This window comes from Furipterus horrens, unplaced genomic scaffold (assembly GCF_987537825.1).
Source record: "Furipterus horrens unplaced genomic scaffold, mFurHor1.1.pri manual_scaffold_3, whole genome shotgun sequence".
Lineage (NCBI taxonomy): Eukaryota > Metazoa > Chordata > Mammalia > Chiroptera > Furipteridae > Furipterus > Furipterus horrens.
In genome coordinates, this window is record NW_028327173.1 from 51,563,882 (window position 1) to 51,852,239 (window position 288,358).

The 288,358-nt window shown below is 37.7% G+C and overlaps 2 protein-coding genes across 9 annotated transcripts; both read right to left on the minus strand.

Annotated features, from left to right (window-relative positions):
* Positions 1-9,977: 9,977 nt before the first annotated feature.
* Positions 9,978-214,985, minus strand: PTGER3 (prostaglandin E receptor 3). Of its 6 annotated transcripts, none has more exons than XM_090269613.1 (5): positions 213,655-214,978; positions 183,315-183,494; positions 142,460-142,551; positions 40,113-40,214; positions 9,978-10,178 (listed from the first exon to the last, which is right to left on the minus strand). In XM_090269613.1, exons 1-4 carry the CDS (start codon positions 214,546-214,548, stop codon positions 40,157-40,159), a joined length of 1,224 nt encoding a protein of 407 aa, XP_090125739.1. In that variant the 5' UTR covers positions 214,549-214,978; the 3' UTR covers positions 9,978-10,178; positions 40,113-40,156. The 6 variants fall into 6 exon arrangements, with proteins under 6 accessions (XP_090125739.1, XP_090125740.1, XP_090125738.1 ...); XM_090269612.1 differs by lacking the exon at positions 9,978-10,178 and adding an exon at positions 31,217-31,462; XM_090269614.1 differs by lacking the exon at positions 40,113-40,214 and having other exon boundaries at positions 9,980-10,178; positions 213,655-214,976.
* Positions 214,986-235,804: 20,819 nt separating this feature from the next.
* Positions 235,805-253,800, minus strand: ZRANB2 (zinc finger RANBP2-type containing 2). 3 transcript variants are annotated; one of them, XM_090269619.1, is made up of 11 exons: positions 253,682-253,800; positions 250,766-250,818; positions 250,555-250,663; positions 249,461-249,543; positions 243,694-243,770; positions 243,434-243,568; positions 241,343-241,509; positions 239,832-239,918; positions 237,599-237,754; positions 236,474-236,547; positions 235,805-235,930 (listed from the first exon to the last, which is right to left on the minus strand). In XM_090269619.1, exons 1-10 carry the CDS (start codon positions 253,735-253,737, stop codon positions 236,514-236,516), a joined length of 957 nt encoding a protein of 318 aa, XP_090125745.1. In that variant the 5' UTR covers positions 253,738-253,800; the 3' UTR covers positions 235,805-235,930; positions 236,474-236,513. The 3 variants fall into 3 exon arrangements, with proteins under 3 accessions (XP_090125745.1, XP_090125744.1, XP_090125746.1); XM_090269618.1 differs by lacking the exon at positions 236,474-236,547; XM_090269620.1 differs by lacking the exon at positions 235,805-235,930 and having other exon boundaries at positions 236,480-236,543.
* Positions 253,801-288,358: the final 34,558 nt, after the last annotated feature.

Below are 288,358 nucleotides of genomic sequence, written 5' to 3' on the forward strand. Positions count from 1 at the left end.
ATTTATTTTTAGAGAGAGTAGAATAGAAGGAGAGAGAAACACAGATGTGTGAGAGAAACATCATTTGGTTGCCTCTTGCATGTCCCTAACCAAGGACCTGGCCTGCAGCCTAGGCATGTGCCCTGACTGGGAATCAAACTGGTGACCTTTCAGTTTGCAGTACAATGCCAAATTCCACTAAGCTACATCAGTCAGGGCAGATGACATGATTCTTTATATAGAAAACCCTGAAGACTCCATAAAAAACTACTAGAAACAATAAACAAGTGCAGTAAAGTTGAAGGATACAAAATCCGTGTATAAAAATCCACTGCCTTTGTATGTACTAACAATAAAATTTCAGAAAAATAAATAAAAATATTTCATTTTCAATTGCAACAAAAAGAGTAAAATACCTAAGAATAAACTTAAAGATGAAAAACGAAAATAAAAAAAAATAATAATAAACTTAAAGAATGTGAAGGACCTACATACTGAAAACTACAAAGCATATTGAAAGAGATTGAAAGATACAGTAAAATGGAAAGATATTTCATGTTTTTTATGGATTGAAAGAATCAGCATAGGTAAAATATCCTAAAGCAATATACAAAATTAATTTAATCTCCATCAAAATTCCAATGAAATTTTTTAAATAAACAGAACAAAAAAATTTTCAAGTTTGTATGAAACTATAAAAAACCCCAAATAGTCAATGAAATCCTGAGGAAAAATAATGAATTTGGAGCTATCACACTCTGACTTCAAATTATACTACAGAGAAATGATAATCAAATCAGCATGACATTGACAGAAAAAGAGACACACAGACCATCAGAACAGACTCGAGAGCCCAGAAATAAAACCACACATATATGGGCAAATAACTTTTTACAAAAGAGCCAAAAATGTACAATGGAGAAAAGAAAGCCTCTTCAATAAATAGTGCTGAAAAAATGGAAAGCCACATGCAAAAGAATGAAACTAGATTACAGTCTATTCCCATGTACAAAAATTAATTCAAAATGGACAAAAGATCTAAATATAAGATATGAAACAATAAATTACATAGAAGAAAACATAGGTACTAAACTTATAATCTTGGTCTTAGAAGTGATTTTATGAATTTGACCTCAAAGCTCAGGGAATAAAGGCAAAAATGAATGGAACTGTATCAAACTAAAAAGCTTCTGCACAGCAAAAAACAAACAAACAAACAAAAAATTCCTGCCATCAAAACAAAAAGGCAACCAAGCAAATGGGAGAAGATATTTGCAAGCAACAGCTCTGATAAAGGGTTACTATCCAAAATGACAAAGAACTCATGATCAACACCAAACAAACAATCCAATTTAAAAATGGGCAGAAGACCTCAACAGACACTTTTCCCAAAAAGACATACAAATGGCCCACAGATATATGAAAAGATGCTCAACTCCACTAGCTATTAGGGAAATGCAAATCAAAACTACAAAGATATACCACCTTACACCTGTTAGAATGGCTATTACCAACAAGATCAGGCAATAAAAAGTATTGGAAAGGTTGTGGAGAAAAAAGAACCCTCATTCACTGCTGATGAGAATGTAAATTGATACAGCCACCATGAAAAACAGTATGGTGCTTCCTCAAAAAATTAAGAATAGAGTTACCATATGACCCAGCAATCCCTCTTCTGAGTATTTAGCCCAAAAATTTGATTTGAAAACATTTATTCACAAATATATATGTACCTCTATTTTTTTTTTGTAACATTATTCATGGAGGTAAAGACATGGAAACAAACACAGTGTCCTTTGATAGATAATTGGATAATGAAGATGTGGTATATATATACAGTGGAATATTACTCAGACATTAGAAAAGCTGAAATACTACCATTTGTAACAACATGGATTGATCTTGAGAATCATGCTAAGTGAAATGTCAATCTGAAAAAGCTAAGAACCACATGACTTCACTCATATGTGGGATATAAAACTGAAACTCATAAGCAGAGACAACAGTACGGTGGTTGCCAGAGGGAAGGAAGATACAGAGTAGTAAAGGGTAAAGGAGGCCAAATATATGATGATGGCAGATGGTTTGACTTTGGGTGGTGGGCACATAATGCAATACACAGATTATGAATCATAGAAATGTACACTTGAAACTTATATCATCTTGTTAACCAATGCTGCCCCAATAAAGTTAATATTAAAAAAAGAATGGTCTGGCAAGTGCAGTCACCGTAACAAACTTCCATGACAGACACCTGAACATTCATCTTCATGCCACTGGTAGCACTCCCCTTCTGCAGCCCTAACTGACCCTGCATCACAAGAAATGTATTAGTATATATATTATTTAAGTATTCCTATGAGTTGGATAGAGGGGCATGGAACCTGGAAGATAACAACAAATCCATATACCACTCTGGAGTTCTTAACTTGAGAAAAATGTTTAAGAACTCTTGACAAATGCATTTTATTTCCACTAGCTACCATTTTCCCTGTTCTGTGAAATTATGATTCTAGAATCTGTGGAATTTATGAAGATGTGGTATATTGTAGTTGGTGTTTCTTAACTTACCCAAATACCATGAACATCCAAGGAATCACTAAGGGAGCAATGCATTATGTACTTTCTTTCCTGGAAATCTGTTTTACTGACTAATGGACATTTTGGGAATTCTAAGTCCCCTTCCTCCCCACCCTAAATGATAAGCATACTTTGCCTACCTATAGTATACTTTGCAGAACTTGGAAAACAAAATCATACTGTGTCTCCCTGCAGAGAATGAAAAAAAGCGCAGCCTGGACTTCCAGCCAAGATGGAGGCCTAGACTGACATGCTCTGTCTCCCACCCCAACTAAGAAGGAATACATCTACCAAAAATAACCAGAAGTTCCAGAAAATAAAGCTACATGGAAGTCCAACATATGAAGTTATAAACAAGTGGTGCTCGTCCAGATGGGTAGGAGGGGCGAAGCTGGGGCAGAGAGGTCAAGCTGTGCTGGCAGTGGCAGCTGCAGCGACAGTGGCGGGACGACGGTAAGCACAGACACCCGTATTTAAAAAGAGGCGAGGAACACCTGGGGAGCACTCCCGGCTGAAGACCAGACCCGTCAGCTTGTGAGTCCAACACCAGAGAAGGCAGACCCCCATTATCTCAGACTGTGAAGGCTGGAGGGGTTGGGGATGAAGAAAGAAACTCCCGGTCTCTCAGAGGAGAGTAAAAGGCAAGAATCCATCTTGGACCCCCCACTCCCCACACAAAACACCACAGCGCGGTGAGAAGGGTTGCCCAGTAGTGACAAGTGCACAGGGTTCCGCCCCCTATAGCACAAGAGGTGTGACAGTCCCACCCAGGAAGCAAAGGTAAACACAAAACTGTCAGGATGGCACAGATCATGATAGAGATTCCAGTCATGCAGCTGACCAGACAGCAAGTATCTGATCTAACAGGTCAGCAGATAGAAAATCTTTCTGATGCACAGTTGAGAGCTTTGGTTATAAGAAAGCTACAGATCTAACAGCAGATCTTAAACAAGACAGGAAAAGAATGAAGGCTAGTTCTGCAGAAATGAATGAAAACACATACGAAACAAGTGGTGAGGGAAGAAAAACCAGGGATCAAATCAACAAATTGGAACATGGGGAAGGAACAGTCAACCAGTGCAGAAAGAGGAAACAAAAAGTGAGGAAAATGAGGAGAGGCTCAGAAACCTATGGAACAGCTATATGTGGGCCAACATCTGAATCGTAGGTTTGCCAGAAGGTAAAGAAGAAGAACTAGAAATTGAAAATGATGTGAAAAATAATGAAGCAGAATTCCCTGACTTGGGGAAGGAAATAGAATTATAGGTCCAGGAAGCACAGAGTTCCAAAAAAGTTAGACCCAGGGAGAACCACACCAAGACATATTATAATCAAAATGTCAGAAATTAAGGATAAAGAGAGAATCTTAAAAGCAGCAAGAGAGAAGAGAATTATGTATAAAGGGGTCCCAATAAGACCATTAGCTGATTTCTCAAAAGAAACTCTGCAGGCAAGAAGGGACTGGCAAGAAATATTCAAAGTAATGAAAAGCAAAAACTACAACCACGATTACTCTATCCAGCAAAGCCGTCATTCAGAATAGAAGGGCAGAGAAAGTGCTTCCAGGACAAAGTAAAACTGAAGGAGTTCATCAGATCCAAACCACTGTTATATGAGATGTTAAAGGAACTTGTTTAGGAGAAAGAGGACCAAAACTATGAACATTAAAATGAAAACTGTATCACAACAACCAACAACAGAAGCTAGGGAATCGAAACAAAGGCAAACTAAGTAGGCAAAAAGAGTGTGAAAAGAATTATAGGTATGGGGAACATTTTGGGGAGAGGTCAGCGGGGAGGGGGAATGGAGAAAAGGGAGAGAGATGGTACAGGAATTAAGAAGCATAGTAGGAAGAAGTGGAGTAGACAGGAAGATGTTGAGAAGAACTATATGCACAACCGATGCACATGGACTAAGGAGGGGAACAACTGGAGTGAGAGGGGCCACTGGGTGGAGGGGAACAAAAGAAAAAGAAATTGGGACAACTATAACTGTAAGCATAATCAATAAAACATATTTTAAAAAAAAGAAAGAAAGAAAAAGTGCAGCCTGCTCAAATGGTCTGGGCTGTTAGCACAATTGTGGTGATAATGAAGTTGGAATCAGGAGCCACAGTTGGCCCTTTTGTGTATTTATTTCCTCCTTCAGAAACATGGGCCCTGGTTTGCTTTCTTCAGTATCCCACACTGACTTTCTTCCTTTGATTGTTCTTGGCTCCCCTCCATTCCACTCTCCCTGACTCATCACATCCTCTGACAGTGCTTCGGCTAACATTTTCAGGCAGTGGACTCCCAGACCTCTATGCCCATATCTGGGCTGCTGTGTTCCCATATCAGGTAACAGCACTGCTTACTCTTTCAAGCCAAAAAAACTGAATGTAATCTTTGACAGCATCGTGTGTCTCACCAGATTCTTGAACAGTCCAGAGTTGAAGGGGCATAAACCTAAAATGGTTTTAGTTTTTTTCACAATCCCTGCCTTCAATGGTACTAAATTAAATCTTCTTGTCACACCTCTTGAGACCATCTTAGGAAAAGTCTATACCTTTTGGGGTTATTTTGCAAAACACGGTGTCATTCAATTTAAAACTACTCTCTGAGATCCCATGTGAATCTCATATTTTTCCTTCACCACAGAGCTCACATTTTTTCAGCTTGAGGGACTTCATGCACAGAAGGATGTGATCTCTGCCTTCACTCCTCTTCTTTATCAAATTATATAAAGCATCTGGGTCTCTCTCTGAAGTCCCCTTTTCTTCACTGGCCATATGAGCAGTCCTCTGTAGACTGTCACTCTTTCTCTGACCCCATTGTTAGAAACATGTGTGAATTCTTCAGAGTTCTGTTCCCTGACATGGGCACTTTGGTTTAGCTCTGAGTTTAGCATAGGTCTTTTCATTGATCTCCATCCCTACCATTTGCTCCCAACTCAATATTTCCTATGTCTGCGTAGCCTCTTGCTGCTGTGTGCAGGTGATACTGGAGGGAAAGGATACTTGAAAAAAGTTATAACAGTCTAGGAAGAGAAAGAACATGAGCTAAGAGACAATAGTGGGAAGAATAAGGGCAAAATTAACATCAAAAGCTATTACTTATAGGCCATTTACTGTACGCCAGGCACTGCAGTGAATCCTATCACCTTCCCATAGCAGCCCTTTAAAATAGGGGCCACTTTCCAAATTTTTAAGATAAAATTAAAGAAGGTTATGTATTTTCCTGAAGATCTTATATCTAGTAAGTGGTAAAGTTGAAATTAAAATTTGTTTCTAAATATTTTTGCTTTCTCCACTCTCCTATATTTAGTTAAAACAGAGATTCCTGGGACCGTCCTATACATACTCAAGTCTCAGGATCTCCAGAGAAGAGTTCAGGATATACATGTTTTTAACAAACATTCTAGAATTCATTTGATCAGGTAAATTTGGGGAACAAACAGCCAAGAAAATAATATTAAAACTCCTTAACCTCGCCCTTGATAACCTGGCCCCTATCTACTTCCCTAGAACCTCTCCTTCCAGACCCCAATTCAAGTAGAATGTTCCAAAATGCCAGTCCTCTGACTGTTTCCTGGAAATGCTATGCATTCAGTGTCTCCAGCCTTTGTACATGTTCTTCCCTCTTTGCTGAATGGCCTTCCTGCAATCTGCCTTTAAGTTCCCACTCCACCATAACAGTCTCTGTGACGCTTTCTTGTCAATGCTGTAATCCTTTTCCTGCTGTTCTGGCAAAGTTGTTCACTGCTTCTTATCTTCTTTCCCATAATATCTGATGTACCAACTTCAAATATTATACTTGCATAGTATTGTAATGTATTCATTTAAATGTCTTTTTCTCAGTGGGTTGTGAGTTGCGTGTGCCTTGAGAATACTAGACTCTGAGGAGCCTGCTACAATAAATACAGTTTTTAAGAATTGTCAGGCTTTCGGCCATAGCTATTACTGCTGCTATCACTTTTCTTTTACTGTATTTATCTTTGCTTCTGCATTTATATGTATATTGTCCCTCAATATCTGCAGGGGATTGGTTCCAGGCCCCCCTGAAGATATCAAAATCTGCAAATGTCCAAGTCTCTTATATAAAACAGTATGTAAGCTATGCATATCCTCTTGTATACTTTAAATAATCTCTAAATCAGTTCTAATACCTACAATGTAAACACTATGTAATAGTTGTTATACTGAATTGCTTTAAAATGACAAGAAAGAGAAGTCTGTACATATTCAGTACAGATGCAATTATGGTAGGCCTACTCCATACATAGTACATGTCAATAACATTTAAAAAATATATTTTTTGATCCACCCTTGGTTCAGTGCATGGATGCTGAACTCAATTATATGGAGTGCTGACTGTATAACTTATCATATTACTTCCAAGCATGTAGACAGGAGACTTATGATCTTGAACAAAAGGAGATAAATATGATAAAAATGTAAATAGATTTTTAGAAAAAAATGCCTTTTGCTTTTTATGACTGATGGTTTCAATTTTCTACATGAAGTCAGTGAGTTTATCTGCTGAGATAGAACAGAGGGGGATTAGGAGAAGGGATTAAAGAGTAGTAAAGAACAGAAATAGATTCTTGGAAAAATTAGAGAAAAAATGTTCTAAGATAAGTTGGAGAACATACATTTTCAGTGATAAAATTTTCTGGTATTATAATATTTTTTTCCTTAGAAGTTCTTGGCATTCCAGGTATGAAGATGGAGAAAGCAGGTAGAGAGACCGACCCAGAGTTGGTGTTTTGCTGCATGAGTGTGTGTGTGATGAAAGAAAAGTGGGGCTTGGAAAATGAGGATGTTAATGGAAAAAGTGTTCAGGTAATCATGCAAATGGCGGGGTGGGGGAGGACAAGAGAACTCTACTGGGGGAATATTAAAAAAAAAATCAAGAGACCTCTCTGAGGAGTTAAAAGTATGGCAACTTGAAATGAGAGGATGTTTGTATTAAGTTCCTATGGTTGCTTAAACAGACTGCCGCAAGCTTAATGAGTTAAAAAAACAGAAAGTTATTCTCCTACAGCTCTGAAGGCCAGAGGTATGAAATGAGTTGTATGTAGCTAAAATAAGAAATGTCCAGGACTGGTTCTTTCTGGAGGATCCAGGGAAGTCTGTTTCTTGACTCATTCAGCTTCTGGCGGCTGCAGCCTTCCAGCCTCTGCTCCCGTCAACACATTGCTGTCTCTTTTTCTGCAGTGGTATCTCCCTCTGCTTCCATCTTAGAGGGACTGCAGTTACATTATCAGTCTTCCAAAGTCCCAAAGTCTCCCTTCTTTTTATTATATGTTAAAATAAAATAAACCTTAATTTGTTTACCCACTCTTGGTAATGTTTTCTCTTAGTTGTATCATTTAGGCTTGTTTTCAGTTATGAGTAACAGAAAACATTACCAACAGTGGGAAACAAATTGGGCTTTGTTTTTCCCACATAACAAGAAAAACAGATATGGTCAGATGCTGACATTGGTTCAGTGCCTCAATATTGTAATGGCTTTGGCTGTCTCCTCTATGGTCCTTCGGCCTTTCCCTCGTGGGTATGAAATGGCTTCTAGTGCTCTAGGCTTAATATCTGCATCCCAGACAGTAGCAAGAGGGAAAGATGGCCACAACTATAGTCATCCCATTATGGTTTTAGAAAAATAATTGCTTCCCCAGAAGCTGTCTCTCCAAAAGATATCTGCTTATGCCTCATTTATCAAAATTGGCTTGCAGAGCCACCACTAGATGTGAAGTAGATATGAAAAGCAATAAAAGTCAAAATGTCCTACAAAGGAGAGAGGCAAGGAAAAAGAAAGTTAGAAGTGGATGTTAATTAAACAAGGCTGTCTTTCACACTCACTTTCCGCATAATTCCAGCAAAGCATTTAAGAGCATTCATTCTGAAGTCAGAGTGCTGAGTTCTAATACTAGGTCCACCACATCCTATCTGTATGAATGCAGAAAATTACTTAATCAATCTCCTAATCCTTCAGTTTCCTCACCTACAAATGAATAATAAAAGTCTTTCTCTCATAAGGTTATGTGATGACAAAGCAAGTCAGTTTTGTTTAGAGTAGTACCTGACATGACAAGCACTATATAAATTTATATTTGATTGTATTGTTCCTACCAAAAGCCTCACAGAGAAGGCAGCAGAAAGTAAGAAAAGTAGGGATTAATAAGAAGTAGGAAGGTTGAAGCCTGGCCAATAAGAAGTAGCAAAATTATAAAATTACAAAGAGTTTCTCTTTCTCCCTTCATTTTCTCTTTCATCCCTGTTTATAACCTTTTCAGGCTTCTACTGCCACCTAGATATCCACCACCCTCACATTGCACCAGAGTCAATTGGTCTACATATATTTTATTAAATCATCACCTGAGGATATGTTTATTGATGAAAGAGAGAGGGAGAGAGGGAGAGAGAGAGATCGGTTGCCTCCTGTACATGCCCCAACCAGGAACGGAACCACACCCAAGGTATGTGACCTGACTGGAAATTGAACCTGCAAACTTTTGGTGTATGGGACGACACTCCAACCAACTGAGCTGTGTGGCCAGGACTACAAATACTTTTTAAGTGTTTATAATGTGTTAGGGGCTGGGAAAGAAGGGTAAGGAAGCCCTGCTGTGATGGTGCTTATCATTCAGTTGGAAAGATGATATTAAAAATACAATTGAAGAATTAATTGTAGTTCATATATGCAAAAATAAAAATAAATTCAGTGTTTCACAAGTACCCTAATCATAGGGGCCAGAGAAGACTTTCCTGAGGACGTGACATTTATGTGAAGACCCAAAAGTTGAAGAGGATTTAGCTAGGTAGAGAATTGGGGTTGGGGTTGTACAGAGCAGTGGGGAGTTTCAAGGGAATAACAAGTGCGAAAACCTAGAGGAAGAATGAGGGTTGTTGTGTTTGAGAGGCTATGAGCCTGTGTCTTTCTTTTTTATCCCGTCAAAATGTATCTGTCAGGTGATTTCACTTCCTTTGCACTGTCCCTAGCATTCTAAGTTGACAGATACTGAAACCCTAACTGCTCAGGCCATCCACAACCTCACAATAGCCCCTTTCCAGTTTCCCTGAAGCTAAAATACACCAATAAGCTAATCTACACTGAAGTGTTAACTAGGTATACCAATGCTTACTTCATAAAGAGTGACTTCTCCGTAAGAGGGGATTTAGGCTGTTTGAATGGGAATTTCTTTTGCTGTAGGGAATTAGAGAGGTTATTTATGCCCAATAAAAATCACATCAGCTGAAGGTACAGGTGTGATTATCTCACATGCATTTTTGCTCCAATAATGACACGTTGAACTTTATAATTTAGTATTAGCTGGAACATAATCATTATTTATTAACAGAATTAAACATTTATAATATTTCCTTTTAATGAAAATGAAAACTTTAAAATTCTGCTTGGAAAGTGAGACAAAATATGGATTTAATCCTTAGGACTTGACTACATTAAATACAGAAACAGAATTTTGTCTTTTCTTTATTGCTGAGCTGTGCTGTAGCCTGCAGTCAGGTCCTCCTGCCAAAGCAATCGTTTGCTCAGCTGCAATGTCCTTTTCTCTTTGCTCCAGAGCTCCCATGTAGCTGATGAGTGCCAGGAGCTGATGCCTGCTGTCGCTTTCATTTGCTCCTGTTAGAAAAAGACAAGTTTCAAATCTTATAATGTCATGTCTAACCATAAATAGATGATGTAAAAGCCACATTTCTGAGGATCAAAAGGTTAAAGAGAGCCTCAAGGCCTCTAAATAGTCAATGCGGATTCTTCAAGATGAGCTCATTAAATTAACGTGGAATGCAGAAGTATTTGTCAATATTATGCATGTTGTCTTAGACTGGATTAATAAAAAATTCATAAGTGTTCCACTTCAATTGTCTTTGCAAATTTGAGTCACCTTTAAATGATTGTCTTTTTGGTTTGTGTGGTTTGCAGCTAACCTGTTATAATTATTTTAGTTTCACTCCAGGCTATCAGCTTGCACTTCCTATTCATGGCAGTTTATTCAACTGTTTCTACTTTACCATAATTATCTGTCTTTCTTATCATGTCGTGTATGTATTTATATGTTCATTTATACCTTAGCTTATTTCAAAATGATTTTGACACAGTTTAATAGATTGAATAGATTAAATGCTGGGCTTTGTGATCATTTTGGTTGCTAAAAGTCCATTTAAAAACTCAGTATTTTCACTTGAAAAATGTAAATATTCCCTTTTGATGTTTTAAAAATGTTTAATTCTTGCTAAAGTTATGGCCTATTCAATAAGCTGGTTACTTGTGTTGCTGTGATGCAGTCTGATTCAAAATACAAAAGTCTGTAGCTGTTATCAAGGAAACCGACTATCTCATTTGTTAACTAGCTGCTGGGGTACAAATTAGCTTCCTAAGAAATCTCTAATTGGAAACTCATAGTCCTATAAGGTCTGTAAGGGACTTGAATGTGTATCCAATAGTCATAACTTCTTTTGTGGCAGCTGAGGCCAGACGCGTGCAACAGGAAGTCATTTCTCCAAGTGCATATAACAAGTGTTGAGACGTTTAAGCCCTGCTGGGAATAACAGATATTCTATAGACACTTGATTTAAATTGGTTTAATTTAAAAAGCAAATAAAGCTGGCAACAGAGATAATACGCATGGAGCATTTCAACAGCAAATGACTGGGGACTGCATTCAAACCACAGCTCTTAAATATCCAACAATGATAGTCAAACTTCTTGTTAAAGCAGAATAAGAAAGTTCAAAATCAAGACAAAACTGAATCATACCTAGATGTTTGTGTTAACAAGTCCTAGATTAATGACAACAATGCCTAATTGTAAACTACATGTTCTTTTCCCCACTATCCACATCAAAGGAAAGTTGAATTGATACCATTTATTTATTTGTTCAAGGAAAATTTATTGAGCTACTACTATGGCCAGAAATCATTCAGGGCATCAAGGATACAGAACATAGCCTCTGCCCTCAAAGAGTTTACTACAGTCTAGTGGTATAAATAATCAAAATCTCAACCCTCCAAATACAATGAGATATATGCCATAACAAAGATATGAATGAGACATTATGTAAATATAAAGAAGCAACAAGCCTTAACCAGTGTGGCTCAGTTGGTTGGGCATTGTCCCACTAAGTGAAAGATCTCTGGTTCAATTACTGGTCAGGGCACATACGAGGGTTGCAGGTTCAGTCTCAAGTCAGGGGGTGCATACAAGAGACAACGGATCTATGTTTCTCTCTCACATCAACGTATTTCTCCCTCTCTTTCTCCCTCCCTTCCCTTCTCTCTAAAAATAAATTAATAAAATATTTTAAAAAAAGAAATAGCAAAAAAGAAAGGCACCTAACCGAACCCAGAAGGAGAAAAAAAAGGACTCATAAAAGTCTCCTTAGAGGAGGCAATGCCTCTGTTGAAATTAGAATAAGAATTTAAGAACTACAGGACCAAAGACAGGAGGACACACTCCAAAGACTACTTTTCATCTAGAGTTTGCTTTTAACATTGCATATTAATTCAGAGTTAACCACATATTAAAATAGAGTATAAAGCAGCAATATATCAACATAATGTAGTATTTGATCAAAAGTAGGAATTTGACCAAAGTTCAGAAGGCATGACCCAGAAACTCTCTTATTGTATATAATTATATTTCTAAATTTAATATATGATGAGTGAAGTATTACAAACCAATGGGAGATGAGATAGATTATTAAACAAATTTTGTTAGAGAAATTAATATTTGGGGAAAAAAGTCAAGTTGATTTTTCCCATTATACAAGGTACCAGAATTAACTCTAGATTAATAGAAACATTTGATATACAAATGAAATCATTAAAAAAATCTAGAAAATATGAATGATTTTTAAATTTTTTAAATATGATAAAAATATAATGGTATACATTAATATATTGGACTTGATGAAAAATCTATATATACAAAAATTATAATATTTAAAAGCAAATAATAAACTGGAAACATTTCAGCAGAACTATGGCACAGTTTACATATACTTATTATTTTAAAAATTACTTCCAGTCCAATAAGAAAATGAATACTCTAACAGAATGGGCAAAAGAGAATAAGAAGAATTTTTTTCAAAATGAAGCACTTATAACTATTAAATATATAAAAAAATAAAGGAGAACTTCCAGAAAAGCAGTGTCTTATAAGCTTGGGCTACTATAACAAAATACCATAGGCTATGCGGCTTAAACAACAGACATTTATTTATCACATTTATTGAAGCTGGAAAATCCAAGTCAAGATGATAACATGATCATATTCTGGTAAGAATCTCTTCCTTGGTGGTAGATGGCCACCTTCTCACTCTGGCTTCAAATGATGAAGAGAGAAAGAGGAAGTAGATGACCACCATTCTGTATCTGCCTTAGTCTTAAATTTGTTCTGTTTTCAGTGGAGGTACCAAAAGCCCTAAAGCAACAACAAGCAATCAGCAAACTCATTTTGACTAAGTTTTCCGTGATTATGCAATTAAAAGAAAAATAAGTTGTCGTTTACAGTCTGTTGAGTTATGCCTTACAGAGAATCTTGGAACTGACAGGAGAATGCATCTTGTAAATATTTTTATGCTGTCATGACATAAGAGTAGAATTATGCTGATTTAAAGGCACTCTGAAACAAACTTGTTACCACAATCTGGTATGCATACAATTGTGAAGAAACTATGCATCTTTCAGCAAAGCCATCTCAGAGTTTTATACCTACACTTCTCACATTAAAACTTGTTCCTCCCTCCATCTTGGGGGCCGTGGTTTAAACTTATCTTACTTTTAAAAAATTGAATCCTACCTTTTTGAGAGAGTATGGAATCATTTTGTAGAAATTCCCTTCAGCACCACAGGAAGTGTTTTGTGTATGATGCATCATTTAAATATCACAACAACCTTGTAAGTAGGCTCTGGCATCACAGTTTTACAGATTAGGCAAACTGGGACTTAAATACATATTTTGCTTAAGAGAAGTTGGTTAGAAAGTGGCACGTATGGTATTTATACCTGTTCTTTCTGGTTCCAAAGCTATTAACCCATTTCTTTTCCCCCGTGTTGACTCTCAAGAGGTTGTTTGTTGACATCAACTGTCCCTCCTGTATCTATTTCATAGACATTGAGTTTATTTGTAATGTAGAGATTTGGATGTTGTATCCAGCAAGTTTGTCTGCAGAACCCCCCCCCCCCATCCCCCAAGGAACTGTGAGGATACAATTTTAACATCCACCTTCATGATTTAGAGGTTGAGAAGTGTAGGCATCGTTCTTGGAGAGTGAATATTTAGAAAGAACTTCCCCAAGTGGAAGGAAGCTGAGAGCAAAGTAAAAGAGAATACCTTTTAGGATTCACAAAATTATGAGAATTCAACTACATATTATAGACCAACTTTTTTATTTCTTTCATTATTCACTAGCCTTCAGGGCAGATTTATTTAAATATGTCAATCCTGTCTAAGCTTTGCTACAGGCTGTTACAAAAAGAGTACTACTATTAAGTTTAAGTCAGAATATTAAGAGGAACTCAAAAATAATCAGTCAGCCTTCCCCTACCTAATCCATTTATCCTTTAAGCAGGCTTTGCCATAAACTTACTCATAGAATTAGATTTCTAATGATTGTGTCCCAGCGCTTGTAGAAGACAGATATTTTCCCTTCATTTTTTAAATTTTAAAATAGTTTTAGATTTACCAAAGAATGGCAAGGGTAGAATAGAGAGTTCTCATACACCTTGCATTCCAGCATCCCTTAACATTAACATTTTATAGAACTATGGCACATTTATTAAAACTAAGAAATTCATATTGGTACATCACTATCAACCGAACTCCAGACTTTGTTCAGATTTCACAAGTTGCTCTACTAATGCCCTTTTTCTCTTCCAGGATCCAATTCAGAATATCATAGTACTTAGTCTTCATGTCTCTTTGCTTAGAGGAGACAGTTTCTAATGTTACTAGTGGTAACTGCAAAGATGCAAAAGACTCAGAAAGGGTTATTGTAGGTGGAAGAGAAAGGTTATTAATCAACTTCTCAAAATTCCATAGGAAAAAAAGAATCTCTGAGTCTCTCCATGAGGAAGTAATTTTGGAAGACCACCACAAGTCTCTCTTTCCAATTACCTTAATTATTTACTTCTCTGAAGGGTAAGATAGAGGTGAACATCATTGTTGTACAAGACAACAGTGTCTTGTTCCCTCTTTAACATGTCTTCAAGTAGTACCTGCTCTCCTCCTTGCCAGCTGTTTCATACACTAAGCTCTCTGTACCAGGGCTTTTTGTGTCTAGGGGTTAGCCCACAGTCCTCTAGCTGCTTTCTCTGAAAGGAGATGAACAAGTTAGTTCACATTAGTTGATGTAGAGTAGAGAAATTTATTTTGGCCATTCGTTAGGGTTAAAAAGTTATTTTCTTGAGATCCATAATGTCACCGATTTCCTGTTTTTATTTTTCATACTATTTAGAATGCAGAAAGGACAAGAAGTGTGATTAGCACCTTGCAGAACCTCCAACAGAGGTCACACTTAGTGTATGGGTTTTGGCATGATGTTAATAAAAAATTACCTAAATGGCTAAGAATTATTTTCTTTTAAAGGCATAAAACAAAACACAACTTTATCATCAGAATTCCTCATGCAACAATTTAGTAATCATATTGGTATATATGTGTACATATATATACATAATCTGACTAATACATATGCATGTGTTTAATCTGTGTATATACATAAATACACACACGCACGCAGCACACACGTGCATATATACACAAACACGAGTATATACATATATGTATACACACATGTGTGTGTACATGTACACACATACATGTACATATTCTAGCCTGTATGTCATTTGTTAGACTAAGATGGGTTGTACTGGCCAAATGAACATCCTCATAATCTGGCTTGACCTAATAAAAACTTATTTTCTGCTCAAATTATATATGCTTTGCTGGGTGAGATGGAGCTCAACTCCACAGTGACTCAGGAACGCAGGCCAGTGGGTGCTATGTTGTGGCTGCCACATCTAGCACATAACTTCACTCAATCACTGCACATAGGAAAAAGTGAGCCTGGGTTATTAAACATGAAATTTCCACAGCCTCAGCCACACATAACTTTTACTCACTATTTATTGGCCAGAATTAGTCACAAATGCTTTTCTCAGCTTCAAGGAAACTAGTAATCACATCCTCTAAATTTGCGGAAGTGGGGAAGAAACCATATTGATGATAAAGTATATAAAGGGTATTGGAAAAAAAATACAATAAAGATAAAAAAAGAAGAAAATTATATATAATGTCTACCACATGGCAAAGAACTACCTATTTGAAAAAATGTTGTGTTTCTCTGTGCCAAGTAGCATTAGGGGCTGTAAAAAAGAACTCAAGTTCCAGTGACTTAACATAATAAAAGTTTACCATTTGTGCATTTGACAGCATAATGTAATTGGCAGATCTCTGCTACGGGAACTCAGGTGGAGACTTCAAGGTCTAACATTTTTTGGTGTATAATAAACACTGAAAAATTATAACAAAGAGGGAGTTTTATTTTACTTTAGATTCATGGTCAATTCAGCTGCTTTGTACCACAAGGTTTGATTGCTTTAATAAGTGAAGAGAGCGGTATTTTAAAGGGGATTGCTCAGCCATTAATTTCCTCAGTGCTCTGAAGAGTTACAGATTCCTTTTCTGGGGGGGTGGGGGGAGTAGAAAATAGCATCTGGATACATAAAACAGCTTTTTGAGAAAATAACTGACTCATCCTGGCTTACTAAATAGAGCAAGACCTGTCATTAAAAACATAATTTAGAGGAGTTTTATAAGAAACGTTTACCTTCTCAACTTTCCTTCTTCCTTATCTTCTTTCTTGCCTTACACTTACTTTTAAACCTTTCTGCTACTCCACCACATACAATTTGCCACTGATTGCATTTGTGGGCATTTGATATTTTCTGTGTGCTTGATTTATATGGTCCAGTTTCTCAGCATCAACAGCGTGGGGTTTGGGGCAATTTGTCCTTCCTTATCTTAAATAAACAAACTAAAGAAAGTCTAGTTTAGTGCTTTTAAGATTTTAACTTGCAGTTTCACAATGAACCAAGATCTTTAAAACTTCAAAAAGGAGTCATCTGAAATTATATGGGGTCAATTAAATATGCCATAGAACTCAGAAAAATAAACAAAAATATCTCTCAGAGCTACATTATTCTCACCAATAAAAATTAGTTGGAAATAATCCTAGACTCATGGGAGGAATCCTTGGTTTCTGTTCTGAGTCAGGCATTAATGACTTCTGTGAACCTGGGCAAAAGCTGACTGAAAGGTGTTGGGGGCGGGGGCGGCTAGCTTCCCCACAGCCTACTTTTGGGGATTGGGAAGGAGATAGCACAATGTTTCAGGTACTTTGCATATCTATGACAAGCTGATAGCTAGATAATAGCTGAGCTACTATCCCTTGGCTGGTTTAGCTCAGTGGATTGAGCGTCGGCCTGCGAGCTAAGTGTCGCTGGTTCGATCTTCCAGTCAGGGCACATCAGAGAAGGAAAACTCTGACTCCAAAAAACCTCCGCTGCCTTGCGGCATACCTCTTCAGGGGAAAGGCTAAGGGAGTAAACCCCGACAGAAAATCCGGAGCCGGAGTCCCTAAGGCGGTTTGACGTTGTAGTCAACACCGGCAACTCCTGCGGCGCACCTGAAGCCAAGCTGTATTGACTCTGTCTTTCCCTTGGACCCTGCAGCTGCGAAGAGAGGGGGGGTCTGCTGCATGGGCAACAGCAGACCCTCCATATTACCCTGCCCAGGCTCTGTAGCTTCAGCTTCACTGGAGAGGACACTCCAGCGTCATCGCAAGACGTCGATTCAACACGGGAGGAGACAGATACCGTGTCACTCCTGAGTCGACTGCACAGCCATTCTCGGCGGTGCAGATAGACTCTTAAGAAGCTACACCATCGTCTCTTGAGACGAACGGCTGCCGACGACTATCCCAGGGCAAAAGGTGTATACACTGACTTTCAGGATTTAAAAGGAAGGGCAGGCAGCCTTGAGAGAAGGAGCCTGTTGAAGAAGCATGATGGAGGCAGGCCGTGATGTAGGAGTGCTACGATGTAGGAGGCTGTTGTAGCAGCAACGTGAGAAGCAGCAAGCAGCAAGCAGCTATGCAGTTTGCAGTCAGGATTCAGCCATGCGGCCCAGGCTAGTAAGAGGGCAGGCACGCTGCTGCTTCGATCGTGCCCCCTCCAGCTGACTCTGACGCTGCCGAGGACTCTGCCTTGCAGACCTGGACCCTATCTGGACTCTCAGAACATGGGATATATGGAAAGGACACTTTTAGGACCTGTGCCTTTCCTGGACTTCACCATGATCCAGTGTAACACGGTACATGATTTTCAGGCCTGTTATACATATGGAGGCTGAAGACAACATACTCCAGATCATGAAGAAGAGAGCTGACAGATAAGGAATGGGAAACTATTGGGCTTGGTTTTGGTTTGTAGTCTTTTGAAAAACAAGTAAAGTGCTGGGTGTCATGAGAGAACAGAACTCTGAGCTGAAGTGCTCCTAGCCCCCCTAAAGGTTGGAATATTGTAAACAAAGACCTGCTTTTCTCAACACTATTTGTTGGGTCATACACCAAAGTGCCATTCATTTAAAAATACAGGGTGAGGCAAAAATAGGTTTACAGTGGTGAGTACCCCCCCCAAAAAACCAACTTATTCTTGTATTATTTATTAGTTATTGTATTATTTTCCATACAAACAACTGTAAATCTACTTTTGCCCCACTCTGCATTTATTGTGCATTAATGACATACCAGGAAACAGGTGCAGGGTAGAAATCAGGGTAGCTGATCAGGAATAGACCCTAGGGACTCCATTTTACGGCATGTTTATACAAATGACCTGTGTCTAGGCAGAAGATACCTGAAAACAATAATATTCCAATAGAAGTAAAAACAGACATTATAACTAATAACAAGCAAAGGTAATGAGAAAATAAAAAAATTCATTCACAAATTTGAGAACCAAGTGAATCACATGGCTAGTTAAATGATTTGATATCATATTACTTAATGTCCTAATATGTTAGATGAATCTAATAAGACAAATACAACTTAATAGTAGAGATGGTATATTATTTTTTTCTGGTATCAACCAACTGTGGATTAAGAACACATTATCTGATTTCTATTAACTCATTTACATACTTTGTAAAATTACTGGGGGTTGAGTTAGTTGTCCTCAAAGTTACTTTTAGCACTAGCCATTTGATACATTTCTCATTCTACCCACCTTGCAATTAACCACAGGAACGTGAGTGATATTTCTGTGATCATAGTCTTTGGAGCAAACAGCTCTTTATCTCTTCTAATTGATAATAGAACCTCTGCATAGGGCCACCCATCTTAGCTCATCCATACTTTAACAGTATACTACTGAATTTATGATCTTATATTTTGATTTCTCCTTCTCAGCCTCCAGATGTTTTTATATCATAATTTCAGCTGAATAATCTCCAATGGTAGAATATGGGTCAGCTTGCTTGTTCCTTCTTTGTGTTCCCAGTTGGTGGTTTTGTCTGTCACCTGGGAGCTCTATCCCTAAAGTGCAGCATTTGGATTTTTAGCACTTATGACTTTGCACAAATTAAAGAATATTTTTGAGGGCATAAATTATTTACTAGAGTGATTGACTTGTCTGTCTTCATGTTGTTTTGAAAATTATTGCATATTTCCTTTACTCTGTGTGTTCAAATAAGTGAATATGTTAGTGATGAGGTAGAATACAGACAGTTTCAGTGCTTTCTTAGGGCATATTTCTTCAGTGCAACCTGTGAAATCCTTAAATGTGTTAATACCCAAAGACAAGACTAAGACACACCTAATGGATAAATACATGGCTATAAAGCAAGATCAGAGGCTACTGTCACATAAAGCCTTTGCACAATGCCTGGTTGGTTGTTCAAGCATATATGACACTTTGAGTATAGATGACTGAGCACAGCCATGTGTAAAATCAGATTAACTTGTCCTAAAATTTTCAGTATAGAGAGATCTCAGGGGAAAGGACATCATTTTAACTGCTAGAAGTTGTGAGGGAGAGATCAGGTGATAATAAAGTATATCTGAATTCCAGCTCTCTTGACAAAAATTTACTATGATTTCTGTAAACTTTCCTTCCTGTATTTATAACACATATTCATTCATTTTTGTCTCATGGTTTGTGTTCCTCCAAATAACTCGACTTTGTATTTGACTGTGTAAAAATTCTGTGAGCATGATATCATCTCTTGAGTGTTAAGAGCATGTTGTACTCTCTAAAGACTGTACTAGATAATTCTTTCTTGATATTATATAGAGCAGAAAATTCTAAGAATAAAGTCTCAGAAGGGGCTTACTCAGTTGTGTCTTTTCACTTGAGTGAGGTAGATAGGATTACTCCATGAGAACAGATGCCAGCCAATGTCCTACTCAGCCAAACTCAAAATGACATGGGTAACAAGGCAAGGACTATCTAGCATGAGGTTCAATGGAATTTCGCTGTATTGTTCTTTTATTATAAAAATGATGAATGTCATTTCAGTGTTAATTTAAATATCACATTCAAATTTTAAATGACTCAGTGAGCATAAATATTCACTCTGATTTCATCAAAGTTCTTAGACTGTAGTTAATATTCTTCACATTTTCTTGATCTTCTGGGTGTATAATATTAGTTAAATATAGAAAAAAATCCTAAGCCAACACACAGGAGACTTCTGGCCAAGATGGAGGCCTAGACTGACACGCTTTGTCTCCCTCCACAACTAAGAAGGAATACAACTACTGCAAAACCATAAATAACCAGAAGTTCTAGAAAATAAATGGAAGTCCAATGTATGAAGTTATAAAGAAGTGGTCCTCATCTGGACAGGTAGGAGGGGCAAAGCTGGGGTGGAGAGGTCAAGGTATGCTGGCAGTGATGGCAGCAGCGACAGCAGCAGGATGGCGGTAAGCACAGACATCTGTATTTAAGGGGAGGTGAGAAGCGCCTGGAGAGCACCCCTGGTTGGAGACCAGACCCGTCAGATTGCAATTCCAATGCTGGGTAAGGCAGACCCCCATTGCCTTGGACTGTGAGGCCCAGAAGGGGTTCCCAGTCTCTCAGTGGAGAGTGAACAGCAGGAATCCATCTTGGACACCTACCCCCACAGAAAATACCACAGTGTTGTGAGAAGGGTCGCCAGGTTGTGACGAGTGCACGGGGCTCCACCCCTTGTAGCATAGGAGGTGTGACAGCCATACCCAGGAAGCAATGATGGCACAGATCATGATAGAGATCTTGGTGATGCAGCTGACCAGACAGCAAGTATCTAATCTAACAAAGAAGCAGATAGGAAATCTTTCTGAGGCACAGTTCAGAGCTTTGGTTATACGAATGCTTACAGACCTAACAGCAGATCTTAAACAAGACGGGGAAGGAATGAAGGGTAATCATGCTGAAATGGACAAAAACACATATGAAACTAGTGGTAAGGGAAAGAAAACCAGGGATCAAATCAACAAATTGGAACATGGGGAGGGAACAAACACTCAACCAGTGCAGAAAGAGGAAAAAAAAAGTGAGGAAAATGAGGAGAGGCTCAGAAACCTATGGGACAGCTATAAGCAGGCCAATATCCAAATCATAGGGTTGCCAGAAGGTGAAGAAAAAGGATTACAAATTGAAAAATGATGTGAAAAAATAATGAAGCAGAACTTCCCTAACTTGGGGAAGGAAATAGAATTACAGGTCCAGGAAGTACAGAGAGTGCCAAAAAAACTGAACCCAGGGAGAACCACACCAAGACACGTTCTAATCAAAATGTCAAAAATTAAGGATAAAAAGATAATCTTAAAAGCAGCAAGAGAGAAGAAGAGAATTACATACAAAGGGGTCCCATTAAGACTATCAGCTGATTTCTCAAAAGAAACTCTGCAGGCAAGAAGGGACTGGCAAGAAATAGTCAAAGTAATGAAAAGCAAAAACCTACAACCACGATTACTCTATCCAGCAAAGCTGTCATTCAGAATGGAAAGGCAGAGAATGTGCTTCCAGGACAAAGTAAAACTGAAGGAGTTCATCAGGTCCAAACTACTGTTATATAAAATGTTAAAGGAACTTGTTTAGGAGAAAGAGGACCAAAACTGTGAACATTAAAATGAAAACTGTATCACAACAACCAACAGCAGAAGCTAGGGAATTGAAAGAAAGGCAAACTAAGTAGGCAATGAGAGTGGGAAAAGAATTATAGGTTGGGGAACATTATGGGGGGAGGTCAGTAGGGAGGGGGAAAGGGAGGGAGATGGTACAGGAATTAAGAAGCATAGTACGAGGGAGTGGAGTAGACAGGAAGATGTTGAGAAGAACCATATGCACAACCAATGGGCATGGACTGGGGTGGGGGCAACTCAGGGTGGGTATCACTGGGTGGAGTGAAACAAAGGGAAAAGAAATTGGGACAACTGTAACAGCATAATCAATAAAGCATATTTAAAAAAAAAAAAAAATCCTAAGCCAGTAGTATGTTTGGTTGTCAGATTCAGAAAAAAGAATAAGGATAATGGATTGTTGCCTAAGTCTGGGTAATCTCCAGCTCTCCTGGGGAGTTGCATTGTATTTTAACCATGTTTTTTATCCATTCCATTATACATTTTATACTTCCTACACTTCAAATTCTGGGGACGTGGAGGTAAAAAACAAAATAAAACACAGTCCATGCCTGAGTAAGTTCTTTAGCCTGATTTAATCTGAAATGCCTGTGTGCATTCATTTAAAAATACAGTGTGGGGCAAAAGTAGGTTTACAGTGGTGAGTACCAAAGAAAACCAACTTATTCTTGTATTATTTATTAGTTATAGTATTATTTTCCATACAAACAACTGTAAACCTACTTTTGCCCCACCCTGTATTTATTGTGCCTTAATGACGTACCAGGAAACAGGTGCTTAGGACATACTAGTGAATTAAATAAAGGTTTCAGCCATTATGGAATATACATTCTAGTGAAGAAAGGCAGAGAATACACAATAAAAATTAAAATTAAATTTTATATAGTTCTAGAAGGTAAAATTGAATTTAAAAAAAAGAAGAGGATCATGGTGAGAGGAGTCAATAGTACAATTATGAGGGAACAATGAGGAAAGACATGTATAGGTTGCAATTTTAAATGAGGTCATCAGAATAAAAAGGAGACAGTTGAGCAAAGAGCTTAAGGAGGTAAAAGAGTCAGCTCATGTGCGTAATTGGGAGAAGACTCAGGGAAAGAGAACTACCAGATTTATTGTGGTAAGGCAGGAAAATGTCTGCTTATATCTGAGCAATAACAAGGATGGTTAGTGTGGATGGAGGAATTGATTCTCCATGTGAATCTGTTAAAGTCTCCCAATGCCCAACCCGAACTTTTGGGTGGATGATGAAAAAGCAACAATAAATATTCAGCATCTAGCATTTGCCTGGCACATTATATTTTCTTTTTTCATCTTTACATTAATCTGTTGAGGTCGCTCTAATAATTACCATTTTACATATTGAAGTAATAACCCCTAGATAGGTTAAAAGACCAAGGCTACAACGCTGTTAAGTAATGGGGCTAAAACTTGATCCCCTCAAATCCTGAACTTTTTCACTACACTACCCAACTCCACTACTCTTCATTATTTTGAGGTTCAATTTGTAAACAAAGCAGCCAGAAATGTCTAAGGATTACTAAACTAGACCGTAGGGCTAGCAAGTAGTGTCATATTGGCTGTATCTCCCACTTATATACTCTCACTTGCCCATTTCTCAGCAGCACTTTCCTTGTTTACAGGAAGAGAAATTGTTGAAAGTGACCTACTTACTGATCATAGACATCAAGAGTTGTAGACAACTATTTAAAACAACCCATCAAAGAGAGCCGTATGACCAGTCTCTGGGTCCCAACTGGTGTCACCTTTAGGTCACATTCCTGAGCAGTCATCTGATAACGCCTGCTTCCTCTTTCCAGCATGTAACTGCTGGAGGATTCAGGAGCAGTCAGCTGGGACAGTCAGTAACAAAACGCCTGCCAGCAGTTCCCTCTGGCTCCAAAGGTTGAGCTCTACCTATAATAACACTGTACTTTAATCCCACATGCATGAAATGTGGATATTTATACTATGAGTTTTTATTTCTGATCAGTCTGACATTTGTAATTTTTCCTTCCCTGAAGACACACATAATCTGCTTACTGATTAATTCTTTTATCACCTGTACTTGACCTTCTCTCTTATACTAAATAATAATTAAAAATTTAAGATTACAGTTTGCTGTACATACACACTTATTTACTCAGTCATGCTCTAACCCGCTTCAGATAAAATACATAAGCATATTCGTGGAAATAAGAGAAAAATAAAACCGGTTTTTAGAGGTCACGGTATAGACAGGATCCTGGGCCCACACAGTCAACTTCTTGCCTTGAGTTTGTGCTGCTGGGGGAAAAAGATGGAAAAGCCTATAACCTGGAAAAAGTTAGGCCTCCGTCTGGTCAGTTTCAGTATAGTGTTACAAACAAAAGAAATATGAACCCAGCTCTGATTAGGCCTTCAAAAAATTACTGTAAAATTGACTAGAAACACTGAGTGCCTCCCAGTACAACACAACTGGATAGTGGCTGAAGTATTGTAAACATATGTTTTAAATATATTCATGGCTGAGATGACAGTAAGAAAAAGCTCCAGTGGCAACAGCAAAATAAGAAAGAGGACAAAGGAGAAAGGAAAAAAGGAATAAGCAAGAAGAACGTGCTGAAACTGGAATAGTGAACAATGAATGAAAGGCAAATGGGTTAACTAGGATGACCTGGCAGCTAGTGCCCTGATGGTGCTGAGATGCAGAGACCCAGCCTTGAGTCTTGCAAAGTGAAGAAATAGAACCTGAAACTTTCATATTAAGTCAAGATCCTCAAAATGAGCTAAAGTGGTTACAGGTCATTAGCAAACCTGCCTCTAGGTAGAAGAGATAAACTATATTGGGAAAAAAGCATTCCCATTTTGATGCCTCAAGATTACCACAAATCGAGTTCCCCTTTGGAACTCCTGGGCATCTGAACGGCACTGTTTAGAAACCTCTGGCTCCTAATGAGTCATGATTAGGTTTAATAGAAGGATCCATCCTGCAGGGAGAAAGATAAAACCCATCTGGTGTTTTCCAGAGAAATACCTGACCTTGTACATAATTGTGACCAAGGTTTAATGTCCAAAATGATCAGAAAAGCTAAGTCCACAGAATCTTTGCTAAAATTCTGCCACAACAAAAATGTTGGAATGGATACACATGGGGAAAACTCTTATATGTGGACATAAGAAGATGCACACGCCCTTTGATCCAACACCTTTATTCCTAGTATTCATCTTAGAGAAACTCATGCAGATGTGTAAAAACATGTACACAGTATTTTTTTTTTTTTTTTTTTTTTTGCAGTGCTGCTTACCATGGTGAAATAAAAAAATTCTGCTTTGGCAGGGAACTGACAAAAAGATTATGCTTTCTCCAAACCATGGAGTACTCTATAGCAGTTAAAATTACTGATCTAGAACTCATGTTTTAATATGAATGTGTCAAGAAGTATAATTTTTAGTGAAGAAAACCAAGTAGCAAATCATTAATATAATATAAAAACATGTATGTAAATATTCTAAACTTGTTACTGGAGAAACCCTGGTTCTTCCTTCCGACACAGTAAAGAATTATAGATCAGTGAGCCTACTAGTGTGCATGCAAAGTTTATTAGGGCTAAGTTCTAATGGGAGGGCAAAAGCAAGGGTGACTAGAGCAAAGGCGGCAAAAACAGGGTGGCCAGGGCTTAGGTGGACAGAGGGCCAAGGAAAGAGGAAGATTTCTTGGTTCTGAGGATTTACATAGTTTGCAGGGTGGGGGTGAAGAAGTTACATTTTGATTGGTGGATAAAGGTGGTGCCAGCTTTCCCAGGAGACGTGACTACCCAAATGTAGGCATAGTGTGGAGGTCTGTTAGCCCAAATATTTATCTTGCTCTAGACTATTTATTCATATTGCATACATGACAGGGGCCGGGCAGTTAACAAAGTTATTTTAGGGGTTTTTCTTTGGGCACTTTAGTCCCCCTCCCTTTCCCCTTCCGGGCCTTGGGATGAATACACACTCTCAAGGTTTTCCTTTTCCCACCTAGTGAAGATGATATGCACAGACTTTCAAGGGCTGCCCGTCTTCTGCACTATCATAGTTTTGCTTATTGTTTGAAATGCCTGGCAGCCTTATCGGGCCAGGCTCAGGATTACTGGGTCAATGCGTGAGACATGTCTTCCCTTGCTTTTAGCCTCCTGTATTAAGTTCTTTGTTAGATTACAATGGTGAGGGCCCTGCCTTTGTTTCCCTTCTGCTACTCATTCTACTGTAACAAACTCACAGTCAGCAATAGGACACTAAATTTAATGCATGAATATACCTGTAGTAAAAGTACAAAAACATGCATAAGAATAGGACCTACCAGCTTCTGGATAGAGGTTACTTTTGGGGGAGGGCAATTCCTCCTGAAAAGTAAACAAACCAATTAGGATAGCAAATCAGAAAATGTTTTGACAACATCTAAATAAAACTAGAAGGCAAGACTTTTCTATAAATTTTGATTAGGAATACAAATGATAAATCACCTATAGTTGTAGAACAAGAGCACGATCAAAGTTGGGTGGCAGGAATAGAGAAAAATTAATGGGGACAACCAACATACTTCACAAACCCAGGGTTCAAAAAATTTGCCAACAAATATCCACTTCTAATGGAAAAGGACCCTTCATACCTGGGTGGAAGCATGGGAAGACATATCTGAAAACGGCCACAGAAATTGGCAAAAGTCTCCAGTCTTCCATGTGCAAATGGATTTTTAAAACTGCATAAATAAATTAAAGTTCTGAGCTAATTTTAATTTATAGTTAAATGACCATACAATTAAGCCACTAGTTAACTTCATTTATAAGTTAATTGACAGAGCAAGAAAGTAAACAGAGAAATCCAGAATGTGAGACATTCTATAGGACAACTAATCCAAATTCTGTAAGTCTATGTCTGGAGGAAAGGGGGAAAAGACTTTTCTGAATCAAAAAGTATTTAAGAGACATAATTAAATTAAAATGGGGACCTTGTTTGGAACCTCATTCAAACAAAACAATAAAAATAGTTTTGAGATGTCCTGGCCGAGTGACTTAGTCAGTTGGAGCATCGGGTTCTGTACACAAAAAAGGCATGGGTTCATTATCTGACCAGGACACACTTCTAGGTTTTGGGTCCGATCCCTGGCCCAGGCACCTACAAGAGGCAAATGATCAATACTTCTCTCTCATATTAATGTCTCACTCTCTCCCACTTCCTCTCTCTCTGAAATCAATGAACATATCCTCGAGTGAAGATTTAAAAAATCTTAAAATAAAAAATAAGTATTTGTTGAAAACATATTTTTGGGACAATTTATAGATTTGATTTTGGGTGAGATAGGTTATGCTAAAGATATGTTGTCAATTTTATTATGAGTGGTAATGATATTGTGGTTTTGTAAGAAAATGTTCATAATTTTTAGAGATCCATACTGAATCATATAGGGGTAAAATTATGCTGCCTGATATTTGCTATGAAACACCAGGAAGGAAAAAGGAAAAAGTTGTTTTAAAAATAGGTTGTTATACAAAGATATAGTAATCAAAATAGTGTGTATTGGCATAAAAACAGACATATAGACCAATGGAATAAAATTTAGATCCCGGAAATAAACCATTGTACATATGGTCAAATGATCTTCAACAAAAGTGCCAAGACCACATAATGGGGGAAATAATCTTTTCAACAAATGGTGTTGGGATAACTGTATATCCATATGCAAAAGAATGAACTTGGACCATTACCGTATACCATATACTGAAAATTAACACAAAAATAGATTAAAGACCTAAACATAAGACCCGAAACTATAAAACTGCTAGAAGAAAACACAGGGGGGAAAGCTTTGTGACATTAGATTTGGCAATGATATCTTGGCGTGACACCAAAAGCACAGGAGCAAAAATAAACTATAAGAAATTAAGAAACTTCTGTGCATCAACAAGGATAGTCAACAGAGTCAAAGGCAACCTTCAAATGGGAGAAAATATTTGGAAATTGTGTATTGATAAGGGGTTATATTCAGAATACATAGAGGACTCCTACAACACAATGACAAAAAAAAAAAAAAAGATTTAAACATGGGAAAACGTTTAATGGGCATTTTCCCAGAAGATATATGCAAATGGCCAAAAAGCATATGAAAAAATGTTTCACTTTGCTAATATTAGAGAAATGAAAATCAAAGCTACAATGAAATGTCACCTTACACCCACTGATATGGCTACTATCACCAAAACAGAAACTAACAAGTCTTTCTGAGAATGTGGAGATATTGGAAGCCTTGCACACTATTGATGGAAATGCAGAACAGAGCAGCCACTACAAAAATAGTATAGAGGTTTGTCAAAAAATTACCACGTGATCCAACAATCCCAGTTCTATATATACACATACATACACATGAATTGAAAGAAGAATCTCAAAGATATATCTGTACACTCATATTTATTGAAACAGTATTCATAGTAGCCAAGATATTTATCAGCCAATGAGCATATAAAAGAATGTAGTAAATACATACACCAGAATACTATACAGTGTTAAAAAAAAGAAGGAAATCCTATCACATGCTACAACACGGATGAAACTTGAGGACATTATACAAGTGAAATAAGCCTGTTATAAAAGGACAAATACTCTATGGTTTCACTTATATCATGTATCTATAATAGTAAATTCATAAAAACAGAAAGCTGAATTACCGTTTTTAAGGGCTGAAGGAAGGGGAAAATGTTCAAAGGACATCAAGTTTATGAATATAGTTAACACTGCTGAATAACAGAATTAGAAATGGTTAAGATGGCAAATTTAAAGGGCATCAAGTTTATGAATAGAGTCAACATTACTGAATTGCACTTAAAAATGGTTAAGATGGTAAATTTTATGTCATGTTTTTACCACAATTTAGAAGTAAATTAAAAACTGGTTAAGTGAATGTGAAAAATTTTTGGTAATTGTTTTATTTTGACAATTGGTATATTTTGTGCTTTTTAAAAATTTTGTAACCGTGTCAAACTTTTCCTAATTTTTTTAGGGAAAAAAAAAGAAATTTGAGACAATATGTCGCAGTAGTAACATCCATTCATTTGGTAGGCCTTTTTGTGTGTTTGGAATGTTTCATAGTTGAGGAAAACCAATTTGAGCCTCTGAGTCTCAATTCCAAATTAGCATAGAAAGGGGAATCCTATCCTTGTCCAACCAGTTGTGGCAGGGCTGTGTGCAGAAGATGGAATCAGCTCCCACAGAAGTAATCTACACTTTGCAGGAGCTCTGAAAATATCTACTGTAGATTGGAAGGGCAGGAAGGATTTTTTTTATTGTAGATGAGAAAATCAGACACAGATAGGTAATATGACCTGGATATAATTGGCTATCACAATTGTATGCCATTATCTAGTAGTGGCACTGATAGATTCTGAGACTTTTATGTGAGTTCCTTTTAATTTTCCTGAAAAAGAAAAAATGTTTACAGACTTTCAAGGTATCTGCTGCTATGCTCTGATAGTTAAATATAATAAATGAGTTTTTCTTTAGGAAATGATTAAAAAATAAAAAGCCAATTATAGTCATGACCCAAACAAGATGACTCATGAGCTTTTACACAGTGTTATTATTAAAGACATAAAACAGCAGAAAAAGATAATAATAATATCAGAACAGAACTGAATTTCCTAAATAAAATAGGTCACAAATCACTATAAAAAACCAGTCACTGGGGAAATATGCTCTATAATTCTACACTCACTCTTTATTGTGTATTTATATTTTCTCATAGTTAGAAGTTTCCAAATATGACTTATAATGACCTTTTAATAGCTTATTATTTACTAATTATTTTAAAATAATTATAAATTTGCAAGAAGTTGCAATTATCAAAAGTTTCTGGGTAACTTTCATCCACTTTCTCCCAATGGCTTCTTCTTACATTAACTGTAATACATTACAAAATTTATATTGGTACAATGTTGTGTATAGATCTATATCATTTTATTATGTGTATAGATTACTGTAACCACCACTGCAATCAAGATAGAGAATTCTTCCCTCACCAGAAGTATCTATTGGTGTTGAAATAAAATGTAGAAAACTTGCTTCTCTTTAAGTCCCTTTACTTTCCTTCATTTATAATATAATTGTTTTAAATATTTCCTCAACTGCATTGGAGAATATCATACTTTTTGTTTCAACTATTAAACAAAATTTAGAACACTCAAGAGGAGAAGGAAAGTCTTTTGTATTTACCCATAGAGTTTCTTTCTTCCTTCTTAATGTTCTATAAACTCCTTATTCAATCATTTTCTTTCTTTTATTCAAAGACTTCCCTTAGCCATTATTTTAGTCTATCTAGGTTTTGCTGTTGAGAGACTCTGTTTTCATTCATCTGAAAGTGTCTTTTTCCTCTACATTCCAATTCAATACAGATGTTCCTTCTTTCCATATTTATAACACTCCCTTGAAATACTACTTCTATAACCTGCAATATATTTACTCATTTGGTTAAGCAAGTTTTAAAATTGCTAACCAATATCATTGCAAAAAACAAACCTATTAACTAGAGGTCAACATTTGTTTAAAGTTTTTAAAAGGTAAAATTGCATGTAATGACATGCATAACTCTTAAGTGTACAATGTGATGTTTTTGACAAGTGCGTGTACGTGTGTAGCCTGCAACCAGTTCTGCTAAGCATGGGAAAAGGACAACCATGCAAAAGAAGTCAAGGGTCTATTCAAGGAGGTGGTTCTAATGGTTGACCAGAGAATTTTAGTGGTAAGGAAGAGAGAAAGAACATGTAGGGGTGAAGGGAGGAGGCCCGAGGAAAAGGAGATAGAATCAGTGAATTTGAGATTTATGTGAGATTAAAGAAGAACATGGGACATTTCACAACGCATTGTCCTATTGCTCCCCTAACAGCATACTGACTGACACAATAGTGTTTATTGTCAAAATATGAAAATATATTGAGAGTTTATTTAATTTGGAATAATCCTAAAGGTTTCTTTTCCCTAAGAACAGCTTTTTTTTTTTTTTTGAGGCCACTTATAGACTGGTTTATGCATTTATAAATTGCTCCTTACATCTGATAACATTAATATAAAACTGTGAAATAAAAGAGAGAACACAAAACTTGTTTTATTGCTGCTATTATTTAGTTTAGATGACAATTCAGCAATTCTTCTAGAAAGATGCCCTTCAGCTTTTCAATTTTAATGAACAAATGTATCACCTTCTAACAGGAGAATTTGGGTCCTTGAAACATTGTTTTGCTGCAACTTTAATATAATATAAAGTATGTACATTCAGTCTTTGCTTTATTTATGTAATTTATATCACCCACATGAAAAACTCTTCACAAATAATCCATGACTAGAGCGATTATAGTAGAAGTAACTAGTCACTTTCAATACAGAGTTTATTGCGTGACAAATTCATCTGACGCATTCTCTTTATTGCTGTATTAAACAAAATTTTTTATTTTTACAACAGTATGTTTGGATTAAAGATTGCCATCAAACACAATGAATGATACAAGAATAGATGGTCCATTTTCTCAGAAGACTTTGACTCTGTGACCCTTGAAAGTTCCCTGAATCCCTTTTTGGTTTACATCCCGCTTGGTAAAATGGGGTGACAGAGTCAGTGACCTACTGAGTTTAGGAATTTCTACAAATTATAGTTTTTGTTTCTTTCCTTTTTCTGTGCCACATGGTTTTCACCCATTTCATTTCTCTTTAGTATCAACTCCAGAAAGTATATGGAAAAAAGGGAACAAAGGTGAAATAAATACATTATTTTTAAACATTTCTTAAATTTAGTAGTAATTATAATTAAGATATATGTAAACTTAAAAGGTTGAAAATGATCACTCTTTTCTAAGACAGACTTTCTAAAATTCAATTATACTCTAAAGCTTTTTCTCTATAGGTGTATTTCTTCTATTATTAATAAATACATTCGACACTGAACTTCAGTGAAGTAAATGCGGAGACATAGTGAAAGGGGTGAGGGTCCTAAAAACCCCAGGACTTGGGAAGTTAGAAAGACAGTGTTTACCAGTGACTTAGGGGGAGTTTATTTCACCTTTTTGGACCTCATATTTTATATCTGTAAATTGAAGGCAACAAAATCTATCCTAAAAAGATTATAATGAGAATTAGAACTATAATGTAAAGTGTTTAATGCTACTGGTGACAGAGAAGGGACATAAAACATCCTTAGCACGATGTCCTGGAGTCAGGGAGCCTGTCCTATCTCTACCTGAATAGACCCAGACAACTTTTGCTTTCTCAACAGTAAAAGAGAAATACCTGTTTTAGTTATTTCATAGAGTTATTAACAGAACAAAATTAATAAAATTGCCTTTATTTATTAAAAAATGCTATAGAAATAAATAAAATTTATGATAAATAAAGTTTTACTAAAGTTTTAAAATTATTAGTTTATTTGCATTTCATAATTGAATAGAGTGGCTTAGGTTGAAACTTTAATGGACTACTAGATGTCAAATGTACACAGATGATCAGTCTTTGTGTTTTTCTCCAGTGCTTATTCATGTTGTTGCTAGGAATAACCTCCAGAGCTGGTATGAGCAGAACTGAGACCTAGGTGAAGGTTGCTGTTGCTGCCTCTCACTGTTCCTGGCCTACCACACAATGCCCCCTGGGTGAGACACTCCTATTCTTATGCTGAATCACATCGTCTTGCTGGGTAGATGCATAAATTTCTTCTCAGAAAAAGCACTCAGAGTGCTGCGGAGTTAATTCAGCATGAGAGAATTTAATTGATCCTGTTGTGGTGCTTTATAGAAGAGGAGATATTTGAGCTTAACAGGCACCTGAGAAGCTGGAAGCTATTCCAATAAAAAGAAACATCAAAGGTATAAGGTATCACACAGCAAATGTGTTAAGGGAGTAGCTGGATAATTATTAAACAAGTCTCTAAATATTTATGCAGGAACCCAAGAAATGTATTTTGAAGAGTTTTTGGTTTGTGAAAATTCCAAAATCATTCTGTTAAGAAAAGTTTGACTTATTTAAAATTTTGCTTAAGTCAAAAATTCTTAAGAATACATTTCTACTTTTCTGGTATTAGCATTAGCAGGTTCACCATTGACATTCACACATTTTAATAATTGTCATAAGCTCTAAGTGTTGATCATCTGCGAATAACCACAGACTCTCTCACTTTGGTTAATTTGCCTATGTGTCTTTAGAGAAATTTCTAGGCTTTGCTAGACTATTTGCTTTTCAGTTATGAATAGAATTCAGTAAGAAACTAACTGACTCAAATAGCATGGACTCAATGTGAACTAATGCAATGAGAATCTTTATAGTTCCATAAGTGATTTCCTTATGGTATGTTCCATTTGCTGTATGTTCTTCTCTCAGAATATTTGTTACTCATAAGGCTTATTTTGTTTTTCCTTACATAAAGCAGAAGCTTTCTTATATCTTAACATTTTTTTATGCCCCTGTGGAATCCTTTGGCTAAATTCAAGCTTGCATAAGCTTGTAAGGCATGTATATCATATCTTTTCCTTCCTTCCTCCCAGCCCTGAGTAGGTTGGGTCTTGAGAAGAGGGACAACATCTCACCCATCTAGTATTTCTAGTATCTGGCACTTAGTAGGTGTGTAGTCAATGAGAAATAGATGAATGAAAGTAAGTGAATGTAATTGGTAAAAGCCCCACTGATCTGAAAATCTTGTCATTGTCCCGGGTGAGTCCATAAGAAGTAAAATTGAGTTAAGAAAAGAGGTAACTTGAAATCTTGACATTTTAAGAAGCCAAAAATAACATCCTCCTGAGTTTGTGAAGTAAGACAATTAAAACAGATGGAGATTATTTTTCAAAATAAGTTATATTACTGATAAGATGCTTGGAGACAATGATTTAAATCTACAATCAAAATAGTTCTCCAATATTTCACTCCATTGTTGGTTAGACTCATCTCCCAAGTCATCAGCAAAGCTGCACACTATAGGGCCTTTTCATAGGGGAGTCCCATTATCATGTTGCAGAGAGCAAATCAGATATTATTTATTCATTCTAGAAATATTAATTATATACCTATTGTGTGCTAGGGAATAAAGATATGATGTTAAATAATTCCTGTGCTCACACTATCAGATTGAAGTCAATAGGTGATTTCATTGTAGCATAATGATGAGCTATGGAGCACTAAGAAAATAGCCCTAACCCTGGACGTAGAAGGCTCCTGGAATGTTTTCCATGAAATATTCAAGATGCGGCTTGAAGGAAGAGTAAGAGCTCTCCAGTAAAAAAGGAGAGTTTCCAGACACCCCCCCCCCAAAAAAGAAGAAGAAGAAGAAGAAGAAGAAGAAGAAGAAGAAGAAGAAGAAGAAGAAGAAGAAGAAGAAGAAGAAATGCTTGAGACACAAAGAACACTTTTCAATAATTAGAAGACTGAATATGAATGGAGGGAAAAATGAAAAAAATGAATAAAAGAAGGAATGGAGAGAGAAGATGAAGCAGGAAAGGTTAGAAGAGGACAGATCAGAAGGGCTTTGTAAGCAATTTCAGTAACTTTGTATTGGACTGTCTCCTAAAGGGAACAATAGTTAATTGAATAGTTTGCAGCTGGACATGACATAATAGATGGGTCACTTTGTGAAATGTGCTTAGAAAGATGACAGGAGGACCATTTGGGAAGTTTGGACATCAGTAGAGGCAGGAAGGTTGAAGAGAAGTAGAGATCTGAGAACATAGATGTAACATCAAGAGAAACTAGTGGCAGGTTAGTTAAGAAAAGGAGGAGCCATGCCTGATGCCAGTGTTTTCTGCTTTAAGTGTAAAGATGATGTGACATTCTATAATCAATGTGAGGTTGGGTGGGGTAGGGGAAGCTGATTTAGGGTGATGACAATAAATTGACTTTTAGATTGATGAGTATGAGGTATCTGGGAATCATTCTGATATCCATGTTCAGTTGACAGTAGGAGATACAGAAAAATGAGACACAGGAATGTAATCTAGGCTGGGGGTAAAGATTTGAAGAATGTTAACAAGATGGTAAGATGATCCATGTGTTGACATTGAAAAAATCTAAAATGAAAGAAATACTGAAATTCTCCACTAAAAATTAACCCACAATATAAAAATAATTTTGAAAAATATATCATTTGAGGAGCAACTATTATAAGGTCTGTCCAGAAGGTACTCATCCATGTAATATAAAAAATAGAGACATATATTGAAGAAGACACAAGATACAAGAAACATTGCTCATAGGACAATGATGTCTCAGTCCCCTTCAAAGTGGGCATGTTGGGACCTCACACAGTTCTCCCAATCACTATCAGCTGCCCTGTCATATTTTTCCTGAATCTCATCAGTGGTCTAAAATCTCTTCCCTTTCAAAGATGATTTTAGTTTTGGGAAAAAAAAAAGCCACAGGGCACCAAATATGGGCTGTAGGTGGGCTAAATTACCTGGGTGATTTGATGTTTTGCAAAAAAACTGTACGAGACATGAAGCATGAGCAGGTGCATTGTTGTGATAAAGCTGCCAATTATCAGTTGTCCATAGCTACGGCCTTCTGAATCATCCAATAAATTTTTTTTAATTTTAAAATGCTTTATTAATTATGCTGTTACAGTTGTTCCAATTTCTTTACTCTTTGTTCCCCTCAACCCAGTGACCCTCCTCCCTCAGGTGTCCCCCCGCCAGTGCATACCCATTGGTTGTGCATATAGTTCTTCTCAGCATCTTCTTGTTTACTCCACTCCCTCCTACTATGCTTCTTAATTCCTGTACCATCTCCCTCTCTTTCCCCTCTTCCCCCTCCATGCTGACCTTCCCCCATAATGTTCCCCATACCTATAATTCTTTTCCCACTCTCTCGTGCCTACTTAGTTTGCCTTTGTTTCGGTTTCCTACCTTTTGTTGTTGGTCGCTGTGATACAGTTTTCATTTTAATGTTCATAGTTTTGATTCTCTTTCGCCTAAATGAGTCCCTTTAACATTTCATATAACAGTGGTTTGGATCTGATGAACTCCTTCAGCTTTACTATGTCTTCAAGCACATTCTCTGCCCTTCTATTCTGAATGACAGCTTCACTGGATAGAGTAATCGTGGTTGTAGGTTTTTGCTTTTCACTACTTTGACTATTAGGAAGCACGGAGGGTCCCAGGTGAGCTGGACCCAGAGGGGACCACACCAGGACACATCATGATTGAGATGCCAAAGGTGAAAGATAAAGACAGAGTCCTGGGAGCAGCAAGAGAGAGGCAGAGAGTTGCCTACAGGGGGTTGCCTATAGGACTATCAGCTGATTTCTCAGAGGACACTTTGAAGGCAGGAAGGGACTAGCAAGCACTATTCAATGTGATGAAAAGCAACCTGCAACCAAGACTATTCTATCTAGCAAAGCTATCATTTGGGATGGAAGGGCAGATGAAGTGCTTCCCAGACAGGTAAAGCTAAAGGAGTTCATCATCACCAAGCCATTATTATATGAATGTCAAAGGGACTTACTTAAGAAAAAGAAGATGAAAACTATGAACACTAAAATGACAACAAACTCACAGCTATCAGCAACTGAATCTAAAAAATACAAACAAAATTCAACTAAGCAAGCCACCATAGTAACAGAATCATAGGTATGGGGATCATTTGGAGGATTATAAGCTGAGAGCGGGGAGGGGGAGAAATGGAGATATGGTGCAGGGATTAAGAAGCATAATCAATTGGTAGAAAATAGACAGGGGGAAGTTAAAAATAATATAGGAAAGGATGAAGCTAAGGAACTGATATTCACAACCCATGGACATGAACTAAGTGGGATGTGATTGCTAAAGGGAAGGGGAGTACTGGACAGAGGGGAGCAAAGTGGAAAAAAATTGGAACTACTCTAACAACATAATCAATAAAATATACTTAAGAAAAAGATTCTCTCTTTATCCTTAATTTTTGACATTTTGATTGTAATGTGTCTTGGTGTTGTTCTCCCTGGGTCCAGTTTTTTTGGAACTCTCTGTGCTTCCTGGACCTGTAATTCTATTTCCTTCCCCAAGTTAAAGAAGTTCTGCTTCATTATTTTTTTACATAATTTATCAGTTTCTAGATCTCCTTCTTCTTCACCTTCTGGCAACCCTATGATTCAGATGTTGGCCCGCTCATGGCTGTCCCATAGGTTTCTGAGCCTCTCCTCATTTTCCTCACTTTTTATTTCCTCTTTCCACACTGGTTGACTGTTAGTTCCTTCCCTGTGTTCCAATGTGTTGATTTGATCCCTGGTTTTCTTTCTCTCACCACTAGTTTCATATGTGTTTCTGTTTATTTCAGCATGACTAGCCTTCATTCCTTCCCCATCTTGTTTAAGATCTGCTGTTATGCCTGTGAGCATTTTTATAACCAAAGCTCCAAACTGTGCCTCAGAAAGATTTCCTGTCTGCTGCTTTGTTAGGTTAGATATTTGCTGTCAGCTGCATCACCGGGATCTCTATTATGATCCCTGCAATCCTGACAGTTTTGTGTTTACCTTTGCTTCCTGGGTGGGGTTGTCACACCTCCTACATTATAAGGAGCGGAACCCCATGCACTCGTCACAACTGGGCGACCCTTCTCACTGCACTGTGGCATTTTTTTGTGGGAGTGGAAGTACAAGATGGATTCCTGCCATTCACTCTCCACTGAGAGACCTGGAGCTTGCTCCTCCATCCTCATGCTCTCTGGCTCTCACCGTCCAAGGCAATGGGGGTCTGCCTTCCCTGGTGTTGGAATCGCAAGCTAACAGGTCTGGTCTGTAGCCTGGGGTGCTCCCAGGCACTTCTCTCCTCTCTTTAAATATGGGTGTCTGTGCTTACCGCCATTCCGCTGCTGTTGCTGCAGCTGCAGCAGCTGCTGCCACCGGCACAGCTTGATTTCTCCACCCCGGCTTCATGCCTTCTATCCGTCCAGATGAGCACCACTTCTTTATAACTTCATATGTTGGACTCCCATTTATTTTCTGGAACCTCTGGTTATTTCTGGTTTTGTGGTACTTGTATTTCTTCTTAGTTGTGGAGGGAGAAGGAGCGTGTCAGTCTAGGTCTCCATCTTGGCCAGAAGTCCAAATAGTTTTTGTGGAAGGACATTCAAGCTTAATAAAAAATTGGATGCAGATTTGATGCTCTACTTGCTCAGTCATTTTGAAAGTGATCGTTACACAGTAGACATGCTCACTAAATGGCATCTACCACCCACACTGACTAGCACAGTGAAGTCATCACTGTTCATACATTTACATTCCAGTCCACTTTCCTTGGCTGCCAGGTTACATTGATATTATGCAAACCATTCTCATTATATTAACAATGACTGGACTTTTCGCAGACAGACTTCATATAAAAATTCAAGTATTTCCCTTGGGAAATTATAAAGCAAATTTATCTGCAAAGGTAAGTTTATTACATAGTATGAATTACAGTTATAGCTGATTGTCATAGATTAATTTGCTAATAGAGATTTTTGTTTTTGTTTTTGTATTACCAGTTACAGCTAGAATGAATACTCCCCTATGTTCATCTTTGTCTAATGTGTGATCTGGAACAGCTCAATACAATTAGGAGCTTTAGTTCAGAACATTGCTGGATTGAAACAGCAAAGTATGAAATCTCCTAGAAATTAATATGCAGCGCCTGGTATCCTCAGGTTACCTTGGCTCTGTATGATTTGTTCCTCCATTTATCATGTCTTCAGAGAATATAGATGCCCAATAATCAAGATGTAACTGAGTTAGAAAATTCTTCTGCTGGAAGAAACTTAGATTCTACTATTGTTAACTTCACTCAAGAATCACATAACTTGGAAAAGTTATTAAGGCTTTCTGGGGCAATATTTTGGACTATATAGGTTAAGACTTGTTGTGGGTTGTGAAATCACTTTGGTAAGTTATGACTTGTATATTTTAAAAACTAAAATAGATTAAAGTAAGATAGAATGAACTACAGAATAAAGTAGCAAAGCACACAACACACGAAACAGGTGAATATTGTGTGGGAAAAAAAGCTTGGATGGGAATAGAGAAGAAAGGCATTTTGGTGACAATATCAACCTGAGTAAATGTGGAAAAGTGAGAAAAAATAAGGAATGTGTGGGGAACATCAAGCAGTTCATAATGTTTATTATCGAGCATAGATGCAGATGACTTATGGGAGATAAAACTGAACCATTATTGGAGCCCATATTATATTGTGTTACAATAAACAACTAAGGAATTAGTATGTCATTAAGTAGGCAATAGAGAATCATGGAAATTTTCTGAGAAGAAAATAAACATTAGAAAGTTTAATCCTAGAGATCAGTGGAACAGTTAGGTAGCATGAGTAGCAACATGTCACACACAAGAAACACAAAATCTAGTTGTGTCAAATTTCTTCCTGACTCTGGGCTTTGCAAATGTAATTCCCTCTGCTGGGTGCTGTCTACTGCAGCTTCTACCATCTTATTTTGGTTATCTGCTTCTAGTTTTTCATATATCAGAGATATTTCCTGTCTAAAGCAAGCTTTCTGACCTTCAAAACTAGGTTAAATTTCTCCAATTACTATAAGAGAGCCCACATAAACTGCATAAAGGGCATCCCTGGAGCAACCAGCTCAGGAGATCAAGGAGACTGCACCATTGAGTCCCACACATCTCCTACTGCAGAAAGCCACCCCACAAAGACAGGAAGTCAAAGCAGATCAGTCTAATATGTAGAAACACACAAAAAGTCACCTGAAATGAGGATATGAATGAAAAGGAGGAATCCCCAGAAAGAGAGCTAAAAGAAATTGGGGCAAGCAAATTATCAGACATTGAGTTCAAAATAATGGTTATAAGAATGCTCAAGGAATTCAGTGAGAACTCCAAGAAACTTTATGGGAGCTACAAAGAACTTAGTGGGAATTATATCAGCATGAAAAAGGACATAGAAACTATAAATAAGAACCAGAAGGAAATGAAGGATATAATATCTGAAATGAAGAATACACTAGATAGAATTAAAAGCAGGCTAGAAGAAGCAGAGGATAGAATCAGTAAGTTTGAAGACAACATAGAAAAAAACACCCAGTCCGAGCAACAAAACAGAAAAACACTCAAAAGAACCAAGATAGTTTAAGGGAGCTTTAGGACAACATGAAATGTAACAATATTCTCTTATTACATATATCACTTATGATCAAATAACGAATGCGCTATTATTTAATGTTGGTGTCATCTTCTAGAATGGAAGATCCATAGCAGATGGAATTTGTCTTGTTCCAAGCAGTACTTTCAGCAGAGTGGTGCCTTGCACACTGTTGATTATTAATAAATTTTCATTGAATATGTGAAGGAGTAGTGACAGAAAGAAAACTAAATGCAGGAGACATTGAAAAGGAGAATTGGGCATTACTCAGAGACTTACCTGATACTGGAGCAAGAAAAAAATGGAGACAAAGATTCAGTCATCTATCCTTTCACAAACATTTGTTCCACATACTCTCTATGCCAGGCACTGTGCTGGACCCTGGAAAAATGGAAGTGAATAAGACATAATTTCCTAACATGAAGATGCTCTTAGTTGATAAAAGAGTAAATTCTTATATAACACTTACTATATGTCAGGTACTATTCCAAGAACTTGGTACACATGAACCTGACAACAACTTCATAAGGCAGGCATTATTATCATCTCCATTTTATAGATGAGAAAACTAAGATTGGAAATAAATAAGTCACCCAAGTTCACTCTGATAAGTGGCAGAGTTGGGATTTGGTTCTACTGTCTTAATTACTTGGCTAAACTGCTACTCAAACCTGGAGCAAGTGACACAGGTAAGTGGATCATCACAAAATGACATAATAATAGAAACACATACCTGGTCCAAAGTAGCTCTTAGAAGAAAGTGGCTATTTATCTAAAAGGGAGGGTCAGGAAAGGCTCATTGGGTGGAAGTGACACAGAATTGAATTTTGAGGGATAAATTAGAGTTTTCCATTTGAGAAGAGTGATAGGGAGAGTATTCTTGGTGGCAGCATTTCAGACAGGAAAGTATGAAACAGCATGATGTTTAGGGAGATCTGCAATCAGTTTAGAATTTCTGGAGAATTTCTGGAGAATTCCTGGAAGTGGAGGACAACAAATGAGGCTAGAGAGATTAGGAGAGTTTTGTATACCACCTATAAGGAGCTGAGACATGATTCTGAATGTTGTAGGGAACATGGAAGCATTGTAATTAAGCAGGAGAGGTAGGGTGGCAAGTGATACAAGATCAGACTTGCTTATTAGAAATAACGCCTTGGCAGTCACAAAGCACATGGACTAAGGAGGTGAGCTAGAAGCAGAGACAGATTAGGAGGCCGCTGCAGTCTGCCAGGCAAAAGATTATAAAGGACCGTCGGCGGCGGCAGCAGCCGTCCGTCTCAAGAGACGATGGTGTAGCTTCTTAAGAGTCTATCTGCACCGCCGAGAATGGCTGTGCAGTCCGACTCGGGAGTGACACGGTATCTGTCTCCTCCCGTGTTGAATTGACATCTTGCAATGACGCTGGAGTGTCCTCTCCAGTGAAGCTGAAGCTACAGAGCCTGGGCAGGGTGATATGGAGGGTCTGCTGTTGCCCATGCAGCAGACCCCCCCTCTCTTCGCAGCTGAAGGGTCCAAGGGAAAGACGGAGTCAATACAGCTTGGCTTCAGGTGCGCCGCAGGAGTTGCCGGTGTTGACTACAACGTCAAACCGCCTTAGGGACTCCGGCTCCGGATTTTCTGTCGGGGTTTACTCCCTTAGCCTTTCCCCTGAAGAGGTATGCCGCAAGGCAGCGGAGGTTTTTTGGATTCAGAGTTTTCCTTCTCTGATGTGCCCTGACTGGAAGATCGAACCAGCGACCAAATCAAGGCATTAATAGTAAACACAGGAAGAATAGGATTTATAAATGTGACAGAAGTTGGAGAGGCACTGGATATTGGGCAGGGGGAGTAAGTTGGACTCCTTTTAAGGTTTTTGACTTATAAAATCAGGCCACTAAAGGATGGGTGGGACAACCAACCAAGGGACAAGAGGACTTCAGAGATTAAAGATGGTGGGCTTTATTTGGAGCATGGTTATTTAGGGATAGTCTGACTCTCTGGTTAAAAAGTGATGTACTTGTGAATGTGGAGTCTCCACTGAGTAAAACATTTGAGGCTTGCAAGTAGAAGCCATTGGTATGCATGAAGTCACCAAGAGGAAACAAAACAAAGATTAAATGGCTGAGTACATTCCTCTGGGGGGTTGATCACAGCCAGTGTGGTTAAGGAGAAGAGGGTTCAGAGCAGGAAAATGTGGAGAGAAGGACCAATAAAATGGCACTTGTCTGGTCAAGTTACCATAAAGTATATGAAACAAAGTGTAGTCACTGATATCAACTAAAATGGCTGTCAGTCGGCCATGACACTTTGGTTCAAGAGGAAAACTACCTGAAAACTCACTTTAGATACATCTGGCAAGGGGATACATTTAAGATATCTACCCACATTATCAGAACAGGCACATCTGGCAAGGACTCACAGCTAAGATATCTGCACACATGGCCAGAAGAGTCATGTTTTGCAGAGCAGGACCACCCATAAATAGGCTCCTGGGGAAATTCCATCTTGCCCATGGGGGTGTCAAGCAGAAGAGTCATCCATGTACCACACATGGGTTCCTGGAAAAATTCCAAACTTGGCATGAGGGGTGCCAAGACACTTATCAAAAAGACCAAGAACGGTGGAATACTCCACTTTCCAGATATAACTGAGGCAGGTTCTGGACAACTGCTGAGATAGCTGAGCTCCACATACCAGTGCTGCTCCATGTCATGCTGATTTCCTTTGGCATCAGCCGCCGGAGGCTCTGCCCTGTGGGACTGAGGACTTTGTCTGCCCTGCTGCCCACCTGGCTCCAGAGGTCCTTTCTTCCAAGATGCTGACAACTCCTCTGCTCACTGCGCTGTCTCCTGGACCTGCAGACTAAAACTCTAGAACTCGGGTTCATTATCCCCCATTGATTGCTGTGTGTATGTGTGTGTGTGTTATAATTCTCTGAGACTGTTAGAGTGTGAGTAAGATATTAATGCATGTCGATGCTCTACTTTGAGTAAACCTGCATTCAATAAAAGCTGAGTGAATAGCATAGTTACTGTGTGTGACTCTTGTCTATGCCTTGGTGCTGGGCTGCTCAGCAGGCAGCTAGCTAAGCAGGTGCCCAGCTGACTTATAGGAAAGGCTCTATCACAAACAGATGCTTGTGACAGAAAGCAAAAACCTGTGCAGAGTGGCAGGGAGATGTAGTTGCACCAATGTCACAGAAACAATAGAGGTAGATCCTTCCTCTCTGCCTCCCACCCTCTCCATAGTGCCTCAGGCACATTCCTATCTGTTCCTCAGTGTTCAAGTCAAGTACTTCCTAATTTGTAAAGCCTTCTTCAACTGCTCCTTCTGATGTAAAGGCCTCTTTCCTTTGCTGCCAACTGCTACTGGTGTATAACTTGGAATTAATAGAAAGTATCCCTTCATATCTGTCTTAATGCCATTGACTTGTAAGCATCTTGAGAGATAGAACAATATTTTATTTCATATCACATTGCCTCTAGAAGATGCTTAGTAAATGTTTGCTGATTGGAACTCTTTGGGAAACACTTGGTACCATTTAGACTCCATTGGAAAGGGCCACTACAAACTCTTCCTTATTCTGTTCCTGTTTGATGCTCTTAGAACACGCAGTTACTTGCAGGTCTTCAGATAACCCGAGTTGATCTCTATTCTTAGAAAGCTATCTTCTATTAATTGCCTTGTCCGATTCTTTCAGAACCCAATCTCATCTTCTAGGAAGCTTTTACAGTGCCAGTCCAGACATCAACCACGATCAAAGCTCCCAGGGTCCAAGATTTAATCATCCCTCTTCTATTTGAACTCCATCTTATGCACGGTTTTGTGGGGAGGTGCATTGAGCGCACACTATTATTCTGATGTGTCCCTGTCTGTGTCTTATATCCTAAAATGTGAGCTTTGAATGAAAAACCAAGGTTTTGAAGATCTGGGGTTCTAGCAGCTATCACAGAAGCCAGCAAGGGGGTAGTACTTGGGAAATGGAGGAATTAGATGGTTCCTGTCTTCTAGCCATCAAGTGGACCACCACTAGAGGGCACCAGCAGCTCTATAGACTTCAGGTGTTTCCTCTGCCTGACAACAGGGTCAGGGCTTTTGCTGAAGGCACCAGAATTCAAACCCTGACTTCTGTATTTCCCCCAGGCAGCAGGACACAGGGTGGATGTCTGATTTCTGGCTCAATTTCTCTGCTGCGAATGTCTTTTCAAATTTCTAACTATTTTCTCTGCCTCTGTGCTCTCTAACTTACAACTTGTTCTCCTTACTTCATTAGGTGCATCTAAGAAATAGCTCTACTCAAGTCACCTCTTAGCACATTGTACAGGGCCCAGTGCAATTGCCCAGCATGACTTTGAAATTGTGTGTCAGCCATTGGTCCAGGTCCTCCAATACCCTGAAAGTATCAGATGCTTTTGCTGTTTGCTGAATAGACTGTTACTCTCACACATCACATGCTTTTAGCTCATGCTGTTTTCTCATCCTACAGTTCCCTTCTCTACCTCTCAGACTCCCACTTGTAATACGATAGTCTTTTGTGCTCTACTTGATGAAGAATTTTCCAACCATTAAGGCAGATTTTGCTGTTTTGTCTTCCAAACATTTTAAGAAGTTACCTTTATTACACTGTATTTATATTTATTTATTTACTTATTGCTTTCCTCCAGTTTTATATTTTTTCCTCAAGGGCAAGCATTACAATTCTGAATCTATGGGTTGTTTAACTATAATTAAAAATAGCTGGAAACTTCCAACCAAGATGGAGGCCTAGGCTGGCAAAGAAGGAATACAACTACTGCGAAACCAGAAATAACCAGAAGTTCCAGAAAATAAAACTACATGGAAGTCCAACATATGAAGTTATAAAGAAGTGGTGCTCATCTGGACAGGTAGGAGGAGCGAAGCCAGAAAGAACAGGTCAACTGTGCTGGTGGCAGCAGCTGCAGCGATGGCAGTGGGATGGTGGTAAGCACAGACACCTGTATTTAAGGGGAGGTGACAAGTGCCTGGGGAGCACCCCTGACTGCAGACCAAACCCGTCAGCCCACGATTCCAATGCCGCAGAAGGCAGAATGCTTTGGACTGTGAGGGCCAGAGAGCGTGGGGATGGAGGAGGAGGTACCCAGTCTTTCAGTGGAGAGTGAATGGCAGGAATCCATCTTGGACTCCTGCCTCCACACAAAATGCCATAGTGTGGTGAGAAGGGTAGCCCAGTTGTGATAAGTGCACAGGGCTCCACCCCCTATAGTGTAGGAGGTGTGACAGCCACACCCAGGAAGCAAAAGTAAACACAAAACTGTCAGGACAGATCATGATAGAGATTCTAATCACGCAGCTGACCAGACAGCAAATTAATCTAATGGCTCAGCAGATAGGAAATCTTTCTGAGGCACAGTTTGGAGCTTTGGTTATACGAATGCTTACAGACCTAATAGCAGATCTTAAACAAGACAGGAAAAGAATGAAGGCTAGTTCTGCAGAAATGAATGAAAACACATACGAAACTAGTGGTGAGGGAAAGAAAACCAGGGATCAAATCAACAAATCGAAACATAGGAAAGGAACAAACAGTAAATCAGTGCAGAAAGAGGAAACGAAAAGTGAGGAAAATGAGGAGAGGCTCAGAAACCTATGGGACAGCTATAAGTGGGCCAACATCTGAATCACAGGATTGCCAGAAGGTGAAAAAGAACAACTAGAAATTGAAAAATGATGTGAAAAAATAATGAAGCAGAACTTCCCTAACTTGGGGAAAGAAATAGACTTACAGTTCCAGGAAACACAGAGCATTCCAAAAAAAAAATTGGACCCAGGGAGAACCACACCAAGACACATTATAATCAAAATGTCAGAAATTAAGGATAAAGAGAGAGTCTTAAAAGCAGCAAGAGAGAAGAAGAGAATTACATACAAAGGGGTCCCAATAAGACCATTAGCTGATTTCTCAAAAGAAACTCTGCAGGCAAGAAGGGACTGGCAAGAAATAGTCAAAGTAATGAAAAGCGAAAACCTACAACCATGATTACGCTATCTAGCGAAGCTGTCATTCAGAATAGAAGGGGAGAGAAAGGGCTTCCAGGACAAAGTAAAACTGAAGGAGTTCATCAGATCCAAACTATTGTTATATGAAATGTTAAAGAAACTTGTTTAGGAAAAGGAGGACCAAAATTATGAACATTAAAATGAAAACTGTATCACAACAACCAACAGCAGAAGCTAGGGAATTGAAAGAAAGGCAAACTAAGTAGGCAATGAGAGTGGGAAAAGAATTATAAGTATGGGGAACATTATGGGGGGAGGTCAGCAGGGAGGGGGAATGGGGAAAAGGGACAGAGATGGTACAGGAATTAAGAAGCATAGTAGGAGAGAGTGGAGTAGACAGGAAGATGTTGAGAAGAACTATATGCACAACTAATGGGAATGGACTAGGGTGGGGGGCACAACTGGAGGAAAGGGGGTCACTGGGTGGAGGGGAACAAAGGGGAAAGAAATTGGGACAACTGTAACAGCATAATCAATAAAGTATATTAAAAAAATAGCTGGAAATACAAAGGACCTTTCATTGTCATAGATATGCCCACAAGGCCAGGCTAAAGTCTGAAAAAGCTTTCCCAACTTGGGTGGCAAGATAGTAACTTCTAGGTACATTATTCTGCAGATTAACAAAACGTGAGTGGCTCAAGATTGTCTATGCATAGGTTACAGATAAACAGCATTGTGTCACAGTTCTCTCTTTTTTGTCTATAATAGGCTTTACTAAATGTCATGACTGGCAGGAGCCAAGAGCCAGTAGGCCCTCAAAATTAATTGCATTTGCCATTTGGGGCCTAGACTATAAAAGTCAAACTCCTAAGCAAAATACCTTAGATATACCATGATGTCTTATATTCTAGGCCTTTGCATATGGTGTTTCCTCTGCGTGGAACCCATGTACCTCCACTCACCCCCACTTCACCTACTGGCCATTTTGTCTCTCTAGTATACTCCTATTTCACCTTTACAACCCCACTAAAGCCTCACCTCCTCTGTGACAGCCACCCTAGCTTTCAGTCAAACTTTGGCTTTCCTCTCCATGTTCCCATTGTATTTTTGAATGTTTCCACTATATAACTTAAAATTGTTTGATTCTTTTGTGTTTTCTCTTTGAGACTACACACTCCTTGATGATAGAGTCTATGTCTTCCTGCCTCCATAACTCTAGCATTTTATCCAGTGTCTGACACAGCAAGCATTTATTAAATACTTAATGAATGAATGACTGCATGTTTTATTCCCTCATTCAACAAACACTAATTGCTAAAGTATCCATCCTTGGAGTTTGGGCAGTTTAACAGTTTTGCAGCAGAGTTCTCTGGAGGTGGGCACAGGGTAATAAAATTTAAAAATTTAAAAATCCCAGAGGGTGTCAGTAAGAAAGTCTGTTTACAGGGGCCAGGATCACAGCCACCAAGGCTGTGCTCTGAGTAATAACTTTCATCTCCAGTGAGACAGGACTGTCCAAAACAAGGCAGACCCCTTCTAGGACAGGTTGAGAGAACTGTGAAGACTTCTAGAACAAGAATTCAAATGGAAACCAAAATAAAAGCCTTAACTTAACAAAATAGAATCTTTAGAGGAAACTCGTGCTTGAGTTTCTGTTATCAGGAGAGAAGCTAAAGATTGAGTTCAGAAATCTTGAGTCATAGCTGTGCTGCAGCCATTCAGGAAAGCCAAAAGAGCAAGCCATATTTGGGGGTGTTTGGAACCACAGAAAGCAACTCAGGTGGTGGGCAGGACTGGATGGGCAAAGCTGGGGGATGGCTGTGACAGGGTTTTGAGGGGCTGACAACAGGGACTATATCTGTTTATGTGTTTGTTGTACTGGGTTCATACATAGCAAAGGCTCAAGAAATGTTTGTTGAATTGTTAAATATGATTTTTATACCACAGACCATTGGGCAACAGACAAGAGACCAGTGGTTAGTTCCAAATGATTTGGGAAAGTTAGAGGAAGGCAAGAATGAGGACACCCTGAGATCACATTAAGATTTCTAATGTGAATGCAAACCTGATTTCCTACCAAATCGCTGGAGGCTTATCTGACCTTAAGTTGACTCTACTGTGAAATCTTTATGTGGGGGTCATTCCATTTTAAAGGTGCTATTTTAGCTTATCAAATAGTAAAGTGTGTTCTTCCCTCCCACATTCCACTTGAAGAGTCTATCTGTCATATTAAGATACTTTATCAAGTTTACCAGCCTGCTTGTCAAGCGTGTTACAGTTGCTCACCCAGAGAATTATAAATATCTTTACTCTCAGATGTAGTCATGTTGGAGGAAGGGAGGAGAAGAATGGCAGCTGATTTTTTAAAAGCCATTGCCACATGAAACACTTTGAATTGCCTCTGTTGTTCTTCCCATAAGTTTGGGGATTATTAGACTTGGTGATCTGAATGGACAGGGCCCCATGCTGGTAAAGCTGTGAAAGGTAGTTGGTGTTTTCTTGGCTACATTCCCATATTGTTCTCCCTGCAAGGGATAGTGGTATTTCTCTTGGAGAACTAATCACTTATTTGTAGCTTGTAAATAGTGTGCAGAACTGATGGTGTTTCCCTCTTTGCAGTGCGTGTGTTTGTGCAATGGCTAAAAGCTTTCTGTCAAAATTTTGTCTCACTTACGGTAGATTCATTTCTCAAACTAAATACAAGTAACAACCATAAACGAACATTTCTTATGTTCCAGGCAATGAATCTGAGTATCCACTTAATCATCACTACTTCAAATAACTTATGAATTAATTTATATTTTTATCTCATTTTTAAGATGAGAGAACTGAGACGCAGAGAAGTTAAGGTACTCCAGGACTACTCGGCCCTAGTTCTATATATTGTCCAAGTTTGAATAGCACGTATGACACTCAGACCACAAACACAGGTGGTCCTTTATAAAATAGTTGTGTAAGCCTTCAGCGGGGGTGGTAGAGAGCTTGATCATAGTCACTGCTTGTGCTCACCACACCAGGGAGTTGTGCTGGGGTTTAGAGTTCGTTATCGGTAGTGCCACCTCTTCTGAGAGGCAGCTGTCAGTCATTGGTCCAGTGGAGATTCTCCTTGTTCCAGAGCGTGTGAACTGATTCTCCTGACCTGGCTGCTCTCCTGCTCCATCTCAATTTGGTAAAGGTTGGAACTCCAGTGCCTAAGGCGCCACTCCTCTGGTACACCAAAGAGACATTCCTGCTGTCCTCTGTCACGTCTCTTGAATGCTATTTTTACTACTGAGCATTGGGTGCACCTTGACTTTGATCCTCTTTTTGGTCTGGGAGACATAGCTCTCTCTTTTCAAGTTTCTCAAAGTCACCCTCTCTACCCCCATTCTCATGACAATAGTAGCATAGTTTCTTGAAGAATCTTTTATGTGACACAAAGAACCCTTTGCTTTAAGCATCTTCTGTTTCCCACCCTGCAAAAGTCCCAGAGTCCAGCAACTACTTAAGTTCCAGCTATGAGGTCCAGGGAAATATAGAAAGAATAAAGATAAGCTAGTGTTCTCATAAATTATCCTGCCATGTGTTTTCTTTCAGTTTTATCAGATGAGTTGGTCTGCAGGGGGGTGGGTTTGTTGGTGATGTGTAATGAGTTCTGATGAGTGTGTCTTTCCCCTGCAATCCTATTGTATAGAACCCACTGCCAGGAATAGTTATTCTTCTAAACCTCTGGTTTATTTTTATCTTATGAACACTGCGTCATATAACAAACTACATTTCTTTTCCTGCAGGTCTTTCAGAGACATTTTGATCAGATATGTGTCCTGCATACTCTGATATTCCTAAGAAATGTTTTCTGTACTGAAAATTTTAAAATAATAAGATGTGTTTTTAAAATATTTCACATTAGCATGTAAGTGTGTGCATGGGGGAGGGGAAGCCTAATGAAAGTGGTCTCCGATTCAGCCTTTAAAAATTTTTTAACACTTCTCTTTTTTTAACTATCTAGATTCCAGAATTTTATGTTTAATTGAGAAATATGGTGTTACTACTAAGTAAAACTTATAAGATATAGCTATGTAGATCTAGATATTAATATAGACATAGATATATAGATAAAGATATATTTTGATAAATATATATAGACAAAAAATATAGATATATCTTTAGCTTTCCTTAAACATTTGTTTTTCCTCCATGGAGCTGAGGAGAAGAGAGTTGCAGGTGAACCCATAAGGCAGGGAATTGCGGGGCCGACATGCTGGAAGCAGAGCACAGTGTGGATCTGCCTGTACGCACACCTCCTGAGGCCCAAGGCAGCTTCACAGACTAAAACTTCCCCACCCTTCAGAACTGGGAGAATTGAATTTATTTCTACTTAAGTCCCATTAGGTTGCTATGTTCCCCAAGGTCACACAATACATATTTACTAAATTGAATGTTGCCCTGTGTTATCTCTTTTTCTTTTTTCTCCCCTAGTCTTCTGGCTGGGTCCTTGGGTCTTTGAAAATCATATTTTCCCAGAGTCTTCCCTCACCAACTGTCTCATTGGTTCTCAAGGTCAGACCTCTCTTGTTTTAGTATCACCTCTTCATGCTTGTTTTTTCTGTGCCTGGGTCTTATGCGTCTTATCTCACAGCTTCTCTCTGAACCTGCCCCTCTCTGTTTTCTTTTTCTTTCTCTGAGACACTTTGTTCCTCTATTTCTCCTTTGCCTGTCTCAGCCTGTCTCTCTATCACACACAGTTTTCTTTATTTGTGTTTATTCCATTCCAGAGTTATCATTTTAAAAAAGCACACGCAGTTTTTATTTTATTTTTTTAATCAAAAAATTTTTTATTTTAATTTTTGGGGGGAGCAGGCAACAGGTTTATTGAGGGGGGAGGGGGGGAGGGGGTGGAGGGAGAGGCAACTCCAGGGCCAACTCGAGGGCCCATAGGAGCAAGGAGAATGGGGAGCAAGGGCACGGGGACTCCTGATCCTCCACGCGGGCCCATAGGAGTCCCTCACATGCAGTTTTTAAAGAAACTAAACACAATTGAATATTTTTATAATTTCTCAGAATAATTTATTTTACACCGTATTTTCAGTCCCCAAATATAGGAACTTGATTGAGGAAAGCAGATTTATCTATATTAACCATAATACATGGTAAGTCATGGAAGTGAATGTGTCCACCCCCTTCTGGGTTCTCTGCACTCTGTCCAGACAGGATTGCGTTCCTCTGCTCTTTCTGACACAAATCCAGTGACATTTCACCAGGAGACTATTAGCCTAGAGGGAATACAGACTTGTCCTTTCCCCTAATGTTTTGAATCCCATTTACAGTAATTTGGCTCCAGATCTTGGCAAAGAAACACTGGTTTGGTTGCACAAAGTCCTTGGACACTGACACTACTTGTCTTCTGCTCCTCAATTTAAAAAAAATTTTTAAATTCTATTTTATTGATTATTTTATTACAGTTGTCCTGATTTCTCCCCTTTGACCACTCCACTCAGCACCACCTACTCCCTCGGCAATCCCCCAACCATTGTTTATGTCCATGGGTTATGTATGTAAGTTCTTTGGCTACTCCTATGCTATACTTTACATCCCCATGGCTATTCTGTAACTACCTATTTGTACTTCTTAATCCCCTCTTCACTCATTCCCCCACCCCCTCCCATCTAGCAACATCAAGTGCTATTCGTAACCATGATTCTGTCTTTGTTCTTTTTGTTTGTTTACTTTGTTTTTTATTTTTTAAGTATACTTTACTGATTATGTTATTACAGTTGTCCCAATTTCTTTTCCCTTTGCTCTCCTCTTCCCATTACACCCTTTCCCTCCAGCAATCCTACCTCGCTTAGTTCATGTCCAGGGGTCATGCATATAAGTTCTTTGGCTTCACCATTTCCTATACTATTCTTAACTTTATCCTGTCTACTTTGTACCAATCAATTATGCTTCTTAGTCCTTGCACCATTTCCCCATTTCTCCCCCTTCCCCCTCCCAGATGATAACCCTCCAAATGATCCCCATACCTATAATTTTGTTCCTGTTCTGGTTGTTTGCTTAGTTTGTTTTTGTTTTTATTTTTTAGATTCAGTTGTTGATAGTTGTGAGTTTGTTGTCACTTTAATGTTCATAATGTTGATCTTTTTCTTAAATAAGTCCCTTTAACATTTTATATAATAATGGCTTGGTGATGATGAACTCCTTTAGCTTTACCTTGTCTGGGAAGCACTTTATCTGCTCTTCCATTCTAAATGATAGCTTTGCTGGATAGAGTAGTCTTGGTTGTAGGTCTTTGCTTTTCATCACATTGAATACTTATTGCCAGTCCCTTCTTGCTTGCAAAGTTTCTTTTGAGAAATCAGCTGATAATCTTATGGAAACTCCCCTGTAGGTAACTGTCTGCCTTTCTCTTGCTGCTTTTAAGATTCTCTCTTTATCTTTAACCTTTGGCATCTTAATTATGATGTGTCTTGGAGTGGGCCCTTTGCATCCATCTTGTTTGGGACTCTCTGATTGCTGGACTTGCATGTCTATTTCCATCATGACAGTAGGGAAGTTTTCTTTCATTATTTTTTCAGACAGATTTCCAATTTCTTTCTTTCTCTTCTCCTTCTGGCAACCTTATGATGTGAATGTTGGACCTCTTGAACTGGTCTCGGAGGCTGCTCATCCTATTCTCATCTTTTTGGATTATTTTTTCTTCTTATTGTTCTGCTTGGTTGGTTTTTGCTTCCTTATACTCCGAATTATTGATTTGATTTTGGCTTCATCCACTCACTGTTGTTTCTCTCTAAATTGTTCTTTATTTCAATTTGTATTTTCTTCATTTCTGACTGGATCTTTTTTATGCTGTTGAGGTCCTCACTAAGTTCCTTGAGCACCATTATAACCAGTGTTTTGAACTCTGCATCTGATAGATTGCTTATTTCCATTTAATTTAGCTCTTTTTTTTTGGAGTTTTGATCTGTTCTTTCATTTAGGCCATGTTTCTTTGTCTCCTTATTTTGACAGCCTCCCTGTGTTTAGTCGAGCTGCCTTAACTCTGTGTTTTGGTACTTTGGCCTAATATAGTAGGTGTCCTGTAGGGTCTAGTGCCATAGCCTCCCCTATCACCCAAGCTGGGTACTTGAGGTGTGCCCTTTATGTAGGCTGAGTACACCCTCTTCTGGTAGTTGAGCCTTAATTTCTGTTGGTAGACCAATGGAAGGGATTTACCCACATCAAGAATTGGCTGTGACTACTTACTACCAGCCTCTGTCTTCTGTGGAGGATCAGCTGTGCAGAGCCAGGGTGGTAGTGCTCCTATTTGGTCTGTAGCTTTCTGCTGCATGTGCTAGCTCTAGGGTTTCCTGGGTGATGCAGGCCAAGGTCAGTCCTCAGTTGTGTTTTGCTCAGGGCCACCCTGCCTGACCTATAGAGCAATCTGAGATGGCTGCTACTTTTTCTGGGCTTGGAAATTCCTTGGCAAAAGCAAAGCTGTGAGTATAGGCTGGCTGTTGCTAGTGCCTGGCCTGGGGCTCACTGAGGCTAGCTATTGTTTATTTGATAGGATTCAAAAAGTTGTGTAGCATGAGCCAAGACCATCCATTCATATGGAAAAGCAGCTTGGGTAGATCCATAAGTTGGGTGGAGCAGAGTCTCTGGGGATCTTCAAGGTGGATCAAACAGTGTTAGCCCAGTTGATGGAATCTCTGATATGGCACCAACTTACTGGCTCTGTGGATCTGTGGGAGGAGGGTTTAGAAAAAAGACAATGGCCTCTGTTCACCTTGATATCTGACACTTCAGTTTCTCACAGTGTGCCACTGGTGCCTGTCAAGCTGCTACCCCAGTGCTGGTGAGTCCATGTGTAGGTTCTTTAAGAGGAACTGCTTGAGACTCCAGCAGTTTCTTCCACTGACTCAGTCACCAGGGGTTTTTGCAGCCAGAAGTTGTGGGGACTTATCTTCCTGGCACTGAAACTCTAAACTAGAGGGCCTGGTGTGCTGCTTGGAGTCTTCACGCCTGGGATATCCCTCTTGAATTTTTATCCACCACATGTCAGTGAGGACTCAGCCCATTCTGCGTCTGACCCCTTCTACCAATCTGGATGGGTTGGCTTCTTTAATTCTGTAGTTGTCAGACTTCTACTCGACTTGATTTCTGATGGTTCTGAGTGATGGTTGCTTTATATTTTAGTTGTAATTTTGATGTAGTTGTGTGAAGAGGTGAGCCTTGTCTGCCTATTCTGCCATCTTGACCAGAAGTACTGTGCCTCACATTTTAAGGACTTAAATGAGACATTCATTTGCTAGTGCTTTCCTACAGTCACTTTTGGTGAAGATCTAAAGGTTGTGGTCAGCTCCCAGGGTTTGACTCCAGGTTACTGTACAGTTTGAGCATTAGTATTAATCCTCTAAACACTGTTTATGCTTGGAAAGGTAACAAACTAAATATTATGTAAGAGGGAATATGGAGGGTGTTATTTAAAGTGTCTGTGGCATGGATGGGCAGTAAACAAAGCCTCTGCTTTTTTGTTTAGGAGAAGAACAAGATTTCTTTTCTCTAAGCTATCATTATTAATATACTAACATGTGATGAACACTTTATGCAAAATATCTCATTTACTCCTTAAAGAGAAGCCCTACAACTTGATATGATGCCCCCCATGTTGCAGATGGAAAACTGAGACTAAGAGAAGGTAAGTGACTTGGCAAGGGTTGTATAACATAGCAGAGTTGAAATTTCTTATATGTATGTCAGTACTTATATGTTATTGAGAGCAATTTTAATGTCCAGAAATAAAACTATTCAAGGTTATTTGGGTACAAAATTTGTATTCAATTTATTTGAAACTCTTGTGTTTCTTAAGCTTGTATGTTAGTTTATAAATTTTATTAATATATTCATAAATCTAGCAAATCTTATAATTACTTTGAAGGAAGATATCACAACTTAATTAAGTTTCTTGAATATGTAGCCACATTTATTAATATAATATATATTTTTTCTTTTTTAAGTATATCAATAAAGTGACTTATATGTCCCAAGAATTTAAATAATTCTTCTAACTCTAATAAATTAAATTTATAGATATGGTAAACTTTAGGTTCCGTTAATTGTTCCAAGTATGATTTAAATCTGAAATTAAAATTCTAAAACAATGACTCAATTATTCATTTTAACTTGGAATTCCATGTTATTCTAATACGCCTAATTTTTTAAAACATTACAAAATAAGCACACTTCTCTGAGTAGAAATATTTTAGCACTGTGACCTTTATATTGAAAATTTTTATACATAATACTAAATTTTGTCATCATTAAAAGATAAGGACACAATATATCATCCCCAATAATTTTGATGTTATTTTTCTAAGTAATTTTGGGCGTTGTCTTCTCAGTTTACAGAGGTTTCTTGAAAACTAGAATTACTCTCATGTCTGAGCAGTTCCCATACATATGTATGCATTAAATTTGGTTATTTCTCTTGGAAAAAAATATTAAAATGTCATTACCAGCCAGAAATGACTGGACCCTTATTTACAATGCTGTTGAGACACACTGAGCCCTACTTACCTAAGTCATTGTTCTCTGTGGTAGACAGCATTCTAAGCTGTCCTCCAAGATTTCTGCTGCCTGGTATGGCTTCTTTGGTGTGGGTGAAACTTGTGAATGTGGTGGTTATTCCTCCTGTGATTGTTATGATGTGTGGCAAAAGGGATTTCCCAAATGTAGTAAATTTCCAGATGTAATAAATTTGAGTTAATTAAATGGGAAACAATGCTGTGGGTGGCCCTGACCTAGTCAGATGACCCTTTAAGAGACAAGAAACAGTGGCCGCATCCTCCTGATGGGTTTGAGAGAGGAACCTCATACTTCAAATGAGATCACAGCCCTAGATGACTCCTTGATTTTAGTCTTATCAGACCTTGAGCAGAGGATCCAGACAACTCAGAGCTGGATCCCACCCCCCCCACACACACTCCACAGGAAAAATGAGGTAATAAATGTGTTTTGCTTTAAGCTGAAAAACTTACAATGATTTGACAGAAAGCAATAAAATTAATATACTCTCCAACTGGGCTGGTCTTGTCACCCGTGTCCTTCAAATTCAGTTTTACATTTCGAATTCTTCTGTCCATTCATGGGAGATCTGGAACCCCTCCAGGCTGCTACACTCCTCAATAGATCTTTTCATCATTTGCTGGCTGAGATATTTAAATGCCTTTCTACCTATGGAAAGCTCCTTTCTATTTGTTATATTTTTTCTGCATTTGGGCAACAACTCATCTAGATATGACAAAGACATACCCTTGAATTCTGTATATCTTTCATTATTTTATCTAATTATTCCAATGACATTTTTCTGAAAACACTAAAGCCCTAATCTGTTTGATTCTACATATAGACTCTTCCTATTTTTCCCTCCAATAGCCAGGGATGAGCTAAGTTTTTATGAAAGTTTTGAGTGCTGAAATGATACTGGGATCTGGTTGTCCCTTATTATGAGAGCATTCCAAAATTCCTCTGGCTTTTGCTCCTGTAATAGTAATTATATTCTAATATCATCACTCACTCAGTCCATCAAAAATATGTAATATGCTTTATATCAAATAACTTTAAGTCTGCTTATATGTTTATTTATTAAGCTTTTTGAAGCAGTAAAATGATAATTGATTAATGTATATAAGTAATACCATGAGACAAACAAAGAATAAAAGGTACAATTCCCTTTCCATTAGTCTTTGTAACCTAGTTAAAAACAAGATATAGCTGCAAAAAAATTAAAGTTTATATAGAAAGTAATATAAGTTAAATGATACATTTTAAGTGATATGCTGTATAGATTAGGGTAAATTTAAAAATTTCATGAAACAGGTAGGATTTAAGCTTATTGATTCACTCATTCATTCAGAAAGTTTGATGTGTCAGGTACTGTGCTAGTCTGAGAGCAGAAAAATAAATCTTAGTCACCCCTTCATCAAGCTCACATTCTAGTTGAGAAGATAAAAGCATAAGAAAAGTATGAGGATACATGATAATAAGTGCCTTTATAATAGTATGTGCAACATGCAGTGCAAACCACGTGGAGAGAGGGAGTGTGCTGGCGATGAGGATGGGCGGAGACAAATGGTGGGGGAGCCTTCAAAGAAGTGATATGTCAGCTGAGCTTGATAGTGAAAGTAACACTTTCTTGTTAACCATTTTCTATGTGCTGAGAATTGCGCCAAGCATTTTACACTAATAAATCCCATGTAATCCTCACAACTTCAAGTGATCAGGAATAGGACAGAAGGAAGTAATTCCAGAAGAGGACACTGAAGTCATCCTACCACATCTCATCATCTTCTTCACCACTGCTCCAATCAAGTTACTCTCATCTCTCTCTCTCTCTCTCTCTCTCTCTCTCTCTCTCTCTCTCTCTCTCTCTCTCTCTCTCACATACACACTTTGCAGAGGAATTTTAACTGGTCTCTCTGCTTCTGCCATTGCCCAACAGCTGGTCTCTTTGAAAGCTTTTAAAAACACAAATCAGATAAAGTCAGTGCTCTGAACAAACTTTCCAACAGTTCCCTATTTCACTTGCATTAAAACCCAAGGTTCTTAACACAGCTTTCAAGGTCCTACATGATTTTTCTCTCAACTCCTCTGTGACTTCATTTCCAACCACTCCCTCCTGAATCCATCACTCTACAGCCATTTCTTCTCCTCTTTGCTTCTCCTCAAATACACCAAAAATGCTCCCTTGCTGATCCTCCTGCCTGGAGCTCTGTCTTCCAGATATTGATCAGCCTCACTTCTTCATTCCTTTAGGTCTCTGTTAAAATGTCATCTTATCGTAAAAGCTTTCTTCGATGAGTCTGTAGAAAGTACGACCCTCTCTTCTTCACTCCCACATACTCTTTGCAACCCTATTTTAGTTTACTTTTCATCATGACACTTGTCAAATATTTTCTGCCTCCCCTAACTAAACTAGAGGCCCTAGAGGAAAGAACTTCTTACTAGTTTTTACTCTAAATTCAATGCAAAGCAATGGCACATGCTAGAGTCTCAGTAAGATTGTGTTGAATCCATTCACTCATTATTCAATGAAATGACTTGTCATGATTCATACTCTGGGTGTGTGACAGAGCTGGCCCTTGGATACAAATTTGTCTGACTCCAGAGTCCAAGTTTTTAAACACTTCTCCATACTACTGCGGAGGAAGAGGAAGAATAAGTTAATACTGAGGAATGCTGGAGCATAGGGGATGAAACTAAGAAGATAGTTGGGACAGATAATGAAGAATCTGGAAGTCTTGGGAAAGTTGTTTACAATTTTCACTGTGGGCATGAAGAGAAGGCCTGCAGCATGGTATTAAGAGCCCCTCTTAATGTTAATGGTGAGGGAGTGTTTGAGACCATCTGAAATGGGAAAGAGCATTTATGTACATGCTAATGACACTTCAGATCTTTTTTTCATTTCCATTACAATTCTACAGGATGCTGCAAACTAAAAAGGAGAATTCAGTAAATGTGTTCCTTTCTGTCACTTTTCACACATGACTTGGTATAGAGTTTTAGATGCTAAAGCTTCAGGCTATGGTTGGCTTTGTTCTTCAAGAAATTTTGTTGTTCATTCTCCATGTAGTTGGTCATAATTATTATAATTACTTTTTACCCAAATGTATATATGTTATTCCTGTTGAGCAGCATCTGTGTGTGTTGTGTGTCTGTGGTGAGGTAGGAGAGGCAGGAGGCAGGAGGTGAGTCTCATGTTTCTGAGTCCCAGGTTCAGTCCCAGGTTCTCTATATGATAGATTTTGTTTCTCATTCTTGACACTTATTTTCCAATGAAGTACTTAAATAATTTTTTTCTGTTTTTAAATTTCTAAGTTTTTGATATCCTCTCTGTGGTGCATGAGAGAATATAAATATTTTTAAAATCTGTTTTTTATCTGAGCTGCCTGATTTATATCAGCAATCATTTTCTGGCTGGGTGGTTATGTTAGGCTTCACAATATGCTAAAACTCATATTCAAACACAAACTATTGACCAGTACATAAACAAGAACAGAGAAATGATTTTTCTTTCGCTATGTTTGGATATAAGATTCTATTCATAACTGAATAACTCAAAATAAGGCTGAAAGGGGCAACTTCCAATTGGTTTAATCTAGCTGGAAAGCAACGAAGCAATAGCACTGTCTCTCTGTCTCATTTGGGAAGTAATCAAAGCATGCAAAGCTTTTAAAGTCAGAACTGCACCATGTATGTGGGCAAGCATACCCTGGCTTTTCTCCAAGCTGCATTTCTGGGAGGCAGAGAACAGCCCCAACCAGCCTCCTAACTGAGCAGAAGCAGCAGCAGGCATGGCTGTGTTGCAGGAGATGCCTTACAGGCACAAAGAGCACCCAAGGATATAGGCTCTCAGGATCTTGAGCAGATCTGAAGCCTGAAAAATTACCATTTAAAGGACAAATAATAGATGCCTAGAGAAGAACCACAGAGAGGGGTCAGGAAGTTCAGAAACACCAACATATATCTATGCTGATTCTCATTTTCCAGTCAACCTCCCGGACTTCAGTTTATCGGACATGCCAACAAAGATACGTGCTAGTCTGTGGGAAGAACCTAGCCCTTCATTTGTGTATTTAGGGATTTTTTTTCCCCCTGTAGAAAGACAATGCAGAGCATAGAATATAGCAGTAACATTTTTTACTCATATAATTGTGCAAATGAAAAAAATCCTCCTTCCGTAGGGATCCCTTCCCTTTCCTCTGTCTGGCACCATTGTGCTTCTGTGAGCAGTGTGCTTGCGACTTGCCACTGCTCTGGGACAGAGTGGGCCATAGTGCACAGCAAGTCTGGCAGGTTTGTGAGGAAATTCAATGCTTGAGAGCCACTGAATTTATCTGGTGTTAAAGAAGTGTCTCCCCCATTTTCATGCTATCTTGGCTTAGATTTACATGCTGCTGACCTATTATAGCTACATAAATGCTAAATCATCCCTTAGCAACATGCAGATTAACTCCAAAACATCTAAATCCAGTACAACAAAATAATTTCTACTTAAGGTTGTGCTCCATCTTGTTGGTTTATACTGTATGTTCTGTTAATAATAAATATAATTATTTTATTTCTCTGTTGGACAAGTTTAGTTTGAATATGCAAAGAAATTATTTTAATTTTCTATTTATATATAAAGATGAACATGGCTCACATTCAAAAAATAAGTGACTAAGACAAGTAAAACAAGAATCATGACACCAATGGAACAATATAATCAGTGTTCAGATCAGGTTTCTATTTTAGGCCACCATATAACTCTTTAAGGTTTATGTCTTATAGTTTTCTTCTTGAAGTGGTAATATGCTATATGATTTCTACAACAGAAATCACAAGGATGTCTTTGTACAACCTTGAGCTAAGAAGGAAAAATGCCAGACCACTAACATGAAAGTCCCACGTGTCTGTGAGCACAATGTTTTCAGCAACTTTCCTTGGGTCAGTGTGCTTTCTTTACTGTTCTAAGTTACATTCTATTTTACTTAATTAACGCCATTGCTCTTTTCCTGTTCTTCAGCCCCAAATCTTACTTTTGACTTCTATCATATCACTTATTTACCTGAAATTATAATAAATGTTCATGGATCTTTCATCATCTTTCCAGCAACTTCATCTGATTTGTTCTACCACTTCATTTCAGCTCAAGTCAACAATTATCTCTTGACAGGCTTTATACAGACCACCAGAAAAGGCCCATAGAGGACACACAGAGTTGAGTGAAATGTAGACCCTGCACTCTGTGAGCACTCAACAGACAGTAGCAACAATAGTAATAATAACTGGCATTTACTCGACACTCACTTTGTCTCAGGAACTCTGTGCATTTTCTCCTTTAACCCTTACTTATGACAACCCTGTGATGTAAGTATTCTTATCATCATTTTACCAATGAGAACACTGAGGTTTGTAAAGAATAAGGGGATCTTCTTAAGTTGAGAAAGTCAGCAAATGGTAGATTTGATACTTAAAATGATCCCCCCAAATCAATCTTCTAACCTCTACAGAAGAGTGGAGGATAAGAGAAATAATCATAAAAAACAATGAGAACACAAAGTATTGGCCCATTAACTCATGCTACAATCCATGTTGAGTACCACCCCTTCTAAATTTCCTCTTGCATACATTATCTTGGTATATGACACTATTATCCACCTAATCTTTTCCTAGCCAATTATTTTATCTTACCAGTTTTATCACTTACATACCTATCCTCACAGGCACTATTTTTTCATGCTGTAACAGCCTGCTCTCCTCTTGTATCTATGAGAGAAAATTGGTTTTTATCATATGTCTACTAATAATCTTTCAATCACTCTTCTGAGGACAAAGCCCAAACTCCTTAGTCTGGCATTAAACAGTCCTTCAAAATCAGAATCTTGTTTTCATCTCTAGTTTTACTTCTTGAGTTATCTGCAAGGGCACCCAGTTATATATCCAAAAAAGGTTTTTGTTTTGCTTTGATTCTTCCTTATCTATTTCTAAGCTCTCCTACTTTCTTTGTATTTTTTTTGCATACTATGCTCACCCTCTCTGGAACATTCTTTTTTGTCACAGTGACTTCTACTTATCTTTACCTTCTCCAGTCTGGGCTTCCCTGATTCACTCCTTACCTGATTGGATTAAGTGGCGTTCCTTTTGATTTCACAATCCATATCATAAAACTTACCCCACTCCATCTTTGTCTGTTTATGAGCCTGGACAGTGAGCTTCTAGAAGGCAGGGAGCTATCATTCATTACACAGGCACACAATTAATGATTGTTTAATGAAAGAATAAGAGAACTATAATCCAAAATGTATTTATATCTGATTTTGGAAAGCATTTTCTGTAATTCTCATTTTATATAAACACATTTGTCCACAACTGAAGATGTCATCCTCAGACTTACCGTTAGATATTAATAAAGCAGCCAGGAATATTTCAATGACTTTTAAAGGCTTAACACTTCTAACACTGCTCACTCCCTCACTCCTTGCTACTCTTTGTAGAAGTTCTCTCTCTCTCTTTCTCACTCTCTCTCTCTTTCTCTCTAACTGATAAAAAGTGAATGTGAATCTTAAGAAAAAATATAAACAGCGAAAGCTCCTCCAGTTTTCAAATATGAAGACATCTAACAATCTCTGCAGCTGCTTGAGGGTATGGAAACAAGGTAAATTCTATAGCATATCCACAAATCCACTGTGGTTTTAGATAAGATGCCCCCCTAGGGCTGGAACTGTGTTCCCGATCCATTATACTTATTTTAGAACTTGTAGACTTGCATAGCATTCTTTTTCTCTAAAAATAACAATTGTAAAAATAGCATGGTCTTCTTTTCAACCTTACTCATAGCCCAAGGAAAGGAAGATTACAAAATTATGCCAATGTGAGATCATCAGCTGAGATCCCACATGGTCCCAACAATGTTTAGCAAATGTTTTGTGTAATATGAATAACTGAGTAAAAGAAACATGTGCTATGAGTCTTAGTAAAAGACATTTGAGATTACATTGAAAACTGAAAATGCAAAAAAAAAAACCCCAAAAACTCAACATAATTTTTGCTGTAAAATCCCACTCAACTAGCATCAGAAAATTCAAAATAGGTCTGAGTCCATTTTAAAAAGGGTTTCTTTATACCAGCAGCTTATTTCTTTATAAGCAATCTATGAATAGGCATTTTGGAGCACCTACTTTATGACCTCTAGTATAAAATATGCAGAGGTGTGGTGGTAAAGCACAGAATTACAGGAGAAAAATGACTGGAGGCAGGCAGATCTGCCTTTCAGCCCTTATTCTGTCACTTATTCGCTGTTGCTTTGAGTCATAGTCCTGAGCCTCTCTAAGTCTGTTTCTTCATCTATAAAATGCTGATAGTAAACATCACAGGTTTGCTCTGGGGTTTTAACAAGATAGTGTATTCAAAGTGCTCAGCACAGTGCTGGACACAGAGTAGAGGCTTAGGAAGTGGTGGCTGCCACCTGCTGATGTCTACTTAACATGGTGGACCCCAAATGCAATCACTCATATGAGAAGTGCATAGAGAAAAACTATTAGGAGTGAAAGTATGTCTGTAGTGTTCATGTACTCACATCAATTACACCAGGCCCTCTAAGGATAAACATAGTCCTGCTCTCTGTCTTTGTCCTCCACTAATGGCAACCTCCATAAAACTAGAAACATTTTTTAGTTTACCTTTGCATTTCTCCAGCAAATAACATAATACCAAACCCACAGATGATCTTGAAATCTATATTAAAGAATATTTTATCTATGTGCTTTCTGTGGTTAGTGATTGGCTCCTGAAAGCAGATGCAAGGTTCTCTGTTTTATTTACGTTCAATTACTATGAATACAAACTAGAGCTATACTAAGAACAAAAATGAAACAGCTCAAAGGATCTAGTTTATGAATTCCAAACCCAAACTTTCCCAGATCATTGTCCTCCTCATGCAGTTTGAGGATAGCTACCCATTATATGCCAGGCACTTTATGTTATCAGACTTAATTTCCATAATAATCCACACAAGATAGGTACTGGTTTCCTCTAGTACAGAGGAAGCTGGGGCTCAGAGAAGCTAAGACTTTTGTCTAGTTACACAGCTAAGTAAGTGACAGAGCTGAGATTTCAATCTAGAACAACCCAATGCCTTCTCCACAGCACGTGGTCTCTTGTTTCAGCTGTGGGACAGAGGCATGCGGAAAGACGCCTCAAGACTAATGTGCTGGAATTGTAGCATAGGGTCCTATTGGTCTGCTAAGGACATGTCTTTCCATGTGACGTACTTTCCTGATGAGGCTACCTCACCATCACTTTCTCCAACATCTATCTGCCTTATCTCGTTAGATGACAAGATTGTAGAGAGTAACCATTATTTTAATTAGAATCCAGCTCCTAAACTTCATACGTCAGTGTTCATGCAGGCATGTGAAATGCCTTTTATATGACTAAAAACTCTACCCTGAATATCAAGACTTTTCTGTGAATGGATAGGCTTTTATTATATACGATGCTCAAGTGAGTGAGAAAAAATTTCTTTGAAAACTGCTGCCAAAATGAAATTCTTCAAATGTGTCAGTCAAAAGTACATTTGCTCTAGGTGAAAAAGGTGAAGTGTTTAAGCAAAGAAAAAAAAATTCACACAGATAACAGTATGGGGATTAATTACTAGAGGAAACGGGGGTAGGGTGAAGTCGTCGTCGTCGTCGGCAGCCGTCCGTCTCGAGAGACGATGGTGTAGCTTCTTAAGAGTCTATCTGCACCGCCGAGAATGGCTGTGCAGTCCGACTTGGGAGTGACATGGTATCTGTCTCCTCCCGTGTTGAATCGACATCTTGCGATGACGCTGAAGCTACAGAGCCTGGGCAGGGTGATATGGAGGGTCTGCTGTTGCCCATGCAGCAGAACCCCCCTCTCTTCGCAGCTGAAGGGTCCAAGGGAAAGACGGAGTCAATACAGCTTGGCTTCAGGTGCGCCGCAGGAGTTGCCGGTGTTGACTACAACGTCAAACCGCCTTAGGGACTCCGGCTCCGGATTTTCTGTCGGGGTTTACTCCCTTAGCCTTTCCCCTGAAGAGGTATGCCGCAAGGCAGCGGAGGTTTTTTGGAGTCAGAGTTTTCCTTCTCTGATGTGCCCTGACTGGAAGATCGAACCAGCGACACTTAGCTCGCAGGCCGACGCTCAATCCACTGAGCCAAACCAGCCAGGGTTTGGTAGGGTGAAGTAGACGAGGGTAAAGGGGGATAAATGGTGATGGAAAGAGCCTTGTCTTGGGGTGATGAAGATACAGTACAATACACAGATGACATATTATAGAATCATACATCTGAAACCTATATACTTTTATTAACCAATGTCACCGCAATAAATTCAATAAAAATTTAAAAATAAATAAATAAATTTTAAAAAAGCCTTTATTTGGCCCTGGCTGGTTTGGCTCAGTGGACTGAGTGCCAGCCTGTGAACCAAAAGCTCGCTGGTTTGATTCCCAGTCAAGACACAAACTTGGGTTGCAGGCCATGTCTCTGGTGGGGGGGGTGTGTGAAAGGCAATCGATCGAAGTGTCTCTCGCACATTGATGTTTCTCTCCATCTCTTTCTCCTTCCCATCCCCTCTCTCTAAAAATAGATAAATAAAATATTTAAAAATAAAAAAGTATATTTGTGTTGGGAATAAAAGCAACAGAGAAAGTTCATTTGTTGCTATCTTCCCTTAAATTTTATTGTGTCTTCTACATTCCCCAAATCCTATTTAATATTTTATTTAGTTTAGCAATTTCTTTCTTTAAATACAAAATTTTATTCTATATTTAACAATAAAATAAATGCACATCTTTTGCCTTACTCTAAAATCAAATTACATATACCAAGAAGCACATTTTGCTTCTGGTTAGAATAGAAGTAACTTTTTGAAGGGCTTGATAAGTTTGATTTCTTATGTAGTTCTGTGATAATCATCATAATTTTAACTCTGTTAAGTACCAAATGGCAATTTCAGCCTGAGAGTATGACAGAAAAATACATTCAATTCCCAGTTTCTTATGAGACCTTGAACAGCTTGAGATTTCAGTATCCTTCCAGTTGTCTGATATGAAGCATATTTGTTTATATTCTATTCTCATTGAAGGCAAACTCATCATTTCTTTCAAATAATGTGTTGCATGATTACCAACTCAGGGAAGAAAATAAGATTTTTAAGAAATTAGATGCTAACATAAACTACAATTCTGGTGGCATTGGGACTAAGTCTCACTTTTAGGCAAAAGTACGTTAAATTTACTCTTTGCTTCTTGAAAGTCTTCCTTGCACATCACCCCTACCCCCACCAGAGATATACTAATCCTTACAGCTACCTGTGGAGCACATGTTATTAATTCCATTTTATAAATGAGGAAACTGAGACTTCAAAGTATAAACATCGTGCCCTAGATCATGCACCTATAACATGGCAGAGGCAGAGGTCAAATTACCTTGCCTGATCTTTTCACCCACAGCATGACTCCCTAAATAGTCTCTTATTTTTCTCCCGTAAAAGTTTTCTCTTGATATTTCAACTCTATTTTCACAGCACCAATAGTGGGAAGATAGAATTATGAAAAAAAAAAAAAAAAGACATACAGGAGAAATGACCAAATAACATGTCAACCATGATCTTTACCCATCCTTCTTTTGTTTTCCCAAAACAACTTCACAGTTTATAATCCATCCTTTGTATATATAAGGCTTTCTGGGGAGGTCAGTTGCTGGACATAAATACCAACTCTAAGAACGCAAGGTCAATGTGGATAGTATTCTGAAGGTTCAAGCAAACTTGTCTCTGCCCCCAAATAAGAAAAGAGTGGTCCTAGAATTTGGCTTGTTGTTTATAACCAATCATTACCTTTAAATAGGGTTAGTCCTCTTCTATGCAATCTCAGAATCTTTTGCACAAAATCCAGTGTGAAGCCAGTTAAATCAGTATCACTTTATAAACCAGGTTGGGAGATTCAAAGCTGAAATTTGTATTTCAGAGGCTGAAGAGATATTTTAGAATATTGTGCTCAATTCCTGGAGTGAAATTTCACAGAAACAAGTTTCATAGAAACAGCCCATAGCACACGTGAGCAAAAAAATACAGAAAATAGAAAAGGAACTAAGTCTCACATAATTTCAGAAGCAGAAGTGTGATGTCAGGTGAACAGTGTAACATCTTGATAGTCTATTTTGTTTGTATACAGAGGGGTTTTCAGCAGTGGTCAAGCAGTTGTAATAGACCAAGTGCACCAAGGAAACGTTTTCCATAGATCTCCATTGGTCTGTGACAAAATCCTGCTCAACCCAGAGTAAGATTAAGAAGTAGAAGTGTTGCAGTCTCTGCTCGCATGCTGTTTGGTGTGAGGCTGCAGCTGCTCTTTTTGGGAAAGGCAGCCCTTTGCAGTGAGAAGATAACATTCCTAAAATTATTGATGACAAAATATCATTTTTTTAAAAGTGATGAAGCTAGTAGGCTACAGGGTTTTATTTTGTTTTATTTTGTTTTTTAATGTTCTTCCTTAACTAAATTTTGAGTTGGCCACTGTTATGGGTTGGATTTAGTCCCACCAAATGATGTTGAAGTCTTAATCCCCAGTACCTGTGAATGTGACCTTATTTGGAAATAGAGTTTTTCCAGATGATCAAGTTCAGTGCACTGGAGTGAGCCTGACTCAATATAACTGTTTCTTTATAAAAGGAGGAAACTTGGACACAGGGACATTTGGACAAAGGGAAGATAGAGTAGAGACATTGGGAGAATGCCATCTACAAGGCAAGGAATGCCAAAGAATTTCAGAAAACAACCAGAAGCTAAGAGAGAAGTATGAAACATATTCTCTCTCATAGGCCTCAGAAAAAAATCAAATATGCTGACACCTCGATGTCAGACTTCTAGCCCCCAGAATTGTGAGTCAAAAAATCTGTTGTTTAAGCCTTCTAGGTTTTGGTAATTTGTAATGGCAGCTCTAGAAAACTAACGCAGCCAATCTAGGTCAATCCTCTACTTTTGTTTTGCTTTCTGAAATTTTACTAGTTCTTAAAATCCTTAAGTCTGGGAACATTAAACTGAATAAGTTTCATGATATTTTACACTGTGGCATGACTTTTTCAAGTTTTCTGATTAGTAATCAGTGTATCTGTAGGATGAGAGCTTTCCCAATTCTCCTTAAGATGGCAGAGGATAAGCAGGAGCAACATTTAGGTGTTTCAGAGCCAAACCTGGGCAAATATCTCACTGCATGCCTGGAAACCCTAAACATGGTTGTTGAATGTTTTCCCCTGAAGTTTGAATAGAAGAAAAACTCCAGGTACTCTTGATATAGAATATAAGGATCAAACACTTCTCTGCCATGGACTTGATGAGGGTGCATGTTTCTCATAACGTTAGAAATAAGTACCCAAATGTCTGTGGAGCACCTCTTTCTTATTCTAGTTGGTTCATCAAACAGCCCTCATCCCTCATTGGTCTTGGGAACTCTTTCTGCTTTCCTTTCTCCTCCTAGGCAAGCTACACAAGAAGAGATTAAAGACAGTGAGGGATGTTTTACCACATTGTACTTGAATTCACTGGTAAGTGCCACATTTCCACTTGAAAAATATCTAGCTGGGTGTTCATCCTCTCATTTATACATCCATACATTTATTCAATAAATAGTAAAGAAAAAGGAGACCCATGGATATTAGTCTCTGTTGCATATTAAATTTTCACAAAATGACTCTGTAATTATAATAACAAGAAACTCTACCTCATTTCATAGATGAGAGCCCTTGAGTTCAAATAATTGAACTTGCCCATGATCTCAATAGCTGATGAGTGCAGCAGCTTAACCTCAGTTCTAAATGACTCCCAGTCTCTGCTCTTTCCACTATATCAAGGTGCCTGCTCATAAGACACACCAAACTGGTATATACACACCATGGTATCATAAGACATGCCCCTCAGGAACTCTTTTCTCCCAGCCTCTCCTTGCCTCCAGCCAAAGTCCCTTACCTCACAAAAACCTGGTTAAAATCTAACCTGCTCTAGGAAGACTTTCAGACATTCTGGTTTCCACCTTTAGCCAACCCTTCAGCACTTAGGTTTTAAATTGCGCAGCTTCTGTTTGTTTGTTTTTTCATCTCTTGAAAGGCTGTGTTGTTTTTGATACCAGTGTGTTTGTGTATTTGATTTCTACTTCCATGAAAGATCATCAGCTCTTCAAAGGAAAGTGCTGTGTCTTTAGTCTACTCCTAACTCTGCTGCTTAGGAGCTGTACAAACTTGGTTATATCACTTACTCTATTTGAACCTCCATGTCCACATTGATGTGAAAAGACGGTAGTATTAAGTTGCTGTCTATGGTCATTTCTCATCCTGATGATGTCTCCCAAGCATCTCAGTCCTGGAGTCTTGGAAATGCACAGTTGAGGCTGTGGCCAGGCTTACTCATGTGATAAATACTGTGGTCTTATCAAAGCCTGCCGGTGGGGATTGACTGTGAGAGAGGGAAGAGGTGGGTGGGGTAGGGGAGAGCAATGGGGGAAAAAACAGGACAACTGTAATAGAACAACAATAAAAAAAAAAAAAAAAGGAAAAAAAAAAAAAAGCCTGCTGGGAAGCCTAGGCCAACACTACTGAGGTATAGACCCAGACTGCAGCTGGTCTTCATCCTCCTATTTTTTCTTTCTCCCTTTCACTTGACAAACAGTCACAAATACAGCTCCAGACCAAGATGGCGGAGTCTTCTCTACATCCTCCTCATCTTTACAGACACCATTTTCCTTCCTAAGATACTTTTATTCTCCATGCCTCCTTGCTCAGTCTCTATTCCTATGAGACTTGGTCATTCTTCACCCCCTGAGTGAAGCCTTCACTGACCATCAATCTGCCATCAGAGTCTGTGAACTGCTATAACTTGTTCAAATATTTACCCCTCTGCATTTTAACTTTATTGTGAAAGGAAAACTACTACAGTGGTGTGGTTATGAGCATAGTGTCCTGGTTTATGACTGCTAAGGTTTATAATATCACTGTGCCACTTACTAACTATGTGCCTTGGACAATTATTTCTCTGTGCCTCAGTTTTCTCATTTGTCAAATGAGGATATTAATAGTACTTATCTCCTGGGGTGTTTTTGAGGATTAAATTAGTCAGTGCATACAAGCACATAGAATAGTGAACATATTTTACAGTTAACACTCTATAATAATACCATCTATTGTTTTTTTCCTTATAGAAATTAAAATGAGATCTATTTTATAATGACATTGTTATAAATGTCCTAAAAGCTCCATTTATTTCTGTCTCTTAACTCTCTTTTCCTCATCCACTTCTCACTCAGCATTCTCTCTCTCCTTGAATTGTCTGATATAAAAATGTTCACCTACCTCAGCTTGATACTTGAGGACTGTTTTAAGAGTTGGACCAGTCCTGTTTAAAAAAGACAGGGTTATATTTGTTACTGAAAAGATTAAAAGATATCATATATGTGAGAATGCCCAAGGAAGAATAAGGCCCAGTAAGAGCATGTGGGTTCATTCAAGGAATGTTTACTAAACACCTGCTGTATACCTATCATGTGGTATTGGATACTGGGGATACAGTCTTTGCCTTCATATTGTTTGCTCTTTAGTGGGGCATAAAGGTAATTATACCCACAACTGGAATGCAGTATGATTAGTTGTGATGAAGAGAGGAAACCACATGCTATGATAACCCACAGTATATATAATAGTTACAGCAGGAGAAGGCTTCTTGAAAGAAATGGCATCCACACTGAGTCTCAAAGGATAAATGGAAACTGATCAGTCTCTTAGGCTAATGGATAATCACATGAGAGAAGACAGAGATCCAGAGAATTACTGTACTTTGGAGCCAGGGCAAGAAGTTCTGAGGGGTGGAGATAAGAAGAGATAAGCACAGGCCAGATTAGAAAGCATTTTTTATGCTTCTGCCTGGATTTTATCCTGCAGACAATGAGGAATTTAAGAGTTTTAGTCAGGTAACTGACCCTGGCTGGTTTGGCTCAGTGGATTGAGCATCGGCCTGCGAGCTAAGTGTCGCTGGTTCGATCTTCCAGTCAGGGCACATCAGAGAAGGAAAACTCTGACTCCAAAAAACCTCCGCTGCCTTGCGGCATACCTCTTCAGGGGAAAGGCTAAGGGAGTAAACCCCGACAGAAAATCCGGAGCCGGAGTCCCTAAGGCGGTTTGACGTTGTAGTCAACACCGGCAACTCCTGCGGCGCACCTGAACCCAAGCTGTATTGACTCCGTCTTTCCCTTGGACCCTTCAGCTGCGAAGAGAGGGGGGTCTGCTGCATGGGCAACAGCAGACCCTCCATATCACCCTGCCCAGGCTCTGTAGCTTCAGCTTCACTGGAGAGGACACTCCAGCATCATCGCAAGATGTCGATTCAACACGGGAGGAGACAGATACCGTGTCACTCCCGAGTCGGACTGCACAGCCATTCTCGGCGGTGCAGACAGACTCTTAAGAAGCTACACCATCGTCTCTCGAGACGGACAGCTGCCAACAACAAGTCAGGTAACTAACAGGACCAAATCTGGGTTTATACTAGTGGTAGTATAAAGGATAAGTTACAGAGGACTATGGTAGAAACAAAATTCATTTTATAGGGTTATTTCAATAATACTTGTGAAAAACTGCTATGAATTCAGGTGAAAGACTGGAGAAGAAAAATCAAAGTTGAAAAAAATAACCTGGGAGAGAAAATACATAAAGTTCACAACAATTGTTTTGGGGGTGTAATTTTACTATGTCTTTCAATGGTTCTATATTAGACTCTTCACAAAAAGTTCACACCAATTATTCTGGGGTGTACTTTAACTACATCTTTCAATGGTTCCACATTAGACTCTTCATCATTTCAACAAACTTTCTAGATGCAGTGACTGTAATGGTGGAAATTTTAAGTACATTTGAAGTGATCTTTGAGCAGTGAGGACTTTGAAGACATGTTCCCCACATCTCAGTGGCAGCCACATCTCCCATGAAGGTATAGCCTTGGGTTGCAAAAATAACGTGAAGCTGTTATTGATCAAAATGAGGTTCTTTCACGTGGTGCCTTGGTGTAAAACTCAACAGTTAGTGTTGAAGAAAACAGGTCTTTATTTACAATATTCCAACCTGGGGAGGGCAGTGAGCACTTCAGCTCAGAGACTTGTTCTCCCATGGGGCCCAGCACTTCCCTTTCTCCCCAAAAAGCTATAAACCAAAAACATGCCCAGAAGCTCCCCATCCCTTATCTGTCAGCTCTTTCCTTCAGGATTGGGGGTACAATGTCACAAGCCTATGTATAATAGTCCAGGAAAACATGTGCCATGTTACACTGAATCGGGCATGGTTCTTTCTCTGGCCTTTCAAAGCTGCATGCATCTTTCTTTCCTTCTAAAATTGCACGATGCCCTCCCGCCTCCTTACAAACTGCATCGTTCTCTCTCTACAAATTGTGTGGATCTCTCTACTCCCCAGAATGGCTGCTGCTTTATTTTTAAATCCCTGACTGTGGCCTGTAATGCAGTGGGTGTGGTAACCAGTTCTGACCATTCACATAACCTTGTGGAGGCCCCCTATGCTCTTTCCTCACCATTCTATGATCAAAACTCCTCCCATCTCCTTGGGGCCTTGGAAGAACCAAAGCTTTTTGCATAAATAAGACACTAGCTACCAACCATAGATATGCAAAGGCATCTTGAAAGCTGTCCCCTTCCCCCATCCTCCAACAGGCTCTGGAGAATTTTGGGGACCCCACTCTGTAACAGAGCTACCAATTTTCTCCTTAATTTTTTTTTAGCATGTTTCCTTAGAATAGATACAAAGCTTGCTTCAGATTAGCTTTAATTTTATGTCTTATCTTACAGATTTCTGTTCCTATGCCTCTGCTGGATCACTGCAAAACCCCAAGCTCCTATCACGGACAGTATTTCCTTCTCTGTGGGCAGGCAGGCTGCTAGCATTGAGGGGGAGGAAGATGTTCTCTGCTGTATATACAACATGGCTGGGCCTCGAAGGATGGCTACTTTGTGTTGTTCTTCTGAGTCTCAGCTAGCCTTCTCTGTGCAGGAATCAAGGTCTGATTGTCCACAGCTTTCACTGAATGATGGGAAATGTGGATTGAACAACCAGAGACTACTTGAAAGTGCTTTTATGTACTCTTTGTTGACAAGTTTATATTGCAATTGTATATAAGTGATTAATTGAGAGAGGAAAGAAACTGTCAACTCAATGTGGTAAGCATTTCTTTTAAGATCCTCTGTTTTTTGTCAGAGATGAGACACAAAAAGTAATGCATGTGGTTTGGTGCATATGTTAATATAGAAATCGCCTTGCAGTTCTGTGTTTCTATTTTAAGGCACTTCAGAGGACCACTGCCATATGGAATTTATGTACTCCATGAAGAATGTCAGGTTTGTACTAGGAGGTGATCGTAATACATAACCAAATTATCTTGTATAAACCTCTCCAAGCTCAAGTGACAAGATGGTGGTAGTCGGGACTTGATCTTTTGATATTTGACTATTTATTGCAAGTATATTTTGGACCGGTGGGAGAAAACAAATAGGAATAGTGTAGAGACACTGTAAAGTTATGTACCAGGAATTACAGTTTTGTGATGTTTGAATAGACTCCTTTTGGGAGAAACAGTGACATATGGGATCACACTAATACCCAGCCCTCTGGGAAAAGGTCTACAGATCTTCTCTTGAATATTCCTGAATATCTCACTCTGAGTTTAGAGGTTTAAGTGCTACAGCTGAAACTCAGGACACTGGAAGAAGTTGATTTTTAGAGAAGATTGCTCTTAGAGTGTGGTGGCCTTTTGTCTTATTATGCAAATTCCCATAGACTTGAGGGAACTTTAAATCTCCAAAGTAGGCCTGGGGGAATAGCAGTCTTCAGTATTGCTATTGTGTGGATTTACGTCATCCAGAGCAGGCATTGGAAACTTGTTAATTTCAACCAAGAGTTTCTTTGAGTCTCTCTAGATGTTTTCTTGTTAAAAATAACAAAAAGAAATTATTTCAATAAAATGCCTTCACAAAATTGAGTAGATACAATACTTGGAATGAGAAATCAGAGATATTCATTGTCTATGGATGTTTTGCCAACTCCCAAGATGGATGTTTGCATTCATTCATTTATCAATCTTTTTTTGACTACCTATTATGTGCCAGACACTGTGCTGGCACTGTTATTACAGAGAAGAGCAAGCAGGCAGTTTCTGCCTTAAGAGAATTTATGGTTCTGGAAGTATGTGTGTATGTCTATCCCATGAGTCAAGTTTCTAAATAATAATAATGGCATGCCCAACTAGAGACTAAGACAAATGTTTCAGTAGAATTTGCACCACTGAAAGGAAAGTAAGTCTCCAGGGCCCATCCTTAGCTTCTCCATACAACAGTAGACTGCAGGAAGCTGAGGGCAGTGCTCAGTCATTTCCTGTGGTTCACCAGGTTTCTTTAAGAACCTACCCTGTGCCTGGTACTAGGCCTCATATAGTGGACAGTACAGAAGTGAATATCACCATCTATATCCTGAAGATATAACCAAAACAAAGCTCAGTCTAGTGGGAAAGAAAACAACTGCTCAGCTAAGGGTGGCGGTGGGGGGGGCAAAAATGGAATTATCTTGTAGTATACACTTCTCCCACTTGTGAGTGTTCTAGGAGCCCATGTGTACCAGTGTACCAGCTGGTGGTGTTGTGAGAGGTTGAATTATGCTTCAGTGAATTTTTTTGAAGACTCTTTCAATGCATTTGCCCATTTAATGATGGGTGATTTATGAGCATACCTGCCTACACTGCACTTAGTGCTCAACAATTTTTGACCAAAAACACCATGATCCCCAGGCCTCACCTTCCCTATTCACCTGATCTCTCCCCAGGTGACTTTTTTCTTTGTTTGTTTCCCCAGAGGGAAAAGCGTCCTCAAAGGGAAACATTTTGCCAATCTGGAAGAGATAAAACAGAAAACAACAGAAGCACTAAAAGGCATCAAAATTGAGAAGTCCAAAAACTGCTTTGAGCAGTGGAAAAAAAGGCTCAATAGGTGTATTGCATCAAACAGAGAGTACTTTGAAGGTGACTGAAGTTTAGACATGTAAGAATAAATACACATTTTTTTTATAAGTAAATTCCAAGGATTTTTTGTGTTCCCCTCATACGTTGGTCAAATTCAGCCTGCAGTGTGTGCTATAATCAAAGGTAGAAAGCCAAGGAATTTAGCAGATTTGGGGAAAAAAGAACAAGTAGTTCTTTTTTAATGTTCAGTAAGTAGTTCACAGAAGAGGATAAAACACAGTGATGAAGTCCAGAAAGAGAGGAAAGGTAAGCAACAGGAATGACATACATAAGGAAATGGGTAGAAGAAAGTGGGGAATATTCAGGAATGGTAGAAAGTTCTGCATAGTTGTTTAGGGGACGAAGCGAGCTGACTTGTAAACTGGAGACATTATTTACCATATTAAAGGGTCTGGCACTTAAATTTATTGGTAAGTGGCAGTTAATAAATCAGAGGGTGACATACTGAGTATAAGGAAATATAAATATTTGTAATATCTGTGGTGGGTTGAATGGTGGTCCCCCCAAAACATATGTCCATGTCCTAATTCCTGAAACCTATGAGTGTTACCTTATTTGGAAAAATGTTCTTTGTAGCTGTCATTAAGTTAAGGATTTTGAGGTGAGAAAAATTATGCTGGATTATCCAGGTAGGTCTAAATCCACTGAAAATACCCTCATTTGAGAAACGTAGAGGGATATTTGAGACAGACACAGAACAGAAAGTGATGGGAAGACTGAGGCAGAGATGAGTGGTGGGGCTGCAAGCAAAGGAACACCAGGAATGCCAACAGCCATTAGAAGCAGGAACAGGAGTCTCAGAACATTCAGAGGTAGGTTGGCATCTTAATTTCAGACTTCTAGTCTCCAGAAGTGATTTTAAATCACCAAGCTTGTGATACTTGGTTATAGAAACTCTAGGAAACTAATATAACCCTTCCAAATTAGTCATTACAAATGAAATAGCTATGACTAACATAAAATATAATGCCTTTCAGTTTACAAATGCTTTTTATACACATTATCTTATCTTATTTTAATGGTAAAACAGAGAGGTAGTACTATTATTTCCCCCATTTGTTTATTGAATCTGAACTTTAAAGAAATACAATCACTTTCTTAAGGTGTCAAACTTCTACCTTCAACTCTGCTTCTACTGCTATCCTACATTGCTTTAGTAATGAATAGTGGTCCTCACAGCCACCATCCTGACCATCCACACATAGTTGATAGCTCAAAGGGCATTCAAGTAACTCTAGTACAGGAGAAGAGGAAATGGGGAGGAAAAAAAGGAACCAAGATGATGAAATTCTAAAGAAGAATAAAAACAGTACAGGGCACTCTTCAAAGTCTCTTGGATTTCAGCTACTGACTCTGTAATATCAACTAAGATTTTAAAATTTCTTGAGTTTCTGTTTCTTATTCTATAAAACAGGCACAATAATTCCTGACATGGTTTGTTTTAGGATTATACGAACCATACATATTTATCATTTTATTTATTTATTTAAGAGAGAGCGGAAGGGAGGAATAACGAGAGGGAGAGAAACATCAATGTGTGGTTCCTCTCATGTGCCCCCAACTGGGGACCTGGCCCAAAACCCAGGCATGTACCCTGACTGAGAATTGAACTGGTGACTCTTTGGTTTGCAAGCCACATCAGCCAGGGCATGAACTATGTATTTTAGAATAACAACTTTGAACACTCTAAGGACACTGCTTTAATGTCCTTAAGGTATAATTATGAGATGGTGTAGTAATGCTCTGGTGCAGACCTGATTGTGCATTAATATCTGCCGGGAAGTTTTCAAAGCTTGCTGAGGCCTAGATTCTTCCCTAGAATTATTGAACAAGAATCTTTTAGAGTGAATCTGAGCATCAATATTTTAAAAAATTGTCTTAAATTACTCTTACATATGCTGCCAGTTTTGAGAGCCCTTGCTGGAGTGAGAAAAGGTAAGCTCTGTGGTCAAATTTTCTGGGCATAAATTTTGTATAACTACTACTTGTGTGATCTTAAGCAAGTTACTTAATGTCTGTTTCCTTAGCTTGAGCAAGTTATTTAAGCTATTTCCTTAGCTTTAAAATAGGCAAAGTAATGCTTAGCTCTTAGTGTTGTTATTAGAGTTGCATTAAACGTGTGTACAAATGGGACAGTCAGTTCAGGTTAGTTTGACTTCCCCCATCCCTTTTGCATTAATAAAGTCAATAGAAACCCAAAAAGAAAGAAGGGGAGGAGAGGGCTGCGTTTAGCACATAATGTGCATTTCCATAAAATAGCTCCTAGTTGCATTTCTCAAAGTGAAGTAAAGTCATATGGAGATGTGGCTCTTGTGTTATGAATGCAGACACCAATAAATGCAATCATTATATAGAACTGGTATCTTTTAAAAGTAATAGGGTCCCAGAGGTTATAATAATTCACATTAACTGTGAAACCAAGTGTTTCCTCATTAATCAATGTCCTAGGAAAGTACCAAATGTTTCCTGTGTTGACAAGTCAGAATAGATTAGAGTCACAAGACAGCATTTTCAGTCTCAAGGACATTATGGTCACTGAATGTTTAGTTACCTGTATTGACCAAATGTCACTCTGTGTACCAAGAGTGATGTTCAAAAATTGGTAACAAGGTGGCGTGATAGTCACAGCTTTTGTGGTTATTTTTATTTTAGTTATAGGAAATCTTTACATTGAAAGGCATATCAAGGTCTAACCTGGCATTTTTTATGTTTATTTTCTAAGTCTGAAAGAATCAGAGACACTGAATCTCAGAAAGTTGCTTCTTTCTCTTAGAAATGTACAATCAGTTTCAGCACACACTTACAAAGCTCTAAAGTGCTCTATGCCATAATGGGATACAATGTAACAACCTTGAGGATGCTTACTTTTAATCTGTAACCGTAGCTTAAAATTGAATGCTGTTTATGTAAAAACCTATTCAAGAAATATTGACTGTCAGAGGTTATTTCTGTCAGACTAAACTCATAATTCAAGTGCAAGTCAGCATATTGTGAATTACATTAGAAATTTATTTATTAAGTTAACAATACTGTATTGATTTTAGCTATCTGTTTAAAAAGTAAGTCCAGCCCTGGTAGCAAGAGGCATATCTAGAGCCCAGATCTTCCTTTCTCCTACTGTTCTCCAATAAAAGGAACCAGGATTCCTCAGAGAAAAGGTTGATTCTAGGACTGGGGCAGGAAGTGTGCATAATAAGCCTAGAACATTTTGAAGTGGCAGAAAGTGAGAAAGAATAAAACAAAACGAACAAAACACTATCATGGGAGATGCCTATGGGACGCAGCAGCCAACTGAAAGAGCTCCCAATGGCCAAGAAGAAACATTTTGAGTAACAAAATAAGTAATACTAGATTGTAACTCAAAGTATAAAATAAATACCCACAAGTGTATCCTGATATAAATAAATGATTGAATAAATAAACAAGTGGGGGAGAACAGAAATCTCTCATGCAGAAGAATTCCAAATAGACCCTCCATCCTCAAAGAAGTGGAGCATAACTCCCCACTCCTTAAATGTGGGTTTTCTATAATGACTTTCTCCCAAACAGTGAAGTATTAAAAGGAGAAAAAGGAATGTATATTAGAGTTATCCAGAAAAAATATTTAATAAGATAGGTAAATATAGAAATAGATATGTATCAGTGTATAAGAGGACATGTATTACAGGAATTGGCTCATGTTTTTATAAAGGCAAAGAAGTCTCATAATCTGCCATCTGCAAGCTGGAGAACCAGGAAAGCCAGTGATATAATTCATTCCCAGATTGGAGGACTGGGAGCCAATACTGTAGCTCCTAGTCTGAGGCCAAAGACCTAAGAATGGGGACCATGCTGGTGTATCCTGGAATCCAAAGGCCCAAAAATCACAGGGTCTGATGTCCAAGGGCAGAAGAAGGCACATATTGCAGGTCAAAAAGGCACGTCTTTTTCTTCTGTTTGGTCTCTGAATGGATTGGATGATCCCCAACCACATTGGTGAGGGCAGATCTTTTTTATTCAGTCCAGTGATTGAAATACTGATCTCCCCTGGAAACAACTGCACAGACACACACACAAATAATGTTTTACCAGCTATCTAAACATCCTTTAGCCTAGTCAAATTGATGCATAAAATTAACCATCACAAAGAGCAACTTCAGAGTTACAAATGCTCCCTTGGCCTGGTGAATAAGGTCAACATCAACGGTGAAAAATCATGCTGATAGAATGAATGTGCTGTCAATATGATGGTATGAAATGGCATTTTACTTTTGTGGTCTTTCTCCTAGAAACCCATAATCCCAATTCTATCATGATTAAAGTATCAAACAATTCCCAATAGAGAAAAATTCTGCAAAATGCCTAACCAGTACCCCTAAAAACTGTCAGCATTATCAGAAACAAGAAACATTTTGAAAAATAGTCACTGTTTTAAAGGAACTTAAGGAGAAATGATGACTAAATATAATATGATATCCTAGATGGGATTCTGGAACAGAAACAAGGCATTAGGTAAAAACTAAGGAAATCTGATTAAAGCATGCACTTCAGTTAATTACAACATATCACTATTGGTTCATTAATTATAAAAAAGGTGTCATATTAATTTAAAGCTATTAGTAACAGGAGAAATTGAGTGTAAGGTATGGAAACTCTCTGTACTATCTTCATAATATTTCTGCATATCTAAAACTGTTCCAAAAATGAAGTTTATTTAAGAATATAGGTAAGTCCATGTAACTTGTTCATTCTTGCAGCGAGCAAAAATTGATTGAGCACCTATTATATACCCAGTATCTTGATAGGTATTGTGATTAAAAAGATATATAAGATAGAAATGAAGGAAGAGGATGAAGAAGGGAGGAAACTGTCATTAATTTAATGTTTTATGTGTCCTGGAAATTATGCTTTCAGGATGTTAAAATCTAAAAAAAGAGATAATAACATAAACAAATAATTAAAATAAATAGAAAACAGCAGAGTTTTTTTTTTTTTTTTACTTTTAGTAATGAGATCTTTATAAGCAAGTAATTAAACACAGAAGCATTAAATAAAAATTAAAACACGTAGCTATATAAAATAAAAAACCAATTCAGGGAAACAAAAAACTCCATAAACAACTAAAAAGTATAAATATGAAAATGGGACAGAATTTACAGGTCATTTGACAAAAGGCTAATTTCCTAGTTGCAGAGAAAATTTTGACAGATCACTAGAAAAGAAACCAATGACCAGACAGAAAAGTGGACAAAGCATGGAAAAAATAGATTGCCGATGGGTTTTTCATACTGAAAGACATATCAATGGCTTTTATATATGTGTGAATATATGTAACTTCACAATAAAGAAATGTACATAAAACAAGATACCATTTTCAAAAAGCCATGATTAGTAAAGACCAAACATTAGATAATATACTGAGGTAGTACAGATGCATAAAGACAGCCATCTTACATATTATTTTTCGGGAATGTGAAGTGAAAAGTTAGTAATATTGTAACAGAAGCTGTTGGCATCTTGGCTATATCCCCATGCTACTATATTTCAGGGTGTGGTGGCTTAATTCCAAATGTCATCAACACCTACTAACAGGGGTTGGGATATGAGATGAAGAGCATGCACTGGCTCATGAACTATCTCTAGAATATGAGAGATAAGGGGATAAATGGGAATTATAAGGAGAGTGGAGTTGGCTAGTGGCTGTTAGTGCCATAAGTACACTAAAAAAAAAAAAAAAAAAAAAAAAGACAGGCTCAGTTATCAATCAGACCCTGATGTGAAAGCCAGAAACTTTCAAAGAACTGTTTATCATTCAAAAAGAAGCTCTTAGTTTGCTACTGGACCTACTAGAAACTAAGCCTGATAATGGAACATCAAGTGACTATGTCACCAGAGCTGCTTATCATGAGCTGGTTATTGGCTGATCCTCCAAGTCTTTAGGTGGGATGGGCACAACAGTAATCCATCAAACAACAAATGGTACATTTGTCATCAAGTATGAGCACATCCAGAGGGAACAACTAACTAAATTACGTGAACTGGCAGCTCAGCCCTCCATATTACCTAATTTGTTAAGCCAATGCCTCTCCCTCAGCTCATACCTATGACTTCACAGAGAGTTCCCTAAACTAGTTGTCAGGAAACAATAAAACCTAGATCTGATTCACAGATGGGTTGGCTCAATATATCATGTGAGCTGAAAATAGACTGCTATGCAACACAGCTCCAGTGAAGAGTGGTCATGACAGTAGTGAGGGGAAATTCTCACTACTATGGGCAAAACTTCATGCATTAAAATGATATGAACGTGTGTAGACGATCCATCTGTATGGGGCAGGTTCAACTGCATGTAGCAGATGCTGTTGGTACTCTAACCATATCCTCTCTCCCTTGCCTATTAGTACATGCTGGTCAGTCTTCCAACAGTCAGCACCTGCATTTCTTTCCTTCTCTGGGCAATAAAACCTACTGTGCCTGCTGTGAAATAGGTCAGACATGTTGGGGAACTTATACTTCCCAGGAAGTGGAATACAGGGAAGCAGTCAGGAAGCAACCCTGAGGGGAGGAGCGGTTTATAACTAAGGTTATAGAGAATTCCCAGTACATCATGAAGATAAAAGCATCCTGCTCCCAGGATTGTGCAGTGGCCCTTATTCAATGACTGGCCGGCCCATCAAGGCAGGAGTCAGCGTACCAAGAGACAGCTCCCTTGCCCCCTGAGTAGAATAGATAACTCTGAGGCTGGTGTCAATACTGGCTCCTACAGTTTCCTAGAATTTCAGCAGGACTGAGCTTCAAGTACCCAAAGTGGTGACGGGCTTGATAGTACACCTATTTTTGGTTACCTTTCCTTCCCTGTTCACTTTGCCACTCCCCTATTCAGTTTTGCTTCACCATCTAAATAAACTATTTGTATTTGGATCCTTATCTCAGAATCTTCTTCTAAAGAAACCTAATTAAGATGTGTAAATGCACATGCCCTTTTCCCCAAGAATTACACCCAGGATTTATCTACTCAAACATTTGCCTAAAGATATACAATCTTTATAATAATAGTAGTAAACACCATTGAGTACTTACTATATACTAGGCATTGAAGCTCTTTTCAGGTAGTAGCTCAACCAATCTTCAGAAAAGCCCTATGAAATTATTATCAAATCTCTATTTTACGTAAGAGGAAACTGGGGCACACAGAGGTTAATCGACTTGATTAAAACTATAAGAGCTAGTAGTACAAAGTCAGGTTTCAAACCCAGGAAGTAGGACTTCAAGGCCCATTTTCTTACTCTCCCTGTATAAATATATAGACAAGATTATCAAATTGTTAGTAACAGCTAGAAACAGTTCAAATGTCCATCATAGGAGGATGATTAAGTAAATTATGGTATGTCATATTGTTACAGAACCCCTGGGCTGCTCCAGTTGAAAACAAACCCACGGGCTCTTTAGTTAGGGGCCCGATTGCCCGCCGCCAAAATTATAACTCTCAATACCAGAGTTTGGTGAAAAGAAAAAGAATTGTTTATTTAACAGTTATATAGATTTAGTTATTTGCGGATTTCTGTTATTAAGTCTTATGCTCTTTAAAACACCCACAAACACATATCCTTGCCTCCCCCCCTTCCAAACCAGGCTAGTTTTAGGAAAGTCAGAGAAACCATTTCCCTACTTTCCAAACACAGTTCAGCTTTACCAGCAGCTGCCAATCATTCAATCTGATTGGGGAGGTCCTTTCTGTGCTGTGGTGCCCTCCAGCTCTCAATGCAGAACCACCTGGATTCTCAGCCTCCTTGCAAACTGCCTTCTTCCTGCAAACCGTGTGGATCTTCTCTCCTTCTCAAAACTGCATGGCAAGAGCCTCTTAAAGCAGCCTGGAGACCCCTTCTCCAAGCCACATGGAGAAGGCCCCTTCACCAAGCCACGTGGAGGGAGCACATGAGAGAGCGAGAGCAAGAGAGCCCGAGAGCTAGAGTGAGAGCCCGACTCAGAGCGCCAGAGCGAGAGCGCGAGCCAGAGAGAGTCCCAGAGTGCCAGAGCGAGAGCCAGAGCGCCAGTGAGAGCCAGAGCCCAAATGAGAGCTTGAGAGAGTCTCAGCTAAAATGTCTGCAGCTGCTTATATATCCCTGATGCGTCATCTGACGCAGTGGGCGTTGCAAACAGTTCTGACCATTCACAGAACCTTACGTAGGCTCTGTGTGCTTTCCATACCATCCCCTGGTTCAAGACTCCTCCCATCTGCCTGAGGCTTTGGATGCATTAAATCCCCATTTGCATAAGAAAGACAGTAGCCACCAGCCTCAGGCATGTGGAAGCATTTGAAAAGCTGCTTACTTCTCCCCATCCCCCAGCTGCAAGCTCTGGGGATTTTTGGAACACCCCTGTTTCTGTAACAATATTAGAATGTTTATAGCTATTGAGAATAATAAGGTTTATGCTAATATAGAAAGAAGTACAAAATATTGTTACGTTAGAAAACAAAACAGAACAGCACAAAACAAGGTGCAGATAACTGCGTTTGTTAGGCTTCCAAACTTGCAAAACCTGAAGAGCTATGTGCATGTGTTTTTCTGTGTGTTATAGTTGTTGCCTTAGGAAAGACCATTGTGTCAAGCACAAGAGGTTTACCATTGTAAACCAGATTTTTGCTGTTTTAATTCTTTAACATAACTATATTATTACTCTTTTAATACTCTTTAATATTGATTATATAATATTTGTATTACACAAGATATGTATGAACTAACATGGGATCACAGAGGAAGAGCAATTCTTTCTGCCTGAAAGAGTCTCAGAAGCCTCCATAAAAGGTGCTCATGAATTGCTAAATATGGAAGAGAGTTACTCCTGACAGCACATTTGAAGGTCCAGAAGTGCGAACGCTCATAGGATGTTGGATAACTGTATACAGTTTAATGTGTAGAGTTGGCAGGAAATGAAGCTGGGAAGAGGTCAATATCAGATGGCCTGTAGGTACATTAATTCACAAGGGAAATAAAATATTCAGATTTATCAACAGGTATTTGACAAAGATGTTTTGTTGTAGGCTTTTAAAAAAAGTATCAAATGTCATGTGTGCCACATATTTTATTATAAAGAAGGAAAAGAAAAATATCTCGTGTTAAAGAAGACTTCCATAAAGTGTATTAATTTTCTTTATTCTCTCTTAATGCAGGTTCGGTGAAGAACTATATCCATTAAGAATCAGACGATTCAGCCATGTAGAAAATTGAAATCTTAATTTTTTTTCAGCATGGATGGGCCTGTAGGACATTATGCTAAGTGAAATAAGTCAGAGGAAGACAAATACCATATGATTTTACTTTTGTGGAATCCAATGAACAAAATAAACAAACAAAATAGAAGTAGACTCATAGATACAGAGAATAGACTGACTGCAGTCAGAGAGGAGGGGTGTTGCAGAGGCTGTGTGAAAAATGTGAAGGGATTAAGCAGTACATATTGGTAGTCACAGAGGTGTGGATATGGTCAATAATGTTATGATGGATATGTGTGGGGCCAGGTGGGTACTTGAAACAGCAAGGTGACCACTCTGTAAAGCATATGATTTTTCTGGTTGCTTCACTGTGCATCTAAAACTTGCACAGAATGGTATTGAATGTGAACTGTAATGAAAAAAATTTTTTTTAAATAAGCTAAAATATTTTAAAAAGCAGAGGACTGAATTGAAGTGCCCACTTTACCACTTACCAAATGTTCTCATCTGTAAACACATTCAAATAGTTCAGCTTCATAGAATTAATGTGAGGATCATTTGAGATAATTCATGTAAAGCAATTAATATATTGCCTGGCATTTTAACAGGCACTCAATAATCATTACCTATTATTATTGTCAATAAGTGCTAATAAATAGCAATTTCAATATGATTACAATCTTATTGATATTGTAAGGAACTAACAACAGTAAAAGGGAAACACTTCTCTAGAAAAATAAAGTTCTGCAGTTTTAATCCAAAAGAATACCCCACACTAGAAATGATCTCCTTTGTCTTTTCCACTGCCAAATGCTTGTGTTTTGCCTAAAGTCACATGACTGACTGACAGTATCACAGCTGTGGGAGCTATCAGCACATCTTCAACACATATTATGCCCCACCAGTTACACCCAGGATACTGAATGACAGCTGGAAGTGTTTGACTGTGGTTTTAAAAGAAATACTTTCAAGATTCAGAATGTAAGTTTGCCCAGCAAAATACAAGGATGTAAAAGACAATAGAATTAATTATGGCTTTTAAAAAATATTTCAACCATCCCTTCTGCTGAGAATGCTTGTAAAGAGGTGACATTTACAAAACAGAAGAAACAAATCAAACAAGTACTGGTTTTAAAAAGTCATAAACAATGTACTAGCAGTAGAATCCTAATTGGCTATTCATAAAACCACCAGAAATGATGTCAAAGATGTAACATTGATGATGATTCTAAATTGCAACCCAAATGTGCTTAAGCTGAACAAAGTATTAGGCTGGTAGAACTATAGAAAGACAATCAAACAAACTAGATTAGAGGCACTTATATCTAATATTTTAGATTTTGTGACTCACTGTATTTCTTTTTTACATTTATTGATTTGAGAAAGAGAGAAGAAGGAGGGGAGGGGGGAAAGAGAGAGAGAAAGAGGGAGAGAGAGATTTGTTGGTACAGTTATTTATACATTCATTGTTTGATGCTTGGTATGTGCCCTGAGCAGGGATCGAAACTACAACCTTGGTGTATCAGGACAATGCTCTAAGTAACTAAGCTACCCCACCAGGACTCTCTGTACTTCTCTTTTAATACTTATCTCCTGACTTTTCTCTCATACTCAGTCATACACACCCATGAAATTTCTCCCTCCATAGAGCACACAGAGGACATGTTTCAACATCTTTCTTTCAATAAGTAAACTTCAAAATGAAAAAGAGACTTTTTACTTTTTGTAGCAGTAGCAGAGCTATAAAATTTCTTAATTATTCATGATCCTAAATTTTTCACATGATCATCAGAGAAACGAATAATTTCTTAGAAAATAGATTATAGTAATGTCAAAAATTGTTCTAATGTTTCATTGAGATCTGAACACATGTGCAGAACTCAAAGAAATATTGGTGTACCTGGTTGGCCATGGATCAAAGAACTCAAAGTTTGAGTGATTTGGCTGTTCTTTTGGAGATAGTGTAACTACAAGATGCTACAAACTCATAGGCCATTGTCACATCTTTGAACTCTGATAAGAGGATCCAGGAGACCCCTTCTTCCACAGTGTAATACCTAGCTCCTTCCATCGTATAACAGAAAAGCAAAATAGAAAATGTTTTTGGCCTTGATCTTTAAAAACTGTAATATAATCAAAAGCTTGTTTATTGGTTTAGTTTAAGTGAAATTTTGTAGGTATTTATATTTTGGGAGGTACATACTGTTGGACTCTTTATTCCTTAATGGTGGCAATGCTATGTTTTAGCTGGTACCTGATAGCATAGTTGAAAGGCTAAATCTCCTGGCTTCCATTAGTAAGTTGTGATCACATAGCTCAGTTCAATAGGATGTTAGCAGAAGTGAGTTTTCAAAGTCCTGTGTATGCCCATAAAAGAAATAATTTGACTTTCATTTCTCTTAGCTCTTACCCACCGGCTATCATGTGGATATAATGAAAGGAGCTGGAACAGCTATGTTGAATTACAAGACAAAAGTTTCATGTAAAGAATTTCAGAACAAGAAGATAGTAGGAGGCTGAGTCCTGGACAACATAAAGCCACCCTATCAGCCCTGAAATACTTACATTTGATCTGAAACATGATAGAAAAGAATACTTCTATTATTTCTTTTTTTGTTTTTATTTTCTAATTTTATAGTTTCACCGAGGTATTGTCAGCACACAACAAACTGCACAAATTTAAATTCCATAACCTTTGCTATATCTATATATCCATGAAGCTATACAATCAGGAAATAAAACATACACTTTCCTGACAAAAGTTTCTTTAAGCCCCTTTGTAACTTCTCTCTTTATGACCACTACCATCAGCCAGAGATCTGCTTTCTGTAATTGTAGATTGAGTTTTATAGACTTTTATACAAAGGAGTATGCAGTTTTTTGTCTGGCTGTTTGTTTATTTATTTATTTTTAGAGAGAGAGGAAGGGAGGGAGGGAGAAAAAGAGGAAGAGAAACATCCATGTGTAAGAAAAATATCGATCAGTTGCCTCTTGCATGTCCCCAACCAGGAACCTGGCCCACAACCCAGGCATGCACCATGACAGGGAATCAAATGGCAGCCTTTCAGTTTGCAAAATGCTGCCCAACCTACTGAGCCACACCAGTCAGGGATGTGTTTTTTTAAAACTCCTTTGCCAAACACAAGATGACCAAGATCTTATGCTCTATTTTCTCCTAGAGTTTTATCATTTTAACTCAAATATTTACATGTGATCGTTTAAAATTAGTTTTTGTATGCAGTATGAACAAAGAGTGAAAAGTTATTTTTTAAATTTTTGTTTTATTTTATTTTTTATTTATGTCTATTCAAATATTTCAACATCTTAGTTAAGAAGGTTATTCTTTCACTACTAAGTTGCTTTGGCACCTTTGTTGAAAATCAATCAACTATTGTGGAACTATTTCTGAATTTCTATTTTTTATTTCAATTATATTGTATTTATTACACTATTACAGTTGTCCTGATTTTTCTCCCTTTGTCCCCCTCCACCAAGCACCTTCCACCATCTCAAGGTGTCCACTACCTCTCACCTTAGTTCCAGACACTTCAGTTCTTTCCTATATGCCACTGGTGCCTTTCAAGCTGCGACTCTGGCACTGGAGCTCATTGGGAGTGAGTCTGAGTAAGTTCTATGTGTGGGTTCTTTAAGAGGAACTGCTTGGGACTCTTGAAATTTTTTCCACCTACTCAATCCCCACTGGTTTTTGAAACCAAAAGTTATGGGAACTTATCTTCTTGGCACTGGTATCCAGGGCTGGGGAGCCTAGTGTGGGCTGGGATTCCTCACTCCCAAGTTATCCCTCCTGAATTTTAATCCCCCATATATGGGTATGGGTCTCCTCCCCTCCTACCAATCTGAATGGATGTGATTTCTTTAATTCCGTAGTTGTCAGACTTTATTCAGCTTGACTTCTTTTTTTTAAAGTATATTTTATTGATTATATTGTTACAGTAGTCCCAATTTTTTTTCCCTTTGCTCCCCTCTGCCCAGTACCCCCCTTTCTTCCAGTAATCCCACCCCGCTTAGTTCATGTCCATGGGTTGTGCATATAAGTTCTTTGGCTTCACCCTTTTCTATATTATTCCTAACATCCCCCTATTTTGTACCAACCAATTATGCTTCTTAGTCCCTGCACCATTTCCCCATTTCTCCCCTTCCCCCCTCCCAGCTGATAAACCTCCAAATGATCCCCGTAACTATGATTCTGTTCCTATTCTGGTTTGCTTAGTTGGATTTTGTTTTTATTTTTTAGATTCTGTTGTTAACAGTTGTGAGTTTGTTGTCATTTTAGTGTTCATAGTTTTGATCTTCTTTTTCTTAAGTAAGTCCCTTTGACATTTCATATAATGTTGGCTTGGTGATGATGAACTCCTTAGCTTCATCTTGTCTGGGCAGCACTTCATCTGCCCTTCCATTCCAAATGATAGCCTTGCTGGATAGGGTAATCCTGGTTGCAGGTTGCCTTTCATCACATTGAATACTGCTTGCCAGTCCCATCCTGCCTGCAAAGTGTCCTCTGAGAAATCAGCTGATAGTCCTATAGGCACCCCCCTGTAGGCAACTCTCCACCTCTCTCTTGCTGCCCCCAGGACTTTGTCTTTATCTTTCACCTTTGGCATCTCAGTCATGATGCATCCTGGTGTGGTCCCCTCTGGGCCAGCTCACCCAGGACGCTCCGTGCTTCCCAGACCTGTATGTCCATCTCCTTCACAAAATGTGGAAAGTTTTCCTCATTGTTTTCAATTCTTGCTTCCTCAGTCTGCACTAGTTGACTGTTTTTTTCTTCCTTATGTTCCAAATCATTGATTTGAACCCTAGTTTTCTTCCCTTCACCATTGGTTTTGTGTGGATTTTCCTTCGTTTCACTTAGTATAGTCTTCACTTCTTCTCTTATGCATTCGCCATACTCAAGCATATCTGTCAAGCCTGTGAGCATCTTTATCACCATTGTTTTGAATTCTGTATCTGTTAGGTTGTCTATCTCCTCATGTGTTAGGTTGGCTATCTCCTGGTCGCTTAGTTCTCCCACTGGAACCTTGAACCATTTCCCCTTTTGGAGCATACTTCTCCATCTCCTCATTCTGACAGGCTCCTGTGTTTGTTTGCCTTTGCATCCCAGGTAGAACAGTCATTCCTGCTATGTTGTAAAGGGCAGAGCCTTAGGGATTTGTCAGTACAGGGCGACCTGTTTCACCACGCTGTGGTGCTGTATGTGGGGGAGGGGTCAGAGAAGAAACAATGCCACCAGCCCAGCACTCGCCTCTTTTCCAGGCACCTCTCTCACTTCTGCACTGGACTGGTGCCCCTCTAGCTGCTGCCCTGACCACTGTTCACAGTGTGGGTGGGTCTGCGGACATTCTAGTTCTGTGGAGGTCCTTTAAACAAGCAGACTCTGCTGAGACTGGCAGTTTCTGCCTCCACCCCAACCACCACTGGTCTGCACAGTCAGAAGCAATGAGGCTTCATTTTTACTGGTGCTGGGACTGTAAGCTGGGAGGTCCAGTGTGGAGCTGGGAATGCTCCCCAGGTGTCCCTCCTGACGCTCCAAAATATGTGATTGTGAGTTCTGCTGGCCCGCTGCTGCCACCGCCACTGCCACCACCACATCGTGTCCTCTCTTCCCCCGCTCCGCCCCTCCTACCTGTCTGGATGAGTATTTCTTTTTTATATCTTTGTATGTTGGACTTCCATGCAGCTTGATTTTCTGGAACTTCTGGTTGTCTCTAGTTCTGAGGTAGTTGTAGTCCTTCTTAGTTGTGGAGGGAGATGCAGCATGTCTTTCTACACCTCTATCTTAGCCAGAAGTCTCTCAGCTTGACTTCTGATGGCTTTGAGTGATGGTTGTTCTATGGTTTAGTTGCAATTTTTTTTACTCTTTTATTATTTATTAATTATTGAATTGTTTTTCATACAACCACTAGATGACAAAAGACAGTATTAATTTTTCAATGTCCCACATTAGGGAAAAAAGGGCTTCTTTGGAGGAAGGTGTGCCAGGTACATCTCACCTGTCCAAAGCCCTTTTGCCCACTATACTTAGTTTGGGCTGAGGGAAATATTTTAGGTTTCCCCCACTCTCAGACCTCTGGGCCCTTTCTGTCCAAGCCATTAGGATAGAAAAGAGAAACCAGTTTTAAAGTGAAGCCCACAGGCAACCCTATACTTCACCGACCCAGCCACTTAGTTCAGTCAAATTGTTGAGTCTCAGGAGGCAATGATGCAGACAGGATTAAGTGAGGCTTATGCGTACAGACAATCACTCAGGTAATGCGGTCATAGGCTTATGCTCTCTAGTTCAATTTTGATCATTTGTTTATGTTGTTCATTAGTTTCCTATAATAGGTGATAGTATAAGGTATTTTTCTTTTGTTGCCTGGCTTATTTTGCTAAGCATAATTCTCTTTAGTTCCATCCATGTTGTTGCAAATGGTAGAAGTTCTTTTTTTCTGCTACATAGTACTCCATTGTGTAAATGTACCACAGTTTTTTGATCCACTCATCTACAGATGGGCACTGAGGTTGTTTCCAGCACTTGGCTATTGTAAATAGTGCTGCTATGAACATAGGGGTGCATAGGTTCTTTTGAAATGGCGTTTCAGAATTTTTTGGATATAATTCCAGCAATGGAATTGCTGGTTCAAAAGGTAGTTTCATTTTTAGCTTTTTGAGGATGTTCCAAACTGTTTTCCATAGTGGCTGCACCAGTCTGCATTTCCACCAGCAATGCACCAGGGTTCCTATTTCTCTGCATCCTCTCCAGCACAAGTTGTTTGTTGATTGTTGGATTGTTGATGATGGCCATTCTGACTGGTGTGAGGTGGTATCTCATTGTGGTTTTTATTTGCATCTCTCTGCTGGCTGGTGATGTTGAGCATTCTTTCATATGTCTATGGACCCTCTGTATGTCCTCTTTGGAGAAGTGTTTGTTTAGGTCCTTTGCCCATTTTTTAATTGGGTTGTCTGTCTTCTTGGTGTTGAGTCATATGAGTTCTTTATATATTTTGGAGATCAATCCCTTGTCTGAGGTATCATTGGCAAATATAGTTTCTCATATGGTTGGTTCCCTTTTTTCTGTTTTTTTTTTAAAAATAATTTATTTATTTATTTGTTTGTTTATTTCTTTTTAGAGAGAGGGGAAAGGAGAAAGAGGGAGAGAAACATCACTGTGTGGTTGCCTCTCACTCGCACCCCCAACTGGGAACCTGACGTGCAACCTAGTCATGTGCCCTGACTGGAAATCGAACCAGTGACACTTGGCTCTCAGGCTGACGTTCAATCAACTGAGCCACAGCAGCAGGGCCTGGTTCCCTTTTCATCTTGCTGATGTTTTCTTTTGCTGAGCAAAAACTCTTTAGTTTGATGTAGTCCCATTTGTTTATTCTTTCCTTTATTTCCCTTGCCTTAGGATATATATCAGTGAAAATGTTGCTACGTGGGATATCTGAAATTTTCCTGCCCATGTTTTCTTCTAGTACTTCTATGGTGCCACGGCTTACATTTAAGTCTTTGATGCATCTTGAGTTTATTCTGGTGTATGGTGTAAGTTGGTGGTCTAGTTTCATTTTTTTGCATGTCCCTGTCCAGTTCTCCCAACACTATTTGTTAAAGAGGCTCTTTTCACTCCATTTGATGTCCTTTCCCCCTTTGTCAAATATTAGTTTACCATAAAGACCTGGGTTTATTTCTGGGCTCTCTATCTTGTTCCATTGGTCTGTATGTCTGTTCTTATGCCAGTACCACACTGTTTTGATTATCGTGGCCTTGTAGTATAGTTTGATATCAGGTATTGTGATTCCTCCTACTGTGTTCTTCTTCCTCAAGATTGCTGTGGCTATTCAGGCTCTTTTTTGGTTCCATATAAATTTTTGAAATATTTGTTCTAAGTCTGTGAAAAATGTCATTGGTGGTTGTAATTTTGATGCACTTGTGAGATGAGGCAAGCTGTGTTTATCTATGCCCCCATCTTGACCAGAGACTCCATCTTCTTCTGAAGAATCCTGAACTTCTATTCTGTTTTAGTGACCTCTACATTTATCTTTAAGTCAATATATTTTCTTTATTTCTTTAGTTTTATAATAAATTTTGAAATGAATTCATGTAAATTTCCAGTTTTGCTTTTTGGGGGTCATTTTGGCTATTCTAGTTGCTTAACATTTTTTTACAAATTTTATTAATAGCATTTTCTTACAAATTTTAATTCTTCTATAAAATTTTATTTATAGAAAATATCTTCTGGGATTTTGATTGCAGTTGTCTTGAACCTATAGATAAATTTGGAGAGGATTGCCTTATTAACATTATTGAATCTACCATTCTGTGAACCCAGTGTATACTGTACTGTCATTTATTTAGTTCTTTTTTTAAAGTATATTTTATTGCTTCTGTTGTTACAATAGCCCCAATTTCTTTTCCCTTTGCTTGCCTCTTCCCAGCACCCCTTTCCCTCCAGCAATTCCACCCCCCTTAGTTCATGTCCATGGGCCATGCATGTAAGTTCTTTGGCTTCACCATTTCCAATATTATTCTTAACTTTCCCCTGTTTATTTTGTCCCAACCAATTATTCTTCTTAATCCATGCACTATTTCTCCATTTCTCTCCCTTCCCCCTCCCAGCTGATAAACCTCCAAATGATCCCCATACTTATGATTTTGTTTCTGTTCTGGTTGTTTGCTAGGTTTGTTTTTATTTTTAATTTTTAGATTCAGTTGTTAACAGTTGTGAGTTTATTGTCATTTTAATGTTCATAGTGTTGATCTTTTTCTTGAATAAGTCCCTTTAACATTTCATATAATAGTGGCGTGGTGATAATGAACTCCTTTAGCTTTACCTTGTCTGGAAAGCACTTTATCCATCCTTCTATTCTAAATGATAGCTTTGCTGGATAGAGTAGTCGTGATTGTAGGTCCTTGCTTTTCATCACATTGAATATTTCTTGCCAGTCCCTTCTTGTTTGCAAAGTTTCTTTTGAGAAATCAGCTGATAGTCTTATAGACAACACTTTGTAGGTCGATCTCTTCCTTTCTCTTGCTTCTAAGATTCTCTCTTTATCTTGACCTTTGACATTTAAATTTTGATGTGTCTTGGTGTGGTCCTCTTTGGGCCTAGTTTCTTTGGGGCTCTCTGTGCTTCCTGGACTTGTATGTCTATTTCCTTCACCAAATTTGGGAAGTTTTTCTTCATCATTTTTTCACATAAGCTTTCAATTTCTTGCTCTTCTTCTTCTTCTGGCACTCCTATGATTTGGATGTTGGCACATTTAAAGTTATCCCAGAGGTTCCTAAGCCTCTCCTCATTTTTTTCAATTCTTATTTCCTCATCCTTTACTGGTTGGCTGTTTTTTTCCTCCTTGTATTCCAAATCATTGATTTGAATCTTGGTGTCTTTCACTTCACCGTTGGTTTTGTGTGGATTTTCTTTCTTCATTTAGCATAACCTTCATTTCTTCCCTTATGCATCTACTGTACTTAAGCATATCTGTCAAATATGTGAGCATCTTTATCACCAGTGTGTTGAACTCTGTGTATGTTAGGTTGGTTATCTCCTTGTAGCTTAGTTCTCCCACTGGAACCTTGATTGGTTCCTTCTTTTGAGCCGTACTTCTGTGTCTCCTCATCTTGACAGGCTCCTGTGTTTGTTTGCCTCTGCATCTTAGGTAGACCTGTCACACCTGTTATGTTGTAAGGGGCGGAACCTTAGCTATTCGTCAGTACAGGTGATCTGTTTCACCACATTGTGGCACTGTATGTGGGGGAGGGATCTGGGAGGGAACAATGCTGCTTGCTCAGAACTTGCTCTTTTTCCAGGCACTTATCCCACTCCTGTATGGGACTGGCACCTCTCTAGTTGTTGCCCTGATTATCGTTCCTAGAGTGGGTGGGTTTGTAGACATTTTAGGACCATGGGGACCTTTAAACAAGCGGACTCTGCTGAGAGACTGGCAGTTTCTGCCTCTGCCCCACCCCCACTGGTTTGCACAGTCAGAAGCAATGAGACTTTATTTTCCCTGGTGCTGGGACCATGAACTGTACAGTCTGGTCTGATGCTGGAAGCGCTCCCCAAGTGTCCCTCTCGACTTTTTTAAATGTTTGACTGTGCTTTCCACTGGCTTGCCATTGCCGCTGCTGCTGCTGCCACCATACTGTGTCCTCTCTGCCCGGCCTCTGCCCCTCCTACCTGTCTGGATGAGTATTTCTTCATTATATCTTTGTTTGTTGGACTTCCATGTAGCTCGATTTTCTGTAACCTCTGGTTGTCTCTGGCTTTGAGGTGGTTGTATTCCTTCTTAGCTGTGGAAGGAGATGCAGCATGTAGGTTTAGGCCTCCATTTTGGCTGGAAGTCGAGAGGGCTATTTAGTTCTTGTTTAATTTCAGTAGTGTTTTGCAATTTTTAGTGCACCGATTCTGTGAATATTTGATTAAATTTATTTCTATTTTGCATTTTATAATAAGTAGTATTGCTTTTTAATTTTAATTTTTATTTGTTCATTGCTAGTATGCAAAAAAATTGATTTTTAAAATTTAACATTGTATCCTACAACCTTGCTGAAATCACTAATTACTTCCAACAGCTTTTAAAAAATTCCTTAGGATTTTCTACATAGATGAAGAATCATGTGTGAATAAAGTATGTTGTACAGTTATTTCCTTGCTGTGATTTTCAGTATAGTGTAGAACACCGAACAAACATTTTTGACTCATTCTTGATCTTAGGAGAAAAGTTTTCAATATTTAACCACTAAGTATGACATTAAGCTACCGTATTTGATGCTATTTATCAGATTAAGGAAGTTCCCTTTAATTTCTAGGTTGCTGAAAGATTTTATCAGGGATAAATGTTAGATTGTTCAAGTGCTTTTTCTGCATGTATTGAGATAATCATATTGTTTTTCTCTTTAGTTTGTTAATATGATGAATTACACTGATTAATTTTTTGAATGTTTACCCACATTGTTTTTCTAGAACAACTCTAACTTTGTCATGGTGTATTATGTTTTTTCTACTTTATCGACTAACACCTTTAAAATATTTTTGTGTCATTGTTAATGAGAGCTATTGCTGTGTAGTTTAACTTCTCATTATGTTTTTTTTTCTGAATTTTATATCACAGTAATGCCAGTTTTATAGAATGAGTTGGAAAGCATTCTATCATCTTCATATTTTATTTAATCAACTTCAACATTTTGTTTAATCAACTACTGTTAGTCCTTTCTTATTGCTAAGACACCTGTATTCTGCCTAATATTATGTGAGTGTTTGGAGGGAAGGGATTGGTGGATATGGCTGTGAGTACAATAGAGATCAAGAGAGCAACACATACTTTAAAGATGAATTGTATTTATTGGATATTTGGAGTTAATGGAAGCCATTTTGCCTTCATCACCTGTGACCTGGAGTTAATAATATTGTCATTTCATTGTCATCAAATTATTAGGGTTTACTTGAGATAACATGTGCAAATCATTTGGCACATTGCTGGAACATAGTTGGATCACAATAAGTGGCAGCCATTTTTTCTTATTATTATTCATAACCTCATTATTGCCATCACTGACATCATTATAATTCTATTTTTATAATGTCCATAACTTAATGATGAAAATATTGGACTTTTTTGCCATTAGAAAATGTCACATCTCTGGTTCCTTAGTATTAGAACACCCAAGACTGGCATCCTGCAAGGGAACAGCGTGATTTTTGATATATCTGGTGGACTCTCTGACAAATAATTACTATTCACCTGAGGTACAACACCTAGAGAACCAATCATCTTCTGCCTGACAGAAACTTTTTAAAGTTTGTTAACATATTGGGCAATAGCTTCATAAACATTAATGAACTGGAATTCTTTATCTCAAATATATGGGACTCCTCAGTTTTAAGGACCAGAGAGAGGTAATAGTCACATCTAAAACTGAAAATGAATACAATAGAATAGACACTGGACTCAAGATTATGACCCCTGAGGTTAAGGCTCAGTTTGACATTGACTAACTATGCTCACTCAGCCTTTCAGCCAAAAATATGTATTGTGCTCCCAGTGTGTGTCAGGAACCTATGAGCAAGTGGCAGTGGTGGACCGGACAGGATGGCCCTGATATTTATTGACATCATTTGGGCCTCTTTGGGGCCTTTGTCCACTCTATCTACCTCACATACTTAGCGTTTAAAGCATGTATATAAAAGCACACGTAATTTGCCTTCCTAGAGAAAACCACAGACCTGTGCAGGTGATTCGCACATGTATATGAATTTCAAGCTCAGATTTCAAAATTATTTTGTGTTGCAATCTATGTTCCCCCACTAGCCTATGAACTCTGAAGAGAGATTTTTGTCTTACACATCTTTGTGTCCTGGTTCAAGGTAACTTCCATGTGCTTGTTGGAAAAAAAAAATGAGTTAATGAACAAATGAATGGATGCAGAGTTTGGAAAAGAAGTATGCTGGTTAAGAATCATGAAGTCTTTAAAAGAGATGAGTGTTATTATAAAGTAATGAACAAAGAGATGAAGATACAAATGTAGCATATTAGTTAAGAGCACTGAATTTGAGGTCAGAGTGTTATCAGTTTAGACAGTTTGGAGAGTCTGATTATCTTCTGCCAGCTTAGTAACAATCTCTAAAAGTCAGAATAAACTTAACAGTTATCAAGTCCCCAGATGCGTTAGCAATTATTAAGAGCCCCAAATACAATTGTTCATTTGCCCAATTTCTGCCAAAATTCAAAGCCTACTTAATTTGGAAGCTGTTCACTTTGTTCCCAAACAAGAGTTTACCTTTTCTATGAGTCATATTAAGTATTTTGATTATGTACTGGTCATTCTGGACTTGAGTCATAGGAACTAAGGATCAGAAGTCTCAAATCTGACCTGGCTTTACTCAAACTTGTCATACAATTTGGGGCAAGTCCCTTCAAAACTCTGGGCCTCTTGTCTCTTCAGCAAGAACGAGAAAACATTGATACAGCTAGACCTGCACCTTCTGACAGCACTAGCATGCTAATTCTATGGCTCAGTTTTGAACATGAACAAACAGGCTTTCAATTTGTAGTACATTTCTTATTGTACTTTCTGAAGCAAGTGATGATATCTAATGTATAGATACATCTCCCTACCAGATGCATAGGATACAAATGCTCAAACACTTTGAAGCAGAGAATTGGGGCAAGTTGCTTTTACACTTAAGCCTAAAATATAAATATCTAGGAAATATTCATAGTTTCTTGGACATTTATCCAGAGGTACAAACAGATTAGAATAATGACACAGAGCCTGCAACTGCTCCCTAGGCTCATTAGGAATGACACTACAGTTGGTTCAAGTAGGCCATCTGTAACACATGGGTTCAACATCATTCTCTGCATTCCCACATCCCTTCCAGGACTATAGCAATTTGTTTCTCTGATAACCTGAAACACAGCCGCAACTTTGCCCTGCAATATAGCCTGCAAGGATCTAACCCAACCCAAAGAAATCCCAGATTCTGAAATGGTGACAATGCAAATAATCTTGCCAGTTCTTTCCTTCCTTAAAAAGAAATTTTTCTGGTCCGTACATTTAGATGAGAGCCTTTTGGGTCATGCTATAAAGAGTTTGTTCCTTGATTGCTACTAATGCTTAGAACTCATCGTGAAATACCCTTCCCTTCCTGTAGTCTGAGAAGAGCTAAAAAATTTAGAAATACAGCTGGTCAGTAAACACAGAGAGTGACAAATGTATCTTAAAGAGCCTATTTACCTAAGCAGTACACCATTTAGAGTTTAAGCACCTATTTGTATGTATTTAAATAGCTATTTGTATATATTTACATGGCTAGATATTATTTCAATTCAGGCATCAAATCATTCAACCACCGTATCATTCACAGTGACTAAAATCTAGGCAGTTAATTAAGTAGGCATTTGTAATCTGTGTCTACTGAAAAAAAACTTTTGTTTTTAATTTTTTTAATTTTGAGTTTTGCTATAGCTGGGGGATAAAAGAAATGAATGTAGGATATATCTATAGCCTGCTAAATCTGCATTTAATGAAAATCTATTTCATACTCTATGTAGTAGAGAGGAAAACAATTAGAAGCTAGGAAAGTTGTAGGGAAAGTTTTATTTGTAATGCTTAAGCCTTTTTTTGACAGAAAGAATTATAGAAGATTCAAGGGAACACCCAGTTATCACAGCTACAAAATAATTATTAAACACCTCACCAAAACTTTTGAGTTCCACCAGCCCAAGGTAATAAGAGGTGTCTGCCTGTGCCAGTGAGGAAAGAGCCTTGGGTCTTACTGAGGGAGGGCTGGCTTATAGTCACTTCCTTGTCCTTTGCAGAAGCTCTGTTAATTGTGGCAATTCCTAGAGCCTGGTTAATCCTGACAATTGGTTCAATTTCTCTGTCTTATTAGAACTGCCACACATTTCTCAAATGTAAGTGAATGTTCAAGAAAGAGACCGAGTCTCTGGAGAAACTTTAGAGGTCAGTCATTCATTTTTTACTAAGCTCATCATCCATGTCTTTCCTGCCTTTTGGTCAATTTAGTGTTTTTGATGACAGCCTTCTCAATGGGCTGGAGAAGATGGTAGACTGGAGAGATTTCTACTCTTCCTGTGACTTAGCTGTTCAGGACCCTACGTCCAGGTATCACTGTGACTGGGCAGGGCTTCTAAATAATTTTGATTAGGATTTCCCTCTACCAAGGTTCTTCTTGCTAAAAGAAATTTCAGATACCAACTTGAACCATTGTGTTAATGGTTAACTGCAGCTTGCTTTGTTACTCCCCCACACTGTGTTTGCATGTTGACATACAATATCAATGTCTATAGCCCAGCATATGATAATATGGGAATTTTAGATACAGATATAAAGCCAAGGATTGAGACTGTTTTGGGTTAAGAAAGCCTTTTCTAACAACCCTAGTCAAGAGGAGAAGACGTATATATGAACAAACAGTTATACAGGAACAGGAACAAAAGTGTTGCTTCTCTTTCTTAATAGAAATATAAATTTAGTTTCTTCATAGATATAAAATAAGGCTAATACCACCACTTCATATAGTTATTTTAAGAAGTAAATGAACTGAGTTGTGAAAGAATACAGCACATTCTAAAAAGAAAGTAAATGTTGGTTTCTGTTCTCCCTTTTGAAACAGGAATCCTGAATTTGGCATTTGTTTTTCATATTTTATTATGGACCATTAAATGTGGTTAGATGTAGGAGGATAGGAAGCACTAAAGGAAAAATAAAGTATTCTGAGGAGTTTTATATGTTGTTGACTTTGCACATATTTTAACAAAACTAACTCTTACAAATAAACTGATGATAGATGAGACTATTAAAGAAGCTGGTAAAGTTCAGTTACACACATTGCTGCTATTCCTGTGCTTCATTTGCTGTTTTAGTCTGACATTCATTCACTTATTCATTTAAATTGTAAATAATGACAGGTGCTCAATATACTTTTAAAAAAATTAGTGAAAGAAATTTTATTAAGAATCTATTATGTTGTAAATACTAAGTACCACCACTTAAAAAAATAGAAAAGCATTTCCCTCAAGGAGCTTATGATTAGTAACAGATAGGGATATATCCAGAAAAACCTTCTGCCTCTCTGAATGTACAAAGGATGAAGTGTCATATGTATGTGTCTATGTGTGTACTCAGTATGTTGCAACCCCCAGATCATCAATTCTTTGCTACCAAATCTGGGTCATCACTTGTTTTATCTGATTTCTTGCTAACGACAAATATCTGTGTAGACTTAAAGTGAAGGATCTACCTAGTCGTTAAGTCCAAGTTATTGTCCAAATTTCTGAATTTTTCCCAGCCAAGAGAATAGTTGGAAAAAGAAAGATATACCTGAAGGTAATTTCTGGGTCTCTGATGAATACGCCCACACCTTTCAAAAAGAACATTCATTAAATATAGGACCCAGTACATCTGTTTCCAAGTGTGGAGAAAGAAAAGGCGTTGTGAGGCTAGAAATTCCAACATGACAAACTCACACCCAACTTGCCTGTAGTGCATATGTGATGAATAGTTCTCATCGGCAAGTCATTTTTCTACCTGGAACAAGGGCTGCTTTTGCTCATAAGGCTTAGTTTGTTTTGACGGAGCTGTAAAATGTGTGGAGTTGAAAACTATCTACTGTCTTCCTGTGTCTGTGAGACAGGCATGACAGCTTGCAACGTGGGTGGGCAGTCATACAGGCTGTAGTCAGCAGTGATTGCAAGACATGTTGGCACATATATGAGTAGGTTTTTCCCTGCTTGAAAGCCTGATGTACATTTGGGCCAACCATGCTACCACTGCCACTTCAGTGCTGCCCATTGGTGTCCCCCAGGAGCTCTGCTGAGGTGCTGCAGGTGCTAACAATTGGTAACAATGCTCCTTCTTCCACATCGCTGACAGTGATTACATCCTGAGAAAGCTTCTCAAGAGCAGGCTTTACCCTCCCTATCTCTCTTCTAGAGTCCTCTCAAACCATCCCAAGTGGAACTAAGAAGAAGTAGTGTTTTCTATGTAAATGTAAATTCAGAAAACAAAATAAAGAATTCAGCTGATCTCCAGTAGGATTTTTTTACATAATCTACTAGTATGTTGACATTCTAGAATCTCCACTGTTGTGACAGTGTGGGACTGTCGTGAAAATCATAGTGTATGGAGTAAAAATGGTGTCTGCATCATGTAACTCCAAATACTAAGTAAATCTGTCATGCATAAATGTAGTTATTGGTACATATTAAATATTCTGTAAATATTATCCAGTATTATTGTTATAAAAATAATCATCATTTTTACTATTTTATTGTCAATATCATAGTTATTATTTAGTCAGAACATTCTATGATAACAATTAGACCATTAAAATAACCCAAACTCCAATGTCCTTTATAATCTGCCTCTAATTTACTGTTCTTTCTGGCTTTATCTCCTGTGACATGCTGCCCCCCACCCCCATCCTGGCTGACTTACTATTTCTCAGATCAGGTGTTTTACCACTTCGGTCTTTGATCTTGCCATTCCCACTTCTTTATGTATTCTTTAAAATGGTATCTACTTAGAAAAAGTCTAGTCAACTTTCATATATTAGTGTTAAGGGCATCTCCTTTGTGAGGTTTCCCCTGATGCATAACCCTAGATAAAAACTAGTAATTATTGAGTTACTGTCATTTATAAATATTTGTATTTCTTTTTACAAGATTTCAAGACCTTATAGCTGCTAATTATATATATATATATATTTTTTTTTTGGTGGCTGCTACAGAATAGGGTATGTGTTAAGTGCGAAATAAATATTTGTTGAGGGTCTGCTGCATGGGCAACAGCAGACCCTCCATATCACCCTGCCCAGGCTCTGTAGCTTCAGCTTCACTGGAGAGGACACTCCAGCGTCATCGCAAGATGTCGATTCAACACGGGAGGAGACAGATACCGTGTCACTCCCGAGTCGGACTGCACAGCCATTCTCAGCGGTGCAGATAGACTCTTAAGAAGCTACACCATCGTCTCTCGAGACGGACGGCTGCCGACGAAATATTTGTTGAATGGGTAGGGTATAAAAAGTATATAATGTTCTGATATGTATTATTTCATTTGATCCTGTCAAATTTCCTTGGAAGAAGAAATCAGGTCAAAATAAAATAGTATAATGATTAAAAAACTCATGTTCCAGAGAAGGATGTTAAGTGACTTATGTCTATAGGACCTTGAGCAAGTTGTATAATCTCTCTGATCCTCATTTACTACTTCTATAAAATTGGGGTAACATTTACATATTATTCAATGAGGTGAGCCATGTAAATTGCATATTATTGTTCCTGACACATGATAATAAACAATAGCTCTTTTAATTATTATATATATTATCAGAGAAATTGAGTGATTTGTACACAATCACGTGGCTAGCCAAAGACAGTACTGAGACAAATCTTGGTCTGTCTGATTCCTAGTCAGTTAACCTTCTGCTCTAATATAATCTCTTCCTCTTCTTAGGAATACTAATAATAAAAACATAAGTTAGAGACTAAAGAGAATTTTCCATTGCTTTGCTATGATCTTAGGTAAAGATAAAGAGCAAATACAGTGTTGACTTTCTTGATTAATTCTAAACTAAAACATGTATTTTGATATTCAGTCCGTAGAACACCATTGATTAAGTACTATTATAAAACACTAATACCTTGAATTTATATAATACCTTTCCCCCAGAGTATGCAAAATTTTCTTGCATACTTCATTTATCTTCCCAGCTATATAAAATGGTATTGCTGTCATTTTACATTTGCTCATTCATTGAGTAAATATTTAATTTTTTCCTTACTACAAGTTACCACTGGGCTAGGCACTAGAGATACAAAAGTAAATGAGACTACAATTCTGCTCTTGACTATTAAGTTTAGATAAGGAGACTAGCATGAAATAAACAACTACTACTCAACCTGATAAGTACTATTATGTTGATATATATGCAATGAAAGCTTGTAGCAGCAGAAGGACGAGGCTTGCTAAGGAATAATTGAAATAAAAGAGGGAATTTGGAGCTAGATCTGGGAGTAACATTATATAATATAAAAAGTGGTCTCTAAACATGTTTGACCATACATCTCTATTCAAAAAAAAAAAAAAAAAAAGCATTTTGGGCACTCACCCTTGATATATCTTTAATATATTTTAAAGTAAAGTATGTGCCTGTATAACTGCTCATATATTATGTTTTAAATGCTTGCCTATTCTATGATACAGCAATTCCACTGCCATGTGTATCCCTGAAAGTTTGAAATGTACACTGAGAGAATATATAATACTATCTATAGTAGATCCTGGCTGGTTTGGCTCAGTGGATTGAGCGTCGGCCTGCGGGCTAAGTGTCGCTGGTTCGATCTTCCAGTCAGGGCACATCAGAGAAGGAAAACTCTGACTCCAAAAAACCTCCGCTGCCTTGCGGCATACCTCTTCAGGGGAAAGGCTAAGGGAGTAAACCCCGACAGAAAATCCGGAGCCGGAGTCCCTAAGGCGGTTTGACGTTGTAGTCAACACCGGCAACTCCTGCGGCGCACCTGAAGCCAAGCTGTATTGACTCCGTCTTTCCCTTGGACCCTTCAGCTGCGAAGAGAGGGGGGGTCTGCTGCATGGGCAACAGCAGACCCTCCATATCACCCTGCCCAGGCTCTGTAGCTTCAGCTTCACTGGAGAGGACACTCCAGCTTCACTGGAGAGGACACTCCAGCGTCATCGCAAGATGTCGATTCAACACGGGAGGAGACAGATACCGTGTCACTCCCGAGTCGGACTGCACAGCCATTCTCGGCGGTGCAGATAGACTCTTAAGAAGCTACACCATCGTCTCTCGAGACGGACGGCTGCCGATGACGATCTATAGTAGATGGTCTATATTAGCTAAACTTGGAAAGAATCCAAATATCCATCAACAAGAGAGTAGATAAATAACTTTTGATGTATTTTCACAGTGGAATATTCTTCCTCAGTAAAAATAAGTGAGCTCTAGCTTCATGAAACACCATGAACGAATCTTTAAAATATAATATTGAGTAAAAAACAAGTTATAAAGATCAAACATGATATGATACAACTTTTTAAAGCTCAAGTATAAACAAAGTAAATAATATGCTATTTATAAATGAATACATATGCTCTAAACCTATGAAAAAGTAAGGAAATTATAAAAAATAAAATTTAACTTGGGTGGGATGGGTCGGTGGGAGCAGAAGGAGGAGAGAGGTGAAAGTGTAGGTAAATGAGTCTGAACATATTCTAGGATGCAAGTCAATAGTGAGTTCACAAGCATTTATTTTGTTATTATGCTCTATAACTTATGTATGTCACATTCTTTAGTCGTCGTCGGCAGCCGTCCATCTCGAGAGACGATGGTGTAGCTTCTTAAAAGTCTATCTGCACCGCCGAGAATGGCTGTGCAGTCCGACTCGGGAGTGACATGGTATCTGTCTCCTCCCGTGTTGAATCGACATCTTGCGATGACGCTGGAGTGTCCTCTCCAGTGAAGCTGAAGCTACAGAGCCTGGGCAGGGTGATATGGAGGGTCTGCTGTTGCCCATGCAGCAGACCCCCCCTCTCTTCGCAGCTGAAGGGTCCAAGGGAAAGACGGAGTCAATACAGCTTGGCTTCAGGTGCGCCGCAGGAGTTGCCGGTGTTGACTACAACGTCAAACCGCCTTAGGGACTCCGGCTCCGGATTTTCTGTTGGGGTTTACTCCCTTAGCCTTTCCCCTGAAGAGGTATGCCGCAAGGCAGCGGAGGTTTTTTGGAGTCAGAGTTTTCCTTCTCTGATGTGCCCTGACTGGAAGATCGAACCAGCGACACTTAGCTCGCAGGCCGACGCTCAGTCCACTGAGCCAAACCAGCCAGGGCTGACATTCTTTAGTAAATATCAAATATTGCATAATAAAAAAAGAGCAAATATTTAGAAGTACCAACACTTTTATCCTGATCCTTAATGTAGTCTCTGAGTGCTACTAAATTACACAATGAGGTCACATATTTTTCTAGAAGGGGAATGAAATGCTCATATTCCTGTTTGAAGAAGAAGATTTTTAAATCAACATTGTACAGCATAGATAATCATGTTAGAGATCTTGAGGTTCTGACCCAACACACTAGCTTTGGGAATAAATCATATGTAGTGCGTTGAGGGCTATTTAAGAGGTAGAACTAATAGGAATTGATATGTAAAGAAGATGACAATCATTTAAAATAAGCATTAGTTTTTAGATAGAACAACCAATGCCATTAACCAAGATAGAGAATACAGTAAAAGAAGCACACTTATGGAGTACAACAGTAGAGAGGATAGGGTCCTATATCTGAGGGTTTGAAGTATCTAAATAACAGGAAAGTGGTGTTGTCTGGCAACAGTTAGAAATACTTTCTGGAACTCAGGAGAATGGTGGGCTCTGGAAATAAGGATGCAGATGTCACCAACACACCAGTAACCAAGACCACAAACGTAGATAGGATCATTCAAAAGAAGAGCATGTCAAAAAAATAAAATAAAACTGAAAAAAAAGAGCATGTCAAATAAAAAAACATGAAGAGGGGTGTACTGGATTCCTAGAGGTCATCCCCTGTGGAGGAGGCTGAAGAGAACCAAGAAAGAATGGGAAAGCCAAGTGATATCAAATTGTAACTGAAACAGAGAGGCTTTGCAAAACTCAAACCTGTAAACTGGATGTCTTAGCACCTTTGCAGATGCCCTGTCCACTAATGATATTCAAATTGTGTGCCAGGAATGCTAGAGCTACATGGAATGATTAGAGTGATATTATTCTTCATTCCACAAATCTGAAGCGACTTTTATCTACCAGGTACTATGTAAGGTTCTGCTCTTTTAGTGCTTAAGGACTAGTTTATAGTTCCAAAATTTAGTTATAAAATATTTTCTGTCAATAATGAGGGAAGCAATTCATTATCATTTTATATATGACATAAGAGGATACAGCACTGGGCCAGAGACTACTGACAATAGAATGATAGTTATTCTCTCTGCCACAAGGAACTTACAACATTTAACCCCCCAAATCCCTCAGGAATTAATTATAACTCTAGTTTGCGTCATAAAAATGACTTCACAGGGGAAGTGACATTTAAATCCAGACCAGTCTTTAAGTGCCATAATTTTTAGCAGAAGTCTAATTAGCAAAATAAAAAGCAACATTCTGTTATATGATTAAAATCACTTTATTAGATAGAAATTTCAAATTATAGATCATGTTGGCTATGTGACAAACATCTAACTTTGATTACTAATGTAGCAGGATGTATTTCAAAAGATTTAGAGAGAAAGACACAAGATTCTTGCTGCTCTTGGGAAGGAAAGAATTGCAACTAGGAAAAGCTATATTTTTCTTCATTCTATATTGTTTGGCTTACTACAATTGAATGCACTAATATTACTTATAATTCAAAAACAACTGCTCAGTAGAAAAATTTAGAAATTCTCATTGCTTCATTGGCCTTTTATTTCATCCTAGGAATTTACAGATATTGTATTTTTTAAAACATATAGCGACAACCTAGGAACTAGAAAGCCCAAGTGTAAGACTGGATTTAAGCAAAATTCCTGCTCATTGCTTTGAAGTGAGAAAGCCTAGACCACAGATTTTTCAGTCTTTCATTCCTCAGGAGAACCGCCAAGCAGAGCTTTGTCAATTGGCCTTTCATATCATTTTCTGTTCTGTTGTAGAAAACATGTGACTCTTTTGACATTTTTAATGACTAATCCAAAGTTATGAAATAAAGTAGCAATAAAGATTAATAGATGCAGCTGTGCTTTGATTCTGAACTTTTCATGTGAAATCCAGTCTCAGAGGCATTTTCCCCATTTACCTTCAAACTGTAAAAGCTGTGTAGTTCTCGTGTATCATCTTGTGGTCACATCTTGACACGGGTTTATAAAAAAGCAGTTTGAAAGAAACTTGGCAAGGTTTCTAAAAAGGGTAATCAGTGGTTCTTTATCTGCAGGCGTTTTTTTTTACTGAAATCAACATGCCTTAACCGAATGAGGCTAGGTACAGATTTCTGATAAAATAGGATTTCGTTTTTGGGCTACCTTTGCAAGTTGATTTTACATTTTAAGTACATTTACATAAAACATCAGATGTGTAGATAGGAAGACTAGGGAAATAAAATAATTAACAATAAAATGGGTAAGAACTGAAAAACCTAGTAAAATATTGACTAAATAATTAACTTTATTTTTGGCTGCCCTGGTTAATCAAATACTTTGTGACACACACCACTCTATACAAAATGACATTGCTTTCACCCTAAACCAGGTTCCTCTGAACAATGTTTATGTTAGAGTGGTGAATCAGGAAATGGATAGATAATAAATATTTTACCAAATTCCCAGAAGTTGACAAGAAAAGGCTCATATCTCAGCTATTCCATAACTCTATGGAAAAATAAATAATATCTTTAACTTATGATTTTCTCTTCAATGTTTTATTTGATTTTTAAAATATCCAGTAGAAAGAGAATGATTAAAATATTTGCAGTACTTCTACCAGTGGAGGATATTAGTGAATTAAATGAATAACTAAAATATGGGCAAATATTCTAACATTCCAAGAACAAAGAAAATTAACTATTTGAAGCAACTCAAGATGGAGAAAACCATTTCTGAACTATTACTCAAAAAATGTAAGTCTCTTATTTGTTAAAAAAATGCTCCCACATGCAGAGCTCTATTTTATGTCTCTGGATTTTCAGATCTAAATTACAGCATTTATATCCAAAAATAAAGCGAATAGTTCTGATCTAAGTAAAGGACTATGTTCCTGATGTATTTCAAGCAGTACCAATAGATATTGGCCTCATGGGTCCTGCAATAGTGGGCACATATTTGCAAGATAGCTAGCTGGGAGTGGGGATGTGGGGTGGCTGAAGCTGAGGCATAGATGAAGCAGACTACACTGTGTTGACCCAGATTTACCCATGGTAGGCTCAGCCACTGGCTAACCTCAGCCACCTCAGTGACCTCCTGTTGCTTAGTATAAACGTGTTATGGTGTTGTCCTTACCTGAGTGTTAGCTTCTTCTCCTTCATGTCTAAATCATAATTCATGTGTTCATTCACAATACCATACCTCACTTCCCATCTTGTGTTATACTTTAGACACTCTCTTTGCAGTTTTGTAAGGAAACTTAGTTTCCTTCCTTCTTCACCTGGAATACTCCTGTGCCCCAATCTCTAAGGCAGCCTTCTGAAGTCCTACTTTTATTCAATGGAGACTTGGCTCAAATGTCTTCTCTGAGAAGACTTTCCAGGTCCTCCTCTATATACATATGCATATACACACACAGATATAAACACACATGATTGTAGACCTAAGGTAGAATGAAGGACTCCCTCAATTTATTATATTTATTACATTATATTAATATTTTAATATTATATACCTATAATATTGTAATTATTTCCTAACATATCTGTCTATTCCTTGACTAGACTATGAGCTCCTGAAGAGCAGAGGGATATCTTCTCTGTATCTCAGATACTTACCATGGTGCATGGTACATAGTAATGATTTGGTAAATAGTTGAGGGATGAGTGAATTAACTTAATCTCACTCTTTAAGATCCATGTCAGTTTGCCTTGTCTAATTTTTTAGGCCTTTCAGATTTATCTAAGATAGAAATAAGTCCTGTCTTTTCTGAATTTTCATAACACTTTATTCCTTGTTTGTGGTTGCTATCACTAACTTTCCTGGATTTTAATTACATCTTCCTTACCATGTAGCTTATCAGAAAAAGATGATGACCCCCCCAACTATCTTTTCCCCACATAGTACTATGCTTTGAAAAAAGTGTTCTTTCCATGTTTGCTGAAATAAATTTATATATTTGCAGTATTTTTCCCTAATCAACATCATTAAATAATGCAATGTTTTCTTCAGGGTAGAGATGATCTCAGATTCATTTTTATTTCCATGGGCCCATCATATGGTGAATGGTAAATAACTAGGTGCTGAAAACATAAAAAGAGAGAATAACTATTTGAGAAGCAAAGATCCTTTACTTTGTTCATCTGTTGGCAACAATCTGGTCCTTGAGCAAACACTAGCAGTGAGAATAGTTAAAATAACACAGTTTGTATAGCTAGCTTCACTGTATACTTTTCCTTCCAGGGCTCAAGCATCTGTGGAAATAATGACTTTGGAAGAGATAATGGCAATTTTTTAATTAAGAAGTTAGGGAAGTACTAACTTTTTGATTTGCTGCCATATCCCTTAAAATGGTCACAACACTGCAAACATTTGGGACTAGATGAGGCAGTCTTTTTATGGTAGTTGACTGAGAAATTGATGTATACTTTAAGCACTCAAATCAGTAGCCACATGGAAGACTGGGATGGCTCCACTTTCTGTGAATAAAATCTTCAAAGGTATTGCTGGCCTCCCTATGCTACTAATGGCTCTGCTTATTGAAAACTTTTACATGCCAGTCTTGTGCTAATCTCTTCGTATATATTCCATTCAATTATCTCAACCATCCTATAGACCAAGTATCTTTACCCTCTTTCTACAGAGGAGAAGACTGAAGCTCAGAAATGTTCATCAATTTACCCAATGTTATGTAGCTATACTGCCTTATCACAAGAGGTAATTTAATTCTGATTGAAAATTGGGGTGGAAAAAAAATCTTTGACTTTCTCTCAGGCCCATATTGTGTCTAGTAACTGAATCATACAGGTCTCTGTGACTTAAGAACAGAATTTTATTACCTAGTTCATCAGAAGGACAGAGAAAACTTAGAGAACTCGATTCTTTTCAAATACAAGCAAAAGTTCATTTAGAAAACCACAGAGGTAGAAGTGAGCCATAGAAGAAATGGGCTCAGGAAAAAAGGTACAGAGTCAAAAGAAGGGAGGGCCCTTGGAACTTGGGAGAAAGAGAGAGGCAAGGAAGACAGGGAAGGGGATGGGGGAAGGCCCATGCATGCTCTGTCGAAAGAGCCATAGAAAACTTCATTCTTAATTACCTGAAAAGGGGAACATGTTAGACCACACACTAAACTATCCACAAGACAAAATGATCTCAACCAACACCTTCACTTATAACTTTTACCAAAGTTAACCAACAAAATTTGCTTTTTGAGTTCTATTCCTTTTTTTCTTTCATAGTCATGTGTCTCTGAGCATATACATGAGTAATATACTTCATTGTGAAGATGTTGCACCATAAATAAAACACATATGTCAAAGTGAATGACTTCACTTCAAGAGTTCAGCTACTTCTGCTGAGGAAACTTAGTTTGGCAAAGCTGAGCTTGTGTTACTCTTCTACATCCTCTGACTCCATGGTTCACCTTAACTCTATCTGTGCTTGAGAAATCCAGTCTCTCCCTGCTTAGTTCCCATATCAGCAAAAGTGGCTAACCCACCACCAGCATAGCTCTAAAAATATTGGACTATATTATATAAACGCTTAAGGATCAACTGTAAGGAAAATTAGGTGTCTCCATAGGTATGTGAATACAGGCAATATATGCAATATTTGTTTCCAGAAAATTTGCCTACATCAATGTGAAGATATAAATAAGTGTCATATAATATGACTTATTACTTGAATTATGAAAAGAATGTTTTCTGAAATACTCTCCGAACCTCCTTTCCTGATAGAAGCTGCCATAACAACAGTGGCAATAAAACTTTCACAAGAAACAGTTGATTAAAGGTATTACAAGCCATAATGTCAGCTGTCAAAATGATTACTTCCTCAAATTGACCCCTAAACATAGCCATCTGTATTAAATATCATTGAGTTACATGTGGTTTATATTTTAAACTATAAAGGGAGAAGAATATGTCCATAGTGAGCCCACCAAGATGCCTTGATCCTAAAGTCAAGTGTAAGAAAACATCTAGTGGATTTGAGGATAATAATGAAATCTTTGAAAGCATATTAAAAGCAAAAATGAGTCCTGGCAGAGCAGCTCCATTGGTCGGAGCGTCATCCTAATGCGTCAAGGTTGCAGGTTTTACTTTATGCCCAGTGAGGAATCAACCAATGAATGTATAGATAAGTGGAACAACAAATTGATGTTCCTCTCTCCCTCTCAAATTAACAAATTATAAAAAACGTTTAAAGAAGAAATGATTAATAAGAGGTTATGAGAGCTAATTTCAAAAATTTCTCATTGTGACATCAGTTATTTTTTTGCATATATTTGTAATATATAAGCAAATTTAAATATTCCTATGTTTCCTCCACTAATTTTCATCTAGGTAACTAATTTAGACAAAGTGGGAATATTTCTCATTTTTTTATCTCCTCTTTTTGCTCATTTTCTATAAACAGTAACATTCTGTTTTGGGGGGATACTTTCAACCAAATTATTACCTAAATCCCAGAGTTTTGCCTTAATAGGAGGGTCCATTTATATTGATCTAATTTGATTTCTCAATATTGTGTATGACAATTCAGTGTGGAAGTTCTATCTATAGCACATTATTTTGTTACTGTTTTGGTTTGGTTTTATTGTGTTTGATTGTACATAATGCAATATTTTACAAAGAATTGGGACTGTTTCGGAAATACTTTTAGTGAGGCATTGTCTTTGAATTAAGTATGCCAATAAATATAATCTGTTTCCAGCCTTTTGGGAGTACAAATTATACCTACTCAGATACCTTCTATGCTGTTGATAAATTCATTGATCTATGGGAGGAAAGAGATATGATGGAGAGTGGTAACTACCAAGAATTAAAACATGATTCTACCTAAAAGGGGTCTTAGTATTCGCTAGATTGATAAGAACAGAAGGTAAACTAAGAAAAGGGAATAACATAAAGTCACAAAGACACATGGTCTTTTCAAGGAGAAGTGAGAAACTTAGCATGACTGAGTTAGGATGTGAAAGCACCAAATTTTTGGAGAACAGACCACTGTGTAATGAGTTTGTAAACACACACACACACACACACACACACACATACACAAACAAAACTAAAAAAAAAGAACTAAAAAACTTATAAATAGTAGTGATTGATATGAACTGAAGTCACGTGAGAGAACTCCATCACACACACACACACACACACACACACACACACACACGTGAGATACAGGTATATTTCAGAAGATACCTGACCTCTCAATAAGCATTCTGAAAGAGTGGAGCCAGGAGCGGTGTTATTTACATCACTTGGGAACTTGTTAGAAATGCAAATCCTTGGGTCCCACCCTAGGAACCATGAGGGTAAAGCCAAGCAATCTATGTTTTGAGAAACCCTTCAGGTGATTCTAGTACTCATTATAATCACTGGTATAGAGGAAGGAAGTGTGCATTCCAGGTGCAAGAAATAATGTAGGTAAAGATACTAGGGTTGGAGTGAGATCAGTGGAGTCTGGAGAACAGGCACAGCAATATTTCATTCATTAATGATTTAATTTATTAATTCATTAGTTAATTATAGACGTTCACAAATATAGAACACTAATCCTAGATGATATTTCTACACTAATAATTTGATTCTGTCTTATAATTCCAGAATTCAAGGCATCTAAAATCTGGATACTGCATAAAGTAGAAGAAAAGCTAACTGTGCAGGTAAGATCGGATTGAGGATCTGACAGAGAAATTTTAAATTGCAATGCAAAATGGAAGAGACTTTGTAGGTTCTTCAATTGGATAGTAGCATAAATAAAGCAGGACTTACGGAAGTTGGAGCTGAAAACATTGTAGCAAAAGAGAACAGAGGTTGTTTAGATTCTTTTTAGGTGTTCTTCCCTCTAAAGGCATGCTTTGTTTATAGTGAAACCTACATTATTTGAAAGGTATCAGGAAGGACCCCATCATGCAAATACATATATGTTATATTTAGCATAGCCTTAAAATTCTATCACTTGTAGAATCATTCTTTTGGTGTTTCTCTCATTAATCCTCTGGGAGAATAAATACTATCAGTTAAAATCTAGGAAATGAAGAAATTAACAGCTGGCTGCAAGCAATGTCCCAGTGGGAGGGAGCAATAGCAAAATAAAAAAAAAGAAAAATTAAAAAAAAATAGGGTAAGAAGTTTCTGCCCAGTTTTGCACATTTAATAGGGTTCTTTGGACCAAAACAAAGTGGGTGTCATTTAAAAATATAAGGAAATTAGGATTAGTGACTGCAACTGGTCTCAATTTAAAATAAAGAAGACTAGTATGACTATAAACATGGTGAGTTTTGGGTGAGGAGAGGTAGCAAGTGAAGATTACTTGTAGAAATAGGAGAGTCAGAACTGGGAATTGGTATAAGCTGATGGAGTTTGTATTTGGTGTCAACAAAGGTGCTTATAACTCAGTGTTTTGATAGACCATGTAATGTTTATCAATAAACTATTTAATGAACATCACTTACTTGGTGTGAAATATACTTTAATGTCTCTAACTCTAACAACCTAAGTTTGTGTTATAATGCAACATGTATCTTCTATAAGTGTGACAGATTTGTCAAGCAACAAAGCAGAACTTACAAGGGTGTAATGGCCATACTCAGAGTCCTTTATGGCTGGTGGCTTCAGGACAGTGTGATTTGTACTGTTATACCTTAGACAGTCCAGACTGGGTCATCAGAGTAGAAAGCACAGGCCATACTTGACTTATAGACACTCTCAAATATACATTGAAAGTCTGAAGAAAACATAACAACTCCTTCTTATGTGAGAGGTTTTTTTGTTTGTTTGTTTTTTATGCATCATCGTACATTTTTCTGTTCTGGGTACTTAGGAAGACATTACTGTTGTCTGTCTTCCTAGATGCTAGCACAGAAAAGAACCACAAGAAGCCTTTTTTTCTTGTTTTATTCCTCTTACATTTTCTCAAACTTTTTCAGTAAGATTCTCCACTTGCCCACTCCTTCCAGCGATTTGCTAAAGTCATACTACCTGATGCAGGTAAATATCTCAATTTATCGATCACCATCTTAGTATGTTCCACCTATTGTTTCAGGTAACTTCCTTATGTTATATGATTTATTCTTGGCAGTTATTAAAACAGATGTTATTATTTCTATTTTTTTCATTTAGAAAATGAGATTTAGCAACCTGCCCAGGGCCACTTGCTACTTAGTCCAAGAGGAATTTGGGGAAAATGTGTGAACTAGGGACATTTCCTGAAAGCTTATTTAGAACCAGAGGAAAATAAAATGGTACCAAGTTTTCCACCGACCTTGAGATTTCACTAATCCCTTTTTTTCTTATCTTCAAAACCTTTTTCATTTAGCATCAGTAAGTCAAGGATGGGTACCAGGAACGAGAGTCAACCTAAGTCCCAGATTTGAAGTCAGTTTGCCTTTGATGCCATCCACCTTCTGTTCAGAAACTCTTACCTAACCTTGGTTTCCTTATACTTTTTTTTGTCTCCTGTATTCTGCATCCACTTGGTGTCATTTGCAGCCCACTTTCCTCAGGCATGGCCCTGAGTTAACTTAAACCTCTATTCATTCTCTTTATTAGCAAAAGATGCCTATGATATCTTAATATAGATGGAGTTTGTCTCAATTAGATGATAAAAAGACCACCATTAAGTTATTAATAGTTATGGAATCTAATACAGTATTGTGTAAAAAGCTAATTCAGGGAAAATCTGGTAATTTTTTCCAATCCTTGCATCTGTATTTGTGCTACCTGCTAACATAAGAGTGAAAATAACTAAGATAGTGAAGGCATAGCAATGACATTTTCAAAGAATATTTCCTCTGACTAGTATATTGTAAACATATTTTTTTATTTCACTGGTTGTAAAACTCTATTTTAATAAACCAGAATATATTTATATAGAGGGATTTTGTTGTTTATATATTAGGGTTCCTTACCAAGAATTCTTGTATTGACATTAGGAGATTTGAGAATTCTTCGAAATTATTTTGTATGTATGTTAACGTTTGAATTTGTGTGAGAAGAGAGCCATACATTTCATCAACATTCTCAAAGAGATCAATGAATGTCTGCGCCACCCACCAAAAAAAAAAAAAAAAGTGAAGAACTAGGAGCTTGGAGCATAATGTTAAAGTGAGCATAGTCTCTGGTGGTTACAAAATAGCCATGGGATGTAAAGTACAATATATGAAATGTAGTCGATAATATTGTAATTAATATGTATGGTGCCAGATGGATACTGGAAATATTGGGGAAAACACTTTGCAAAGTATATGATTGTCCAACCACTATTCTGTACACCTGAGACTAATACAAAATGGTGATGAATGTAAACTGTAATTGAAAAATATTTTTAAAAGAAAAAAGTGAACATAGTCTCCCAAGTTAAAAGGCTTTATCTGGTTACTAAGCAGTGTTTCCTTCTTCTCTTAAAATACATTTCTTTTCTTCCAACCTTATCCCCGTCATGGGCCTCCCCAGATGCTTTTACTACCTTTTTCAAGCCATATATATCTGTCGGTTGCAGTTATTAAATTCCTTATTTTGCACATGTTTGGAGTCATACTCTAGCATACTGTAATTTCTAAACTTACAAAACATGTTTCCCTACTTCTACAAAGACTTTTAGACTTTTAGATAGTTTATATGAAAACTTGTATGCTATGTATACAGATAGCCAAAATGAAGACTAAAAGATATAAACAACCAGGTAGAAAAAAGAGGATGAAAATATCTCAGGAACTAGGAAGGAGGTACATACCTATTAGTTCTGAGATTTGGGCAGCCAAGGCAAAACAGAGCACAAATGATTACATAGCTCTTCATATTTGATAAGAAGAAGCAAACCTACTTTTCAGAAGAGGAGACTTTTCTGGCACTAACTTCTATGATGCATATTTCCCAGGCCTCCTGCACATTGTTGAAACTCCTCTCAAGAACTTCATTAGCCTCTCTTCCCGTCCACCCTGACCCTTTCTTTCACATTAGTAAACCCTCAACTGGGTTGCGAATTATTAACAGTTCTCGGAACACTATTTCTTTCCCATAGGTCCATGGATACCACTAAGATCTTTCATTGCTCAACTCATGTTCCTGATCAAGGCTTCTTGGCCATCTTTCTTTGATAGATAAAGGGCTGTTTCATGCAAGAATGTAGCCTAGGAAAAATGAGTTTGGGAAATGTTATTAGTCATAGTGTTACAGAAACAGGGGAGTCCAAAAACAAACCCCAGAGTTTGCAGCTTGGAGATAGGGAGCAGGAAGCAGCTTTCAGGATGCCCTTGCATGCCTGGAGCTAGTGGCTGGAAACGTTGTTGCAAAGATCTGCTTCACTCCCAAGACTCAAGAAGATGGGAGGGATCTTGGACTACCGGCTGGTATGAAAGAAGCAGACAGAGCCTACCTAGGGTTCTGTGAATGGTCAGAACTGTTTGCAACACCCACTGCGTGAGAGGACGCAGTGGGAGAGAGGAGGCAGGGAGGAAGAGGAGCAGCTGCGGACATATTTTGGGCGGGCTTGGGCTCTAGGAGGCTCTCTCTCTCAGGCTCTCTCTGGCCCTCACGTCCTCACTCTCTGGCTCTTGTGGGCTCCCTCCATCTGGCTTGGAGAAGGGATCTCCAGGCTGCTTTAAGAAGAGGCTCTTGCCAGACTGCTTTGAGAAGGAGAGGAGATCCATGCAGTTTGCAGGAAGAAGGCAGTTTACAAGGAGGCTGAGAATCCAGGCGGTCCTGCATTGAGAGCTGGAGGGCACCACAGCACAGAAAGGACCTTCCCAATCAGAACTGAGTGATTGGCAGCTACTGGTAAAGCTGAACTGTGCCTAGGAAGTAGGGAAATGGTGTTTCTGACTTCCGTAAGACTGGCCAGGTCTGGGAGGGGGAGGCAGGACTGTGTGTAAATAAACAATTCTTTTTCTTTTCACCAAACTCTGGTATTGAGAGTTATAATTCTGGTGGCGGGCAATCGGGCCCCTAACTAAACAGCCCGTGGGTTCTGTTTCAATCGGAGCAGCCCAAGGGTTCTGTTACAATAGCATAATATTTCATGTGTCTTTTTTGCTTATTACTCATCATATGCATCCTTTTTACAATTAGGAAGTAACAGTCATATCAAGTGAGCTCTCTGGAGACTTCCTGAAATGTATACCTTCAATGATGTTGGTTAAAAAGAGATTTATCAAAAACACTTAGATGTCAGACAATCAATTGAGAATTGACATTCTATTATGAAACATAAGGAAAATGACTTGTATTTCAACCCGATAAAAAACCACCATGTCTTTACCTAGGTTAGGGAGCTAGAAATTTGCAATTTCTAATGCCCTTTCATGTGCCTGTTAAGTTTAGTTTATATAAATCATCTCTTGGCCACCTACTCTAAGACACTGAATGTAAAAGACAGAATTTCTAAAGTGTTCCCCCTCCAATAATGCCTTGCTTAAATCCCCTGCAAATACAGAGATCTCAGATTGTGTTGTTATATGACAGTAAATAATAAGACAAGGAGATTATCCAGGTGGGCGGACCTCATCTAATAACACCATTTATAGCAGAGAAATTTCTCTAACTGTGCCAGAAGAGATCAGAGAGATTTGAAGTATAAAAAGGATTCAACATGCCATAGTTGGTTTGAAAATGGAGGGGATCATGTGAGAATGAATGTAAGTTGTGCTAAGGAGCTGAGAGAGGCCCCAGCTAAGGGCCAGTAAAGAAACAAGACCTCAGTTCTAAAATAACAAGGAACTGAATTCTGCCAATAACAGAACAAACTTGGGAAAGGACCTTGAGTACAAGATGACAATGCTGTCAACTGATATCTTGATTTCAGCATTGTGAGACCTTGAGCAAAGAACCTAGCCACAATATCCTAGGCTTTCAACCTACAGAAATGTGAGATACCAAATGGGTATTGCTTGAAGGTCCTAAATTTGTGGTAATTTGTTACACAGCAATAAAAATGAATACATTGAGGCCTGTGTCTCCTTTCACTGAAGTCTAATCTCATGCCTCTGATCTCTGTTTAAAGTCCACTGATTCCTAATTCATTTATTCATTTGTTTATTTTATTTTGTTTTTAATTATATTTTAGTGATTATATTATTATAGTTGTCCCAATTTTTCTCCCTTTTCCCCCCTACACCCAGCACCACCCACTCCCGCAGGCAATCCCTGCAACATTGTTCATGTCCATGGAACATGCATATAAGTTTTTTGGTTACTCCATTTCCTATGCTGTACTGTACATCCCCATGGCTGTTCTTTACCTGCCAATTTGTACTTTTTAATCTCCTCACCCCTTCACCCACTCCCACGCATCCCTCTCCCATCTGACAACCATCGAAATGCTATCTGTATCCAACATTCTGTCTCTGTTCTTCTTGTTTGCTTAGTTTGATTTTTAGATTCAATTGTTGACAAGTATGTATTTACTGCCATTTTATTGTTCATAGTTTTCACCTTCTTTTCCCTTAAATAAGTCTCTAACATTTCATATAAAAATGGTTTGGTGATAATTAACTCCTTTAGTTTTTTCTTGTCTGGGAAACTCATTATCTGCCCTTCAATTGTAAATGATAGCTTTGCTGGGTAGAGCAATCTTAGCTGTAGGTTACTGCTTTTTATGACTTTGAATATTTCTTGCCAGTCCCTTTTAGCCTGCAAAGTTTCTTTTGAAAAATTAGCTGACAGTCTTATGGGAACTCCCCTGTAGATAACTCTCTGCTTTGGTCTTGCTGTTTTTAAGATTCTGTCTTTATCTTTAGCCAAAATAGAGATGTTCAGGAAAAAACAAAGACTAACAAGTGGCAACGAAGAGAAAGAATGAGAGGAGAAGGAGGAAGAGGAAGAGAAAGAAAGAGAAGTAGCAAGGCAGCTCTAATTACAATTGATTTTCATTTCCTCATTACAATTCCATGTGAGGTTCTACTGCACTCCTTCCTCTTGGGTCCTATGAGATTCTTATAAAAAATTCTAGTTTGGCTTAGAAATGGATTTTGGTTATTTGAAACAAAAGAAATCTTTGCTTGAATCATTTGGATAGTATAGTTGTTATCTGTAATTTTTGATCATTAAATGTATTCTCCCATATTGTAGCAATAACACTTTAATTATTCTTGGAGCCACTTATATTTATTCTAGTAAATAAGTTCATTGGTGTCCATTCCAGGGCATAGTAATTAGGTCAAGAAGGGAAATATGACCCAAACTGGGCTAATATCTCCATCAGCAATATCTGTTGGAACTATTGAGAGGTTGTGAGAAGTTGAAGCAGTTTTTTTCCACACTGAGATTGTTTAACTAGTAAGGATGAAAGCCTGGAACTGCTGGTGGTCATCTTGCCACCATGAACAGAGAACCTTCCTGGGAATTGAACCAATACAAAAGGCAGGATGAAAGACAGGAAAAAAACATACATTTTTTATACCTCATTTGGGTACTAAGATCCATCTGTGTTTAAAATCCTAGACTCTTCAATTATCTCATCAATAAATGTTCCTTTTTAAAGCCAGTTTGAGGTGAACTTTTTCATTATTTATAACCAAAATATTCAGATAAGTGTGGTATTGTTTCTCTGTACAACTTTGAGCTGATGAAGTGCCAAATGCCTAGAATGCTATGAAATCTAATAGATGCTCAAGCAATATCTGCTGATACTAAATAAAGATGACAAATACTGCCTAGCATGTCATTTTTTTGCATATATGTTTTAGAGTCTTACCTCTTCATTAGAATATTCTGCCAAAGCAGTGCTCCATCATCAGTGAATTTTAGTCAGGGAAATTAGATGAAATGGGCTCTTATATGTGTCCTTGCTATTTCTTGCCACCATAGCCACTCAGTTACAGCATATGTCCTCCAAATGCCAAACCCTGAGTAGTTTTTCTTTCTCCATTTCACTGCTACCAACTTAATGAGAACTCCCCATCTGAATCAGTGTAATAGCCTCTTGATGGATCTCCATGTCTTTAGACTCTTCTCCAATCCATTTAACATAATGTAATGGGAAACATTTATCTAATCATGGTTTCTGGCTGTGATTGTTATACAAATTAGCAATAATATATATAAGGAAACTAACACTATGCATGGCATCTTGATTAAAATTAAAATCCCCACAACTATGAAGTCAGCACAGTAATATTAACAGGTATTTTTTAGTACTAACTATATATATTTGGTGCTTTACTTTATCTAACTTATCCTTTACATTAACAATTTGAGGTACTTTTAAAGGTGAAGAACTCAAAACTCAGAGAGCTTAAAGAACTGGATTAAAGTCACGTAGTTAGATAGTGGTTGAGATTATATTCAAACCCAGAGTACTGACTTCGAAGTTTCTGCTTAACTTTCTTGTCATTACCTATTGCATCTCCCTATAACATAATTCTTGTATTTCCTGAGATGAAAAACAAACTAAATATGACCCTTTTCAACTTGGATAAATTCATAACAGTAAGGCACAAAAGGTGATTCCAGAAAGTGCTCCAATACCCTGCTGCAGATTCTTCACTTACTGTTGTCCTTATAGTTTTGCAGTTTTGTGAAAAGTAACACCTGAGAGATTTCAATCATGGAACTGTGGGATGTGGCCTTTACTACAAAATGCCTGCTCTCAAATTCAGATCGTGTCTCTGCCGGCCAGGTATGTGTCTATGCATATGAAATCCAGAGAAAGTTTACTCTAATAGACTAAATTGGGATGCTTTCCAAGGACTCAAAGTCATGGGACAACAGATCCTAGACAACTTAATTTGACTTGATTTGACATAGGTAAAATGTTTTTTAAAACAAAACAAAACAAAAACAAAATGTTTACATTCTCATATATGGCGAGACTGAGCAGATCCAGCTATGTATTGTTTTTATTTGCTTCATGTCCTATTTAAAAAAGCTGTATTTATCTTTTAAAATACATAATTTATGGTTGTGCAAGAAGAAACCCTGTAACGGCCCTTTGACAATCTCATTTCATGATGTAAATATAAGGCACATTTCTTATCATGGAGAAAGGATTACTTGTGCAGACAAACTCAATAGAATTCTTTATATTCTGACCTAAAATCTCTGTCTAGAGTCCACCATTGTTGATTCATCTGAAGGCAGAGAGTGCTAAGTATTATTGAATTTTGATGGAGATGAATTCAGAAATGGATACAAAGCTAAAGATAACAGGTGTCCGGCTGGCACTGGAAACAGTCTTAGTCAAAGGAGATTCAGAAACGAGTTTCAAATATGCCATGCCATGATTTCCATTGAGATAGTAGCCAACATAGGAGAAGAGAGAAATAAAAAGGTATTCTAGGGTCTTGTTGATATCTGCTTTCCTTAGCACCCTCACATGTGAAGTTTTTGAGGTCTCTCATTAGCAGAATCATAAACCTCTGTCTGATGGTACCAATTTGTATATACTCTCTAACCGGGGCCATGAACAGGGGCTCTGGGCTCATGCCATCTGTACTTGAGTCCCAGTTCCATGTATTACCTGAATGAATTTATGCAACTTACTAAGTCTCCTCCTTTATGTACCAAATACTTGCCTAACAATTACCCTGATCTAGACACTGTTTCAGACTCTTAATACTCTTTGTTTGTTTATTTATTTTTTAACTTTTATTTTTATTTTTAATCGAATTTATTGAGGTGACACTGGTTAACAAAATTATACAGGTCTCGGGTGCACAATTCTACTACACTTCATCTGTACACTGTATCATGTGTTTACCACCCCAAGTGAACTCTCCTTCTATTACCATTTATCCCCCTTATACTCTCTTCTATTCTTATACTCTTAACAACCTCCCAAAATTGTTATCACTCTCAGTTTGCAAATCAACTTGGTTACAGAGAAAGTAAATTTTCTGGGATAGAGGGTAACAGAGCGTATGGGAGCCAGCAGTCAGCCCCAGGCAGTTTGTTTCTGGACTCCATGCTGCTTACCACTAACTGGGCCTCTAACCTGTGGCCAGTAAGCATCCTCCCCATGTTTGTGGTAAGGCTTAACTGAGGTAATGCACACAAAACATCCTACAATAATAGGCGTATATCCACAGTTAGTCTGTGGGGTCTGGTATTATCTGTTGCGGTAAAGCTGGCATGTCTGGTAGACCCTGGGTATCATGGAGTTTCCCAAACAGCCCATGCAATGGGCACTGTCTGCACATGTGGACTTCTGCTTCAGTTTTCTCGTTTGATGTTCCTGTTTCCACTGGGACTGTGGCCCAGACCTGAATGACTTCCAGGTAGTTTGGCTGGTGTTCTGGCTGTTTGTGCCCCAGGAATCAGGTGTACATTGTCACAGGTCTTATGTTCCAGGTTTAGCTGCACTTGACTTTCACTTGTTGATTTGCCCCTGCATGTCCTTGAGCAGGTTTATATTATTTCAGGTATAACTATGTAAGAAGTTTTTGATGACCTAAAGTAGCATGGTAAATTAGAAAAGGGATAAACTCAAGGGTCCCAGAAATAGATTTAAATCTTAGCCTCAGCAGTGTGTTCTTAGGAAAGTAAATTACTTGCTTTGTGGCTTAGTTTTCTCATTGGTAAAAATGGAAATAAGAATTTGTATTCTCAGGGTCATTGTTAGAATTAAACATGATCATATGTGACTGCTTCTAGCACTGTGTTTAAGCTAAGATAGATGGCGAACATCTTTCCTTTCTCTCACCTTCTAAAAGTAGGAGCTCCAACTCAGGTAAAACAATTCAAGTTAACCTTTGCATCGGACAATACATGCAGGTTCTCACACTACTATAGACTGGGATTGCTGATCTTCAGGTAGCATTGCTGGAACTCATGAAAGCTGATGGAATCATGCATTGCTTATATCACTGTTGAATACTTGCAGCTAAAATAAGCAGCATGATAGTGTTTACACTCCATGTTTGTTTATCTAAATGCCTATACTTACAATGCTATGGTTTGTTTTGTTTTGATAACGTGCTTGGTTGTTTGTGCTTGGAAATTCTAAGAAATAAATTGTTCAAAAAAGGTCCAAGTAATCAAACTTAACATAAATGTCACAGAACACAATCATGGATTTCACCAGGGCTATGGACATAGTGAGTGTAATGGAATAATAGGGTTTTCCTATAATGCCTGAGAAAGAGCCTGGGTCCAACTTCATTGCTGGGGGGTTTGTAACTGCTGTCATACAAAACCAACACTCCCTGCAAAATTTAGCATGAACCTTTGAACTTCGCATGTTGTCATTAATCTGAAAATAGCTACTTACTAATTTACAGTCATTCTGTGATATTTAAAGAAAGTGGAGAGACAATCTAATCACTCAGGCTGGAGACTGGCACAACTCCAAGTGCAATTGGTTTAGCAAGTGTGATTATTCTTTATGTACTTCATTCTTTGCACAAGATATTTTTAAATTATAGAAAAACAGATAAACATGTTTTATTGAAGCAGGCCTTGCATGAACTGAGAAGGAAAAATGATCAGTGGCATTTAATCTGAATTGCAAATAATCCCTCAAATTGGTTTACATTCTTGGTTTAACAAAGATTGTGAGTTCTAGGTTCAAGTGCCTAAAAATTAAGGTGATACGTATTCTGATCTTGGTCTAAATAGGATCTATTGAATGTAATTTAGGAAATCTTTGTTATAGCTTCAGAATTTTCAGGATAATATTGCAACTATAGGTATATTATAAAAGCCAAGTTTTTCTCCATCTTCTTACCAATCTGAAACATGTGTATCAGGTTCAAATTTCCAGCCTTATGCAAAAATATCCAGAAGGGCCTTGTATTTTTGTCATAAAGTGAAGACATTTCCTGCAGAAACTTTGACTTCAGATATTGCACACAAACTGGGAGCCAAGGAAACCAGGGAAAGACAATGAAGCTCATTGTGTGATATCCATTTGAGTATATTAGTGCTAACATATCTTAGTTCTAGGAAGTATCTTCTGTGGGAGTGCTGCAACTTTCTGGCATTTTTTGATACAATTCAGCTTTGTTTTTAAATGCTCCTAACCAAATAGGGACCAGGTGAGTTAAAGGAAAGACCACAGCCTAGTTGAGAGCGGGCTGCTCCTGACAGTCCTGATCTTGCTATGAATAGTTCTCCTTCCCAAATGTTTCCTCTAGATAGACATCATTTTTAAAAAAAAAAGATGAATAAGAGCATGCTTCTCAAAGACTCTGCTAGTACTACAATATTTTTTTAAGAGTTCAGTGTCAGAGTAGATTCAAATATATTTTGTGCCTCATCTACAGAATTCCTCCATTGTCTCTTTATGTGTGAGGTAAAGCCATCAAGAGAAAAGATTTTAGTGATGGGGAGGGAGTCATACACCCACCCACACATGCATGTACGCACGCCAACAGATAAAGATGCTTGTAGTTAAAATGTTCTTATAAAACACTTGGAACAGTTTAAGTCCCTAGGGTTAATATCTCTTCCCTTAAGTTTGGTATTTCATAATTTTCTATGTACAAAATATAGTTTCACATTCTCCCTGTGACCTAGATTGCTTTCTGGTGTTGAACAAAATGAACAGTCAAGCACCAGTCAGTTAGCCCCATGTCTCTAAATTGTCCAAAGGGATTGAGCCCCTCCTCTCAAAGTATCCCAGAACACCAGAGAATTTTTGACACACAGATTGGGAAGCAAAGAATACTTCAGACAAAAGGAATGGCAAGCTTAAAGTTGGAGTCAAGAGAGTAAAGCAGATCAGAAAAGTACAGTTCATGGAAGGAGGAAGGCTGAAATTAGACAAATGGTAAAGGTCAGGATGAATTTTGTAAGCCTTGCAAAAGAATCTGGAAAGCAATGATATGCATCATTAACTGAACAGAAAAAAATACCAAGGGCATTTGTACTGAGACTTAATTTAATAAAGAGTTGTGTGGTCACTGACGCATTCCAACCTAGGCTGTTCCTATTTTGGTCAGGTGGTCATCTGTTGAGAGAAATGCTGGTGACACAGCTACTGAAGATCTGGATACCCCAGAGCAGCACTGTTCATACAACTCTCTATACTGTCAGCAGCCATAAGTCCCATATGGCTATTGAGAACTTGAAATAAAGATCTTGCAAAGGATGGTAATTGCATTAAGGTTACTGATTAGTGAAGGAAAAACAGAGATAGGTGTGTTGGGGATTAAATGCTAAGAAATATGGGCAGAACTCCCAAATCCATTCTGCAAATCCAGAGCAATATTAAGAAGCCCAGTGACCACAGGACACACCAAATCTACAGAGTACATGTGTCAAAGTTCAGAGGCATATTCCAGCACAATTGGGCAAGAGTTGAGAAACAGGACATGCTGGACTTCCGGTCAAGATGGAGGCATAGATAAACACGCTTGGCATCTTTACACGACCATAGAAAGAATTACAATCAGATCTCAAAAACAAATAACAACCAGAATCATCAGAAAATCAAGCTATATGGAAGTCTGGCAACCAAGGATTTAGAGAAGCCATATTCATACAGACATGTAGTAGAGGAGGAGTTGGGGAGATGGGGCAGAGAGGCAGTGTGGCTTGGACAAGTGGCAATGGTAGTGGTGGCAAGATGGACAGTCCCACATTCAAGCGTGGTGAATAAAAATCATGAGGGTTACCCTGGGAATGGATGATCTCAGCTCCAGGAAAGACTGCACAGCCCAGGGTTCCAGCACTGAAAATATAAACCCTCATTACCTCTGGCTATAAAAACCACTGGGGGTTGGGGTGGTGAATAAACTGCCAGATTTTTGTTGATTAAAGGGCTCACACAGTCTTAGAATGCTGTGAGCTCCAGGACAGCAACTGGAATAGTGCCAATGACATACAGAAAGTGAATGGAGTGACTGGAAGCAGGGTGAGAACTGGGCAAATTATCAGAACCAGGCAGCAGGATTGCCTCCTCTATGAGCTTTCCACCACAAATAGAGGGGGCAATAGTGGGTAACCCCACTTCACTGCTACCTAAGGCTCTGCTACACACAATTTATAGGCACCTTTGCTACATAGGCCATGATACTAAGATAGAGAATAAAAGCAGCTCTACCTAACACAAAGAAACAAACACAGTGAGGTTGCCAAATTGAGGAAGCAAAGAAATATGGACCAAATGAAAGAACAAAATGAAACTCCAAAAAAAGAACTAAATGAAGTGGAGATAGCCAAACTATCAGATGCAGAGTTCAAAACACTGATGATAAGGATGCTCAGAAAACTCATAGACTATAGCAAAAAATAAAGGAAGAAATGAAGGTTACACAAAGTGGCATAAAGAAAAATCCACAGGGAACCAACAGTAAAGAGAAGAAAGCTGAGATTCAAATCAATGATTTGGAACATAAGGAAGAAATAAAGTCAGTCAGAACAGAATGAAGAATCAAGAATTAAAAAAAAAAAAAAAAAAAAAAAGAACAATTAGGAGAGAATAAGAAGACTCTGGGACAGCTCCAGAAGTGCCAACATTTGAATCTTAGGGATGCTGGAAGGAGAAGAGGAAGAGCAAGAAATTGAAAGCTTACTTGAAAAAATAATAAAAGAAGACTTCCCTAATTTGGAGAAGGAAATAGACATACAAGTCCAGGAAACACAAAGTTCCTAACAAGTTGGACTCAGAGATGACCACAACAAAATACATCATAATTAAAATGCCAAAGGTTAATGATAAAGAGAAAATCTTAAAAGAAGCAAGAGAAGAGGATTATCTACAAAGGAGTTCCCATAAGACTCTCAGCTGATTTCTCAAAAGAAACTTTGCAGGCAAGAAGGGACTGGCAAGAAGTATTCAAAGTGATGAAAAGCAAGGACCTACAACCAAGACTACTCTATCCAGCAAAGCTATCATTTAGAATGGAAGGGCAGATAAAGAGCTTCCTGGGCAAGGCAAAGCTAAAGGAGTTAATCATCACCAAGCCATTATTATATGAAATGTTAAAGGGACTAATTTAAAAAAAAATCAAAACTATGAACATTAAAATGACAACAAACTCATAGCTATCAACAACTAAATATATATATATATTTATATATATAAAGAAACCAACTAAGCAAACAACCAGAACAGGAACAGAATCAGAGACATAAAGATCATTTGGAGGGTTATCAGCTGGAAGGGGAAAGTGGGAGAATAAGGGAAATGGTACAGGGATCAAGAAGCATAATTAGTAGGTACAAAATAGAAAGGAAGATGTTAAGAATAGTGTAGGAAAGGGAGAAGCCAAAGAACTTACACACATAACACATGGACATGAACTAAGGGGGAAATTGCTGGAGGGAAGGGAGAAGGGGGACAAAGGGATAAAAATTGGGACAACTATAACAACATAATCAATAAAATATACTTTTAAAAAAAAGGCTTACAGAAGAGTCAGAAAAATTCTTTTGGAACTGATCCATTAAAGCAAAGTTCTTTTAGAATTACAAGGTGTGTTCCCCATAGGTTTATTTTTATAGGTCTTAAAGGAGAAACTAACTGAAGTAAACATTCTATTGTCTGTGGAGGGATTAACTAACCATGAGGAAAACAACTAGAAGACACCTAGAGTATCTTTATTCTTCTGCATCTGGAACTGTTGGCTATCCACTGGTAAATATTTCCCAGCCCAGAAGAAACACTAATTATAAGTAAATATTAGTCCATAAATATGAGGGGTTCATTTTTAATTAATTTTTGTATATTTTTTAGATTACAGTTTATAATAAATATTTTTGTACTAGTTTTAGGTGTACAGCATAGTGGTTAGACAATCATATACTTTACAATGGACTTCTCCTAATATTTCCAGAGCCCGCTGACACCATACACACTTACTACAATATTATTGATTATGTTTGCAATGCTTTACTTTATATCCCCTTGAGCATTTTGTAACTGCAATTCTGTACTTCTCAATCCCTTTACCTTTTTCACCAAGTTCCCAACCCACCTCTCCTCTGCCAGCTATCAGTTTGTTCTCTGTATCTATGAGCCTGTTTCTGTATTGTTTGTTTATATTATGCTTTAGATTCCACATATAAGTGAAATCATACAACATTTGTCATTTTCTGAGTGACTTATTTCACTTAGCATAATACTCTCTAGGTCCATCTAGGTAGTCACAAATGGTAAGATTTCATTCTTTTTTGATGGCCAAGTAATATTCTATTGTATATATGTACCACAGCTTTCTAAATCCACTCATCTGTTGATGGGCACTTGGGGTGCTTCCATAGCTTGGCTATTGTAAATAATGCTGCAGTGAACACAGTGGGGCATATATTATTTCAAACAGTATTCTGGGTTTCTTCAGATACGTACCCAGACATGGAACCACTGGGTTATATGCCAGTTCTGTTTTTAATTTTTTGAGATATCTCCATCCTTCTTTCTACAGTAGCTGCACCAGTCTGCATTCCCACCAACAGTGCACAGGGTCCACTTTTCTCCACATCCTCGCCAGCACTTGTTGTTTGTGCATTTATTGATAATAGCCATTCTGATAGGTGTGAAGTGACATTTCATTGTGATTTTAATTTGTATTTCTACGAAGGGTTCCTTTTAAATAAATACTGGTCTCTTTGCCTGCAGGTCTAGACTTTGAAGTATTTCAGGCAATTGATCAGGAAGAACTGAGGCAGGCCTGTAGAACTAATTCCTTCACCTCACTAAGTCATAAGTTCCTTATAAGCAAACTCAGGAAGTGGGTTTGCTAATCTTTCAGGAGGAAAATGGAGCACACTCTATCAGCAATCCAGTAGTTACAGACAAAATCAGATAAAAACACATTAGAAAGTCAAATATGCAAGAGATATAGAGAGGGATTCTGTTTAACAGAGAGCTAAAACTGATGTAATTTTTAAAAATTATTTCACCTTTAGACATAGTATCTTATGAGAAGCTCCAGCATTTACGCTGTTTTTTAAATGTATTTTTAAGTGAAGACATCATTAATCAGTTTAATTTCAATGTGTCCATAAAACTAAATGTTAATCATCTACTGCATGCTTAATTATTTTCACTTTTGTCTTAATTATATTATTTCTTTTTATTTTCTATTGTTAGCTTTTATTATTATTACTTTTTAGATTGTATTTATTTATTTTCAGAGCGAGGGGAAAGGAGGGAGAAAAAGAGGGAAACATCACTGTGTGGTTGCCTCTCATGCGCCCCCAACTGGGGACCTTGTGCACAACCCAGGCATGTGCCCTGACTGGAAATTGAACCAGCGACACTTGGTTCGCAGGCCCACGCTCAATCCACTGAGCCACACCAGCCACGGCCTTAATTATATTGTTTCTTATCCTGACTTTTCATCACTAGTTTATATATTTTACATCTTTATTTTTCACTAGTTTTTAAACAGTAAGAGAAGTGGTAATAAAATATTCAAATAATTTTACAACACCACTGCTCAAGATAAATTTACAGATACTGCATAACCTCTAAGAAGAGATAGTGAGAAACACATGTTTGACAGTTGATTACAAATTTCTAAATTTGGCCTAGGAAAGGTCATGTTAGGATACCAGTGCATAGTTTACAGGACCAAGGAGGTATTAAAAACCAATGTATCAGAGTCAAGAGCAATGTCCTCTGTCTTGACTTTCTGTTTAGATTTCTAAGACTGATGAGGAGACATGCCAGTGCATCTTCAGCAGGGAAATGTGTGGGTTAAAAGAGGTGGAGATTGATTGGGCAACACTGGTAAAGAAAAAAGAAAGAATTACAAGGTTTACTGAACACCACTCAACACTTCAAGATGTTCCTAATCACCCCACTTGTTCCTCACAGCAGCCCCTTCACTCACCACACAGATATTTCTTTAGCACCTTCCATGTGCCAGGCACTGTGCTTGGTAGAGACAAAGCTGTATAGGCCCAAGCCCATCTCTACCCCTGTGAAACTTGTATCTAGGACACACAACAAACAAAGAAGTAAACAGATTACAAATTAGGATAGGCACCATGGAGGAAACAAGTGAGTTGAGGTAGCAAACTACTTCTTATAGGGAGATTAAGAAAGATTATTTTTGAAAAAGTATTTAATCAAAGGAAGACAGCTGAAGGAAAAAAAAATATATATAGAACTGTCCATGTAGGAAATAGTAACAGAGGAGCGGCCTGTGCAAAGGCCCTGGGATGAAAAAGGTTGCTCTGTGTAGTGAGTAACGAACGGGCTGGAGGGCTAGGGTAGAAGTGGAAAAATTGTTAGGGGGTGTAGCTGAGAGATGAGATTCGCCCAAATTCGAGTAGGAGAGTTGAGATAAAGAGAAGTGAACAGTAATCACTTAACATATTTTGGAGGTAGAGATATATTTTCTAGTAGTACTTGCTATATTTACTTATTAATATCCCCACATAACAGATGAGAAACAGCTTTTAAAAATGAGGAAGTAAACTAAAACTCCTACAATAACTTACTTCAGGATGGGGTTATGAACCCTGCCTTCCTTAATCTTTTCCCACTGCATTACTCTCCCTGGCTTTATTAATTCAAAGTCAATGTAGGTTTATAAAGTCCCAAAAGGGGAAGCTTTTGCCACTCTAATGATTTTGGATTAGAACATACTTCATTAACCAGGACGGCTTACGGATTTTCAGTTTGTAGCTTCCTAACTTCATTTCATCTGAAAGGGACACCAAATTCTACAAGCACTCAAGATACATTTCTTCTGCACAGAATGTCAACATGCTCCTGTTTCTTCCAGAATTGTGTTGCATTATCACCAGCGATGAAAAAGTTTTCATTGACTAATGCAGCAATCTGCAGCAGCTTTGAACCATATGCTGTTTTCACTCACCGTAAGTCTCAATTGGGCTATTTGAATGGGCAACCTGTTTTGTTAGCTTTTCTAAAAATATACCTGTATCTACCACCTGGACAAGTAAATCAACACATGGAAAAGGTTTAAAATAAGCAAGGTTGGAGTCAAAAGCCAAGCTGGAAATCTCCTTGCCCTTTTTAAACTCAGAACTTCTGTTAGTTATTTTCTTCCTTTTCATTCTGTCTTGACTGTAGAGATTCTGGGGTGTGTGTTAGTGCTGCACACCAGTGCCTCCATTTCTCCTTTTTCTTGGCACATGGCAGGATTGTACTGCATCACTCTCTGCAACTGGCACAGCACGCTGCTTGTTCTAGAAGTATTTAGGTGCTGCTATACAGTTCTTTCCACCCCCTACTGTGTAACCCCATCTTGACTGGCATAGATGTCTTCACATTCTTGATGTGATGAAAAATGAAAATTTCCAAATGAAATAAGTGTGACAGACAGTATATTGGCAGAAAGTGAGGAGGTTTGGATTCAAGTGGATGTGGTTTTTTAATCATTCTTGCACTTGCTTCCTGAACCTTCTTTCTCTCAGCTCTCAAAGAGAGACAATAGCAGGGTTTGCTATAACAATTTATTTTTACTTTTTAAAAAAATGTCAAGTACCTAGCAGGATGCCAAACTATAGATAATGGCCAATGAAAATAGTCATTTTGCGATGGATAATGATAAATACACTAAAAGTCTAGAAGGAGATATCCATGAGGCAGAACTGAATCTGAAGAGGGTGCAGAAATATAACAATTTGTCATTTCTCACTTCCCCTTCCTGCTCTGCCTGCAAGCTTCTTCTCCGTCACGGGCCCGGCTTTCTTCCCCTCAGTGGACCCTGATGCTTTCTCTGCCTTCTTCCCACTCCTCTGTCACAAACTGCTCCCTGGAAAGCGTGTATCGCCCATTAAATTGCCTGTTAAAAGAGCTGCATTTTAACAGGAATTAAGTGAAAGGACTAAAGCTCCAATGTATTAATGCATATGTTTAGATACTGTAAACATACATTGTAAATATTTGAAGATGTTACTTCTTTTCCCCTTTTACACCATATTGATTCACATTGTTTTCTGATTCCTACTCCCAAGTAATACACAGTCAAGAGGATTTCATTCACTTAACAAGTATATGAAGAAAGAGAAAGAGAAGAAAGAAAGGAGCCAGGCAAGGAGCAAAAGCAGGAAGAAAGGAAAGAAAAGAAAATCCCTACTGAGAAAAACAATTCTAAAGTCAGGTGGAGACACTTCTCATTCTCTGAATGATCTGATATTATTCTTTCAGCAGCGATCGGAAGGACTTGAGTTATTCTGCCCTTGTCTTCTGTCTCCAGTAGATACAGGGTATGGCAAAAGTAGGTTTACATTTGTAAGTACAAAAAACAGAGTTTATTCTTGTATTATTATTTATTAATTATTGTATTATTTTCCATACAAATAACTATAAATCTACTTTTTCTCCACCCATATGTATGAGATGTAGAAATGTTTTATAACACTTCTCATATCACTAGAAATTACTCATTTATTCCTGAAGCACAACCTCCTGCTTGAAAAACCTTTAGCCCTATTTGATTTTATCGTTCATTCATGGATAGAATTATTACAGAAATATATTTTAGGGGCATAAATCTCTTCACTCTATGGAATTCTACATTTGTGTTTTGAACAACTAGTCAGATATCTAACGAAAATGAAAGGGACAAAATAATTTCCTCATTCTTAGTCTAGGATTGGTCTTAGCTGAATTTTGACTGTTTATGCCACATCAGGTAAGAATTTTTGTACTCACCTGAGAGTACTAGAACCTCTCCAGGTTTCGGCAGCTATCTTCATAATGGGGAAGAGTTAATTTCTTACATTGTTTCAGAGTCTGGGATGTAAAATGTAAAATTATTAAGTACATGGTGAGTGCTGTCAAATGAATCATGTTAATGCAGTCCTATTTTCTACAATGATTAGTATTTAGAGAAATACCCTAAATGATAAGCATTTATAATAACAAGTATTTATTGGGAAGCATTTCTAGAAAATGATTTGTTCAGCTGTGTACCTGATGAGTAGTAGCTGGGTGCTGGCAAAATCTCCCACTGTGACTGTGAAAACTCAGCAATAGTGTTGATACAAAAATAAGTTTAGAAATATGTTGAAATATTCACTATTTTTCCAAAAACAATTGCATCACTTCCTAGAAACATAAGTACATGGCTTCTCAACATTTTTTTTAAGTATAGGGGAGTCTGTAAATACAGTGATGAAATGAGAGAGTAGTCAATGGAATTTTACTGGCAAAACCTAGAGTCAAGATCAGATCAACAATATATACATTAGAAACACACACTGAACAATTTTCTGTGCAATCATGAATAGCCTTTGGAAGCTGCCAAAGCACAAACATGAATTGGTGTTAACAATTGGACTGGACATCAAAGGGACTATGAGAGGCCATTGACCCACAACCCCAGATGAGACTTTTATTAGCAGATAAAGCAGAGCTATAACTGATTCTTATGCTGTAATATATATTTGTCTACATATAGGCACAAGACTGTAAATAAAGGTTCCAAATAAGCAGTTCTGACTCAAGAAGGCAATAGTGGGACCACCATTACCATCTGTGTTCAGTAATAATATCATATACCTGTTTGAATGCCCTCTCATTAAAATGACTTTGTAAGTCCCTAGTCATCCTCTTAAAAGAGGGTAGCATCAGCGCCCCTTCAACTTTCATCATTTAGATGAGTTTATTGCTTAGATTTGAAAACTACCAGAAAAAAACATCTGAGTGTTCAAAGCAGTGAAATCAACTTGTGTTTATAATGGAGATGCAGGAATTCCTAAAACCTCCCAATTTTCCCAACATAAATAGAGGCATTTGACTTTAGTCTAATTTGATTATATTTCCCATCACTTGCTTTATGAGATTTGTACTGTTTGCTTATTATTTACAGGGAAACTTCCAGATATTTCAGTGTCAGAAATATGATGACTTTCAAATTTTTCTTAATTGGAACCAGAGTTGATATGCATCACTGAGATTTTTATTCAGTTCCTAAACCTGTTAAATTCCAGAAGCAATTTCATGTTAGGTCTTATGATTTTGGAGTTCAGATTTGGCTTCTTCCCTAGATCAACCACCACTTCTGTAATGGGTTGAATTCTGTCCCTCAGCCCAAACCAAAATCGTATGTTGAAGTCTTAATCCCCAGTACCTCACACTGGATCTTCTATGAAAACGAGGTCATTACAGATGTAATAAAGATGAGATCATACTGGGGAAGAGTGGGCCCCCCAATTTAATATGACTGGTGTTCTTATAAAAAGGGGACATTTGGACAGAAGAGAATACTATGTGGGATGATGTGACTTGTGTACAAGCCAATGAATGCCAAAGATTACCAGTGAACCACCAGAGCTAGGAGAGTAGCTATCTCCCTCACAGCCCATGAGAACCACTGGAAGGAACTAACACTGTCAACATCTTGATCTTGGACTTCCAGCCTCCAGAACTGTGAAAAATAAGATTCTGTTGTTTAAGCCACTCAGTCTGTGGTACTTTGTTATGGAAGTTCTAGCTCACTAATACTCATTTGCTGCCATGACAGCAAATAGTCTCATTGGCTGATAAGTGATTCTCTTTTTATCTCCACACTTGTTCATTAAATGGGAATATTTGCATAGTAGCAGTTATCCCAGGAGTTAGCCGTCAAAATTATGGTCATTTGAAAAACTGGACAATGTCTTTAAGCATTGGTCTTGGCCTTGGAAAAGAAGAAGAAAGATGAGACTTGGTAAGGAGAATGAGACAATTTTTCATCAGTTCACACCTTCCTTTAAAAAAATACATTCTAGTAGCTCACCTGACACATATCAATATTAAAAATCATGCTGACAGAAATGTAAGCCTCAATCATAGTTAGAGCTAGCTGGACATTCCACCAATGTCTTTAAAGTGGGATCTAAGGAACAGGAGGGTTTTAAGTGGGAAAATTAATAACAGTATCTGCTCTGAGGAAGGAAGAAAGGGTGTAGCCTTGCTCAGTTTGGAAACCCAATGGGATCCACAAAATCAAGCTACTCTTTAGAAAATAAGAAAGCTGGTCATGGTGTTAAGGGTGGAACAGCCCCTGAACTGAGTGATGACTTTCCCAGTACTAGGAGAATATGAACTGGATGAATTTCCTAAACTGCAGCTGCAGTCCCAACTTCCAGCTCTCTGGGCCATGCTTGACAAATGTAGTTCTCAAACTTTAGTGTGTATGAGAGTCATCTGGAGGGTATCTAACACACAGATTCCTGGGCTCCAGTTCTAGAGTTTCTGACTCAGTAAGGTCCAGAGTGGGGCCAAAGTATTTACATTTCTGCCTACTGAAAATTATTCCTAAGTGATGCTGATGTTGCCGATCAGGGATGATTCTCTGAAAACCACTGAACTACTTCAGTGTTGTCAAGTCTGCCTAATGAAAAAAATCACTTGGAAGGAGCTTATTTTTTAGAAATACAAAAGCCCAGGTTCCATGCAAGATTTTCTGATTCATCACCTCCAGGAATGGGACTAGGGTTTTCTATTCTGAAAAACTTTGGGTGATTTAGTATGATGAGGCAAGCTTGGTAAACGCTATATGGGATCTCTATGAAATCATTTTAGCATCTGTCATTTTCCCAATGAGAGGATTTTACAACGTGGCAGTAGTTGTGTGTTAAGAGTAGCCCCATGACTGGGCTTTGTAAGCCTGATATGCTGGCCCTATAGGCCAGCCATAAAACCCCACTCCTTCATTTCATGAATGGGTTTTCTTAGTGTCAACTGGCCCCGATACCATGATTCAGCCCAGAGACCATCCTGAAACAAGCTCAGATGACAGTTTTTACTGGCAATTTTCCCACTTCTCTTTAGTTCCTTCTTATCTCATTGCCCACATCTTGCTCTGAATATCACTGGGGGCTCTTGCCTCAGGCTGTTTCCTCTTAAACTTTTCAAGCTCTTGCATGTGAGTTATGATCTAGGACATTTATTCCAAAAATCACATTCTCATTTTGAGACAGGAATAGTTTTGCTGGCACCTGCAGAGGAAATCCCATTGGTTCGACCGCTGGCTGATAGTAATTCAAAGTTAACTTTTTAAAGGATGATTGGAGACTTGTAAAGAACTCTGGTAAAATTGCTTGGGGCTCTATTATGCCCATGTGCTGCTTTGGCACACATATAATTTCTATCTCTCACATCTAAATTCCAACCACTTACTAAAAATTGTGGTAGCCTGTACATGATTTATTTTGGGATCATCTTTTACTTCAGGGAAGGGAATTTATAGTGTTTTAAAATAATGATTTCACACATATCATCTTTAGTCTTTACGCCAAATTTACAAGATATGTGTCACTCTTTTACAAATAAGGAAACTGAAGCTAAAATTAAGTATAGGAATTTTCAAGGTCACTCTCACAAGGTTGTGACACTCTTTCTCAGTTTTTTCTGCTACTCTGCCTGTGGGTACAGAGTTGAAATTAAGCTCCTGTGCCAGGGTAAGAAATGACATAGTTGACTAAAAGACAAATTATTGTATATAACAGGCTCACATATATCTTATTTATTTTTTCTAAAAGCAATTATCTCATATTCAACAAATATTTACAGTTGTTTTTTCAATAAGTGTAAAGAAGACTCAAATTTAAAGACTGACCAAAATGGCACACTATTAAAGAGAAAAAGTAAATAGAAAATCAACTCTCAATCCTTACCTATAATGTGCATACCTAGTTGTCTTACACATCACTGACAGAGATTCCAGTCTGGTCACTTAGACTGTCCATCAAGTTTTTATTGAAAATTATGCGCTTAGCACTCTAATGGACTCTACATGTACAAGAGATATATAAAGCATGGGTCCTGCCCACAAGGAGCTTACAATATAGTTGAGTATTAAAAAAAACTACAAATGCTCTTAAAAATACATATTGTACAAATTATTTTTAATTAAAAAAACATTGGAGTTAATAAAAACAAAGACAGGACAAAAATGAAACAAAACACTTTTATCCATGGGATAAGCCTAGAGCTATTTCAAATTAACAATAAACTCAGTAATAGCTTGATTAATGGAAAATGTGAGAAAAAATATTTTAAAGACAGCAATTAAATATTTAAGTATGTATATTAATTTAAAATATATTAACTAAGGTATATTTTATACAGATTCTTACATTTCTTCATTAATTACAATAATTTTTAACAACAGATTCCCTCTGAATATGCTTCCAACTACTAAGGATGTTGATAAATTTTATTCTTTTAAGTAGTTTATATGGTTTCCTTATAACCTGGATTTCATTATCATTTATATAATTTTAAAAAGTGATTCTTATAGACAGTAAAATATGAATAAATTCAACTCAGTTCAAATTTTTATATATTTTATAGACCAAAGTATACTTATAACTATGACACATATACACATTTACATACAAAAGGTAATGACCCTACTTTTCTCCTCCTTCATTGAGAGACAATTTGGATAAATATAGCTTCTGATGGAAGCTCAATCTTCTAACATTTCCTTTTTTTTTTGTTTTGTTTTGTTCTTTTAATCTCTCTCTAGCTCCAAGATCTTGGCATGGCTTGGCATGTCTCTTGGCATTACTTCAGCACATCCTTTCTTGGGAGCAGCACAACTTGGGTTTCTTTGTTTGTTTCATTTTGCACTGAGTTGTGAATAAAAACACTGGTTCTAAAATAGGATGGAGGTGGGAGAAGATATGGGTTCATTTCTTCCGATGCAAAATTCATAGGTTTAAAATTATACCTATATATTACACGTAGTCAAGAACTGGGTATATATAGCAAACTTATAAAGTATATTAATACCACATACTTGTTTTACATATGGATCCCATAAAGCTTTTCAGTAATTACTATAATTACAATAAAATGTGCCATTTCTCCACATGTAACATTTTTTATAGTTTCTAAGAAATTTATTTTATTGTGAAGTTTAATTCTATCCTCAGTATAACCTCATTATACAATATAAGGATCTGTACTTATTTAGGACAATAAAGAAAATAAAGATGAAGGCACTTATGAAAAACCAGTGTGTTTCTGAATCATGAATATTTGATGTCACAGATCTTATTATTTTGGGTGAATTTAGTATACAATGCATACTTTTCTGTAAATTAAAAATATTGAAAGTATTTTATGCTGACATATACTGCCTCTATACCAGATTTCAAACTTATTGAACAAAGATAATTTCTAACTGAGAAAAATATTTACCAAATAGTTATTATTTTTCATATGTTTCCAATCATTTTGTTACTTTATTACTTTCACATGTTGAACCTCAATAAACATTATTATATTAAACTGTTTATGATTATTCTGCCAGATGTAACATTTTTAAATCAGGAAAGTTTAATATGAAAATTCCTAAGTTGAACAACAACATGAAAACAAAGAGCTTTCTATAATATTTGCTAAAATTGTACATAAATTGTTCTTTTTTTTGAGAATTTACCAAATAAATAGCATCTTTCTTGGTGTCAAATACTGCACTAGTGCTAAAGAGACCTATGAAGAGAATAGAAGAAGAGAGTCCTGACCACCATGAAATAAAATATTTCAGGGGAAAAAATATGTCAAGGGAGAAAGAAATACATAATGAAAATATTTAAGAAATAATACAGTACTCTTAAAAATGAGCACTATATGACTTCAGAGTTGGGGACAGAGGTAAGAAGAGAGCAAAGATACTTAAATTGTTCAAGGCTTTAAAAAACGGTGAGATTTGAACATGTGGGTGAAGAGTAGATTTTGCCTAGGCAAAAATAACCATGAGGTATTATAGACAAGAATAGTAGCCAGAGATCTGAAGCTGATTCTGTCCATGACATTTAAACCCACACAGTAAAGAAGCCAGTTTGTAGTTGAAATTGTAAACCTATGTCCTATAGTTGGAGATAAGTCTGTATAAAGAATTAATCACAGTTAATACTTAGTACATTTTGTGTTACACTCACTTTACATACATTATCACAATAACCTCACAGGTAAATATTATTAGCCTTGGTTTATGGATTAATTCACAGAGACTCCATGAGTTTAATTAACTTTCTCAAGGTCACAGAGCAAGTGAGTAAAAGCCAGATTTAAATCCAAGTTTGATTCCAAAACCTATGCCTATATTATGATATCACATTTTCTTATAAATGGAATATCATTGTAGCAAATCTCAAATCCTACTGTGCTATGGGGAGAACCTGGAATCAAAATACTTGAACTTGGAATTGGTGTTTTATATTAGCTACATGACACTGAACAAGCCCTCTGTAAACTTTACTTTCTTTTTTAAAAATAAAATAGTAACTAGATGACAGCTAGACAACCACAAAGATGGATGATGGACAGATTGATGTAACAGAAGCATGGACATTCCTATGATTGAAAAATTTGACTTGCTCAATAAAATATGTTGAATTTAAAACTGAATCAAGGGATTGCATATAGCATCTGTTTTGTGCTAGTTATAGAAGGTCATTTCAAATACAGGTTTGAATGAAAAGAATTGTAGTTTATAATGAATTTACAACTGGCTCAACTATTTAAGAGAAATGACTCAACTATTTTGGCTTAATTTATTTGGCAGAACTGACAATGGAGTCACAGTATTGGCTCCTATGGCTGCTGATATTATATTATAATCTCTTTCCAAGATGTCCTTGTAGGTGACAGCATGGCCCCTACTTAGCACAGCTTCTAAAGAAAGGAGACTCAATAAATACAATTGTGTTGAATTAAATAAATGAAAAGAGGGAGGGAAGGAGGAAGAGACAGGGAAAGAGAGACAAGAGAAAGAAAGGCTGGTTGAACTTATAGGCAAGTAAAATCATATTAGCTGAAAGATATTATACGATGTATTTTCTTAAAATTCTATAGAAGTTCTTATTTCAATTCAGGTATAATAAGTTTCTTCATTTCATAGACGTCACAAAAATTTGTTTGATAAGTATATTGCTTATTAATTTTGCCTTTTTTATGAAACCATAGAATAAATTTTAAGAAATACTGAATTGATAGTGGTAAATCAGAAGGCTGTGCTTGGACATTTTATTGCTTTAACTCAATAGTTAATCATCTAACCTTATTATTGTTTTCTATGACACTTCAAGAGAGCCCTTAGCTACATCACTCCTTTCAATCTTCAAAGACAGAGAACAAATAATTAAATTGATTCCTGAGCTACTAAATGACACAACCAGAATATAGATGTAGGGACTTTAAGTTCAAAGCTTAGCCCAGAAGGACACAACATCTCCAAAACAGTCACACATTTTGCATAAGTAATTTTGTCATGGTGTAGTCCTGACTTCAGTTATCATACTTTTCTATCTCTAAATTTATGTCCTGTTAATTGAATTCTGCTTTCAGTATGTTGACTCTACATTGTCAGCAAGTTATACTGATTTTTTTTAACTCATTGTAAAATCAAAGCAACCACAAAATATAAAGATGCCCACATAAGTTTAAATTCAGATAATAGTTTGAAATTAGAGACAAACTTCCAGAAGATGGGTTTTTCATTTTTTCCCTTTTTCATTAATCACCTGATCAGCTTCTTAAATATGTACTCAAACTCCAGCTCAAGAATTCAGTTTAATACTGGGAGGCATAGGTTAAAATAATAGACCTATTCTTAGTATTATTGACAAAAAATAATTAAATTTAAAAAGATTAAAATGAAAAAATAATTCAAATCAAAATATAAAATTCTCCTTCTCAGGTGGGAAGAAATACACAAATTCAGGGAAGCAGGAGTTGTAAGAAAAGTCCATCTCCGTTCTTTGATTATCTGTTAGAATAGAGAGAGAAAGATGTAATAACCATAAATAGGGATTCTTTTTTTTTGTATGGTATGAGAAATAAGATGTAAGTAAGAAATATAAATGTCTTAGACATCAAAACATTCTGGTTTGAAGTAATGACAGTGTGTTTTGAAAATAAAAGCAATTTAAATAACTAGATTTTGAATCATTTATGCCTCTGGATCGTATAATTAAGCTCAGTATATCCTTTTATTTTCTCAGTAATTTTTCTGGTTCCAAGTTTCTAATCCAGAAGAATAATCAAATCACGAAGCTATATTAATTGTAGGCACATCAAATGATCAAATAATCTTGCCATAAAAACAAACCTTAGTCAGTATTTAACCATACCCCAAATATTTATCAGGAGAAATGCAAATTGAAATAGGCATGACCTACAATGTTTGTCCTATCAGACTAACAAAGTATTGTGTATGTATGTTTTTTTAAAGATAATACATAATCCTGGTTAGGTAAAGCAAAGCAGGAACTCTCACTCATTGCTAAAGAAATTTTAAATATCAATAATTCTTTAGGAAAGAAAATCTGACTATGCATCTTTAAAGAGTATAAAAATTTTACATAGTATTTAATTTTTTGAAGTAAACTTATAGTTTAAAAAACCACCAAATATATTAAAGAAGAACCTCTGCCTTTGAATTTTGGACTATGATACAGTTCTATTCATCACGGGTGCCAATTTGAACACAGATTATGATTAAGTAAACTATAGTGTATCCTTTTAGTAACTATTATATAAGTATTAAAATTAGTCTTAAAACAATTTGTAAATAGTTAGGGAATGCTTATTTTATATCAAATGAAATAAAATCAGGAGACAATAATACATATATAATATTATGTAGCGTGTGTAAAACAAAATTAAGAAAAGTGCAGAGGAAAAATAAGAGAAAAATGTACTAAAATGATGGTGAAGTTTTGTTGAGTAGGGGAAGTAAAGTTTAGTAAGCTGCCTTTCTTTTGAATGTTCTTTGTATTCCAAAGTGTCCGTGGATAGCCTGGATTATTTTTATGATGAAAGGAAAGTAGAATAAGGTTTACTCTAAAAAATTAAAAGTTAAATTAAAGTACCCCTACCAATAAAGAGATGAGAAGTGGATATCTCCCTTGTTTTCACTTCATTTGTTTTCTAGGGGAATCTGTGTTTATAACAAAACAGTGCCCCAGTTATGTGCATTATACATTCATATTTAGAGAAAGGATATAGGACTATAACTATGAGTTGAGGAAAAAATTCATTGGCCTGGTGATTTTTAAGCTGTGTTTTAGGACCAAACAGCTTATTTTTATCCTTTAGGCATTGTTGCACACTATATCTCTATTGAAAAACACATTTAGATCTTCCCCTGAAGAGCAAAAGTGTTTATTTTTCAGTTACTTCAACCACTGGAGAACAAACAGCCAAAGAAATTGAGCTACTAGAATGTCCACATCTATCATAACAATTTACACTGAGTAGAGGAGTTATTGTATACCACCTTACCCAGGAAATGAATAAAATGAACATGTTGACTTTTCATTAAAGTGAAGAATTCAACTTATGCAAAAAGTTAAGTGTGGAACTTTTCACATTACCTCATTAAAACAAAAAAGATCCCACAATGCCATAGTACCCAGAAGGCTATTCATTCAGTTAACCCTACCGTCAGTAACAAAAATATTGAAAAGACGTGTTTGAGAGAGGATAGTCAAACACTCAAAATTTAAAATGATCAACATGTATCATATTTGGCATTATGTTCTGTTTTCTAGATTGTTCGTTCATTGAATTTACATGTGTGATACAAAACAGATCTAATCAATACAATATACAGATGATGTATTATGGAATTATATACCTGAAACCTATATAATTTTATTAACCAATGTCACTTCAGTAAACTTAATTAAAAAGAAAGAAAAAGAAATAAAAATGTTACAACTCCTTAAATATCTAATATCAAACAAAAATATATAAATAATAATACATGCATCAGTAGCATATTACAGTCAATTTCTTTACAGATGTAGAATATTTTTGAATAATTGATGACTACTGTATACCATGTCTTCAATATATGCATGTTAGTAAAGAATACATGTATTTCATAGTAAAATGCTTTTTCCTACCAAAGGAACACATATTCCTAAAAGCAGCCCTAATGATTGAAAGAATACACAAAATATTCAAGATAAATAAACTGCCAAGCAAAGCACCTTTTCAGCTAGAGCTGAAGAAGTGATACTCATCTGGGCAAAGAGTGGAGATATATGATGCCACTTGGATAATAATTTTATTGTTAAAGTCCTTTTTTAACTTTTATCTAGCAATGTCTATTAAATATATATATATATATGTATATATATATATATATATATGTGTTCAGAAAGAAAACTGTACATGGTCATGAAACCCTTATTACTGTTATAAAACTGTCATTTTGACATGTTACTTTGTCTTCTTAGTGAACTTTAAAATAAAAATGGCATCAGAAAAAAATAGATCTAATCAGAAGAGCAGGCAAGAGTGTGCTAACCATATTAAGAACTCACTGAGTCCTGCTGTCTAATTAAAACAAGGGTAGCTTCGCCTTAAAATGCTCTCTGAAACTCTCCTTATTATGAAAATCAGTAATGTGCAGGCTCTTTCATGACATGAAAATTGATCAGTCACAAGGTCAGATTGGACCCAATTTCAGAAAGTTTGTAGTTAGAGGAAATTTACATGAAGCTATAAAAACAGCAGCAGCTCTTCTAAGGAATCTAGTCCTCCTTAATCAAATATGTGTGCTTAATTCCCATTTTATTCTTCGAGATATTCTGCCACTGTAACACAAACTGAGATCTGAACAGGGAGATGGGGGAAGACCATGCTGTAAATCCAGACAGCTTCTAAATCTCACCTTTCCAAGCGGTCACTCCACATCAAGGTTGAGGAGCACTGGTGGGGTAAAGAGGTGGAGCTGGTTGCATAGTTCTTTGTGTGGTGCCTGATCTGTGAACAGACAGAGCGTTTCAGTGGACAGAATTAGTGATTATATCTCCTTTTGTCAGATAACACTTTCTTGAACATTTTTATAGAAAATCAGAGCCAAACTCTGTACCTCAGCTCCCATTGGCTAAATAAAGATGCTTTGGCTATTCCCTTCCCAAGACTATGTCATTCCTGCCTCTATGCTTTAACCCACACTCTATTTCTTCCCAAATTTCCACACCAGATATTACCTGAGAGCAGAGGCCATGTCTAAGATGAGTTCTAAATCCCTAGAGCAGTTACACAGCACTTGTTAAATGCTGAATAAAAACTTATTGACTTCAAATGACTGGTGTAGGTAAATGGAATTCTAGCACTGTCCAGCTCTCAGTGACTTCCTGTTGCTCTTAAGATAAAGACCAAAATTCTTAACGTGACCTCAAAGGCCCTGTTTGATGTAACCTCTGGGGCTGCAACTCCAGCTTGATTTTGAAACTTTTGTCCTTTGCTCTTGTACACTTAGGCCACACTAGCCTTCTATGAGCTTCATGAGCTGTGTCATCCTCCCTCCTACCTCAGGGCTTTGAACTTGAAGCTTCCTTAGCCTAGAGTGCCCTTCCATTCCCTCATCACCTGGCTGACTTTCAATCATTTTTGAGAACTCAATTTGAAAAAATCACTTCCTCAGAGAGTATCCTGTTGACTGAAACTTAATCCCCCCCTACACAATATCAACTATTTTCTCTTTAGGAACTCATGCTAGTTTGAAAATCATAGTTATTTGTGTGTTTATTTGTTTAATGTTCGTCATTATCTCTACGCTACAAGTTTCATGAGAGGAGAAAACATGCTTTGTTTTGTTTACCATTGTGTCTCCAGTAGTTACCACAGTGTCTGGCACATAGGTAATGGTCAATAAGTGTTTGTTTGGCATAAATGACTCTGAGGCCAATCCCTCAACAGCAGTCTCCAAATATTGGTTTAAATTCACTGGATGCCATTAAAATATTAAGAAAAATACCTGAAAAAATTTCCTTTTAATACATTTCTCAGTAATTCTCTTATAAAAAATAACACATTGAAATTAAATTCTTACCAAAAAATTGTTACAAGAAAAAAGCAGAAATAAATAAAATTCAGTGTTTCCCTAAATTTTTTAATTGGATTCCTAGAATCCTTTTTTTTCCCTCAAAAGTTTAGTTAGCATCATTTTAAACAGCATCCCCATCCCAAATAGTAAGACATTACATAAGATGTCCAGACAGACATGTGGTTCTTCTGTCTTGACTGTGTTAAGCAAATAAATAATTTCTGTTTTTGGAAGGCAGTGTGATTCAAAGCAAAATAAAATGGCATGTCTTCTTTGCCACAAAAATTATACTTTAGCCAACATCTATTTCAGAGCAACAGAAAAATTTCAGTGACACTTTTTATAGAAACAGTGTGGTTCTAGAAGAGTTGAGGTCAGAGTAGAAAAAACAAATAGGTGCTCCTATTTATTTTCTGAGACTTTCAGAATCCCATGTGTGCTCTTATATGAAAGACTCCACATGTTAAAGAATGATCTGGTTAGATCAGGTTCTTGCATTAGAAGACCACTAGTTTCTCTTTTTGCTATTATGCTACTTCGGTTTTTAGTTAGAGGCCTGCTTTAACTAAGTAAATGCACTTGAGGTTGCATTATTTGTTGGCTCAACTTTAGGAGCAGATACAACTATAGGAATTTGAATATCATGGGCCAGCACAATGTCAAGTAGCAGAAAAATAAGGAACTAAAATAATGAGGCACTGCAAGGGAATATGTGAAGAGCCAGGAGTTCTTAAGTGTGGTATGGTTCCCCATCACTTCTCCACGAGCCCTCTTTTCTTTTCCTTTCCTTTCCTTTCCTTTCTTTCATTTCCTTTCTTTTTATTTTCTTTCCTTTTTAAAATTCTTACCAAAGAATATGTTTATTGGTTTTAGAGAGAGAGGAAGGGAGAGAGAGAGAGAATCTTTGATTGGTTGCCTCCTGTATGCACCCAGATAGGAGATTCAATCTTCAATCTAGGTATGTGTCCTGAATGGGGACTGAACCTGTAAACTTGGTGTACAGGACAATGCTCCAACTGAGACACCTGGTCAGGAAGAGCCCTGTTTTCTTTATGGGTACTCCTCATAATTTCCTTCATCATTGTCATGAGAAAACTTTGCTTCACGGTCACACCTAATCTGCAACTTACTCTGCTCCTGCATACCATGGATCACTCATTTTACGCCAATTTTCTTTCCTCTATGCCTCTTTTATTTTACTCCTTGTCTCCAGTCTTTATTCTTCATTCTTCTTGGCTATTATATTAGTTTGAACTGCATGAAATTGTCATTTTTGTTGAGTCAAAATGGTTGGATATTGGAAATTACATATGATTTAGCCTAATGATAACCTTACAAATTAGCGTTTCTGACTGGAGTCTTCTCTCAAACACATCCTTCATATTGTTTCTAAGGCAAACCTTGACATTTATAATATCTTTGAAGCCTCCCCATACTGCAAGATAAAGTTGTAAAGTATGTAAGGCCCACCACTGAGTGGCTCTAACCTAGACCTCCAGGTTTATCTCCTTCCTCTCCTCTTCATTGAACTCTCTTTTGAGTCACTAAACTACTCACTCTGCAAGAAACCCACTTATGCTCTTTAACACCTAAATACTGTAGAGTTTGCTATTCCCTTTCTAAAATGCCTCTCTTTACTTCTGTCCAGAATTAACTCAAATTACCCTCTCAGACCCAGCCTTTCCATTTCTTAGGAAAGCATCATTCCTTCTACCATATTTCCATAGCATTGTATACATTACTCAAGATGTGCTTATCATATTGTACTTATTAGTCTGTCAGTTTCTCATTCTCTGATTCAGAGTAAGAACCCAATAAATGTTTGTGAATTAAATAGAATTCTAAGCAAATGATTGGTTCTCCTCAATGGTCAATATTATGAGGCCAAGGACTGACCAAATCTTGCAGCACACATAAGAACTTGCTAGGCATAAGGTACTTTAAAATATCTGAGGATATGCTCATATTTTAAAAGTTCCCCTTGGCTCTAAATGTGTGTAGTCTCTTTGTGGTCCACAGAATTCCTTGAGAATATCCACACTTACCTCTCATCCAACTATATGTCACTCTTCTTCACTAGACTGGGAAAAAGCACTTAGACACTGAGTGTGCTTTTTTGAATGAATGAATGAAGGAATACAACTATTTTAGGTTGAGTATTCCCAGCCGTAGATTCTGAGCCAAGGATTTCTATGCCAGTGGTTTATTAAAAATGTGCTCCAAGCAGAACTCGTAAAGGAGTGGGGACAGAAAACAGAGAAGGAGAAGAAGCCAAGCAAAGGTAAAATTTTAGGTGATTCTAACGTCAGTCTGAACCTTTGGGAAATTCAGGAGTATAAATTATACTGTGAAGTTTACCACATCTCTAGACAAGAGGTCTGGGCTTTTCTACTCCCACATTTATCAGCCATTGCTGTTTTGGGGAGGAATAAAGCTCTTAGGTTCTTCTGGCTCTGTCCATGGGTGAGCCTCTGAAAGTCATAGTGTGAGCAGTTAGCAGCAAAATAAGCAGAAGCTGGGGATAAGTACATGGAATTGGTATATGGGATATGAGAGGTTCTGGGTAGGTCCAATCATGTGGGATATACTTCCAAGCAGATATTTGGCAAGTTAAGTGTATCTGGTAGAAGAGAAAGCTGTCCATGTATATATACTGAGGAACTCTTAGATGGGTATCCTATAAAAAATAATCTTCTCCAACTCCTGCTGCTGATGCCTGAAAGCCTTTTAGCGAGGGGCAGAACTTTGTCATCTGTACTGAGAAGCAATATTTAAAAAGGGAATTACCTTGGGTGGAAGGGAGAAAAAGTAGAAACATTATGAAGAGTCCACCTTATGTCAGGTGATAGCAAACTGTTTTACAGTTTATTTCACTTAATGCTCTCCCCCTTTAATGTACTGACTTTCATCCATACTGAAATGGGTCTTCCCTGAGAATGCTGGATATACAGGCAGAATAGGCCTCTCCTGGCCATCTTAGCACCTATCGCCCTGAAGACGGTGTCCCTTACAGTCTTTGTGGTGGCCAAGATCTTCCTCTTGCTGTAGCTGAGCTCACAGCTCTGCTGTGTTTTTCCCAAATTACCAAATATTTATCACACCCAATCTGCTGGTAAAGCTGGTCCTCTCTCTGGAGTTGAAAGATTTCAGTTAATACAGCTTTATTTACTAAGCATATGTTACAGGATATTTTATTCCAGTTAATACTGTGTGTGTCTGTGTGTCTGTGAGAAGGAGAGAGAGAGGGAGGGAGGGAGGGAGAAAGAGACTTCCAATTTGAATTTTACTCCTGCATTGAATTATTTTTTGTGGCAATTGCAGTAAAAAAGATTGAAATATGAATGGTCACATTACAGGAACCTGAACATAGCCCAGGTGTTTGGCTGACTGCCATGGCTTGGTGGCTGCTGGGCTACCTGTGGTTTACCTAAGGGTGCCCGATGCCTGTGTTCCTGAAGCCCCTCTGCCACTGTCTGGTCAACACTGGGTTGGTTTGCCTGTGGGTTTCTTCCAGAATGACCCAGATGCACCACAAGGCTATAGCTACTCTTTAGCATGTCATTAGAGTGTCTTCTGCTCACCCCACAATAGCTCATTAATTTCTCCCCATCCACTGCCTGATCCTGAACAGTTAAGGGGTATGGTGATCTGCATTGTTCTCTTCCAAATTTCAATGCCAAATTCGTAACATATTACATAGGCTAGTTGGACTCCCAAGGAATACAGAGAAAACTATTCAATAGTTATTTACTTCCTAACACCCCTATCTGTTTCCTTATTACAGATCATTCTGCCCCCACAGCTTTTCCTTTTCTCTTCTGTCTTTCTGTTCACTGGTTCCATTCAATCCACTTTCAAATATTCATTCACTTTTGTTTTCTTGGGAAATAAGACACACAGAAACACCTGTGCTTGACTGCTTAATTCTTCCCCTTTCTGTAAACTTGGTCCAGTTCCTCACCTTCCTTTATCACCAGCTTCTCTACAGGATGTATCTGCTCTTCCTATTTCCTCTCCCTTCAACTCCCTCCTAAATAATAACCCAAACTATAACATACTTTCTCTTTGCCAGGCACTGTTATAACCACTTAACAAATCTTAATTTATTTTGTCTTTCAAATTGGCACTAAGATCGTCTCCTCTGGACAGATGAGGAAACTGAGGCACAGGAAAGTTAAATATCTTGTCCAGGGTTATTCACGTGTAAGTAGCAAAGCTTGGATTCAGATGCAGACTGTCTGGTTCCAGAATTCATGCTAACAACACTTTACACTGCCTCAATGTCTCCAAGTTCCTATGATTGTATTTTATCCCCAAGACAGTAAAAGTAGGTTCTTGAAAACTTTAGGTATTTACTGTCACCTCTGGTATTACAATACTGGAGCTAGTTACAATATTATTGCTCTTTTTATACAAATATGAAACTTCATTAATCTGGAATGAATAACTCATTCTTATGAAGGCTGAACTATTTTCCTGATCTATGAAAAAGAGTTAATTGGTCAAAGTAATAAGAAAAACATATAAATGAGTAGAGGTAGAATTTGACCTGCTCTGATGTGTGTGTGAAATATGAATAATTTTAAAATGTTGAAATGTAAATCCAGCCTTCTGATACCAAATGTTTTACCCAATCCAGACAATAATATATATTCTGCACTTCTTGATTCCTGCTTTTGAAAGAATGTGTAGTCTAGTAGGGAAACTATTGAGATAATAAGAAAATAACAGAAAATGACATATAATCATGCTCCAGAGTATAAATGATGACTTTTGTCATCATCTAATTTGTTGGAATTTGCAAAGCACATCCTGAGATCTGGGTGTCTTCTCAGACACCAGGCCAGCTGTCACCAAGAGTGTGAGTGATCCCTGTTAAGTGCAAACAAAACTGCACATTTGCAAGCTAAAAGGAGTCTTGGAGATGATGCAATCCAATCCTTTCATTTATGGATGAGGATATGAGGCAAGGTTATTTTTCATAGTCATAAAGTTTGTTTGCAGCAAAGTCCTCTCTGGAATTCAGCTTCCTTATTTCTGTTCCATCATAAGATTCAGTAATTGATCTGTAGATTTGATCCACTTGTGAATACCCTTTAATGCACTCTATACATTGTCCCTACAATTTTTTAAAGTGTATTTTATTGATTATGTTGTTATAGCTGTCCCAATTTTTTTCCCTTTGCTCCCCTCCTCCCTGTACCCTCTTTCCCTCCAGCAATCCCACCCCACTTAGTTCATGTCCATGGGTCATGAGTATAAGTTCTTTGGCTTCACCCTTTCCTATATTATTCTTAACTTCTTCCTGTCTATTTTGTACCAGCCAATTATGCTTCTTAATCCCTGCACCATTTCCTCATTGCTCCCTTTACCCCCTCCCAGCTGATAACCCTCCAAATGACCCCCCTACCTATGATTCTGTTCCTATTCTGGTTTGCTTAGTTGGATTTTGTTTTTATTTTTTCAATTCAGTTGTTGATAGTTGTGTTTGTTGTCATTTTAATGTCCATAATTTTGATCTTCTTTTTTTTTAAATAAGTCCCTTTGACATTTCATATAATAATGGCTTAGTGATGATGAACTATTTTAGCTTTACCTTGTCTGGGAAGCAATTCATCTGCCCTTCCATTCTAAATGATAGCTTTGCTGGATAGAGTTATCTTGATTGTAGGTCCTTGCTTTTCATCACATTGAAGACTTCTTGCCAGTCTTTTCTTGCCTGCAAAGTTTCTTTTGAGAAATCAGCTGATAGTCTTACAGGCAACCCTTTGTAGGCAACTCTCTGCTTTTCTCTTGCTGCTCTTAAGATTTTCTCTTAATCTTGAACCTTTGGCATTTTAATTATGATGTGTCTTGGTGTGGTCCTCCTTAGGTCTAGCTTGTTTGGGACTCTCTGTGATTCCTAGACTTGTATGTCTATTTCCTTTACCAAATTTGGGAAGTTTTCCTTCATTATTTTTCACATAAGCTTTCCATTTCTTGCTCTTCTTCTTCTTCTAGCACCCCTATGATTCCTATGCCTCTCCTCATTTATTTCAATTCTCATTTCTTTATTCTGTACTGGTTGACTGTTTTTTTCTTCCTTGTGTTCCAAATCATTGATTTGAACCATGGTTTTCTTCCCTTCACCATTGGTTTTGTGTAGATTTTCCTTCATTTCATTTAGCATAGCCTTCACTTCTTCCCTTATGCATTTGCCATACTTAAGCATATCTGTCAAGTCTATGAGCATCTTTAGCACCAAGGTTTTGAACTCTACATCTGTTAGGTTAGCTGTCTCCTCATTTGTTAGGTTGGCTATCTCTTCATCGATTAGTTCTCCCACTGGAACCTTGATCTGTTCCTCTTTTTGGGCCATACTTCTCTGTTTCCTCATCTTGACAGACTCCTGTGTTTGTTTGCCTCTGTGTCTTAGGTAGAGCTGTCCTGTCCCTACAATTTTTCTCATCCTTAACAGGCTCCCATTCTTTTTTGGCATATGCACAGCCTAATTTTCTTTCCTGTGCTAGTTCAAATGCTACTTCCTCCATGAATACTTGGGTATACCACTTGTGTTTGAATTTTTTTTTTTTAATTTGCTAATAAAGGGGATATATGGATACAGAGTCACTTACTGAGTATCAATATCACCTTATTATAAACTCCATGGAAGTAAGGTTCATATTTATCTTGTTTCTGCTCTATGACCACATATCACAGTTACTGGCACAAAGGATGAACTAAAAAATATTTGCTGAATGAAGGAATGAATGATTTAAAATATATATGTTTTATTGAGTATACTGTTACAGTTGTCCCAATTTCCCTTCCCTCTGCTCCCCTCCACCTGGTGGCCCCCCTCCCTCTAGTTGTCCCCCACTTTTAGTCCATGTCCATTGGTTGTGCATATAGTTCTTCTCAACCTCTTCCTGTCTACTCCATTCCCTCCTACTATGCTTCTTAATTCCTGTACTATCTCCCTCCCTCTCCCCCTTTCCCTTCCTGGCTGACCTCCCCCAATATGTTCCCCATACCTATAGTTCTTTTTCCACTTTTGTTGTCTATTTAGTTTGACTTTGTTTCAATTCCTTAGCTTCTGTTGTTGGTTCTTGTGATGCAGTTTTCATTTTAATGTTCATAGTTTTGATCCTCCTTTTTCTAAGCCAGTCCTTTTAACATCTCATATAGTAGTGGTTTGGGTCTAATGGACTCTTTCAGTTTTATTTTGTCCTGGAAGCACGTTCTCTGCCCTTCTATTCCAAATGACAATTTCACTGGATTAAGTATTCGTGGCTGTAGGTTTTGGATTTTCATTACTTTGAATATTTCTTGCCAGTCCTTTCTTGAGAAGTCAGCTAATAGTCTTATTGGGACCCCTTTGTGTGTAATTCTCTTCTTTTCTCTTGCTGCTTTTAAGATTCTCTCTTTATCTTTAATTTCTGACATTTTGATTATAATGTGTCTTGGTGTGGTTCTCCCTGGGTCCAGCTTTTTTGGAACTCTCTGTGCTTCCTGGACCTGTAATTCTATTTCCTTCCCCAAGTTAGGGAAGTTCTGCTTCATTATTTTTTCACATAATTTTTCAATTTCTAGTTCTTCTTCTTTGCCTGTTGGCAATCCTATAATCTGTATGTTCGATCTCTTATTGCTGTCCCAGAGGTTTCTGATCCTCTCCTCATTTTCCTTGCTTTCTGTTTCCTCTTTCCGCACTGGTTGACTGTTTGTTCCTTCCCTATGTTCCAGTTTGTTGATTTGATCTCTGGATTTTATTTCCTCACAACTTGTCTTGTATGTATTTTCATTCTTTTCAGTATGAGTGGCTTTCAATCCTTTCTCAATCTTTTTAACAAGACAGTTGCTATTTAAAATTGGGAACTGTGTTATCAGTATTTTTTAAACAGCCCAGTACTTTTGGCACAAAGTGGTACTCATTATTAGTATTGCTTGGCTGATTTATGATGCACTATATATGTAAAGGTAAGATTTTTTTTTTAGAGCTTGGTGATAACCATGCACACCTGGTCAAATTCACATCCTTCTTTATCTTTTATGTGTTTTCTAGCTCTGTAAAGGTAAACCATGCAGAAGAGAGAACAATTTATTAGTATCAGCCAGATAGTACACTGGAAACTAACACCTCCCTGTACCATCCTTGCTGGTCTCTGACTCATTAAATTTGATTGGCTTGTTTCACATCTGGAGTTTCCTGGTTCTCAGAACCAGGAGGATGCAACCATGTCCCTGAAAGTAGACTATAACCAGAGCCTGGTTTCATAAATATCCTGGGCTGTGGGATTTATTGTCATGGGGAACTTGAGCTGGTCAGGGACCTATTTATGCCCATAATCGTTAGGTTGAGTTCTGAAAACTTGTTACTAGATGTACAGGACTGTATGTTTTAGTTATTGTAGCTACCTATTGTGTTGGTAATTGATTTAAAAATAACTATTTAAATCAATTAAAATAAAATTATTTTAACTGTTCAAAATTACCCTACTAATAAAATAAGGGTAGCCTAGAAACTCATGTCCTACTTACTAACTTAAAAACACTTTTTAAAATGTATTTTTTCAAAGATGAGAAAGAATGAAGTTGTGCAATTAAGAAAATACAGTGTTTTTTATTGCAGCAATAACAATATTCTTTAAATCTTTAAATATCTCTTATTTTCTTGGATTGGTAACAGTATTGTCTGCAGTCCCCTCCCCACACCCATGACAACTTGTCCATTATTACAGCCCCAGGGAAAAAGGAGAGCAAAAGCCAACTTAAAGAGGAGAAAGCAGCACAGAGGAGCCCTGAAAACCAAAGCTCTTCTAGAGCTAGGAGGAGGGGACAATAGAAAAAGAAACAGGGGACCATGCCTTACTTCTCCACAACTGCCTAGGCACCAAACCTCACAAGTGGGAGGGTGATGCAAAAATATAAACTCTCAATAGAAAGAATGGCTACAAACCATTGAGGATATAGCCTCACAGGGTGTTCTGGCACACATGGATACTTCTGAAGATGGAAAATGGCACAGAGAGGGCCATGATCATTCTCTAAGTGCCTCACAGCCTCTCCATGGGGAGGAGTCCCTTCCCCCACACCAGGTCCTCCTTGCAGTTCATGGAAGAAAGAGATGAGAAGAACACCAGAAAGACTGACATAGAGCTGCTAGGTTTAGGGCAGGGTAACACCCTGGTGGTAACAGCAGTTCCTGTGGAGTGGACAGCTGAAGGCAGTGTCCAGAAGGAAAGAAATGACAGAGCCTTGAGGGTCTACTGTGCCAATGAGAAGACAGTGGGTCAGGTCAGCAAAGTGACATCTCAGGGTTTAAAACATGCTAAAGAGACTTCGGTCAATATAGTGATGGAATACTACACAGCAGAAAGAAAGAAGGAGTTTTTTCCTTTTGCATCAGCATGGATGGAACTGGAGAATATTATGCTAAGTGAAATTAGCCAGTCAGTGAAAGACAGATACCATATTATCTCACCTATAAGAAGAATCTAATGAACAAAATAAAACCACAGGCATGAAAACATGGAATAGACTGACAGTGACCAGAGGGGAGGTGAGCAGGGGAGATAATGGTGGAAAGAAGAGGAAGGGACAAGTCAAAGAACATGTTTGAATGACCCACGGACACAGACAACAGTGTGGAGACTGACTGTGGGAGCCGGGGGTAAGATGGATGGAGAAGGGCAAAGGGAGGAAAATGGGGCAACTGTAATAGAATAACAATTATAAAATGATTTAAGAAACTTGGTGATGAGGATGCTCAGATAACTCATTGAATATGACAACAACATAAAGGAAGAAATGAAGGTTACACTAAGTGAAATAAAGAAAAAGCCACAGGGAACCCACAGTGAAGGGAAGGAAGCCGGGATTCAAATCCACAATTTGGAATGTAAGGAAGAAATAAACAGTCAACCAGAACAGAATGAAGAAACAAGAATCCAAAAAAAAAGGAGGATAGTATAAGAAGACTCTGGTACATCACTCAAAGTGCCAACATCCAAATCATAGAAATGCCAGAAGAAGAGAAAGAGCGAGAAATTGAAAACTTATTGAAAAAATAAAGGAGGAAAACTTCCCTCATTTGGTGAAGGAAAGAGACATACAAGTCCAGGAAGCACAGAGCATCCCAAACAAGTTGGACCCAAAGACCACACTAAGACACATCATAATTAAAATGCCAAAAGTTAAAGATAAAGAAAGAATCTTAAAAGCAACAAGAGAAAACAGAGAGTTACCTACAAAGGCGTTCCCATAAGACTGTCAGCTGGTTTTTCAAAAGAAACGTTGCAGGTAAGAAGGGACTGGCAAGAAATATTCAAAGTGATGAAAAGCAAGAACTTACTATCATGATTACTCTATTCAGCAAAGCTATTATTTAGAATGGAAGGACAGGAAGATAAAGTGCTTCCCAGACAAGGTAAAGCTAAAGGAGTTCCTCATCACCAAGCCATTATTACATGAAATGTTAAAGGGACTTATTTAAGAAAAAGAAGATGATCAAAACTTTAATGAACATTAAAATGAAAACAAACTCACAACTATCAACAACTGAATCTAAACAAACAAAACAAAAATAAAAACAAACAAAAATACCCAAGCAAACAACAAAAATAGGAACAGAATCATAGATATAGAGATCATTTGGAGGGTTATCAACTGGGAGGGTGAAGAGGGGAGAAATGGGGAAAAGGTGCAGGGTTTAAGAAGCATAATTGGTAGATAAAAAATAGTCAGGGGGGATGTTAAGAATAATATAGGAAATTGAGAAGCCAAAGAACTTATGTGCATGACCCATGGACATGAACTTAGAAGGGGATTGCTGGAGGGAAGACAAGTACTGGATGAGGGGGAGAAAGGGGGAAAAATTGGAACAACTTTAATAGCATTATCATTAAAACATACTAAAAATAATATGCTGAAGAAAGATTTTGCAGGTTTCGCCAGCCCCGCATCAGTCAGTGGCAGATGCCACAAGCTACCCAGCAAACAAGAAGACCAAAGTTAACTCTTTGGAGGATGGGGAGGACACACAGGCAGGACAGACACCTATATGTGGACAAGCTGCCTCTCCTTGCCTTCCCCCATTATCCTGAGGGGAATAGAAATGTTCTTATACAAATCTCATCTTGGCTAAGAGAAGAGAGGGCTGAGAAAACCCATGAAGAAAGAATATTCCCATCAAAAAGATTGTTAATGCAAACTGCAAAAAACAGATGGACAAAATACCTTCAACTATAGTTTTCTTTCTTTCTTCCTTCTTTCCTTCCTTCCTTTCTTTCTTTCCCTTCCTTCCTTCCTTCCTTCCTTCCTTCCTTCCTTCCTTCCTTCCATCCATCCTTCCTTCCCTCTCTTTCTCTCTTTCTTAAATCAATGAACATTTTTAAAAAATATTCATAACCATTTTCTGGTCACCTCTTCCATATAGCTAAGAAAGAAAGAAAGAAAGAAAGAAAGAAAAAACCCTTCAGCCTTCAACTATAAGTCGAAGTATCTATCCTCTACTGTCCCAGTTCCCTGCCCCTGACCCACCCAGCAGAGAACATGGATTTGTGAGGGAGTTTTGTTTTGTATAGAAAAAATGTAAAAGACAGTTTTAAAATACGTAAATTGTAGTTTACAAATTCACCCTATCCATTAGCAAAATTAGAGATTCTAAAGGTCAAACAGATGACAATGGTGTTAAATAAATATGGTGACCCATCCTTTATAAATCTGTGAGTATGAGCTGTTTGTTTTTCAGTTTGATGTATTATGAAAGTGACCAGGAAGAAAACTGAAACAATGCCCAGGATGGCTACTAAAATTAGGCCATCCTAATTCCACAGTTAGGATTATGTTGAAAGACAAATTAAATCTAATGAAAGGTGAAAATTTTGTTCTGTTGTATAACTTGTAATCAGAGACAGTCATTAAAGGGTCTCATTCATTACAATTTTATGTTGTTTTAAAAGGTAAATCACAAGACATGTAGCTCAAATACAAAGAAAATAATCAAATGTGCTCTTATAGCATATTATCAAGTAGATACTTGAGAAGGATTAAATAAGATTAAAGACTGTCATAAACATGATAATTGCACTTAGTAATGAATTACATGATAATCCTTATTCTCCAGGTGAGAACTGATTTGATTAATCTCTATGCACTTCAGTATTCTGGAGGATTTCCTAGTCCCTGAAGCTGCAGGTGTGGTCATTGTCAGAGGCAAAACATTAACATATTTAGGAAATAGCCTAATCCCCTGTGGTCTCTTCTATGCATAGCAATAGCCCTGACCATCCAATACAAATCAAATTAAGTTGGAGTCAGTGTAACACTGTCATGAGACTAATAATTGAATAATAGCAGATTCTATCAAGGGCCTTTTATCTATCAGGCAAATAAATTCAACTGAATAGTGAAGGTCAATTCAATTTAGCATGAATTGATTATATATCTATTATGTGTAAGACACTGTGCTAAACGTTGAAAGAAAATGTTATAAAGTGTGTATAATTAAATAACGATCATGACATAGTATAAATGTATGTATTTAGTTGTTGTGATAAGTCTAAATTCCCAATGCATTCCCATTTCTCTAAGTGATGAGAGTGAATAAAATGCCTAAGCTGTCATTAGTCACAAATTTGACCATTTGAAATCTGAATTGCATATAAAAAATAGTTTGAAAGCCAGTTGCTTAATTTAAATGCAAAATAGTATAGCAAATTATTTATTATTCAGCTTTTCTTGTTCTTAGTAATGGAATAACTATGATCCTCAAGAAGAAACTAGATTCTTTGACATAAAATTTTTCTATAGAAAAGACATTTTACAAGTCATGCAAGACAACCACACAAAAATAAGGAACCATTCTTTAACTGTGGCAGAGATGGCTGGTTGTTTCCTGGTATCTACTCTCCCCTTCTTTCAACAGGACCCTGATTATCAGCTAGACACCAATTAAAACTCTGCACTTCCAATATTCAGCAGTTAGATGTGGTCATATGACTAAATTCTGGCCAATATATGCAAGAAGAACTCCCTTCTCTTTCCTACTGACAAGAGGCAGATTAATGGCTAGAGCTCAAGCAGTCATATTGGACCATGAGGCACTACTACTAAGAATGACAGTTAGATATAACATCAGTGTCTGATGATCAAGCAATGCCAGATCAGCCCTGGACTGCTGTGGAGGAGACACTGTTCCATACATGACTACTGCTTGTCCCGCAAGCTGGAATTGAGGTTGCTTTCTGCAAACACCCTTAGAGACTAGACTATGTGATCATAACTGATGTTCTTATTGACATAAATAAGCACCCCTCCCTTGCCTTCTGTTATGTTCTGGTTCCCGGAACAGGTTGTTGTCTTGACCTGGTCAAACATGTAAAGTAATTTTTTATACCTAGTAGCTTCATGTACTAGGACCCCTGACTATTTCCCCTTTTTATGCTATATAATTTGTTGACACCTGCCAGGCAGCATGGGGATCCCTTTTACCTTGCAGTTGCCCAAGACAGTCCTCATATGTAGGTATCCTTTAATAAACTCTATTTAATTTCCACACTGGAGTGGCCAGCCTCTTCCTTCAGTTGTTTCCTGACCTTCACTTACAAAGGTAGATTTTCAGTCTTGGTGATTTCCCCACTAACAATTGGTGAACCAGCCAGTATACTGAAGAAGTGGGTCTTGTGAAAGAGACATCTGTGAGGGAAATCCCTGGTTGACCATCAAGTTCATGTAGGGCGGGGTGGCCCATATGCTAGATGTGTGTGAACCATTGCATGGGTATGGGAATTCCCCCAAAACGTAAGCTGGTTTCATGCATTTGTTTGAGGAACTATGCATTACTCATTGTAGCAAGGAAGGAAAACTTATGGCTGCAGCTGTGGGCTGGCCACTCTTATGGGTGGTTTGGCTGGCCACTGATACCCAGCTAGATGCAGAAGCCAGGGTTAGAAAATTAGAGATACAGGTGAAACCAGGAAAATATATTAGAATGTCTACAACTCTGTTAGCATCAGGACTGGATGATAAATGTGGTGATGGGGGAGGAAGGTCCTTTGAACAGATATTACTGCTCTTATGAAAGCCATGAGGTTTCTGTTTGCATCTGTTTGTATGTTCATCTGTGTCTATTTATGTGTTTTATTTATGCGATATTTTCTACCTCCAAGTGGTATTGGTAACTTGTAAAAGAGCTATGTCTAATTGGCTTAAAGGAATTGAATGCTTACATAAATTAAGAATTGGGTACTCTAAAATTTTCAGAAATGTAGAAACTAACCCAAATGCTTTTTGGAACCATGGGATCTGGGAATTATTTACTATTAAAGCCAGTTTAACTTTGTTGGTTTAGTAAAAATAGACATGTCTTCAGAGTTATCAAAATTAAGTGTAATACCTTTATTTTACCTAGGCTTAAAAGTATATCAGCAAATATAATAATTTAGAATAATGGCTGATTTTGTCTAATTCCTTGTGAATTTTTTGTAAATAACCTAAATGTAATTAAGGACTACTAAATTAAATAAATTTAAGTAAATGAAAGGTTTAGGTGAAACATTTAGCAACAATGGTAGAAGTTTGTGAAAAAGAAATCTTCGGGAAAAATTTTAATGCGGGTTTAAATACCAAAAGTAAAATAGCTGATGCAAAATTAGTCATGTTCTCTTTTTCCATGTTCAAAGGACAAAATTGTCTTGGACTATGGTTCTTTTCCTGATAAAATACTGTAAATTTCTGCTTAGAAAACAAAAATTCTGTTTTATCAAATAACTTTCTGCATCATAGGTTGTCTTCATCAGGTCTTTGACTACTTAAAAAACCGAATCTTCTCAATAGTAAAAGCTAACCTTTCATATTTGAAATGCCCTAGCTGACTTCCATAAAATATTGGCACCAGCAAAATCTATAAAGATTGTGCTACATATGGATGGAGTCCATTCTGCTTCTGTAAGAATAAGCCCTCATTGTCAGACTTTGTCCAGCCTTATGTCCTTGTAACATAGCAACAGTCTGCTTCTGAATCAGGGAAATTAAGATAGGTAAACAATGGCTGTAAATTAAGTAAATAATTGGGGCTGTGGGAAAACCAAGATGGCTGCTTGGTTCTTTCAGTCTCCCCGGCAAACCCTGTTTTACAGTTTTTGCACTCCTTCATGCATCATAGTGCGTTTAAGCTGGGCTTCATTATACTGCCACTTAATATGGGTTGTTGTTGTATGTATATTTTCTGGATGGGTTGAAGCCTTTTCCTATTTCAAGACTGATATTCTCACAGTGACAAAGAAACTGTTAGGAAACATGATATTCATGTTATTCAGTTGGGGCACACCTTCCAGGTGCTCACTCGATGCTATTTACATGGCCCCACCATGTTCCATAGGACGGTGACCTGGGACCTGTCACTGTTTTCCTTCCCGGCCTCTGTGAAACTCAATGTATTGATGATATAAAGTCTACTTATGAAGATATACCTCTGCTGCAAAAAACCTTGCAGGCCTTGTTGAACCCTTTACAACAGAGAAGATGGGCAATGAATCCACAGAAAATCCAAGGCCCAGGCACCGTGGTAAAGCTATGAGGAGTCACATGGATGGGTAAGACCCATGTTGTCCCTGAGGCCATCACAGACGGAGTCAAGCGTACTCCATACCAAAAAACATGAAAAGGGTACAGGCCTTTTTTGGAATTTGGGAGTACTGGTGAACATGTATACTCATTTAGTGCAATGCCTTCACCCATTACAATTCCTAGTTAAAAAGGGCCATACATGTGGGACTGAGGCGCTGAACAACAGGGTGCCTTTGAGAATGCAAACATACTGAACAAACAGATTAAAGCCCTCTTGAATGTCAGGCTGCCATTCAAATTAGATATTTCGGCAACCCCTGAAGACATTGGCTGGGCATTATGGCAAAAAAAGAAGAAAAAAAAAAAGAAAAAGGAGAGAGTGCCCCTTGGATTTTGGTCCCAGTGTGGAGTGGGGCAGAGATCAGATACACTCCAATAGAATAGCAATGACTGGCAGTGTATTCAGTGCCCCTGCAGGTCGAGCCTCTTACCAAAGGGCTGCCAGTCACAGTGAGAACTTCCCTTCCTGTCAATGGGTGGATAGACAGCATGTTCCACTGAGCTGCCTCTGCCATGGCTCCAACTCCTACACTGAGGAAATGGCATGCCTACCTAAGCAGAAAAGTACTCTGTCAATTAGGCCTTTATTTTTAGAGATGTAGTAATCAATAGGCCCTGTTGAATATGTAGACCCTTCAATCTCTTATCTCTGTGTCAGCCCCTGCAACCTGAGAAGAAGGAATGGAGAAGTTTCAGCTGGAGCTTGGTGTCCCGACAGTTCTAGCCCAGATAATCCATCTACTTGGATGACAGTGATATCCAACCATCCACTGATACCATCTGGATGGAAACAAGAACAAACCACAGCAGTTGGTAAGCTGAAGAAAGAGCTCTCTGGTTGTAAATTACATGTGAACCATATTGATTCTGTGTACTAACAGTTGGGCAGATTTTTTTCCTCACCCAAGGATAGGTTTATTGATTTGAGAGAGAGAGAGGGAGGGGGGGAAGGAGGGAGAGAGAGACAAACAGACAGATAGACAGACATTGACATGAGAGAGAAACATCAATCAGCTGCCTCCCATTCACACCCTGACTGAGGACTGAACCAGCAACCTAGGTATGTGTCTTGACTGGTATCAAACCTATAACCTTCTGGTACATGGGACAATGCTTCAACCAACTGAGCCACCCAGCCAAGGACAGTTGAACAGTTTTAAAGGGATTGATGCTATGGCTTGGATAATGGAAAAGTAGGGGTAGTTGATTATAAACAAACCTTTATGTACGGGACAACCTTTGTGTATGGAAAGATATTTGGGCTCATTCACAAAAGCCTGAGGCAGATCTATTGTCTTCCATGTCCCTGCTCACAAGGCGTTTGTGTCTCCAGGTAACCAGGAAGAAGATGTCTTGGTAAAAACGCACACTTTAGCAACTGACCTATCAGTAGACACTGAGGATTAAGTGCACACACAGTGGGCACTGTTGTACCCATGTAGAATGGTGCATAGTTAAGGAGGTTGGGCTGCCTTACAATACAGTGAACTGGTTAATGTAGTCATCGGGAGGTTCCATCTCCCATGTAACCCACAAACAGCTGGGATGTCGGTGAAACAAAAAAAATGGTGTCCTTAAACCACAGATTAAGTTGGTTATTTACGTGACCAACTTGCGGGGCCTATTGCTTCATATGCCAGGCTGGGAACTCAGGCTGAGACATCTAATGCAGTAAAGGTGTCGAAAACAAATGACACAGAAGTCCTGACATTTGCTATAGACCAACAAAGTATGATAACAAGGGCACCAAGCCCTATTGGGACAGGGACAACTTACTGGAATCTGCAATAGGACATTGCATTGGGATGGGTCAGTTACTTCATGCCCCTGGGTCAGGAGAAACTGTCCAGTTTCCCCTGGGATCCTGTCCTCTAATGCAGTCAGGACCTATGAAGACATGCTTTATATGGACCAGCACACACACCACTGAAAGGGTGAAGATGGTAGGCATCCTAGTCTGGCATATTGCCCATCCTACTAACTTCCTTGCGCCAGAGAGCACCACTTATCCCCAGCCAGTGTTCATGGCTTATACATCCTGTTGAGTTTAATGTGGCCACATTAATATCTAAAGATCAGGCTTCAAGTGGGGATGGGCATGTGGTAGGGGGCACTTGTGACATTATTCAAACTAAATGTCATGTTTCTATATCATATGAATCTGCTAATATTTCTTCTTTGTCAACACATATGAAAACTCAAGTAAATGCTTTACATAATCCAGTCCCAATCCTAGGTGACATACTAACTCACTGGTTGGTTCTGGGGTGGGGACATGATAGAAAAAAATTAATAATACTAAGACTGCTTCTTTTTAATTTGTTTCTTTTCTTGTGTGTATCTGTACTGTTGCTGCAGACTGTGTCTCCAATGCAGTCAATTGGCAACTAAGTGAGCTACCACCTTGCTACTGAAACCCCTCACTGACCACTCAGGGCACCCCGCAAAAGAGGGGGGCATGTTAAAATGTAAGAGCTGGTCAAAGGGATAGGGTATGGAGGAAAGACTGTTCCACAAAGTGACCACTGTCTGTCCTGCAAGCTGGACCTAGGCCAGAAGGCAGGTTGCTTTCTGCCAACCCCACTTAGAGACTGCTCATAATTGATGTTCATTCTGACATATATCAGCACCCCTCCCTTGCTTCCTGTTATATGTAGGTCTGGAATAGGTTGTTGTCCTGACTTGATCAAGCATGTAATTTTCTGTACCTGGTAGCATAAACGTACTGGTATTTATGACTCTTCCCACCCTTTTACCCTATATAATTCTTTGGTGCCCAGCAAATGGTGCAAGGATCCATTTCATCTTGGAACCAGCTAAAACATTCCTCTGTGCAAATTTCCCTTAATAAACTACTAATTACCAGACAGGAGTGGCCAGCCTCTTTCTTCCATTGTTCCCCGCCCTCCACTTATAGTGGTAGGTTTCAGTCTCAGGGCTTTTCCCTGGGTCTGTGTGAAGTAACAATGGCCTACATACAGAATTGATATAAGTAGAACAGAAATATGCTTTCATGTTCATTTAGCCATTGTTATTTTGGGCTTTATTGCAGCCAACTAAAACCTAGCACACTAATAAAGTCATCCCATTAGCCAGATAAAATTCTGGGCAGTTGTCAAGAGGAAGCCTAAAGTAATACAGAGAGAGGGCATAGAAATAAAAGGAGACTAATAATGTTTTCATTATATCTAGCTCAAAATGAATTGATTACCTAAAATGTGCCATCCTCAAGGCTCCAGAATTTGACATGGCACACTGTTTTTTGGGCTTTACTGTAAGTCATGCTCAGATGTTCAGTGATGACTGCAAATTGTTTGCATATAACTTTCTCAAAATTTGTACAATATTTCTGCATTTTCAGAGAAAAGTGGCATATAATTATACCACTGCGCAATACAAATCTGCTCCCTCCCCATAACGGATTTAAAACCCAGATGGTGGAATTGAAATGAGTTTAGAAGTTGACATCGTAAAAGCTGGGCTTGAGCCCTGCCTGGTATGGCTCAGTGGACTGAGTGCCAGCCTGCGAACCAAAGGGTTGCTGGTTCAGTTCCCGGTCGGGGCACATGCCTGGGTTGCAGGCCAGGTCCCCAGTAAGGGGCATGCAAGAGACAATCACACATTTATTGGTGTCTTCCTCTCTCTCTCCCTTCCCCTCTCTCTAAAAATAAATAAATAAAATATTTTTTAAAAAAAAGAATTACCACCAGAAATCACTTAAAAAAAAAAAAAAAAAAGTTGGACTTGAAACCTAATTCACTCTAAACATGGACAAGCTTGCTTAAATTTTTTAAATCTCAAGTATCTTTATCTATGATAGATAGAGAGTAAACATTGGCCCCATTTCCCTCATAGGGAATTTGAGATAATCAAAAGAAATAAATATATGTCAAAGTGTTATCATTGTTACTGAAATCATTTTGGTATTTACTTAGATTTCACTGAGAGAGGTGCTTTGATTTCAACTTTCTGGGGCAAGTACCTTTAAAAAGTGACTCTTTGACCTACATTACCCTTCTTTCTCTAATCACCTCATTTTTATAATTCTATAGAAGAATTTTGTTTTTATGATGTCTAAGTTTTTATGAGCTTCATGTATATAAGTATTTAGATTAAAGAATATTATTGAGAATGAGTATTTGGCTAAGTTACAACTTCTTCTTTTGAAACAAGCAAATAAGAAGCACTTAAATAGTCATTGACAATAAAAATAAATCAACTAATTATAGAAGATTTTACAGTTAGGCTATTGATTAAAATATGAACTATGTAGAGCAAATTTCTTTTAGCCTGGTGTTAAATATCCAAATATTCCACACAGCAGAAATTATTTTTATAGCATTGAACACTTATCAAGGGTCATAAAAATGACTGTGGACCTACAAAATTTGAAGTACATTCTGAGCTATCAAAGAAATATCATCAGCCAATAAAAATGAAGTATTTAATTAACTGAAGTGTACCATGCCACATCTTATTAATATCAGGGAGGTTAATAGCAAACAAAACACCAGATTATCTGAAAAGTATCTACCTGGAACAGAAAAACAAAGATTATAAATCCATTTCACAGGGAGCAAAGGCTGAAAAGGAATAAGATTATTTGAATTTCATTGCCTAGATTGCCTTCTGGATGGTAATTCATTTCATAGCATCCCTTCTAATTTGTTTCTAGCTGGGCTGAGGCTGCCATTTGTTTAAGTAACAAAGGTCACCTCACCTCAAGTGCATCTCCCCTCCCCCGCCCCACAAACACACACACACTATTAGAACTTGCCCTCTTCCATATGACCTTGAAAAGAGAGACATTCTACAAGGACCTGAACTTGGGGGATGGCCCTGGCCTCACAATTCAGAGCTGACAAACAGTATCAGGAAACAAGGGGAAGGGATGCTGACCTATGCATGTTACATTTTTGTCTCATTGCTTCCTTTCTGAAAACCTATCCACCTGCTGTTCACCAGCAGCAAGGCTGATCCATGGGATAGCCACTCTCCAGACTCTCAGTCTTCCCTTATATACTTGCTTTAGTTCTCTTTTTTTTTTTTTTTCACTGCTACTTTCAATAAGTTATCTGAGCTGGAAGATGAGGAAATAAGAGTGTATGTGGCATGAGAAGGGAGAAGAGAAGGTGTCCAAAGAGTGAGCACATGGAGACGTTGGCCTCCATCTTTCTGGGAACTGTGTGGAGATTCATTCTGTGCCTCAGTCTCTGATGTGGGCACAGAAAACTGTGAAAGGGGCCACATTCACTTCAGGCACCTGTTTTCTCTTATCAGTAACTTGTCTCCAGACCTGCCCCTCTCTCAGCCCTCATGCTTCCCTTGATTTTTCTAAAAAAACAAACAAGCAAAAAACCAAACCTATCCCCAACTCCTCATTAATGCTTACTAGTTCTTGGTCTCATTTTTCTTGTAAGGACCTACTAAGTGGTTAGACCTAATGGAAATAACTGTTTCAGAGATATCAGACAGTGACATTGCTTTACTGTGTTATTTTACCCAGATAATGCATTTACTTCCTCAGAGGGGCTTTCCTTGCCATTTCCTTAAAGAAATGACAATTCCAGGATTTAGGGTCCTATTAGAGAATGTCCAAAGTCCACCACATAAATAACTACACTACTCTAGGCAGAATTCTTTGAGATTAATTCTAGTAGATACTTGAGAATATATTCCATTACCTTACTAATTTTTCCCCTTCAATAAAAGTACATGTGAAGCCCCTCGGTGTTAAATTCTCCTCTCTTCTAACACTGAATGTGGACATTAGAGCTGGATGTATTTACTTCCTTCTCACTTCCAGATAGTCTCTTAAGAACCTCATCCTTTCTCTTCTGCATAGTGCATCTTTTATTCATTGATTTTTCAGTATCACTGTCCTCCCTTTGTCCTGTCTTAGGTTTGCTTTGTAAAGGGCTGGCCTGCCTGTGGGACCCTGGTCAAGTCACCTCTGTGATGGGACAAATGATAAGAGCTAGAGGCCCCAGTGCTAGACTCACTTTCTTAGAGGTTCACTACAACGGAAAAGTGAACCAGTCTTACACAGAAATCTACATTTTGTACAGATAGGTGAAAGCATCTGACATGTGTTCAATTTTATTTTTGCTGCAGTGACCCAGGTTTGTTATGTTTCTGTATGAAAGGCCCAGAGGACTCATTCAGGAACGACGGAGGGAGGTTGCTCAGGCGCTTTTGGGTGTTGAGTCTGAGGTGTGTTGTGTCCTCCTCGAAGGTAACTTGTCCCCCTGTGTGGCCCAGCACAGTAATACACAGATGGGAGAAACTGAATATAAACTGGCTGAGTGAGTGAGTGAGTGAAAGACTGAATGAGCTGAGTAACTGATTAGTTTGGGAAACGCTTTCTAGTGATATGAGCACCTGATAGGAGGCAGTAAAATGTTTCCAAGTGTTCAGCTACCAAAGCCTTGGAGCCATGCTGACATTTCTCAGTTCAGCTTCCTTGCATGTAAAAAGGAGGTGACTCAAATTTATTTATCTTGAAAGGCTCTCAGTTCTTGGAAGGGAAGTGCATTTTTCACTGTTGATAAGCCTCAGACTCCAAGGCTGTGCTTGAAGGGCGAGGAGCAAGCATGTGGGGAGCCACAGCCCAGACAGCAGAGACCATGCAGTTGAAGGCTGCGCCGCCCCTCAGGCCATCCTGCTAACCACAGCTGCCCTGCCCTCCGCCAGCCTGGATGACCAGCTCTCAGCCTGTCTGTTCCCTAGCTCAGGCCATTCCACAGACATGGAAATCAACACAGACAAAGTTTCCCCTTCACATTACGTTATAAACTCAACATGAGTGTAAGCAGTGTTGCATTCACTGTTACTAAGAGTCCACCCGATTTAAAATTCTGCCAATGATAGCACCAGGGGACCATTACTGGGAAGGGAAAAGAAACATTTTGAGTAACACTTATACCAAAAGGTCAAACACTATCATCTCTGATTTCCATCCCTTATTGGAACTGAGGCAGGCACTATATATCTAGCACTGTGGTAAATTCTGTAAGCCTTAATTTTTCCAACTAAAACCTCTTCTTGGAAATCCTTGCATGTTTGATTCATACCATTTGTATCGTGATTATTAAAATAAATTTCCAAGATATTTCTATGTAAACTATGTGACTACACTTCAGAGTCTTCACTGGCTTGGAGGCTGAGGGTCTGGGGAAGAGAGGAAATGAGAGGGTCTGTGACACTAAGATTAAAAATATGGGGTCTCTTGTTCAAGGATCTACCAGTTTAGCAGAGGAGCCAGAAGCCTGCACAGCTGGTTAGAACACAAGTCAAGTGGAGCGAAAGTAAGCACAGAGGTGTAAATAAGGTATTATGGATGCACTAGCGAGGGAGTCGTTAATTCCAAATCAGGCATCGGGAAGCAATTCTTAAGCAGGTGCAATTTGAGATGGGCCTTAATGAATGAGTAAAATTTTCTCAATTAAGAAAAAGAACACTCAAGCAGAGAAAACAATGGGAACAGGATCATGAAGGCTCACAATGTGTTTGGGAAAAGGATTCCCAAATGGCTGGGATCATTTGGCAGATAATCCCGGAAAGGTGTGTTGGGACCAGTTCACCGGAAGCTTTGAACAGGGAATGTATGCAGGCTTTGTACAGCGGGCAACGGGGAAACACCCAAGTATTTAGAGGGCACTGCTATTATCTCTACCCTCCAAATTAGAAAACTGCAGCTCAGAAATGGTCAGGAACTCCCCCCAAGGCACGTGTGGAGGTGACAGCTGAGTTGAAGTTTACCTCTAAAGTCCAAACACCACACCTACCCTTCTCTTTTTTTGAGATATAGATGACATAAAATATCGTTTCAGGTGTAAAACATAATAATTTAACATTTGTGTTTATTATGAAAATGATCACCACAATAAGCCTAGTTGACTAACATCTGTGAAAGAAAGAAAGAAAGAAAAGAAAGAGAGAAAAGAAAGAAAGAAAGGAAGGAAGGAAGGAAGGAAGGAAGGAAGGAAGGAAGGAAGGAAGGAAGGAAGGAAGGAAGGAAGGAAGGAAGGAAGAAATGAAGAAAGAAAGGAAAGAAGAAACAAGAGGCCCCAAATAGAATCACTGGCTGTAAGCCCCACAGCAGCAACCCAAGGCTTCGTCCCTAACCTAAGTGCAGTTTCAGTTTCTGTCAGGACTGAAACTTTAACCAGTCAATCTGGAATCGTCTGCTCAACGCTAGTGAGGCAATCTGCCTGATGCACCTCTTGCCTTCCCCTAAAGGAAGGTGACCTTGGCTGAAACTGTTCCCTCTTTGGTAAGAACTTCCTTGTCTCTCCCTCATTCTACATATATTTCAAACTCCTTGGGACTACCTGCTAGATGGGATGCTGTCTGGTTCATGAATTATCAAATAAATAAAGCCTTTAAATAAGATCTTTAAAATTTACTCAGTTGACTTTTGTTTTTTAACATATCCATCACCACATATTGTTAATTTTTTTTCTTGTAATAAGAACTTTTAAGATCTATTCTCTTAGCAACTTTCAAGTGTACAATACAGTAGTGTTAACTAGGGTTGCCATGCTGTGCATTACATGTCCATGACATATTTATTTTATAAAAGGAGGTTCGTATCCACCTAGTCTTAGTCTTACATTTTTTACTTATAAAGTGGGAATAATAACAATTCTCATTATATACCTAAAGGTTTGATCAAATAAAACTATAGATGCTAAAATGCCTTAGAAATTATATAAGAATTCTACAAGTATTGATTATCAGTATTATTTTATTGCTACCACAATTATAACTAATATTACTCCTGAAGGTAGTGGCATAAATGTATTTTGAAAAGGCAAGTAGTGGTATTTAATGTTAATAATGCCTATAAATTATTGAGTTCCTACTGTGCCTTATACATATATGATTTACTCCCACCACCCTGTGAAACAGGTATCATTATCTCCAACTTATAGGTGAGTACACAGAGTCAGAAAGAGATTAATAAACTGCTCAGTCACACAACCAGTAAGTCAAAAACAGGGCTTCAAATACAGGTCTTTAAATTTCCAAACTTTCCATAGGGCAACTCACTGCCTTCCTGTCAAGGACGTCATAAACCTTTCAGGTTTCAGTGGCACACTGATACGATGTCTTCAGGAAGCAACTAATTATACCAGTAATTTCAACACTTTCAAAATGTCAGTGTCTGATTCTGTATTTCAAAAGAGGTGACAATTTCTAACCCTGTTAAGGATACTGCTCAATAAATAAGTAGTATATTTCCTTTATGCTTAATTTAACCAGAAAACTGGACTTATTCCATCCCAGTCTCTGAAATGAAATAATGTATTTCTTTAAGAAATTCCTCTGCTGATTAAAACAGAATAAAGCAAGGACAAAAACCTTCCTATTCATGTGATGGTATTGGTTCCTTACATTTATTTCCAACTTTAAAAGCTTCCCTAAACATTTGTAAAATCATTTGGTTCTGTATTTTAAAGTATACTTCTCTTCTCCTGGTTATAAAACTTTAGAAATCACTAAATGGGGCTCATAATGTACAAAGATTGATGAATATTATTCATGCTGAGTTTATTCTCCTAAAATATGTTTTATACATAGTAAAAAATGATAATAAGCTGAGCTTGACCAAATTTATATTCTTGGCAGCTTTTCATATTCAACAAGGACAAGCTGATACTCCAGATAATGAAGTCATTGGTAAGAATGGCCACCAAATATTCTGATTTAAGTACTGGAAAATAATTGCTTTTGCTCTTTTTTAAAACATTGTTGCTGTTTTTCTGAGTAGAGTTTTCAAAAAAAATATGTTGTATACTGATAAGGTGAACAGAGAGACTTTGAAAGACTAGCATTGAAATGAAGTCCAACAGCAATTAAGTTAGTGTTGCAGAAGGAAGATGATAAACCACGTGTGAAGAGGGAGAAAGACTATAAACCTCGTGTGCAGGAGTTTGAAACAGAGTATTAAGCTCAATGCCTAAATTCAATACCTAAATAAATTCAGATTTATTTTTTCACCCCATTTCAAATATTGTAGCCATTTCATGACAAGCTTGGTGCATAAAATTATAGAATCTTGAGTTGGAAGAAGCCTTGAAGAAGATATTTGTATTCCTCTTCCTACAGAAGACTTCCTGGTGGTTTCAGAGTATTTGCTTGATTTGTGGTAATACGAGACTCTTAACTTTATAAGGTAGGCATTTCTACCTTAGATCATGTAGATTTGGCTTCTATTTAGATTAGGTCAAAATCTTTCTGTAATTTTTTTCCCGTGAGTAAGGGGATCTTACCATGGTTCTTAGATGCAGCCAAGTTTGAGGACAAACTTGCAAAGACAAGTATTTGAAAAAAATATTAATTGAAACAAATATAATGGTTAAATTTGAGTGTGGTATATAGGAAATTTTTCTTGGGTCTTTGTGTCTGCATTGTTTGAATTTTATTCATGAGTATTTATCCTACTTAGAAAGAAAAGAAAAAAAATCAAAGCTCTTTGCACTTTGGGAAAATATTTAAGTCCTAAAGGTAATGAATGAAAATTGATACCTCATCTTGAAGAATCCGAGTCTTAAATCTGGAATCTGTGAGTGATAAAACTCAGTCCTCTAGGATCTAGACCCACATGGTAGGGTCTCATTTTAAAGCTAAAGAAAGAAAACTCATAAAACAGAAAACCGTTGGTTGCTGCAAGAGGTGGGGGGTGAGGGAAATAGGTGAGGAAGGTGGACGAAAGGTACAGATTTCCGTTATAAGGTAAATGAGTTCTGGGGATGTAATGAATAGATAGTGTGGTGACCATAGTTAACAATACTGTATTTATACAGTCCTGAGCCACTTAATGACAGGGATACATTTTGAGAAATGAATCATTAGGTGATTTTGTCATTGAGCAAACATCATGCAGCACACACTTACACAAAGCTGGATGGCATAGCCTACTAAACTCCTAGGCTGTACGGTATAGCCTATTGCTCATAAGCTCTAAACTTATACCAACAAGTTTACTGTACTGTAAGCAATTATAACACAGTGGTAAGTACTTGGGTATTTAAACATACCTAAACAGATAAAAGGTATAGTAAAAATACAGTATAAAAGATTTAAAAATGGTACACCTGGATAAGGCACTTGCTATGAATGGAGCTTGCAGGACTGGGAGTTGCCCTGGGTGAGTGAGTGGCGAGGCACGTGAAGGCCTAGGATGTGACTGTACACGAATGTAGACTTTACAAACACGTAGGCTACGCTAACTTTATAAAACAGCATGAGATTAAATCAAGCAAAAAAGAAAATGATTCAATCAAAAGATGAGATATATGAGGCTCTTACCAGCATAACATGGCATAGTTTTACAGCAGAATTTTTAAAAGTAGAAATAGTATACCCTATAAAATAACAATTAAAAAATATAGTACAGTAAAAACATAAACCAATAATATAGTCTTTGTTTTGTCCTGTGGTTTGTTTCTCCGTAATTAGGAAGCAAGAGTACTTTACTTTTCAGCTTCTCAGTAGACCAGACCCCCCCCCCCCGTATCCTTACTTTACAAAAGCAGGAGAGGAAGTGTGAAAGGAAAACAAGAAAAGAAACAACAAAAAAATTGGGGTATACATTGTAACTCATGATTAATCTCTGTTTCAGGAAAACCCACAGGCTGGGGTAGGAAATGGAAGTGCAGTCCCTCTGTGTAGCATTTGCTGTGAAATAGCCAATATACTCACCACTGCACAGGCGGTTCTGCATGTAAAAGGAAGGGTCTGAATGTTTGCAGTACTGTGCACATGCTCAGACTGCATATGGACTTTCAAGTTTTTGCTGAGAAATGTGTGGGCCAAATATAATCAGTACTATTGAAAAAGCTGCCTCTCCACTACTGCCAGAGATTGTTTCTGGCTGTTGGAAACATTCAGGCACTCTAATACAGCCAAAGCCTTTCTTTCATGGGGCCTGAGAGCGGCCCACAGAGATAAATTTGAAGCTTCAGAAAATAATCACAGTAGTAATTCTTTGCTCAGGGATTACTCAGTGATTAAAATCTGACCTGCAATCAAGTGTGAAGCCCCAGCGTCACTTCTCTCTAACTCAGTGGACTTGGCCAAGTGATTTACCCTCGCGGACCTGTCTCCTCACCTGCAAAGTGCTGATAGCAGCTACACCTACCTTGTGGCACTGGCATGAGAATTTGATATAAGATGTAAAGTCTGGGTGCTCATAACATGATATCTTCCACTATTGCTATAGTCACTATTATCATTTATATGTATGTTTATTTAAAACCACTCTCTTTCCCTTTTTTAAGAGTTGGGTTACCTACTATTTTTCTATTAAGAAGCCCATTTTAAAGCAGGTGTGGTCAAAATAGATGAAGGATTCAAGAAATAATTCAAGACATGGGGTCTAGAAACAAGGTATCTAATAAAAGAGAGGCAAAAGGATGAGTAGCAGAGAAATCTGGGGAAATGTTGGACTTTAAAAATGGTAAAAATTATCAGATAGGTTTTAGCCCTTGGAAAACTGTTAAGATTCACTGACACAAAGAAAGCAAAGGAAATTTATCTTCTTAACTCTACAAAAAAAAAACAAAAAAAAAAACCGTGTCCAAGGAACAAATATAATCACAGTACAACTGATTTAGCGCTGTCATAAAAATAGAAACACTGAGTCCTGATCTAATAAAAATTCTGTTACAGCTAGAATGGACAAGGAGAGAGTTAAACCCAGTAAAACAGAAAATCAACATATAGTGATGTTTAAAGTTAATGGAACAAGAGACAGAAACATGAGTGTGTTATGTAGAAATACAGTGTTATTTCATAATTTCTAGAAGAAATGTTGGGGGAAAAAAAGCTGAAAGTATGACATCTGTAGAGCAGAGTGGTGGGTATAAAGTTGGAATGTGTGTGGCTTTCCTGATAAGCCTTTAGCACTATGTGACTTTTTAAAGATATATACATAATGTGATTAAAAGTTAAACTTATTTAAGAAAAGAAATAAACACTTAAGATATAACAGACATCACACACATGCACACATTGATAAGCTCAAGTGTATCAAAATCTACACATCTGATCTATTTTATGTTATTTCCTGAGCCAAAAGTAAAGAAGTCATTAAGACCCATCATTAACAACTTAAGTGATAGGTTTTTGTAGTTAAGATGAGAAGCAAATAAAAAGGAGACAGAAAAACTTAAATGGAAGGCGTGGCCTTTGGATTCAAGGATCTTGGAATTTGAGAAAAGGGAACAATCTCGTAACAGAGGGAGAATGGAAACTTAAAAATTGTTAATAGAGGAAAAAAGAACAGAAACTTCTATGCACTTTGCTCTCTAAGTCTCTTAGAAGTTTCCTATGAGCTGTTTTTTTCAAGATCCTGAAGAAAAAAGTGTCTATGTTTAGCTGACAAGATGAGCTGCATGATACTCAAGAGAGAAGGGAGAATTGCATTTTTCTAGTTAGAAGCTACCACACAGATAGACCAGCCCCTGATCGTAGAGAAGAGAAAACGAAACCTGAAAGAAGCTGAGTGAGTATCTTTCCCTATGTGGAACCACAACCAGTCTTTTAATATCACCTGCATGTTCTGGTGAGTGCCTAGTACTAAATAGCAAGACTCTCCCATACTTGTTTGAGATGAGAAAATTATAATTATAATTATAATTATAATTATAATTATAATATAATAAAATGAGGAAAATAAAATAATGTTAACATTTAACTGCTTGTATAGTGCTTTCAAAAGTGTCCTTATCTTCATTGTCTTAACCCCAATAATCCTGTACTGATGAGAAAATTCAGATTCAGTGAGGTTTACTGCATTGTCAAGAGCAAATAGTCAGTGAATAGCAAATTAAATAATGGGATATAAGTGTTCTGACTCCTTGTCCAATGTTAGAAGTTATTCTCTTCTATTATGACCCACAAAACTTTAGCAGTTTAGTAAAATTACGTTGCTTTTAAAATACTTTAAAATATTTTAAATTAAATATACAATCTTGCTCTGGCTGGTGTGGCTCAGTGAACTGAGCACTTTCTTGTGAACTGGAAGGTCACAGGTTTGATGCCTGGTCAGGGCATATGCCTGGGTTTCAGGCCAGGTCCCCAGTTAGGAGTGCATGAGAGGCAACCTATTGATGTTTCTCTCCTTCTCTTTCTCCTTTCTCCTTCCCTTCTCCTCTCTCTAAAAATAAAAAAATAAAAAACAATTTTAATTAAAAATAAATCTCTTCATAGTGTGTAAATATTAATGAAATTAATTCAGCTGTCAATGATAATTCTGGTGAAGGAATAGTAGTAGGAATATTCAAAATAATCATGGTCGAAAGAACTCTGGGATGAGAAGAGCCATACATTTTAATTAAGGCTGCACCCCTTCAGAGTTTGGCAATGAATTAATATTATTTATTCAAATTTTTTAAATAAAAATTAATTTTGTCATTGCAATTCTTAAAATAAAGTGCCAGGCAATAAATAAGTAAGAAAATAAATAAATAAACAAACAAATAAATAAATAATTTTAATGGTCAAAAAACCTTGAAAATAAATAAAAAAGTGCAATTGATTTTCCCCTAAAAATGGTTTTCATGGATCTTCTAAGAAGAAAGACTCCAAACCCTTGTTCCATGAAAATCAACTTACAATTACATTCATACTTGTACAGCTGTCCAATTTATGTACATGTATTCAGAAAGCTTTGGTGTCGATGGAGTTGTTTCCAATAGAAAATACTTAGTGCTCTAAGATCTCAATTCCATCTTCCTCAATAAGGCAAGAAAAATACAAAAATATATGTCATTAATTGCTCCAGACATTTCCCTTTAGAGAAATAGAAACTGTAAGCATCAATACAGCATTCTACTAATAGCTGTAAGTGTTGGCTTAAAGTATCATTAATTTTACATTTGTAAGTCTGTAAGTGTATGCCTTGCATTCTCACTGAAAGGATCAATCAATAAGGTCATCCTTGCTGTGTTCAGTCTGAATAGCAATGCAAAAATGTAGTGCGGGCAGGGCTGTAAATACATATGTACCCATATATACCTGTAACAACATAAAGTTACATAACAAGAAGTATCGGAAAATAACAGGTTACATTTTAACCTTTTAGCCTATTTGTGTATAGTAGATTGCATTTTTCAGGTGGGGTGATTTTTTTAAAATTGACTTTTGAATAGCTTCATTTTAAATCTCTTTTACTATGTCAGTACAAAGCAAAACTGAAACAAGCTCTTGGTTGTAAGGCAAATGCATCATTGGATAACTTGTTCTTTTTTTATTGGCTCTTTCATGTTGGACCCATTTTTGGTGAGTAACCTATATTGTTCCTCTTCTAGTTGGGATTATGTTTCTTTTCCCCATTGATGGCAATTTTAAAACTGATTATTGGTATTTTTAATAATTATGCCCCTGATTATGTTGATTTATTACTATGGGCATATTGTGAGATATTAAGGAATTTTGGTATTCGCAGGGAAGCAATTATGTTGACTTAGCTCCGGTTTTAAATTTTAGCTTTTTACCAAGCATGGAAGCTTGTGATGTTCCATGAATCATGACCCTCTCACAGTGAAAATCCTTAACCTGTGTCCATAAACTTCCAAGACTTCCACAGAGCGATTTCAGGAGAGTTTTCACCACCTCTGGCATTATAACAGTTCTTGCAGGGGTCTCTGATCCCTGAGTGATTAAGAAGCAGTGTTCTACTGGGTAGAAAAGACCTCAGTGGGTGGTCACAGTTTCAAATTATTTCTTCTGATGTTCTTTTCAAAAGGAGATTAAAACAACTTTGTGTACTATATTCAAAGCCTTCTTTTAAAACATTTGTGCAAGAACATTAGGCATAGAAACTGATTATTCGTAGACCTTTCCTATATGGCCTCAGAAATAGACCAATGAATACTCTTGTTCTAATTTTATTTTTGGTCAGATTTGGGGTTTAAGATTTTCAACTTTCCATTCCATACAGTTACAGAGATCATGGCTTGAATTTCGTCATAAAAATGTATGGTATGCCAGTCTGCTCAGTTCATGCCGCAGACTGGCATGGACTGATCAAGGCCCAGCCTAACAGAGACAGTTGTCTAAAAGTTGACTGCTCTTTGAGAAAAAGCATTCAGACTAAACAAAGCTGCTACAAGTCTGTTACACAGAGCAAATATGCAAAATCCCATTGAAGACAGAATTTGGTGAATTAGTTCTCTCCTACGAAGGCACTGGTCTGGAAATGTGAATTTAAGAGGAACTATAACAGATTTTTAAAAGTTCTGGGAGAAATGACCCACTCTCTTTAAATATTCCTTTGAGAGACATATAACCCTGGGGCCTCTATTAAGAACAAAATAGGATTGGATGCATCAATAGAAAAGTGATACTTTTAAAGAAATTGTACCTCTCTATTTGTGAATAGGTTTATGTGATTATAGAAGCGGATCAGGGTCTGAGATGATCTGGGCATTGTTGCAGTGGTAGTGCCCCATTTTTGTGCAATCAGACACAAACTGGTATCCTAGTGCCTGCTGCCTCAGGAAATGTCAGAACAGTGCCTGTCAGAACCCAGATCTCACAGATGGCTTTGTCCTGACATATGGCACCCTCTTGGTGACCACAGTCGCCAAGTTCTCCACTGGGAGCAAGTATGTCCCCCATGGTACATTTGACAATGCCTGGCAACATTTTTGATTATCATAACTAGGGAGGTGTTACTGGCATCTAGTGCGAAGAAGCCAGAGATGCTGCTGAACAGCCTACAATGCGTAGGACAGCTGCCACAACAAAGAATTACCTGGCCCAATGTGTCAGTGATGCCACGGTTGAGGAACCCTACTCTCAGGCCTTGCCACTCTTGCCCACTCTGGGAGATTATACAAATATGCTCCATTCAGACCCACACTTCCCTCAAGACCCACTGGAAGTTAGTCAGCTTCAGTGCCTTAGAAATTGTAATGCTTTGGGCAGAATAAACTGAAAAAGTACCCTAAAATGTGTTTCCCTCCCTGGTAACACCTTCACCTACCTCCAAAATGCAGATTAAATGTCACTTCCTACAGGAAACCATTTCCTATTTTAGTGTCACCTCTCCCATATGCTCACATAGCACCCTATGCTTATTTTAATCACAGCTCTGATCAAATTATTTCTTATTCCCCTACTAAATCTGTTGAAAGCTTGTTTTTTTAATTCTTATGTCTTAGCACCTATCAGAATGGTCGGCACGTATAGGTACACTAATAGGTGAAAGAAAGAATAAGCCTGGATTGAAGGACTGGCTTGGGTTCTGAGTATCCACCCTCTGAACTGGATTTACTCAAACTGTTTTAGGTGAGCACAATAGCCCCCAAGGATAACCAGGGATATCTGATCCCATGTCTTCCAAGGACATGAAACTGGACAATATCTCATTTCATGGCACGTAGGTTCACAAACATTGTGGTGGACATTTCTGGCCTACTAAAAGGTAGCCATAATGATGTTTTCCAGAAATGCTAAAGAACACAGACTGTAGAGACTATAATACCTGTTCAGGGGTCTAGCACAGAGCTCTCACAAAATGCCTTTTCTTAGGGGGAAGGAGAGCAAGCTCAATGAGCTATTTTAGTGCATTATTGGTAGGAGTGCTGACTGGTGCAGCCACTGTGGAAAACAGTATGGAATTTCCTCAAAAAACTAAAAATGGAACTTCCTTTTGATCCAGTGATCCCACTGCTGGGATTACACCCTAATAAGCATGAAACCCCAATTCAAGAGAACCTGTGCACCCCTATGTTCATAGCAGCGCTATTTACAATAGCCAAGTGCTGGAAACAGCCTAAGTGCCCATCAGTACATGAATGGACCAAGAAAAAAACAAAAACAAAAAACTGGTACACGTACAGAATGGAATACTATGCAGCAGAAAGAAAGAAGGAAGGAACTCCTACCCTTCACGACAGCATGGCTGGAACTGGAGGGTATTATGCTAAGTGAAATAAGCCAGGTAACAAAACACAAATACAACATGATCTCACCTATAAGCCAAACCTAATAAACAAAAACAAACAAATGAGCAAAATAGAACCGGTGACATGGAAATAAGGAAAACTGACAGTGGCCAGAGGGGAGGGGAGAGGGGGATAATGGGAGAAATAAGGGGAAGGATCTAATAGAATAACAAGTATAAAGGACCCATGGACATGAACAACAGGGTGGGGGTTGACTGTGGTAGTGGGGGGGTGCAGGGGAGAGCAACAGGGAAAAACTGGGACAACTGTAATAGCAAAACAATAAAAATTTTAAAATAAAAGCTTGGCTTTGTAGTTTACATTGTATAGAACTGCCTCACTGAAGGAGGAAGAGGAGGTGACCTGAACGATCGCATGAAGTTGGGTAGTGGGGCAGCCCAACCTTCATCTCCACTAGTAATCAGTTCATACTGATGCGAGTTATAAGACTGTTAAAGGGCCTGGCTACACCCAAGGATGATTCTGATGTTGACTGCCAGTAGATTACATTAGAATTCATAAGAAAGAGAAAGAACTACTTTTAAAATAATTTTTAAATGTGCGTTTGTATTAATAACTACAATTCTAGGATTATAACATGAATAATGGGAAAAAGCACCTCTCAGATTTATAGCACATAAATAATAATTTGTACTGTTGATGATCATAGAATATAAAACAAAATGATTACATTGTTGCAGATAATACGATACTGTTGTATTACCTTGTGCTGTTATTTTGACAAAGCACATCAGATAGAATTTCAGGATAATATGTAATATTATTATAAGTATAATAGTTCTGACATAAATTGATATTAGGAAGAAAAGACAGGGATATTTCAGAACATTCAACTTTATTTTCCATTGACAAACACCACATAAATAACATACATTTATTAAATACACAGGCTAGCTATTTTTTGAATGCCATCAAAATTCTGATGTACTTTTCATAGTCTCTTTTATTATTTGTCTCCACAATATTGAAGGCCAGCCTTTAAAACATGCTGAAAGATATATTTAAATATATTTAAGATAACTCCCCTCAAAAACTTTACATGGAGGTGACAAAAGTATACTTTATCACTGAACCAAGTGCACAGAGATGAGATGCTGAGTAGAACTGGTGGGGAAACATATGCTTTCTCTACTGAGTTTACATTATTTATTAAAGAGCCAATGATTTCAGTTCTTCTTACTTAGTCACACTTCATTTGTTGTAACCAGATCAAGATAATCATTGCCTATTTTTAGTTTTTTTGCTTAAAGAAATGTTCAACTTACTGCTATTTGTATAAACACATTAGGTCAATAAAGAGGGAGAATGTAAAGTATTTAATACATATGTTATATATATGAGTTGGGAAATATTTAATACATATAATATATAATACATATATTACATGTGTAATATATATATATATATATATTACACACACACACACACATATTATATATGGGTTTAAAAAAAAGAGCATTTAGCTGCCAGTGATGACTTGAGTGAACTTAAAACCTTCTATTAAAAAAGGAACACTGGCCACTCCTTGCTTTGTCCTACCGATGCTCCAATGTAAAGATAAATGTGGTCCCTTCCTCTCTGCTTCTGTGGAATGGCCTAAAGGATGAAGATTTTTAACAGAGTTGGAAATACACAGGTTTTCCTCCATATCTTTCTCTGTGTTCTCTAACCCACCCTCCATGCCCACTCCACATAAGTATCCTTTCAAAAGCTGAAATAACATGGAAATATATCAGTAAGTCATATGCATTTTCTCTGCTTACCATTACAGCTTTGATTGATACAGAAACTGAAAACTATACAAAGAAGCTCTTCAAATGATGTTTAAAGTCTGGTGACTGGCTAACTTTTGGCTAGATATATGATTCACTTTAAAGTCCCAAATATTCTAATTCTAAATCAATTGACAAAATAATTTAAGAACTGCACATCTGAAAATAATTTCAGAGGTGGAATCATCTTCAAAATGCTCAAAAAGCCTTAAGAGATTGATTTGTTCCTAATGGTAATCTCCTCTCTTCCTATCTTTATTCCCATAATAAAATTGTTTCATCAAAGCAGGCTTACTAAAAAAAACAACAACAAAAAACAGACTCAAATCTATTTCATATATGAGGATATTAGCATATTAGAAATATGAAACCATTCTCTCCCCTCTTGAAAACAATTCCAGATTCACCAATAGTAAATATTTGTTATTTTCTCTTCATTAAGAAAAAGAAAATAAACAGGTTGGAGGCAAGGAGTCTGGGGGGAATGGTCTTGTTTGTAGTGAAGAAATATGTAATCCAGGAAATATTTGGGTTGCTTATGATATGAAACTAAAGTAAAACATCTGAAAATAAAATAATTTTAATTCTCAATAAAAAATGTGATATATAAATGAATATGGTATAATTTGAGTTGTATTTCAAGCAGATACAAAGAAAATTACAATGTATTTGGCTGATGGTATGGTAATATAAAGGGAAAACTGAGACCATATATATCTATAATATTTATCAAGTCTAGAATAAAGTCTTTTTTTCAAAAACAGATCAACAATTAGTTTTTAAGTCAGACATAAAGGTATCTTCAGAACATGCTACTTAACAATCAATTCTCATTCTCCCCTGTTCTCTACTCTTTAAAGAATGAAAAAGCAGAAAATTCTTATTTTATATATTTTCTATTTTATAATTCCTAAAAGGAAGATTGTATTTAAAGCCTTATAATTTATACAAGCTGAGTTGTAGTTTTGGGGTTAAAGTGTGAAAATAAGCAGGCAATATATGTGCCTAAAACTACAAAGAACCAAATTTTTCTATTTTCTGTCTCCAACTTGATCCCAATACAAAAGAATTATTAAATAATTGCTGTTGTGGAAAATATTTAAAGCCAATCACTGATTTGGAGTCCAAGCCAACAAAAATATAAAAAGTATTAAATAACTAAAAAGCTTAATTACTTGAAAATTTAATATTAGAACACTGGCACAAATCAACCACCTTTTTAAAGTACTACTTGAAAAGTTTCAGTTTGTCAGCCATGGTCACAGGGCCTTTTATAGTTAACTTTTACATGATCTTCTGCAATTTCTTTTCTGTAACATAGTCTTGAGATCTTTTGTATACTAAGAAAGTGTTAAGCAGAAATATATATGCACTTTTTAAACTCATGGTCATTGAAATCTGACATGATTAAACACTTATGTTTGCTTGAAATTTCTTGGATACAGCACTTTGTAAATTTGGTAAATTTTGAGATAATACATTACCTTTTTCAACCTAAAATATGTTTAGGATATCCACTATGCCTATTTTATTTGAAAAGCAAACTGTTCTTATTGGATAGTACATTATCATTTCCTTCCATGGCTCAACGTAATTTTATCATTTAGAGAATCAGAACTCCTTGGTAAAATCTATGATGGCTGATTTTACTTATATTCCACATTCTATCCACTCATTTCTTTCCATGTGATTTCCTATGCCTCTATTTATTTATCTTACCAATAATGTGAAGTTTAGGAATTGTTGTAATTTATGCATGCATTTTTTCCTGTTCAGATAAACTAAGTATACGAGAATAAATTTTAAGGCCAATGAACTTAAACTTGGAAACAGGCATAATCTTCTATAATGACTATAGATGTCCACTTCCAAGCCACATCAAGAGCCTTTGCACAATGTCTATGAAATCGAACCTCAAGTACCAACCCAAGGCTAAAATTATTTAACTTTTATTTCTTGTCAGGTTTTCCCTGGACTAACAAATGGCTGCCTAGATAACAAAACTCACATGCCATTTATATAATTTCTTCCTTTCCAACTCTGAAACTTGCCATTTGTCCACTCCTATCAGGTCCTTGGGATAGGAATTTATTTTGTGGTTAAGAATAAGTCTCAGGCTCTTTTGTCTTTAAGTATTTCTGTGGTTGGGTAAAAAGTGATTTTTCTTTGACAGTAATCTCTGTTACCATTTGGATTTATCAGTCTCTTAAGTTATTAATACAAATAAAGTACTTTGTTGTGCAGCAATATGACACTACACATTTGAAGATAAATTCGTATTTCTGTAATTAAATAAATAGAGATCATTCACTTTATCAGCCTGACGAACTGTAATGGCATAAAGTGCTTTGACTATGTGTTAGTGCTTTGCCGATGGCACCCGGGTTTGGCAGACATTTATTCATTCATTCACTGAACACATTTTGAACATTTTCTATGTTCCAAGTGCTCTACTAGGTGTTGGAGGGAATAACACCCATCACACTCACACCACTCAAATCAACATTACACATGTGTCTATCTGATTATAACCTAGGGTCAGAGGACCACTCAAGAAGTAAAGCCTTTTTATTACACGGTCATCTAAGTGCACTTTTTTTTTTTCCTGAAGGAGATAGTTTTATCTCACCCCCCACCCCCAAGCAGGTAACCTGTGGGATAATCTAAGGCATAGAGAGATTTTAAAATTGGGTTTTAGCATAGTTCACTTATCACCATTTTTTCCAAAACCTAGACTTGCAAAATTATCATGAATTACCTAAGTACTCCCAGCAGATCCTATCTTCTCACTCAGTTTGACATAGTCATTTAAAATGATTCTTTCTGATGGACCTAGGCTGGTATACATAGTAATCTAATAAATATATGGTGCCTGTTAAAGCTAATTCTTCCCCAAATGCCTACAAACTCAAAGAAAAATGTAGTTACTATAAAAAAGTACAAATAAATCTCAAACTTTTTTAAAACTAGGAAAGCAATAAGTAACCTGAAAATTAAAATCTTCATGAGGAAATGTTAGTCTACAAAATGAATGCTCCCAAGAATACAAAGAACGTTTGGATAGGTCTAACTTAAAAGACTGTTGTGTATGTTGGGAAAATGATTTTAAAAAGTACAGTTCTTAAAACTTAAAGTAATGATCTACTTGTGCCTAAAAGATATAAAGCTTAGTTATTTAAATTGTATGCATGTAGATGCTGACAAAAATATTTAATAATAAATATTTAGATAGAGCTATTCTGAAGAGAAGGCAGAGAAAGTGCTATAAGGAAAGTAATATTATTATTTTCTTATCCAATAAATAGGCCAAACTATAGAAAGTCTTTATGGAACCCTCCAAATATGATTGGTCTTAGAATTAGAGTTAGTATTTAAATATTCAAAAGACTGTAGAATACTTTTGGTGGAAAAATCAGAGGAGATAATTAACCAGAGTACTTATATTTAGTATTCAAATCAGTCCTTAAATAGCATTTTGAAAAGTCACTTCACTGCCTCTCATGATCAGTTTCATGAGTCTTTGCTAGGCTTGTAGGAATTAAAAATGTATTCAAAAGGAAGAACGTTTAGCAATTTGAATAGTCACAAGTCCACACATATGTAAAATAAATGAAATTGGCTCTTATTCAGATAATAAGTATACTAATTACCAACACAACCCAAACTTAAGCTTTATAGCCTCAGCAGCTCATTTACATACTGAACAATACTTAAATAACACCAGTACCAATGAATATCATAGATATGTTTTTTAATCTTAATTCAACTTTTTAAAAAATGAAAGGGGGCAAAAGAATGACACTGAGAGAAAGAAGGAAAGCATAGGAGAACACAGAAGACCAAGGACTTTGAGCAAAACCCAACAGTTGCCTTGCCTTTGATGGTCTATGCATTAACGCCCCCCCGCCCCTCCCCCACCCCGTGCTCAATATACTGGAATAATAACTTTCCCCACCCCGCCCCCACATCAGATCAAGATCATTTATAAATAATCACATATTCAGCTACAAATTGCAAAGAACCCAAAACACTAGACTCTTATTTCATATATTTTTCCTTAGTTTGCGTTTCAATATTTTTGGCACACAGGGGATTATCTATGCTGAGACCATTCGGCCTTATATAAAAATTCTATTTCAATGCATAAACAGTGGCATGCCAGAGATGCCTAAATTCACAGTAAGATTTAAGGCTGTTTGTTGCCAAAAGCGGTGAACATGCATGTTGATTAGGGGTTTTCTTTCATGCTCCTGTCTGTGTTATTTCATTGGATAATGAGATAGGCTGCCCTTTCTGTCCATCATCAGAGCAGCTGGAGACAGCGTTTGCTACCTGGCAAAACTTCCGAAGAAGGATCTTTCTTAGCAGCAGATAGACCCAGGGATCCAAGATCTGGTTCAGTGAAGCCAGGCGGACGGCTATTAAGAAGAAGTTGCATTCTTTCTGCTTTCCTGGGTGTGTCTTGCAGTGCTCAACTGATGCTTGACTGAAGATCATTTTCAACATCATTATCTAAGGAAGGACAAATAATTGTTCCACAGGTTAATAAGCTCATATTCATCTCCTCTTCACAGTACTTTCCCATAGCGAGTAAATTGGTAGTTACAGTGAAATGAATTCAAGCAATATTTATATTCACAGAACATAGCCCTGAATTATATAATGGATGTTCCCACACTTAAGGCTATTTGACATGATGCAGCTTTCTTTTTGTTTTTCTTTTTTTTTAAGTGTATGTTCTCAGACTCTTCATCCTTGGTATTTAAGAAGTTTCAAAATAACACATCTCAAAATTAGCCAAAGTTATGTGTCTTGTTTCAGGAAACACCAGCAGGCTGATACCCAAATGAGAGCCAACACTTCAACAAAACCAGAACATATTTAACCTTACACTTCAGTAGTTTAACTGAAAAAAAATTACTGAAGAAAAAGTAGAAGCAAAAAAGGAGAAAATAATAATAACATTTTCTGAGTCCTAACAATTTTCTAGGCACTGTGTCAAGTTCTTCTTATGCATTTAATAACAATATAAGATAGATACAATTGCCTTCTCCTTTTCACAACTGCAGAAATCAAGTTTTAATGTTATAAAATGGCTGAGCCAGACTCAAACCATGGTTCACTAGCATCAGATGGCACATGGCATCTTACTTTTCTTTGTCTCTCCATCCTCACCACATACATACTAGAATGTAGACTCCATGAGGGCAGGATTTGGGACTATTTTTTCTCCCACAACTATATTTATCCTACTTAGACCAATGTGTAGCAGATAGTGCTCAATAAATACTTGTAAATGAATATAAGACATATATGTGAACATATGATATATAACACATAATATATATATTTATATTTGAATGAATAAATATAATATTTGTAATTTGCATAGAAAAATATTGAAGGTTCCTAAGCATCTGAAAAAAGTATTTAAGCTCATTAATCATCAGGTAAATGCAAACTGGGACAAAATAACAAACCATTTTACACCCAGCAGCTCAACTACAATGAAGAAATGTGACTTTTTAAAACGTCAGCGAGAATGTGGAACAGTGAGGACCCTTACATTCTACTAGTGAGAGTGTGAACTGGAGCCACCACCTTGGAAAACAACTGGGCACTATTTCATCTGCTGCCTCCCAGCTATCCTACCCTGGGGATATACTACCCTGAATTCTGCATCGGGAGTTGCGCATATGACTATTCATCACAGCGTTGTTCCTGATAGCAAAAAAATAAAGCAAGAACAACCCAAACATAGGTTCACATCCATAAGTAAAGAAAAGTACTGACTTTAATTTCTAATTTGTCTTTCTAGGTGCCCAGTTATTAAGCAACTGAAATGTGGCTGGAGCAAATTGAGATATTGAAATAGGTAATGATTATACAATAAAATATATGTTGATATGTTGTGTTAAATAAAATACATGATTAAAATTAACATTACTGGTTTCTCTTTACTTTTCAAAAAATATTGCTACTAGAAAATTTTAAGTTATACATGGGGCTTGAATTTCTTGCTCACAGTGCATTTCTATTGGAACCACTGTCTCCCTGGAGGCCCACACTTATTGGGATGTTCTGTCCTCAGCCCACATATTCCAAATGGAAGTCAGTATCCCTGAGCATATGAAACAGCCAAACCACAAACCCACAATCCTAACATTGGCGCTTTCATTCGCATACAGTCGTCTGGGCCCCACGTGTCACAGTTTTCTTTGAATCCTTGTTTTGCTTCGTCCTCTGCACTGCCTCTACTCTTATTCAAGTCTCATCCTAGCTCAGCTCCTCCTCTCCTCTGATTCATGCTAAAAAGAGACACCCAGATGGTGCACAGAAATGCTGGCACATCCCAGGTGCAGCAGCCTAAGTCCCAGCCCTGACCAAACCCTCACCAGCTTGGTCTTATTGGACAGAGTTGAGCCACAGGTAAGTCTTAAATCAGTCACTGGCAAAGGAGACAGAAATTTTCAGGTTTGGCTTGTAGACTATTTCATCTCCTGGAGTTTAACTCATGGTCCTTGATCAAAGTACTACCTTATGCCCAGAAAAAATTATGGTTCTATAAATAAATAAGAAGAGGGAAATGGGTAGGCACCCACCCAGTAGACAGCCATATATTCTGAGCCCATAATTTCTTTCAAAGTATTTTTTTCCCAAGGAATTTATTCAATAAAAGCAAAACACAGCTGTACAAATAATGGAATGTTCAGTGAAGCATTATCTATACTAGCAAGAAACTGTAAACACATGAATCTCTAACATCAGGATTAAAGTTTAATAAAATACAAATATATTATTTCACATGGGTCTCAATGCTCCCTTGACCGCCTTGTGATGAGGCTGATCAGAAGGAGAGCTTGTGCAGAGCATAAATGCACTGGCTAAAAAACGAGCCTCTGCACTGCCCAAGCAGCCTGTTTTTTGTTTATCCTTCTCCTTTGTATAAGGAGTAGAACAGTATATTTAGTTCACATGATAGTATACATAAGAATTAAGTGAAGGGAATAATTATATTATGTATATAGTTATATTGTTATTATAGTTAAATGATGTAAAATTCAGAAACTTGTGGAATTATTACTATTAATAATTTACTAGTAGCCCTGGCTGGTGTGGCTCAGTGGATTGAGGACTGGCCTGCAAATCAAAGGTCACTGGTTTGATTCCCAGGCAGGGTACATGCCTGGGTTGCAGGTCAGGTCTTCAGTTGGGGGTGTGTGAGAGGCAACTGACTAATGCATCTCTCGCACACTGATGTCTGTCTCCTTCTCTGTCTCTCTGCCTTCCCCTATCTCTAAAAGGAAATAAAATCTTTAAAAAAATTTACTAGTAAACAATAATGAAATTATTTTTTGAAGTTTATGTACATTTCAAACATTTTAGGAAAGTCTTTTACTTAAAGGAAATTGATTATTCCATTCATTAATAAATATGAATTTATTATACTCACTTATACACCAAATTTATTTAAAATTAATATTTCTACATTAGTATTTTCTGATGCAGGTTCACAGTCCTGTGAACTGAACACTGCTTCCACTGTGGCATGCAGATGGCCGCCCCAAAGTTATCCAAGTCCCAATTGCTGGAAACTGTGAATATGTTATCACATATGGCAAAAAGGACATAGCCTATGTGATTCATGTTAAGGACCTTGAGATAGGGAGAGTGCCCAGGATTATCCAGGTGGACTCAATTTATCACATGGGTCCTTAATATTTAAGAAACTTTTCCAGTGCGGTCTGAGGTAGACTTGACTACAAAAAAAAAAGACTACTCGATATAATAAGTGAATTTGGCAAAATCGCACAGTACAAAATAAATATACAGAAATCTAAGGCATTTCTGTACACCAACAATAAAATAGCAGAGATAGAGACAAAAAAGAAAATACCATTTACTATAGCAACAAGAAAAATAAAGTACCTAGGAGTAAACTTAACCTAAGAGATAAAAGACCTGTACTCTGAAAATTACATAACATTGAAGAAAGAAATTAAGAAAGATACAAATAAATGGAAACAAATACCATCTTCTTGGATGGGAAGAATCAACATCATCAAAATGGCCATACTACCCAAAGCAATTTACAGATTCAATGCAATCCCTATTAAAATACCAATGACATATTTCACAGACCTAGAACAAATACTCCATAAATTCATATGGAACCAAAAAAGACCCTGAATAGCAAAAGGAATCTTGAGACAGAAGAACACAGCAGGAGGAATCACAACACCAGATATCAAACAATACTACAAAGCCACTGTAATCAAAACAGTCTGGTACTGGCATAAGAACAGACATATAGATCAGTGGAACAGAATAGAGAGTCCAGAAATAAACCCAGGCCTCTATGGTCAACTAATATTTGATAAAGGAGGAAGGAACATAAAATGGAGTGAGAAGAGCCTCTTTAACAAATGGTGCTGGGAGAACTGGATAGGGACCTGCAAAAAAATGAAACTAGAACACCAATTTACACCACACACGAGAATAAACTTAAGATGGATCAAAGACTTAAATGTAAGCCGTGACACCATAAAAATCCTAGAGGAAAATATAGGCAAGAAAATATCAGATATCTCACGTAACAATTTCTTCACGGATACATCTCCAAAAGCAAGAGAAATAAAGGAAAAAATAAATAAATGGGATTACATCAAATTAAAGAGTTTCTGCTCAGCAAAAGAAAACATCAGCAAGATGAAAAGGAAACCAACCATATGGGAAAACATATTTGCCAATGACATCACAGACAGGGGACTGATCTCCAAAATATATAAAGAACTTATATGACTCAACACCAAGAAGACAAACAACCCAATTAAAAAATGGGCAAAGGACCTGAACAAACACTTCTCCAAAGAGGACATACGGAGGGCCCATAGACATATGAAAGAATGCTCAACATCACTAGCCATCAGAGAGATGCAAATAAAAACCACAATGAGATACCACCTCACACCAGTCAGAATGGCCATCATCAACAAATCAACAAGCAACAAGTGCTGGCGAGGATGTGGAGAAACGGGAACCCTACTGCACTGTTGGTGGGAATGCAGACTGGTGCAGCCACTGTGGAAAACAGTATGGAATTTCCTCAAAAAATTAAAAATGGAACTGCCTTTTGAACCAGCGACTCCACTACTAGCATTATACCCGAAGAATCTTGAAACACCAATTCAAAAGAACTTATGCACCCCTATGTTCATTGCAGCACTGTTTACAATAGCTAAGTGCTGGAAACAGCCTAAGTGCCCATCTGTACATGAGTGGATCAAAACACTGTGGTACATTTAGGCAATGGAATACTATGTAGCAGAAAGAAAGAAGGAACTCCTGCCATTTGCAACAACATGGATGGAACTAGAGAGAATTATGCTTAGTGAAATAAGCCAGGCAAAGAAAGAAAAATACCATATGATATCACCTAATACAGGAAACTAAAGAACAACACAAAGGAACTAAATAGAACAAAGAGCAGAATAGCAGTCAATAGGGGGGAGGGGATAGGGAGAGAAGAGGGATAAGTAAGGGAAGGGTTTAGTCAAAGAACGTGTATAAATGACTCATGGACAACGGGGAGGGATATGATTGCGAGAGAGGGGGTGGGTTGGGTGGGGGAGAGAAATTGGGGGAAAAGGGGACAACTGTAATTGAAAATCCAAAAAAATAAAAAATAAATTAAAAAAAAAAAGGCTAGAGAGATATAATGTTGCTGGTTTTCAATGAAGGAAGGAAGTCATGAGTTAAGGGATGTAAAGGGATGCCCTCTAGCAACTGAAAAAGGCAAAAATAATAATAAAATAAAAAAGCCAGTCTCAGATGCTCCTTGAGAGCTTCCAGAAAAATGCAGTCCTGTGGACACTTTGATATCAGCCCAGCGAGACCTATGTCAGACTTCTAATCAATAACGTTTTAAGAGAAATGTGTGTTGTTTTAAGCCACCAAGTTCACAGTCATCTGTTAGGAGAGCTACAGTAGCAAACAGACACCGCCACAGAGTGAGCACTCAGCACATGTTGAGAGGGGTTGGGAGGAAAGGGCTTGAAAATGATTTATCTCCTCTCATAGATTATTTTGTTCACTTTCTTAGGAAACTTTACCAAAGATAAAGTAAAAGTAAACTTCATCCTGACCCCTGTCCAAATTATCTCAATTTCTAAATTTGCAGCATGCATTCTTGTCATTCTAGTGACATCAATTAGATTTCAGTGTATTTGACTAAATGGTATAAAACTGTATTTTCAACTCAGTTGTCCAAAAACATACATGGCTAGTAATTCGTTTTTCTTCACTGGAAAGGTTTATCTAGCTCTTTCTGCCCCTGTTTTTTTCCAATACCAAAATATATTTGACCACTTAACCATCTTCCAGAAGGTGTTCTGAGCCTGGTCTAGAATGATCTAAAAAGTCACTTAAGTTACCTTTTCATTTTTTCTTATATAATAAAATATTAAATTTCTTCAACTTTTTATAATGAAGGAAAAATCACTTATTAAAATGGGATTTAAGTCATTTTGCACAGTTCTTGATTATTTAAAAATTAATTTTTATGAGGCTAATAATACTAAATTACTTTTTATGAGGCTAATTTAGGTTTCATATGCCTTATAAAGGATATTCGACTGTAATTTCTAGTAATTTACTATTGACAATGCAGTGAGTATGACATTATAAAGCCATGTTCTGTAAGCAATAGCTGGCCCATGGGGAGAGATGCTCTAGCTTTTCTATAAACTCTGAGCTGTGCAATAGGAAGATAATTTGAATTAGAGGCAGTGAGGATGACATTGCCATTTCCAAATGGCAGAATGGATGGAAGGAGGGCTGCAAATTCTTCATCTAATTTTGAACATAAATGCAAGTTAGCAGATATATGTTGAGGTCCCTATATTTAAGAAGGTAAGAAGTGATGATGATCTTTGCAGATATTTTTTAGACTGTCAGACTTTGGGAGAAAAATTTAGGCATGAATATGTAAATTTCTGATGGAAGTAATTATTTCTGTAAGTCCAATTCTACTCCTTTTAAAGAGAGGGCAAACAACAAAATAAAAGGAAGCTTGAACAACACAGAGGCTTTTTTTTTTTTTTTTTTTTTTTTTTGGTAGCAAATGTATGCTCTGCACAATTGCTCTTTCCAATCAGCCTCATATAATGAGCTAGTTGTCAAAGGAGCATTGAGACCAATGCTGGCTGATCAGAGCTGCTGCTCTTCCGCCAGCATCTTCCCAGGAACCATATGACTCACCCAAGCTTCTTGCCTCTCCCTGGTTATCAGCAGGAAGAGCGAGCTGTTTTTGTACCTATGATAATCAGGAACACAGCTCCATCAGTGACTTCTAAATTCTCTAATCCTGGCTAGTGTCAAGGGCAATTACCTTGCTCCATCCTAAATGAAAAAAAAAAATTATTTGTCCCTTCCCAAGTGATAATGATCTTTTAAATGTGCAAAGCACAAACCAAGGGAAACTGCTTTTAGTATTCTGCATTTGGACTTTATTGCAGCAAGGTTTGTAAGTGGGTTTATAACTACATACACACTCAAAAATCTTCAGTACTTCACATCTTGGTTCAAAAGAACCTTTGGTTATAGGCCATAAATATCTATTGAAGGTGATAAATGAATGAACACAGAAAAATTAATTTGTGGGGGAGTAAATAAAATTGGTTACTTGCCCTTAAGCTTCATTATGTAGCATTTATGTATTTCTAATGTTAGTGTGTAAGAGAACTTTTCTCCATAGCCAACTTTGATCTACGTTTTTCTGTTGTTCATAATGCTCTGTTGTTAGGCCTGGTAAAATAACCTGCTTTACTGGAAATTCTCTCTATAGTTTGACAAATGTAATATATTATAATACACTGAAATCAGTCTAGGCCTTTTAAACTACTTAATTATGTAATTTGAATGATTGTTATGGGAATAAGTTTTGTTGTAGATTCAAATAATAATCGTAGTCTTTCTAGTCTGGTTACAACTCTGTTTTCCAGTTACTAAATCATCTCAGCATTTGAAATGACTATTTCAGAAGCTTCTCCTGCATGATCCAGTCTGAAAACTTGGGAAATAAAAAGTTCATAAACACTTTAAAAATTACTAGAAGTTGTGTAATCCCATTTTTATTATTATGTACTTTGATAAAATTTTTCAAAACAACAATGAACTAAGAATCAGAAGAAGTAAACTCTTCTGCTGGCTCTGCCACCATTTATGGCTTTAGGCAAACCACTTTGTTTTATTAAGCTCACTAGTAAACAGCTGCTGGACTGGATGGACTCTTACACATACTTCTCTGGTTAAGTTTTTGTCTGATGAATTCTAGAGCAAAAATGGAAATGGAGTAAGTATTTAATTTAAAAAAGAAAAGAGCCCTGATTGGCATGGCTCAGCTGGTTAAGCATTGTTTCACAGAGCCCAGTCAGGGCACATGCTTAGGTAGTTGGCCACATCCCGGGTTGGGGGCATGTAAGAGGCAACTGATCCATGTTTCTCTCGAATGACAATGTTTCTCTCCCTCTTTTTCTCCCTCCCTTCCCCTTTCTCTAGAAATTAAAAAAAAGAAAAGAAATCTTTAAAAAAGAAAAGAAACTGAAAGTAAAGGGTGTGGAATAAAAGACAAAATTCCTCTTCAGGAAAGCCCCAAGTGTGTGATTTGGTAAATAAAGGAGAGGGGAAAATTACCAAGTTAGAAAGTGGACAGTGGAAGAGGACAAGATACTGGATTCACAAAGCTTTAGGGGGAGATTATTTTAGAAGCAACAGAGTGGCAAACACACTCGCCAAGAGTTAAAGACTTGCCATAGATCTGACTGGACTCTGCTTCTATCAATAGTTTGGGAACCAGTTATCTAACTTTACATCTTAATTCCTCCCTTTTCTAAAGCATGATTAATAATGCTTACCAAATAGCTTCTCCATCCAGTAGTGTAGTTATGAAAGTGCAAATGAGATAAGAATAATCAACACCTTCACTTTACAGAGAATAACTCTTCCCAAGCCCCAGGCTATATGGCACTATTGTAGATGCTTCCAGGACAGAATGTTTTATCATTCAGAGACAGAACAGTGGAAGCTTAGGGGAAAAGAGCTAGGAAATGAATGTCTTGCCTATACTATGTCCGTTTTCCTCAAATTTCTAACTAATAGAGTTGCTTCAAGAAAAATCCCTGCCATCATGTTATTTCATGTGTAAGAATTAGTCTTTCCTTTCAATGAATGTCAATTGTAAATTCTGTGTGATTTGGCTCAGTATATCTTGGTATATATATGACTAGATAAATATTCATCTTTCTATTAGAATGGTCAAAATGTCAGTAGCTAAGTAAGTATTCAAATTCTCGCTGAAAGGGGGAAGGCAAAATCTACTCTATAAATTATTCATTTCTAGGAGTATAGATGAAGGATTAGCTTTGTGATATACATGTCAGAGGAGATATCTTCAATATTTTTCAAAACTTTATATCTCAGGTGTCAAGGGAAAGTCTAGAGAATGTGTCTCTGTCAAGGTTTAAAGAACATTAATCCTTGAAAATGTTCATAGTTAAAACAGCTTTTTTTTTCCTGCCAAAATATAGTTTCATTTAAACCTCAAATGCTCAATCCTACTCAGAGAACCACGAAAGACTTGTTAGTGACAATTAAGAACAGCTAAGTAGTTAAGAAGGAATCAGAGGTGTAAACTAAGGTGTTCAGGAATATTTGCCTCAATATAAAAGAGAATTAGAAAAACTCTAATGGCCAACAATAGAGCACTGTTTAAATTATCGAATATCCATTGATTTGCCTAACATATGTGATATGCAAAATATATATGTATTCCAATGATGCCATTTACAATCATGCTTCTGAAGAGTATTTAATAACATGAAAAAGTGTTCAGGATGTGAAAAGTGAAAACAAATGTTCATTACATAGTATCATCCAATTACAAACAACTCTGTGTGTATCTATAGAAGAAAAACACCAGAAGCAGTTATCTTTGGTTGGGAATTAGAATGATCTTTATTCTCTTCTCTACATATTCCTTTGTTTTCTAAATTCTCCACAATAAACATGCTATTTTCACACTTAGAAAATAAGGACTAAATTTAGAGTAGTTGGAAATCTTGATACAAACAATAACCTATTAAATAATTTGTTGGTAAAATGTTAGTGTCACAGTCCATCCTAAAAGCACCATGTGGTCATTTTAGCTTGAGTCCTTAGGTAGTTGACACGTGCATAATTTAACAGCTAATAGGTAAACAGTCTGATACTCTGTAATGAATCAAAGCTTTGAATTTAGTAACAAATTAATTATGACTTATTAAAAGGGATATGATATTCAGCAGTAAATGACCGGCCTCTGTGATTCATGGACAGTATAGCCAGGACATGCAGAACTCCGTCCTGTGCCATAGCCAGTATACAATGCAGGCTAATTACTGTGGCTCTACCTAATATGATAGATTCCTATTTAACTTCATCTCATGTCAAAATGACACTCTCTTGTATCTGTGCTGTGGGAGGACTTCACCTTCTAAGGGGATTCAAATAGACACATCTTGTACTTGGCATGGATGCTGACTGAATGTGGGCAGATTGGGTTCTCTTTGAATTCAAGGTCCTCAACAGGTCTCATTGCCTAGTAAGCTATCACTCTCTCTCTCTCTCTCTCTCTCTCTCTCCCACAGCAGCTATATCATACAGTTCTATTTTTTGCCATAAGCATTTTTACCATAAATATCTTTATTGCAAGCATTTTCAGTGCACAACTAATTGGCTATAAGACTATTTCACTAGAAAACAAATGAAAAAAGAGGGACATTAAAAAGGACATAATAATAAAACATGAAAAATTAAAATTCAAAAAGCGAATAAGGAAAATGAAAATACATAGTCTTCAAAGTCTTTCCTTTATAGTGTTATACATTTTTAAGTAGTTTTTGCTTGTAGATTCCTCTCCCTCTTCGGCATCACACTTTTTTCTGCTACAATTTCTTCCTTAAGGAGAGGTATCAACTTACACCTCAAGAATCAATCACAATGCTCTCCAAGACTGTTGGGAATGAGGAACCACCTCTTTTATACTTGCCGTAGCTTGGTAAACTTGTTTTTGATGAGTGGGAAGTTTGACTGCACTCACTGAATAATTTGCAAACTGGTATGTTAGCATTTTCTAGTTTAGCAAGAAATCTGGCTTTACATTTAACTTTGAAACCTGGCATTAAACATGGTTGTCACACCCATTGTCTTAAGATCACCACATTTACATATCCCTGTATAGAACATTATGAGGTCTAAGATTTATAATATTAAAGTTGGAGTTCCACCAGAACTTTGTCAATGGAGAAATGAAACCAAACTAACAACTTGCATCAATACATTAAGTCTGCCCAGCAAAAACCAAACTGTCAACCAGCTATTTTATCATTAATGGCAAAATTGCCTTACAGCTAGTTAGCTGTGTAGTGAAAATATTTGCAGCAAAAATGCTTATGGCAAAAAAATTAGATGGCTTCTCACTTACCACCAAGGTCAGCGCCTGCAGCTACGCATTCCACCTTTCCTCTTGTTGAAACAGCAGAGGTGTCCTGTCTCCTGACACGAACCCTCTACCTGTAACCTGGATCCCATCCAGCATGAGTTTCAGAGCCATTATTTTCTCAATTAACTCCTCTTCTTTTACCTTTAACTTTTGGCTTTCCTCATTATCACTTTAACATATCTCAATTTATCCTACCTTGAGAGAATAAAATGTTTTGCAGATTTCATACCTCCCTACACACTCTGCTCCAGAAGTTACTGCTGACTTCTCATAAGAGTTGTTTACCTTCCTTATCTTCAGATTTATTCTTAAACCTCCTATGGCCTGGCCTCCAGGTCCACAAATCCTCAGGATGGGCTACCAACCAGTTTCAGAATCCACTGGACACTTACATAACTTTTTTGTAACATCAGAGCTAGTTGGCTGTAGCCCTTTATGGAAATATTCTCTTCCCTAATATTCCAGTTGCCATTTGTTCTGTTTTTCTTTTCTTTTCTTTTTTACTAATTTCCCCGTTACCTCTCTGCATACTCCTTTGCAGTCTCCTTTAAGATCTCCTATTTCTCTATCCACCCTGAAAATATTAGTATTTTTGAGTCCTACATTAGGTTCAACCTCTAATGCCTGAGCCTCTCTAAAGAGAACTATGTTAATGGGGTTTAAAATGCCTTTTTACTGCTTGTGTGGAGGGAGAAAGCTGCAGCCAAACACTTCCCGTGGCTCTCTCCCCTTTTGCATATGCCAAGGAACAAGTACTATGTAACTATTAATTGTCCTCCTCCTTCTTCTCCCTCTTTTTCTTTTTCCTCCTCCCCTTCTCCTTCTCCTTCCCCTTCTTCAGTTGGTAAGTATAGTAAAAGCAAGAAATGTCACTTTCTAAATATATGACTTCTAAGAGAAGGATGTGGCTATGACACCACAAAATGGTAACGTGCTATGTCCAGTAGGAGCACGGGTCCCTCTTTTTACCCATCATCCACTAAAGGTTTAAGTAGCAGCCTTGTAATACATCTTCACAGCCATTTTTCCTTTCATGCACTATATAGATGGCAGGTGAAAATCATGTGCCATGTGATATTTACATCACAAATGATAAACTTTGTTTTCTAAATGGTCCTCTGAAAAGACCCTGCTTTTCTTTTTCAGGGAATTAGACTTAACAAAATCACTTAAATTATGGTTAGCGCTTATAATTTGTACCAGGTTTAAGGAAAGTCTGAAGGAGATTAAATTCACATTTTATGTTATGCAGGGAAATGGAAACTTATAACCTACTCATCTTCTAAGTCCCACCCCCCTCCCCCTCCCCCTTAGATTTATTTTTGTCTCATCTGTTGACTTATTTAGATTCTTACCATTTGGTCCAACAACACAGTATGTAATAGGAACCAGAAGAAAGCAAACATGAAGAAGAAGCCTATTTTTCTCAAGACTCAGTGCTTTTCTCCTACAGGGATTATAGTCTCCCAAGAGAATATAAACAATCCTAACACCTGACTCCATTAGCGCCCTCTTGACATGTGTGAGTTCAATGAACGCAGTTTTTACTCCACTACTTAGCTTCTTAGAATAGATCTTAAACAAGTAATTAAAAAGTTATTCCTAGTATTATCTTGGGAAAAATGATTTTTGGTATTTCATTTTAAAACCTATATTTGATGTAAGTATTTTCAAGAACAGTTTTGCAGGAATTGGTGAACAGATGTTATTGAGACTTGGAAGTATCCAGCTCCCCACCCCATTGAATCAGAGCAGCTCTGTTTTTATCTTTTGCTCTAAAAAGATTTATTGAAATAGTATCCTCACCTAAAACAATTAGAAAGTCATTGGTCTAATGCAGTTCTATCCAAAAGAAATGTAATTCAAACCACAAATGTGAGCCACATATATACTTTTAAGCTTTATAGTAACCACATTATTAAAAAAGTAAAAACAAACATGTCAAATTGATTTTAATGTCTTTTAATTTACCTAATATATCTGAAATAGTATTTCAACATTGTAATCAATATAAAATTATTAATGAATATCTTACATTATTTGTGTACTTAATCTTCAAAATCTGATATGTATTTTATACTTTTACAATAACTCACTTTGGAGTAATCACATTTCAAGTGCCCAATTACCACATGTGAATAGTGGCTACCATATTGGACAGTGGATATCTAGTAGTGCTTTATACTTTTCGTGGTTCTTCCAAATATGTGTTCTCTCAATTACATTACATAGGCATTACCAATGCAGTGTGCACTACTGATTGCCCACCCAGCACCCATCCCCCACCTCCCCTTCCCATCACCAAACCCATTTCCACTGGAACCTAAGAGCTTCAGAGAGGACCCCCTTCCCTAGCTACCAGAATGTGCCCAGATCAGATTTAATGTTGGGAACCCATACTAGGCAATGAGATCCAAGAGCAAGTTCCCCAAGATCATCTGAGAAAAAGTTTATTTTTAGGAGAGATCCATAGAAAAACACATCTCTCTCCTGCTAGAGGTGAACTAGAACTCATGGACTAGCAACCAACATGTCAGTTGAAGGGAACAAGCCAGAGGCTGGATGAGGTCAACACCACACACTGCAAAAGATGGAACAAGCCTTGGTCCTTGATGGCAATGCTGGTCTTCTGGATTAACCAACAGTGAAGGCTGCTCGAACTCTGGATTTGCACTTATGTTTCTTATTCTGAAGCCTCTGTATTACACCACCTCTAGTAATGACTGCAGGCAACAGAAACATGCTGCAACTTCTGAGCATCTCCTGAGGCACTGTTTCCCCCTTTCTTGGTTATTTTTACTGTTTCCCTGTTGTTGCTAAAATTCTTTGCTGTTTAATTGTCATCCCCAGGGCACCTTCCTAAACATCCTTTTTGTTTTTTTCTTGTTCGCACACCAGGCCTCAGGGAAGCTGTTGTCCAGTGGTTTCTTCCACTGCTTCTGATTAGCTTCTTTCATTGCAAAAACTATGGTGTGTCTCTCATCTTTGTCTATCTGAAAGGGAGATTTTAATCATTCTAAGAATTGTTATTACTATCAACAATGTGGAAACAATAAAAATAAACAAAGCAAAAGATATGTTTTAAAAAATTCTCACAACTTTTTCTGCATAAATAGTGCCCATTAATCATTAATTACCAGGAGAATTGGTGGTTTTCAAATAAAAAACACTTGGGTTCAATCTTCTCAGTACCACCAGCTGTGGGCCTTAAAGCAAGTTGCAAATAAAAATATAAAATAAAAATTTGAAAAAAGAGATAAATATCATCTACCTTGAAAATTTATGTGAAGACTAAAAACCATTTAATATACAGAGAAGTCTTTAAAAACTATTTTTGGTTGACACTATTAAAGATGTCCCCTATCCTCCCCTCTGTGCTCCCCGCACCCAATCCCTGTCCGCCCCACTCTGGCCTTCACCACGTTGCTGTCTGTGTCCACGGGCTCGCATATATGCATAGATGTTCTTTGGCAAATATCTAACCCATGAAAAACTCTCAAGGACAGGATTTATACCTCAATTTTCTGATTCCACATCTAGTCTCCTTCCCACTTCATTACAACTTTCTTTCTTCATTCATTTCAAGATCATTTATTGAGTGGCTGCTATGATCCAGGAAGATTTATTAACGAATATGACAAAGTCTCTAATCTTAAGCAGTTTACAGTGAATTAGACATAAATGGAAATTGAGAGGGAGGTCATTTAGTTTAGTGGTTCCTTGTACAGGCTATAAAATCAGATACATTTGGATGTGAAAGTCAGCTCTGCTTTTTGTTAACTTTGTGACCTTGGAAACGTTACTTAACATCTCAATTTCTTCATCTGTAAAAGGAAATAACAATATTCCCCTCATAGTGTTGTTGACAGAATGAAATGTGATCATGTTTGTGAAACGGTTTGCTCAGTGCCTATAGCCAAGTAAGCATTTGTCTACTGTGGACAATAATCCTCATTGTCATAATAAATATTTTGACAGTTGTAAATATAATTGTGCATAATTAAGTGCAAAAGGTAAGGAGAAGCACTATGGAAGACAGAGGAGGGGCATTTAAGCCAGGCCCCAGGAGCAGGGAAGCACTGCCCCCTACGATAACAGATACTTCTGGAGAGTTTTGAAAGACTACGAGTTTGTATTTCTAAGTGTGAAATTGTGAATCATTCTAGGAACTGCAAATAGCTATTTATGACTGAAGGTAAGGATGGTGGGGGAGAAATGGAACATGAGTGGTAGATGTGAAAAATCCAAGACTTTAAGGATTAAATTAAGAGATCTGAAGCCTTTTAACCTGGGTGAGAGGGTGCTAGATAGAGAGTAACATGCCTGAATTCCATGTTAGAGAGTCACTGCAAACTTACAGATTTGCTAAGGCTCTTTCACTTCTTTATATTTTAAAGAAAAGAAGATGAAACCAGGTTTGTAAGAATGCACTGTATCATGCTGAAAATTTTAAAACTGTCAAAACACATTTTCTAATTTTGACTGTAGTCATACACTTTCCCCCTAAGCAAGGGGAACTCATTAAACAGTTATATTTGTTTTATAAATAGTTGGGTAAAATATATATATATATTTGTGATTGTACTAGCTGAAAAATGTTTGCCTAGTAAAACTTTACTGCTGTATGTGAATGTTTTAAGCTTGAACAGATGGACAGAAGTGGATAAAACTGATTTCATATCTCTACAGAAAACACTAAATTGTAGGTATCTCAGTGAATGGAATCCATTAACAAGTTTTGTAAGACAAGCAAAAATTCCTGTCATCTTCTACAGGAATTTTCATAATATTTTCTATAGAAATCCAAGCTTCTAAGAAAGCCAATCAATGTATGGATCAATGGAGATTCTGCAGGAAATCTTTAATCAGTGTGATTATCTGATCCAGCCAGTTTCTGTGCTTATTGACTATTCTCAATCAATCTGTTCTTTTTTGCACATTTTCAATGATGTAATTTAAAAGTGTTTTAATAAGCTGATAAAAAAAGGGACAACCAATATGAAACAGAACCTGATAGCATAAAAAAGCTGAGTGTCTACCAATTTCTAGGGCTCTGATTAGGGAAAGGAGTCTAATTGTTTGAATCTTAGCATTTGCAGCTGAAAGATGGAGATAAAAAAATACCACACTATTATAATTAATAGTTGTAAAGATTAAATGAGATAATAGATGTGAAGGGCTTAACGTGGTAATTCTCATGTACTTGCACGGGGGAAGCATTCAGTAGTGTGCCCTTTTGTTGTGTGGGTCTCTTCAGCTTCGTCTTCACCAGTCTCAGGGATGCTCTAACTCCCCCACAAGTGATGCGTGCTCAGCTTGTAAGATACATTACTCTCATAATGTTTCTAAAAGTTAGTTATATGGTAACAATGACCCCTCACTTTTTATTATTAGTACCCCAATTTTGAAAAACTTTATCTACATAGTCTAGGTGGGAGAGAAATCCCAGCACTTACTTTTCCAGTATCGCTTTGTTTTGTTCAAAAATAAGAAGCTGCAGGTGCTTGATCCTTCTAGTGACTCCTTGATATAGCCAGGGGATAAGAAACAAAAACAAAAACAAAACAAACAACAACAACAAAAAACAAGCTAAAGCAGTCAGGTTTGCACCCCAGACTTGGAAACTTAAGAGAGCCACGCAAAGAAGAGGGAACTCAGACATCAGATACCGCCAGCAGCGTGCAGCAAATGCAGCAGGGTTGTGGGGCCTGATGCTCAGCATCCAGACGAGCCTGGGTCCTGCTGTCTTCCATACCCGCCCACCAGCTTTCTATGGCCCCTGAGCCCCCAGTATCCTTTTCACACATGCCCTCTGTGTTTGGGGTCAGATTCTGATGTTTGTGACCAAGAACCAAGTTTAAGGAGGAGGCTAGAGCTCTGAAGTCAGAAGACATTCCCATACTTCCTAAAAGTGACCTACAGCAAAATTTAATTAGAAATAGATGCTAGAAAGAAACAACATTTCAAAATATTCCCTAATGTCTTTTATAGAACAAAAGCTAACATTAAGAAATGTATTTCTGAATCCAGGCAAATCCTTAGTCTATTCTTGGAGAAAATTGCCACCATTAAATAAATTTAAAAGTCTGACACCCAGCATGTTGGTTGTTACCGCACCTATTGCGAAAGTTGCCAGATTAACATCAAACCCAGACTATAACTCACCCTTTATGGAAAACTCAAGAAAGGACTTCTTTTTTTCATCTCTAGTCTCCTCACTATGGTTCTAACATAGTGTGAGCTTTCAGATCCTTATACAGCCACCTCTGTTTTATTGTAAATCTAACATTATACTCTTATCTCACTTCTGGATAATTCTCTGAGCCTAAATATTTAATTGTAGCTTAACAGAATTCCCATTAGTCTTTCCAGATGAAGCAGGATCCTTAGACTTTATGTCATGTCTGTTTCTTGTATTTGCAAAATGAAACAATAATAAGAGAGAGAGAAAGAGGAAAAGGAAGAAAAGATCAATGTTGAAACAGTGCTTCAAGATGATGTATTCACTGAAATATTATATTGCTATAAAAGAAAAATTAAAACCCTACATGCAAATTGTAAATATTCAATATAAGCTTATTAACCTAAGGCTTTGAAAAAAAGAATACAATACAATCTCCTTCCTCTTTTTTCTTTTTTCCTTAAGCGACTTTGCTTTAGTTTGGTCTAAATCTTCTTCTGGGGTTCATAATTCTTGTGGCATCCTATTATTTAGTGAGCAAACTTTGCTTACTTATTTTTCTCTGTGTAACTATTCTGATTCATGTCTCAGAAAAAATATTGCACCCATTAGATAGAACTGAATCCCGACTGCTTATTACTAGTTGTGCAAGTTTGGAGCAATAACTTCTCTCTTAAGGAGCTAAATGGAAAAACGTTTGTGGACAGATATCTACCTCAGTACCAGAGGCACAGAGAAGAGAGGGCTCTATTTCTTGCCAGAGTCACAGAACAGGCATTCAAGAAATTTTGGAATGTCATATAACTCTGGCTTCCAAACACTTTCACCTCTCCACCTTAATCCCAGCTGTTGTTGTCTCCTCTGGACAAGTTCAATACCTGCTCTATCCACTGCCACTATTGCCTTTCTGCAATCTAGTCTTCACACAGCTTCCAGAAGGATCTTTAAAAACATAAAACCATTAATATCATTGCCCTGCTTCAAACCTTTCAGTATTCTCTTTAAAAAATGTTGAAATTCCTTGTACAGACTTGCATGGCCCAACATGGTCTTTGACCTCAACTTACAGCACTAATTTCTTCCTCTTCCATTTCACTTAAGCTACCCTGGCCTTCTTTCTATCCCTTGAATACACCAGGTTCAAGGTAAGGGCCTTTGCTATTCCCTATGCCTACAATGCTCTTCCTGTACATTATTCATTAGTTCTTTCCTTTCATTCAGGACTCAGGTTAAATATTATCTCTCAGAGGTATTGTTCCTTGACAATCCAATATACAGAAGTTTCTCAAACTCCTTCTATCCTATCATGCTATTTTCTCTTCTTAAGAGTTTTTATCATAATCTAGCTTTCAGTTTATTTATTTGTTGATTGATTTTCTCCTTTCACTAGAATTCATGTTCCTTGAGAGCAGGAAGCTAGTCTATTTCACTACTATAATTCTAGCACCTAGAGCTATGCCTGACACGTAGTAGGTACTCAATGAACAATCACTGTGTGCATGAATGGATAAATGAATTATAAATGGTACTTAGCTTTATGCCTACATTCAAAAATGACAATGAAAAATGACATTGGTTTTTTGAGTCACAACCTCAAGTTTCTCCAGGGAATCATTCTGTAGAGAACACATTCCCTGGCACAAGGGCCATGCCATTTTCTGCCAGGTTGTAGCATAGTGCTATGTCGTCGGCAGCCGTCCGTCTCGAGAGACGATGGTGTAGCTTCTTAAGAGTCTATCTGCACCACCGAGAATGGCTGTGCAGTCCGACTCGGGAGTGACACAGTATCTGTCTCCTCCCGTGTTGAATCGACATCTTGCGATGACGCTGGAGTGTCCTCTCCAGTGAAGCTGAAGCTACAGAGCCTGGGCAGGGTGATATGGAGGGTCTGCTGTTGCCCATGCAGCAGACCCCCCCCTCTCTTCGCAGCTGAAGGGTCCAAGGGAAAGACGGAGTCAACACAGCTTGGCTTCAGGTGCGCCGCTGGAGTTGCCGGTGTTGACTACAACGTCAAACCGCCTTAGGGACTCCGGCTCCGGATTTTCTGTCGGGGTTTACTCCCTTAGCCTTTCCCCTGAAGAGGTATGCCGCAAGGCAGCAGAGGTTTTTTGGAGTCAGAGTTTTCCTTCTCTGATGTGCCCTGACATAGTGCTATGTACACAAGTGATATTCAATAAAGTGTTGGTTAAATGATTTAATAGATCATGGTTCCTGTCCTTGACATTGTCGAGATTATTTCACGTTTTTTTTGCTGTTCGTAAAGTTAGTGGAACTCCTTGATACCTAATATAGAAGTATAGTATCATATAATTTTAAAAATAAAATATATCTCTAATTACATTTAGTATTGTTCCATATAAACCCAGGACTAGAATTAGTACCATTCTAATTCAATCAACATAAGAGAAATATAATTTTTCTAACTGAAAGAACAACTTAAGATGACTTGAGCTACTCTGACACTTGGGGGAAAGAGCTTGGCCTTAGCATCCTATCTTGACAACTTACAAGGTCTGTTATTTTGAATAAGTCATTCAACCTCTTTTAGCTTTAGTATTTTATTATCTATACATTGGAGCTAATAATATCTACCTCATAGGATAATAAGAAATAAAGAAAATTATCTGTGAAAAAAAAGCCTGGCTCATTGCTTGGCCTTTAGAAAATTCTTCATGCCCCTTAAAAAGCATCAAATTTCCTATCAGTAAAGGTGTTCAAAGCTTAGGCAATTTCACCAAGCATATCCTAGAAAAACATTTAACATTAGATAGGTTGTTTCACTGAATGACTTTTCTGAACTAAGAGATTTTATAATGTGAACCCTCTTATTGTACAAATATAGAACGTAAGTAAAGAAAAACAATACAACTTGTCCAAAATGAAGTGCAAATTCCTATTCCCAATCTTCAAGGCAATCTACCAATGCAGTCCTCCCTCCCTTCTCCTTTCCTGTTAGACTCATAATATTTCTTGACTTCAAAAACCCAGATTTTCTTACCATTCCCAGCACAACTGGCTCAATTTTTGAGCGCGTGCTTCTGCATAGACTGCCTCCTCCCATCAATTCTATGCTGTTACATCTCTCCCTTCTTTTAAAGCAACACTTAAGGAAAAATGCTTTTCCTTATTAATGTCTCCACATCTCTACCTGACCTCAGTACAAAGGGCTCTAATACCCACTTCTTTAATTTATAAGGCAACTTGAGTGAGTTTTTTAATACATAAAGCAGATCAAATCATTCTGTCACTCAAGCTTTTAGTTGCTTTCCATCATACCTAAGATAAAAATGTAAACTTCCAAACAAAAATGACAGGTTCTGCAGTTTGGTCATGCCTACCTCCCTAGCCTCATCTTGAAGGCTCTCTCTCGTACTCGTGCTAATCCGTTCATCTTGTCTTCCTTCAGATCCTCCAATGATTCCAGCTCTTTTCTATACATTGATGCCTTCACACGCTGCTTTCTTCCTCAATGGGTCCTCTTTCAAGATTCATCATAAATGGCATTTTCTGAGCAAGGTCCTCTGTAATCACCCTCCAGAGCACCTTCTTCTTGCTTTCCCAGCTCAGGACTGCTGTAGGGATATCTGTGAGGGAGTGCTGGAAGCTGCTCCCCACTTCTCTGTTCAGGTGGGCAGAGCAAGTCCCATTGCAGCAGATGTTACAGAAGCAAGAATCATTTCCTTTGGTAAATGTAGAGTAAGTAGATTTACAAAGCAGTTTACTCGATAAAACAAAGGAAAATCCCCATAATGCTCCTGGTATGTACTGCTGGTCACCTGAGAAGAGGTAGACCATAATGCTTAGGGGTCCCAGGCCTTCCAGGAAAAAAAAAGAAAGAAACCAAAACCTCACCTCTTTTCCCAAGAAACTTGGAGCAAGGTAGCTTTGGCTATGTTCACTAGAGGGAAAGATATGCAAAGTCTTGAAAGACAATTCAGTGGAAGGGAAAGGGAAACATGTCAGGAAGTAATCTGAATATAACCCCAAGTCTAAGGACCCCAAAGGGAGGGCTGATACTGGACAGTGTGTGGCCTGAGGCCAGCGCCCTCTGGGCCCATACTCTCTAACACCTTGTCTGTGCTCCAGGGAATTGCTGCTGGGCTTTATGGCTGGAGTCATGCATGCGTGTGCACTCGGGTTGTCTCTAGTGATGGCAATCAAGCACAGACTCACTGCACCAGAGCCTGGGCAGGGACATGCTCCAGCAGCGGTGAACCAGGAGTGCTCTTCTGACCAGACAAGGCCAATCTGAAGTAGAGGAACCACGTGGCAGTGGGAAACCCACATGTAGTGACCCATCACACTGGTTACATTTGTTTATTGGCATGATTGTTTATTTACTGACTGCTTGGCTTAGTACCAGGGTTACCAAGGATAGCACACGTTGCACACTGTTAAAAGGAGCAGCATTCACACAGAATAGGGCCTCCCCGTGCTATATAATTGCTCAACTCATATAACCATATGATTCAATCCTGGTCAGCACTATATCACCATGGTGAGCAAGGTCTCAGGCATAGAGCAATAGTCAATAAATACTTATTGAGTGATTACATAAAAGAATGCAAGATTTACTTTGCTCACATTTCTATGCTTCTTCCTAAGACTTGTTTAGGTGTTTTCCTCCATGTATCCAATACAGTATGTCTGACAGGGATGATTTTATCTACTTAGACCCACAGGAAGTCAGAACTGAAGAGAAGGTTATAGTTGATCATTGTTTTATTTTACTGTCAAAGAAGAGGAAAATCAGAAAGATAAAGAGGCTTCTATCATGTGGTGGAAAAGCCAAGACCAGAACCCCTGTCTCTTGCCTTCCAGTGCTTTAATCTCTCCATGGTCCTCACCTGCTTCTTCTGTCATTTTATTCTGTTCTTCTCATGAAACAAGTGCTCACAAGTCAGTGATCACTTAATCACTAACCTCTGCTGGTGCCTTAGGACTTGTTGTTATATTCATTGATTTGGGGAAATTTACGTGACTCAAACAGGTGATGTGCACAGGGCATTACCAGGGAAATTTCACACATCAAGACTGCAATCAAAGCTCCACTTTACTGTCTGGTGAATTACCCAAAATGTATCTAATTTTTCACAATCTCTCTTTCATTATTTTCAACATGAACAATATATAGTACTTCTTCCAAATTTTTATGAATCACACCAACAGCAGCATATTCTCAACACACAGAATGTGACACTTATAAAATATTCAGAAAGAGGAACAAAAAGATAAATCTACTTTCAGGAAGTATCCAAGGATTAGTGAAAAGTATATATTTTTAAAATCATACTTGATTTTTTGGATCAATAATTGCTTGCTTGACCTTTTGTTTTCATATTAACAAGATTTTTAAAAATAGTAATGCTATTTGTATAGAATTTATCCTGTATTTATATTATTACATGACTCTTACTTAAATCAATAACTATTTTTTTTTCTTTTTAACAGAATTAAGGTGTGAAAAATCAAGCCTCCTCTTTCATCTCTGCCATCATCTTTCATGCTTAGATTTATGATCCTTAAACACCCATCATAAAAATCATTGCTTTTAAAATAATATATATTTTGAATAAACACCAAGATCAGCCATTGAATTGTCCTTATAAATGTTGCTCAAGAGGAATTCTGGGTGAGCCAACTGATGGTACATTTGTAGGCTGTGTTATTTGTAGGTTCCAAATAATATTAACGGCTTGTCACAACCTGGCCAAACTGTGAGGCAATTTACAACTGTATGATTCTCATGCTTTGGTCTAATTTAAGGCCCGTGTAAACTCAATTCTGAGCTGTGAGTGAGTGGCAGAGATTGTGTTCAACATTTTGGATCACCTGTGAAAATGAGGAAAACTGAGGCGCAGGCTCTACCCTTAAGAAGTTTGCAGAATGAGCTGACCTAGCACCATAAATAGATGCACACAATTAATTTGACTCAAACATTTGCTTGAGGACATGTCTGAGCACACCAAGAAATACAGGAAGAAGTGCCTCACTGGAAAGACAGGTGACTTATTTCAGACCTGTGGCAGAGGTCTTCGGAGCACAGGTGTAAGAAAGAGGGGAGATGGGATCCAGCACTTGTTAGACTTAGAAAGCTAACTGGCAGCTGTAAGGGGAAAAGTATTCCAGAGCTGAGGGAATGCAGAAGAGCAACAGCAATGGCGGCAGGGGAGAGGAGGAGGGATAAATTACAATACCTTGTAAAAGTTTATGCACGTGTAATTTATCATTTTTCTTACTTTATTTTTTTCCCAAAAAGTTATGTTCTCCACCACATTTATCCCCCAGTGAACTATAACTAATCAAACTGTAAAATACCACTTGTCTCTTCTCTCCAGGTTCCTGGAGGAAAGGTCCATCTGAACACAAGTCAACACTATCATCCAGTAAACATCACAGTAGTGTTCCTAATATAGAAGGGATATTCCAATTACTCTAATATACATGTGTCTTGGTTTTCATTACAATCCTGTGAAATAGACTGGGTAGATGTTTTAATTACTTTTTTACAGAAGAGAAGAAAATAGATCATAAAATATCAAGTGAATTATCTAAGGTCACACAATTAATTGCTTTTGTAGGTGTGACAGAACTAGACCCTGTCTTCTGACTTGGATGCTTGGATATTCAGTTAATCAGCATGTATTGGGCATACCTGTATGGCAGGCAATTATAGTTCCTAAGGAAAAACAAAAATCAATGCACAAGGCAGATACTGTGCCTACCCTCAGGAGGTGAATTAACCAATATGTCCAATGAAGTGTAGCTCAGACTATGACAGGGAAATGCAAGGTAGGTGCTGTGAGGCTGAAGGGCAGAGCACCCAGTCAAGCCAAGAAAGGATCAGAGAAGGATTCTCTACCAAAGTGACTTCTAACTTGAGACCTTAGCCACCCCAAGAGGGATGACTGCTTGGCAGCTATTGTAGAATGACAGAGGGGTAGAGTGGCAAGTGGGAAAAAAATGGAGAGAGAAGTGTTCTGAGTAAAGAGAGCAGAGTCACAGAGAATTTTCCCTCTACAGTACTGTTTCCCTGTGTGTGTGCATCTCTGTCATTAAAAGGTCACATGCTCTTTAGTTTGATATAGTCCCATTTGTTCATTTTTTCCTTTATTTCCCTTGTCCTAGGAGCTATGTTGGCAAAGATATTGCTACATGAGATATCTGAAATTTCACTGCCTATGTTTTCCACTAGGGCTTTTATTACGTCACAACTTATATTTAAGTATTTTATGCATCTTTTGAGTTTATTCTGGTGTATGGTGTAAGTTGGCAGTCTAGTTTCTTTTTCTTTTTTTTTTTTTTTTGCAGGTACCAGTCCAGTTCTCCCAACACCATTTACTTAAGAAACTATCTTTACTCCATTGCATGCTTCGTGCCTCCTTTGTCAAATATTGATTGACCATAGAGACATGACTTTTTTCTGGACAACAGTGTGGGGACTGACTATGGAAGCAGGGTAAGCCTGAGCAGAAGGGGGCAAAGGGGGAAAAATTGGGACAACTGTAATAGCATAAACAATAAAACAAAAAATGTCACATGCTATCCAATGACTATTTCCGTATAAGAATGAATTACTATGTTTACTATAAAATCTTACATACACTTAAGAGACAAGATATAAGAGAAACCCCAAGAAAAATCAGGTATCTTCGATTATCCTTTTTACTCTATGAAAGGTGGAATTTTCAAGGGAAAAGACAGACTTTAGAGGCCATCTAATAATCCTCAAAAAGCATGGCAGGAGTTGAAATACAAACGTCTTACTTACCTTTCTGGTAAGAAATTGAGGAAAATGGGGGAGTCAGAATTTGACAGATTAGAGTTGTAGATCTTAGCGTTGTGAGGCTTCAATGAGATAAATGTGGAACACTGGAGGATTTTAAAAACATTACAGAAACGTAAGAAGATTTTGGGGGGGTATTTTCCCCCACTGCTTCCCTGTAATGCAAGGCCTATCTGAAAACTGAAACAGGACACCCAGTAGCCCTCACTATCACCCCTCAGCATCCCCAGAAAAATCACTGTCTGTTACAAGTATGTGCAGCACATATTTGAGTGTTAATCCCAGAAAACTGAACCTGTGGAAACTTACATAATTGAGTCATTGACCTTCACAGCTTTTTCAAAAGAGAAAGGCCAATGAGTCACAATCATGCTACAACTCTAGACCATCTGAATTTCTTCAAATCTGATGGCTTAAGAACTGTTTAATTCTTGGCTCTCTCTGATAAACTCCAAATTTTAAAAATCTGTGTTTTTTTAGCTCTGTTTTATCTCAATCTTCACATTATTGTGGCTTTCTGGATATATCATTTAGATAATCCACCAACTTCTATAATGTGTCCAAACACCCTAGTCACTCAGGATCCCCATTCTGTCTAGTCAAGGAACATATATAAAGGACCCATGGACCTGGATACAGGGTGGGGATTGGCTGTGGGGGGGACAGGGCAGGGGAGAGCCACAGGGGAAAAATTGGGACAACTGTAATAGAACAGCAATAAAAAAATGTAGTTGAAATAAAAAAAAAATAAAAAAAACAATCTACCAGTCTGTTTCTCAAGTTTCTCTTTCTGGTTTATTGGACCATGCCTCTTCCAAATAAGAAAACCTGAGAATAACATAAATAGAGAAAGACCTTACATATCTATTATTCTTCCCTCTGTACTTTACAGACAGAAAGATTATAGCTTGCATGTATCACAGAAAGATATGTAGCACTAGAAATCATCACCTCTATCTAAGCTAAGCAAGCAAATCAACAACAACAACAATTGAAAATAAACTCAGAGTCAGATATCCTTAATTATTCTAATTCCAATATTTTTTATACTTCAGTTCTTCAACTGAATGATGTAGAAAATAGTGGCACTCTTACAGGATGCAGTTAAGAGGTAATTTATGACAGTGAATAGGACATAGTAGATGTGTAAGAATGTCTATTGAATCAATCAATCAATCCTTAAATCAAGCATTTCTAATAGCATTAGTTCTCTCTTACCTTTCCTTCTCAGACTCGTCTCTTCCCTCTGTCTCTAACCTAAGGCCCTAACCAGCCTGCAAAAGTAAGCCATAACTGCTCACTTCCCTTTTCCAGCCCAAATCTATCCACACACTACTATACTACCAATCGTTTAAAAATTCTCTCCCCTATTTAAAAAAAAAGAAAAAAGAAAAAAGAAGTTGTACTGCATACTAGCAAAACAAAAAACAAAAAACAATCCTCATCCTATGTTCATCTGAACTACCTCAGTTTGGCCCCATGAGCCTTTTCACCATTGTTACCACGGTTCCAGCATGCACACTTGGTTCTCATCCCACTGGGTTCCTGGGCCCACTTGCTCTCAGTTCTAAATTCAAGCTATGTCATCCTATGCTTCCCAGAAGCCTCCTCTGGCAAATTCAGATGAACTTTCTTCCCAGAGTCAGAAGCATACGTTACATCCTATCTTGTATTGTTACATCCTATCTTGTATTGTTCTCTAATTGTTTCACTCATAAATGTGGGAATTCTGCTTTTCTGAACAGATTATAACGCTTTAATCATTTTTTATAAGTCTACTTAATATCCCTTCTATAGTACCTAAAATGTATTGTAGTCAATTCAAAAAATATGTACAGAATTTGAAATAATATCATTTCTTATAAAAGAAAATTATAGATGTTTTTATAATGTCAATTTATATATTTAATCATTTTCCCTGAAACTATATCCTGAATATGGCAGAAACTTATAGGCAGAGAAAACTTGCAACTGAACGAAATTTTATAGTATAAAACAGCATTATTTTTGTAAAAACAGTATAAAACAGCATTATTTTTGTAAAACAATCTATCACATGTAGTATATTTCAGGCAAGTTTTATTTGTCAAAATATATCAGTGCTTCCTTAAATAAAAATAAAAAAGTTACATCTACATTGTGAAATACATTCTTGAATCAAAGCATCCCTCTCTACATCTGTAGACACTGAACAGAGAATGTGCAGGTTCAAGATTAAAGGCAAACATTTCTAAGGCTGCTTTTATCCAGTTCCAAAGTTATAAATGAGTAATTCTGTTCCCCATATCTCACTTTTCAAATTGTTGATAGTTACTTTATATTTACTATTTTTAGGATAGCTACAGTGTTAGCCACACTCTACCTGTTTGGGGAATGCCTGGTTTACAAAAGCACAAAATGTCCTCAAAGCTTCTCTCTACTCCCCTTTGAGGTTATTGCTGTTTCTGGAATCTTGGCTATCATATCAAATAACAGAACTATTTGGTGGCTATGGTTAATAATAATAATAATTATAATAATAATGATGATGATGATGTCAAACAGATTACATTGCTGAGTCAACTGGCTAATTCCAAAGAATGGCAAATGAACATAAATAGGGTTAAGAATCATAGACATATTGACACTTTTCCACTGTATTCTCACTTAATTTCACATCTTGTATTTTGTAAGGTGTTTGGAAAAAATAAAAAGTAAAAAAGTTTCATTTGCAGCATAGGTAACTTATATTTAAATATTTATATGGTGGGAGCTTGTAGCGGTTACAATGTTTTCTTATACACTTCTCTGCTAAGTCTTACAGCAGTAACAATTGAATGTTATTATAATCATGAGTCTTCCAAAATATGATATACTCAGGGTTCTTTTAAGTAGGGAGTTTGATAATTCCCAACCCAACGAAAGCTAACAGGGAATCTATATTTTACCCATAGTTAAGAAAAAGATGTAGAAAACAATGTCTCCCTTTAACATTAATACGCTGAAAATTCAGTTCACTAAGTTCTAATGTTTTCATTCTTATAATTCCCTCACCTATTAAGAAAGCAATTTTGCCAGTTTCTTTTTTTCTCTTACAATAATTCCAGCTTTTTACTGGAGAGCTTTCTGAAGATATTTGGAATTCAATTTCAACAGTGCACAAAACAGAAGACAGAACCATTTGCTTCAGTTTAAAAAGTACCAGTTTTGCAAATCTTGAGTTTCTCCTCTTTGATATAATCAATCACATTTTTTAAGTTTAATGTTTTTATGAGAACTGAATTAATAAAATATCTAAGAACATACTGCAAGCCAATAGATATTTTTTAAATGCAGATATAGATTGAAATTAAATGAGACTATTTCCAAATAGTCTGTCTTAAGAGAGTGAGTTTGGCCATCCTTGGTTACCATTCTCAGAATTGATCTAAATTCTTCCAAGGTCACTGAGCCCATGGGATTCAATTAAAGTTTTAAAATAAAAGACACACTACTGTACATAATATGTCTTCTAGTTAAAAAACAACTGTAAGTCCAGTTAACTGTATGGATAAGCATTTTATTCATATGACTTGATTGCATTTTTTCCAGGATATAAGGAGTATGATAGAGCAAACTCAAGGAGGTGGGACTCGGGACTCGAATGACAGTCATGAAAAATTCAGATACTTTGTTGCCTTTACAGTTATGTTAATTATCAGAGTTCAGTCAAGTGTTCATTATTCAGAACTCCTTTTCCCCTCTGTCTAGCTACCTACACACTCCATTCCTCAACCATAGAAATAAATATGTCTAAAATTGGTGCTGGTTTTGATAAGCCATGGTGATGACATCAGCCTGAGTTCTGGTTCCTGGAATGCAGAACTGTGACCATACAGCAACTTATGAGTAGTTATGTCCTGACAGAACTCTCCTTGTCACTGCATGTCATCAATGACTTGGAGCCACACGTGTGCTCTAAATATGCAACACCAGTGAAACTCAGGTATTATGGAATATCTACTTTGTCAAATGAAGGGGAGGGTGGGAGGGGAAATGAAACTATGTTTCTATTTTTAAATACAAGAGATTTAAAATGATAAGTGGTAGACAACAATGTCAATGCATTTAATATCACTGAAATGGACACTTAAAATAGTAAAAATGGTAAATTTTATTTTATGTGTATTCTACCACAGTTTAAAAAGAAACACTCATATGTGTATGGGTTCTGAAAACTTATGTCCATGGGTTTCAGAAGTTTTTTATAACTGTTTAATAAATTTTCAGGTTCAATATATAATTTGTTATAACTCTGCCAAGTCGATATTTCTGCAGCGTAACTCCTATCAAGCCAGCCTGCCTAAATAAGCCTCCATTCATCAGGAATTAGTGAACTGCACTTAAGCACAGAAATCTCCAGCTAAAAGTAACAGAGGAAAGTAAGATATACAGGTGGGTGTTACACAAGGAGCATGTGGAACATCACTTGCTTCCAGACTGTGAGCCCCTGTGAGGAGCTGGGAAGTGCAGAAAAACCCCTACCTCCTATCCTAGGATTGGCCTTGCCCCCAGTCCTTAATAGCTGCCACAAAGGCAAGCAAAGGCTGGTCATTGGGGGTTACAAGACCTCAAGGGCTCGCTGACTGACTGTCAGTTCCTAGAGGGTCCAGCACTATCCCAAAGGGCTGAGGCCGGCTGCAGCCACAAATGCACCCTTACTCTCCTGCCTGCAAGAAAGGTTATCGCGTGCTGCGCTGAGCGAGTGCGCCAAGGCTCAGAAGCTGCAAGAGGGCTGCGCCTGCCTGTGGTCACAGGTAGGGGACTTTTGCAGACTGAAAGCGTGGGAGGAGTATTTGAAATAAGAGGAAAACCCACGACCACAGGCTACAGCTTTCATTGCCAATGCAACCAGGAGAAACCTCCATCTCTACACACGCACTGAAATCATACCTGGGTATCCTCTTAACTCCCTCTGATTCGAACGTGAGCGCCCCTGTGATCTCCATGTGTGTATAACCAGAACCGAAGGCAATGCTTGGAAGGTGCTCAACAAGGTAAGTGAGGAACTCAAGACTGTGCAGGCAGAAGGGCCTCTCCAAAGGCATGTGATTGCAAACACACTTTTGCAGGTGCTGTCACTTTGAGAAGTCTCTATTGCCCGCAGGCGCCCCACCCAGACCTCTGTGCATACCCCGGAACTACCTACCAGCAATGGCGACCAGCAGACCGACAGCACGCACATGATCCCCATAAGCTGGATGGCCGTCTCAGTTGTGATCCGGCCCCACTGGGCGCTGGACTGCGACGCCGTGGCCTTGGCCCGACAGCGGGACACTAGGGCCTTAATGGTGGCCAGGTTGCAGGCGAAGGTGATGGTCAGCGCCGAGAGCCCCAGGAAGGCAAAGGTAGAGGCGAAGAAATGGTTGCCCCAGTTGGGCGGGGAGCTAGTCCCGTTGCCACCTCCCCCGGTGCTAATGAAGCACCACGTCCCGGGCCACTGGATGGTGTACTGGCCTACGCCCAGCACCGGCAACAGGGCGAAGGCGAGCACAGCCAGCCACACGCCGAGCAGCACTGAGCGGGTGGCGCGAGTCTTCATGTGGCTCGCGTACCAGTGCGGGGCCCGGATGGCCAGCGCTCGCTCGACGGCCATGGCGCTGGCGACGAAGAGCGAGGAGAGCCCAAAGACCGTCATGGTCAGACCAAAGAAAGTGCACAGCCTCCCCGACGGGTCGAGGTGCTCCCAGCGCTGCTTGGACAGGTACACGGCGATGACCACGGGGCTGGTGAGCAGCTGCCCAACCATGTCGGTGAGCGCTAGCCAGCCGATGCACAGCAGGAACGACTTCTTGCGCTTGCTCTCGCGGCGCCGGTAGCTCCGAGACACCAGCAGCATGGCCAGCGCATTGCCCACGAAGCCGGTGATCAGCATGGTGATCGGGAAGACTACGGACACCGAGCGGCAATCCTCGCCGATCTCCGGGGCACGCGTGAGGTTGCCCCGCGCCTCCGCAGAGCGCTCGGGCTCCCACATGCCCGGGTAGGAGTAGTTGAGACGGGTGCAGAAAGGGGCGCTCCCGTCGCCCCGGGCCTCCTTCATGTTGGCTTCGAGGTGAGGACAGGACGGCGCCCGGAGAGCAGCTGCGGGGGCTGGTCGACGCGGCGCGGGTGACGGCGAAGGTCGGCAGTGACCCGGGTTGGTGCTGGGGTGGGGCTGCCTTCCATGATGTGGGCGCAGCCGCCGCCTCACTCGGCTACATGGGCCGCAGCGGCGCCTGGGCTTTCGGGCCAAGCAGGTGGCCTCGTCGTCGGCCGGGGGAAGCCTTTAGCTCCCAGGCTCGCCGAGGCGACTCGCCCCTTCTATAAGGCCGAGGGGGCGGGGCGCCCGTGGGTGTGAGCCTAAGTGCGGTGGGAGGAGCAGGGAGTAGCTACTGAGCGCGCCTCTCGACTGCGGCGTGACCGCGGCTCTGCCCCGTGAGCTGGGAAAACCTCCAGGAGGGATCTTCTTGAAATGCCCAGTTTCAGTTCGGACGGGATGCCCTTCCTCGCTCCGCGTTTCTTCCCATCTCTGCCAGAGGAGTGTCCGTGGGCGGCGGGGACTAAACAGTGTCTCACTGGGCTTCTCAGCCCCAAGCAAGGTGCCAAGTCTGACCTAGTGTACCCGCTCTGCTCCTTCTCCACCCACAGGGACTGGATCCTCCCCCTGAAGATCTTTTGAAACCCTGGCAAGTGTAACTCACCTGTGCCTAAGTAATCTAGGCAAACCACACTCCTTTGCGGAGATGATTGTGGACTTTTTTCCCCTTTCTACTTCGGGATTCCGGAGTGATCATGGGCAGGCCAGGTGGCTCTGTTCTCCTGGAGCTCCCTGAAACTTATAAAATTAGTAGTGACTCGGGGCTTAAGGAAATAGATACAAGGAAACAAAATAAAATCTGACGGTCGAATTCAAAGATGAAAATATCTAACTCCCACCTCCCACCTAAAGTCTCCCTCTACCCCTCAGAAAACAAGTCAGCTAAATAAAAGTCAGCGAAAGTGGCTTGAGGCAGGTGGCAGCCACTTGCATGTATGAGATGGTGAAGTCAACTGCTGCCAGCTGTGGGAAGTGGGGAGAGGGCGCGGTAGGGAGGCATGCTCTTGCAAAGTCGCCTCATTCTCCTCCACCCCTTGCCCAGTATCATACAATTAGGACTAGAAACGGTAACCTTTAGTGAAATGGGCACAGTTGCCTAGTAACATCTTCTATTAAGACAATATTTTATGTGTTTTCACAAGTAAGTGTTTTCCCATTTTATCAGAGATCCTCCAAGGTCCTGTTGCTATCATTACTCCTCTTTCAGAGTGAGGTATCTCAGGCTCCATGAAAAGATAGGCCCAAGGTCTTGAAGCAATTTCCCATCTCTGTCTTCTTACTAGAAGCACAGTGTTTCTCACAGGGAGTCCACCAGCAGGTGAAAATCAAAAGCAAGACCAGTTGTTGACAAATCTAGAAAGGAGACCTTTTTTTTTTTGGTTCCATCACATTGTCCAGGAAATGAAAAAATTTAAAAATTGTTTACAAGCTTCATTTTTCCTCATACTTATGAAATTAGACCTAATCATATAGTACTAGGAAGACCATTACTCAGACTTCAGATGAACTTTTGGAGCTGCTCTTGTCAGTTTCTTTGTCTTTTCTAGCTTAGTTGGTATTTTGGGGGGGTGTAAATGAATGGTAGGTGATGAAAATGGAATATGTTCTATATTCTTTCTTTCTGTGCTATTTTATTCTGTATAAGAACTTGAAAAATATCTTTATAACATGTTATAGTTTTCAAAGGAGAAAAGCAAAAATGTAATTTAAACTCCATTAATCATATTACTAATTTTATTTTGTTTTGCTGTCATTTAAAATTTTCTTGCACTTTTCAGTTTTATTTCTTTTTAAATGCCATGTTTATAATGAGAACAATTGCTAGGAAGGAATAGTGAAGTGGTTTGCTTTTAAAATGTTCCCTAAACTTTTGTATTATTGGCTTGAATTAATCTCAACCCTCAGACTGGGAGAATATTTTTCTAGAATGTCATTTGAAAAGTAAAATATTTTAAGGTATTCTCAGATATTACTTTATCCAAAGAAATTACATACAAAATTTAATTTTTCAGCAATAAATTTCTAGTGTAATTATGTCTTACTTAAAAATTTAAGACCTTTTCCTGATTCATATAGCTAAAAAAAGCAAAGCTGCATTGTCTAATTTTATTTATAAATATCTAACTTTAAAATTTTACTTTCTCAATGAACAAAGAAAATTGAAACAGACTGATAGACACAGAGAGGGAAGTTGGGGAATTGGGTGAAAGAGACAAAGGGATTAACAAGTACAATTAGATAGTTACAGAATAGTCAGAGGAATGTAAAATATAGCATTGGGAATATAGTCAGTAATACTGTTATAACTATGTATGGTGCCAGGTGGGTACTAGAAATATTGGAGAGAACACTGCACAGTATATACTTGTCTAACCACTATGCTGTACACCTGAAACTAATACAAAAGATATTTTGAATGTAAACTAACTGAAAAATAAAATTTAAAATTAAAAACAATAAAAATGTGAAATCATAACTTTTTTTTTACTTTCTCCATTGCAGTGTATACTGTAGCCAACTGGACCTCATAGAATAGTAACACACTATCAGGCCAGGCAGTATCCAAGAATTAATGTTAGCCCCTTTTACTCACCTTTACACTGATGCACCAAATGTGTTGCATTTCAGATCTTTTGTGTAACACTTTCCTTCTCTCAGCGTTTTTATTCACTCTATTTTAAGTGTTCTGTTTTGTAGCTATTTACATTGCAAACCAGTAATTTTGGGGATCTGAGGGTTCACACAAGCAAGACACCAGCAGTTGGATTCTATTTGGCACTATGAATTTCTGAATTTTGGTCACCACTACCCTCTAGTGTTCAAAAGTCTAATAACATGCTGTACACTAAGAATTTCTGAAAGACCAAAACAGTCTTTGCTTAAGAACCTGCGATCTTTCCTGGGGTTTTACTCATTAATGTATAACTCTTGTCATTTTGTTTTCCTTTGAGAGCACAAACTGGCATGTCTTATTAATCAATAAACCAGTGGAAGATTAAAGTTATAGAGTCAGATCATTGAAAGAGTTCATATTCAGATGTTTTTTAAAAATATTTAAAGTATATTTTAACCTTTTATATGTTTTAACTAAATTTTTGCCCTAGAAGTGATTTTAATTCACATATTTAATTGCACTCCTCTGTATCTTACATTTTAAAATTCATGACAATTAATATTCAATTTATTCTGCTATTTACCTTCTACTGAACTTTATTAAGAAATCTTAACATAGAAATGGATAAAACAAAACAAGATTAATAACTAGTTTAACATAATCAGGCCCTTGATTACCTCATTTTGGGTGAAAACTACCTGCCATTCTTACTCCATGGAGTCAACTGGTAATTTCAGCATATTTTTTAGTCGTTCATTCATTCAATAAATATTTATTGAGCACACACTTTATATCAGACACTGTACAAGTCTGTTAGGGATACAGAAAAACACAAAAAATCCTATGCATTTATGGAGTTTATATTTCAGTGCAAAACTCTTGATATTTTTAATCCAACATCAAGAATGTTAACCTCAGTGGTTTCGTACTTGGCTGTGGGGGCAGGATCGCAAATGAAATCCAATCTTAAAAACTGTATAGCTTTTATGAAAATTTAGATAAAATATGTAGTTTTCATGATCAAATGGGACTTATCTCAGGAACCCAAGGTAAACTGAACACATAAATATCAATTGATATAATCACCACCTTAATGAAATATAGAAGATACTCCAAAGTCTGGTAAACCAAACATCTGGGTACACTGAGTCTCTTTGAATTGATTGCCTCTTCTTCAAATTTTCCTTCCTATTTCTTTACATGCTTCGTAATTTTTAATTGAAAACTGATCATTGTAGTTAATATACTGTAGTGACTGTGGATTCCATTGTTTTCTTCTGAAAGGCTACTGATTGGGGGGTTCTGTTAGGCAATTAACTTGCCTGGATTCAAACCGCCAACATTTCCTCTCCCGTGGCATGCAGCTGCTGCTACTACTTCTGCTCTGTTCTCAGGGTTTCTCAGGGCTGCTCTACAGCCAGGTCCCCTGTGATTTGATCTACTCTATCACTACTAGCTTGTTGGTCAATGACTGATGGGGACCACCCTCTCTGGGGTTTCATTGATTAGGGGGATTCTCCCAACAAGAGCATTCATTCCACTTCATACTCTGGCTTCTGCACCTTCTGGCTTCCACTGTGCTGGGGACAAAAGGGTCATATGAGCACTTGGGCTCAGCACACCTTGGGCGCTGGAAGACCAGGGCCAGGCTGCAGTTTGGGAGTGAGGGGAGCCACCCTCATCTGAACTGATGTCTGGCACATCATCTGACTGTCAGAGCTCTCCACATCTGGCTGCAGATGCTCTCTGGCTTCGGCAAGGCTGTTTTTCCTTTGTTTCAGGTGAAAGACTAAATCTTGTCCTGAAGCAAAAGTTCCCTGCTTATTTCTCCACTTTTAATGTTTTGCATTCTTGAAATGGAAACTTAGATAAGGTTTAACTTTTTTTCGTAATATATTTCAAAGTTGCACATTCCCCACTAAGTACTGCTTTACCTGAATCCCAGATATTATCATTCATTCAAAATATTTTATATTTTCATTGTCATTTCTTCTTTGACCCATGATGTTTAATTCCAAACTTTTCCTTTCTAGTTTTGTCATTGATTTCTAGTTTAATTCCACTGTGGTCAGAAAATATATTTTGTGATAAACTCTTTGAGAATTGTTGTATGAATCAAGTACAGTGTCGTACTCCCCGTTAATTAGTTCCAGAACTCCTGACAAGTCCTGAGATCTAAGAGTACTGAACGATGAAGCATTTTCTCTTGCAGGGTGTTGCAGGGCGGCATCAACACTCATGTTGAGTTCTAGCAAGTGCTATGAGTCCTGAACAAGCACTGCGTGCTGAAGCTTTTTTAATTTTTATTTTTTTTTGCAAAATGCAATGAGTATAGGTTTTGACGAGTTCTGAAGCTGATGAGTACCAAGGTATGACAGTATGTGTAAATGTTCTATGTGCAGCTGTTGGGTGTAGTGTTTTATAATCATCAGGGCAAATTGGTTGTGTTGTTCAGATATTCTATATGCTTAACACTATTTTGTGTTTTTTCTTTTAGTTACTATTTAGTAATAATTTTTGAACATGAAACTATTTCTCCTTTCAGTTCTGTTTTTGCAGTTACGTAATTAGGTACTACAAGTTTGATTTCCTTACGTTAAAATTGTCCTATCATTTTGAAGTATACCTATGAATCTCTTTAATACTTAAGTGGAATAGTATATCCCTTTTATATTAATATTGTCACATTACATATTGGCTAATATTGGCATGGTAACTTTTCCATTTTATTTTTAACCTCTGATCTTCTGAATGTATGTCTTATAAAAGACATAATTGAGTTTAGAAATTGTATTTTAATCCTGCCTGATAGTCTATAACTTAATTGGATTGTGACCCACTTTTATTTAATTATTGATATGATTTAACTGCCATGATGTATTTCATCTATTTTTAAAACTTAAAAAAAACTCATAATCAAATTTTCACTCTTATTTTTCTCACCTGTTAACTATTGTGTTGTATAAATTAAAATGTTCCCTCGAGGGACTTCCAGCCAAGACAGAGGCCTAGATAGACACACTGCATCTCCCTCCACAACTAAGAAGGAATATAACTATCTCAAAACTAAAAACAACCAGAAGTTCCAGAAAATCGAGTTGCATGGAGTCCAACAAAGATATAAACAGCTAGACAGATGCTACAGCTCTAAGACACAGAGGCAAACACACACAGGAGCCTGTCAAGATGAGGAAACAGAGAAGTATGGCCCCAAAGAGGGAACGGATCAAGGTTCCGGTGGGAGAGCTAAGTGACAAGGAGATAGCCAACCTGACATATGCAGAGTTCAAATCACTGGTGATAAAGATGCTCACAGGCTTGATATTCTTAAGTATGGCAAATGCATAAGGGAAGAAGTGAAGGCTATGCTAAATGAAACAAAAGAAAATCCACACAAAACCAATGGTGAAGGGAAGGAAACCAGGGTTCAAATCAATTATTTGGAACATAAGGAAGAAAATAACAGTCAACCAATACAGAATGAGAAAACAAGAATTTAAAAAAATGAGAAGAGGCTTAGGAACTTCTGGGACAACTTTAAATATGCCAACATCCGAATCATAGGGGTGCCAGAAGAGGAAAAGCAGGAAATTGAAAGCTTATCTGAAAAAATAATGAAGGAAATCTTCCCAAATTTAACAAAGGAAATAGACATACAAGTCCAGGAAGCACAGAGTCCCAAACAAGCGAGGCCCAAAGAAGACCACGCCAAGATACATCATAATTAAAATGACAAAGGTTAATTTTAAAAGCAGCAAGAGAGTTGCCTACAAAGGGTTGCCTATAAGACTATCAGCTGATTTCTCAAAATAAACTTTGTAGGAAAGAAGGGACTGGCAAGAAGTATTCAATGTGATGAAAAGCAAGGACGTGCAACCAAGACTACCCTATCCAGCAAAGCTATCATTTAGAATGGAAGGGCAGATAAAGTGCTTTCCAAACAAGGTAAAGCTAAAGGAGTTTATCATCACAAAGCCATTATTATATGAAATGTTAAAGGGACTTACTTAAGAAAAAGATAAAAACTATTAACATTAAAATGACAACAAACTCACAACCATCAAATGAATCTAAAAAATAAAAACAAAAACTAAGCAAACCACCAGAACAAGAAGAGAATCGTAGGTATGGGGATCATTTGGAGGGTTATCATCTGGGAGGGGGAAGGGGAAGAAATGGGGAAATGTTGCAGGGACTAAGGATAATTGGTTGGTACAAAAATAAGACAGGGGGAAGTTAATAATAATAAAGGGTGAAGCCAAAGAACTTATATGCATGACCCATGGACATGAACTAAGGGGTTTGGGATTGCTGGAGGGAAGGGAGGTACTGGGAAGAAGGAAGCAAATGGAAAAGAAATTGGGACAACTGTAACAACATAGTCAATAAAATATACTTTAAAAAGAATGGCCTAGGAAGGAGGGAAGATGGCGGCGGAGTAAGTATCAGTGTTGTCTGCTTGCTCCTATCGTGGAAAGCTTGGGAGACAGACAGGGAGACGAGTGAGTACAAACTTCGGACAGCTCCAGTGGGGAAGGGAGAGCGAGAGTGGAGGGGAAAAGGGCAGAAGGCCCGCAGGGCTCTCGGGAGGAGTCGCTGGACCCACCAGGCCCCACACTCCTACCGGACCACACCCCAGAGGGACAGCTGCAGACTGGTTCACCACCCAGAATCTGCTTGGAGATTGCTGCCTACTGTGGGTGCAGCGAACAGCAGAGTCCCATAGGGAAACAATAGAAAGGTTTCCGTGAACCTGCCAGAGGTGCAGGACAGCGAGTGGCCCAGACTGTGGGAAACTATCATCTGAATCTGGGTGGAGATCCCCTGGACAGGCAGGTCTGGGCCTACGACCCCACACCCCGGGTGCGCGCATCACAGCACCCCTTAAAAGAGAGAAGAAGAACTGGGCCGGGAGAGCTGCATTAGAAACATGGTCTCGGTCAGAGCTCCAGACCGGTGGGCAGGGCGCGCAGGCGAACAGGGAGACAGCGAGTGACCCAGACTTTGGGAAGCTGTGTGAACTGAGACTGGTGGCAGCGGCACCACATACCAGGTGTGCGCATCCCTCGCAGCGCCACGGATCAGAAAAAAATGGAACTGGGATAGGAAAGCTGTGTCAGAAACACGGTCTCGGTCAAGGCCCAAAGCGGGCGGGCAGAGCGCACAAGCGAATGGAGAGGCGCTGCTGGCCAGGACGGACACAGCTCGGTGCTGTGGGTCGGAACAGAGACTTCTTGGGAGGAGGAGTGAAGGCAGAATCCAAGGCAGGGCGGGGACTGGGAACATGTGCACTGGCACACCAACAGAACAGGATTACTAGAGAAGCCTGGGGAACTGCTGGAGGGTGCCGAAGGACAAGTGGGGAGAGACCCGGCGCTGCGGCTCACAGTGGATAGTTACAGCAGGCCCCTGAATGAGAGAGAAGCAGCTGCAGAAACCAGCCAGAGCTCCTCAGAGCCAGCCAACCAGGAAAAAATTTGAAACTCACGGAATTTTGGCCAGGTGTGGATCCAGAAAAAGACTGCACACAAAGGCTGACCTGAGTAAAAACTTTTTTAATTTTAAATTTAAGTGAAAGCAAAAAAATTTTTTTAAAGGGGAATTTTTTTTTTCTCTTTAAACTATCTCTTTAATCTGTTTCATACCATCTCTCCCTCCCACACTTCATCTTTGTTTTGTTTAGCCTCCCTTTCACACTAAATATATAGCATACAACTACTATATAAATCTAATACTATACACTACCACTTTCTTAATCCTGCATTCTTCCCTTTTATTTTTATTTTTTAACATACAATGTAAATATTAGTCTTGCATAGTCTTGACACTACCTGCTACTATTACTACTCTATCATCCCCTCTTAAAAATCATCTTTCTTCATTAAAAACAACTCTTACCTATATCTCCTATAATAGTCCTAACCTCTCTACATTTATATTAATACTGACTCATTGGCTACCAATAGTGGGAGAGAGGCTGGGGGATATTTCTGAGGGTGAGGGTTTCTTGCTTGGGCTGTGTGTTCATGTTTTTAACAGCATCTCCACAAAACGGATTTCAAAGCAAAGGCCATAAAAAGAGACAAAAAAGGACATTTCATAATATTTAAGGGAACAATCCATAAAGAAGATATAACACTGATAAACATATATGCACCCAACATAGGAGCACCGAAATATATAAAGAAAATACTAGAAGATCACAAGAAGGATATTAACAGCAACACATTCATAGTAGGGAACTTTAACACTCCATTATCAACAATAGACAGATCCTCGAAGCAAAGACACACCAAGAATATACAGGCATTGAACAACACACTAAACCAAATGGACTTAACTGATATGTATAGAACTTTTCACCCCAAAGAAGAAAAATATACATTCTTTTCAAATGCACATGGGACATTTTCAAAGATAGACCACATGATAGAACACAAAACAAGCCTCAACAAATTCAAGAAAACTGAAATTATATCAAACACCGTTTCAGACCACAATGCCTTGAAACTAGAAATCAACCTCAAAGAAAAAGATCAAAGACATCCAAACTAATGGAGAATGAATAACATACTATTAAATAATGAATGGGTTAACAATGACATCAAAGAAGAAATCAAGAAGTTTCTGGAAACTAATGATAATGAACACACAACAGCCCAAAACCTATGGGATACAGCAAAAGCAGTCCTAAGAGGGAAGTTCATAGCAATACAGGCATATCTGAAAAGGACAGAAGAATCTCAAATAAAAAACCTAACCCTAAAGTTACAAGAACTGGAACAACAACAACAAACAAAGCCTAGGGCAAGTAGAAGGGAGGAAATCATCAAGATTAGAGCAAAATTAAATAACATAGCGACTAAAAAAAACAATTCAAAAAAGATCAATAAAACCAGGAGTTGGTTCTTTGAAAAAATAAATAAAATCGACAAACCATTAGCCAGGATCAAGAAAAAAAGAGAGAAAACCCAAATAAACAAAATCAGAAATGAAAGAGGAGAAATCACGACTGATACCAACAGAAATACAAAGAATTGTAAGAAATTACTACAAACAACTGTATGGCAAGAAATTCGAAAACCCAGAAAAAATGGACAAATTTCTAGAAACATATAATCTTCCAAAACTGAATCAAGAAGTAGAAAGTCTCAACAGACCAATAACAAAGAAGGAAATTGAAACAGTAATCAATAATCTCCCGGCACACAAAAGCTCTAGATCGGATGGCTTCACAAGAGAATTTTACAAAACATTTAGGGAAGAACTAACTCCTACCCTTATCAAATTATTCCAAAAAAATCCAAAAAGAGGGAAAAATCTCAAACTCATTCTATGAAACCAGTATTATCCTAATTCCAAAACCAGGTCAAGACATAACAAAGAAAGAAAACTATAGGCCAATATCACTGATAAACATAGATGCTAAAATCCTCAACAAAATATTGGCAAACAGGATCCAACAACACATTAAAAAGATCATACACCACGATCAGGTGGGATTCATCCCAGGGATGCAAGGATGGTTTAATACTCGCAAATCAATAAATATATCACCTAAACAAAATGAAAGACAAAAATCCCATGATCATATCATAGATGCAGAAAAAGCATTTGATGAAGTACAACACCCATTTATGATGAAAACACTCAGCAAAATGGGAATAGAGGGAGCATACCTTAACATAATTAAGGCTATATATGAGAAATCGGAAGCCAACATCATACTCAATGGACAAAAACTGAAAGCATTCCCCCTGAAATAAGTAACAAGACAAGGTTGTCCACTTTCTCCACTCCTATTCAACATAGTGTTGGAAGTCCTAGCCACAGCAATTAGACAAGAAATAAAAGGCATCCAAATTGGGAAAGAAGAAGTAAAACTATCATTATATGCAGATGACATGATAGTTTACATAGAAAACTGTATAAACTCCACTAAAAAACTACTCAATATAATAAGCGAATTTGGCAAAATAGCAGGGTACAAAATAAATATATAGAAATCTAAGGCATTTCTGTACACCAACAATAAAATATCAGAGACAGAAACAAAAAAGAAAATACCATTTACTATAGCAACAAGAAAAATAAAGTACCTAGGAGTAAACTTAACCAAAGAGATAAAAGACCTGTACTCTGAAAATTACATAACATTGAAGAAAGAAATTAAGGAAGATACAAATAAATGGAAACAAATATCACGTTCTTGGATGGGAAGAATCAACATCAAAATGGCCACACTACCCAAAGCAATCTACAGACTCAATGCAATCCCTATCAAAATACCAATGACATATTTCACAGACCTAGAACAAATACTCCAAAAATTCATATGGAGCCAAAAAAGACCCCAAATAGCCAAAGCAATCTTGAGACAGAAGAACACAGCATGAGGAATCACGATACCAGATATCAAACAATACTACAAAGCCACTGTGATCAAAACAGTCTGGTACTGGCAAAAGAACAAACATATAGATCAATGGAACAGAACAGAGAGTCCAGAAATAAACCCAGGACTATATGGTCAACTAATATTTAATAAAGGGGGAAGGAACATAAAATGGAATGAGAAGAGCCTCTTCAACAAATGGTGCTGGGAGAACTGGACAGGGACGTGCAAAAAAAATGAAACAAGACCACCAACTTACACCACACACGAGAATAAACTCGATAGATCAAAGATTTAAGCTGTGAAACCATAAAAGTCCTACAGGAAAACATAGGCAAGAAAATTTCAGATATACCATGTAACAATATCTTCACGGATGTATCTCCTAAGTCAAAAGAAATAAAGGGAAAAACAAACGGGACTACATCAAACTAAAGAGTTTCTGCTCAGCAAAAGAAAACATCAGAAAGTTGAAAAGGAAACCAACCATATGGGAAAACATATTTGCCAATGATACCTCCGACAAGGGGCTGATCTCCAAAATATAGAGCTTATACGACTCAACATCAAGAAAACAGACAACCCAATTAAAAAATGGGCAAAGGACCTGAACAAACACGTCTCCGAAGAGGACATACAGGTCCATAGACACATGAAAAAATGCTCAACATCACTAGCCATCAGAGATGCAAATAAAAACAAGATACCACTTTACACCTGTCAGAATGGCCACCATAAACAAATCAGCAAGTGCTGGCGAGGATGCAGACAAAAGGGAACCCTACTGCACTGTTGGTGGGAATGCAGACTGGTGCAGCCACTATGGAAAGCAGTATGGAATTACTCCAAAAAACTAAAAATGGAACTGCCTTTTGAACTAGTGATTCCACTGCTAGGATTATACCTGAAAAATCCTAAAACCCTAATTCAAAAGAACTTACGCACCCCTACGTTCATAGCAGCATTGTTTATAATAGCTAAGTGCTGGAAACAGCCTAAGTGCCCATCTGTAGATGAGTGGGTCAAAAAACTGTTGTACATTTACACAATGGAATACTATGCAGCAGAAAGAAAGAACTCCTGCCATTTGCGACAACATGGATGGAACTAGAGAGAATTATGCTTAGTGAAATAAGCCAGGCAAAGAAAGAAAAATACCATATCACCAAATACAGGAAACGAAGGAACACCACAAATAAATGAACTAAGCAGAACAAGGAGCAGAATAACTGTTATTAGGGGGGAGGGATAGAAGGGATATAAGTAAGGAAAGGGTTTAGTCAAGGAACGTGTATAAATGACTCATGGACATGGACGATGGGGAGAGATATGATTGTGGGAGAAAGGGTGGGATGGGTGGGGGGGAGCAAAGGGGAAAAAATGTGACAACTGTAATTGAAAAACAAATAAAATAAATAAATAAATGGCCTCATCAAACATTAATGGGAAGCCCTTGGAAAAAAAATATTTCTTCTGGAGACTTAATGTTTGATAACTGGTTTTAATGTCGGTCTGTCTTGCAAAGATATACAGAATAAAAACTCCACCAATCAAATGTTTTTCAGTAAAAATGAGCTTTTATTTCTTTAATACTGGGCAAAATACAACTGATCAAAACCTTGAGAAGTGTAGCAGCTGATGAACTAACTCCCTTGTCAAACATCACTTGCTAGCTATGACACGGTGTTCTAAGGGCTTGCAATACTGTGTAAAGACAAGGTCTACCAAAGAAATTCACTAATTCTTATGGCAACTGAGAGGTACCATGATGGCATCCATTCTGAATGGAGTTACAAAGTCCTAGTCTGAAAGTGATGATAGTGGGGCATGTGTAGGGCAGTCAAGTCATGGCCAACTTGTATGAGTCTATCAACAATAGTTCAGCATGGCTCATGTGACAGTGTGCAGGTTGTGTGCCCAGGCATATGAGATTTGGGATGAGGACGGATGAGAGGGTGAGGTATCAGTACTTAAAAAAAAAACCAAACCATGGCCTTTTTATGACATGTAAAAGGATTTTAGTTTAACCCAGAATGCCATAAGGACACTGAAAGAAACATGATTGTTATCATCGTTCCAATTTCAGTGATGAAAGAATCATTGCTTGTGGAACAAATTAACTTAGCAGAAAAAAACAAGATGGCGGAGGAGTAAGTGGAAGCTACACTAACTTCCTCCTAGAACTAGTCTGGATTTACAATGTAATTTTGGAGAAATCATCTGGAATAACGAACCGAACACCAGCTGGAGAGAAGTCTTATAACCACGGAGAGACAGAAAAGGCCGCTACATCACAACGTGACCGGTAGGGAGTGCGGAGACGTGGAAGGGCTGGCTGGGCTCCCACGGGTGGCAGCTGAAGGGGCTGAGAAACAGCTCAGCAGCCGGGGATTCCCCCTGAGAAGGGCAGGGTCTAAACCCCCAGCTGGGCTTCCCAGCCTACAGCGACAGAGTGGAAAGTAAAATAGTATCAGCTGTGAAAAGCGAAAAGCCACAGGCTTTCTTGCTAGCCGGAGAGAAACAGCAGGAGAAAAAGAGCTCTTAAGTGGATCACATACGAAAATATTTTGGCCACCACTTACCCTGGGCTCAAGCAGAGGGAAGGCAGAGAGGACTGGAGACACTTGGGGAGAATTTGGCACGGTGGCTTTGAGGGGAGAACTGGAGGAGCAGCTGACTGGGTCCCAGTGCTGACTCATCCCCAGTACTGCGGGTAGACCATTCCCCTCCAAGTGGCGTCAGCCTGAGGGGAAGCAAAAGCCCTGCCTACAGGAATTAAACTGCCACACCCACAGTCCTTAAGCCTGACAGCTAATCACAGATTGAATAGATTAACAATCAAAGAAGACAGACAACAGCAGTAGATCCCTGGAAGTCTCCAACAGGCTGCCTAGGGCCAGACTGGTACATGATCTGACGCCACCAGAGGCAGATCCAGGAAGTGCAGATCATTCCAAGAAGCACCAACAAACAATAGGAGTCAAAAAAATGGGGAGACAGAGAAACAACCTCCCATCAAAAGGAAAGGTAGAATCCCCAGAAAGAGTGCTAAATGAAATAGAGGGGAGCGAACTATCAGATATGGAATTCAAAACATGGATTATGGAGAAGCTGAATGAGCTCAGCGGAAACTTCAAAGAACTCCAGAAAAACTACAAGGAACTCACAGAAAATTACGTGAGCATGAAAAAGGACATAGAAGCTATCAATAAGAGCCAGGAGGAAATGAAAAATACGATCTCTGAATTGAAGAACACAGTAGAAGGAATTAAAAGCAGGCTAGAGGAAGCAGAAGATCGGATCAGCGAGCTGGAGGACAACCTACACAAAAACTCCCAGACAATGCAACAAAATGAAAAAAGACTGAACAAGACTGAAGAGGTTCTAAGACAGCTGCAGGACAACATGAAACGTAATAATATCCGTATCATAGGAATTCCAGAAGGAGAAGAAGAAGAGCAAGGGATAGAAAACCTCTTTGAAAAACTAATGACAGAAAACTTTCCTAACATGACGAGAGAAAGAGTCACGCAAGTCCAGGAAGCACAGAGGGTCCCAATGAAGATGAACCCCAACAGGCCCACTTCAAGACACATCATAATTAAAATGCCAACATTCAAAGACAAAGAGAGAATCCTAAAAGCAGCAAGAGAGAAACAACTAATAACATACAAGGGAGCTCCAATAAGGCTATCATCAGATTTCTCAGCGGAAACACTACAAGCCAGAAGGGAATGGCAAAAAATATTCCAAGCAATGAAAAACAAAGGCCTACAACCAAGAATACTCTACCCAGCAAGGCTTTCATTCAAAATGGAAGGTGAAATAAGGAGTTTCCAAGACAAAAGAAGGCTAAAAGAATACATCTCCACCAAACCAGCATTGCAAGAGATGCTAAAGGGTCTGCTTTAAGAAGATGAAGAAACAGAGAGACAGAGAGGAACACGAGTACAAAGGGGGAAAATGACAATGAATAAGTACTGAAAGAAAGAAGGAACTTCTACCATTTGCAACAACATGATTGGAACTAGAGAGAATTATGCTTAGCGAAATAAGCCAGGCAACAAAAGAAAATTACCTTATGCTGTCACCTGTTACAGGAAACTAATGAACAACACAAACAAATGAGCAAAATTGAACCAGAGGTATGTAAACAAGGAATAAACTAACAGTAACAAAGGGGGAGATGGGAGGGAGAGAAGGGGTAAGAAGGGGAAGGGTCTAGTCAAAGAACATGTATGAATGACCCATGGACATGGACAACTGGGTGGGGACTGACTGTGGGGGGGGGGGGGCAGGGTGCAGGGAAGCAAGAGGGGGAAAAAAAGTGAGACAACTGTAGTGGAAAAACAAACAAACAGAAAATTTTTTAGTGGGGGGGGAATAAAAATATAAAGAATAGAAATGCAAGTTCAGTGAATATTAGAAGGACAAGGATTTTCCTTCCGATAAGACAGTCCTACAGATTTAGAGACTTGTATGTGGGTTATGTTACATAAATTAACATGTGTTTTCTGTTTTCAAAGGGCATAAGCCTACAATCTCATTACCTGAGTGATTATCTGTATGCATAGGCCTCACTTAATCCTGTCTGCATTGCTGCCTCCTGAGACTCAATGGTTTGGCTGAACTAAGTGGCTGGGTTGGTGAAGAACGGGGTGGTCTGTGGGCTTCACTTTAAAACTGGTTTCTCTTTTCTATCCTAATGGCTTGGACAGAAAAAGCCCAGAGGCCTGAGATGGGGGAAACCTAAAATATTTCCCTCAGTCCAAAATAAGTATAATGGGCAAAAGGGTTTTGGACAGGTGAGATGTACCTGGCACACCTTCCTCCAAAGAAGCCCTTCTTTTCCCTAATGTGGGACATTGAAAAATTAATACCTGTCTTTTGTCATCTAGTGGTTACGGATTAAATGATGTCCTTTAACCCTGTTGCCCCCAGAATACAACAAGGATGCCAGCCTGTCAAACCAAGCATGCCGTTGTCCAGAGACAGCCAACCAACCTGGAGTCTGCACGATCCTTCCCCTTGTGGGAAGGCCACCCTCCCCTCCACATCCCCACTCTTATTAGGGATTTCTTGACCCACGGGTAGGTAGGACGACGACCATGTCCAGCTTGAAGCAGCTAGAGGAGCTCGAGACCTTCATCCATTGTCCTTTATAAGATTGTAAAGGGTCTTAAGTCTGAGAGGGAGGAATTGTTATTTTTTATTGTTAAAATATTTAACTAATTAATTAATTAATTTTAAAAAAAGAAGAAGAATATATGAAAGGGTGAGGCGGGAGAGCTTGTATGTACGACCCATGGGCATGGACTTGGAGAGGGGATTGTTGGGGAAGGGGGGTGCTGGGCGGAGGGGAGCAAAGGGGAAAAAAAATTGGAACTATTGTAACAATATAATCAATAAAATATACTTAAAAAAAATTACAATGATATAAAAAAAAAAAATTAACTTAGCAAATACTATGCAAAACCTTCTATTTGCCACACAGAACTGGAGGCCAGATGACCATTTAGGAGTCAACTGTAATATCTTAGCCTACAACCCATAGCAGTGGCAGTAGTAATAAAGCAGTGTAGGTTTGAGGTAGAACTACTAAGTCTAAGTAAATCAGATTTGGTTTGTAGTAAGGAAGCAAAATAGACATCTAAGAATTTCCAAGTTACTGTTATTGCTAGATATTGTTATGAAATATAATACTGGTTTTGGTGGACTGATAGTTCAGGAGAGTTTATATATAGTGACCGACACTGTTTAGAGGGAGATACACAGTAGACAAAGATATGTATTTGGTGCTGTAGAAAGGATTTGAGTATTAGTATATATATCTGAAGACATGAGTAATGGGAAATTAACAGTCAATATTTGGTATACACCTATGTGCCAGTCATGAAGAATATGCCCAGGGTCATACAGCTACCATGAAAAATTCAAATCAGGTACTTTGACTCTAGAGGGAAAAAAACACATAGAATCAAGTATCATTGCTAATTGTACAACTGGATCACACCCATTAAAGCAAACTTTACTTCATGTTACATTCAGGTTGGAGGAACTCAGTTTTGTGATGGCTCCACTAATAGGCTACAGCTGGGGGTGAGTATGAAAGGTCTTTAACTCATCATTTTCAAAGTGTTCAACGTGGTAGTTTAATTCAGACAGCATTATTTTGGAGTTTCTTTGTTTTCCAAGGTATCCCATAGCCAGTTACTTTTGGTCCCCTAAAGATATGATCAAACCTTGAATCTTCACAAATAAGCTCATCTTATTAATCTATAAACTTACCATTCAAGATTATTCAAGTCAATTTCTTAAGGTTTGTCTTTTCATTCAGGCAAAACTGATCCTTCCCATTTTATCAGACCTTTTTTCTAAAATGAAAATTTCTATGGAGTTCTCCCTCACCAGAGTGAGGTAATGGGAAAGGGGTCATCTTATACATTTCAGCTTTAAATCAATGTCTTCTTACTTCATTGAATAATGCTATATAGCTTTCCTCAGTCTTAAATTTTAGTAATTCATTAATTTAGGAATTTACCTGGTTATTATACATTTTTTCTTATGCTAGTACCTTTTATTTTGATAAATACAGACTCTTAGGAACTATTACTTATATGTTTACCTTTTGTTTCTGTGTATAAAACTACAACCCCCTTGTACCCCGTGTAAGCACCGATGTGCTTCAACGTGGCTGGAAAAATACCTAACGTGTTTATTGGTCACTCTCAGGGAGGGACTACAAACTTGGTTGTAATACTGCAGGGATCCATTCCTCGCGATACTATAATTAACTGTCAAGGCTCCTAGTTCCCCTTCCCTTAACTACTTGATGAACCTCTCTAATACTTCTTCCCTTCTCCTCTCCATCATTTACTTTCTGTTCTATTGGAGAATGGAGGCATGTCAAAGATAAAGGAGTCAAAGTGAAAGAACTCCGAACAGCCAATGCTGAACAATTCGAGAATTAAAATAACATTGCACTGGACTATGAACCAAAGTATAAAATAAATATGCATAAATCCATGAAGATATAAGCAGACATATCTTTCTTACAGAAGAATCCAAATATGAATAAACAGCCTTCCCAAAAGGAGATAGATTTAAAACTGCCACCCCCATCCATACTCTGAAGGTGGACTATACTCCCTAACTTGCTAACAAATGGAGTAGGTTAAAAGAAACCAACTGCAATGGTGTACTAGGACAATTCCTACCTCAACCAACTGATGAAGGCTAACATCTCCAGCGATCACATGTATCTCTGGTATGTGATAAGGGCACTTTTCCTCTACAGTATTACTTCAAAAAACCCATAACCCCAGTCTAATCACAAAAAAAATTATAGAAGTTAGAATGGGAAGGCATTATACAGGATATCCAGCCTTTATTCCTCAAGATTGTTGGTCATCAAAAGCAAGGAAAAAATGTCAGACCAGAAAGGACTAAAGAAATATGACCGCTAAGTGCAATGTGGTACCTGGACTGGATCCAGGAACGAAGTAACAAAAACACGGTGACATTCAAACAAAATCTGAGCTGTAATTATCAGTATATATTAATGCTAGTTCCTTAAGTTTTGACACAAGTACATGGTAATATCTTAATGATGGTGGAAACTGGGTTAGTATATCTGTCTGTATAATCTTCAGAACTTTTCTGTAAATTTAAGGTTATTCCGCCAAAATAGTACCTGTATACTATATTCCCATACATGACTGAAATTACCACTTTCTTACCAAATCACTACATTAAAAAAGCCACACTGGTCAGGGCTTAAACTATCTTTTAATTGAAACTGTCCACTCTTTTATTTTCCAGAAATAAAGCAGAAATAATATAATTTCAATTTCAGGAAAGCTACAAGGTTATTTCTATTTAAAAAAAATCAATTATATCAAAAACAGGGGACAGAATGGAGAAATTCCCTACCTTCTTACCAATATCTACAAGATAGGCTGTGGATGCCAGATAGCAAGAAGACATGAGACAGAAAACGTGTTTTGAGACAAGATTTGTTTTACCTTCTTCATAACTGTACCCAGAGATGGTCATGCATTTAGAGCTTAGTCTAAACTTGGACTTTCGTTATCAGATACTATTTATTATCGTTTAGATGAAAAGATTGCAAATAGAAAGTTAAGAATATTTAGCAGTTAAAAGGGCTATAAAGTGCTATAAAGTGACAGTTTTAAGAGTAATTCAGAAGCACATTATGGTGTGCTATGAAATAGCTATGTAATGTTCTGACAGAAAGAAGTATAAAACTAATTTGGGTAACCTACAGTTTTTAAGTCACATAAATTTTGAGTACCCAAGGTTACAGTGATCACATGTTGTACTGTTTTAAACCAAGCACTCACATACAAATATGACATTATATAAGGGTAAGTGAATATGAAGAGTTTAAAGAACACAATGAAAAGTAACAAGACTGCAAATAACTTTAAAAATGAACATTAAATCAGAGCTTAAAATCCTAATTTATTGTTAACACCACTTGATGCTTGACCCACAAGCTTTATTTACATTTGTCTACAGCATCATTTCCTTATGGACTAGTACAGCTTAGTTAAACGAAATGAAATCATAATCATCTGAATTGTTTGCAAACTACTATTCACTAAATTTATAACCTTGCATTTGCTCAGTACAGCCAAAGTTTTAATACAGAAAGCACAAGAATAAGCCAACAGTAACATGTAGAATCTAGAAGATCATCTGGGCAATTTAAAAGGTGGACTTCCAAGAAGTCTGAGGCACAATTACAAGAGAGAAAAGTTCTTGTGCAAACTACAGTAAACATAGCAAAGAAAATTAAGATGTAAAAAAACAAGGGGCAAGTTCATTGTAAAAATATTATCAAAATATTTCTACGTAAGATATTTTGCTTTCGTCTTTAGATCAGATGAAGAGAAAAATCACTCATTTTAAAATAAAAAAACAAATATATTTATGTTTGGTCTACAAAATACCTTATAATGTTTTAATTTTTAATTGCAGAAGACATGTTTAAAAATAAAAAAGAACAAAAATAATGGGTATTGATCCCCATGATAAAAAGTCCCCAAGCACAGTTGTTGATTTTCCTTAATATACTTACCTTGCATTGTCACTGAAGATACTGTTAAGAGAAACCCTTTTATTTTTAAACCAGACATATAAAGCTCAAGTGACCAGATTTTAATTTTGAGAATTAAAACAAACTCTGAAAGTATTTTAAGCCATAAGTAATTTCAAATGAACAAGAATAATTATTTCTGTTTATGTCATGCAGAAATAATCATTCATTACTCAGGAAAAAAAATTTATGCAGTGTTAAAAACATCTCGTGACAAATGTTTGCTTAAATTAACAATGTCTCTGTTGGTCTTTCACTCAAAGAAAAATGTATTTCAAAAGCTTTAATTTCTTCCTCATCAATTATAATTTAGCTTTTTCTACCCTATCATATGTAAAAAATGGATTTTTAAAGGATATCACACAAAGCTTCTTAAAAATATGAAGATAACATTTTGAAATAATGTTTTTCTCATAAGACAACCATATCAAAAAAAAAAAAAAAAAAAAGAACTGTTAAGCTATTCTTGCTCAAAAGTATGTGTCTGAAAGGGAGAGAAATGAGTAATACCTTTCTCCTTCTACAAAGTCATAGATTTTTCTGTATTAAGTGTGTTGCAAAAAGTACAACTGAATAGAAGACAAGACAATGATTCTAAGGCACCCTCAGCATAGGGAATATCAAAATGAAGTTTCTACTTGGCTGTTTTATAACTAGTTTAACTTTTTCTGATAAGAATCACTTTGACATGTTAACATGAACAGGATGACTGCTTTTCTCAGATTAACATAAACAGACTGTTTCCAACTACTTCATCAGTCTTGCCTCCATGCCCAAAGTTCAGGCAAGCCTAAGGTAATCTTGTCTTAAGTCAGTAAACAGTTGATATTTGGAAATGAGAAAAACAAAGAGTTCAAATTAGGGAACAATGTAAATAAAATAAAATAAAATAAAGGACTTTGTTATAGCTGAGGTGGTTTTAAATAAATGGTTGTAAATTAAGAATGATAAATAGAGTATATATTTGGGGACATTATGGCTTAAAATACTATTTACTTTTAATTTCACAAATAAACACAGCTATATTGTTCTGAAAAGCAATGAAAGGCATGCACCTCTACTAGCACTTCTGACCAAGTAAGACACCAACTTCTTTAAAAATATGCTTCATGCACTGTACTGATTTTTTTTAATGATGTAAATTTAAATACATTATTTCTTTTTTGAACTTGAACGGGAACCAGAATGGGATGATCCAGAAGATGACCTGTGGTGCCTGTAAGACATAATGGAGAAAGCAGGTAGCTTAGTAAGCTGGAGCTGGATATCATCATTCATTCATAAAATTTTGAGAATGTAAAAAAATTAAACCTCATTACACTGGCAAAAGAAATAATTAAAAATTAAGATATAAACTTATATACATAAACTAATGTTTAGAACTTAGATGTGAGCCCAGTAAGAGTATAATGTAAAATTCTCTGTAATTAAAAAAATCTCTCATTTCAAGATATAGCCACCTCTCAATTATTTAAGGTAATGAAGAAAAGCCTTGCAAAAATGTGTAAAATTACAGATACTATATAACAAAGGCAAATAAACTTGGAAATGGAAGAGTGACTAAAACCATCTCTGTGATAACATTGTAGATAGTGTGGTAAGTATATATGTAAAACAGATATAGCAAGGCTTCTGATTGTGTATGAGAATATATATTCATAAATAATTACATTTGGAAATCTAGGTCTCACAAGATGACTGTACAATTAGATAATGGGTTATATTCATGCAGCTAATATGAATAAGTCAATATATCAACCTGGGTAAAGTAGTGGTGTTCCGAGGGGTTGGCCCTGGGCTCAGGGTTGTTTAGTGTTTTCACCAATCACCTGGCTTATGGAATAGAGAACATGTTCATTAAGTTTAGATGACAACAAACTAGGGGGATTATATGTGGCTAAGATAAAAATATGCAGAGGTGATAAGAAAGCAACAGAATGAACTTCATTCAAATATGGAGTTATTTTCTTACAAAAAACCAAATGCAGAGAAACAAAGGCTAGTCGTGTGTAACCTTAATATCTAAACTTCAAAATGTTGAGCAAAACTAATCATTCTGTACAAGTAGGAATCATAAGGTAATCCTACCACTGGACCCAGCAGTACTCAGACTACCTAATTCTTATATTCATAAGCTGAAAGAATAAAAAAAATTTTGCCAAGAGTACAAAGGAAGCCATTAAACTGACAATATAATTAGACACTCAGAACCAAAATAAAGTTAATGAAACTAATTAGCCTGCTGTAGAAAAGGCTAACAGATAACACTCTCCAAATTAAAAAATGTCAATATAGACAATGTAACCTAGTAAAGGTCTTTCTCAAAAAGAAAAAAAATGGGGTTTGTACTGCAAGATGAAAAATGTTATTAGCTAAATAACAATTTCCTGATAAAGAGCATGAAAAAATTTTCCTGTGAAAATGCATTTACACATATTTAAATGAGGACAGATTTCCAATGATCTAGAATAGTTATTTTGATTAGATGTCCTAGAATCCTGATTTCTAATATTTAATGTAAAAACCTATAGCATAAATATATATGAAAATCAATTTCTAAATTACTTCAACATACAGCTTCTGAATCAAAATCTTAAAGACAGAAATAACCGAGAGTTGGCTATAATTATATATGAAAATAAATATTTAAACAATAAAAGGAAAAGAAAGTGGAGGAGAGTGGTTTGATCTACAACTTTTCTAAACAACTTGATCAAAGTACATAGGATAAACAAAGTAATTAATGTTTCCTGAAGTTTAAAGTTGAAAAGTATAATTTAAAGTTGGACTAAAGGAGATTATAAAAATCTGATCTTTGACAAGGAAGTTTAATCTATTAAACACACTTAAGAACACCCATTCTTATTTCTACAGAAACCCAAACCTTTCGGGTGACCGTGATCTTGTTCGTCTTTTTTTGCGATCAACAGATGAAGATCTAGAACGACTTCTCTTTCTGTTCCTCTCAGGAGAAGATGATGAACTTGAATAAGATCTTTTTCGTGGGGAAGAAGAGCCCCTGTGGGATCTGGAGCTGGATCTTCATTGATTGAGAAACAAATCAAACATTTCATTAAAAGACGAAATGAGGAAGTTAATTTAGTTAACAGATCCAAAAATAAACAGGATTTATAACTGAAAATTTTATAAGAAGAAATACTTACTGCTTATTCAACAGAAGACTTCTGGTTCAATCATGAAAACAATTCTATTTAAATACATTTACTTTAATTTCATCTCTCTTTAAAATCCTATGGTAAGTGTACATCAATTACAGTAAGTAGAATTTTAAAATATTTTTAAAAAACATATGGCTTTAGCCCTGGCCAGGTAGCTCAGCTGGTTAGAGCTCTGTCCTGCTATGTCAAGACTGCAGGTTCAATCCCCGGTCAGGGCACATGAAAGAAACACTAATGAAGGCATAAATAAGTGGAACAATAAATTGATGTTTCTCTCCCTCTAAAATTAGTAGGTAAAAAAACAAAACTTAAGTTTTTCATTTTAAAATAAACAAAACAGCAAAACCAACAGGTAAAACTGCGCATTTATTGATACATGACTTTATGTCTAGAAAAACATCCTTCCATTTTTGAGAAAAAGTATTTTTCATAAATACAACCTCCCAAGGAAAATAAACATAACAATTCCTTGTGTAATTGTAAAACTTGTTAAGTTGCTAGAGAAAAAGCAGAAATAAGGGACATGAGAAGGAACAGTAACTATTAAAATGCTAAATATTCAAAGAAAAATAAAATGAGTAACTTTAAAACTTGATTTACATCAGCAATATTTACTTTTATGAAGGGCCACTATTCATGAAGTATGAAGTGTTGACATTCACATGTTTTAGGTAGAGGTAAACGTGCAACTGTTTAAAGAAAATTATTTTCTTCATTTACATATTTTGGTTGAAGTAATTTAGCTTAAACTTCCCAAAAAATTCACCTTTGGGCTTAAAATAAACATAGAAAGCCCAAAAGGAGAATTCTTTGGAAAGTTATAAGCGATGAAAAAATGTTTGGAAGGAATATGAAGGCTGTTCTGCAAACCTTATTACAGTGTTTCCCAAAGGGAACTAGGATTTAACCTTCACCTAAGAAGCACTCAAAGAACTAAAACACTGAAAATACACATCATCATCATAACAACAACAACAAACTCATTTGCTTTCTATTTTGTACTGGATTAATACAAGTGTGCATATCATTTTCTTTTTAATGCTGTTAAATTGCAGTTGTGCTACAGACTTGACTCTAATAAACTATTAAGCAATTATTTTTACCAAAGGAGCTACCACCCAATGTCAGTGTGAAGTTCTACACAAGTGGAATTTTAGTGGTTTTTAAAATTCATGTTAGATGCCTTTACTACATAAATAAATTAACTTAAAAAGAAAGGCAGTATATTTGTATGATTTTTAGACAAAATGAGTGTCTCAAATGCTTATTTACAAATTGTTTTTCCCTCTATATGACTAAGTGCAACCTAAAATTAATAGTAATGTTACTTAAGACCACACCATACCTAGACTAACCAACTGTACTTCTTGATTTAGTTGGTGGGATTTAAGGAGTGTCTGTTCCATATACTGTTTGTAATATTCTATATATTACAGAGAAATTCAAATATGTATAAAGACTCTCCAAAAACTTTATTTGTGTTTTGTAAATACTGAAACAATTGCCTTGCAAAACAAAATCTGTTTAGAGGCAGTTATTTTTCTTCGTTTAAAACATGGGAGTATTTCCTATTTAATATGCATATTTCTAATTTTATTTGAACTACCACTGCAAACATAACTAATGTATGAGAGATTTTGGTTAACAAGACTTGGCTCCATCTTCACACTTTATCACATTTCAGCACAAAGATAAACCTTGCATGATGCAAAATAACCACCTTAATTCAATCATGGGAATGTCTTGGCACATTGCAGGCAATGGAAACATCTCATGGTGAGAAAATTAAGCCCAGGCAAGTGCATGTTTTGTAATGTGAAAATAAAATTGACAAGTAGAAGCAAAATAAGAAGGGGAGGGCGAGAAAGCAGCAACACCTTCTGCAGCCTTTAAATGTTATTTTCTCTCTGCTTTACAGAGAGATGCTACCTCATTCACCTTGATTTCGACCCACGAGATCTCGAATGTTCTCTGGAACTGGACCGAGACCTTGACTGGGAACTGGAAGAACTTCTTGAACGGGACCTGGAACAACATGGAAGGATTTTTTTTCCAGGACCATATAATTGAACTTTGTGATATAAACACTGAAAGAAAGATATGCATTAGAATTCATTTTCAAATAAAAAGATAACTATTTTAGATATGTATTTTCAAAATAATATTTTAAAGAAACTAAACTCTTTGTTTTGATATTTATGGAAAAATGTAAGGTAACAGGTAATTTTAAAAATGTTTTCAAGTTTGAGAAAATCACTCTATCACTCATGATTGTACAAGTAAAAACACTAGGCATTATCACTTTATTAACACTGAATACTTTATATTTACAAATATTTAAAAAGTAACCCAGAACTTAACATATCTAGGAATTCTGAATGCTGCATTTTATATTTAACTTCTCTGAAATACCAATCCATTTCCCTTATAAAATCCCTTTCACCTCCTCAGTCACTATTAATCTGAAGCTATAAATGATGACACGTGTATGTCTGTTTAACCCTGTTTTTCTGTCTATTCAAATGTTAGAAAATTAAAGGGAAAATACATTAACAACCCTATAATTGTTAAAAAAAAAAATGACACAAGAAGGTATGGTTCATTTAAATTTCAAAAATCACAAAAGAAATATAATTCAGTATTAATCTTACAACTTTATAATTTGCCCCTTAAAATAACCTGCAGCTAAAGATTATTAAATTTTCATTCTAAAATTACTATTTTCAGAATCAGTCACTCTTTAAAACTTTAATTATTAAGTACTCAGCTAATATTTTTTCCTAAATACCATTAAAATTCATTGCCTGTTGTTTTACTAAGAATTCTTCAACAAAACACTTTAAATAATGTACTGCTTTTTCTCACCTAAAATTTTATTTTTATTGTTGACTACACAATCAGGAAATATTTACTGAAATTTTACATCATCGACAAAATAATATTCAAGTACAACAGCAACTGAATCCTAATTTATTCCTGAACATTTTAAAATAAGCATTAAGCCAATACTAAATTTTCTCCTGTATTCAGAATACCTTTATCAAAGTAAATTGTCAAAGCATTTTGTAATAACCAATAATTTAATAAAGGCCTAGAAAATTTCTACACTGGCCTTTATCAATAAACACATAAAATCTTCCCATTACATAAACATTTCTAAATGTAAACTATTTAGATAATAACTGTATATAATGATTTAATTAAATTTTCAAGTCTTTTAATAAAAGGCTGATAATAAATGGACTGAGGAAGTTTCATATTAAAATCTGCATTTCTGAAAATACTGGACAATTATTTCATGGCACTAAGAAAAAATTATCTTTTAAAAGGTGACCTGAATGAAATCTCTAACATAAAAGCTTATTCAGTCAAGAAAAATAAAACTTATAAATAAAGAAGTTAGATACTGACATTTTGACTGGTGTTACCCTTGACCTGTACCCGTTTACCTGGACCTAGACCTTGAACTTGAGGGGGAGGATGAGCGTGAAGATCGTGAATGTGAAGATCGAGACTTTGAGCGACTTCGTCTATTAGATTTCTTTTTATTACTATCTTCTTCCTCACTGGCATCAAGATTATATTTTGAGAGATCAGCATCATCTTCATCCTCATCCTATGAGAAAGTCAAGAGTCAAATACACTTGACATTTAGGTATTAATGCTATCAGGAATGAGGGACAGTTCTATATATTGAACATCTCCATATGGATATAAATCACATCATTATTATCTCAGCAAGTTCATTCTCAATCCTGAAATCTGCCTATTACATTCCTTAGCTTGTTAGGTGGACTTGACAACTGCCTCAAACGATTCAAAGAAGTAAACCTAGAAGTCATATTTATTTCCTCTTTTTCTGTCACAATGTATTACCAAATAAGTAATCGAGAACTTTCAATTTTACTCCCATCAAGGTCTTTGAAACCACCCCCTTTAGTACTTCATTCTTTTCTCCACTGATATTACAGTAATCTTTTACGTGATCTCTGTAACTAAGACAATCCATTCTACCACCCCAATATCTCAATGTTCAAGGTGACCCTTGAACAATGTATGGGTTAGGGGCACTGCACTGACCTCCTGGGCCTAATTTTTGACTCCCCCCAAACTTAATAACAGCCTGCTGACCAAAGCCTTACAGAAAACAGTCGATTAACACATTTTATTTGGTTGGCTAAAAAGTCCATTATGTTTTTTACATAAAATAAAGAACACATCTTTCATTTTCACCAATAACTTTATTGATTTGGATATTCTGAGTATGTTGGCTTCTACCACTATTGGCTTCTAGTGGGCAGAAAACCAGGGGTGCTGCAAAAGACAGCCCCAGAGCAAAGATCTGGCCTATAGTCAACAGTACTAAGAAACCTCACAAACCACTTTTGACACAGTCAGTCACAGCACCTTCTCCATACACTGCATATATCTTTTTTATTGCTTCTATCGTTCTTGAAATAAAGTATAATAGGTCAAAAAATGTCCCATATTTTCTTTCATCTTCAAAATTAAAATAGCTGCACAAAAATTCATCGATTTTGATAAGTTTTCTAAATGCACACTGATATGGCAGCTGTCACAATGCAATCTAACAAAATTGTTTCAAATGAAGTTAAAGACAACTAAGCACTACCAGAGCCATCGTACGGAAAAAAATGTGGTAAGATCTTTTGGTCAACTCAATATATGTACTATATATTGCATTTAGAATAAAGTAAGCTAGAGAAAAAAAATGTTATTAAGAATATAATATCTCAGTTGGTTAAGAGTGTCATCCTGAAACACCAAGGCTGCAGTTTTGATTTCTGGTCAGGGCACATACAAGAAGCAACCAATGAATGCATAAATAACTGAAAGAACAAACTGACATTTTCCTCTCTCTCAACTTCCTTAAAAAAGTAAATAAATAAGAGAATATCACAAGGAAAATAGATTTATAGTGTATGTACTGAAAAACAAACCCATGTATGTATAAGCAGACCTGCGCCATTCAAACCTGTGTTGTTAAAGGTCACTGTATACTGACTGTCATCACTCTCAAATATAGGTCAGATATCTTCTTTATTAAAATCTTTAAAAATTGTTCTACATTGATTTAGTTGCACTCAAGGGCCTCTTATGATCATACCCCAAAGTGACCTTAATCTAGATCTATACACCCAAACTTAAAACTTTACACTCAGGCCCACAGAACAAACATTACCACACTTGAAGTGGTCACTGCCGCACATCCTCCCCTCTGCTCTAACCACACTAGCTTATGTTGATTTCTTGAATGATGCAGGTTTGTTCCCTACTCAGGGAACCTTTATTTGCTGTTTTATTTACGTTCCATTAAAGAAGGGTATTTTTGTCTTAGTCATTATTGTTTTTCCAGTCCCAGAATAGAGCTTGGCAGAGTGGAAGCTCAAAACTTCTGTGAGAACAAATGAGTATACAGTAGAACATATATATCTTCACGATAGACCAAAGGTCATTAAAAACATTCATGTTATGTCATAGCTGAAATAAGACAAAGGGGAAATAAGGCTATCAATTACCTCATCTAATTTGTATTTAGAAAGATCTTCATCCTCATCCTCTTCTTCTCCCTCAGATTCTTTATCTTCAACTTCCTTTAAAATAGATGCTGGGCCAACTGCCTTCCCTCTGTATTTTTTCTTTTTACGTCCAAACTACAGAAAAAGATTCATAACATTTCTGTAATATATTCATACATTTTATATATTTTTTGCATAAAGATATTTTCTAACCAATTTTTCTAATTTGTAGTCAACCTGTACATTAATGTATAGCTTACCTCATCATATTCACCATCAGATTCTTCTCTTTCTATATATTCAACATTTTCTCTTTCATTAAAACCACCACCATATCCTAAAAGACAAGACATACATTGTTATCCTCTGCCAATTCATTAAAATAATAACAAAGAAATTCTCAAAAGCACTCCAAACAACAGGAAAAAAAAAAATCCTATCAATGAAATTTGCCTGTGCATATAACAATTACTAGTCTTTAAAAAGCGTTAATAAGACTTCCAGCCAAGATGAAGGCCTAGACAGACACACTGAGTGTCTGCAACTAAGAAGAAATACAGCTACCTCAAAACTAGAGACAACCAGAAGTTCCAAAAAATCGAGCTGCATGGAAGTCCAACAAAGATATAAAAAGGAATACTCATCCAGATAGGTAGGAGGGGCAGAGAGGACGTGGTGTGGTGGTGGCAGCAGCTGCGACAGGCTGGCAGAAAGCACAGTCACATGTTTTAAAAAGTCGGGAGGGATACCTGGGAAGCGCTCCCAGCACCAGACTAGACCACACAGCTCACGGTTCCAGTGCTGGGGAAAATAAAGCCTCATTGCTTCTGACTGTGCAAACCAGAGGGGGTTAGGGCGGAGGAAGAAACTGCTGGTCTTGCAGCAGAGTCCACTTGTTTAAAGGGCCCCCACGGTCCTAGAACATCCTCAGACCCACCCACTCTGGGAACGACAGGCAGAGCAATAGCTAGAGGGGTGCCAATCCTATACAGGAAGTGGGAGAAGTGCCTGGAAAAGAGGCGAGTGCTGAACAAGCTACATAGTCCCCTCTCAGACCGACCCCTCCACAGCACCACATGGTGAAACGGGTAGCCCGCACTAATGAATACCTAAGGCTCCACCCCTTACAATGTAACAGTGCAACAGCTCTACCTAAGACACAGAGGAAAACAAACATAGGAGTCTGTCAAGATGAGGAGACAGAGAAGAACGGTCCAAAAGGGAATGGATCAAGGTTCCAGTGGGAGAACTAAGTGACAAGGAGATAGCCAACCTAACATATGAAGAGTTCAAAACACTGGTGATAAAGATGCTCACAGGTTTGACAGATATGCTTAAGTACAGCAAACGCATAAGTAAAGAAATGAAGGCCATGCTAAATGAAACGAAGGAAAATCCATACAAAACCAATGGTTAAGGGAAAGAAACCTGGGTTCAAATCAATGACTTGAAACATAAGGAAGAAAAACAGTCAACCAGTACAGAATGAGGAAACAAGAATTGAAAAAAATGGAAGAGCCTTAGGAACCTCTGAGACAACTTTAAATGTGCCAACATCTGAATCATAGGGGTGTTAGAAGGAGAAGAGGAAGAGCAAGAAATTGAAAGCTTATGTAAAAAAATAATGAAGGAAAACTTCTCAAATTTGTCAAAGGAAATAGACATACAAGTCCAGGAAGCACAGAGAGTCTCAAAGAAGCTAGACCCAAAGAGGATCACACCAAGACAGCGTCATAATTGAAATGCCAAAAGTTAAAAGATAGAATCTTAAAAGCAGCAAGAAAAGAGAGTTACCTACAAAACAGTTCCCATAAGACTGTCAGATGATTTCTCAAAATAAATTTTGCAGGCAAGAAGTATTCAAAGTTATGAAAAGCAAGGACCTACAACGAAGATTACTCTATCCAGCAAAGCTATCATTGGAATGGAAGGGCAGATAAAGCACTTCCCAAACAAGGTAAAGCTGAAGGAGTTCATCATCACCAAGCCATTATTATATGAAATGTTAAAGAGACTTATTTAAAAAAAAGATCAAAACTATGAACATTAAAATGACAACAAACTCACAACTATCAACAACTGAATCTAAAAAATAAAAACAAAATTCAACTAAGCAAACCAGAATAGGAACAGAATCATAGGTTTGGGGATCATTTGGAGGGTTATCAGCTGGGAGGGGGGAAGGGGGGGGGAAATGGGGCAATGGTGCAGGGATCAAGAAGCATAATTGGTTGGTACAAAATAAGACAGGGAGAAGTTAAGAATAATATAGGAAAGGGTGAAGCCAAGGAACTTATATGCACGACACATGGACATGAACTAAGGGGTGGTGGGATTGCTGGAGGGAAGAGAATTAATGGGTGGAGGGGAGCAAAGGGAAAAGGAATTGGGACAACTGTAACAACATAATCAATAAAATATACTTAAAAGAAAAAAGTGACTTAAGAAAAATCGCTACAGAGAAAAGTCTCAATGTGAGATACTTAGCTGGAAAGTCCTGTAGCTGTACTTTCAGCTTTTCTCAATTTCAAAGTGCATGGGTGAAAAACATCTCCTTAAACCTCTGCTATAACCAAGGTTAAAAAGTAAAAAAGACTTTCCTTTTTAGTTTATTATAATTCTTCTGGGAGAACTGGGCTCAGTAAGAACCAAGAATCAAAGTTCACTGTTTACCAATTGTAGATGGTCTGGAATCTTGTTAATATTGAAATTTTGCTGAGCTAAAATAAAATGCAGCCAGAGTTTGGAAAATTCTAAATTATAAAAGCAAATTCAATAACATAATAACAAAAATCCAAATTGATTTTGATGCAATTATTTTCAATACAGATGTAAAAGCCACGGAAGAGTCTCTGAAATAGAGAAATAGCCAGTTAACTTTTAAACTGAAAATATTCTATCAAAAAGTAATCGAGATCAGCAAACCATTATTTTTTGATGTCACAATTGGCACCTACAATGAGACTGTTAAGTCTTTCGTATAAGATCAAGAGAGACTAGAATAAGAAAGTGAGTTAGTTTTATTGAAAGTCAGATGAGAGATTCTGAATAACTCTACCATTGAAAAAATAATCGAGAAGTGTGTGGTCAAAAGTAAAACAATCTATGTAAAATTCCAGAGCAGTACCAGCACATAAAGGCCGGTGATTTCATTTAAGGATTTCATGAACCAGCACAATGTTAAATAAATTTATGAACATATTACTTTTAATTTAGGATTTGTGACTTGAAATTTATCAAACATGGGCATTAAAAAAATAAGGAAGCTCATTACCCTATTACCATTTCATAACAGAGCTACAAACAGTAGGAAGGCTCTATATGCCAATAAAATAGCTAATAAATTTAATTTTCTTAAAAAAAATCACATTAATACAACATCCTTTCTTTACTTTGTAGCAGTGAAAATTGCAATGTATTAGGGTTTATCTTTGAAATACTTGTATATCATCCCTTTCCTCCTCTTCTACCCTTGTTTCAGAGACAATATGCACCCAACTGAAAAGTTTCCTTTTGTTTTTCTTCATGTAACATGAGTAAAAGGTACATGAAATACCAATAACAATTTTTCCCTTGGCTGTAGTTTTTCAGAACACCACATATAGAAAAAGAAAGAAAGGAAGCACAACTGGATTATGCTCACCTTAAGAAAACAGCTCAGATTCAATGTTAATTATGGATTACAAATATAATACAAAGTTGTAATTCTACAAGATAGTTTATCTCTAAATATATCTCACATTGTATCACCACATCCCAAGAATAAAGTATGACTGGTTTTATACACAACAAATTCTAAGAGATGGCTAACAACGCAGATCTAAACTTCAAAATACTTATAAGTAGGTTAAAAAAAAAAAAAATCCATGGGCTCTGTATCATTTAGTAGTCTACAGCTGAAAAACGGTATGGCAAAAATGGAGAGCTAAAGAATACACTATAGCCAAAATTTACAAAGTGAAATATACTTTGTATAGGTTGATTTTGCATAGGTATCTAAGTAATAATTATTTTAAAATGATTATCATAGCAAATACAAAAGCTATTTTCATGTTCTTGAAAAACAACTTAAATAATCTGTTGACAACAATGGTTATTAAGGTATGTTGGGTGAACCAATCAACAAATCCACCTCATGACGAGAACTCATGAAGAGAACACAGAAAATATGTCTCTCTATCATGAAAAAACTTCAGTGTATCATTTCCATTGAATAATAGGTGAGTTAGAGGCATAACTGGCATGGTCTATATCTGTTTCCTTCATTCCATTGGTTTGAAGCTTGTCAGGTCATACTGGAAAAACTGGTCTTCCTGGTTCTGCTCTTGCCACCAACCCCCTCCCCCCAAATCTTTTTCTACAAACTAGCAATATTTAAGGAAAATCAGAGGTGTTACTCCTTTGTTAAAAATCCTTCAGATATTTCTCATTATACTTAAGAATAAAATATATCCCTTACACTATGATTTATATGGCTTTTTTTTTTACCTCTGAAGTGTTTCCTGGAGCTAACTAGTACATCCACTATGCTAAATTCTTTCAAGTCTTAGGGCCTTCACACAAGCTGTTTACGCTTGTTTGGAATGACCTTTCAACTTGTTACTTGGGTATCTCATCTTTCTCTTCTTACCTTAAGCAATGCTTTATCAAACACACTGCTTTCTTAAAAAGACTTCATTAATCTTAGGCTCTGTGTGTCTATTTTGCTCACCCAGAAACAAGTAATCAAGAACCTCTATAGGCATCACAACAAAAATATTTTCAATTTTGTCTCACAGTACAATGTAAAAAAGTGAGTAAAGGACAGTAAAGCATCAAACACAGATTTAACTCAGGCCTGAATTAGGGTTATGACAACAGAAATGAACAGAGAAAAGGGGATGAATATTACACACACCTCATAGGAAGAACCAAGATACTAATTTGGAAATTCTGTGATTCTGTATTTTGAATAATTTAATTACTCCAACTTCTGAGAATTTATTCTAAAGAATTCAAAAGAATAAAATTCACAATTAAGACTGTTCTATTGAAGTACTTCTTACTGATTAAAAAAAAAGGAAAGAAGCGTCTATCTTAATGAAGTGAGGGTGAATGAGAAGGGTTAGGCAAGATTTGAGGATTGAAAAATAATATCTAAGATATTAGGCTACAATGTTCTCACAAGTGAAAATACAAATTAAACAAAAAAAAAAAAAAAAAAAAAAAAAAGAAAAAGAGAAAGGAGGAAGGTGGGAGGCCGAGGATTTAACTAGAATTTCTGTTGTACTTCTGGAAGGGCTAGGTCCAAAAGGTTCTTTACTGGGTCCCTTATCTCCAGAGACAAGACAGACAGTGGAAGTGGTCTAAAGTCAGGGAGGAAATAGAACCAGGAACTTGCTTACTTAATCTAGGTCTGACAAGGCGACTATATACAGAAGGTGTCTTTGTATGACATATGATGCTGAATGATAAAATCATATTTGAAGTATACTGATAACATGGTTGGGCTAATTGCTGATAATATGGAACTATATGATATTAGGTAAATATTTTCATCTCACCACTGACAACACAGAGCCAATGATAAGCTATTATTTAGGCCAAATTCCATCCAAATTACCTGCAGATGTTTGGGACCCACTCTCAGAGAGATTTACTTTAAAAGGTGCCTCTCTGCCCTTTTTTTTCATCATACTAGAATATGGAATAAATGAAAAAGTGGTATTACTCTTTTAGTACTAATAACAAACATCTAGATAAGTGGGGGAAAGGGGAGTAAATAAAGCATTTCTGAAAGTATCCTAATGTTACTATTGGTTAAGTTACAGCTTCGTAATGCTGTACTTTGTAAATTGCACAATTCTCAAACAAGATGATTTGTGTGTGTGTGTGTGTGTGTGAGGGGAAAAAAAAAAAAATCAAGGTAAAAAACATACAGCAGAATAGAAAGAATCCCCAATCACTGTGCTCTTAAGATGACATAACTGTCAATTCAATTTTCAGTTCTTTCAAAAATCATTTAGTTGGAATATGCTTTTATCTTACCTGTTCTTTCTTCTAACTTGGCATACTTTGGAGTATTACACATGTTACACTCTGATCTTCTGGCCCAATTCACATTACTGCAACTTCAGAAGTTAAAAATACCAAGTTAGTAGATAATTACAAGAAAAACAAATTTTTAGACATTCTAGGATTTTAAAATAAAAACTAGGATGAAATCACTACCATAAAAAATATTTACTAAGAATATTGCAAACAAAGAAACTGTACCATTGTACTTTTTTCTGAAGAGAAAATGTGGGTTCTAACTATTTAAACAGAGAAGCTAAAGCAACATAGTATGAAGAATGCCTTTGTCATTTTATGAGAAATAAACATCAAATTATACCTCTAGAGATTCTGACACTTTAGGAGAAAAATACCATTTTATATCAAATGTTCTAACTTCTCAGTCTCTGAATTTACCTGAAAGAAGGGTAAGGTTATACCCTCCAAATAATGTTAATTTTTTTGAGGAACCAGTTCAAGCACTGAATTCCACAGCATACCAAACCCAGTCTTAATGTGTTGCTGGAAAATCCTTCAGTTATCTATAGTATCAGAAATTTATGTAAGACCTTCTTCTGATTAAATCCTCTTTCATATACAGTCAATTCATTAGCAAAACGAAAGAAATGGAAGTTGGAAAATCAAGAGATTAAAAATCAAGAATATTAAGAAACCTATTTAATTAGGAATAATTATTATGGCATGCATGATTCTAAAATTACCTTGTATATGGGCAAAATAAATTTTGTGGTATTTTTCATAAGTTTTTGATATTTTTCACTAATAGAAAAATGTAGGCTTTTGCGCTGTTAAATACCTCCTCCTCCTTTTTGGGTGATATTAGTTCACCTTAAGAATGTTTACTGGCACACATACCCTATCACAGTAACAACTAATATTACCATTAAAAAATAGAATTTAACAGTTCTCACACTTATATATCAGATACAGACTGAATAACAATCAACAGACCTTTGATTTAAAGGTTACCTTGGTTTGTTAATGTGACTAATAAGAGTTGGTAATATTAATAAGTAGGGCTAAATATATTATTATGAAACAAGAGGAAGATAATTGGAAACACATACGTTTTACACTGCCAGTCATTAGCACTAAACAGGCCTCGGCTCTTCTCTGCAAGTGTTTTTCCTATTTCAGTTCCCCCTGCTTTCATCATCTTAGCTTCAGTTGTTTTCTCTGAAAATTAAAAAAACAACAACAACTATGCAATACAAATCTGGGGGAATAATAAAATAATCTGTATTTACAGTCTCAATTGAAGCTTCCTTAAATACTTACCCCGACCACATCTATTACAGCTGGTTCTTCTGGCAAAGTTTACATTTCCACATCTGAAAATAAAAGCAAAAAATACTTGTAGATTTTTTAAAACCACTATGATTTAAAAAATCCTATATAAACAACTTTTTAATGTGTCCTCCCTTGCTATATTCCTGGATCCAGAAATTCTAAAGCCATCTCAGTCATGTTAACAACAGTATTAACTAGGAAAAAAAAAAATTCTCACAATTTAGGTGGTAAAATGTAAGACTTGAAGCTACAAGTCCAGGATAAGAAATTCAATCTCACTTTCTAGTTATGTGATCCTGGTAAGTCACTTAGAATCTCTGAGACTCAGCATAACAGTCATGAACCAAATAATGATGTTTTGGTCAGCAATAGACAGCATATGAGACAGTGGATTGCTAAAATTATAAGTAACTTCGTAGTGCAACGCATTACTTGTGCTGTAGAGATCCTGGTGTAAGCAAACCTATTGTACAGTACAAAATACTTAACAGTGATAATGACTATGTTAGTGATTGGTTTAACTGGTGTGTTTTGTGTAATAACGTGTTATACAGGCTTATAGCCTAGGGTCTGCAGAAGGCAATACCACCTAGGTTTGTTAAGTGAGCTCTATCATACCTGCACAATGACAAAAATCACCTAACCCATATCTCAGAACACATCCCCGTCGTTAAGTGGCATATAACTGTAATTATAATGGAATCCCCTTGCAAAGCTGAAGATCTGACTCCACTTCAACAATTATTGGTGAGGCAGCAGGGAGTTCCAAAAAACTTCAAGTACAGAAAATAAAAAGATACACACAGAAATGTGTTAAGTACTGTAAGAAATACAAAATCCTAAGGGTGGACCAATGGGGAGAAAATGAGTAGGTCATAGAAGGTTTTATGGATCTTGATAAAATACTCTTTTTACAAGTAGGCGGTAGGATAGTAAGGAAAAATAGACTGTAGTGACTAAAAATTATAAACAGGCTCAATAATTATGAGGAAATAGCTTTCTGGGTTATCAAACCTCTGAAACCTAGCTAAAAAAAATTATAACCAATAACCAAAAATCTCAACACATGGAATAACAGTACCATTTTATGCTTACCTTTAGCAAACTTAAAAACAAAAAATCATCAGATTCATTAACATGGCCTGATTAGTCCATGTGCATTATCAGTAACAATGTTAAATGCTCTAAATTTTAAAACACTGTTTACATTTTCCTTTTAGTTATTATACTAGAATAAAACAGAGATGGAAAGTATGGAATTCCCACTAAACTAAAGCACTCCAAATAATTTTTAGGTTGCCCCTGTAGTCCCAAATAACGGTTCTCACCCAAACATATTCTGAAAAGAATTTTCTGGATTTATACAGACTGTAGAAATACTATTCACATATTTGTAGCTGAGCTGAAATGCACTCTTAGACCTCCTTCAAACATTTGAGTGTGTTGTCATTAATGAGGCCGTCAAAAGCACATTATACTGCAAGTGACCAACAGCAGAAGTTAAAAGTTGGTGAATACCTTTTGAATATTTTCAAATAGGCTTACCAGTCAGAGCAGTGCTATCTGTAACATTATCACTCTTGTTATTGTTCAATATTGTCATAAAGACTTAAAATCCTAGAGGTCATCTTAATCTTTATGCAACTGAGAATGATCAATTTATTATGTAAAAAAAAACAAAACAAAAAAACGATATTTCATATAAACTGCTTACAATATGGCTAGAAGACAAATGCTGGGGAAATAAGGACTTAATCTCCTTTAATGACATTAGATGTTTTAATTTTCCAAAACTAATATCAATAGCTGTAAATGAGTATTTGCTACATACCACTTGCTCTCCACACACTATTTATGCTATTTCATGTATTTATAGTAGGGAAGCCATTGAATTCTAGGGTTTTTTTGTTTTGTTTTGTATTTTAGCAAAGTTAAATTACCTACTTAAGGTTAATAAGCAATAGGGCTGGAATTAAACCCAGGTCTATTTGATTCAAAGTTTTTCCTCTTTACCACTATAAACTCTGTGGAAACTGTGGCTAAGTAAGGCACAAGAAATCAAAGGTTTTTATTTGAATATGAGTTGTGCATTCAATATTTTTGACAATTACTTTTCATAGTGATTTCCATATATTTCTAAAGAGATAACACCTATTTGAGGGCCCGTCAATAAAAACTAACAACTTGATAGAGCACATTGTCTTCAGCAATAATGTCAAAAGCAGAGCCATCATAATATGTGCTTCTCTGTTGCAGGGCTTCACAAGGCTGAGCTGGCAAAAACAGAGCCTTCAAGCCTTTCGGCTTTAACGAAGCGGAAGGTTCAATTCTCGAGGGGAAATTAAAGGAAAAAAGTCAGAATTTCCCAAACTAAAGAAGGATAACGTTTGGGGTGGCGGGGTATATATATACATACACACACACACACACACAGTACGAAGGAAAGTTTAAAAATATCCAACAAGATAAAGTATAAGAAGCAAAAGACCGAGCTGACAAACGAAACGCTTTCCTCCAACAAGATAAAAGTTCTGCAGGGAAAAGTCACGTGAGGGAGATCAAATACCAAGCGGGCCTCAACGAGGATTCTCTTAACACTGAAACCTGGCCGCGGCGGGAGTAGGGGGGTGGGGGCAAAGGGGAGGCCACCTCGCTCTCCAAAGAGGAGCTGTTTAGCAGACGTAAAGTCGAGGAAACAAACGCTGGAGACATACTCAAAATAAACGCTCTTGAAAGCCTTCCTCGTGAACAGACCCGGGAGCCTCCTTCCCGCTTGGGAGCCCGCGATTCGCCGCGTCAACCCGACTTAAGGCACCGAGGACAGTAAAGAGGAAAATCCCGAACCAATCTGAGAAGACTCCACCGATAAACCCTGCTCCAATTTGGGATCTTTCTTGAACTCACTTTTTGTCAGGGCAGATCCAGTCACCGTCACTGACTCTGAAATTCTTGGTCGACATCTTGAACGCTGCCACCACAGGCACCCGCAGCTACGTCTTCACAGGAGGAAAGCGGGCTGGGGACCTTCGCCACCGCGGGTCTGTCCTCGTGCCGCCTGACTCCCACCCACCACTGCGTCAGGATTTGATAATAAGGGTACTCAGCCGGTATTGAGTTTGAACGTTATTATCCAGAGTTAGATGCCTGTGCGATTTTTTTCCTGGGCGACAAAGTTATAATGCAAACGTATTCTCTCGATCTAAACTAACAGGCGCTGCAGGGACACCCCAGGAGGGAGGCCTTCGTGGCTCTAGAAGCGTTTGGGTGCCCTCTACAGGCGGGAGGACCCAAAGGAACGTATTGTACTTCCGTAGCTCTGATGGGAGGAGCTAAGGAGCCAGAGGCTGAAGTGATTGTGTTCAGTTTGGGGCTCGGAAGCTCGGGTTGCTCAGTTCGAGTTTAAGGGTTATAGTAGGTTATCGAAGTGTTTGAAGAAATTATTTTAATAACGGATTGAAAAGTTTGTTTTTTGGCTATGTCCGGGAGATGTTTAGAAAATTCTTGTTTTTTGATACACAAATGCAGCTAGGTAAGCCGTGTACAGGAGGAAACTGATCAGTAATTTTTGAACTAGGATATTGCGGATATTCTTTTTTTAAATGTAATTTATTGGGGTGACATTGGTTAACACGTTTTAAGTGTACTACTCAATAAAACATCATCGACACACCGCATAGTGCGCCCACCCCACCCTCCAAGGAAAGTCTCTTATACTCCCTCCCTTTGCTCACCTCCACCAACATCCACCCCCACTTTCTTTCCCGCTACTATCAGCACACTGTTGTGTGTGCGTGTATGTGTAAATGTATGTGTAAATATATACGATTTTTGCTTAGTCCCTTTACCTTCTTTCATCCCGCCCCTCATGACCCTGGAATTCTGCTCCTAAGTATACTGCCAACAGAAACACACCTAAGTTCACCAGACATGTATAATAATGTTAATCGCCGCACTATGGAATACTACATACAGCAGTGAGAACAAATTACAACCACATTGAATAGTATGGATGCCACTCACAAATAACAATATTCAATTGAAAAGCCATTCACAAACTCGTACATGCTTTATGATTCCATTTACATGAAGTTCAAAAGTAACTAAACCTATCTAGGATAGCAGTTAATCTAGGGAGTAGGAAGGAGAGAGTGGCTAAAAGGGGACATGAGGGACCTTTGGGGGTCCTGATAATATTCTTTGACATAATATGAGTTCTAGTTACACAGATATCCTCACCTTATAAAAATTCATTGAGCTGCATGCTGTTGACCTGAAAATAAAAGGCCAAAGTGAGAGTCAACAAGTGTTTATTTGAGATCAAAGAATAACTATTTGGGAAGCACTGATTCAGGCAGAAACCCAGATAGTGTTCTGATTATGGGGTTGAAAGCAAGGAGGTTTTATGAGAGAAAGAAGGGAAATAACTGGATTACTAAAAGGGAGAAATTTCTATGTGCTGATAAGCTAAATTATTCCTTAGCTATAGATGGCTATTTACTGATTCTAAAGAATTTCTTTAATTACCAGGTTTTGTAATCAGAAGTTCTGGTTTCCTGTTAGCTTTAAAAACAGTTAGGAAGACAATGCTGTTTTGGCCCAGCCCAAGGTTATTTTGCCCAGTTTAAACATTCCCAAGGTTCAGGGAGTAAGATGTGCAATGCAGTTCCTCTGGAATGGCTGTCCTGTTTCCATCTTTAAATAGCTTCACTATGGCAGCTTTTCACAACACTTAAAATGTGGGCATTATTTTTAACTTCAATAAGAAGTTTAAAACCTGGCCAGGTAGCTCAGTTGGTTAGAGCATCATCCATATACACCAAGGTTGAAGGTCTGATCTCAGGTCAGAGCACAAACAAGAATCAACTAATGAATACTAATGAATGCATCAATAAGAGGAACAACAAATGGATGTCTCTCTTTCTCTCTCTCTCTCACTCTCTCTCCCTTCCTCCTACACACACACAGACACACACACACACACACAAAATCAATAAAAATTGTTTTTAAATCTTTTTAAAAAGGTTTAAAAATAAATTCTTAAATTTACCCATCTCATATGCCACCTATCTCCTCATTCAGTAAATACTTACTAAATATTATACTGACTTCAACCGGCAAAGGCAATGATCCCAGACTCCCTTGTGACCTGAGTATCATCAATACCTGGGTACCTTCTGGTTTTAATGGTGATTGAGGTTTCTTACAGTTGTGATATTGAATTTACCATAACTCACATAAGGTCATATTACAAGGTTATTAAGAAAAGGCCTGCCCTGGTCGGTGTGGCTTAGTTGGTTGTGTTAGAAACAAGGACATAGTGACTCCCAAACCAGTAAAAAGTCATTAGTAACAAAGGGCAAATGTAATTAGAGGATCTCTGAGAAGGGAGCTGACAGCACTGGCATATCTACAAACCACAGAAGGGGCATTTAGATAACCGTGTTAGATTGTAACTCCGGAGTAACCAGTAATGGAGAAACGGGGAAGAAGGAGAGGGGAGGGGGAGCTAATTGCGTTAGGGCAGGGAAGCTAATCGCTCTCACTTTAGGGCAAAGAAGATAATCACTTTAGGGTGGCAATTTTAGGGTGGAGAAGATAATCACTTTAGGGTGGCAATTTCAGGGTGGGGAAGCTAAGACTATAAAACCAGTTTCCTTTGTCTACTTGGTGCGCACATTCTCCTGGCTGTGAGGGTGCGCCCGGCTCTGCAGACTCATGAATAAAGGCCTCGTTTTACTGCTAAAGTCCTGTGTCCCAGTTTTTATTGTGAGCGTTTCTCACAGTTGGAGCGCTATCTCATACATCATAAAGTTGCGGGTTTGATTCCTGGTCGGGGCTACACCTAGGTTGCAGGTTTGATCCCCTGTTGGGGCCCATACAGGAGGCAACCAATAGATATTTCTCTCTCATGTTGATGTTTCTCTCTCTTCCTATATCTCCCTTCTTTCCTCTCTAAAATCAATAAAACATATTTAAAAAAGAAAAAAGAAAAGAGGTTATTTTGGTTCGACACTTAGAACTGAGTGTTTAAGGTGGCAATGATCCAATCTCTCCTAAGGTTTACACTTCCAGACTCAAGGAGACTTTTCTTAAAGTACAGATAAACCAAGCAGATTTTATTCTTTATGTTCAGACACATGCAGGAAAAAATCCGCTATACAAAAACAATGAAAAATAACTTAATATAAAATTCCAAATCTTAAATTCACTGCATAAGTCATAATTGAGATATTTTAAAGTAACTTATTTTTAGTTGACCACAATTTTTTCTTCATTTTATGGTACATATATCCTTGTGTTATAAAATATCTGGAATTATAACTGAACAAGCAACCATAAAATGTTTGCTCTTGAAAATAGTAGGTCCTACTCAAGCAGAAGAACAAGGAGTTAAAAAAAAATTTAATGCCTAAAAGTAAACTCAATATTTATTCCTAAATAACTCCCTAATTTTAATCTGGACACTTGTGGAATGTGAAATTTACTTCCTAATTCACTAGGACAGCAGTAACCCTAGGCAGAGTTGAGCAGTATGTGAAGTTATGGCTGAGTTTTAGTGCAATATGTGCAGTCATTGCAGGATGGAGGGGAGGGTAGCTATAGCCTCCAAAAGGCACCAGGAATTTGGAAATCAGGTAATAAAATACTATCACTTGGAACTGAGATTGGAAGGATTAGCATGAATTTGGTTAGATCAGCCATCTGAAAATGGAATTAACTCACTCTAATACCTAGTTTGTATTTATGATGTCAGAGAAGGAAAACTCTGACTCCAAAAAACCTCCGCTGCCTCGCGGCATACCTCTTCAGGGGAAAGGCTAAGGGAGTAAACCCCGACAGAAAATCCGGAGCCGGAGTCCCTAAGGCGGTTTGACGTTGTAGTCAACACCGGCAACTCCTGCGGCGCACCTGAAGCCAAGCTGTATTGACTCCGTCTTTCCCTTGGACCCTTCAGCTGCGAAGAGAGGGGGGGTCTGCTGCATGGGCAACAGCAGACCCTCCATATCACCCTGCCCAGGCTCTGTAGCTTCAGCGTCATCGCAAGATGTCGATTCAACACGGGAGGAGACAGATACCGTGTCACTCCCGAGTCGGACTGCGCAGCCATTCTCGGCGGTGCAGATGGACTCTTAAGAAGCTACACCATCGTCTCTCGAGATGGACGGCTGCCGCCGCCGACGACGATTTGGTAGTGTGCTAAGAGCTTTATATCTGTTATCACATTTAAGTATCGAAAATCTTTAGGAAAGATATTTTTAGCTTTGTTTACAGGTGAGGAAATCAATGTTTAGAAAGTAAGTAGCTTGTGAAGTCTATGAAGTGGAACATATGGTGATTCTGGAGCCAGATTGCTTGGGTTCAAATCCCAGTTGTACTACTTGTTATCTTTGTGACCTTAGGCAAATTGCTTAAACTATCTCTGTTTTGTCTCTTCATCCAGGAAATAGAGATTATGATAATAGTATTTGTATTTTAGAATTGTTAAAAAGATTGAGATAACTCTCTTAGGTGCCTGACAAACTGACTTCAATAAACAATGGTTATTATTATATAGTTAAAGGCTCACAGGTAATAGATGCTGGTGAATAACATGCAGTTAATATACCAAAAGTTAAACCAACAGAAAAGTTTTACTGGGAGAATCATATGTCAATAGAAAGATGATTTACAATAAATCTCAGATAATAACAGTGAACAAAATGTAATAATATATCTGGCAATACCAAAAGGGAAAGCTATTTGAGTTCAAGAACTACAACTAATTTTTAAGAGAAATATTCCTAGAGTAGAGAAGGAATTTCAACTATCCTAATGTGAAAGAAAAAATTCCTCAAGACTTCTAATTTTCTTCTAATTATAGACTCACAAAACAACTGATAATTTTCTCTTCTGAGTACATTTAACCTACTGCGATGAAATACCCAGAGAGAATTCTCTGTACAATTTATTCTTCCTAGAAAAACAAAAATTAAAAAAAGTAATTCTTTCTAGATTTAACTCTTTATAGAAACTGATATTCTGAGGTACACATCAGTTTCTTTTGGGTCCTCTTAACATGTTTATCCCTAAGAGGTTAATCGGTTCTGGTGGAAATTATAAAATTGAGTTTCTGAACCTACAAAGCTAAGAATCTGGCTTTTCATGTTGTATTAGAGCTCTGTTTGCTTGCAAGTAACATAAATAAAAATAAAATGGCTTGAACAAGAAAAAGGGGAGGGAGTTAACATTATAAAGAGAATGTATGTGATGGAATAGGAGGGCAAGAGTACTGATTCAGAAGGAGAATAATAGAAGCCATCCTGTACCAAGCAGCACACTTCCTCAGTCTCTTGCTAGACTCTAATTATACAACATTTCTTCCTGCAAACCTGTTTTCTCTACTGCTTAGTTCACAGGACAGACAGAAACAGTACTGCTCATAGACCTGAGCAAGAGGGACTCTTCTTAACCCAACCACATACCTCAGGGGGGGTCCATGCTTTGGAAAAACCTTTCTGGAAATATTCTAAGTCCCCTGCAGTGCCTGGGAGCTGGGACCTAGTCCTGTGTGTGTCTTGACAATGGAAACCTCTGGCAATGGGGTCTAACCAGGTCAGCAGGCCCTGGACAGGGACTTCAGTGGCATCAGTCCCTGTTTCTCCCTTTCAGGGCCTTATGAACAATACCCCTCCCCCCACCCCACTGTGTGTGGGGTCCGCCAGGTGCCTGAGGAACTCTGGCACTTACACCTGTGGGTGGCCTTGGGCCACATGGCCACACCTATTCCTGGAGAGCTGAAGCTTCTGCTGGCCAGAGTAGCACTTCTTTTATAGGATTATACCAAATTTAAACAACAAAATGGCCTTCTAAATGGTGCTGATTCACTGATTTGAAAGTAACTTTCATTGACATTAGACACAGGAGCAGTTCAGGGTTTTGGCTACCCAGTGTCCTCCTTGGGATGGAGCAACCTATGTGTGTTGCTGTGTGAACTGTCCCCTGTCTGTGCTCAGACTCAGAAGCTGCTTGGTGGAGAGCAATGGAGAGTAGCACAGGCAGCAGCAGCAGATACCCTTTATCCTGAGCTCCCCTGCCCTACCCTGGTGCTGAGGATCAGTTCTATTATGCTACCTGTCCGGTCGTCCTGGTCAGGGCTGTGCTTGTTCCTTGCCTGGGCTTTGTAGCCTGCAGCACTGCAAATCCAGTGGGCCCTTCTGTCAAAGTCTTAAGCCCTGTAGGACAGAGGATGGATATGGCTTGCTCTTCTTGCTCTGCTCAGGGCTCCTTGCCTGTCCTTACCACTGGTAACATGTGTGTGGAAGGCAGGGCTGCAGTAACATTAAAAGGATCACATTGTAGCAATGCAGTAAGGCTTAGATCAAGAGAAGAGATGGTTGGAAAATGTGTTGTTCTGTGTTAATGTTTTAAATTCTGTAAATAAATGCTATAAAATTCTAAATGATAAACCTAACATGATCATAATACAGAATAATTGTACATGTTCCTGAATTCTCTGGGTAACACTTGCATCTGTGGTAATTATCAACAAAGCACATTAACATCAGAGAATCACTGAAAGCCAGTATTCACAGGCAGCACAATGGCTGTTGCCACGAGATGAGTAATGATGCAATCAGCATTAAATTAATGGCATTAAAGAACTGCAGAGGCAAGGAGATCTATACTGTTTCAATGAAAAAAAAAGAAAAAAATCCACCCCCCCAAAAAAATTTAAAAAATGTTCCAAAAAGCTATAGCAGTGTGAATAATAATAGTGTCGCTACCTTTTCCTTGTAGTGGGATAAAATTAGCCAGGAATAGTATTTTTGACCATAAATAACACAAAGAAATAGGTCCTGGAAACCAGGAAAATTTTTCATGTGCAATGATTAGACAATAAATATCTATGTTAGTACCTTTTCCTTGCCCCAAAACTGTATTAATAAATCACTACACTTCACATGGGCCCATGATTTTTGTAATTACTTTGATAATCAAATTGTTGCTATAGATAGCTTTCTCCCTGCCCCCCCCCCCCGATATTTCCCCAGCAGTCCCCAACCTTTTTTGGCAGCATGGACTGGTTTCCTGGTTTCATGGATGAGAGTGGGGGGTGGACAGGAGGCAGAGATCAGGAGAGCTTTGCATGCGGCCTGGTTCCTAACAGCCCGTGGACTGTGCATCCCTGAGGTTTGCGACCCCTGCCCTAGAGGAAGTCCTGGAAAGAACATAGTGTTACAGAAGCATCCATGGTTATATCTCTTCCATCAAGAGACTCCTAACTGGAATCTTTAAACCCCAACTTCATATTTCCAGGCAAAGGCTAATATACCTGGCTGCTGTGGCTCAGTGGATTGAGCGTCGGCCTGCGAGCCAAGTGTCGCTGGTTTGATTCCCAGTCAGGGCACATGACTAGGTTGCACGTCAGGTTCCCAGTTGGGGGCGCGAGTGAGAGGCAACCACACAGAGATGTTTCTCTCCCTCTCTTTCTCCTTTCTCCTCTCTCTAAAATAAATAAATAAACAAAACAAATATTTCCAGGCTAAGGCTATAGTTGTGCTAGCTTGGGTCAGATCCGATCAGCTCCCTCAGGTGGTCTGGGGCCTGATGTAATATACAGCCCTGACTGCTGGGAGGCACCGCTGTGGGAAAAGTGTAGCAAACACAGAAAAGAAAAAGCAGTTGCTTATTGACTTAGTTTTCTAGGGCTGTGTAACAAATTACCACAAGCTTAACAGCTTAAAGCAACACTTTTTATTATCTCTCAGCTTCTATGGGTCAGAAGTTTGAGTATGGCTTATTTTCTGCTTAGGTTTCACCAGACAGCAATCAAGGTATCGACCAGGGTTGCAATTTCATCTGAGGCTCAGGGTCATCTTCCAAGCTCATTCATATTTTTGATAGACTTCCGTTCCTTGCAGCTAGAGAACTGAGGTCCCCATTTTCTTGCCAGATGTTAGCCAGGGCTTTCTCTCATTTCCTAAAAATGCCCTCAGGTTCTAATCACATGTCTCTCTCACAACATGAAGTTTACTTCTCCAAAGTCTGCAGAAGAATTTCTTTACAATTTATTACTGCTGCTGCTGCCGCTGCTACCATTCCTATTACCATCAGCACCACTATCATGAGACTAGTCTTATATAAAGTAATATAATCATGGAAAATGATTTTATCACCTTTGCCTGTATAAAGTAACCTAATCAAAGGGGTGACATCCTATCATATTCACAGGTCCTGCCCACACTGAAAGGGAGGGTACAATACAGAGGGCAGAAATCTTGGAAGCTTTCTTAAAATTCTGCCTATCATGGCTACTGAATAGGCAAATACTCCAAGAGATGGCCATTATAGCTGTCACTCTGAAAGCATTGAGAAATCCTTAATTGACTGTTCATCTTTTTCTCTTTGACATTCTTTTAAGAACAAAATAGTTTATTATAGCACTTGGGATATGTGTGCGGATGTTCATAGACATTCAAGCCTCCGTACTATAAATGTACAAGGCGGGACCCCCCAAAAACAAATTATCTTCTGAAGGGTGGGCCCCTTGTAGTACAGGCTTCCCACACTAGGTGTGTTCTAGGAACCCATCTGTATCAGTGTCCCAGCTGGTGCTGTTGTGAGAGGCTGTGTTTGGCTTCAATGAATTTTTTTAAAAGACTGTTTCAACACATTTGCCCATTTCATGATGGATGATTTGTAAGTATACTCATACACACCATGCTGAGTATATAGCAGTTTTTGACTAAAAAATGGCAGAGCCCCATGTCCCATCCTCCCTGTTCACCTGATCTCACCCCAAGAAGCTATTTTTGTTTTTCAGGATGAAAAAAGTCCTCAAAGGGAAACTTTTTGCCCATGTGGAAGAGGTGAAATAAAAAAATGGCAGAAGCACTAAAAGGCATCAAAATTGACAAGTTCAAAAGCTGTCTTAAGCAGTGGAAAAAATGTCTCAGTACGTGTATTGCATCAAATGGAGAGTTCTTTGAAAGTGACTGAAGTTTAAACATGTAAGAATAAATACACAATTTTTTAAATAAATAGACTCTGGTTTTGGGGGGTTCCCCCTCATACATCTTTGAGAATCTTCTGTCATATAGGGTTCATTCTACAATTCAGACCAAATGTGCTGAAAGAAGTGACAAGAAATTATTAAACATTGTTTACTTAGTATACTTTATGATTTGTTATTCTTGGAAGCTCAGTGGGTTAAAAGATGTGAGCATACATACATACATATGTACATGCTTTACAAATCTCCTGCAACTTAAATGTTCTTTTCTTGTTCTATGCAAAGCATTAATAGAAAATATTGCCAGCTGGTATTTCAGAGTTTTTTATAAATTAATTATAGTATTTACTAGCCATGTGGGAGTGGAGAAGTCTAGGTCAAGAAGGCTGGCTCTGCTGGAGACTGAAAGAAATCATGTATAAGGTGTCAGTTAGCAAACCGAATGCAGTGCTTCCTTAAGCACACATATTGAGAAAAAAGAACAATACTGAGACTGCATGCACATTTATTGGAAAATAATTATCATAATTAAAATTAAAATTATTGAAATTTGTCATCAATTTATGGCAAGGACAAAAATTTTAACTGACACATGAACTCATAGATTGTCCATGCCACAGGAGGAAGGGGATGCTTGATGTGAACAGCACATTCATTCATTCACTGTTCAATAGGACATGGCTACATATTGTAGCTACATGGAAGACAACTTCACAGCCTCCTTCTTTAAGAAACTCACAGAGTGTTGGTAAATAATGATGTGTAAAGAGATAGAAAGCAGTGTCATAAGGGTAGTACGGGCATTATTAGATGATTTCATGGGTATTTCCAGGAGTATCAACTCTCTCAGTTCATGGTGAAGAAGGGAAATGTATCAGGATTATTTCATTACCAGTAACAGCAATGAAGGCTGGTTAAACTTTATCCTTTAGGACTGGGGCAAGGGTGAAGCAAGCAAGGCACAAGGACTGAAATTTAAGGAGGCATTCTCTCCCAGGTGCTGAGCCTGAAGGTGTCACCTGAGAGTGACTGACTCCTTAAATTTTGTTCACTTGATGTCTGGTTCACCCTAGTCCTGGTCCAATGTATTCCTTCAGTCTTCGGGTGGAAAAAAAAAAGAGGGTGATCTCACAGGGTGATCTGATAACTTCCTAACTGGGCAGGTCATGGTGGGTAATCATGCCCCAGGCATATAACTTTTTAGTAAAAGGTTTATGTTTGCCTTAAGAAAGCTCTGTCCCTTGCTTCTGTGCAACTCTGTTAACAGACCTTTGAAATAAACTACCTTCAAGGCAGCACATGATCTTGTTACCTATTTTGTAATAGAATCCCTTCCTTGCTTTTTCCTACCTCCATGTAATCTTCTTCACATTCCCTCCTTAATTTCAAATGCAGAAAAGAAGCCGAGAAACTATTATTCTCTGGAGCATTTGAGATTTTTTTTTAAAAAGATTTTACTTATTTAATTTTAGACATAGGGGAAGGAAGGGAGAGAGTGAGAGAAGCATCAATTGGTTACCTCTTGCACTCTCTCAAATGGGCACCTGGCCCACAACCCAGGCATGTGTCCTGACTGGGAATGGTTGACCTTTCAGTCTATGGGATGATGCCCAACACACTGAGACACCCCAGAGAGGGCAGCTTTGAAATCTTGCACCCTGGTATATGTTTTCAGGTTAGCTCAAACAAATTATTTAAAAAAAAATTTCTACAGCTTTGGACATTTCTTATGTTGACAACGTTTACTCAGAGTGCGAGATGCAACCAATCAATGTTTCTCTCCCTCTATTTCTCCATATTTCCCCTTCTCTCTAAGAATAAATGAATAAGATATTTTACAAAAGAATCTCCTGTCTAGACAGAAGTAGAGTAATAGACAAGAGCAGTCAAAGTTTATACTTACTTTCCTATTGTCAGGAAACGCCAGGTGCTTCCAGGAGTGATATCAGTTGTGGTGCTCCCTTTCACCCCAAGCAGTAATCTGGGATTCTTGTCTTAGACTTTCCAACCAGAATTTCCAGTCTCCTGAAGGTGAGGAGGGATAAAGCAGGTGGCATAAGATCCATTGACTTCCTTTGCCTGAGGGACACCTCTAGGGGAAAAAGAAGAAGGGAGGAGATCTGTTCTATTCTTATCAACTGGACTTGCAGGTAAATAGAATGAATGATTTTAGGCAAGAGGTGGAGGCTTTATCTACAGAGAGTCCTTAACAGTATCTCCCTTGGTAGGGATTGTTTGCAGTAAATAAACCTGGAATCTATTGATTTATGAGACATGGCCTCCCAGAAGAATGCCATTTAAGCTATTCTCTGGGGTATAAAATGGAGATGTTTCATAAATTATATGCTTCATTTGGTGAGATAAAAATTTGCAAAAGCTTAAATTGAGACCAGTAGGTAGGAGCCACCTTGGAAGAATGTCCCAGACCTTTCTCAGCTTTATCTTTTGATTTTCTGTACTCTTGAAATTTTTAGTAAAGCTTAATACTAGGTGAACATTCTGATTTGTATGAGTCTGATTTGATAATGTAATCCTGTGTGTTAGCTTGCCTGGTCATGGATTGGTTGAAGAATTAATATGTAAAACAGGAAAACCCAATGAGAATATTCCCTAGGATTCATTTAGGAATGTTGGGAGAGAGAAATTCTCTCTCCCTTGGAGTTCCTAAGCTGTTAAATACAAATGTGAGACCCAATATGTAGAGGGAGCTCATCCACAAAAAAGAATTAAGCAGAGAAAATGAATGCTGACTGAGCATGAGAATTAGAGAGAAGGAGGGGTAAGGGTGGGAAGAGAAAATGAGTTCTGAATATAGCATTTGAATCCCTGAATTCTATTCCATCTGAAGCCATGTCTAGTTCCTGGACTTCCCTGTTACATAAAGCAAGTCAACACGTCCTCTAAGTTATGTTGCACTGGATTTCTGTCACTTGCAGTCAAGAATTCTGACTCAGAAAGCTGGAATTTGGTATTGGCCAGACTGGGAGGAGGACCTGGGAGCTCAGGAACAAACAAGCCTGCTAGAAGAGCTCTCAGATAAAAATTACATGAGAAGCAAAGAAAACACTTATGAAGCTTTTTGATTTGATTGAGTGTGATGAATGCTATTATAGTTAAGGCATGCAGCTAACATTTGCTGTAATGAACAAGGAATGACTATTTTAAACTGTTCCACAGTTTAGAATAGTGGTTTAAAATCATGGGCTTTTGGAGCTAGAAATCCTGCTCTGCTGCTTGCTAGTTGTGTAACATTGGTCAAAATGTTACCTCCCAGTTTCCTCATCTGTATAATAAGAATAATAATGCAGTGTACTGTTTTTGTCAGCATTAAATGAGTATCATATTTAAAATTCTTTATAAGAAGAGTGTCTCGCAATAGAAAGTGTAAATTTTTTTTTGCTGTGATTATTATTATTTTCCAAACTTTACTTTGTCACAGTAAAATGAGGATACTGTTGTGTAAGTGTGTGAATTTCAAATGAGATAATATGTGTAAAATGCTTGACAGTAAATGCACAATAAAAAGCAGGCATTTATAGCTATTAATAGGGGAGCTAGAGCAAGTGAAAGTTATATGTACCAAATATGTATTCTCAATTTTCAGAAACAAAGTTATGTAACTAATTTAACAATAAAGTGCACAGACACACTTCTAAATAGTATAATGCTGGTTTTTACAGTACAGGCATTGGAACCAGTTTGCCTGGGTTCACATCTTGGTCACCACTAATAAAATGAGAATAATGACTATATCTACTCCATAATGTGGTTTTGAGGATTAATTGAGGCAATCCCTCTAAAGTAATATAGAACATGCCAGGAAAATAGTAAGCAGTCAATAAATGTTAGTTTGTATTACATGTTTGAATCTCATTCACATTCAATGGTAAAAATGTGGATAAAATATGTTAGTGCCAGTGAAAATGTCTAGTAAATAGATTTTGATAAATTCCAGTTTCCTTTCTCATTTTTATGATTCAGAAGACAACTTTGAATTTTATAATGCCTTTATGTTATCAGTAAAAATATCAATTGGATTTCTACATGTGTGGGTATAAGACAGAGAATTAGGTAGAATTTGATCAGTGACACATATTAAATGCTATTTATTGAATAAATATCATTAAGTTGGCTTATTAGCTGTTTTTTTCTTATAAAAGTAGATTGTGCCAGAAATATCTCATTTTTAAATATTCTTTTGATTTGGGTCACAGATAAATGGCAATTTGCTCAATTCAGAGAAGGATAGGAAAGTAAGCTGATATTTTAGGTTTGTTGCAGCAAACATTGGTGCATAATCTGCTAGAATTGAAGGAGGATGTTATTAATCAAAAAGTGCACAAGGAGGCAAAGAACTTCATTATGCTGTTTTGCTCCCACAAATTGCACCTGGAGCTTTTTAATGAATGTGCCCTTTAGAGACAGGTGGCACTCTGCAAAGTGTAAACCTCTCTAAACCTCTTCTTGTCTCAAACTGACATGTCTTCATGGCACTGTGAATAATCAAAGTCTTAAATGATGTGAAAGGCTTTGATAGGACTATAATTAGTTGAAACAATTTTTTTCCCTGGTCTTTAGGAGTACACATGGCTAGAACAAGGGAGAGAAAGAATGTCAAGAAACAGCTGGGGGGAAATTCACTTATTCATTGAAAAAGGCAAGCCTGTAAGAGATGATATTGTGTACTGGGTGACTGAGTACAGTAGATGGCAGTTTAGTAACACGCAGTATCATTTTGCCATATTCAGAAGTCATCTTTTTAAAGAACATATAGGAAACCATATATCTTAACTATTATTTATTTATTGTCATCTCTTTCGAGGAAGAGTTCCGTGTGTGATCTCTGTTGGCTTAGAGAAACAGAATTGTTATAAATTTGTCAAATGGCACACATTATAAAAGGGACATTGGGGAACTCTGGGATTTTTCCACTGTATTTTATTAATATCTAAATTGTTTTCAGCACATATAGATGCCTTTTGATATTTGAAGAGATAAAGCACTTGGGAATGACTCTCAAGTAAAATAACACTGCAAACAACAGTTGATTCCTCTGAAAAAACTGGCTGTAATTTTAGCATTTCATGCATGTTTTCTTTAATTGTTAGTTAAAATATTTAGCAAGCTAAGAGAGGTATGGAAAGGGATCAGAGACAGGGAAGGTAAGAGAAGGTGAAATCCCCACAAATTTTTTAATGTTAAGAGGAGAAAAAATAAGAGCCCAACCTCTGAAATGCAAACTCAGGATTGCATCTCTTGTTACATGGGATTCACCAAAAAGTCTAGGCATTAGGAGAATTTTGATCCCAGAAGAGAAAGCTGACTGTTCTTTCTGAGATGGAATCAGATGATTACACATGCTGCATCCATTTAATTGAGCATACATTCTATCCCTGAGCAAGAAATCTTCTGCTGTGGTACCCTATTTTCTTGGACACCAGGGCTTGACAGATTTCTCACACAAGTAGGCAGTTGAGAGTGATACAATTTTGACATGAAATGTGCTTATACTATGAAAGCCATTAAACAAGGTTTGTTTGCTTATAATTTCCTAATGAAATAAAAGATTTTCTGTGGAAAGCAGTTTTAAAAACACATCATAACATTTTAAGTGTGTAGGTCTTGCAACGTTTGTTCTAATTTGCTAGTGACAGATACAGAGTAATAAGATTTCCTTAACAGATGCTTAGTGCTGGGTACTCACATGTCACTCAAGCAGATAAGGTTTTAGAAAAAAGCACTTTCTTCACCAGGTTACCATTTTGAAAGATCAACCATTGCACATAATTCAATTTTGCTTAATTGAAATGTATAAACTTTATAAAATAAAATTTATTTAAGTCGGTATGATAGAATTAATTAGGTATGTACCCTAAACAACCCACCAGATCCCATTCTACAAATTTATCTGTCCCACATAAGATTCTAATCTTACATGCTTAAAGAAAAGCTTTAGCCAGTTCACAGCATGATCACAGAGTTTTGGAGTTGGGAAAGATACTTGAAATTGTATGTGTTATTTTTTCATTTTTTATTGGATGTATTGGGTGGGATCAGTTAATAAAATCATATAAGTTTCAGGTGTACAATTCTATAGTACATCATCTGTACATTATATTGTGTGTTCACCAGCCCAAGTCAAGTCTCATTCTGGCACCATTTTCCTCCCTTTACTCTCTTCTATCTCCCCCAAAACAGAGATTATATATTTTAAATATATGCCTACTTTTAAAGACTTTCTTTTTTATACCTGAAAGATTTGGATTTAATTAATATTTAAATAGTATATAGCAAGCACCATTCACATTATGAAATTTAATCATTCATTCGTTTGTTCTCTCAACAGGCATTTATCAAGCATTTCACATGTGCTGGTATATTCCAGGAACTGTTAGGAACTAGTGATGCAAGAATAAATATTTCACCATCCTTGCCTCTGTGCAGGGGCTCAGAGTATAGCTGGGAAGATGGACAAGTAAGTTAATAACTATACTGTAATGTGATAAAGGCTGTGACAAGTTTGTATACAAACCTGTGGGAAAACAGGCAAGGGAGCAATCTATGTCACTTGGGAGTTCTGTGAAGAGAACAGAGGGGAAATCACATTGGAGCTGGAGCAGGAATTCTCAGAGGAGAAATGGGGGCTGAGGATGTAAGAAAGGAAACAGATAAGAAGACAGAAGAGTATGTTTGGAGAGTGATAGTGTAACATATAGGGAAGGGTGGGGAAAGATGTGGAGTCAGATTGCAAAGGTAATTTAGAGAAAAACTGCAGATGTCAGATTCTGAAGAGTTTGACAGTATTTTCTGTGGGAAATAAAGGGCAGTTTTTTTTTTTTAATTTAAACAGTATTTATTGAACACAAATTTTCTGTTTTTTTCTTTATATATACATGAAACAACTTTATTTTGTGTTGAAATAGTATTTCTCGTCCCTCCATGGGCATGATCTAGTTGGGAGTATATATTATGCAAGATTAGAATATTATTTTTATTTTTAATTGAATATATTTTTTAATGGAACATGAAATATATTGTAATAATATATGTAGTTCATGTAATAATATTGGAGGTGGGGCAGTTTAGAGCATTTCCTCATCCTCAGGCATTAATATTTTTGGGGGGGGATCCCCACTCTGTAACATTCCTCCCTCTCAAATTTATGACCCTTTATAATATTATAAAGGACAATGGGCTAAGGTCTTGTGCCCCTCTAGCTGCTTTCAAGCTGGACATGGTTGTCGTCCTACCTACCCTTGGGTCCAAAAATCCCTAATAAGAGTTGGGGTGGGAGATCCAAGATGGCAGAGGAGTAAGTGGAAGCTACACTAACCTCCTCCCAGAATCAATCTGGATTTACAACTTAATTTTGGAGAAGTCATCTGGAATAACCACCCAAACACTAGCTGGAGAGAAGTCTTATAACCACGGAGAGACAGAAAAGGCCACTACATCACAACGTGACTGGCAGGGAATGTGGAGACGCGGAAGGGCTGGCTGGGCTCCCACAAGTGGCAGCTGAAGGGACTGAGAAACAGCTCAGCAGCCGAGGGTTCCCCCTGAGAAGGGCAGGGTCTAAACCCCCAGCTAGGCTTCCCAGCCTACAGCAACAGAGTGGAAAGTAAAATAGTATCCAGCTGTGAAAAGTGAAAAGCCGCGGGTTTCTTGCTAGCCAGAGAGAAACAGCAGGAGAAAAAGAGCTATTAAGTGGATCACATACAAAAATATTTTGGCCTCCACTTACCCTGGGCTCAAGCAGAGGGAAGACAGAGAGGACTCGAGACACTTGGGGAGAGTTTGGCGTGGTGGCTTTGAGGGGAGAACTAGGGAGCAGCTGACCAGGTCCCAGTGCTGACTCATCCCCAGTACTGCAGGCAGACCATTCCCCTCCAAGTGGCGTCAGCCTGAGGGGAAACAAAAGCCCTGCCCACAGGAATTAAGCTGCCACACCCACGGTCCTTAAGCCTGATGGCTAATCACAGATTGAATATCGTCGGCAGCCGTCGGTCTCGAGAGACGATGGTGTAGCTTCTTAAGAGTCAATCTGCACTGCTGAGAATGGTTGTGCAGTCCGACTCGGGAGTGACACGGTATCTGTCTCCTCCCGTGTTGAATCGACATCTTGCGATGACGCTGGAGTGTCCTCTCCAGTGAAGCTGAAGCTACAGAGCCTCGAGAGACGATGGTGTAGCTTCTTACGAGTCTATCTGCACCGCCGAGAATGGCTGTGCAGTCCGACTCGGGAGTGACACGGTATCTGTCTCCTCCCGTGTTGAATCGACATCTTGCGATGACGCTGGAGTGTCCTCTCCAGTGAAGCTGAAGCTACAGAGCCTGGGCAGGGTGATATGGAGGGTCTGCTGTTGCCCATGCAGCAGACCCCCCCTCTCTTCGCAGCTGAAGGATCCAAGGGAACGACGGAGTCAATACAGCTTGGCTTCAGGTGTGCCGCAGGAGTTGCCGGTATTGACTACAATGTCAAACCGCCTTAGGGACTCCGGCTCCGGATTTTCTGTCGGGCTTTACTCCCTTAGCTTTCCCCTGAAGCGGTATGCCGCAAGGCAGCAGAGGTTTTTTGGAATCAGAGTTTTCCTTCTCTGATGTGCCCTGACTGGAAGATCGAACCAGCGACACTTAGCTCGCAGGCCGACGCTCAATCCACTGAGCCAAACCAGCCAGGGGAACAGATTGAATAGATTAACAACTAAAGAAGACAGAAAAAGGTAATAGATCCCTGGAAGTCTCCAACAGGCTGCCTAGGGCCAGACTGGTACAGGATCTGATGCCACCAAGGGCAGATCCAGGAAGTGCAGATCATTCTAAGAAGCACCAACAAACAATAGAAGTCACAAAAATGGGGAGAGAAAGAAACAACCCCCCCATCGAAAGGAAAGATAGAATCCCCAGAAAGGGTGCTAAATGAAATAGAGGGGAGCAAACTATCAGATATGGAATTCAAAACATGGATTATGGAGAAGCTCAATGAGCTCAGTGGAAACTACAAAGAACTCCAGGGAAACTACAAAGAACTCCAGAAAAACTACAAGGAACTTACTGAGAATTACACCAGCATGAAAAAGGACATAGAAGCTATCAATAAGAGCCAGGAGGAAATGAAGAATATGATCTCTGAATTGAAGAACACAGTAGAAGGAATTAAAAGGGTTAGAGGAAGCAGAAGATTGGATCAGCGAGCTGGAGGACAATGTAGACAAAAACTCCCAGACAGTTCAACAAAATGAAAAAAGACTGAACAAGACTGAAGAGGTTCTAAGACAGCTGCAGGACAACATGAAACGTAATCATATCCATATCATAGGAATTCCAGAAGGAGAAGAAGAAGAGCAAGGGATAGAAAACCTCTTTGAAAAACTAATGACAGAAAACTTCCCTCACATGAGGAGAGAAAGAGTCACGCAAGTCCAGGAAGCACAGAGGGTCCCAATGAAGATGAACCCCAACAGGCACACTTCAAGACACATCATAATTAAAATGGCAACATTCAAAGACAAAGAGAGAATCCTAAAAGCAGCAAGAAAGAAACAACTAATAACATACAAGGGAGCTCCAATAAGGCTATCACCAGATTTCTCAGCAGAAACAATACAAGCCAGAAGGGAATGGCAAAAAATATTCCAAGCAATGAAAAACAAAGGCCTACAACAAAGAATACTCTACCTGGCAAGGCTCTCATTCAAAATGGAAGGTGAAATAAGGAGTTTCCAAGACAAAAGGAAGCTAAAAGTATACATCTCCACCAAACCAGCATTGCAAGAGATGCTAAAGGTTCTGCTTTAAGAAGATGAAAAAACAGAGAGACAGAGAGGAACACAAGTACAAAGGGGGAAAATGACAATGAGTAAGTACTTGCCGGTAATAACCTTAAATGTAAATGGATTAAATGCTCCAATCAAAAGACACAGGGTAGATGAATGGATTAGAAAGAATGACCCACATATATGCTGTGTACAAGAGACCCACCATAGAACAAAAGATCTACGCAGACTGAAAGTGAAGGGATGGAAAAAAGTATTTCAAGCAAATGGACATGAAAAAAAAGGCGGGGTAGCAATACTTATATCAGACAAAACAGAAATCACAGCAAAGGCCATAAAAAGAAACAAAGAAGGACATTTCATAATACTTAAGGGAAAAATTCATCAAGAAGATATAACCCTTATAAATATATATGCACCCAACTTAGGAGCACCCAAATATGTAAGGAAAGTTTTGAAAGACTCCAAGAAAGATATAGACAGCAACACACTCATAGTAGGGGACTTTAACACCCCACTGTCAACAATGGACAGATCTTCGAAGCAAAGAAACACCAAAGATATTGAGGCACTGAACAACATTCTAGACCAAATGGACTTAGTCGATATATATATAGAACTTTTCACCCCCCAAAAGCAAAACATATATTCTTCTCAAGTGCACATGGAACATTTTCAAAGATAGACCACATAGTAGGATACAAAAAAAGCCTCAACAAATTTAAAAAAATTGAAATTATATCAAGCATCTTCTCAGATTACAGTGACTTAAAATTGGAAATGAACCTCAAGGAAAAAACTCAAAAACATTCAAACTCATGGAGAATGAATAACATGCTATTAAATAATGAATGAGTTAACAATGACATCAAAGAAGAAATCAAAAAGTTTCTGGAAACTAATGATAATGAACACACAACAACCCCAAATCCTATGGGATACAGTGAAAGCAGTCCTGAGAGAAAAGTTCATAGCAATACAGGCCTACCTAAAAGGGATAGAGGAATCTCAAATAAAAAATCCAACCCTACAGCTAAGAACTGGAGGAACAAAAATAAACAGCCCAAAGTGAGCAGAAGGAAGGAAATCATCAAGATCAGAACAGAATTAAATGACATAGAGACTAAACTAACAATTCAAAAGATCAATAAAACCATGAGCTGGTTCTTAAAAAAAGAAAAACAAAATTGACAAGCCTTTAACCAAGCTCATCAAGAAAAAAAAGAGAGAGGACCCAAATAAATAAAATCAGAAAGGAAAGAGGAGAAATCATAGCCGATACCACAGAAATACGAAGGATTGTAAGAAATTACTATGGACAACGGTATGGCAAGAAATTTGACAACCTAGAGGAAATGAACAAATTCCTGGAAACATATAGTCTTCCAAAACTGAATAAGAAGAAGCAGAAAGCCAGAATAGACCAATAACAACTAGTGAAATAGAAGCAGTAATAAAAAAACTCCCGGCACACAAAAGCCCTGGACCGGATGGCTTCACAGGTGAATTCTACAAAACATTTAGGAAAGAACTAACTCCTATCCTCTTCAGACTATTCCAAAAGATACAAGAAGAGGGAAGACTCCCAAACTCATTCTATGAAGCCAGTATAACCCTAATTCCAAAACCAGGTCAAGACACAACAAAGAAAGAAAACTACAGGCCAATATCGCTGATGAACATAGAGCTAAAATCCTCAACAAAATATTGGCAAACAGAATCCAGCAACACATTAGAAAGATCATACACCACGATCAAGTGGGATTCATCCCAGGGATGCAAGGATGGTTTAATATTCACAAATCAATAAATGTAATACACCACATAACAAAATGAAAGACAAAAATCACATGATAATATCAATAGATGCTGAAAAAGTGTTCAATAAAGTACAACATCCACTTATGATAAAAACTCTCAACAAAATGGGAGTAGAGAGAGCATACCTCAACATAATAAAGGCCATACATGAGAAACCTGAAGCCAACATCATACTCAATGGGCAAAAACTGAGAGCATTTCCCCTAAAATCAGAAACAGGACAAAAATGTCCACTCTCTACACTCCTATTCAACATAGTCTTAGAAGTTCTAGCCACAGCAACAGACAAGAAAGAGAAATGAAAGGCATTCAAATTGGGAAAGAAGAAGTAAAACTGTCATTATTTGCAGATGACATGATAGTGTACATAGAAAACCCTATAGACTCCACAAAAAAAACTATTCAACCTAATAAGTGAATTTGGCAAAATAGCAGAGTACAAAGTCAATATTCAGAAATCGAAGGCATTTCTGTACACCAACAATAAAATATCAGGGATAGAAACTGAAAGAAAAATCCCATTTACCATAGCAACAAGAGAAATAAAGTACCTAGGAATAAACTTAACCAAGGAGGTAAAAGACCTGTACTCAGAAAACTAAGTCGTCGTCGTCGTCGTCGTCGGCAGCCGTCCGTCTCGAGAGACGATGGTGTAGCTTCTTAAGAGTCTATCTGCACCGCCGAAAATGGCTGTGCAGTCCGACTCGGGAGTGACACGGTATCTGTCTCCTCCCGTGTGGAATCGACATCTTGCGATGACGCTGGAGTGTCCTCTCCAGTGAAGCTGAAGCTACAGAGCCTGGGCAGGGTGATATGGAGGGTCTGCTGTTGCCCATGCAGCAGACCCCCCCTCTCTTCGCAGCTGAAGGGTCCAAGGGAAAGACGGAGTCAATACAGCTTGGCTTCAGGTGCGCCGCAGGAGTTGCCGGTGTTGACTACAACGTCAAACCGCCTTAGGGACTCCGGCTCCGGATTATCTGTCGGGGTTTACTCCCTTAGCCTTTCCCCTGAAGAGGTATGCCGCAAGGCAGTGGATCAGAAAACTAAGTAACACTGAAGAAAGATATTAAGGAAGATACAAATAAATGGAAGCATATACCATGCTCATGGGTGGGAAGAAGCAACATCATTAAAATGTCCATATTACCCAAAGCAATTTATAGATTCAATGCAATCCTTATTAAAATACCAATGACATTTTTCACAGACCTAGAACAAATACTTCAAAAATTTATATGGAACCGAAAAAGAGCCCAAATAGCTACAGCAATTTTGAGGAAGAAGAACACAGTAGGAGGAATCACAATACCTGATATCAAACTATACTACAAGGCCACGGTAATCAAAACAGTCTGGTACTGGCATAAGAACAGACATATAGATCAATGGAACAGAATAGAGAGCCCAGAAATAAACTCAGGTCTATATGGTCAACTGATATTTGACAATGGGGGAAGGAACATCAAATGGAGTGAAAAGAGCCTCTTCAACAAATGCTGTTGGGAAAACTAGACAGGGACATGCAAAAAAAGAAAAAAAAACCAATACTAGACCACCAACTTACACCATACACCAGAATAAACTCAAAATGGATCAAAGACTTAAATGTAAGCCGTGACACCATAGAAGTCCTAGAGGAAAGCATAGGGAGGAAAATTTCAGATATCCCACGTAGCAACATTTTCACTGATATATTTCCTAAGGCATGGGAAATAAAGGAAAGAATAAACAAATGGGACTACAACAAACTAAAAAGTTTCTGCTCAGCTAAAGAAAACATCAGCAAGATGAAAAGGAAACCAACCATATGGGAAAATATATTCGCCAGTGATATCTCAGACAAGGGATTGATCTCCAAAATATATAAAGAACTCATACGACTCAACACCAAGAAGACAGACAAGCCAATTAGAAAATGGTCAAAGGATCTGAACAAACACTTCTCCAAAGAGGACATACAGAGGGTCCATAGACATATGAAAGAATGCTCAACATCACTAGCCATCAGAGAAATGCAAATAAAAACCACGATGAGATACCACCTCACACCAGTCAGAATGGTCATCATCAACAAATAAACAAACAACTTGTGCTGGAGAGGATGCGGAGAAATGGGAACCCTGGTGCATTACTGGTGGGAATGCAGACTGGTGCAGCCTCTATGGAAAAGAGTTTGGAATTTCCTCAAAAAACTAAAAATGGTATTGCCTTTTGAACCAGCAATTCCATTGCTAGGATTATATCCAAAAAATCCTGAAACACCAGTTCAAAAGAACCTATGCACTCCAATGTTCAAAGCAGCACTATATACAATAGCCAAGTGCTGTAAACAACCTAAGTGTCCATCTGTAGATGAGTGGATCAAAAAACTGTGGTACATTTACACAATGGAGTACTTATGTAGCAGAAAGAAAGAACTTCTACCATTTGCAACAACATGAATGGAACTAGAGAGAATTATACTTTGCGAAATAAGCCAGGCAACGAAAGAAAAATAACTTCTGCTGTCACCTACTATAGGAAACTAATGAACAACACAAACAAATGAGCAAAATTGAACCAGAAGTATGTAAACAAGGAGTAGAATAACAATAACAAACGGGGAAGCTGGAGGGAGAGAAGGGGGTAAGAAGGGGAAGGGTCTAGTCAAAGAACATGTATAAATGACCCACGGACATGGGCAACTGAGTGGGGACTGAATGTGGGGAAAGGGAGGGACAGGGTGCAGGGAAGCAAGAGGGGTAAAAAGTGGGACAACTGTAATGGAAAAACAAACAAAAAATTTTTTAGTGGGGGAAAAATGAAAATATGAAGAATGGAAATGCCAGTTCAGTGAATATTAGAAGGACAAGGATTTTCCTTCACGTTGTATATTTTTCTCCCTATCTGACCCCTCCAGAGTTTGGTATTCTAAAGAACTAAGTAATGACATAAGTTTCCTTGCATAAAACTAATGAGACCAGTTGTTAATAGAGGTTTTTTTCTGTCCAAGTCTTTGACTGGAATGTCATGCCTAAAGGAGGCATGCTTGGGCTCTGGTTGTAACCAAAAAGCCCTGAGGAACTGGGAATGACTTTTGAAGGTAATAAAAGCCCACAAGATAAAAGGCCTGGTACCGTGGTTGGTTGTGCAGTTCACAGCAATCTTTTCAGGGAAGGAATGAAGGTTGTTTTCCTGAAAGATGGCTAGAAGGGACCTTAAGGCACAATGTAAAACCAGAAGAACTTGGAAAAGACAGGTGTTTACAGGCAAGGCTGAATGCCAGGTATGTAGTTCTGCTTTTGGGCCCTGAAGTGCAGACTGAAGGTCACCCTAAATGTTCCTTGGGTAAGTTCCAGCAAAGCAGAACTAAAGATCATAAGTGATCATTTGCTGCTCTTGTTGTGTTTATGCAAATGAACAAGATAAATTAAAAATGGACTTAATGCAGCCCCTTTAATGGCAAGGAGGGTAATCTTAGGGAGAAAAATCATTATTCAAGGAAAATCACAATGATCAGTGGTAGACTATAAAGTAGTGCAGCTAACCGTCTTTACAGTTTCTTTTCATTTAAAATATGTTTTCACTTGAAAGTTAAACTGTGTGGTATCATCAAAGATATTTAATTTACAGGCAAGAAGAATGTCAAATGCCTTGCAACCCGATATCTTTCCAATAAGATAGTCTTACAGATTTAGAGACTTGTTTGTGGGTTATGTTACATAAATTAACATGTGTTTTCTGTTTTCCAAAGGCATAAGCCTATGACCTCATTACCTGGGTGACTGTCTGTAGGCATAGGCCTCACTTAATCCTGTCTGCATTGCTGCCTCCTGAGACTCAATGGTTTGGCTGAACTAAGTGGTTGGGTTGGTGAAGTATGGGGTGGTCTGTGGACTTCACTTCAAAACTGGTTTCTCTTTTCTATCCTAATGGCTTGGACAGAAAGGGCCCAGAGGTCTGAGAGGGGGAAAACCTAAAATATTTCCCTCAGCCGAAAGTGAGAAGGAAAATCCTTGTCCTTCTAATATACACCAAAATTGCATTTCCATGCTTTATATTTTCTTTTGTTCACTTTCCTACATGTGAGGTTTTTTAGGGAGGGGAGGGGGGATTCACTGGCTCATTTATTCATTAATTTTGCTTTCATTTTTTCCCCCACTAAAAGTTTTTGTTTATTTGTTTTTCTACTACAGTTTCTCCACTTTTCTTCCAATTGCTTCCCTGTACCCTGTCCACCCCCTCTCCCATAGTCAATCCCCACCCAGTTGTCCATGTCTGTGGGTCATTTATACATGTTCTTTGACTAGACCCTTCCCCTTCTTACCCCCTTCTCTCCCTCCCATCTCCCTCTTTGTTACTGTTATTCTACTCCTTGTTTACATACCTCTGGCTCAATTTTGCTCATTTGTTTGTGTTGTTCATTAGTTTCCCGTAATAGGTGATAGCATAAGTTATTTTTCTTTCGTTGCCTGGCTTGTTTTAATAAGCATAATTCTCTCTAGTTCCATCCATGTTGTTGCAAATGGTAGAAGTTCTTTCTTTCTGCTACATAAGTACTCCATTGTGTAAATGTACCACAGTTTTTTGATCCACTCATCTACAGATGGACACTTAGGTTGTTTCCAGCACTTGGCTATTGTAAATAGTGCTGCTATGAACATAGGGGTGCATAGGTTCTTTTGAATTGGTGTTTCAGGATTTTTTGGATATAATCCTAGCAATGGAATTGCTGGTTCAAAAGGCAATACCATTTTTAGTTTTTTGAGGAAATTCCATACTCTTTTCCATAGAGGCTGCACCAGTCTGCATTCCCACCAGCGGTGCACTAGGGTTCCCTTTTCTCTGTATCTTCACCAGCACAAGTTGTTTGTTTATTTGTTGATGATGGCCATTCTGACTGGTGTGAGGTGGTATCTCATCGTGGTTTTTATTTGCATCTCTCTGCTGGCTAGTGGTGTTGAACATTCTTTCATATGCCTATGTCCTCTTTGGAGAAGGATTTGTTCATTTCCCTTTGCCCATTTTTTAATTGGCTTGTCTGTCTTCTTGGTGTTGAGTTGAATAAGTTCTTTATATATTTTGGACATCAATCCCTTTTCTGCGGTATCATTGGAAAATATATTTTTTCTTATGGTTGGTTCCCTTTTCATCTTGCTGAGCAGAAACTCTTTAGTTTGATGTAGTTCCATTTGTTTATTCTTTTCTTTATTTCCCATGCCTTGGGAGATATTTCGGTGAAAATATTGATATGTGGGATATCTGAAATTTTCCTGCCTATGTTTTCCTCTTGGATTTTCACGGTGTTATTACTTACATTTAAGTCCTTTATTCATCTTGAGTTTATTCTGATGCGTGGTGTAAGTTGGTGGTTTAGTTTCATTTTTTTGCATGTCCTTGTCCAGTTCTCCCAGTACCATTTGTTGAAGAAGCTCTTCCATTTTATGCTTTTCCCCTTTGTAAAATATTAGTTGACCATGTAGACTTTGGTTTATTTCTGGGCTCTCTATTCTGTTCCATTGATTTATTTTAGTTCTTATGCCAGTACCAGACCGGCTTGATTACAGTGGCCTTGTAGTATAGTTTGATATCAGGTATTGTGATTCCTCCTACTGTGTTCTTCTTTCTCAAAATTGCTGTAGCTATTTGGGCTCTTTGGTTCCATATAAATTTTTGAAGTATTTGTTCTAGGTCTGTGAAAAATGTCATTGGTATTTTAATAAGGATTGCACTGAATCTATAAATTGCTTTGGGTAGTATGGACATTTTAATGATGTTGCTTCTTCCCACCCATGAGCATGGTATATGCTTCCATTTATTTGTATCTTCCTTAATATCTTTCTTCAGTGTTATTTAGTTTTCTGAGTACAGGTCTTTTACCTCCTTGGTTAAGTTTATTCCTAGGTACTTTATTTCTCTTGTTGCTATGGTAAATGGGATTTTTCTTTCAGTTTCTATCCCTGATATTTTATTGTTGGTGTACAGAAATGCCTTCGATTTCTGAATATTGACTTTGTACTCTGCTATTTTGCCAAATTCACTTATTAGGTTGAATAGTTTTTTTTGTGGAGTCTATAGGGTTTTCTATGTACACTATCATGTCATCTGCAAATAATGACAGTTTTACTTCTTCTTTCCCAATTTGAATGCCTTTCATTTCTCTTTCTTGTCTGTTGCTGTGGCTAGAACTTCTAAGACTATGTTGAATAGGAGTGTAGAGAGTGGACATTTTTGTCCTGTTTCTGATTTTAGGGGAAATGCTCTCAGTTTTTGCCCATTGAGTATGATGTTGGCTTCAGGTTTCTCATGTATGGCCTTTATTATGTTGAGGTATGCTCTCTCTACTCCCATTTTGTTGAGAGTTTTTATCATAAGTGGATGTTGTACTTTATTGAACACTTTTTCAGCATCTATTGATATTATCATGTGATTTTTGTCTTTCATTTTGTTATGTGGTGTATTACATTTATTGATTTGTGAATATTAAACCATCCTTGCATCCCTGGGATGAATCCCACTTGATCGTGGTGTATGATCTTTCTAATGTGTTGCTGGATTCTGTTTGCCAATATTTTGTTGAGGATTTTAGCTCTATGTTCATCAGCGATATTGGCCTGTAGTTTTCTTTCTTTGTTGTGTCTTGACCTGGTTTTGGAATTAGGGTTATACTGGCTTCATAGAATGAGTTTGGGAGTCTTCCCTCTTCTTGTATCTTTTGGAATAGTCTGAAGAGGATAGGAGTTAGTTCTTTCCTAAATGTTTTGTAGAATTCACCTGTGAAGCCATCCGGTCCAGGGCTTTTGTGTGCCGGGAGTTTTTTTATTACTGCTTCTATTTCACTAGTTGTTATTGGTCTATTCTGGCTTTCTGCTTCTTCTTATTCAGTTTTGGAAGACTATATGTTTCCAGGAATTTGTTCATTTCCTCTAGGTTGTCAAATTTCTTGCCATACCGTTGTCCATAGTAATTTCTTACAATCCTTCGTATTTCTGTGGTATCGGCTATGATTTCTCCTCTTTCCTTTCTGATTTTATTTATTTGGGTCCTCTCTCTTTTTTTTCTTGATGAGCTTGGTTAAAGGCTTGTCAATTTTGTTTTTCTTTTTTTAAGAACCAGCTCATGGTTTTATTGATCTTTTGAATTGTTAGTTTAGTCTCTATGTCATTTAATTCTGTTCTGATCTTGATGATTTCCTTCCTTCTGCTCACTTTGGGCTGTTTATTTTTGTTCCTCCAGTTCTTAGCTGTAGGGTTGGATTTTTTATTTGAGATTCCTCTATCCCTTTTAGGTAGGCCTGTATTGCTATGAACTTTCTTCTCAGGACTGCTTTCTCTGTGTCCCATAGGTTTTGGGCTGTTGTGTGTTCATTATCATTAGTTTCCAGAAATTTCTTGATTTCTTTCTTGATGTCATTGTTAACCCATTCATTATTTAATAGCATGTTATTCATTCTCCATGAGTTTGAATGTTTTTGAGTTTTTTCCTTGAGGTTGATTTCCAGTTTCAAGTCATTGTGATCTGAGAAGATGCTTGATATAATTTCAATTTTCTTGAATTTGTTGAAGCTTGTCTTGTGTCCTGCCATGTAGTCTATCTTCAAGAATGTTCCATATGCACTTGAAAAAAATGTATATTTTGCTTTGTTGGGGTGAAAAGTTCTCTATGTATCAATTAAGTCCATTTGATCTAGAGTGTTACTCAATGTCTCAATATCGTTGGTGTTTCTTCACTTCAAATATCTGTCCATTGTTGACAATGGGGTGTTAAAGTCTCCTACTATGAGTGTGTTGCTATCTATATCCCTCCTGAAGTCTTTCAAGATTTTCCTTACATATTTGGGTGCTCCTATGTTGGGTGCATATATGTTTACAAGGATTATATAATCTTGATGGATTTTTCCCTTAAGTATTATGAAATGTCCTTTTTTGTCTCTTTTTATGGCCTTTGCTGTGATTTCTGTTTTGTCTAATATAAGTATTGCTACCCCAGCTTTGTTTTTCATGTCCATTTGCTTAAAATATTTTTTTCCATCTTGTCACTTTCAGGCTGTTTAGAATTTTTGTTCTGAGGTGGGTCTCTTGTAGACAGCATATATGTGGGTCATTCTTTCTAATCCACTCAGCTACCCTATGCCTTTTGATTGGTGCATTTAATCCATTTAAATTTAAGATTATTATTGATAGGTACTTATTCATTGTCATAGTTCCCCTTTGTACTTGTGTTCCTCTCCATCTCTCTCTGTTTCTTCATCTTCTTAAAGCAGACCCTTTAGCATCTCTTGCAATGCTGATTTGGTAGAGATGTATTCTTTTCACCTTTTTTTGTCTTGGAAACTCCTTATTTCACCTTCCATTTTGAATGATAGCCTTGTTGGGTAGAATAATCTTGGTTGTAGGCCTTTGTTTTTCATTGCTTGGAATATTTTTTGCCATTCCCTGCTTGTTTGTAGTGTTTCTTTTGAGAAATATATGTTAGCCTTATTGGAGCTCCCTTGTATGCAGTGGGCCTATTGGGGTTCATCTTCACTGGGACCCTCTGTGCTTCCTGGACTTGTGTGACTTTTTCTTTCATCAGGTTAGGGAAGTTTTCTGTCATTACTTTTTCAAACAGGTTTTCTATCCCTTGCTCCTCTTCTTCTCCTGGTATTCCTGTGATATGGATATTATTATGTTTCATGTTGTCCTGCAGCTCTCTTAAAACCTCTTCATTCTTCTTGAGTCTTTTTTCATTTTGTATCGCTGTTTGGGAATTTTTTTTCTACATTGTCCTCCAGCTCATTGATCCAGACTTCTGCTTCCTCTAGCCTGCTTTTAATTCCTTCTATTGTGTTCTTCAATTCAGAAATTGTATTCTTCATTTCCTCTTGGCTCTTATTGATAGGTTCTATGTCCTTTTTCATGCTGGTGTAATTCTCAGTAAGTCCCTTCTAGTTTACCTGGTGTTCTTTGCAGTTTTTTTTTGAGCTTGCTGAGCTCATTGAACTTCCCTATTATCCATATTTTGAATTCCATGTCTGATAGTTTGCTTTTCTCTTTCTGGGAATTCCTCCTTTCCTTTCAATGAGGGGTTGTTTCTCTCTATCCCCATTTTTTGTGACTTTCTTGTTTGTTTCTGCTTCTTAGATTGATCTGCATTTCCTGGATCTGCCTTTCGTGGCATCAGATTGTGTACCAGTCTGGGCCTAGGCAGCCTGTTGGAGACTTCCAGGGATCTACTGCCTTTGTCTGTCTCTTTTAGCTGTTAATCTATTCAATCTGTGATCAACCATCAGACTTAAGCACTGAGGGTGGGACATATTAATTTCTGTGGGTGGGGCTTTTGCTTCCCCTCATGCTGACACCACTTGGAGGGGAATGGTCTGCCTGCAGTATGGGAATGTGTCAGCACTAGGACCAGGTCAGCTGCTCCCTCAGTTCTCTCTTCAAAGCCACCACCCCAGCTCTCCTTCAGTGTCTCTAGTCCTCTCTGCCCTCCCTCTGCCCTCCCAGGGTAAGTGGGTGCCAAAATATTTTCATACGTGATCTGTTTAAGAGCTATTTGTGTCCAGCTGTTTCTTTCAGGCCAGCAAAAAACCCTGTGGCTTTTCGCTTTTCACAGTTGGATGCTGTTTTACTTTCCGCTCTGTTGCTGTAGGCTGGGAAGGCCAGTTTGGGGTTTAGACCCTGCCCTTCTCAGGTGGGACCCCTGGCTGCTGAACTGATTTTCAGTCCCTTCAGCTGCAACCCGTGGGAGCCTAGCCAGTCCTTTCACATCTCCACACTTCTACCAGTCATGTTGTGATGAAGCGGCCTTTTGTGTCTCTCCGTGGTTCTAAGACTTCTCTCCAACTAGTGGTCAGTTGATTATTCCAGATGATTTCTCCACAATTAAGTTGTAATTCCAGACTGGTCCTGGGAGGAGGTTAGTGTAACTTCCACTTACTCCTCCACCGTCTTGGATCTCCCACTGAGGACAGTTTTAAAAACATGAAAGCAGCCCTGGCTGCTGTGGCTCAGTGGATTGAGCATTGGCTTGCAAGCCAAGTGTTGCTGGTTCGATTCCCAGTCAGGGCACATGACTAGGTTGCACGTCAGATCCCCAGTTGGGGGCGCAAGTGAGAGGCAACAACACAGTGATGTTTCTCTCCCTCTCTTTCTCCTTTCCCTTCTCTCTACAAATAAATAAACAAACAAACAAATAAATAAACTATTTAAAAAATAAAATAAAACATGAAAGCAAAGACAGGGATGTGCTCTTATTTATTTATTTATTTATATTAAATTTATTGGGGTGACATTAATGATCTAATTTTTTGTTTGTTTTTTAAGAAAATATCTCTGGCAATGGTGTGAAAAATGGTTTAGACTAGTTAGCAATAGGTATGCTGAAGTATGTTCTGGTGTTATACTAGGGCAGTGGAAGTGACAATGGACAAAGACATGCATTAAGACGCATTTTAGAAACTGAATTGACAAACCTTGGTGGTCAGTTGCTTGGAAAAAGCAGGTGTTAAGGGGAAAGGAGTAGTTAAGAATGGCTTCCAGAGGTCAAGCTTGCATGACTAGTTTTGAGGACTTTAAAAAAATTAAATTGTTTTCCTATTACCATTTAGTCCCCTTATACCCCTTCACTCCGCAATCGCTACACTGTTGTCCATGTCCATGAGTCCTTTCTCCTTTTTGCTCAATCCCTGCACCCCCTAACCTGCCCTCACTCCATAGCTGTCATCCTGCCCTTTGAGTCTGTCCATTTTGCTTGTTGGTTCAGTTTGTTGATTAGATTCCACGTATGAATGAAGTCATGTGGTATTTGTTTCTCTGGCTGGCTCATTTCACCTAGCATAATGTTTTCCAGGTCCATCCATACTTTTGCAAAGGGTAAATTTTTATTTTTTACAGTCAAATAGTATTCCGTTGTGTAAATGTCCTATAGTATTTTTTATCCACTCATCTACTGATGAACACTTAGGCTGCTTCCATTTCTTGGTGATTATAAATAATGCTGCAATGAATATAGGGGTGCTTATGTTCTTTCTAATTAGAGTTTTGAGTTCCTTTGGATATATTTCCATAAGTGGGATCACTGGTATTTATTTAATCCTCTCCACAGCTTTTAGGGATTATCACATATGAGAAAAACTGAAGTTTTGAAAAGTTAAGTAATTTTCCAAGGTTACCATATAGGTAGTAATTTATGGAGGCCAAATTTGAGCACCTTCTGTTTGCCTAATTCCAGAACCCAAGTTTTTCACCATTGTACTTACTTCCTATTCTGACTGAGTGGGGAGTAATGCCATTTACTGGGCTGGGAAATACAGGAGGAAAATTATGTTTTGAATGGAAGATTATAAATTTTTTCTTTAACATTTTGAGTTTGATGTATCTGAAAGGTTGGAGAGTAGAGATATTCAGAAAAGAATTGGAAATAACAGTATTAAAGGCCATGAGAGATATGTAGTTAAAGGTTGAAATTTAGGAGATATCAGTGAATAAGAGAGGGTAGGAGCCATAATTGTGACTCAAATCCACATCCTTGATAATGGACACGCTCTCTACTCTTGTCGACTGCACTCCAGTCAACTTCACCTCTAAGATGTTTTCGTATTGCTCCAGGAACTGCTTCATTTGTGAAATAGTTAACCATGAAATTTGAATGACTGAGCATAGTGTCTTCCTCTCTTTCTTTCTTCCACTAACTCAATTCAGATTTGACTTAGTTTGCATCATTTACTGAGTATCTGTCATATGGTGTATGATAGGATTTAGGATATATATGAGTATATATGTGTGTGTGTATACATATATGAACTCACATATATCCTAGCACTGAGATATTGTTTCTAATTTTAATAATTTCACCAAGTAAGAAGGGAGCAGATATAGAAAAAATTTTGTTGCAATCCTAGTGTGAAAAGTAAGACAATAGAGGTAGATTACAGTACAGTATTATGATACAGTGAAAAGTTTGAAAAGTTGTACTTGAATTGCATATGACAAATATATCATTTATCTATAATTGTCTAACTAAATTCCTAAACTTAGTGGCTTAAAATAGCAATGACTTAATTCTTTCTCATAATTCTGTGGGCTGACATGGCTCTACCTATGTTCAACTGGTGGCTGGAATGGGTAGTAATGGCCAAGAAGGTCTTATTCACATGTTCAGGGTATAGCTGTTGTATGCCACCTGTCCTATGACCTTTTTCTCCCTATGATATCTTATACTCCAGGCAGTATAACTTGAACTTTTTTCTTATAACATGGTTGTTGGGTTAGCTGGAACTGTCAGATGCCAATTTTACAGCATTCTGCCCAGAATCAATGGCTTTAGTAGGAGTAATAGTTTGAGTATACAGGAATGGGTTGAAAATTTGGTAGCCATTATTTTCCCAGACAAACTACAAAAGAAACTTAAAAAAAGGAAACGATGCTTGCAATGAATCTTGAGGGCTGAAGAGTTCATCCGGTGAATGGGAATTTAGGAGAAGAGGAGAACTCTTCAGGAAGAACAACAGTGACATAGAGCATAGTCATTCTGTGTGCCAGCACACGTGGTATGCTTGTGGACATTTGAGGGAAAGAATGAGATATGAACTTATGGAAAGCCTTGTTATAAGAAGTAAATTAGACTTTATTTTCCAGGCTTCAGAATGCCCTTAAAGAGTTTTATGCAGGGGAGTGGCTGCTTTTCACTTTCATTGATTCTTCTACTTGCTGGCATTATATGTTCTTGATCAATAAGACTTTGACTTTATTCCCTTATTCAATCAAACTGACAACCCATGATCATTCAGTTAAATCTCTCTCACCAGCACCCTTAATTTACAACACTCTTATGACCTTCTTTTCATTTCATTATCTTAATAAATTCTAGAATAACCTAACCAACTGTTTGTTCTGATTCTGGAACCAGGCACTGAATAATACTGGAGAAAATCACATACCGTTTTGTTTGTCTGCCTTATACATTTATTATTTCCAACTGTTATTGGACTCTCAATATGATCTAGCAAATATTTACATATCTTTGTTCATTTCTTATACTAGTAAGTTTTTAGCACTAGTTTCAAGCTTTGTACTTAATGCTACACTATTTTTCCTTAGCAGAATACCTTGACTACTTTGCAGAGGAAACAGCTGTTACAGCTGTGAACAGCTTTCTTCACACTGCCTCCTTAAAGTTCATGTACTCTTTCTCATTTTGGGTCATCATCATTCTCTGTCATCATCATTCTAGTACTTATTTTACTTTTACACCTCTGAATTGATGTACAGTTTTCATCCATCCTTATCTTCTTTCCTTCTTCCACAGAAAAAAAGAGCCTTTCATGTGTGCATATGGCCCCACACCTTCTACTTCTTGTAAGTTCTTGCTGAATAATTATGCCCCTTTTTCAGTCTGTCATTTCCCACAACTTTCTTCTCAGCCTAAAACATGCCCAAAATATTCTCTATTTTATATGCATTATCCTCAGCCTTGTTTTCACCGCAATCAATATTCTCTCACTGTACCTTCGGCTTATTCTCCCTTATTTCATATTTACTCCTCGGCAGCCTGCAACTTGACTTATCTTGATCAAATTCCAAGGATAGTTTCTGAAACATGGTTTCTCCAGAAAAAGCCCATCCAGTGTTAATATAATGAGAACAGTTTGCACGTCATCTATGTAACCTGGCAGCCATGGAGAGTGGACTGGAATGCGCATGCGTGAACAATGATGACTTCACTGCACTAGCCTGTGGGGGTCGTAGATACCATTGAGTGAGCATGTAAACTGTGTGGCCTTCACATTCAAAATGAATGAGCTAGTAGAGCAACGAATCTGCGTTAAGCTTGAACATCCTCCACAGAAACTATCTGGATGATTCAGAAGGCTTTTAGGGATGATGCGATGAGTTCAATGCAAATAAAAGTGTGGCACAAACACTTCAAAGATGTTGGAGAATTTGTTGAAAGTGATACACATTCTGGAACGCCTGCTACAAGCAGAACACCTAAGAATGTTGTGATTAATGAAGATTGGCAAATGACAGT

Excerpts from the sequence above, each read along its gene's own strand:
- PTGER3 (XM_090269613.1), bottom strand. The coding sequence starts at position 214,548 with ATGAAGGAGGCCCGGGGCGACGGGAGCGCCCCTTTCTGCACCCGTCTC. Across the intron at positions 142,552-183,314 it reads TTCTTCGGAAGTTTTGCCAG|ATCAGGCACCACACAAAGAA; the intron begins GTAGCAAACGCT and ends GTCTGTTCACAG. Across the intron at positions 40,215-142,459 it reads TGGAGTGACCGCTTGGAAAG|GGTCCAGCACAGTGCCTGGC; the intron begins GTGAGATTTAGA and ends CCATTTTTCCAG.
- ZRANB2 (XM_090269618.1), bottom strand. The coding sequence starts at position 253,737 with ATGTCGACCAAGAATTTCAGAGTCAGTGACGGTGACTGGATCTGCCCT. Across the intron at positions 250,664-250,765 it reads CTGTAATAGATGTGGTCGGG|AGAAAACAACTGAAGCTAAG; the intron begins GTAAGTATTTAA and ends TTTAATTTTCAG. Across the intron at positions 243,569-243,693 it reads CTGATGGTGAATATGATGAG|TTTGGACGTAAAAAGAAAAA; the intron begins GTAAGCTATACA and ends CTTTTTCTGTAG.